The sequence below is a fragment of the Panthera pardus genome, unplaced genomic scaffold (assembly GCF_024362965.1).
Source record: "Panthera pardus isolate Hobbes unplaced genomic scaffold, ASM2436296v1 HiC_scaffold_3, whole genome shotgun sequence".
NCBI lineage: Eukaryota > Metazoa > Chordata > Mammalia > Carnivora > Felidae > Panthera > Panthera pardus.
Genome location: NW_026526876.1, coordinates 16267894 through 16511235, shown reverse-complemented (window position 1 = coordinate 16511235; position 243342 = coordinate 16267894). Strand labels below are relative to the sequence as shown.

The 243342-nt window shown below is 60.3% G+C and overlaps 5 protein-coding genes and 5 long non-coding RNA genes across 11 annotated transcripts; 6 read left to right on the top strand and 4 right to left on the bottom strand.

The window, feature by feature from the left end:
- The first annotated feature begins 4873 nt into the window (after positions 1-4873).
- On the top strand, positions 4874-9967 carry TMEM235 (transmembrane protein 235). Its single transcript, XM_019466660.2, is given in 6 exon segments — positions 4874-5074; positions 5077-5100; positions 6434-6514; positions 6680-6817; positions 9670-9753; positions 9756-9967. Coding segments are annotated over 6 exon segments (600 nt in total). The 5' UTR covers positions 4874-4947; the 3' UTR covers positions 9902-9967.
- A 1915-nt stretch (positions 9968-11882) lies between these two features.
- On the bottom strand, positions 11883-19170 carry LOC109276857 (uncharacterized). Its single transcript, XM_053893398.1, has 7 exons — positions 17367-19170; positions 15775-15858; positions 15144-15232; positions 14541-14726; positions 13718-13855; positions 13276-13468; positions 11883-12727 (listed from the first exon to the last, which is right to left on the bottom strand). The coding sequence occupies exons 1-7, from the start codon at positions 17566-17568 to the stop codon at positions 12432-12434; spliced, it is 1188 nt and encodes a 395-aa protein (XP_053749373.1). The 5' UTR covers positions 17569-19170; the 3' UTR covers positions 11883-12431.
- A 56206-nt stretch (positions 19171-75376) lies between these two features.
- LOC128774251 (uncharacterized) lies at positions 75377-79547 on the top strand. The gene is made up of 2 exons (XR_008418779.1): positions 75377-76268; positions 77472-79547. It is a non-coding gene; the product is annotated as an uncharacterized LOC128774251 (long non-coding RNA).
- A 7412-nt stretch (positions 79548-86959) lies between these two features.
- Positions 86960-90355, bottom strand: SOCS3 (suppressor of cytokine signaling 3). Its single transcript, XM_053892825.1, has 2 exons — positions 90072-90355; positions 86960-89419 (listed from the first exon to the last, which is right to left on the bottom strand). Exon 2 carries the CDS (start codon positions 89323-89325, stop codon positions 88648-88650), a length of 678 nt encoding a protein of 225 aa, XP_053748800.1. The 5' UTR covers positions 89326-89419; positions 90072-90355; the 3' UTR covers positions 86960-88647.
- An 11021-nt stretch (positions 90356-101376) lies between these two features.
- Positions 101377-103011, bottom strand: LOC109276852 (uncharacterized). Its single transcript, XR_002084872.2, has 2 exons — positions 102927-103011; positions 101377-102114 (listed from the first exon to the last, which is right to left on the bottom strand). It is a non-coding gene; the product is annotated as an uncharacterized LOC109276852 (long non-coding RNA).
- PGS1 (phosphatidylglycerophosphate synthase 1) lies at positions 102578-138000 on the top strand. 2 transcript variants are annotated; one of them, XM_053893208.1, is made up of 10 exons: positions 102578-102747; positions 111563-111752; positions 114924-115001; positions 116500-116603; positions 117356-117541; positions 118184-118362; positions 120253-120774; positions 128947-129095; positions 133737-133866; positions 137888-138000. In XM_053893208.1, the coding sequence occupies exons 1-9, from the start codon at positions 102605-102607 to the stop codon at positions 133854-133856; spliced, it is 1671 nt and encodes a 556-aa protein (XP_053749183.1). In that variant the 5' UTR covers positions 102578-102604; the 3' UTR covers positions 133857-133866; positions 137888-138000. The 2 variants fall into 2 exon arrangements, with proteins under 2 accessions (XP_053749183.1, XP_053749184.1); XM_053893209.1 differs by lacking the exon at positions 137888-138000 and having other exon boundaries at positions 129020-129095; positions 133737-133848.
- DNAH17 (dynein axonemal heavy chain 17) lies at positions 137475-242124 on the bottom strand. The gene is given in 82 exon segments (XM_053893210.1): positions 137475-137980; positions 138966-139191; positions 139693-139836; positions 140181-140363; positions 141252-141434; positions 141763-141942; positions 144562-144753; positions 145810-146037; positions 146734-146861; positions 147737-147885; positions 150713-150906; positions 151463-151516; positions 151518-151586; positions 153117-153287; positions 153548-153688; positions 153894-154058; positions 154515-154719; positions 156428-156550; positions 157197-157432; positions 157943-158135; positions 159595-159710; positions 160066-160273; positions 161777-161994; positions 162149-162244; positions 163688-163852; positions 164187-164420; positions 166109-166270; positions 167292-167558; positions 171992-172183; positions 172403-172567; positions 173060-173221; positions 173867-173958; positions 174335-174482; positions 175123-175225; positions 175913-176078; positions 177351-177558; positions 177790-177963; positions 178065-178347; positions 180700-180848; positions 181463-181590; positions 183709-183841; positions 185060-185197; positions 185589-185816; positions 185941-186079; positions 186509-186666; positions 188088-188192; positions 189253-189409; positions 190044-190204; positions 190493-190624; positions 191902-192009; positions 192155-192280; positions 193694-193846; positions 194497-194623; positions 194960-195051; positions 195158-195505; positions 196768-196890; positions 198683-198931; positions 200813-200965; positions 201992-202078; positions 202171-202287; positions 204065-204287; positions 204867-205036; positions 206057-206311; positions 209062-209244; positions 211912-212055; positions 214393-214533; positions 218005-218108; positions 219062-219170; positions 224271-224417; positions 226216-226411; positions 227169-227434; positions 231747-231863; positions 232086-232253; positions 233648-233734; positions 233846-233998; positions 234684-234809; positions 234997-235082; positions 235220-235319; positions 235528-235720; positions 239307-239500; positions 240562-241018; positions 241928-242124. Coding segments are annotated over 81 exon segments (13389 nt in total). The 5' UTR covers positions 240907-241018; positions 241928-242124; the 3' UTR covers positions 137475-137732.
- LOC109276850 (uncharacterized) lies at positions 139921-143070 on the top strand. The gene is made up of 3 exons (XR_002084870.2): positions 139921-140108; positions 140187-140369; positions 141315-143070. It is a non-coding gene; the product is annotated as an uncharacterized LOC109276850 (long non-coding RNA).
- On the top strand, positions 158057-160202 carry LOC109276851 (uncharacterized). The gene is made up of 3 exons (XR_008418853.1): positions 158057-158152; positions 159164-159260; positions 160093-160202. It is a non-coding gene; the product is annotated as an uncharacterized LOC109276851 (long non-coding RNA).
- On the top strand, positions 164099-165128 carry LOC109276853 (uncharacterized). The gene is made up of 2 exons (XR_002084873.2): positions 164099-164273; positions 164386-165128. It is a non-coding gene; the product is annotated as an uncharacterized LOC109276853 (long non-coding RNA).
- Positions 242125-243342: the final 1218 nt, after the last annotated feature.

Here is a 243342-nt window from a genome sequence, read left to right as displayed (position 1 = left end):
AGACGTGTGGGGACTCGGTGGCCACTGCGGGTGATCCGTCGGCCCTGGTCGGCCGAGTCTCCGTTGCCGCTTCTCGCTCCCGCACACCCGTGTCCCGTCCACGTCGTCGTCTCCACACCGGTTCTCCCTGCTGTCCTCCCAGAGGCTCACACAGCGGTTACAGGGACGGATTTCGTTTCTCCCTCTGAAATCGAGCTGCAGGGTGGGTTGTTTCGGCCCAGTTGGAGGTCATCCCGCCATTTCTGAAAAATAAAAACGACTTCATTTCAAACACTTCATTTCAGGGTCTCCTCCTGGGTTTTTAAAGTCTTGTTGGGTTTTTGTTGTGGTTCCCTAGCCTGCCAACTGCTGCTTCCCGCCCACACGGGTGTGGGGAAGGGCTGAGCCTTGGCAGACACAAAGCCAGCCCTGGGCCACAAGGCCCACTTGTGCGTGTCGTCTGGACCCATTCCACGTGTAAACCAGCTATGCGAGATGCATCTCCGGCTTCTTTTTCTTCTTAAAAATTTGTTTAATGTTTACTTTTTATTCTTGAGAGAGAGAGAGAGAGACAGCACGAGCAGGGGAGGGGCAGAGAGAGGGAGACACAGAATCCGAGGCAGGCTCCAGGCTCTGAGCTGTCAGCACAGAGCCCGACATGGGGCTCGAACTCACAAACCATGAGGTCATGAGCTGAGCTGAAGTCGGACGCTCAACCAACCGAGCCCCCCAGGCGCCCCACATCTCAGTCGTTGAGTAAAGTGTGCTTTTCCCTTCGATCTTGGAGAATATTTATTGGCAGTAGTTTTGTTGGGGGAGAAAGCATTCTAGTCTCTATACTCCTCTAAGTTGCTTATTTTTGGTTATTTGTGCCAGTCTGTAAGTGGATACTTCACCTTAATAACTGGTCCTTACAGGTTGGCTTTGTAGAGAAGCTGGCCCTTTGCACAGCGGGCAGCGATGCAGTTCTTGGCTTTGTCGGGCTGTGCTGTGGACCGGGACCGTGCTGGAGCCTGACCCTCAGTGCCTCCCGCATTTGCACGTCTACAAATGTATTTTCTGTCTTTTGTTTTTGTTTTTAATCTTTCTTTAGAGAGCGCAAGTGGGGAGAGGGACAGAGAGAGAATCTTAGGCAGGCTCCACGCTCAGCGTGGATGGTGGGTTGTCAGGTAGATGGGGTGATTTAGCGGTTAGAGGCCTGCAGTCTGCCTCGGGAATCCGAATCGTCCACCTGCCCCAGCACTGTGAAGAGGACCGGCCTGACCAAAAGTGACCCGCCAAGTACGGAGCCACTTGCCACTGTCTGCAGGTCGGCACCCCTTTGGGGTGCTGACCATTCTTTGCAGATTGCCCTTGAAAATAACTCAAAATCGCCTCTGAAGCCTCCTGTAATCTTACCTGCATTGTGTGTGTGTGTGTGTGTGTGTGTGTGTGTGTGTGTGTGTGTAGACTTGCAAAGAGGCAAAGCTTGTCCAAGATGGTACAACGAGTAAGTATTAGGGGTAAGGCTTGAACCCAGGCATCCTGGCCCCAGAGGTGGGCCCTCCCTGATTCATGATGCTGCCCAGCCTTTCAGGTGTGGCCGGGGTCAACGGCCTGACTCTGGGGGCTGAGGCCTATCTTGAAATCCATTTTTCAGACTTTGTCGAAAAGGCCTTCGTTCTACGGAACTGAAACCTGCCTCCCCAGGGTTTCCGTTGATCCAGTACAACATTTTTAAAAATTTGAACTAAGATTCATGGGAGCTTGAAAAGATAGTACGAAGGGGCCCCATGTACCCTTCACCCACTTTGTCCCGTTGTAACTACAGTAAAATGTCTGTACTTGCTTTCAGCATCTTTACTGTTGGGACGCCTGGGTGGTTCAGTCAAGCTTCCGACTCTTGGTTTCCGGCTCAGGTCGTGACCTCACAGTTCAGGCCCTGCATCGGGCTCCGCACTCACCCACTCACCATGGGGATCCTGCTTGGGATTCTCTCTCTCTGCCCCTCCCCCCGCTCTCGCGTGTGCTCTCTCTTCCTCTCTCTCGATAAAAATTGGAAAGAAAAGAAGGTTCTGTTGTGCAGCTCAGCTTGCTGTGAACCAGTGTTGCCGGCACAAAGGGTTTTCTTGTCTGGGCCCAGCCAGGGTGAGTCTCGCCCTTAGAGCAGAGCAGCTGAGCCAGAGCTTTCCTCACCCCTGGACTCAGCCTACAGATTTTGAGCCCGTTTTCAGCTGACCAGCCAAACTGGGGCCTTGACTTCTCTGTGGTTATTTTCCACCTGATCTCACGGTGGTCACGTGTACCCACTTGTTCACTCGGATGCTTGTGCATCTGCTGTGTGCGCCTGCTACGTCCAGGAACTGAACGAAGGCCAGAGAGGACTCGTCTCCTGCAGGGAACTCGGGAAGACCAAGGCCAACAAACGGCCGTATGGTGTGGAGGCTGAGAAGACCATGAACTCTGCATTGGATGGAGATGAAAGAACTGAGCTGTCTGTCCAGGAGCAAGGAGGAGGCTGCCAGGCAGCCTCCCACCAAAGAAGGGAAAGGTGTGCCAGGCAGAGGGAACAGAAGCATACGTTCTGGAGACTGCAGGTGCATCCTGTGATGGGGCACCAGTGGCACCTTCCTGTTTCCCTGTTAGCAAAGCTCCATCAGAGGTGACCAGGCTCACAGATGGACAGATGCTGGCAAGTCCCAGCTGGTTGTGAGGAGCCCTTCATAGGTCTGTCAGTCCCCGGGGATGAGACTGACTAGGTATGTGGCTGGCTGCCTCCCAGTTAGGGCCAGGTCCCTCCTGTCCCTGATTTTGGTGGCAATGTCCTGGAGAGGGGCGTGGTGCCTGCCAGGTGGCCCGCCGACAGCTCTAATCATGAGTTAAGAGTTGATGGAAGATGGATGAACGGTGAAAACGGGGGGGTCACTCTGAAAAGTGGCACTTTTCCAGAGCCAGGCTAGGGTATAATTTGGGTCCATCCCAAGGACAGAGACTGGGGGAATTCATCAAAGTAGCCCCTCGAGGGCCCGTGCTTACTGCCTGGGGGACAATCTAGTCACATTGGGTTTAAAAACACTGAACTTGAAAGCAGTGAGGCGTAGACTGCTAGCCTGGCCGTCTGCACTGCGGTGTGTGGGGGGGGATACTTGTCTATTCTGCACAGAGCTGCGTGGCCCTGTGGGACCAGTGGCCTCAAGCAGTGCTGGCCCTGGCCCTGACAGCAGAATCCTGTTTAAGTTTTATGGGGGTGCAAAGAAGACCCTTCGAAACCAGCTCTGGCTGAACAGCGGGCGTCACTGGGAAGGAACGTGTAGAGCACACAGCCAGAGAGGGGCTCCTCGGTTCTCCCCGTCTCTAGATTCGTCCTTCGAGCCCACAGGAGGGCTTTGAGCCAACTGAAGCAATCTTGGTCCTTGTCACCTTATAGGTAAACGTTAGGGTCACTAGTCACCCTTTTGCCCCGCAAGCCCCACCTCCGTGCTCCCAGCCCTTCTCACCTCCTGCTTTGCAGATGCCTGTCTCGCCCAGAACACCTGCTTTGTGTTTGCTGAATTCTTTCACCTGCCAGGCCCAATGCCCCCTGAGAGGGAAGCCCCCCCGCCCAGGTACTCCCCAGCTTCAGAGCAGGGCGGGGGCACCCACACTGCCACAGCTGGGAAGCCCCTAGGCCTGCTCTGTGCCCCAACCCAGCCTTGGAAAGGTGCACAGCCTGCAGGAACCCCAAATGATTCCATGGGCTCTGAATGCTGCTTGAGGTGGTGTCTCAATGACTGCTTCCTGACTGCATTCCTCAAACCTAGTGGAGGAAAAGGGGCTGGAACATTCAGAAACGAGAGCCTGGGTGACCCTGGGTCATGAAGCTGCTTGGTCCGAGAAGGGCCACCTTCAGTGACGATGTGGACGTCAGCCTCGGACCCTGTCTCTGCAGGCTCTGCCCGGCCCTGTGGGGCAGCCACCCACCATCCAGGGGCCCAGAGAGGAGGCCCCCCCCCATCACCCACAATTGCACCCAAGAGAGCCCCCTCCCTACCATGCAAGTCATTGCCTGCTCCTGGGTGGGGGCCCTTTGAGACTCCCCTGCTTCCCACCCACAGCGTCTGACCGTGTCCTAGAAGGTGCCTCTCCATGTTTGCTGAGTGAGTGAGGGACAGGCAGAGCTGGGCCCTGCCCCCTGTGACATTTGTAATTAGAAGCTAACTGGAAGCAAGCCTTCACCCTCCTGCGGCCCCCTCGCCAGCCTGCCTAGGCCCTTTGCCCACCCACCCGCTTCACCGGATCCCTCTGGTTAGTCGGAGACCGATTAAGACCAGGACCGCAGGGCCAGCCAGCGGCCAAGTGCCCCAGCCAGGGGCGGCTGCCTCCCACCATTCAGGCTGTCAGCTGCCTGCTGAGCCCCCTCCTGGGACGACGCAGGCCCCACCCTTCCTCCTCCTCGGCCCGGCCGTTTGGAGGCTGAAAACTCAAAGGTTTAGAGCGATTAAGACATTTGTCCCGGGATCCAGTCCAGCGGCCGGCCCCTCGGTTCGCTGGGATTTGAACCCAGGTCTGCAGCGGCGCTACCTGCCGCTCTGAGACTTCGTTCTGTCCCCTGGGGCCCAGCTCTGCGATCGCCATCGCCGAGAGGTGGGACCGATCTTCCTGCGAACCTGGTGGGGGGGGGGGGGGGGTGCGTATCGCGAGGCCAGCGCGCAGGCAGAAAAGGGGGCGCCGCGTCCCGAAGAGGCTCAGAGCGGACGCACCGGCTTGCGTGCCCCAGCTCCCCGCGCCCAACCCTGACCCCGGCCCGCTCCCCAAATCCCAGGCGCCCCTCCCCGCCCTGGCTCCCCGCGTCCCCCCAACCCTGCCCCCCTACTCCCCGGCCCGGCTCACCAAATCCCGGGCGCCCCCTGCCCGGCCGGGCTCCCCCACTCCCGGCTCCCCATTGCCCCCCGCACTCTCCCACTCCCGCGGCCCTCCCCGCTCCCCGGGACCCTGCACCCCGAGCCCCGCATGGCCCGGCTGGGCGCGCTGCTCAGCTTCGCGCTGCCGGCGGCCGCCGTGGCCAGCGACTACCGGTACGTCCTGGAGGTGGCGGACGCGGGCAACCGCACGGGGCGCGCCGCGCGGCGGTCCTGGCACTCGGGCTCTGGCGCGTCTGCGAAGGTACGACGGGGCGGCGGGCCCGGGGCGCAGAGGGCGCGGCCAGGGTGGCGCCCCCGTAGCCCCCACCTCCGTCCCCTCCCAGAACTGGCTGAGTGGTGACAGTCGGGCTACCAGTGCAGGCGCGGGAAATGAAAGTGTTGGGGGGTGGGGGTGTTGCCGGACCCCTTAAGGACCCAAGAGCCTGGGGAGCAGGAGCCGTGGCCAGTCCCCTGCCGGCCCTGGTGTGTGTGTCCGGGTGGGGGTGGGGTGTCTTGTGTTAGGAGCCGCGTCACGTACTTGACAGATGACCGGTCAGCCCCAGGCTCTCAGTGAGCTCTGCTGCTGGCTGATGCCTGACCTTGTCCTTGCTCAGCCTGCAAGTCGTTGCCGTTGCGGAGAGGCAGAGAATGATGCTTCTCAGGATGCAAGCTGGGTGGGGGGCGGCGGCAGGAAGGAGGGGGCAGAGGCAGGGACGGGGCACCCAGGGACCACTCTGCGGTTCCTCCTCACCAAGGGGTGTGGGGCCCCTGGGAAGGTGACCACCAGCCATGTCTTGATTGCTGTCCCCAGGGTTGAGCCTGGCACAGCCAGGGCTCTGGGCTGACCCCCCCCCCCCCACCATCTCTCTACACACACACCGCTGCCCCCACCTGATCGTCTGACATGCACACGGGCACAAAACAGGAGAGCCACATGCATTTCAGACCTGTATAGATGCTGCCAGGTCCAGAGAGAGGAGGGCATTCCCCACCCCCCCGGGGGGCTTCCCCTGCACAGAACCAGCCCTGGGGGTCAGCAGGATCTGTGAGAGGGTGCGAACGTGTGTGCATATGTCAGTGTGAGTGCAAGCGTGTGTGCACGTAAATGTGTGTGGTGAGCATGTGTCCCTGTGTGTATGAATCAACATGTGAGCATCTCTGTGTGTGTGACTGTGTGCGCGTGTGTGTGCCCGTGTGTTTCCAAACGTGGGCGCGTGTGCACGTGTGTGCAGGAGTCAGACACCACATGACCTGCACGTTTTCCTGTCCAGGCAAAGCCACATGTGAGCACGCACACGGCCCCGGGCTTAAGGTTGAGGGCGGTGTGAAACTGTAGACAGGCATCCGTGTAGGTATCGTGTGTATGTTGTAGAAACAAAACACAAGGTCTTAAACCCTCCAAACCCATTTGGAGCCACAGCTCTGGGGTCCAGGAGAGAATCTGACGGGGCTCCGGGGCCACTGGTCGGCCCACTGGGTTCTGGCAGGAACCTCGCCGCGTGCCCACAGGCCCACCCATCTCAGAGGAACACAGGGTGGGTGGTGGCCCGGCAGGTGTCCAGCCCACCAGGTTTCGCGTCCTTTCTGCTTTGCAGGGCAAAACAGCTGCGTCCCCCTGAGCCACCCCTTTGCCGGCGAGAGCCCGGATGCCTCCACCTCGGTGCAGCGCCCCGTCTGTGAGTCCTGGGCCCGAGTCACGCCCGTCCCTTCCCCAGTCTCCAGGTGAGACTGTCCTGTGAAGGCGGACCTCCAGGCCGACAGGACTCTGAGCGCTCACCCGGATCTGCCTTGGGGGGTCGGTCCGCGTCCCCGCCCGCACCCTGAGCCCCCGCTCCTGGCAGCCCTCCACCGAGCTGTCATGGTGGTCTTGCCCCTGAGCCTGGTCCTTGTCGTGTGCGGCTGGGTCTGCGGCCTCTTCGGTTCCCTGGCACAGAGCGTCCTTCTGCTGCTCTCCGCCAGCTGCTACTTCTTGCTGGGAGGTGAGTCCTGGGGGCCGTGGGTCCTGGGGGGGCGTGCCTCCTCTCCTGCCACCCTTTCCCTGCTCCCATCGGTTGTGCTGAGCCTGGGCCCACCCTGGGGATCCAGCAGCAGCAGGCAAAGGCACCTTGGGTGGCAGCAGCCTTCATAGGGGCGGGGGCAGGGGGTAGAGGCCTTTATAGTAGGGACAGGGGCAGGGGTTCTGGCTGTGGGCCTAGATCGAGGGACGGAGGAGCCCCGAGGTTGAGCTTCTAGGCATGGGAGGCATGAGACTCCCCGAGGCGACCCCAGGACCTGCCCTACTAGACCCGCAGGAAGGGCATGGGCTGACCCCTACCTGTTCTCCTTCCCAGACTGGCCTGGTAGGAGGAGGGAGAGTGGGCAGGGCCAGGCATTAAGACAGGTGAAAAGGGGCCTCACAGTCCTTGGCAGTGACCCCAGCCTAGCCCAGACGATGACTGGTGACAGTTCATCAGCTGACATTCATCTAGACTCTGCTGGGCACCGGGCCAGGCACTCCCGCAGGGGTGCAGCCGAGGCCTCTCTGTGGTCCTAGCCTCCAGCTGAGACGGTCAAGGATTCACCAAGGTCGGCAGGAAGCTTCACTGCTTTTTGGTGCCGTCTGCCCCTGGCAGCCAGCCGGTGCCCCCAGAAGCTCAAGGCTGGAGGTCACTGACGGTGGGCTGGGGCTCCTCGGGGTCAGTCCTCAGTGGCCTGTGCTGTCGGGGGTGAGGTCTGAGCCGAGTCTGGCATCCGGGCCAGCTCTACTGTCAGGGTCACGGCACTTGAGACCCAGACCATGTGGGCCTGTGGCTCCCTCTCGGGCAGGCCCGCCTCCTCCCCAGGGGATGCTGTGCCCTGTGGGAGGCCTTGGTCAAGACGGACTAGGCGGGCTTGCCTGGAGCCGAGAGACTGGGGGACCAGGAGCCTGGGCGTGCGTGTGCTTTAGAGAACGAAAGCGGGAGAAATCAGCTGTGGCCTGACCCCAGAGACCGGCTGTGTGGGCCCAGATCCAATCAAGAGGACCTTGGGAAGCCAGTGAGAGGAGTAAGAGAGTGGAACGGTATCCGGGAAACCTTGGCGTTAGGCTCTCAGAACCAGGGGCTCTGGCCAGTGGGTGGAGGGAGAACCTGCTTCAAAGAACAACGCCTCATGTGCTCCCCTCGCCCAGGGTCCAGTCTGGCTGCACCACTGCTCTCCTTGCAGGGTTGGTGGGGGGGGGGGGGGGCTCCTTGGAAACAGGTCAGCTGACATCATTGACAGGAGCCCGTCCACATGGCAGACACACTAGCTGTAGGGGCTCAGGGACAGGAATGTCACCCCAAGGGGACCTGCCTGAGGCCAGTTTGCCCCACGCCTACCCCCACCATCAGCGCCATAAGAGGAGGAGGGACAGAGGGGTCGGGGGCGAACACCCAGCCGGAAGGGGTGCCCCCCCACCCCCGAGACAGGAGCATGAGTTCTGCCACTGCCCAGCTTGAGGCTCCGTTGCCGGCCAGGGGTGGAGGGAGGTCAGCGGCTCAGAGAATGGTCTGGCAGGAGCTGGAGCTGCTGTCCCCGTCCCCGGGGCCGGGGGACAGGGTGGGGGGGTTGTTCCAGGCGGGGAGTCAGGCTCCAGAGCTTACACCGCGTCCCCTCCTCTGCCGGGCTGGACGGAGGCAGCCAGTGGGCAGCCTGGGTGGCCTGGTCGGGAGCTCTGAGCGCCACAGGCTGAGACGGACACCTCTGTTTTGGGGACTCCCGCTGCGTGAGAGCTCCCGCGGGAGCCTGAGAGCGGCCGTTCGCCAGCCCTGCTGCGGGGTGGTGAACCCCAGTTCCAGGGCCCCCTCCAGGGGGCTTCACGTCCTTCCCCAAATTGAATCCAAAACTTGTGCTGCGGCTCTGCCCAGCCCTAGTCTGGTGGCCGTGAGTCCTGCCTTTCTCCTTCCCATCTTCGGTCAAGTGAGGGATCACAGAGGGCTGGGACAGAGTCAGACGATATGGGGACCCCAGGACTACGCCCCTTCTCTGAGCCCCAGTGAGATCCAGATCAGCTCCGGTCAGCCTCCTGCCCTTGGCTGGGCAGAGTCCAGAGGGAACCCTGTGCCAGGAAGTGCCTGTGGAGGGCGTCAGGACCCGCCCCCCCCCCCTCCAGCTTTCCCTACAGTTGGCACAAAGGGTAGGCTCAGCCTGCAGCTGTGGGACACGGGGTGCTTCTCTGGGCTGGTCCTTCCGACTCGGGGTGAACAGGAAAATGTCCCAGTGCCCAACTCTTAGCTTGCCCCAGAACCTCTGGGCACAGGGTCACTGCACCCAGCACCCTGTGCAAAGTCGGCGTGTCAGAGGGAGGAGGGTGTTCGCTTCAGGGGAGGACGGGGTGATGGGATCAGGCAGGCAGGGCCTGGATCGGAGACCTTGGGGGCGGGGACAGGGCCTGCAGAGGCCGGACACTTAGGCTAGGGCCAGAAGGAGAGGAGGGGGTAACCCAATGAAGCGGGGGGATGTGCAAGGAAGAGGGGGGCCTGGTCAGAGCTCTGGAGCCCCCGACTCCCAGTAGAGGTCACCAGCTGTGTGTGTGTGTGTGTGTGTGTGTGTGTGTGTGTGTGTGTGTTGGGGACTCCGGGGAATACAGGAGGGTGCTGGGATACAGAGATGGTTTATGTGAGTCGGGACCGTTGCTGGTGTGTAGGTGGTGCTGTTTGTAAGGGGTTTTGTGGGGTGAGTTCGGGGACTGGATAGGAGCCTCCGCTTTCCCCAAAGGCCAGTGGACAGCGGCTCCGAGGCCGTGTCTGCAGGACCGCCTTGGCCAGGACCTGGTTAGGCAGCTGCCCCAGCGGGCAGCCCCGCGGAGTGGTCCCCCTGCCCCCTCCCCCAGGTGCCCTGACCCTGGTGGGGGTCAGCATCTACACCGGCTACTCGCACCTGGCCTTCCCTGAGACTGCCCACCAGTACGGCCCCCGGACGTCTGCATCAGCTTCGGCTGGTCAGCAGCCCCGGTCTGGGGCTGTTGCACCTCGGAGGCACTCAGCGGCCTCCCCCTGCTCACAGCGGCCCGAGCCCTCAGCCTGAGCCGGCAGCCAGGTGTCCCCCACTCCGTGGTCATTTGAGTCTCAGAGGGGCGAGCGGCGGCGGGGAGAGGGGCTCAGTTTCCCTTCGCATGCCTAGGCCTGGCTGGAGCTCTGGCTGGGAGGGCACCCCTGGAGGTGGGGCAGGGGGCTGGGGGCAGAGCCAAGGATCCGGTCTCCTCTTGCTTGGCAAAGCCAGATGTTTGGGGGCCTCCCGTGCGCGGTTTGTACCCTTTAAAGGCTAGCTGGTTTGGCCTCCTCTCAGGCATGAGTTGAAGGGCTCCCAGCAAGAGACAGCAAGTGGCCCGAGATCGTCAGTGGGGCCGGGGCGGGGGTGCTCAGTGGGCCCCCTGGCGTCTCGCGGGCAGGGCCTGCACTGGCCCTCCTCCGCCAGTCCTGGTGAGCCATCTGTCCTCATTCCCAGGGCCCTGGCTCAGGCGCAGAAGCTACCCTTTGACCTGGGGAGGGGTGAGTTTGAGAGCGAAGCAACTGCCCCTTAAACACCCACTGAGTCAGGCTCCATGCGGAGGGCCGCCTGCTCGTCTGCCTGTGAGGTTCTCGGGGTACCCTTCACATGAGTTGCCATTCACCCATTTTACAGAAGGGAAGTCTGAGGCCCCGACCATCCCGGAGCAAATGGCAGAGCCAGATGCCCTTACAGGCAGGTGGACCCCTAGGCTAAGTTCTGTCCGCTGGTCTTCGAGGGCAGGCGTTGGTGGGGAGGATACTGAAGAGGGGTGCCTGGGAGCCCCCCGGGATTTGCAGAGGGCTCTGAGTGGGCTGGATGCACCTGTGCCCCCTTGTTCTCGGGCCTGGTGGGGCTGCCGCTTCCGACGGGCTGGTACTCCGGGACCCCACTCCTCCCATCTGCAGCTCCCTGCGGGATGTCTGGGAGCCCCAAACAAGCAGGTGCCGAAGTCCCATTGGGGGTGGGGGAGCCGTGGCAGATGGTGAGGTGACCCAGAGCGGCAGAAACCAGGGCCCAGAACTTTCGGCGCCTCCGGCTTCCCGAACGGAGGTGGGTGGGGCTCAGCGCGCAGACCCTGGGTCATCGGGAGACACGAGACACGCTCACTCTCCTGTAGGTAGAGAAGGCGGGAGACCCCGAGGAGAAGGGTCCCTGAAGCCCCAGACAGCCCCATTTGGGGTTCAGGACCTTCCAGAGTCTGGGATGTGTGTGGGGGTGGGGGCGGGAGATGGCGGCCTCTCTGGTCTCTGTCTTCCCCTCCCCCAGCCTCCCTTTATCGCTCCAAAGGTTACAGGAAGCTCCTTGGGGCCTTCGGGGCTGCACCGCTGGGGGCTCCCACTGAGGGCTTCCCTTCCTGTGTGTGCGTTAGCATTTACCGTTCCAGGTAGCAACGGTGTGCCCACTTGTCCTTAAATAAATCAGTTCATGCTACGTGCAGATGAGCCTTGTTTTTCTCTCTGAAAAATTTTTGCAGAATAAATAACACATGCGTGTGGCTCATGAAGAGTGCGAGGGCAATAACCTTGTTACCAGCTGTGTGTCTGTGTGTCTGTGTCTGTCCATCCAGAGATGCCTTCTGCAAACCCAGCAAAGCTCCTTCCCTTCAGGTCAGCACAGGCGGGAGAGGACCCCCGCCTCACGCCAGATCCTGGATGGGGGCGGGGTGGGGTGGGGGGGGCTTTGCCAGCAGGTCTTCTCAGCTTGTGAGGCTCTAACTTGACCTCTCCTGCGGTTCCCTGGGGAGCGGGGGATGCAAGGGTTTGCCTCCCTGTCTGTAGCTGGGCCCAAATTACCCCCGGAGTTGCTAAAAAACGAGATCCGATCCCAAATTCTTTACAGTAAAGACATATTCTTTTGTAAGCAGGAGATTTGACTTATTTTATTTTTTTTAATGTTTATTTATTTTTGAGAGAGAGAGAGGGGCAGAGCATGAGCAGGGGAGGGGCACAGAGAGAGACAGAATCGGAAGCAGGCTCCAGGCTCCGAGCCGTCAGCACAGAGCACGACGTGGGGCTCGAACTCACAAACCGTGAGATCGTGACCTGAGCAGAAGTCTGATGCCCAACCGACTGAGGCACCCAGGCGCCCCAGAAGTTTTATTTTTAAAAAAGGAAAATGCATAGAGATGAATACAGGCTAAAGCCCAGCCCCCCGACATGGGAGTTACTGCTCTTTGCCATCTAGCGCCCGGCTGTCCCTTTCTGATTTTCCTATCACCTTTCCCCCCTGGGTCCCCGAGTACGACCACAGGACACGCTCATTTGCTGCGTGACTCTGAGCAGGTGGCTCGGGGCCGCTTCCTCTTCTGTGCATGGGGAGCAGAGGCCCTGCCCTGGCTGCTTCCTGGGCTCTGGTGGGGGGCTGGAATGGGGTCCCTCCTATCGGCATCCGTGGCGCCCCGTCCCTGTCCCCGTTCCCGACACAGGAGGCGCTCCGGGCTTGCTGAATGAGTGCCAGAGGAAGGTTTCGCCCCGGGCGTGGGAAGTCCAGGGGTCCAAGGAGACAAGGGGGAAACGGGGTGTCCTTTTACTGCCTCTCCTGCCACCTGCTCCCTCGGGACACCGCCACTCCCCGCCTGGAGCCCGGCTGGGGCCCAGGGGCCGGTCACCCCGTCCTCAGGGCCCCCAGCTGCTTCAGCACGAACCCCCACTTCCTCAGCGCCAGCTCGGTGTCCCGTGCGGAGACGTCGCGGTGCCACACGGCGCGCACTGACCGCCCGGTCCAGGGGAACAGCAGCACGCGCACCGCGCGGCCGGTCTGCGCCACCTCGTCAGCGCTCACGGCCTGCAGACGCCGGCAGAGCTCCTGGGGCGGCAGCCCGTCCACTGTCACCATCACCATGTTCGTCTCCACGGCGGCGAGATCCACGGAGCAGATAGGGGACGCCAGCTCCTGGAGCCCTGGGCCCAGGTCCCGTGGTGAGTGGAGCCCGACCCCAGGACCCCACCACCGTCTCCACCGTCCGGCCCTGTCGCCCCGGGAAAGGCAGAGGGCAGCCCGACGGTAGTGGGGCAAAGAGAGACCCTGAATCCTGACACGGACTTGGCTGCACTACCTTTTTGTAGCTGCGTGACCTTGGACGGATCGGTTAACCTTTCTGGGCCTCAGTTTACTCCTCTTTCAAGTGGGGACACGAAGGGGCTGTTTCGAGGACTCAATTAGGAAACGTAAGGCCCAAGTTAGAGGCTCCACTCTGCCGGATCCCGCAGGAAATGAGAATTCCTGACCCCCGTGGAGGGTTTAGTGGTACAGGCCCCGCATCACCGTGGTCTGGGAAACCACCCTCGCCCCCGGGGCCCGACCCGTCATGGCTCGGTGGCTTAACCCTCGTGTTCTAGAATCAGAAGGATGTGGCCCTGCTGGGGATTTGGGTCCCGCTGCAGGGGACCCCCAGGGCACGCTTCCAGGAGCAAAAGGAAGTGAGGGAGGGGCCATGAGGTCCGGGCACCTTGGGCAAATCTCCGAGCGTTCTGGTGGTCCCTCAGCAGCACCTCCTCCACGTCTGCCAGTCCAACCAGGGCAGCTGCGGCCAGCACCCCCGCCTGGCGCATCCCCCCGCCCAGGGCTTTCCGGAGGCGCCAGGCTCCTTCGATGAAGTCCTTGGGCCCCCCAACCAGGGCTCCCACCGGTGCGCCCAGGCCCTGGGAGGAAGAGAGGAGAGAGTCCTGCGTGCCCGCGCCCCTAGGTGTGCATCTCTGTCCTCTCACCCCGGGGGGAGGGGGATGTGAAGGGGACAGGGAAGGGCAGACACCGTGGCCCCATCTGGGGTTGGGGCTCGAGGGGCCCGGGGCCAGCAGCGGCCCTCATAGGAGCTCAGGCACCCGGCTCCGACTCCTCTTGTGGGCACCCCCATCACCCTGTGTCTGGGAGGCAGCCGGTGGCTTCCCCACCTTGGAGAAACAGAGAGACACAGAGTCACAGTGCTCCACGATGCGGGCGGGGGGCACGTGCAGAGCCACCGCAGCGTTCATCAGCCGGGCCCCGTCCAGGTGGACCCGGACCCCGCAGCTCTGGGCCAGGAGGCGCACCTGGGGGCCAAGTGCAGGCCACAGTCAGAGGGGCTGGGCTTGGGGCAGGAGCTGAGGGAGGATGGGTCTCCAGAAGGTCACGGGGTTTGGTTCCTGGAGGAGCCACGGCGGGGGTGGGGGGTGGGGGGTACAGAGTGAAGAGAGCTGGGTTGGTGACCAGCTTGGCCGCCTGGGACCTGAGCAGGCACATCTTCTGCCTGGATCTGGGTGCCGTCCTCTAGGAAAGGGGGTTGACGGTGAGCGTTTCATCTCACGCCTACGGTGGCTGTGGCCAGAGCGGCAGATGCCCCTCCTACCCAGGCCGCACCCCTGCTCCGTGAAGGAGATGCTCTCAGCCCTTCTCACAGCCCTTCTCAGCCCTTCTCACAGGCAAAGGGCAGGTCTGGAGACTTAGCACTCAGGTTCTCACACCGGGGAGTGGGACGGTCCCTGCACGAGCTGGTGCTACTCTGGGCTCCCTGGAAGGGAGGGGTGGGGGACGGGTCTCTGTTCTGGGGCCTAAAGTGGGGCAATAGTGCCCTTCACATCTGCAGCCTGGGACCACATGTCCTCCCACAACACTTCTGGCTGCGATGGGCACCCACGGCCCATGTCAGAGACCTAATCCCCGGAGAGGGGCCCCATGGGACAGGAAGCCAGGAGCTGGCTGGTGGGGTGGGGGGCACAGAAGTGGGGTAGGGCCTACCTGGCGTAGGTAGTCGATGGGGAGAACCCGGCCCCCCGAGCTGCTGTGGGTGTTTTCCAGGCAGATGAGCTCACAGACCGGGTGGTAGGGGCTCCCGAGGCCCCGTGTGACCATCCTCTCCAGCTCAAGCAGGTCCAGGGTCCCATGGGGCAGGTCTGGGAGGGGGTGGGAGTGCACCCCAGCAATCTGCAGGTATTGGGGTGGGGATTCAGGATCAGGTCCAGGGGCTCAGGGTCACCTCCTACCTCTGTCCTGTCTGCTTGCCCCCAGCTCTGGACCATGGAGCCTTGCCCCTGTGCTGCAGCCTGAGGGTTAGGGTGCTCCCCTCACCCCCCACCCCAGCAATCAAGGGCCGCGTGCTCTGGGTACCCACTAGGGGGCAGCAGGACACCAAGCACAGCCGGTGTCCCCGTGGCGGCCGGAGCCGCGGCTGCCCCCACGTGGTCAGTCTGGGGATGGCTCTCCTTCCCGCCTCCTTAGAGACGCCACCACCCGGCCATTTCTTCCCTCTGCAGGTCCCATGGCGGTGCCTGGAAAGCAGGTTCCCACCAGAAATGCTGAGGAGCTCGTGCTGGCCCCAGGTGAGGGGTGACGGGTCCTTACCTGAGCCACCCCGCCCTGCTCATAGACGTGGAGGTGGCTCTCCTGCCCGAGGAGGAGCTGGGAGCCCCTGCGCTGGCAGTGACACATCACTGAGATAGATGGGGGAGGGCAGTGTCGGCTCTGAGTGCCAGGGGGCCCACCGGCAGAGCGTCTCCTGCACTGGAAGCCCACCACGGTGCTGCCCCTTGGGGCCAAGCAGCTCCGGGCACGAGCCTCAGTTGGGCCCAGCAGGAAACCGAGGGTGCATGCGCACTGGGGAGCCAGAGAGTTTAACAAAGGGACAACTTATAACAAAGGTGGCAGCATGTAGGGAAGTCAGAAGGGACAGTGCAAGACCCCCAGGCCTTAAGGGGCAAGAGAAGGCTGTGGTTACCAGAACCTGGAGACAGGGCCGTGTGGAGAGGGCTGGCCCAGGGAGAGCCTCTGGGGAGGGAGCTGGGGGAGGAGCGCAGACACGCTGGCCTCACTCTCCTCCCCTCCCTCCCCTCCTGCTAGGGGCCCTCCTGACTGAGCCCAGCAGAAATCCAGATGGCTCAGGACCCCACTGATGTCGTCCCGGCCCCGCCTCCAGCACCAAGGAGAGAAACACGGAGGGAGGGGCTGGAGGGCAGAGTCACCCGACGCCGCTCACCAGAGATAAGGTTGGCCATGGTGTTGGTGGGCACGAACAAGGTCCGATCCACCCCCAGCAGCGTGGCTGCCTTTTCCTGCAGCTCTGAGGAGGAGAGGGATGGGGTGCGAGGAGGATTCATCAACAATGGCAGTCTCCTTGCATCACTCATAACCGTGAGCCCATGTCGTGATGAGGTGAGTGGCCAAGCCAGACAAGAGCCCTGGTCTGCCAGCTGCACAGTCTGTGGTCTTGGTGACTGCATGTCTGGGTCCAGAGGCCCCTCACTGAACCCTCTACACCCAGCCTCCTCCTGGGCCATGGTCTCCCCCCCCCCAATTGAAACTGTGGTTTGAACCCCCCTGTCCCATCCAGACCTCACACCTGTCTCACTTCCTTTCCCATCAGCCCCTTGCAGGTGGGGCCCTGCGGTTTCTCTGCTGACTTCCTCTCCCAGAACAGGACAGGAGCTCTCAGAAGGGGGGACTCGGGGAGGGGGTAAGCGGGGCTTCTGGCTCCTGCTTTGAAGCCTGCTGTGGCTCCCCTCTGCCTGTGGCATCAAGTCTAAAGTCTTCAGCATGACATTCAAGGGCAGTGGGATTTGCCTTCTGCCTCCACCTCCAGGGACAGGGGTGGCCCCGGTACCCCACGCTCCAGCCACATTCCCTTATCCATATCCTAAACACCTTTCTCACCTCCCAGTGAGCTGGCTCCCTTCCTTGCCTGGGGGCTCCACTCGCCCTTCAGGAGGCTACTCTGCAAAGTCCCCCTTCCCTGTGAGTTCCACGCCTCCGCTCACCCCCAGTTCTCAAGGCCCTCTCTGTGGACACACGTGAACCCCAGCACCTCCCCCACCCCATGGTGGTATGCCTACTAAGCAGTGGGCTCAGCATTTTTGAAGTTCGAGGCAACAGTACGTGTCTGCAAAATTCATGATCACCAGACACCATCTGGCCCCACAGACAGGCCCTGGGAGCTCAAGTGGCAACCTGTAGCTTGTCCCCGGCACCGGAGAGGGTTGTACGCACCCCAGCAATAGCAGTGGTCCGCAACTGTCAACCCAGGGTGGGAGTGCTGTCACTGTGTCACTTGAAAACGCTCCCTAGCTTATTGGAGCCCGCTCCTTGAGAGGTGCAGGCTGCGGAAAACCCCCTCATCTAGAGCGGCTTTCTGTTTATCTTCACGTGGAAAGACAGTGGGTCCAGGACAAGAGCTACAGGTTTTAGAGAAAAGACCTGGGCTCACATACTGCCTAGCCGTTTACTGGGTATGAGACCTTGTGTGCCACACTCGCTGGGATGCTGATCTCAGAGCCCTCCTGTGCAAGGTGAGACCACACCCATCTCTTCCAGCAGTGGCACGACACTTCAGTGTGCACGCGCATCACCTGGGCATCCTGTTAGCGTGCCGATTCTGGCTCAGCAGGTGGAAGGGTGGGACCTGGGGCTCTGCATCCCTAACAGACTGAGCGGCTAGGCCCGCAGAGCTTCACGCCCAGCCTGCCCGCTGAGCCGCCACCCGCGCGCCCGGGGCCGCCTCTCCCGCCAGCACCACGGACAGCGCCCCGGGGTCTCGGCGACGACCCCAGGCCCCGGCCTGCACACCCAGCTCACCGCGGACGGTGGGGTCCTCGCCGTAGTCGTCGTCCCCCACGACCGCCTCGGCCATGGCGCGCCTCATGGCCGGCCCGGGCTTGGTCACCGTGTCGCTGCGCAGGTCCACCACGTGCACCGGGACCCCCGCCCCGCCCCCAGACCCCCGCGTCCGGAGGGCCCCCTGCCGCTGGACCGCGGCCCGAGCCAGTCCACGAAGCATGGCGGGGGCAGCTCCCGACCCCACCCCGACCCTCCCGAGCGAGCGCTACCCGGAGCGGCGAGGGTCGGCACGGCTTCCCCGACCTCGACCTCGGCCGTTGACCAGGGCCTGCGGGAGCGCCCGCGGCATGCTGGAAGTTGTAGTTCGGACTCCGTCCCGGCGGGCACTAGCGCAGGCTCGGGCAGGACGGTGCCGAGGCACGCTGGGAGTTGTAGTTCGGGCTTCGCGGGGTGGACACGGCGCGAGATGGGCCTGGGGGAGAGGGAGTCACAGACGGGGAAACTGAGCCGTGCACCAGCTAATGCCTACAGTCACATGTGGCGGAGGCGGCCCGGCCGGCTGTCCCCGGAGTCCCCAGGGTCCCGTTCTGAACCACTACTTTCCGTCGCCCCTAAAAACTAGCATCCCGCCGTCTGCTTTTTCGATATGGATTTTTTTGAGGACCTCCTGCGTGTCAGGCATGGCCTAAATGCCAGGCAGAGGGACACGAGGATGGCACAAGCGGTCTGAGCGTCCCACTTCATGGGGTATAATGGGAGGCAGAATTAGAGGGGTGCGCAGGGAGCCCCCTCCTCCATACCCCCTGCCCTGGAGGGGTGGGCTACCTCCAACTGAGGTACAGTGCAGGGTAATAGTGAAGGGGACCGACCGACTCAGTCCTCACTTACCAGCTGTGCGGCTTTGGACAAGGCTTTCGGCCTCCCCGTGCCTCAGTCTCCTCCACTGCAGAATGGGCTGCTTTGGGGAGTCCCTGACCTACTGTGTTCAGTGCTGACCCTGGTGCCTGGCTGTGGGTAAGTGCTATGTGTGAATGCTTACTTCTTACTGCTGCTGCTATTATCATTGTTACTGGCCACAGCCCAGGGCCCTGGGGCTTGGTGGTGCTGCTGTGGGGCGCACGGTGACTCAGCCCAGACTGGACCTTCTGCGGCGTGACCCTTCCTCACACGGAAGGACCGGCCTCCCTCTGAGTGCCCAGCCCCACTCGGCTGCTCCCCTTCCTGGAGTGTGGCCACAGATGTGTGTCCCCCATGGGAGGAAGTCGGTCCCGAGGGGCCCAAGTTCACCGGAAGAGGCACCCACGGCTCTGGTCAGGGCACCCCTGATCAAAGAGGACACCGACGCCTTCATCAGAGGTCTGCCATGTGCCTGCTCCAAATTGGGTCTGGGGGTGAGGGAGAGTAAGGCCAGGCTGCCTTCGGAGCTCGGGTCCTCAGGGTGGGGACAGGATGCTGTCCAAGAGAGGAGCACTGGGAAGAGGGGGGATGTCAGCATCACGGGGCGGGGGGGGGGGTGCTGCAGCAGGCCTGGCTGAGGCAGCAGGGTGGGCTTCCCGGAGGAAGCAGTGACTGGACTGACTTTTGAAGACGGAGCAGGTCGCTAACCAGACAAAGGAAGAACTCGAGGCAAAGGCTTGGGGTAGGTCTCAAAGGAAGGCCAGCCTGGCGGGAGAATCGAGCAGGGGTGGAGAGGCAGCTATATCCACGGTCGGGGCAACTTCCCCGGGGCTCTCCCCCTCTCCCCCAAGCCTAGCGCAGGCATCCTGAAGGGGCAGAAATCTCAAGTCCCCGTGGGATCAGTGGCCGCAAGGACCCCCGTCTAAAGGAAAGGCTCATCGTGCCCTCCCCCACCCCAGTGCCCCTCTGGCCTTGACCCACAATCTGCACTCAGTTCCGGGCCCTTGGAAAACAAGCCCCTTATCTCGGAGTCTGGCTCCAGCCCTTCTGCTGGGAAGTGGGGTGGGGAGCAGAGGCCTCTGTGGGCAGGAAGGGAGGGGTTGGGGCCTCAATGGTGGCTCTCAGGAGAGCAGGGAGTAAGGGGCAAAGAGCTGGGTCCCCAGACAGGCAGCCTCTTCCTGGGGGAAGCTGGGGCCTAACAGGGCTCATCACCCAGTCCAAGCCTCCCCTCCGCCCCGCTCCCGGGGCCAGTCCCGCCAGTCCCGCCAGTCCCGCCACACCTTGGTGGTGGAGGGGGCCGGAGGGGTGGGGGCCTGGAGCAAAGAGGCCCTGGTTTCTGGGACCCTGTCATGAGGGGAGGCCCTCTGACCAAGGCTGGGTCTTAGGGGGCCTGTCTATGCTCATGTGTGTCTGTGTGTATCTGTGTGCACACACGTATACAGGTATCGGCGTGTCCGTGCGCACGCGTGTGAGCATGTGTTTGCGGGTGCACACGTGCGTGTACACGCACGTGTGAATGTGTCGGTGTAGGTGTGTGTACGTGCGTGTACAAATGTGCGGGGTGCCTGTGCACGTGTGTGTATACACGCGTGTCTGTGCGCGTGTGCCTGCGTGTGTCCTTGGCTGCGGCTGATATCGGAGTCATCCTGTTGGTAAGCTGGGAACACTTCACAGCCCCCAGGCTGGAAGGAGAAAGCAGAAGGCCCGTGAGCACCCCCTCCCCTCCACCCCAGGTCACTGAGCAGACCCCTGAAGTCTTTCCCCTCAGAGGAGAGCCCAGCCCCCTAACCAGCTGCCATCCCTGGAGGTCAAAGGCCTAAGGTCGTGGGATAGTCTCCTGCACACACAGACCTGCCTCACCCCACACATCAGCTACCTCCTCCCCCAAGGCCACAGCCCTAGGCTAGGCCACCTCCGGGTCCGCCCCGCCCCGCAGCCCTGGCTCTGGGTCCAGCCCCTCCCTCTCACCGCAGGGCAGCCAGATGGCAACACCTCTGTTCCCCGAATGCGCTGTGCACCGGCCTCGCTCTCACCCCCAGGTTTTGCACCTGTGTCCTTTCTACCCGGAAACCATCGGCACGTGTCCTTGGTTATCGCCTTCTGAGTCTTCGGGCCTCAGCTGAGAGGTCCCTTCTTCCAGGAAGCCCCTCTGGCCCCAGCGCCAGCAGGGCAGGGAGAAGGGAGATGGCCTGCCTTCCGGGGTGTCAGTATCGTCTCTTCCCATCGCCCGCAAGTTATGGGAAAGGGCCGAGATGCCCTCGGCCTATGGGGTGTCCTGTGTGCCCAGGCTGGCCCTGGCCCACAGTAATCCCAGCTGAATGAGAGACAAAAGGGGACATACAGATTGACTGCCCCCAACACCCCTTCCCTGGGGAAGCGTGGAGTCCAGGAGCCGTGTCAGGAGCTCTGACCATGGAGGGCCCTGGGTCCCCGTGCGAGAGGAGGCCAGGAATGGCTGAGGAACAGACATTAGTCCTGCCTTGGTCTGTCCGCGGAGGACTCTCCAGGGAGGCCCCCAAGATAGCCCCTTCCCTGGCCTTCTGGAGACGTCTGCCTGCCACTCCCCTGTGCATTGGGAGGACACTGGGCAGGCTTGCGGGGGGGAGGGGCAAGACATGAGTTCAGAGTGGCTGCTTTCGTGGCACCCCGGGCTCGCTGGCACCCCTCCAGGTGCAGGCTCTGGGGTGTGGGCGCAGCGCACACACACACACACACACGCACTAGCCGAGTTCAGCGTGCGTATTCCTGTAACGCTGGGCCGCTGGCAGGAAGTGAGTGGCGGGAGGCCGCTGCTGGGAACCAGGGGCTGGCCCCACGGAGATAAAGGGAGGCAGCAGATTGGAACTGGAGATAGCGGCCTTGGGTCCCGGTAAACAGGTTGGGGGAAACGTCCTTCCCATCCCAGCCTCTTGGCCCTGAGCCCGCAGGATCCATAGGGCGCTGGCCTGCGTCCAGGCCCAGCAGCCTGGGAGTCAAGGGAGAGCTGTTTGCACCATAATCTTCCCAGACTGGGTGGGGGTGGGGGCAAAGGAGAGAGGGCTGGGCACCCCCCCCCCCCCCCCGTCAAGGCCACACGTGCTGGTGTAGAGAGGGAAGGGGACAGGAGGACCCCTCCGAGCCGCTGCACCTCCCCCACTGCAGAGGGAGATGTCAGAGCACAGCAGAGGGGTCACCTTCAGAGCCCCCTCAGCACATGCTTGGGAGGCCAAGAGAGAATGGAGGCAGTGAGGGGGGCAGGGGCTGCACCCCCACAGCCCAGCGGGCAGGCTCTGCAGCAACAACCCACAGTGGGCTTGATATGCTGGCAGCCAGGAGGCCCCTCGCTGTCCAGGCAGAGGGGAAGCTCACACCTTCACTGGAACTCAATCAGGGGCCGGCTGGGTGGGGTCTGCACGGCCGATGCCCAGGACCTGGCACAGTGGGGGCTCACGTACGCGTGTACTTCTGAAAGAGTTACGATGGGGCACCTGGGTGACTCAGTCACTTAAGCGCCTGACTTCGGTTCAGGTCATGATCTCACGGTTCGTGAGTTCGAGCCCCGCATCAGGCTCTGTGCTGACCGCTCAGAGCCCGGAGCCTGCTTCGGATTCTGTGTCTCCCTCTCTCTCTGCCCCTCCCCCGCTAGCTCTCTCTCTCTCTCTCTCTCAAAAATAAAATAAACATTAAAAATATGAATTAAAAAAAAAAGAAATAGAACATGACCAGGATTCCAGAAGGTTCCTTGTCACTCACAAACCCTCCCTCTGCCAGCAGTTCCGGCTGCTGTCTGACTTTTATGATCATCACCTGCCACTCTTCATGGTTTTGCCACCATGGATGGGTCCCTTAGTAACAGCGGACTGCCTAGTTTCTGAACTCGCCATAATAAGTCGAGTCACAGTGCACGCTGGTAGCCTGGCTGCTTTTGGTCAACATTATGCCCGCAACGTTCATACCGTGTTGGAGCTGCGGTTCATTCTTTGCCATGGCTCTGGTTTTTCCACCGTGTGCCTGGACCACAGTTTGTCTCTCCGTTCTGCCTGTTTCGAGACCGCGTTACGGTCAGGTTTGGGTGCCGCACAGCGCTGCTGCGCGCGCGCGTGCGCATTCGCATTCATGTTTCCTGGGGCGAGCCCCCCCCACACCCCCCGCCCCCCCAGCCCGCCAGACCGGCTGGGGCAGCCGATGCTTCTCTGCGGCTCCAGGGGGCGATGCCGGACCCCCTCCCAGAGTGGCTGAAATGCAGGATCACACTTCCTGACTTGTGCCATTCCGGCCCCGCGGGCAGTGGCGTGTTTTGATTCTTATCTACTCTTTCGCCTGCGCGATGGAGTTGAACGCCTCTTCTCCGCGCGTTAGCCGGTTTGGATTCCTCCTCGGTGCAGGGCCTAAGTCTTTTCTCACCGGTTTGGGTTTGGCACTCACTCACATATGCCGTGTACCAACTCTTCTTGGTTGCACGTCGTGCCAAAAAATATTGCCCTTTTCTGCGGCCTGTCTCTGCACTTCTATGGAATACTTGAGGGATTCCAAGTTCCTCCTTTTACGTCGTTGAATTCATGGCGCACCCCCCCCCCTTTATAATTAGCGTCTTGCTTAAGAGCTCCCTTTCCTCAAGGTCATGATGATAGCCTCCTAATTTTCTTCTAAAATTTGGAAGTTCTGCCTTTCCCGTTGGGCCTACACGTGTTGACTCTTTCCCTGCAACCACTCCCTATGCCCACTGAGGTGGAAAGTGCAAATCCAAGGAAGGACCCCAGACACAGAGGTCATGTTCCCTCCACCAGATCCTCCCTTTGCTGTGCTCCCGGATGGCCGCCACGCCCTGGGCCAGGCCCGCGGGGCTGCTTGCCTCTGTCAGGGTGGCAATCAGGAGGGAGAAGTGGCGGTGGAACTGGGGAAGGTCCTGGTCAGAAGTGCCAGGGAGGCCTCGAGTCAAGTGCCACCATAGTTTGGTCCCGCGAACCTCAGAGTACCCGGTGCCTAATAGGCACTGCCCCATCCCGCCTCCGCCCAGCACAGCCCTCCAGCCCTGAGGCCCGGAGTGGGCAGACAGGAAGCCTTTAATGCCTTTCAGGGCCCCTCCCCAGCCTGTGCAAGGCTGGGGGCTCAGCCTTCCAAGATGGGAGGTGTTGGGTCAGGATCCGACCCCTCCCACGGAGGCACCCTCACCTTGGGCCGCAGCGGGCAGGCCCTTGAGGGGCTCCAGGTCCTAAGAGCGTCTCAGGGGGCCCAGAGGGGACAGAGTGAAGACCTGGAAGCTGGGTGGGTGGGGCGGCTGGAATCCTGGGAAATCCTCTGGGACAGTAGCCCCAGGCTCCCTCTGCTCTGCTGGGAAGCAGCCAGCCTTCCAGGAATCAGCTGGGGGGGGGGGGGCAGGGGCAGGGAGGCCTGTGGGGGGAGCCAAGCAAGCCCAGGGCTGGGTCCCCACTTCAAGGACCTCCCTGGGGGGTGGTGGGGGCTGGGGGACGCACGGCAGTGGAGTAGGAGGCGTGGGGACGGCGCCCAAGGGACCTTCTGCAGAGTTCTGAGGATCCCTTGCGTTTCAGGCCCTGCCCGGGGACACTGGACACCGAACACTCCATCCCTGCCTTCCAGGGCCCCCAGCTCTGGCTGCAAGCAAAGCACACCTTGCACCTCCTGCCCTCCCCCCTCCCCCCTTCCTGGGGCCCCTGCGCTGCACTCAGGCTGGGCTCCCGTCAGCTAGAGGCAAGTGTTCGGGGTCTGGCCTTATTTATTGCTGCAGCTTCCTCCTCCTTCCAGTAATCTGTCCTCCGACTCCAGGCTGCTTCTGATCAGGCAGCAGACCTCTGATCCCTGAATCTCCGTTGCTTACCGGCATCGGCCTCTGGCTTCCTGTTACCCGGCCTGGGCTGAGGCTCGAGGTCAGCTTCGTGCAGGCTGGGCCCTCGTCTGCTCCCGGGGGCCTCTGCCCTGGCGGCCGGGGCCCAGCAGGCAGGGAGGACAGAGGGCTCAGACTCCAGGCCTGGGCACAGCGGCCCGTGTGGAGGTGGGTCCAGTTCCACAGATGCTGACCCCCTGCCAGGTGCGGAGGACTCAAGAATGAGGGTCCCCCAGGCTCCGGGTCCTGCCTGGTGGGAAGCCACGGCTCCCACCATTGCCCCCCAGTTTGTTAGGGTGCCCTTCCCCGAGACCCTCCCCTGCCTCCCATCCCCTGCTTCTGCAGCCGGTGGGGGATAGACGCTGTGTGGGAAGGAAGAGCAAAGAAGGTTCTGGAGGGTGGCCATGGACAGAAGGGGTCCGGGCTTTGGGGTCCACTGCCCTAGAGACTCCCTTTGGCCCTTATCCCTAGGAGGCGAGGTTGGGGAAGGGCTTCTGTTGTAGAATTCCAGGCTTGCCCATGTCGTCCGCCCTGCCCAGGTGAGCCCCAAATAGCCCAGAGGAGCCGCAGGTCATAAGGGACACGGACGAGAACGGCTGCCCAGCATCTGCCAGGGTCTGGATCCAGGGACAGACGTCCGGCGCCCTGGGGGCAGGTCCCGCCTCGTTTATGGGCAACATTCCTGTGTGTTTGACACCTGCCGTGTGCTCCACAGCATCTTGGATTTGCAGCCAGTTATCAGTCACTGAAGAGTGCCCTCTTGTTCCCCAACTGCAGGAGGTTTCTCTGCTTAGGATCCCCAGTCTCTCTGTTATCGCGTTCCTGGTGGGCCTGTTTCTGTCCTCTGTCTCATATACGAGTCGAATTTCCTTCCCCGCTGGCAGCGCTGAGCACCTCAAGCTTGGCTCCCCAGCTGCTGACAGAATGGCTGGGATCAGGAAGAGCGTGGTCTTCGTAGTGGCAGAGTGGTTTTTGGGGGGAGGTGGTCTTTGGGAAGAAGAAAGGTTGGAACTTGAAGTTGGAGAATGGATCAAAGTAAGGGAGGCACCAGGGAGACCCCATCACAGCTGGGGATCCAAAGAGCCTCCCCCCGCCCCCACCTTGGTCTCCAAAGTGAGCTGCACAGGATGATCCCCTGGGGTGGGGAGGAGAATTGTATGCTTAAGTGTTTAAATTTGATCCTTTTAAGATATCTACCTTCGGTGGATATTTTATTTTATTTTATTTTATTTTATTTTATTTATTTATTTTTTTTTAACGTTTATTTATTTTGGAGACAGAGAGAGACAGAGCATGAACGGGGGAGGGTCAGAGAGAGAGGGAGACACAGAATCCGAAACAAGCTCCAGGCTCTGAGCTGTCAGCACAGAGCCCGACGCGGGGCTCGAACTCACGGACCGCGAGATCATGACCTGAGCCGAAGTCAGCCGCTTAACCGACTGAGCCACCCAGGCGCCCCCGGTGGATATTTTATAATGCAAATAATACAGTCATACAGGCATGGACACTGGTAATCTATAAATAACTATACATATACAGCTATGAGCTCCAACATTTTGTATTAGAGGGGGCACGATCCAAACAGAACGAAGGCTTGAAAGTCACTGTCTCTTAGATCTTGGAATTTCTCATCCTGCACACCTGCCTAGTGAGTTCAAAGTCCAAGATGGGAGAATGAAAAAAGAGCCCGTACTCAGGGGCCTGGAGTGCCGGCTTCAGTGAATAGTCCTGAGCTGCTTGACGGGAGTCACAGTGGGATCTGACGACCAGGAGATGTCGGGGCGCCTGGCTGGCTCAGTGGGTAGAACACGCGACTCTTGATCTCAGGGGTGTGAGTTCAAGCCCCACGTTGGGCATAGAGATTCCTTAAAAAAAAAAAAAAAAATGCTAAGACCAAGAGTGTCATGGGCACAGATGGGGCTCAGGCCTCTCTCTGGTTCCCATTGGGTGCAAAGACAAGACTGAGCTCACCCTAGCCCCTGGGTGTGAGAGAGGGGCAGAGGTAGCTGGGTGTTTGATCAGGAACCCCAGAATCCCTTCCTGGGAATAGACGACAACACACAGACTGGCACCTGCATAGGCACAACCCCTGCCCACTTGTCTCTCCAGCCCCGGATCTCTGGGAGGAGCTTCCTTCCACAAACAAATATTTGCCATGCTCCTGCAGGGCCCGGGTCAAGGGCAGGACATAGCTTGCGCCCTCACGTGTCGCTGGTCAGGCGGGTGGTTGACCGTACGAGATGCCGGAGATCCTGAGTGTGAGGTGCGTTCCCAGAGTCCTGGGTGAGTAGAGGTCAGCGCTGTCTGCTGGGATTTGTTGCCACTAAAGAAGGAAGAGCAGGGGAGAGCTCCCAGGTCCTCAATCCATCCACCAGTCAGTAGCTGTGGGCACCTATTAGATTTGCCAACGTGTGCTGGGTGCTGGGGTAGGGGGCTTTGCCTCCTGAGAACAGAGGACCAAGGATGGATGGTCGGGAGCTCTGCACAGCTGGGACCATGACCTCCGTTTTACAGGTGAGGAAACTAAGGTCCGGGAGGTAGGGTAACTTGCTGGTGAGTAGCCCGGTCGGGATTGGAACCCATGGCTGTATCACAGGTGCGTGTAGAGCCAGCAGGGGGCAGCGCTGGGAGAACCGGTGGGGGAGGGGGGCATGGTCAACCCTTCCTTCTTCCCTTCTGTACCTGGAGGAATCCCACTTGGCTCCCAGACTCCGGTCAGCTGGTTTCCCCCTCCAGGATATCTTCCATGACAGCCCCTCGGCCCTCTCCCACAATACACGCCCTTTTCTCTCTGTTTCCTCTGCACCTGGCTTGCCTTAGAGCAGAACCTTGTCATCGGTCACTTGCTGTGGAGGGCAAGACCTGTGTCTTTTATTCTCGGGACCCCCAGCACGGGGCTTGGAACACGGGGGACCCAGAGGAAATAAATACCTGAAATGATGTGGATGAGAAAACAGAGTAGGGGGGGAGAGGGGCTTCCTTTGGAAGAGGGGAGATGAACCCAGAGTGATCAACACGATTTACAGGAGTCAGGGGGAGAGGGGCAGGCCACCAGGGGACAGGCCCCGGCAAAGGCCTGCAGCAAGGTGTGTGCAATTGTCCTGCCTGAGCGGGCAGATGGCCTGGTGGGACAGGGGACCTTGAGAGCCAGCCGGAAGGACCAGAGCAGACACTGCTGTGAAGAGGGAACCCTACAGGTCCTGGAGCAGAGGCAGGGCAGGGCCAGCCCAGGGCAATCCATGGTGACCCTCTGGCCGAGGAGGCAGGGGAGAGGAGGCAGGGGAGAGGGGCGGCTCCACCCGGCCAGGCCTGGGGCCTGACTCCCTCTGAAAGTTCTTCTAGCCTCTTACCTGAGGCTCTCAAGCCGCACCTGGAACTGGAAAAGGTGTCTGCAGGCACCTGGGGTGGGGGTGGGGGGCGGGGAGAGGGGGGAGTGCTGTCTGTCCTCGGCCAGAGCTCAGGACAGACCCTCCGCTGGAACCCAGGAGCCCTCCGTCATTGGCCCATTCATTCATTTATCCAGTAAATGTTTATTGGGTACCAAGCGTGTCCCTAGACCCCACCTGGCCTTGGGGTTGGGGGACCCTGCCTGGAGGCTTGGCCTCTGGGGACGCATGAGGCCCCCACGGTGGCGCTAGTCTCCCCCTACCCCACCCCTGGGCCCCGCGGGGAGACAGCCCCCGCGTCGCGCTGGGGCTGGGGGCGGGGCTTGCCGGAGGAGGAGTCCCGGCTGACCCTCCCCAGAGGAGCGGGTGGGGTGGAGGTGGGCCTCAGCAGCCCCGCCCCGGGCCCCACACAGCAGCTGTTCCCGGAATGGGGGTTTTAAACTTTTTTTTTTTGTTGGCGAATATGCATGTGGTCTTAATTATTTATACGCAGCACTTATCTCCCCCAAATGTTTTATCGGGATTCGGCAGACCCGAGAGCGCGAGGTGGAAGCCCTGGGCGGCATGGGGGAGGGGAGGGGGGGCTGCAGGGGGAGCAGCGGAAGAGGCGGGGGTGGGGGCGGCGGAGCCGATCTGGGTGGCCCCGAAGTCGGCCCCGGCGGACGGCCGCGACTCGGGGGTGAGGGAGGATACCGACCCCATCCGCGGTCCATTTAACTCTTTCGGGTCACCGAGGGGCGTTGGGAAACCGTAGGTGCGTGGCGGGCCTGCGGGAGACGACACCTGGGGCGGGTTGACCCGGGCTCCGGCCTGCGCGGACCCGGCCGGCAGGGGGCGCTCACAGAGGCCAGTTCGCCGGGGTGCTTTCCCGGTGGTCGCAAACGACGGTGGGCAGCCACAGCCCTCGGCAAAACCCAGGATGCCTCAGGGAGGGGCCCAGCTCTTTTCTGGTGGGGGGTGGGAAGAGGAGAGAACCGGGCGTGATCTAGGAATCCCGCACCTATTAACACTCTGGGGCATTAGTGGTCTCATTCGGGGCTCACCACCCCCTGGAGACCTGAGTGGCCTTATCCTGCCCATTTTGCAGATGAGGAAACTGAGGTTCAGAGGAACCACACGTCTAAGGACCTCCAGCAGATCGGTGTCCACGTGGACTCAGGCGGGTGGTCCTCCCTTTAGCTGGGGGAGGGTAGTGGGTGGGGCACCCCCGGGCACCCCCCCCCCCCCCGCCTCATTTGGTCCCCTAGGGCCCCGCCAGCTGCAGATGCCCTCTTCGTGCCCTCTTCCTGGCCGTTTGGGCAGCGCCACTGGAGATTCCTGGAAGCGCCTCCCGGGCACACCCCTCCCCCTCGCACCCGCCCACCCAGTGACTGAAGGATTTGGGGGGGGGGAGGGCGGGGGGAGAGGAGGGGGGAACTTAGAGGCCACCCCCTCCCCCCCCCCCCCGCAACCCCTGGTGAGGGGTGGCTAGGAGCCCGAGCCCGGAGGGCCTGGGAGCTCCCGACCCTCCCTCCAGCAGTGCCCATGGCCTGATGTCCTGCGGGGCACCGGGGTCTTGCCGACACCCAGGAGGCCCTCGGGGGTCGGGGGCTCGATCTTTTGCAGGACAGGGCGAAGCAGACGGCTGGACGGGAGGGCAGGCCTGGGGCTCCCGGAATCCCACTGGGACGGGAGCGGCAGGGGTCTTCAGGATTTAGGGGTGCACCTTCTGTGCCTCGAGACTTCCGCCCCCAACCCGGGTCTCAGGCTTGCGGAGTCCCCGTGTCCCTCGCCCGGGGTGGGGGTGGGGGAGGGAGGATTTCCTTGAACTTTAAAGTCGGGACCAGTGGGAATGGGGGCTCGGTCCCCTGCAATCCTAGGCTCCCTCGGTGGGGCAGGGCCGGTGGGGCAGGGCCTGGGAGAGGAAGCCTCGAGATTCATGGCATTCCCTGAATTTCAGTCCCGGCCACGGAGTCGGCCTCTCCCAACGCAAAGCTTTAAGAGGGAGGTTCCCGCGAGCTCCCCGGCGGCCGCTTGGTAATTGGTTCATCGATTAACAGTTGGGTGTGGGGGGCGCTTCAACAAGGGTGGGGGGTGGGCGGCTGATGAGGGACCAGGCCCTGGGGAGAGGTTGGAGGGAGGCGGGGAAGTCGGTAATTCCAGGTTGGGGAGGGTCTTTGTGCCTCCCCAAGGAGGCGAGGACCCCCGCGAGGCAGCCCTGCCCCCCACCACCACCCTACCCCCGGGTGCCAAGCGCCAGACGGGCCCCCTGGGCCCCTGGAAGAATTGGTTCCCAACAGCCAACCTGTTCCCATAGCCAGAAGTTGCCATGGTGACCCCCTCCCACCTTCAGCTACAGCTTTTCCAGTAAAACCACTGCAGAAATCCATACTTCCCGACAGGCACGCCCCCCGGCCCCCCACCCCCCACTCCGCGCGGTCTGGGAGCTCCCGGGAGTTAACCCTCAGCTTGCCGGGGATGCTGTTTGGGGGAGTCCGGGGACTGAGGGCCGACCACGAGGGGCCTGGAGAAGGTAGACAGGGGGGATAGGCCCTCTGTCCTCTCCCTCAAGGCCGCCTCCAGCCACTGGAGCAAGTCCGGGCCGCTGGAAGGGAGAAGGGAACCGGGCTCTCAGCTGAAGGCCCCGCCTTGGAGCAGCATTGCTGGGGCACCCGGGCAGCTTTAGCGCCACCAGAGTGCAAGCCGAGCGCCACCAGAGTGCAAGCCGAGCGCCTCGGGGACTCCAGCCCTCCAAGGGTGACTGGGTATCAGATCTACCCAGCCTAGCCTGCAGTCTCTGGCGGCCTCAGCTCGCCCCTCCCTGGCCTCTGCCCCTCCTCCCCCCACAATGCTTTCCTAGAGGCAGAGAGGCTCCGCTCAGGTCCAGCAGGGTCACCTGCTGCCCCTCCGGCCAGGCCGCACGCCCACAGCCTGGCTTGGTGTCCACAAGTCTGCTCTGATGGGCCGTTGGTGTTGGACGAAAGTCACTGACAGCTTAGGGTCTCCGCTTCCTCCCCTGAGGAATGAGGCTAAAGATCCCAACTCCTTGCCAGTTTGGGGGAGAAGAGGGGTTCCTTTCCCGCTGGGCCCCGGGGACAAGGCCTGCCTGCCTCTGTTGGGGGAGGGGGCCCCTGGGGACGGCCAGGCTGTGCAGCCCAGGGGTTGAGCTCGGTGGCTCAGCCTAGCCTCCACTTCCAGAGCCTTGAGCATGGAGGTGCTCTAATTGTTTTCTGTGCAGCCCTAGATGAATAATTGAGAGGTCTTTGAAGAGAATTAATTAGCCCGTTTATTGACTGTAAATGCTTTGCTGCAGATGATAAAGGGAAGGCTCACCGCCTGTGCGGGCTGCCTGCCGACTAGGGCCCGCAACTAGACATTTAATTTGCACCCAGGGTTCCCTCAGCATGACCAGGGCTCAGCCTTTGCCTGGGAGCTGGCCCCTCCCCCCCCCCCGAGAAAGGAGCTGGTGGCTGAACCCTGGCTTCCGGGCACCCCTGGCATCCTGCTGCAAGGTTCTGTCCCCCAGCCCTAGCTCTGCTCCGTTTGTCTCCCAAGAGGCAAAGGAGGGCTGCCCTCCCTGCAAGGAGCACGGATGGGGTCTGTCCACTGTTGGGAGTGCTTTCCCTAGCATGTTGGACTCCTGTCCTGGGGCCAGGTTCTGGGCAGGGCCCAGGACCCCCAAGGGGAGAGGCACCCCACCACGGGGGACCTGTCCTGGGGCTGGTTCTGGACTCTGGATCTCTCTCCATGCAGCGATCCTATGGTGCCCGGGCCCCAGGCCGGGGTCAGGTCAGACGGTGGGACCCAGGCAGGGAGAGGTCCACTAGCCTGGACAGGGTTGGCTTGCTAGGTGGGTGCTAGTGATTCATAAGGACAGCAAACATTTCTATCCCTTTCATTCCGGGCCAGGCCCTGGCACGTATATGGATTCACTTGGTCCTCCTGACAAGCCTGTGTAGACCGTGTGAGGGTGGGGGGTGTACTTGTTCTCTGGTGGGCCCACAGGGCCTCAGTGCAGAACCTGATATAGCCAAGGGCTTATGGAAGGAAGGAAGGAAGGAAGGGAGGAAGGAAAGGAGGGAGGAGGGAGGGAAGGGGGGAGGCCTGCCCAAGGGTCAGCCCCTGCCTGCGTGGCCGCTGGGCACCAGCGGACGCAAAGAGACACCAGGAGAGCTGCCTTAGGAACCCCAGCCCCGCAGCTGTGGGCATGGCCTGGGGATCAGAGACGTCCTGCTGTGCGAGTGGGAGCCATGGCTCTTGGTTCAGCTGAGCCATGACGGAGCCTGGGCTGAACCACAGCAATGGCGGGCGGGGAGACTGTGGCAGCTGCCATAGCTGGAGAGGAGGGAGGGGCGATGGAGCGGAGTGACTCATGGACCTGGGGACAGGGGGCAGAGGAGTGGACAGGACCCCAGACCTGGGTGAGGTTGTTCGGGAAGCACAGCGAGCTGGCTCTCGCCCAGGCAGCACCCCGGGGGAACTTGGATGGCCCCCTTCCAGATGTCTCATTGTCCTTCTGTGCCGGGACAGGCTGCCCTGTGGGGGCCACGTCAACGGACTCCCTCTTCCTGTGCCTTCGGTTGGGTTTCACAAACAGGAGGTGCGGGCGGAGGTTGTGGGGGCGGGCGATACAGAGCCCAGTGCCGCTGGCTCTGTGAGCGTCCCTGTGCTCATACCCGCGAGGGCTCCTACTGGGCAGCCCTCCCCGTCCCTTCAGCTTTCTTTCGAGGGCCGCTGTCTGCATCGCCGTTTGTTTTTCTTGAACATTTACTACGTGCCGTGGACTCTGGTACATCCGGGCAGTCCCAGAAGACGGAACATTTGCACAGCTGACTTACTTAGGCAACTATCCCAAGTCACCAAGCTGGTGAATGTTGGTGCTGAGGCGTGAACCCACATCTACCAGACTCCGCTTTGCGGTGTTGTCTGTAGTGCTGTCTCCTGCCTCCTGCTCCTCCTGGCCTCTGGGGGCTGCCCCTCCCTGCCCTCCACCTGGCGGTTCCGGTGGAAGCCTGGGGCCACCTCATCAAGGGCTTTGGCAGCTGGGGAAGAGAAGCTGGCCTTCCTCGAGGTGCTGAAGCTAGGCGCATAGGGCCCGGGGACAGGCGGCACGTGGCCCAGGAGGAGAGGAGGAACCCTGTCCGGAATGCTCTGGGTCTAAGGGATCTTGGAAGCTTGGAGGCAAGATGCCAAGGGGAAGAGTGGTTTAGGATCGTTCTCCATCCGACAGCGTGTGGGTCAGATAGAAGGCAGTGCTAGACCAGCGGGCTACCCATCGTGTCCCCGGTGTGTGCTTCTTCCGGACCATCTCAGCAGTACGAGGGAGCTCGTTGGTTGTACTAGCACGTTTCAGCCTCTACTCAGTGCACATCCCTGGTCAAAGCAAGTCACATGGTGCCATGACCCCAGTGTCTGTGTCTCCCCAAAACCCGATCTTGATGGCACCTCAATCTTGGACTTCCAGCCTCCAAAACCGAGAAACACCGTCCTGCTGTTTATAAGCCACCCAGTCTCTGGTGGGTGTTCAGTGACAGCCGCCTGGACAGACAGCCCAAAATCAAGGCTATGGATGCATAAACCTGTTAGAAGGGAGTGAGGGGGCTGGATGGAGAACTCAATCCCTCTTTTAAATTTGTATTTATTGTTCAATTTTTAAAGTGTATTTATTTGGGGCACCTGGATGGCTCACTCGGTTGAGTGTCTGACTTTGGCCCAGGTCATGACCCTGCGCTTTGTGGGTTCGAGCCCCGCGTCGGGCTCTGTGCCGACAGCTCGGAGCCTGGAGCCTGCTTGGGATTCTGTGTCTCCCTCTCTCTCTCTGCCCCTTCCCCATTCTGTCTCTCTATCTCCAAAAATAAGTAAACATTTTAAAAAATTATAAAAATAAATAAAGTGTGTTTATAAATAAAGTGTGTTTATTTATTTTGAGAGAGAGAAAGGCTCAGAGAGAGACAGAGAGAGAATCCCAAGCAGGCTCCATGCTGTCAGTGCAGACGGACGTGGGGCTCGATCCCATGAACCCTGAGACCTGAGTCGAAATCAAGAGTCAGAAACTTAACTGACTGAGCCACCCAGGCACCCCTAATTTTTAAAATAATCGTCATCATGGGGGGGGGGGGCGCCTGGGGGGCTCACTGGGTGACGCGTCCGACTTCGGCTCAGGTCACGGTCTCACGGTCCGTGAGTTCGAGCCCCGCGTCGGGCTCTGGGCTGACGGCTCAGAGCCTGGAGCCCGCTTCCCATTCTGTGTCTCCCTCTCTCTCTGCCCCTCCCCTGCTCGCGCTCTCCCTCTCTCTCCTCTCTCAGAAATAAACATTAAAAAAATTACAAAAATCATAGTCATCAAGATGAGTGTGATGTGGTTTGTTGTCTCACAGTGGCTTTGATGTGCCTTTCAATCTCCTTTTGACCTAAGCCGGTTTGAGATGGGCTTCTGTTTCTTGTCACCAGTCCTGGTCAGGGCGGGTTCAGGGGCTGAAATGAGGGATCAGCCAGCAGTGCTGTGGCTTGTGGAGAAGTTCACTTCTCTTCTCTCAGGTGACGGCCCAGGTGGGTGCTCCCAGTGGCGGAAAGCGCTCCTCCCTTCGGGGACCCAGGCGGGTGGCGGCGGCCCTGTCAGCTCAAGGTGGAGCTTGTGAGGTGGCTCTGCTGGGAATTGCGTCCCAGAGCCACACCTGCTGCTGGAAGGGCTGCGCCCAGAGGACAGAGCGGACTCCGGAACAGTGCCAGCTGCTGAACGCTTCGCACCCAGCCCTGCTCCGTCCTGCTGGACGAACCAGCCGGACCCCAGGCCGAGACCCTGCTGCTGAGTGTGTGACGGGTGGGCGCACGGTGGAAGGAGCCTGCGGGCACGTGCGTGGAGGGAATCCCAAAAGGCCACCATGGGAACCCCCGAGGGAACGGTGGCCTCCAAAAGATAGGACCGCCTCTTTAAAAAAAAAAGTTTTGTTTTTTTTTTTAATTTTTTTTTTGATGTTTTCATTTATTTTTGAGACAGAGAGAGACAGAGCATGAGCAGGGGAGGGGCAGGGAGAGAGGGAGACACAGAATCTGAAACAGGCTGAGTTGTTGGCACAGAGCCTGATGCGGGGCTCGGACTCACGAGCTGTGAGATCATGACCTGAGCTGAAGTCGGACGCCCAACGGACTGAGCCACCCAGGTGCCCCTAAAAAAAAAGTTTTTTAATGTTTATTTTTGAGATAGAGACAGAGCACGAGCAGGGGAGGGGCAGAGAGAGAGGGAGACACAGAATCCGAAGCGGGCTCCAGGCTCTGAGCCGTCAGCCCAGAGCCCGACGCGGGGCTCGAACTCACGAACCGCGACATCATGACCTGAGCTGAAGTTGGACGCTTAACCCACTGAGCCCCCCGCAGGCGCCCCATGACTGTCTCTTAAACCCCAGAACCTGTGACTGAGGCCTTGTTTGGAAACAGAGTCTTTGCAGGTGTAATTAAGCTAAGGATCTCACGGGAGTCATCCGGGACTCTCCAGTGGTGTCCCCTGTAAGAGAATGGAGGGGGAGATTTGAGGCACAGACCCAGAGGAGGAGCCACGTGAGGGTGGAGACTTTCAGGGACAAGGCCACAAGCGCAGGGACAGACTGGTGCTCCAGGAGCTGGAAGGAGCTGGAAGGGGCAAGGAGGGAGCCCGGCCCCGCCCACACCTTCACTTCGGATCCCTGGCCTCCAGAACCGGGACAGAATAAATTTCTCTTGCTGTAAGCCCCCCAGCTCGCGGCAGTCTGTTATAGCGACCTCAGCACACCCTTCCGCGGGGACGCCCGGACTCGCTCCAACAGCCGGACAGCCGAGCCCAGAACTGGCCGCCGGGTCCCCGGGTCCCTGCCGGGGTCGGCCTGCCCTCTCCACTAGCCTGACTTCGGGAGCTGGTGTGGGGAGGGGACCCCAAGACCTGGCTGGGGGAGGAGGGGCCTGAGACCCGCTTCTGTCCCAGGAGGAGGTGTTTGGAGGCTGATGGCAACTTGGAAAGGAGAGCTCGTTGCCAAGAGGGGGGCTGTGGCATCTAACGTACGCGCTTCCTTCCCCCCGGGGAAGGAGGGTTGAGAAGGAAGCCTCCGTACCCCTGCTCTCTGCTGAGCTGATTTCCGTTAAAACTCTGCTTCTCAGCCTGGCCCAAGCGCCCGGGGCACGGTATTGAACCTTTCTTGAGGTGCTCAGAGACTTCAGATCTGTGGTCAGATGGAAACAGATTTCCTGCCTGCTCAGTGCCCCGTGCCCCAGCCCCCCTCCCCCAACAGGGGTCTGTGTTTCTCCCCCCCCGTGGCCCTTAGCACCGGGGCACAGAGGAGGCCCCCAGAAGAGGGCAGAGCCAGTGGGGCGTGGATGCCCACCCCACCCACCCCTGTGGCACAGAGGCCACCTGTAGCAGGAGCTGGGAATGGGGCCCCGGTGGTGGGCAGGGCACAGCGGGCCTGTGGGAGGTGGAGGGGCCACTGGGGAAGGGACTTACCAGCAGGCAGCGCTGCTGAGACCCCAGGAGGCCCTCCTCCCTTCCCGTAATGACAGAGGTAATGACGGAATGGGGTGGGGTGCCAGCTTCTGCCTCCGGGGCCCAGCCCCTCCCCTCAGCTGTCTCCCACCTGCTCCCCACCCCCACTCCTCTCTGCTGGCCCTCTGCCAACTGAAGAGCTGGGCCAGCACACCTGTCCAGGTACAGCAGGGCCGCTCGCAGGCGGGGGCTCCTGCCCCGGTTGGTTCACCCTGCTGAGGATTTGGGGGACACCCAATGCCCCCCTTCCCTAGCCCGGCCTCCACCCAGACACCTTCCCAGCCAGGCTTGGAGCGAACAGGTGCCTGCCCGCAGCCCCACACCTGCCGGGTGGCTCTGGGGAAAAGTGTTCCCCACCCGCCTTGGGTGGGGCGGGGGGGCCCCCAAGGAGGCCTCCCTCCAAGGGCCTGTTAGGCATGAGGGGAGACAGAATTTCCCCGGGGAAGGTGGACAGGATCTCCTCCAAAGCTTTTGCTTTCTGGGACACTGCTCACCTTCACTCTAGCTGGCACACTCTAGCTGGGGGGGGCGCAGGGCTGAGGTTGCTGGCTGAGGCTGAACGGACACTTCCTCCCTGCCTCCCTTCCCCTCCCCCAGCTTTCCTGGGATCTGGGGCTCTTTGGCCTTGCCCAGTCACTCAGGTGCAGGGAGGGGGGTGTGGAGGACTTTGGGCAGGTTCCCAGGGCCTACGGGGCGGCCCCCTCTTTTCCCAGAAAGAGGAAGGAAGGCCCGGTATCTGGGGCCTCCATCACCACCCTCTCTGTGGCCAGAAGCTCCACCCTGCGACCTGGCCTCCTGGAGACCGGCCTTGGGGGGGGCGGGGGGGGTGGAGATGGTCCCCCAGGAGCACCCCCCACCCCAGGGCGGACGTCTGCCCTCTGTGCTTCAGGGCCAGCCGTGCGGGGGTCTCAGGGGCCAGTCCCCTCTGTGCCCACTCTCCCAGGCCCAGTGTGGCCAGGGACAGGGGCCAGGCTCTCCCGCTTCTCCAGGGGCCCCAGAGTGGCCCCTTTGCCCTCTGGCTGGCCTTGCAAGCCTTGCCGAGCCCCAGGAGCTGCTGTGAGCACCCTCATCTTGGCTGTGGACCCACCCTGCCCCTGCCCAGGTGCGGGGGGCGGGGGGTGATGTAAGAAAGGCCTTCTCTGATTCCCCTGGGCGCCAAGCTCCAGGAGCCAGAAGGGAGGGCAGGGCTGCAAACTGTGGTCTCTGAACTCCCGCTGGGAAAGGCGGTTACACAGAGCATCGCGCAGACACATGTAGATGAGCGCCCCCCCTGCAGGCGGTCACCCCCTCTCCAGGTGAGAAGCCCTGTCCCTGTTGGAGAACCTGTTGTCCTTCAGCAGCGGGAGGGACCCCGGGGGCACCCACTGCACGCGAGGTCTCCGGCCCACCGGCTCTGCGAGGGGGATGCTGCTTTCAGAGGACTTAATCCCGACGGGAAGACAGGAACAGGCAAAGGGGGGCACGGGTCAACGATGACGGCCCCGCGCTGCAGAATAAAGGGTGACGTCCAGGCGCCACGTCCAGAGGTCGCTACTGCAAAGCAAATTGGTTCCTTCCCTCCTTCATTCACTGTTTGTTTGTTTGTTTGTTTTGCAGCAACTCTTTGCTCCGTGCCCATCAAGAGTGGGCGCTGTTCTGGGCCCCCCCCTCCCCGCAGTCCAGCAGGGAAACACCCACACGACAGGACAGGGGGTGTCAGGTTGACGGTGTGTTTGAAGGAATGAGGCGAGCCGGGTTAGGGGGACGAGGCGAGGGGCGGGTGGATCGCAGAATTCAAAAGATGGTCCTCGTGAAGGCAGTGGAGCCAGGCAGCGAGGCGGGAGCCGCGAAGAAAACCTGGGGGACAACGGTCCTGGGTGATGCTCTGGGAACTGCGAGGGGGCCTGAGGCTCCGGCGAGGTGAGAGGCAGGCGGGGAGGGCCTGGTGGGCACCCCGCGGTCGGCTGGGCTCACAGGTCACCCCGGAGCCCATGAGGCAGAGCTGGGGACCACGTGGCCGGGAGATGCAGGGACCCCCCCCCCCGCCCCCCGGAAGCCTGCCGTGAAGCGGCTGCTTCTGCGTGTATTTGGGGAACACAATTACATTTTCACCTTATTTGCATTAAGAAAAAACAAAAAGCAGAAACGAAGACCCGCGTGTCCTGTGGGCACCACCTGACATGGGAAGTGGAAAGGGTGGGAGGTCCCAGGGGACACCGGGCTCTTGGCCCTGCTCAGCAGACCCCAGGGGTCTCCAGGGCGCCTGTGGGCACCCACGGCCGCCGCCCAAACTCTGCCAAAACCCCAGGTCGGGCAGTAGCAGGGAAGAGGGCTGTTTAAACTGTTGCCTGGGGGCTCATCCCGAGAGCCCCCTTGGGGTGGAGGCTACTCCAGGGGTCCCTGGGGCTCCCCTCGGCCAACTTCCTCCTGTTGGAAGGCAGAGGAACAGAGCTGCCTCGGAAGGTGGATGTCTTCACAGCCAAAAAAAAGTCCCTTTGCTACAGGCTCGGGAAGCAAGGCCGATCCGAGAGAACGGTGCAACTTTTTTTTTGTTTCTAAGATTTTATTTTTAAGTCACCTCTACACCCAAGGTGGGGCTCTGATTCACAACCCCGAGATCAGGAGTCGCGTGCTCCGCTGACCCAGCCAGCCAGGCACCCCCCACCCGCCCCCACGATGGTACAGCTTTGGAGCCGAAGCAAGCCCTAGCTCTCAGAGTCCGGGGGCTGATTTTCCCCAGGGGTGCGGGTGGGGGGCTCAGAGGCTGGTTCTAAGCCGGGCTTTCTGCAAAGCTTTTAAGGACTGGAGGTGTAGCCTCCTGAGCTAGTCAACTCTGCAGAGCTAAGAGAAGCACCCTTGCAAGCACTCTGTGACCTTGCCCGCTCTGTGACCTTGCCCCGCAGAGGAAGGGGAAGGACCGGGTTCTGCCCATGGCCCCGATTCCTATTCAGCTGTGTGACTATGTCCCAGCTACTTCAGCTCCCCCGTTCGTAAAACAGCAATTAGCATACCCCCCACTTCCCTCCAGAGTCCCCAGGCCTCACCGAAATGCGCACGTAAATCCCCTATCGCCCCCAAAAAACCAAAAACCAAAAAAACACCAAACAAAACAAAGAAGTCACGCCTATTCTCTTCTCCTTCACCTTTGTACCTGAACAGTCAACGCCAAGGCTATGTGAACACTCTCTAAGCACCCCTCACCTCTCCTCACTCCAAGCAGGGGGCGGGGGGGGGGCGTGGTTTAGTATAGTATATAGCATAGTATAGTATGAGTTTATCCATGCTATCCGTTTAGTATAAGTATATCCACGCTACAGGTGGGGTATACTTATCCTGAAAATTATTCCTTATTCATCAGACATTCAAAATAACGGAGCCTCTCGTATCATATCTGACACCCCTAGTCCCATCCATCCCAGAGACTTCTTGCAATTCAAGCTGTATGTTTTTATCAATCCATCTTTCCCGGAGCTGAGACGGTTTCTTCTTTTTGCATTTTATAGGTTTACGGTGGCAAGAAAAAATTCTGGTCAGCCCGCTGATTGAAAATGTAACTACAAAGGGAATCATCTGTTTTATTGGTGTGTTACCAGAAGGGGTAGACTGGATTCCCAATAACCCCACACAGCTTGTGAATATTACCCGAGTGTCATGCTTGAGGATTGCCTCACTCACGAGTATGAGACCCCTTTGCAGCCAGCGTGGAATTGTTGTCTGTGTTTGGGGCCCCACAGTGACATTTATTCCCAATAATCTTGCTGCAGCGGGTTCTTGGTATTTTACAGTCATGATGGCAGTAAAATTTATATCCTACAGAATTATGGCAATATTCAGCTACTAATGGGCTGATTATTTTTGTTTGTTTGTGTTTGAGAGCCATGAAAATAAAATTTACTCCCAACAATTCAGCTGCAAGTTTATGTCCCTAAAGCTGACCGTAAATAATACGCATAATAACAGAATGCCTGTAAAACACATCAAACACTCTTCTCGGAAAAAGTGGGCTCTCTGCGCCGCTCCCCTGCTGGGGTGGGGGGGTGGGGGGTTGGTGAGGAGCCCAGCCCAGAAGTCAAGGTCACTGGGACTCAGCTGCCTGGGGAGCTGGTTGGTTCCCAGGTCAGAGCCTACTAGTCTGGGAAATGGGAAGAGAAAATGGCTGAGAAGGGTTGGCCATGAGTGTGTGCAGTGACCTCTCTCCGGATGGTCCTTGTGTTGTTTTCCTGGGGCCGCGGGGACAAACCACCAACAGAAGTTGATTCTCTCACGGTTTTGGAGGCCAGAAGTCAGAAACCATGGTGTGGGCAGGACCGTGCTCCCTCCGAAGTCTCTAGGGGAGAATCCTTCCTGCCTCTTCCAGCATCTGGTGGCCCACGCACTCCTTGGCTGGGAGCTCCGCTGCTCCAAGCCCTGACTCTGTGGTCTCAGGTCTCTCTCTGTGCCTCCGTGGCAGTCATCTCCCCTGTCCCTCATAAGGACACCGGTCATCGGATTTAGGGCGCATCCTAATCCAGGATAATCTCCTTAACTGAATTGCATCCCCCGCAGACCCTTTTCTCAAACGAGATCACTTTCGTAGGTTGTGGGTGGGCCTATTTGGGGGGAGGGTCAATTCAACCCACTATAGTAGCATCCCCGTCATTCGTCATTCTTACTAAGGTCTGTTGCTGTTGCCAGTTGGGAGTTAAGACTGGAAACCGAGAGGAACCAGCCCTGAGGACGGAATCAGGTAGGAGGTGCCCCTGGGGCATCATGAGGTCCATGCACACAACGGAATATCGCTGGGTCTTAAGCAGAATGGAAATCCTGACACGTGTGGATGAATCCCGAGGACCAGGCGCTCAGCGAGAGAAGCCAGTCGAAAGGGCAAATACCAAATACCGCAGGGTTCCACTCACTGAGGTGTCCGGAGGGGTCCCGTTCGGAGAGACAGGGCGCCAGGGGCTGGGGGAAGGGCGAGGGGGCGTGGGTGTCTAATGGCGACAGAGACTGACTTCGGGAAGATGCCGAAGTTCTGGGAACGGGTGACGGTCACGGTTGCACAACAACATGAATGTGCTTAATGCTACCGAATCGAAACACTCAAAAATGGTTCAAATGGCAAGCGGTACAGTATGTGTGTTCTACCACAATTAAAAAAAAAAAAAAAGAAGAAGAAGGAGAAGAGAAGAGAAAGCCACAAGGAACCCGTGGACTTTCTCGGTCCCATTTGGCTGTGGGGAAACCTGGCCTCAGAGAGGCGAAGCGAACCACACGGGACACGTGGCAGTTAAGTGGGTTCCCAGCCCTGGGGGAGGCCTCACTTCCGCGCTTTCCCAGCAGGCTGGGAACAGACTACCTCGTCTCCCAGGGGGGACCAGGAGCCCGGACAGCGCGGGACTCACGGAGGTCGGATAGTTCCCTCCCAACTCCGCTAGCCTCGGGTGCCCCCCGAGGCCCCTGCCCCGCAGTCTGCTGTATCTCGGAGTGCACCAGCACCTCCCGACCCGGCATCCGGGGTGCCTGGCTCACTCCAGACCCCCCCCCCCCCCCAGCTCAGAGTCTCCGGCCTGCAACCTGCCCTGGCAATTAGATGATGCCACAGGGAGCCCGGGAAGGGGCTGGTCGTGATCTCAGAATTAACTGGACTGCTTGTTTTTTTTTTTTCTTTTTTCTTGAAAAAAACATTTTTTTTAATGTTTACTTATTTTGGGGAGACAGAGAGCCAGCGGGGGAGGGACAGCGAGAGAGGGAGACACAGAATCCGAAGCGGGCTCTGAGCTGGCCGCCCAGAGCCCGACGCGGGGCTCGAACCTACAAAGCCCAGGATCGTGACCCGGGCTGGAGTCAGGTGCTTAGCCGGCTGAGCCACCCAGGCACCCCTGGACTGCATGTGATCATCCAGGTTCTCTGGCTTCTTTCCCCCCGAGTCCAGAGCCGCAGGCTGGGGAACCGTTCCTTGGAATCGGTCATCGCGGAGGGCCACGGGCACTCTCGTGAGACAACGGGGGCAAAGCCGTCGTCCGCTCATCGCACGCCCACTCCGCGTGGTGGTAGCTCACCCCTCCAACGTGCTCTCTGTCTACGCTGCCCCCACGCCCCTACCTTTCAGCAAAGCCCCACCGCCCAGGGTTCCAAACCCTGCTCACAGCTTCCTGCTTCTGGGCCTTTCCTGCACCTTCCTGCCTTTCTCCTCTCCTGCCTGGACATCGAGAGCTGCGGGACCCCTTGCCCGCCGTGCCCACTGCCCCCTCTGCTAGCTCTGTGAGTGGTCCGAGCCCTGGGGCGGCACTCGGCACCTGAGGGGGGGCTAGTTTTACTCCTCCCAGCCTGGGACCCCCGCTGCCTTGAGATCCCCAACCTTGTCATGCTGCCTTGAGATCCCCAACCTTGTCATCCTGCCCTGAGATTCGAGCCTCTGGCTTGGGCTGCCGCAGTGCCTTGAGATCCCCAACCTTGTCATGCTGCCTTGAGATCCCCAACCTTGTCATCCTGCCCTGAGATTCGAGCCTCTGGCTTGGGCTGCCGCAGGCAAGAGCTCGGTCCCCGCTGCTCACATGTGAATGAACAGAAGGCAGGTGTCCGGGCCTGGCTGGGAGCGGGGGGGCCCCTCAGGATTCTGCTGTTGCTCAGCCCAGGAGCAAGGTCCCCACTGCTTCCTGCGGGGTCAGAAACAGGCCCCTGGCAGCAGCCATTGTTTCTGGGGCCACTAGAGGGAGACCTTCGCAGCCCGGCTTCCCACTTGGCCAAAGCCGCCCCACTGCACGGTGAGAGTGAGCAGAGAAAATGTGTGTGTGTGTGTGTGTGTGTGTGTGTGTGTGTGACCTGGGCCGCAGCGGCCGTGGGCCATGGAGTCCTGCGCGCGCTGCCTGGTGGCCTGGCTTCCTGCGGGTGGACAAGGTCTGCTTCCTGGGTGGTGGGCAAGACTTAGAACCGGAGGGGCGGGGGCAGGGTGGGGAGGTGGGTGGCACTGGGGCAGGGAGGGCAGCAAGTAAGAGCCAAGATGACGTTGATGGAGGACACGTATCTGGGGCTTTTCCGTGTCCCGTGCCGTTCTCGGCATTCTGTGTATATTGTGAGAAATAATCCTGTAGAGGGTGAAGGCCTATTAACACAATATCCATGTTGCGGAGGAAGATACCGAAGGCCGGAGAGTAACTGGCCGAAGCTTTAAGTAGGGCCAGAGCTGGGATTTGAACCCATGGAGGGGGAGCCAGGATTTGGGCCCCATAGCAGTGAGAGGGGAGCCACGTCAGGGCACAGCCAGGGTGGTCTGAGATAGCCCTTGGGCCTGGCTTTGGATTCCAATGTCTGCCAGCCGAGTGTCCTTGGGCAGGACGCCCCACTTCTCCGAACCCCACTTCTTTAAGCTGGGGCTATTGGCATCTATCTCATGGGGTTATTTAGAGGTTTAACTGAGACCCAGGATGTAAAGGGAGGTAGACTCCGGGGCTCTCGCTATAGCCCTTGGCGTGTGGCCACAGGGCCTTTGCATGTACCATGTGTGCACCTAAGATGCCCATTATAACATCCTTGCTCCCCTCACCGCGGACTTTTCTTCGCTTCCTCCCTCTGCCGCAGGGCTGGCTTCAGAGGATATGACCCACGTAGGTGCCCCACGCTCAGAAGCACCCCGCGCTGGGCTTAATGCTCGGCAGTCCTCATCTGAGAAGTCTCAGTACTTTCTGAAGCAGGGACCCAGCATTTTCATTCGGCACCGAGCCCTGCCCTAGTAACGGCCCAGTCAGCTCTCCTGGTCCTCTGCTGTATCCCTGCATCCGCCCTGGGTAGGTGGGAGCCTCCAAGGCCAACATGTGGGACCCTCTGCCTGAGTGTGCACGAGCTGGGAAGAGAAGCTCTCACGCTTCGGGGCGAAGCCCCTGTCCCGGCCCCGTGCACTCACCCACCTTCAGGCCCACGTCTCAGAGCACCCACGGCCTCGGGCCTCAGGCAGCCCGACCGAGCGGAGGCACAAACAGGGCCTTTCCGCTGGCATCTCTCACCCCTCGCCGCTGGCTCCTGGGCTGGGGACCTGCCCCCTGGCCCGGCCTGACTGTCCGGGGTGAACGGCCTTTGGGGCAGGCGGTGTTCTGGGAACAAGTAGTCCCCTGGCCAGCCTAGCCGGAGGCCTCTCCAAGGTCCGCCTGGGCCCGAGGGCTTTCCCCAGGTGCCGTGGGCCCTCCGGGTACAGACCATCCAAAGGTGACCTGAGGTGACTCGGGGACTGGTCTTTCCCACCTGGTCTCCCCCTCACCAAAGCCTGGTCTGGTTTGTCCCTCACACTGGCTTGCTGTCCCTGATTTGGGAATTCACCTCCTGGTCTGCCAAATTTGGCAAGGTGAAGCTTAGAGGAGGCCCATTTCCCCGTGAGATCTGCACCCAGTGACATGCGGCCCAGCAACCGCTCCGGGGCCCCTGCGCCGAGAGCCTGCTTGAGGGCGCCTCCCGTTGGCTGCTCCTCTGGAAGGATGAGACTTTCCGGAACGCTGGCTAGCCAGTTACCTGAGCTGATCAACGCCCCTCCCCTCTGCACCTCCGCACCCCTGCAGAAGTTGTCTGCATTCCTGAGAGGAGCACCCAGCCACAGGGGCCCAGTACTGGGTGAGGAAGCCCACTCGATTTCTGGAACATTCTGCCACAGGAGAGTACTGATATTGAGCCCACATCTGCCATGTTACTTTTCTGACCTTTCTGCCCTCGGTCTTGGGTCTGTTATTCCCACACCCAGCGTGCACGAAGTGCCGACCCTCGGAATCCTCTGCTGTCCCTGCCCAGGGACACCAGCTCGGAACCCTGGCTGTGGGCCACCCACCCGATCCTGCATCTCTCCGGAACCCTCTTCCAGAGGGTCTCCAAATCCACACGGGCTTGTCCCGCGTGACCCTAAGCAGGCCCTCAGGGCCACCTCGTCGGGGCAAGACAACCACAGGTAATGACGTTTCCAGGGAGGACATCAGCGGTCCCCAGGGCGCCCCAAGGGACGAAGGCCTTCCAGGGCTCAGTGAATGACCACCACTGGCGGTCCAGGAGGCAGGCAGGGACATGAGGTGCAAAGAGGGAAGCAGAGTCCCCCAGACTCTCCAAAGGGAGAGTGTATTTCCCTTCGCCACTCGCTGCTGAGACACAGCTGGGAATGTGGGACATTGGAGCCTCGGAAGCATAAAGGTCCCCTGGGGCACAGGGTCTCCAGGGAGTGAAGTGTGTGTCAATCTAGGCTGCAAGCCTTGGCCCCTGCTGACGTGCCGCACGGTCGCCCACAGGAAGGGGTCCGCTCATTAAATGGGGAGAATGTCCCAGAAATAAGGCCGCTTGTGGATCCTGGCCAGGCTCCCAGCCCAACACCGCCAACACATAATCTTGGGTGTTAGCTCTCCCGGGCGGTGATGCTCACCCTGGGCTGAGTAAATAGCTTGTAAGAAACCCAAGAAAGCACGGCAGTGTGGACCCGTGCCCACACGCCGTGCTTTGCCACCATTTACAGAGACAATGCTGCTTCCTGACTCTACCCCTGCTGTCATGGTGTTTGAAACGGAGAGGAGAGGGGCGCCTGGGGGACTCAGTCGGTTAAGCGTCCGATTCGGCTCAGGTCGTGATCTCGCGGTTCGTGGGTTCGAGCCCCGCGTCGGGCTCTGTGCCGACAGCTCGGAGTCTGGAGCCTGCTTTGGACTCTGTGTCTCCCTCTCTCTCTGCCCCTCCCCTTCTTGCACTCTCTCTTTCTCTCTCTTTCAAAAATAAATAAACATTAAAAATGTTTTTTTGGGGCGCCTGGGTGGCTCAGTCGGTTAAGCGGCCGACTTCAGCTCAGGTCACGATCTCGCGGTCCGTGAGTTCGAGCCCCGCGTCGGGCTCTGGGCTGACGGCTCAGAGCCTGGAGCCTGCTTCCGATTCTGTGTCTCCCTCTCTCTCTGCCCCTGCCCCGTTCATGCTCTGTCTCTCTCTGTCTCAAAAATAAATAAAACGTTAAAAAAAATTTTTTTAATAAAAAAAATAAAAATTTTTTTTTTAATGAAATGGAGAGGAGAGGCCCATGTAAAGAAATAGGAAAATATGTGTTGGTCTGTGCCCCCGGTTCCTGCCTCAAAGCCCCCAAAACCTTTGTAATTTCCTAAGCGATCAGAGTTCTAGGAACATATTTTGTTCTAGGGTTTGATCTTTGGTCCCTTGGAATCTCCCGGGTGATAGGAATGTCTTTTGTTCCAGGGGGGTGACTCTGGGTGGGGGGTGGGCTCCAGGATGGGGACCGGCTGCCTGGAAGACCCGAGCCGTGGTAGGGGCTTGGAAACTTCGGTCCCAGCCCCCTTCCTCCCAGGAGAGAGGAGGGGCTGGAAACGGACTGATGACTGATGGTGCCTACGGGAGGAAGCCTCCGTAAAAATCCCCCGAAGTACAGGGTTTGGGTGAACACATCTACATGCCAGGAGAGTGAAAGGGCCCAGCTCCACGGGGACCGAAGCTCTTGAGCTTGGGAGCCTCCCAGACCTCGCCCTCTGTGTCTCCTCACCCGGCCGGCCGTCTGTGTCCTTGAGCGTTTCCTCTATGGTACAATAAACTGCTTCTCCAACAGGTACTCGAATCCGAGGAGGAGGGCATCACGGGAGTCTCTGATGTGTAGCCAAGTCAGACAGAAGCGGTGGGTTCCCTGGGGACCCCCTCCTTGCCGCTGAAGGGAGGGGCAGTCTCGCGGGACCGAGCCCTTCCCCTGTGGGATCTGTCTCCAGGTGGACGGTTGTCAGAGTTAAACTGCAGGGCGCCCCGCTCCTGTCACTGAGGACCGCGCCGTGTGGGGCAAACCCTGGGAGAGCGTGGCCGGGTCTGAGAGGAGGGGTGAGCACGCCGAGACCCCCCCATGAGACCAAGACACAGACCGGGCAGACCACAGGTGGGGCGGTGGGCCTTTGGCTGCGTGAACCGAGGACGGGCTGAGGGGCGCGTCTGAGATGGGAGATGGCCCCACAGGGGAGAGGGGAGAAGGGGCTGATGCAGGGCAGGCTGCGGAGGGGTCAGCTCAGGGGGAGACGGGTTTGGGTTTTTGTTCCGCTGTGAATGAAGAGAGCAGGGAGGTCTTGACGTTGTGGGTTGGGGGCACGGGCTGAGCTGACGGCAGGAAGAGAGCAGGATCGTGGGGGACGGGGGCTTGCCCGACAGACCCTCAGATCTCTGGCCGTACATCCAGTGGGGTATTTGAGGCAGCCAGGTTGAGCCGCTCAGGTGCAGGGGGAGCGGGAGAGGGGCTGGCCGCTCCCCTTGGTCCCGGAGCAGGTGGGTGCCCTACGGCGCCCCTGAGCCTTGCCATGGCTGCTGGGGCTGGTGGGCGGACCGTGCCACTGGTTGTCCAGGAGTGGGGACCATAGGCCGTCCCCGGAGTCACCCCCACATCTCTTCACAAGAGCGAAGCGCACTGGGGACGGGCAGCCGGTCACCTCGGGGCCGTCAGCACCCGCCTGCTGGCCAGCGGCGCCCCGTGCCCGGTCCAGGCCCCAGCTCCTGGAGGCTGCCGGTCTTTGGCCCGGCTGTGCCTGGCTCCCGCTGCGTCCCGCTGCTTCCTGAAGCGGGCTTCTTCCAGGTTCCGGCTAGGTTCTAGGTTCTATCACTAGTCAGAGCTAGTGACGGTGATAGTTCCAGAATTTCTATAAAGTTTCTACAAAGGGACCCATCCAGCAGCGCCCCAGGGAGGGCCGGGGCTCTGGGACCTGACTTTACCCTGCTGACCTGGTAATGCCCTGGGTTACTCGGATGGAATATCCTTTGGGGAGGCCTGGTGGCCATTTGGGAGCGGTGCTGAGGTCCCCTGTGCCTGAGCTGGAGGAGGACGGAGACCTGAGAGGCCTGCAAACGCAGCAAAGAGTCTGGCAAATTAAATCCTCAGCGTATGGGGCGCCTGGGTGGCTCGGTCGGTTAAGCGGCCGACTTCGGCTCGGGTCATGATCTCACGGTCCGTGAGTTCGAGCCCCGCGTCGGGCTCTGCGCTGACAGCTCAGAGCCTGGAGCCTGTTTCAGATTCTGTGTCTCCCTCTCTCTGACCCTCCCCTGCTCATGCTCTGTCTCTGTCTCAAAAATAAAAATAAACATTAAAAAAAAAAATTAAAAAAAAAAAAATCCTCAGCGTAAAGGTCCGGGCAGTCTCGCGCATCGCTGGTGGGGGCACGTGGGGATGTGGCCACTTTGTACCCACATCAGCGTGTCTGCCCGAGCTGAGCGGACTCCCGGCCCAGGACCCAGCAATGCCACGGGACCCCTCCGTGTGCTCATCGGAGGACTAGCTCATGGGCTAGGAGGTTCGCTGCTACGCCGTCCGTAACCTCCGAAAGCGGAAAAGGCCCCAACGTCCGGCAGAGCTTCGGAAGGGTTGCTTGAGGCCTTGCGGAGGCTGGGAACGTTCTGTGTCCTGACCCCGGACCCCCAGGATTTCTGCATCTGCCTGGATGGATGTTACATCTCAGCCTAAAAGGTTTGCAACCCCCTCCCCCCCCCCCCCGCCCCTGCAATCTGCTTCTCTCGCTGGGTGTGAGCCCAGGGGGCTGACCCAGATGTGAGGGCGAAGGCAGCCGCACACAGCCCCTTGGTCGGTCCGTCCATCCGTCCGCATCCAGCCTGATGCCCGGATCTATCCCGCGCCGTCACCCTCCTCCCATAGTCTTCTGGGCTCAGGAACTGGCAAACCAGCTACCCAGGCCCCCAACGGGGCCTTTGTCCTGCCCCCCTCCTTCCTCCTGCACCCCGAGATCGGTCCAGACACAAAGCTCTGCCTTCAGAGCAGATCCAGAAACGGCCCCTCCTCACGCCTCTGCCTCTCCCCTGCAGGAGGCACCTCCACCTGGGGCTCCTCCCTTCACTCCCCCGGGGTCTTGGTCCCACAGAGGCAGGAGCTGGGAAATAACCCAAACGCCTTCCCATGGCTTCCCAGGCCCTGGAGGGACTGAGCCTCTGCCCCTCTTCCCAGCCCCCTCCCTGGGCTCCAGCCTCCCAGGTCTCCCGGGCACACGCTCAGCTCAGGACGCCCCCTGTTTCTTCTGCTGGCATCCTCCCCCTCTTCCAGGCCCCCCACGGCCCTCACTTCCTGTCATCGAGGCCTCACTGAAGCCCCACGCTGGCCCTCAGCTCTAAGGGAACATCTGTGCCCCTGCTTTGCCCGGGGACCCCAGGGTCCCCAGGGGATGAATGGTGGTGGGTCTAAACCAGTCATCCCAGCCCCCTACTCTTTTGCCAGTGATTGGTCTGGGGTGACCATGCGACCCAGGCCTATCAGTGAAACAGGAGAGGAGGGTCTCTGAGGGCTTCTGGGAGGCTCAGAGAGAAATCTGTTTTGTTTGCACCCCGTTTCCTCTTGCTTAGTGCCCTGTCTTGTAAGGGTGTGATGCTTGGAGCTGCGGCAGCCGTTTTGTGCCCACGAGGAGCACCATCTCCAATACCGGGGTGACCACAAGTCTGGATGTGACTCCCAGGATGCAGGATTTCCAGCACTAAAATTGGAAAAGTCCTGGGCAACAGGATAATTAGTCGCCCTAACCTGGTGACATGAAAGGGCAGAAGGAACTGGCCCTTTGCCAACATCCTTGAAGGGCCAACCAGCTCTGGAAACCCCTAACCTCTGGATTTTTCTGTTATATATAAACAATGAATATCGTTATGGTTTAAGTCTCTGTGTCGTTACTTGTTTGTCGTCTTGCCTGCCCTCTCCGCCTTCTCCCCTGACCCAAACCCTGAGCCCCTGGGGGCAGACAGACAGCAGACTTTTCCAGTCTTCCCCTCCCCCCCACCCAGTCTCGGTTGAACAGTCCATGCTGAGTGTCTTCGTGTCCAGGAAATGAGATCAGGCCCGACCTGACTGCTTTCATTCCTGGGTCAGGGGCTCACTGCCCTCTCACCCAGTTCCCAAGGCCCCGGGGCCACCCTGCAGCTTGAGATCCTGCCAGCCCTCTCCTGGCCCGTTGCTGACTCAGTGTCTTATCACCTGTCCTGTCCCCGGCCCTCCTCCTGGGAGAGGCCCCACAGGTGGGTGCTGTTTCTCATCTGGCCTTTTTCTCCCCTCTGGGCACTCAAGCCCCCTCTCCTCTGGCTGCTCCCAGCGGCCCTACTGCCTTTCAGTTTCCTGGACTCCAGCTTTTCCCAAAACCGTTGCAACGGCTTTGCCTGTCCCTGCACCCAGGAAGTCGTGCGATCGAGCAGTCCCCCACCCGGGTCATTTCATGATTCGCAGCCTGGTGCCGGGAAAACACTCTGGTGTGTCAGGAACAGCCGCGGGTCTTGTCCTGCCCTGGTTGCCACTCTCTCTGGGACCCCATGCCACTGCCCTCTTCTCTCTGGACCTCGGTCTCCTCCTCTGGCAAGGGACTCGCCTTGACGTTATCGAAGGTCCTCTGATTCGAGCGTGGGTGAGGTGTATTTGGGCCAACACCCCCGAGCGAGCAGGGTTCAGGAGGGGACCCAGGAGGCCTGGCTGGGCCGTTCAAGCTGGGTATGGGGTCCTAACCCCGGGGACGGACTGGCCAGGCAGGCCTTTCTCCAGCGGCTGCTCCTCTCCTTGGGAGCTATTGCTGGAGGGGGAGGTGGCCTGGGCTTGGAGGCGAGGCTGCTGGGCCACGTGGGACTGGAGCCAGTGGGCTTCCAGGAAGGGAAACTAAAGATACCCCCTTCCCGGCACGGCTGGAACCCTGAGAGGCCAGGGATCCCGTTCCAGTCGTGCTGTCGCCGGGGGCAAGGGGTGGTGACCAGGAGGGCCCTCCAGCAGCTGTGTTGGGCCTGGCGCTGCTGGGGGCTGGAGCCCAGGACCGGGCATCTATTGGCTGAGTCCCTGAGCCGGTGGGCGAGGTCAGGGCAGGGCCAGCGTGTTACTGGAAGCCCGGTGGCTCCGTCTGTCCCTCTGCCAAGCTGCCCACTGCATTCTTTGGCCTCCTATTTCCAGGCAGGCTCTGCAGAGGTCCCAGCCGTGGCCTGCCTTGAGCCTGGGTGCCGTCATGCCCATGTTTGGGGCACTTGAGCTGTTGTTGGGGACAGCAGTTGAGATGGGTGGCAGGGGGGTGGGGTGGGCAGGATGCTGTGAAGGTAGCAGGGCTCTCGGGGAGCAAGGATCACCCTTCCCTGTGCGGTTCTGAGAGGTCAGGTGACCTGGGTGCGGGAACCCGTGTGTGTGTGTGTGTGTGTGTGTGCACAGACTGCAGAGACCAGGGGTCATAGACTTGAGCCTGCCCAAGTATCCCAGGATATGCAGGCCAGTGTGAAGGGCCTGGGGCTCACAGAGGGGTGCACCGTGCCGCTGTCCCCCCGGATGTCAACCTACAGATGGGATTTTGGATCTGCAACCCCTGGGTCTAGGGAGTGAAGTGGAAAAGCGGCCCCACCTGTCACTGCTGGTAAGCGAGGAGTGGGGATAAGGCCCCTCACCGGGCCATGGCGAGGACACATAGGTGGCACCCAGGGGGGGCAGCGAGCTTGGCGTAATGGCAGGAGCAGCCCCCCCCTCCCCGGGCTTTGCAGGGGATTCCTCAGCTTTTTCTGACCTCTGCACCTCCCCCCATCTGCCCTTCCAGAATCCTCTCGTGGGGCACATTCAGTCCACCTGATCTGCCTGACCCAGGGCTTATCTTGTTCTTCCTGTCGGAGTTCTAGGTCCACAGCCTTTCTTGCCTGCTCAAAGCTGGCCCTGCCATTCCCACCAGACCACAAGGACCTTCTCCAGGACCCAGAGCCCAGGGCCTTTCATCGGACAGAGGAGATCTGAGCACCCGGCTGGCTTTAGGGGTGCCTCCTTCTCCCATCGTGGGGGCCTCCCGACCGCAGCCAGGTTGGGCTAGCCCCAAAGGAGACAGCAGGATGATTCCAGGAAGCCTGTGCAGCCAGCGACGTGAGCCTGAACTCCCCAGATCAATGGGGGGAGGGCTGGCAGCCAGCGAGCCGGCCGGTGGTGTCAGAGCTGGGGTCTCAGACGGCTTGAGCAGGGTTTCCAGCCCTCTTCCAGGCTCAGCCCCCCCCAGCCACAGCCCTACACCCCCTGCCAGGCACTGACCTCCCAGATCATTTCCTTCCCTCTTTCCTCCCCTGGCTCCCTGCTCAGCCAGGGAAGGAAGCCCTGGGTGCAGGAGCCTTGACGCGACCCCCTGAGGCATCAGAAGGCTTCTTCCCCACTTGCCATGGGACCTCCGAGCCTCAGTTTCCTCATCTGGATGACGTGGGTGGACGGCACCCCGTGCGAGAGTCATTCAAGGTTTCAGTGGGAGAATGCTGTAAAGGGCCTGGTCGACAGCTGCATACAGTCTCTATCTGGCCTCCCCAGGCCTCTAAAATTATTTTAATGTTTATTTTTGAGAGAGAGAGAGAGAGAGAGAGACACCCAGAGGGTGAGTGGGGGAGGGGTAGAGAGAGGGGGAGACACAGAATCCCAAGCAGGCTCCAAGCTCTGAGCTGTCAGCCACAGAGCCTGACACGGGGCTCGAACTCATGAACTTTGAGATCGTGACCTGAGCTGAAGTAGGCGCTTAACCGACTGAGCCACCCTGCGCCCCAAAGGCCCCCCTGATCTCTAACTTAAAGGAGCAGATAAGCCTCACCTGCATCAAGGCAGAAGCTCAGAGAGGGGAGCAAGCAGCTGGGGCCTGCCCCTTCCTGCAGGTCCCTGGTTCCCCTGGGGTCCGGGGCCCGGTTTGGAGAAGCGAGACTCATTTTCTTGTCCCAGCTCATTCCCTGAGCCACGTAAGGAGGGGGGCTGGGGGTAGCCCCACACCCGAGGGCCTTGGGAGTATGCTCAGAGAATTTCCTCGCTTTCCAGCTGTCCCACTCTCCCTTCCGTAGTCCTCTCCAAGCCCCCACCAGCCTCTGTCCTCCCTGCCATCCGTGTGTGGCGGCCGGTCTCCAAGATGGCCCCAGCGATCCTACATTGAACCGAGTCAGGGGCGAGTCGTAACTCAGCTGAAGTTACCAACGGGTCCCGGAAAGTGCAACCCAACTCAGTGAGAAGAGGGTCTTGGCCTTTTGTCCCTGCCGGTGCCGCTTCCTTCTGACGCCTCAGACCCCAGCAGGACGCAGCACCTGTTTTCCACGCCGTGTGACCGATTCCCGCACGTTCAGTGGCTTAAACCACGCGCGCGTCTGTTACCGCGCAGGTGCATGAGGTCAGAGGTCTGGGGACCGCTCAGCGGGGTTGCAGTTAGGCGGCGGCTGGGCTGTGTCCTCCTCTGAAGCCTCAGCCGAGGAAGGCCTGCTTCCGTGCTCTTTGCAGTTATTGGCAGGACTCATTTCTTTGCAGCCGTGTGACCGAGGGCCTGGGGGTTTTGCCGGCTGGAGGCTGGAGGCCACCTTCAGGTTTAGAGGCCCCAGTCCCTGACCCTCCCTGGCGCTCCCTTCCTCAAGCCAGCAGGGGGACGTTCTCCTTCCAGTCTGCCAAGAGGGAGCCTTACATGACGTACTATAACCGTGGAGTAACATCCTGTCCCCTTCGCCATGGTCTGTTCCTGAGACCCCAGTCCCAGCTCCGGACTGCACTCACCAAGAGGGAATCACAGAGGGTGGGACACCCTGGGGTCACCTTAGGATGTGTCCACAGATGCTGCTGAGCTGTGCTGGCCCTGGAGAGGGAGAGGGTCTCTGCCCCCCATGACATGGGCGTTCTGGTCTCAGTCCAGCTAAGGCTGGTTGTTCAGTCCTTAGAGTTTTCCTGGTGAGTGGGAGCAGTCTCGTGCCTATTCGTGGGGTTAAGGCGACTCCGAGCCACCTGCTACCAAGGTGTTACTTTGTAGCTTCCTGCGCGCTTAACTAGGTACTTCTGTTCAATATCTTTTATGGACAGCAGCAGACACCTGGTAAGCAGGTGGTGTTGCTGCTATTTTCTTTCTTTTTTTTTTAAGGTTATTTATTTTGAGAGAGAGAGAGGGAGCAAGCGGGCCCTGCACCATCAGCACTGAGCCCAATGTGGGGTTCGAACCCACGAACTGGGAGATCATGACCTGAGCCCAAACCGAGCCGGCCGCTTAACCACCTGAGCCCCGTGCGCCCCGTTAACTGAACCCCCAAGGAAAATGGCCCCGTGCCCTCAGCTAATAACTGCTAGTCAGGACCGTGGAAAGCCAAGGTAAGCGGCCCAAGGCCATGGGACAGAGGTTGGCTCATGTGATGAGAACACACAGGAGGAGAGCGAGGCCTCAGGCACAGTTGGATCCAGATTCACAGGCAGCGTCACCTGGAAACGTCTCTGCTTTCTGCTTCCCCTGCTGGCTTCACCCTCCGGCAGGCTCTCCCTAGCCTGCTTGGGTCTTGTCCCCGTGCCCCGGGGCGCTGACTCCCAGGCTGGCAGGAGGCTTCTGTTTTCTGGGTTACCGTTTGGGGAGCATTTGGGGTGTGTTCAGGGCTTGAATCTCGAAGCGGTGCCAGGAGGAAAGGCTGTATCTCACCGTCCCCATCAGACAGGGCGAAGGCTGGGGCTCTGGGCGTTCACCTGGGTGGTTCACAGTCCTGCAGGCCTGGATCCGTGCTGCCTGACTCCCTCAGTCAGAGGAGACACCGAGGCCCAGGGAGGGGTCAGCCCCAGCTTCCTCGGCCCTGTCCCCGTGTCCTGGGCACCCCTGGACTCCTCTCAGCTCGCCTCTGTTTAGGTAACACTGTATCTTTGAACAGGTAATGTGTCCACAGGTTTCAAAATTCAGATGTGAGAAGTATCCGCTGAGAAATGTTACCCTTTTTAAAAGAACTTTTTAACATTTTTATTTATTTTTGGGGTGCCTGGGTGGCTCAGTCGGTTAAGCGTCCGACTTCGGCCCAGGTCATGATCTCGCAGTCCGTGAGTTCGAGCCCCGCGTCGGGCTCTGTGCTGACAGCTCCGAGCCTGGAGCCTGTTTCAGATTCTGTCTCCCTCTCTCTGACTCTCCCCCGTTCATGCTTTGTCTCTCTCTGTCTCAAAAAAAAATAAACGTTAAAAAAAAAAGTTAAAAAAAAAAACACTTTTATTTATTTTTGAGAGACAGAGAGCACGAGCAGGGGAGGGGCAGAGAGAGGGAGACACAGAATCCGAAGCAGGCTCCAGGCTCCGAGCTGTCAGCACAGAGCCCGACGCGGGGCTCGAACTGATGAACTGCAAGATCATGACCTGAGCCGAGGTCAGACGCTCAATGGACTGAGCCACCCGGGCGCCCCGGTGATAGAATTATAGAAACCAAATATACAAGCAAGACTCGGAACAAGATTGTACGAAGGCCAGTACGTGGGCTGCGATGGTGTCCTTCAGTTCTGAAAAATGTCACCCTCCCGGGAAGCTGAGGCAAAGCCTACAGGAGATCTTTCTGTATTATTTCTTACAACTCGCGTGAATCTAAAATTAATTCAAATTTCAACTAAAAGAATTGATTTCTGGTGCCAAAGTCCAACTCGAGGGCTTCTCCCCTGTGCTCATGGGTGCCCGGGGTGGCGGGGGGGGGGGGGGGGCTCCCCTCCGCCACCCCACAGCCCCTTCAAGGTGTCTCCAGGTTTAGCAGGAGACTGTCCCTGCTGGGGACTCAGCAAAGCCGGTCAGGAGGGTGCCTGAGGGCAGGAATGGACACACGGCAGGTGGGGCTGGGGCGTGGAGGGCAGGGGAGGCTCCTGCCGGAGAATCACCCTCCTCGGACCTTGGAGCAGGACAGCCCTTCAGAAAACTAGACCACGCCCCGGGCCTGAGACCCGGGCCTCCCTCAATCCAACGCTGTCCGGCCACCAACAACGTCAAGGGGCTCCCACGCCCTCTCTGCCCTTTCCAGACACCCTGAGGTGAATTCGTGGTCCGCACCAACATTCACCATCCCATCCCAGACACCCCCAAACTCCCCAGCCCCAGCCTCCCCCCCATTCCTCGCTGCCACCCTGGGGTAGGCTGGACACTGAGCCAGGGAGTCTGAGGCGGCTCTGGGGGAGGGAGCTGGTGGCGGAAGCTCAGACCCCGGTTTCCTCCAGAGCGGTCTCTCTCTTCCGCATCCCGGGAACAGGCCCCCACCCCCCGCCCCGCCCCCGGGGAAGGAGAGGGGAGGAGCAGAGGGAAGGAAACCCTGCTTCTGCAAGCAGCCCCCTTAGGGCTCCTATTCTGACGCTGGAGCCCCGCCCCCCCCCCATGAGAACCCCTCTTTGCAGCTTCCCTGGAAGAGGCAGAAACTGGGGGCCGACACAGGCCACCTAATGAGACCCAGAGGTCTTTCCGGCGTTAGGTTCCCAGGAAGGGGCTGCGCCCTCCATCAGACCCCTCCCCACGTGGTGGGTGCTATGCCTGCACCTGCCCAAAGGCTCAGTCGCCCTGTCCCAAATCAGGAGCAGGTGGCTGGTGAGCCGAGAGGTCCAGGGGCCTCCTCTCCCCCAGCCCCCTCACTCCCAGCCTGTGCAGGGGGGAGGCACATGGTGGGGGGGCAGCCCTGGGTTTGGGAAAGCCCCTGCTGCGGCTTCTTTCGGGAGTTCCTTCCCAGGAATATCCACTGAACCCCCTTTTTAAAAAGCAGAGGTGGGGCGGGCCCCGCAGAGCGCTGGAGAAGCTGGCTGGTCCAACCTCGGGTCGGCGGGCCTGCCGGCTGGGCCTGCGACCCGCTGGCTGCCGAGGGGTCCGCGGGCGGGGTCCCGGGCTCCTGGCACCGGCCAGGGCGCCTCACAGCCCTGGTGGGGGTGGGGGCGGCGGCTGTCGCTCCCAGTCGCAGACAGGCAGGCCGGCCAAGTGACCTGTCCACCAAGGGAGGGAGGAAGGGAGCCCAGGACCCTGTGCGGCCGAGGGGCGGGCACGGTGCCCTGCGCGCCCTGGCGCTGCGCTCGGCGGAGGGGAGCCCGCGCGCATTGATCGCTGGTGTAGACGCAGCCTTGGCGGCGGCCGGGCAGCCGCTCTCCGCGCCCGGCCGGCTGTCGGGAAGTCGGGCCGGCTCGACTCCCCGCTTCCTGGAAACGCGCTGGGGCAGGAGAGGCTGGGGACCCAGCCGGCGGCCTCGCCGCGGGCGGCAGCGCGGAGCTGGCCACCCGCCCCGGGCGCGGCGCGGGGCGCACGGGGCCTCCCGGGGGGACCCGCGGGGAAGTCGTGGGGCGGGATGTCGGCGGCTGCCACGCGAACCCGCCGCCCCTTCCCGGTCCCTCGCGGCCTCCCGCCCCGACACCCCCAGGCCTGGGGCGCCTTCGCTTCGGACACCTGAAGGTTTCCTCGGCACCTGCCCTGCGGGAGTCCCTGCATGCAGCCGACCGGGGTGGGGGACGGTGTCCTCGCGTGTTCCAGAGCCTGGCGGTTTAGTTATTTATAAGCCACAGTTGCTTTGTTAATAGGTGTGTATTTTATGTAACCACAAAAGTTGACATTTTAAAAGCATGAGACGGGGCGCCTGGGGGGCTCGGTCGGTTAAGCGTCCGACTTCGGCTCAGTCATAATCTCACGGTCGGTGAGTTCGAGCCCCGCGTCAGGCTCTGGGCTGACGGCTCAGAGCCTGGAGCCTGCTTGGGATTCTGTGTCTCCCTCTCTCTCTGCCCCTCCCCCACTCGGTGTCCCTCCCTCCCTCTCTCTCTCTCTCTCTCTGTCGCAAAAATAAAGGAGGAGAATCGCAAAAAGTTTCTTCAATGTGCCGCTGGCTTGTCTTGCACTGGCCCCTCTTTGGAGACCTGGGTTGAGTGGGGGCAACCGGTCTGCGGCTGGAGCTGGGGAAAACACCTCCCCCTTCCCCCTCCCCCTTCCCTTCTGGTCCATCTTCCCTCCCCACCCCCACCAGGCCCACAGCTGCTCTCCCGGCCCCCCGGGGTTCCCACTTCTCTCTGAGCTTCGGTTCTGGTCTGGAAAATCGAGGAGCTGACATCTCCCTCCTGCCTGGCCGACCGGGTCGAGTGCCTGGTTTGCAGCCCGCTTCCCGACCTGGCTGTGCTCCCGGATGGGCACACGACCCGAGCCACCCTAATGGCAGCGCGGTGAGTATCACCCCCTCCCCCCAGGCAGGGTCCCGTGATGGTCATGCAGATTCAGAGAGGTCCATTCATCAGTGGGTCTGGCTTCGGATGTGGTCCTGGTGAAGGTAACTGCTAGGAAAGCATGTGTCACAGAACTGCAGGGCTGTGGGATGGGAAGGGTTCCAGCAGGGGTGAGTGGGAGAGAAGAGGGAGGGACAGTCATCAGTCAGTCAACGAACGTTCGTTGAGCACTGGCTGGCTGCCAGGCACTGTTCGAGGCAGCGGAGGCTCAGGGAGCTCGCTCGGCAGCCAGGGGTCCCTCAGCTCAGGGAGCCCAGGCTCCCTGAGGAGCATCGGAGCCACCTTGGGGCCAGAGCAGAGGGTGGGGCCCCCAGGAGCTGGAGGGGAGGCCCGGGCCCACAGCTGAGGTGTGGTCCCCCTGGGCGGGGAGAGTGACTCAGGCCCCGCCTAGCCTCCCCACCGCCTGGGTTTGGTTTGTTTAAGAACAAATTAGTCACGGAGCAGGCAGCTTTCCCGAAAATAAAATGAGAATCCCCAGGAAACAGGGAAAATTGAAGGCAGGAGGGTGAGTCAGCACGTGCTGCCCCCAGGGCTCCACTTTCCAAAAGCCTAGATCCTCCTCCTCCTCCCCCCCTTCCCCCTGCTGGGCCTCCTTCCTCCTCCTCCTCCTCCTCCTGGGCCTCCCTCCTCCTCTCCTCCTCCTCCTCCTCCTCCTCCTGGGCCTCCCTCCTCCTCCTCGGCTTCCCTCCTCCTCCTCTTCTTCTGAGCCTCCCCTCCTCCTCCTCCTCCTGGGCCTCCCTCCTCCTCCTCCTCCTCCTGGGCCTCCTCCTCTCCTCCTCCTGGGCCTCCCTCCTCCTCCTCCTTCTCCTCCTCCTCCTCCTCCTCCTCCTCCTCCTCCTCCCCCTCCTCCTGGGCCTCCCTCCTCCTCCTCCTTCTCCTCCTCCTCCTCCTCCTCCCTCCTCCTCCTCCTCCCCCTCCTGGGCCTCCCTCGGTCCTCCTCCTTCTCCTCCTCCTGGCCTCCCTCCTCCTCCTCCTCCTCCTGAGCCTCCCTCCTCCTTCTCCTCCTCCTGGGCCTCCCTCCTCCTCCTCCTCCTCCTCCTGGGCTTCCCTCCTCCTCCTCCTCCTCCGCCTGGGCCTCCCTCCTCCTCCTCCTCCTCTGCCTGGGCCTTCCTCCTCCTCCTCCTCCTCCTGAGCCTCCCTCCTCCTCCTCCTCCTCTGCCTGGGCCTCCCTCCTCCTCCTCCTCCTCCTCCTGGGCTTCCCTCCTCCTCCTCCTCCTCTGCCTGGGCCTCCCTCCTCCTCCTCCTCCTCCTCCTGGGCTTCCCTCCTCCTCCTCCTCCTCCGCCTGGGCCTCCCTCCTCCTCCTCCTCCTCCTCTCCTGGGCCTCCCTCCTCCTCCTCCTCCTCCTCCTGGGCCTCCCTCCTCCTCCTCCTCCTCCTCCTCCTGGGCCTCCCTCCTCCTCCTCCTCCTCCTGGCCTCCCTCCTCCTCCTCCTGGGCCTCCCTCTCCTCTTCCTCCTCCTGGGCCTCCCTCCTCCTCCTCCTCCCCCTCGCAAACCTACTTCTCACCCCCATCTCAGCAAGTTCTCTGCCACTAGATGCCCCCCTCAGTTTTACTTCTCTTACTTTTCCTCTGGCCCCTCCTGACTTCTCCCTCCCTCCCTCCTCACTTGTCCTGTCTCAGTCCTCACCCACACTCCAGGTCCCTCCCTCGTTCCCTACCCCGCTTCATTCCCTCCCCCCACCGCCTCTCCCCTCCCCCCCCCCCCCCCCCCCCGCCATGTCCACCATCCATCCATCCATCATTTGCCTTCCTTCATATCCACGGAGCACCTACTGGGTCCAGGTGCCGTGGGCGGGAGGAAGAGAAAACCTTCCCTCTCCCCCCAGAAGGCTTCCTTGTAGGGCAAGGAGACTCCTGCGTGGGAGATGTTGCCCAACAACCACAACCGGGCACTGGGCTCATCCCCACCTCCCCCTGCTCCTCTGGCCACTCTCTCCCCCGGGACCCACAGAGCTGGAAGGAAGAAAGGACAATGCCTGCCGACTTCATTCTGAGCTCTCTGTCTGGGGCGCCCTCTGGGTCAGAGCACAGGGCCTGGGCTGAGGGGGGCTGACCAGGCAGGGCAGGAGAGGCCGGGGCGAGATTTCTCACCACACGTCCCTTCCTGTGCCCAGAGTGGAGGTGAAGGGACACGGAGCTGGACTGTGATTTGCATTTGAGGAGTGAGCTCGCATGTCACATGTGCACCTGTTCCCTGCCTCCCCACCCTGAGCCTCCTGGAGGAGCAGGGAGGCCAGGTCTGAACTGCGGATGGGACTCTGGCCAGGCCCCTTCCCACCCCAACCGCCTGAGGTCAGCGGGGAAGGTTCTAGGCTGCAGGAGGGAGACCGCATAGGGGAGCCAGGCACCTTGAACCCTGGTCTTTCAGGGCAGTGCCCGCCTGCTGTGGCCTGGGGTCCACCTGGCTGGAGCAGGTGAGCCCCTGAGGACTCAAGACAAGTCCCTGAAGGTCAGGGACCCCCCCCCCTTACTACAGTTCCCTACATGGCCAGAACCCCCTGATGCAGTGCCCCCCCCCAGCCAGAATGAGGCTCTTCCAGCTCTGCGGGGACCCCCAGGGCAACTCTCTCTCCAGGCCCCTCTGACCCAGCCTGGCCCCCTCAGGAGCAGGGGGAGCCGGTCCCCCACGCCTGGGTCACGGACTGGGCTGGGGCCTCCTGTCTCTCGGTCACTGTCCAATCTCTGCCTGCTGTTCCTGATGAATAATTTAGCCTGCTCGAATTACAGTAAAGAGCTCTTCAGTTTCCCTTCCCAAATCGTTAAGAACTGATACAAGACGCCTCGGTTCCTTCTAAGGAAAGTCCCTTTCCCAGCGAAGCCGAGCCCCCACGGGTGGGGATCTCCCCCTCCCCCGCCGATCACTCACCAATTTCGGACAGTAGTGGGGGACTGCTTTTGTTTTGTTTTACGCTTGTGACTGTTAAAAAAAAAAAAAAAAAATGGACTGAAGCATCAGATGCCAGTTCTGGGCAGCAGGAAGGTATCACCACCGTCCTAGGAGGTGGGGCAGGTTGCTACTCTGGGAAGAAGCCTCGGGAGCTAACAAGTCCCAAGTCGCAGGGACCGGCCCCTGTGGGTACTGGAGAGGCAGGAAGGAGCCTGTGAGGAAGGAGCACGGGGCGTGACGCCAGCTCAAGGGTGCAAGACGGCATGTGCGTGTGGGTGTGCAGGCGCACGCGTCATTGCACACACGTGTGCACACGTATATGTACACGCGAGTGCCTGCTGCACGAGTGTGCCGTGCGCGTGTTTCTATGAGCTGGGTGCCTGAGGGGCGGCCGCGTGTGTGGCTGGGACTGGGTGGGGATTTGCGGCGCAGGGGCAGCTCTGAGCTGTCAAAGAGCTCGGTCTCCTCCAGCATTTTCAGAGCTGGGGGGGGGGGGGGGCGGTGAGGAATCCGGGTGGGGCTGGGCTCCGGCGCCCAGTCAGGTGACTAGAGCAGGCAGGGGAGGGGCTCTAGGAAGTAGCGGGGGAGGGGAGGGGAGGAGTGGGAAGGGGCTGGGGTGGGGACCTTGGCTGGAAGAGCCGCTGAGGAGTAAAGGCAACGTCCAGAGGCTTGAGCATCCGGGTTCCAGAGCCAAGGACGGCGGGGGATGGGGCTCTGGGTGATGGAGCCTGAGGCTGTGGGCCCAGAGGAGCCGGGCCGGAGACCGGAGACCCCAGGCCTGGAGCCTCGGGCCGCGGCTGGAGGGCTCCCGGGGCCTGGGGGGGGGGGGGGGGCGGGGGCGGGGCTCCGGTGCCTGCGAGGGTGGGGGCAGGGGAGGAGGCCTGAGGGCGCAGGTCCTGCGTCCCTGCAGCTGTGCAGAGGAGGAGGAAGGGGGCGGGCGGGAGCCTGTGAAGTCACGCTTGGCGGCAGGCTCGGTCCGTGGCAGGAACCTCCGCCTCCAGCCCCCCCACCGCCCCCCACCCTCGGCCGCCCGCCCGGAGGCGTCTGTTCTCCGCAGCCCGGGTGCAGGGACAGACCTGAATTTCCCTCCACGCGCCCATACCCACGCTCACTTCGCCTGCAGCCTACACCCCATTCGCTTCGTACCTGGACAAGCCACCAGAAAGTTCCATTCTCTCCACGTCTGTCTGTCTGTCTGTCCGTCCTGGGACGCCCAACACAAAAAGCGGGCTGCTCGCATTGGGGGGGGGTGGTGGAGATCCCCCACGCTCTCACCATACTCCTCAACTTTGGGGGGATCCAGACATGACCAGGATGGGAGGTTCTAGGGTCCCTCTAACTTGGTCCCACACATGCCAAGGCCGGGACCGTAGTGGGCTGGTCCTTAGGGAGGGAACATCGCAAAGACAAAAGTGCAGAGGTGGCTTCTTGGGGGGAGACAGGACCGGGGTTTGCAGATCTGGGAGGGTCCCGCAGGGGTCCACCACTCCTCGGTGCACCAGCGGAGGCCGGGTCCCAGCGCCCTCCTGGTGGGGCAGCCCTGAAACGCACTGGGACCTCAGCGGGCACCTCCTTCCTCCAGCTAGATGGCATGGTTTGCCCGGTGAATTGCACAGGGGTCTCCCCCGGAAAGGTGGTCCCAGCCTCTTGGTAGTTGTGACCACGCTTTCCTGCCTCATCGGACTCAGCCTCCTCTCCCTCCCAGAAGGCCTTGGGCCCAGCTGTGACCTCAGCACCCCCCCCCCCACCAGATGTGTGCCTGCCCCAGGCCCCCTGGGATGGCCTCAATCCGCTGTATTGCTCACGCTTTGGCTGAGCAGGAGCCGGAGAGAGGAGGGAGCACCCCACAGGCCTCACTGGGTGCCTCTAGAATCAGGACAACAGCCCCTGGTAACCTCCCGGGCTTGGTTCCTTGGGGGAAAGGGAGGCGTGGTTGAGCCCCGCAGAAGGGAGGGGAGAGTTCTGTCAGTTTCCTTGGAAAGGATCAAGAACGTTCTGATTTCCAGGCCCTCCTGGAGCTGCATGGGCTGCTCCTTATTTCTCGGTGATAGGGACTAGGGAGCTGGTGGCTCCCTCCTTCCTTTCCTCTCCCCTCCCTGGGAGGCCTTGCAAGGTGGCATCTGGCCGGTGGCAGCTGACCAGCGCCCCCTCACCCCCAGCTCCTGTCCTCTCCTGGATGGGGACCACAGGGCTTGTGAATGGGTCACCTCTGCCGCTTCCCTCCCACCCCCGGCTAGCCTGTTGGCTATCCGTGTCTCCGCTCCCGCCACAGTGGGCTTCTTTCACGGCCCAGAAAGTTCCATTCTCTCTCTCTCATCCCCTTGGCCTTTGAACCTGCTTCCCCTCAGCTAGGAATGAGCAAACTTTTTTTTTCTGAAAAGGGCCAGATAGGAAGTATTTGCGTCTCTGCCTTTGTAGCATGAAAGCTGCCACGGACGGGCGTGCAGTTTGCAAACCAATGTGTGCAGCTGTGTTCTCATAGAACTTTAAGTATTTTTTTTTACATTTTATTTATTTTTTGATAGAGAGAGAGCACAGGCGGGGGAGGGGCAGAGAGAGAGGGAGACACAGAATCCGAAGCAGGCTCCAGGCTCTGAGCTGTCAGCACAGAGCCCCACGCGGGGCTTGAACTCACAGACCGCGAGCGGGGCAGCACAGCAAGCACCCGGTTCCAGGTCTCTGTCGGGGGGGCGAGGCTTCCAGGAGACGTGGCTAGGCCACGCTGGGGGGTCAGGGAGCCCACCTGGCCTTCATCCCTGGTATCCTGGGAGCTGACAGAGGCTCTCATCACCCTCTGTCCTCCCAAAGGTTCCCACTCTAACAAGGGGTGGCGTTCCTTGTCCTTCAGTTGCGGGCTCCAATTCTGCCTCCTCAGGGCTGGACCCAGTGACTCTGGACCCCTGATTCTGTAGTCACCGCCTGCCCCTTCCCAGCCTTCCAGCTGATGAGTCTCTGCTTCACATAACACGGGCCAGTAACAGCTGTACTCCTGGCCCCCAGCTGTGGACACCCCCCTCCCTGGCCCCAGCCTCCAAAGCAGTCCTTCCTGCCAAGTGTTAATCTCCCCATATGTCAGAGGAGGACAGTTACCCTGACACCTTTGCGCTCCCAGCGTCAGCCTGGGAATTGGGGTGCGCTCCTGGGCGGGCCAGGCTGGAAAAATATGTGGTCCAGCTGTGGCCTCCCTTCCCATCATGGGGCATCCCGGGGTAGGGGTGGGGGGTTCTGAGGTCGGAGGTGGGAAGGTGCCGGCCCCCTCCGCTGGACTTGCAGGCATGACCCCAGAGCCCCTGCAACTCTTTCCCACAGAACATCCTGGCTGCAGGAATTTTCATCGTCTGGGCCAGAGTTCATCGGAAGTTCTCCCATCCACCCCCTCTCCCATCCCCTGGAGGGAAGCAAGGAGAGAGAGGGCCATGCAGCTGAGCTGGAAGAGAAGAAAGTTCGTTTCCACTGATGGGAGAGGTGGCGGGGGTTGGGGCAGGTCAGCGCAGGTGGCCGCAGGGTAGATCCCATGCTGGGCGTCACGGCTACAGGGGAAGGGCAAAGACAACATCACCACCAGAGCCCAGAAGCTCGAAGAAGCAGGGCCCAGCCCCGGGAGACAGGCTGGCCCTTCCCGGGAGGGAGCGCACACCAAGGGGCTGGGAGCCAGGCAGAGAGATTCCAAGGAAGCAGATGTGGTCCCTGAAAAGAGGCCCCAAAGCTCTCTCCCCTTCTCCTCCCTTCTTCCCTGTAACCACTGCCAGAAATGCCCAGGGTCTCCAGCCCGAGAGAGTGACAATATGGCCATGCTGGGCCCCCTGGGGGCCTCACTCCATGCAAAAGCAGCCCTCTGGTATCAGTTATGCCAAGAGCTCTCTGCCACCTGCCACCAAGAAGATGGGGACACGGTTCCAGGCCGGGGGCGTGGGCAAGATCGGACACCTAGGAAACAAGGAAGGGTGGGAGGGGAAGATGGAGAGAAGGAAGAAAATAGGAGTGGAAGAAGGAGAAGAGAAGGGGAGGGGAGGGGAGGGGCGGGAGGAGCGGGCCGCGAACAACCTCCCCCGCTTTGCGGGGATCCCTGGGAGGTCCCCGGGGCTGAGAGGCCCCTAGGTATGTCTGCGCTCGCTGATTTGCTCTGCCAGCTCATTCGCGGCCCTGCCGCCCGCGCGCACGGATTTATCCGCTGGCCTCGGCCCCTGGTCGCGCCGGGATCCGCAGCCCTGTGCCCGCAGGCCCGGTTGCCTCGGCAACATCCCTTTGTTAGGCACCAGCATCTGAAAATGTCAAACCGTTTTCAGCGGGTCAGATCTGGTTCCCTCCCTTCTTCCCCCTTCTCCTTTTTCAATTCCAGTGGCCTCTGCCCAAGTTGCAAACTTCCTCAGTCTCCATGGGGGTGGAGAGGGCTGTCTCTCTTTTTCCGTCCCAAACATCTGTCTCTATAAACAGTTGTGCGCGCACTACCTCCTCCTTCTGGGCCCGGGCTTCGGGGAGGAAGTGCTTTGTTTATCCGGAGGGGGTCGGTTTCCTTGCTCCTCTGGGGCTGGTTGGTCCGCGGGGAATGGCCGCTCCGGGAGCCCCGGGCTGGGGGGCTGGGGGCTAGGCGGTGATGGGGGTCACCTGACCTTCATCCCTGGTGGGGAGGGTGGCCGCTCTGCACGGTCGCCCTGGCAGACTAGACGTCAGCTATGCTTGGCTCGCTGGGGTTGCCCTAGACAGGTGATTTGACCTCTCTGAGCCTGTTTCCTCCTCTGGAAAGTGGGGGATGCTAATAATACCAAACTGACTTGCTGAGGGGGAGGAGGTGATCTTCCCTGCGCGTGCGTGGGGGTGCATTGGGTGGAGGTCCCTCCCAGAAGCCTCTTCTGCTGAGTTACTATCATCACCAGCCCCATTCAGGAGAAGGCTGAGCCTCAGAGAGGACACAAACCCACGCCTCCCACCCCGTCAGGACCCCCACCCGAACCCCACGTCCTCCGTTGGCAGATCAAAGGGCTGGAGTCGAGTGGCCTCCTCCCCAGCTCGAACCTTTGATTTATTTCAGGGAAGAGGGTGGGGCGAGCTAAGAAGTCAGCGGGGCTTTGCCAAGAGCCAGGGACTGGAATGCCTGGTGTATGGGCGAAGAGTCAGGGACAGGGACTCCGGTGACTCAGGCCTGCTTTCCCTGGCTGGTGGAAACGAGAATTGGACCACAGGCAAGAAGGCAGGACTGGCCCAGGCCCAGGCCCAGCCCTGGCTCGGCCACCTTGGAGAGCCTGTCCTGGGCCCACATGGCCTAAGCATCAACATCTCTCCCATAAGGTCACCGACCTAAATCCCAGCTCCAGGCGCGGCAGCTTTTTCTGTGTCCACAGTTCCGCTGGGGTGCACAGAATGAGATCAACTACCCGGGGGTCAATTACCCTGTGTCCAGATGATCAAAAGACAGACCCCATAAACAACCACATCAGCGGCCAAGAGTGACGGCTTGGGTTTCAGTGCGGGAAGAAGGGGCTTTGAGTCCAGCTCAGTTAAGTACCGGCTGGTCTCAGGGTGAGCTAACCTCTCTGAGACTTGGTTTTCTCATCTGTAGAATGGGGAGCACAGCCTATCCACCGGAGGGAATGCTGGCTAAAGGCTCAGGGCTTGGCATGGGGAGTGGGTCCGGAAACAAAGAGGACATCACAACTGTGCTCATTCGGTTGGCTCATGAGGGCAGGGGGCTGTGCTCCCCAGGGCTGTGGTGGCCTGTGCCCTATAGGCCTGGGGGTGGGGTAGGGGTATGGGGGGCAGAGTCGTGACCGAGGACCTACCCTTGGAAGGACGGACCAGACCACACGGGAGCTAGGCTCCACTGTCCCATTGGACTTGACTTAGAAAACACAAATGAAGAAACACAACCATTAAGAATGTCAAGGTGACTGCAGGGCTAGGACCCCAAGCACGGGGTGCAGGACCCTGGGTGACAGCCTGTCCCCGAGTCTGTGATGTGTCTGATTGCTGTCTCCCAGGCTGTCTTCCAAGAGCCTGGCTATGAGGACAGATGCAGGGAGGTAGGGAGAATTTATACAGGGGTATAGCTCCCTGTGCCTCATAGTTTCACCCCTGCGGTGAATTTCAGTCTCAGATCTCCCAGATGCAGAGTGCTCCTTCGGCGCCCCAGTCCCGGCACGAGGGAAGAACTTGGGGTGCTGACCCTTGGCCCTTGGCCAGGTTTGGCCAGATCAATGTCCCCCGGTTGCCCCTAGGCCGGCCCTACCCCCAGGAGATGGGGAGGCCTCTGTGCAGTGATTCTGTAAGAAAGCCCTTTTTTGGGGGGGGGACGCACACCCAGGAGTGTTTCAGGGGGGAAAGAGGCACGATGTCTGCAACTTAGCCTCGGATGGCCTAAAAAAGTGGGGAGCGAAGCAGGAACAGAAATGGCAACACAGACCGTTTCCTTTGGGGGGTGTCCGGGTGAAGGGTCTACGGGAATCGTCTGTAGTACTTTTGCAACTTTTCTACCACCCTGAAATTATTTCAAAACAAAAAGTTGGGGTTTCTTGTTTTTGTTTGGAAGGGTACGGGGGCGGGGGGGGGGGGGAATACCAGACAGTCAGTCCTGCTGGCGGTGGCTTGATGCTGCTTGGAGGAGACTCCGGGCTGTGGCCATGGGAGACAGCGGCGGTGGCCCCGCGGGCCCGGCACCCTCTACTCCTGCCACCATCGGGCTCCAGCTTTCCGGCCTTGTGGCCAGTCTTTCCCTTTGGGGGGCCGGTGACTCAGCCAAGGGTTCTATGTGGCAGGAAGTGGGCACAGTGAGTCACGGGGTGGCTCTGTACCCTCCCTCCCGGAGGCTGGGATAGCAGCTGGGGCCCCGGGCCGGAGACGGCCCCCAAAGAGGGGGCTCTGCCCCCCACGGTAATAATTCCGGGGAGGGCTGCTGCGGAGGACTCGGGCCGGAACGCTGGGCTGGAGAGGGCCCTGCCTCGCCCTCTGGAGACTGGCTGAATGTGCCCTGTGCCAGCTCTGCCCACAGCCTCCGGACTTTTCCAGCCACTTGTGGACATATGCACAATGCCGGACGCTCCTTCAGAATTCCCCACCGTCTGCAAAGGCAGGAGCCGTGCCAAGGCCCCTGACCCTGCCGGCTGCCCCCAGCTGTGTGCACTCACAGGGGGCCTTGTCAGTGCTCAGCAGTCACGCAGACGGCCCCTGGTGCCCGGGTCCCTGGGGCCCTGGCCGCTTCCAGCCTACACACAGGGGTCAAACTCCACGGCTCCCCCAAGGTCGACCAAGGCCCAGACTGAGTCGTCCCAACAGGACTCGCTGACCTCTCCACCTTTTCTCCTCCACCTTTTCCTCTCAAGCAGGGCAGAGTTGCTTCCTTCAACGTCAAGGTGTGCTCACGTTATGGCAGGGAGGGGACCCATATGCATCCATGGTCTCATTTATCCTCATAGCAGAGAAAGGAACCGAGGCTCAGAGAGGTTAAGGACCTTGCCTGAGGCCACACAGCACCAAGTCTGGATTCGAACTCCAGTCTTCATGACTCCCAAGTCCACCCTGCCTTATCCTGCCCTGTGACGGGCCGCGCTTTCTCCTTTACTGTTCATGTACTCGTGCTTTGTCGCCCCAGCTCCGGGGTGAATCTGGGAGGGTTGGGAGGGGTCACGGCTTCTTCGTTCTCTGAAGGCCACTAGCACCGACACTGAGGCACCCAGGCATGACACACAAGTGGACCGGTGTCTGTGGGACAGCGGGTGATTCCGGGCACAGCACCAGCCCTCTGCAGCAAACCCCGTCCCCCCACCCCCAACCCCCCACCCCCACTGGGTCTCTGCCCACCCTGCCCTCCCTTCCCACCTCCAGGGATGACCAGCCTCTCCACATCTCTTCCCCACTTTCCCTCTCCCACCCTTCTCTTCGTTCCTCTCTCTTTTGAGTTTGTTTTCTGTTCCCTCTTTTCCTCCTTCCCTTGACCCCTCCTCTCCTCTGTGTTGTCATCCGGCTGTTGTCAACCCTCCAACGGGCAGTCAGCCGGTGCTGGCTTCCCCAGGGCCACAGGGCCACCCCCACCCAAGGGCCCTGTGTGTCGGGGTCACTTTGCACTCCCTGGGTGCAAACACAGTGCTGGGGGAGACGCCGCCAGTGAGTTGCAAGGGGACCCTGAGGTCCTCTGGCCCAGCCTCCCCAGTGGTCGGCCAGACTCACAGCCTCCCTCCCTGTCCTGCGTGGCCAATGGCTTGGGCTCTTGGGAGGCTTGGATAGCTGGCGGGGTCTAAGGATCTGGCATTTTCCCCTTTCGTTGTATTGAGTTGAAATCAGCCTCCTGGAAACTTGCCTTGTTCTTTGATCTGGGGGCGGCATCATCTCCCTGTGATCGTCCACACGCTTTCTTCTCTCTCGGGCCACAGAGGACTGAAGACCACTTCGTCCTGACAAGGACCAGGGGTGTGGCAGCTTTCCGGTGTCTCGGGGCACCTGAGCAGGAACTCGTGTGCGGTCAACCTGCGCCTCTGTGTCTCTCCTCCTAGGCTCTCCAGTTCTGGGGCCCCCGGGGCATCTCATTGAGGACTCTATGCCTAGTCCTGATCTTTCCACCTACGGTCCTAGCCTGTCATCATTTTGCATCCAGATGAGTTGGATGACCCCCCAGTTTTGTTTTATATGCCTTCAGGCTCCCTACTCGAGTCATTGATGGAAATGTTGAGCAGGACTTGGTCGGGGCCAGAGACTTCCCTCCCAGTGGGCATTGCGTATTCATCAGTTGCTTTCTACCCTTGAAAAAGGGTAGTATTCATTTTATGAAATTTCCAAAATAGAGATCAATGAAAAAGAATTTTAGAGCATTCTAGATCCCACTCTGCAAGGACAAGTGAGCACTTCAAACACTTTGGTATGTGTTTCTACAAGTTTCTTTTCTTTTTTTTTTTTAAATCCTTTTTTTTTTAATGTTTTATTTATTCTAGAGAGAGAGAGACAGAGAGAGCATGAGTGGGAGAAGGCCAGAGCGAGAGAGGGGCACAGAATCAGAAGCAGGCTCCAGGCTCTGAGCTGTCAGCACAAAGCCCCACGTGGGGCTCGAACTCACAATCCGTGAGGTCATGACCTGAGCCAAAGTCAGACGTTCAACCAACTGAGCCGCCCAGGCGCCCCTCTACAAGTTTCTAAAAACATCTAGAAGTACATAGGCCAAAAAAACTCAAAAATGCAGTCAGACCTACATAGTCTTTTGTGGTCTGTTTTCACTCGTATTTTGTGAACATCTTCACATATGAACAGATGTACGGCTACATAAACAATTTTTATTGGCTGTGTAGTGTTGTGCTGTGAGGACATATTCCGTTCAACAGACCCCATGTGAATAGATTCCAATTTTTCTTTGCCTTTTTGAACACTGGCATATATAGGCCTATTATGAACACGTCTGGCTCCTTCCCTGCAGTGAGTTTAGCTACCACGATCTGCCTTTTCGAAGTGCGATTTGGGTCCCCATCGTGTTTTATCCATATGTCTCTGCTGAAAGTATTTCCCGTTACGATAATTGTATGTTGTCATCTCCTTGCTTGTAGCTGCGAAGTCCTTTCGGGAACAGTCCACACCAATTTAAGAGTTCACCCCCAGTGTCTAACACAGTAGCTTGCACTTAGAGACACTCCATAAATATTTGTCGACTAAGGGCATGAATAAATGAATTTGTTTAATGATTCATTCCAGAGTTTAGCTGGTGATTACCATCATCCTCGCTGGTTTCCAGTTTCTGGAATCTGCTTCCTGTTCCACAGGGGCCTGGTTTGCCCATCTTCCTGTCCCCCACCCCATCTCGGGGTTGACAGAAAAGGCACCGCTCGGCAGCCAGGGGCGCAAGCTCCCTCCTGTCCCACAATGGCAGCCCCGGGCTGACACTTGAGTTGATTCAGAGCCTCCCTCCCCCTCTTGCTGTCCCCTCCCCTATGGGATTTCAGTTCCCCTCAATCCCGCCCTGCCCTTTCTTTCTGAGTGTGACCGGAGTAGCTGAAAGTAGTTTTTGTGGCCTGGGGAGCCTTTTGGAGAAGGGGCAAGTGCGTGGCCATCTTGAGGGCTCTCTGGCAGGAAGAGCGTGACAGCACCTGCTCTGTGGGGCTCTGGCGGACTTGACGGACTTGGGGGGTGGACCAGTATACAACAGATACTCAATAAAGGCAGTTTGTTGTCCTTCCTCTTGGACACCATTTAGTCTCCTTACCTAAGTAAGAGCTGTCCTTTTGCACTCCGTCCCGGTTGAGAGCGCCCCCTCCCTCCCTCCCTCCCTCCCGTTTCTCTGCTCCTTCTGAAATCAGACCTCCGCTCCCTAGAAGGTTCCCCAGGGCTTTATCTCCTGCACCCACCCACTGCTCTTGTCACTGAGACCTTCTGTGCCTGGATTGTCCCAGCCCTGACTTTCTCCCCTAGTCCATCATTTTTCCTCGACCCATTTTCTCTCTTAGAACCTATAGCTCTTTGGGGCCAGGATTCCCTGAACTTTTTGAAAAAATATCCCCTAAAGTCTAGAGTACCTGACACTCCCCATTGTCTCTTTCCTCAGCCGTGCTAAGCCCACAGGGAGTCGCCCTGGGTGGACAGTGAGCCCACAGTGACATTTCTTTCCTGGAGATCAAACGTCACCTTCTTCACCTCCTGAGGGGCTGGGAAAGGCCGTGGAATCCCAAATCACAAAATCCATGGAGGTTCAACCCAGGGACTGGTGGAAAGAGAGGGGAGTGAGACTCGGCTTCCCCCACAAAGTCCTTCACTCTCAGGACTGAGTTTAGGGTTTGGAACGGAAAGGGAGGAGACGATAAAAATGAAGGGGGTAACACTCAGGCTGGATTTTTTTTTTTTTTTTTTTTTTAAGAATTTTAAAACTGTCTTGCCTTCCGGTTTCTTCATCAGGGGTAAGTAATCTCCAGTCATCCCATCCATGAAACAAATATGCATTAAGGAAGAAAAACCCGCCCCAGAGCCTGCCGTGTGCCCAGCTGGAGGTACCAGGCATCCATCCCCGGAGACTTGAGCTCGGGCCCCTTGAGAACTCGAGAAATGGGGGCATCAAGGGCAGAGGGCAGATGCCCAGCCCTTGTGGTGGGAGAGCGGGAGTCATCGTGGGTTCCACTCGAGGGGCTCAGGGCTGGGTCATCGGGAGAGTGGAAATCTCTGGAAAAACCCTCATACCCCTGTTGCAACATTCTAGGAAAATGGCCCATCTCTTGGAAGAAGAGTGAATCAGCCCAGGGGAAGGTTCGGGGCAGTCGCTGCCGTCCCACGGCCACTTGTCCCCACCCTTTGGTTCCCCAGTGGTGTTCCAGCCACCCCCCTGGAGGGCCGAGCTGGGGGGAGGAGAGGGTGGCGCTCCTATCCAGAATTTCAAGGAGACCTATGCAAATGGCCAGTGGGCACTTCAGGGGAAGTTATGAGGTGAGAGAGGTTCTGCAAAGCAGAAGTGGGCACGGTGAGATTTCCCAGTCCCCTCCCCTGTCCCTCTGCCCCTCCCCCACGCCCCGCGTGGGCCCCGTTCCTTCCCTCTCGGAGACCTGTGGTTTTTCCCCAGTTTCCCCAGTCTGAGAAAATGTCCATCTTTAAAGGCAGCTAACTTGTTGGCCTCATTTCAGCCCCAGAACTCAGGAATAGAGGTGGGGCACCCGGTGGGGCCGCGGGGAGCAGGAGCGAGAAGGAGGAAAGGAACAGAGCCCCGCTCTTAACGCCTCACTTAACGGCTCCATCAGTGGGGCGGTGGGGCCAGGACCCCACCCAGTGGGCCGGGTTCCCAGGCGTTCTGGCCCCAGCGCCTCCCCCCACCCACCCCCGCCGCCCCCACCTGCAAGCCCCCCAGGATTGGTCAGATGCCATTCGGGAAACCAGGACAGCGTTTCATTTCGGGCGCTGCAGCCCGGCCTGCGCGTAGAGGCACCTCGGAAAAACACCGCCTTCCCCGCTGAGTTCTGATGGAGCGAATCCGCATTCCTTCCGCTTTTAATCAATCGCCAATTGATTACCCTTCCTTCAACACAGGATGGTGGAGGCTCAGGCCTCCCGGACAGGAAGTAGACTACCTATAGACGAGTGAATCAGAGCACCGGGTGGCTGTTAGTTATTCAGGAGCCAGGGTGTTGGCGGACCTGGGTTTCCCTCACCTGTTCCAGCTTGCCCCGATAGATGCAAGGAGAGGGCTCTGGGTAGAAAGTGGTTTCCTGCCTCTTCCTGGGCCCATATTTGAACCACACTTTCTTCTCTCTCTCTCTCTCTTTCACCAGATTGCCATCCCTGGTTTGGTGGCTTCTTGCCTGACCTTTTACCCATATCCTACAGCGTTAACCAGAGCTGACCCAACTATATGGCCTCAATTAAAGAACCAGTAGTAAATTGGAGATTGTATTTCCTTTTTTTTTTTTTTTTTTTTTTAAGGTTTATTTATTTTTGAGAGACACAGAGAGCGCGGGGTAGGGGCAGAAAGAGAGAGGGAGATGCAGAATCTGAAGCAGGCTCCAGGCTCTAGGTTGTCAGCACAGAGCCCGACGTGGGGCTCGAACCCACCAACTGTGAGATCATGACCTGAAGTCAGACGCCCAACCGGCTGAGCCACCCAGGCGCCCCTGGAGATCCTATTTCTTTTTCTGGGGGTGGGGGGCGGTGAGCTGAGGGGAGTTGGGTAGGGGGGTAAGTTTCATTTTTTATCCATATAGAACTTACTGTTTTCATTGGGGATAAGAGTACATATAGCACATTTCACCACTCACAGGTATTAGTGTGACCCTTTAATTTTTTTTTAATATTTTAATATTTTTTATTTTAATATTTTTTTATTTTAAACATTTTTAAAAATACTTATTTTTGAGAGGGAGAGAGCCAGCGTGTGAGCGGGGGAGGGGCAGAGAGAGAGGGGAGACACAGAATCCAGAGCAGGTTCCAGGCTGTCCGCACAGAGTCCGACGCGGGGCTCGAACTCAAGAACGGTGAGATCATGACCTGAGCCAAAGGCGGTCGCTTAACTGCCTAACCGACGGAGCCACCCGGGCGCCCCTGGCGCGACCCTTTAAAAGAAAAAGAAAGCAAGCTGAGGGGTGAGAGTTGTAGCGGGGGAGGGAGTCGGGGGGCCAAGGGCGGAGGATCTGGAGGACCCCGGCAGCGGAGGCCCAAGGGGAGGGGGACATTCTGTGGCCGGCTGGGCCCAGGTGCTGGCCTGGCTGCGTTAAGCGAGCAATTTAATCTCCTTAAACCTCAGCTTTGTCATCGGAACACTAGGGGGGGCTGTCCGGGAGATCCCCCCTCCCTCCCGGGGGCCGTGGGGGCTGGCGGGAGGGACACCACCTGGGGCTGGCTGGAAATGCAACATCTCAGTCCCCGCCAGAGGCCTGAAGCATTGGAGTCTGCTTTTTAACAAGATCCGAGGGGCTGGTGCTGACATTAAAGTTTGGAGGCTCTGGGCCGCATGAGGTGAAGCGTGTAAACATCTAGTGAGCAGAGGGACAAATGTCAGCTTCCGCCTTCTCTCCTCCCCCAAGCCGGCTCGCGCGCGCTCTTCTTCGGGAAACCTTATGGTCAGGAGAGCGGGATTTGGGGTGGATAACGCAGTGGCTTGCGTTCTGATGGTTACATACACTTTGTCTCCTTGTGACCATGACGTGGGATAGACCACAGAGATTTTTATCCTGGTTTTTATCCCAGAGGGAAGAGCGTGGCCCTGAGGAATCTAGCAATTGGTCCTAAGGTCAGAGCAAGCCCAAAGGGGCCCGGGTCACATGTGCAGATGCCTGAGGCTTCGACCACCAAGCCAAGGCCACCGGTGGAAATGGCCACTCCCTCTGGTGGGGGAAGGGGCCCAGGGGGCAGCTAGGTGGTCATCAGAAGGTTTTGCTGGGCAAAATGTGAGAAGACCCCCAAGGGACTGGAGTCCGGCGTCCTGACCGTGACACCAAACGTGACCCTGTAAGAACTTTCATTTAATGACCAGTTGGGGGGATCCATCCTGTATGGGGCACTGGGGGTTTGACGCTGAACCACGTGGACGCGTGGGTGAGGGGTTACGGCCAAGAAGGGCAGGCAAATGGGACACATGGGGACAGAGGCCATGCCGTACAAGCACAGGGTGCTAGGCAGATCACCCCGACCGAGAGGTGGGCGCAGAGACCGGAGAGGCGTAGGTGGCGGCGGCAGCAGCATGGGGCGCTGGAAGAGGGTGCGCCGTGGCCACAGGCCCTGGACACTCTGTCGGTGACCTGGCACCAGAGAATGTTCCTGGCCTAGGAGAGGACCCGGGTCTGGCCAAAAAGGGGAGGGAGCTGGGCGCGGCCTGGGAGGAAGGTGGGGAGGGAGGAGAGCCCTGCCCTAGCGTGCCCTCTGTCCCGGGCGCGCACCCTGCCGGGAAGCCCTGGGGCCACAGCTGCTCGGCTGGCCCGGCCCAGAATAGCCTCCCTTCCGGGCAGGGCTGCCTGGGCCCGCAGCGCCAGCGCCCGAAATAGGGCTCGGCCCGGAGGCCCGCGGGCAGCGGGCAGCGGCCGGAGGGCGCGAGGGGCCGCCCAGCTCCGGGACGCGCCGGGACGCGGGGACCCGGGGGACGGCGGGGACCCGGGGAGGGGCGCAGGACGGGATCCCGGGCGCGGACATCCGGGTGGGGCAGGGACGCGTGGCGGGGCGCAGGCGCCGGGACCAGGGGAGGTGGGGCAGGGCCAGGATCCCCGACGCGGGGCCCGGGGAGGTGGGGCAGGGGCGTGGGCGGAGGGCGCAGACCGGGGAGGGGGCCGGGATCCCCGCGCGGGGACCTGCGTCCGGGGAGGGGGCCGGCCCCGCGGCGGCGGGGTGGGGCGCTGACCTCACAGCCTGCGGGGAAGCCCGTCGGGGGCCGGCCGCGCCGATGGAAGGGCGGAGGAATGCGCGGCGGGCGGCAGCGCGGGCCGAGCGCCCGTGCGGTCCCTCCCCCTGCACACAGCGCCTGGAGGAGGGGTTGCCGTGGGCGCGGACCTGGGGGCCGGCGGGGGGGCGGGGAGCAGGGCAGGGGGAGCGCGGGAGGGAGGGTTAGGGAAAGGGAGGGGCGGCAGGGCCGGTCTCCGGGGACACCCCCCACCCGGGTCTGCGCCCTCCTCCCGCCAGGCCTGCGAAATGCGCGCCTCGCCGTCACATGCAGCCCTGGGGTCAGGTAGCCCTGGCGGAGCTCTGTGCGCGCGTCCCTTCCTGTTCCAGCAGGCGCCGCCCCTCACCCAGCCTCCTCTCGCGGGCTCCCAGCCTCAGTTTCCTCATCTGTTAAGCAGCGATTACTCCTATCTACATTACAGGGTTGTTACGATTAAAATAGAATAATCATGTAATGTGCCCTTGCTCTATAAATGGGGTCCTCTGTCCTCCCCGCCCCCTGCCTCCTCAGTCAGGCCTGGGATCAGCGAGGCCTTCCCGTGTCCCTGCCCTGTGCCCCTCGGCCTGGAACTGGTGCTGGGGGGTGCATCAGCACCCTTGCCAGGGCCCTTTCCTCTCCTCCCTCCCCCTCAGGGTTACCTTGGAACGTGCCTCCTACGAGAGGATGGTCCAACTTGTTGTCCGAACCTGCGGGAATCCCAGGCTGAGGTCCAACAGTATTCACGGAGGGCGCAGCCTGGCTGGAGTGAGTCAGCCTCTTTCTGAACATCATTTGCTGTTTCAGCTGCCCTTTGCAGCTTGGGCCTGGTGGTTGCCAGGACAAGGCAGCCCCTGGAAATCACTGGGAAAGACCAGCATGTTCTGGGGGTGGGGGTTAACAGTGCACCTGGCAAGGAAGGGCCTCTCCATCCCCCCCCTTCCCCTCCTCTATGGGAAGCGAGAGGCTCTGGCCCCAGGCTTGGGTACCCCATGTGAGGAAGGGCGGGCCTGACTTACTGTAACTGCCTGGCTGAAAGCCTGATTGTCCTGTGGTTGGGCAGACCAGCCAGAGAGGGGCCCTGGCGGAGGGAGAGCTCACCCAGTGTAACAAGTGGAGGCAGGGTGTCACTGGTGTCCCAGGGAGACTCAGCAGACCAGGTGGGGCTGCCTGCAAGGTCACCCTCTCTCCCCTAAGCAGGTCAGGCCGCTACTGCAGTGCCAGATTATTTGTAAGAAATCAAGTCTGTCCAGGGGCTCGGCCCCTGGTCTGGAGCATCAGAGCACCCGGTGTTGAGAGAGCACTCCCTGTGTACTAAGCAATGTGGGTGTTCACGTACTGAGCTATCACAACGACCGAAGGAAGCGGGGAACGTTAATATCCCCATTGTACAGACGGGAAGCAGGTTTATTGACGTGCCCAGGTCTCCTAGCTGGGAGGAGGCAAAGTGAATTGGGATGAAAATTTAGGCTTCTTTTTTTGTTGTTTTTATTTAAATTTTTTAAAAATGTTTATTTACTTATTTATTTGAGAAAGAGACAGAGCGAGAGTGGGGGAGGGGCAGAGAGAGAGGGAGACCCAGAATCCGAAGCAGGCTCCAGGCTCTGAGCCATCAGCACAGAGCCCGACGCGGGGCTCGAACTCACGAACCGTGAGCTCACGACCTGAGCCGAAGTCGGACGCTCAACAGACTGAGCCACCCAGGCGCCCTGAAAATTTAGGCTCCTAATCCCTATTCTGTCTGGCCTCCGGGGTGTGGGAACCAGCGCAGCCCAGGAGGGCAGATGGCCCAGCTGACCGCCCAGGTGCCTGAGCCCCTCCCCCCGCTAGCAGCTTGCTCGGCACTCGGCTGACTTCCTGTCCCTGGGAGAGCAGCTGTGGGTGCGCTGAGGCAGGGCGGTCCCCTTCCTGTGGTTCAGGTAGGAGCACAGCCTCGTGCCTTCTTGGCATCCTCCCTCTTTCCTTCCCCAGGTTCTAGAAGTCAGCCCTGGGTACTCCAGAGAGCCTGGCAGAGCCAGAGGTCGGCCCAGAGTCCTTAGCTGCGGGTGAAGGGCGCGTGGGCAGAGAAAACGGGCTGCGGGCCCTGGTGGAGGAGGGCTTCGCGGGACCTGAGGACCTGGCCTTCAGCCCTCAGGGAGCACCTGGAGGCTTCCCCCGTCCCGCCTCCTCTCTGAAGGTGGCGAAAATGCAGAGGAAAGCCCACTTCCCGTCCCCAGCTGCCCCAGCCTGGTGGTTGGGATTCAACGGGGACATCTGAGGGACGGAGGCTGCTGTGTGCCCTTGTCCCCCTCGCTGTCAGGAGACCCGGGCTTTGCAAAGAGCTGGCTGCCGGGCATCCCCTGACTTTTCCCTGGGTAACATTGCCAAGGAACTGTGGTGCTGGCCAGACTTCCCACGCCCTGCCCTGTGGCTCTACCCCCCCTCCGTCTCTTGCCCATGGAGGCTCGGAATAAGCTTTCTAGAGGATGCTCTTTCTTGTGTGAGGGGTCATCTGAGGTCGCCGAGATGGAGCTCTTCACCAGAGAAATGCAGGAACATCTCTGCAGCTAAATGAGGCAATGTCTGTGGGGGACTCGGCCTTGCCAGGCAGCCTCCAGACGCATGCTCCCTCCCTGAGAGACGTTGCCCTTGGCCGTGCAGCCCTTGGCCAGGCCAACCACTGGGCTCTATCCCTGGGTGCCTTTCCAGGCTGTCCTTTGCTCAAGGTGTCCTTAACAGAGCCTAAAGGGACATTCCGCTTCTCCCTATGCCCAAGAGCCGAGAAGGACACATTTCTCAGGCTCTTCCTGAAAGATTCAAGGAAAGAAAAAAACGTTCTTGGTCTGAGATCCTGCAGAACCAACCCCCCAGAACTGGCTTGAGTGGTGTCTCCAAAATTCATGCCCACGTGGACCTTGTGCATGTGACCTAATTCGGAAATCGGGTCTTTGCAGATGTAATTAGTTACGATGAGGTCATACTGGATGAGTTTGGGCCCTAATCCAATGGCTGGTGTCCTTATAAGAAGAGAGTTGGACACAGACACACAGAGAAGAAGGCCGCGTGAAGACAGAGGCAGGGACTGGAGTGACGCATCCACCGGCCAAGGATTGGCAAGGACCTGCTGGCGGCCACCGAAGCTGAGAAGCGCAAGGAAGACTTGCGCTTGCCCCCCCCCCCCCCCGGAGACTTCAGAGGGAGTGCAGTCCCATGGACACCTTGATTTTGGACTTGTGACCTCCAGAACCGCAAGGAAGTCCGTACGTGTTGTTTTAAACCTCCCAGTGTGTGATCCTTTGATATGGCGACTCTAGGAAAGTTGGACAACCACCGAATGTCAAACAGAGGGCAGCTGAGGAAAACAAGAAGGAAACAGAGCAGGCGCACAAAGCAAAAGCTGGAAGAGACCAAGGGGGAGACGGGAAGAAGTGCTCCCTCCATGTCTTCCTCTCTGCGGGGACAGGAAACCACCATGGAACCGGTGGCCCTGCGAGCAGGAGTGTGTGGGGCTGGATGTTGGGTGAACGGGAAGGCGTTCGAGATCTTGCTGGTCCCAGGGAGCCCCTGCTAGGAATAATAAAGCTTTGACTTGGTCCTGTATCAACCTCAGGACTCCCAGAGCAGGCTTTGTTGAGATCCCCCACGGAGAGATGAGGAACCCAGGCAAGGCCATTAGGTGCTGGCCCAAGGTCGTTTTCCAGGAAGCAGTGAAGGGGGCACACACCCAGCTTCCCTGCCCGACAGCCAGCGCTCTGCCCTCTACCAGTCCAGGAGTGGGGGGTGGGGCATCTCCCATGCCGTATGCAGTGCCTCAGTGGCATCGGCAGGTGCTGGCCCTGGTCAGGGACCCCAGCTCTGTTCCTGGCGAGCTGCGTGATTTGGGACAAGTCACGGCACCCCCTATTTGGCCGTTCCCCCCACGGGAAAACGGGGGACAATAATAGGGCCTAAGCCATAAGAGTTCCTGGAGAATTAAATGTTCATATATTTCAAGTGCTTAGACCAGAGCTCGGCGCACTGGAAACTTGAAGGTGTTTGTGAAATGAATAAAAGACGCTGATGGGAGTACTCTTTGTCCAAGGAGAGCGCCTTGGGACCGCGAACCTGTCTTATTCTCACTCCACAGGCCACGGGGAGGCCAAGGCCAACAACATTCTCATGCGGTCCTGGTCTGTTCCCCACAGAACCCTCCAGAGACTAGCCAGAAGGGCCCTTGAGACCGGGGAGCAGAGCTCCGCCCACGTCCTGGGCAGGCTGATTCGGTTGCTTGAAACCTGCCTTCTCGCAGGCTGAGGACACCTTTGGATCCTGGGCCAGGCCAGCGGCTTTCTCCTCCCAGAGGAGAGCTCAGACCCCCGCCAGCGATTCCGCCCGGAGTCCTGGTCAGTCGCCTCCCGGTTAGCTGTCTCGGGGGGACCAGGACTGGGGTGACGACTCGCTGTCAGGCATCAGCCCATGGAAAGAGAATGCACAGTGCACATCAGAGGGGTGGTACAATGTGCTGCATTTGCAGACGGAGGGAGCCGCGTGTGTGTGCGACCTTCCCCCACCTGTCCCCCGGGGGGTCTGCAGCCTCTACTGGCCCTTTTCGTTGGCTCCTGTCCAGATGTCTCTCCTCCCGGCCACACAGCCCAGCCGGGTGACCCCAGGGCTTGTGGACTCTGCCTGGGTTGAAGCCCCTCCCCTTCGGCGCTCGAGACTGACCAACTCAGTCCTCGGCCTGCTGTGGGCACAAGGTCTCTCGCTGCAGCTGGGCCCCTTGGCTGACCTTCTCAGCTCCTTCTCTTAGACGGGAGAGGTCTGGCAGCACGCCTGTGGGCGGGCCGGGCTTTTCTCCTGGGCTCCTCCCTCCACTCCAGGGCTCTGGCCATAGCCTGGTCAGGGTCCTTGCTGAGTTTCCTGGCCAAACCCCGGAGTGATGGCCTGAGGAGTCCAGCGGGGAAGCCCCAGGGTGTAGGGAAACATGCCACAGCCACTGACTGCCCCGCCCCCCACCGGGCAAGGCCCGTGGGTCTCCAAGTGTCTTCTGGGTAGCCTTCCGGCCAGACCCCCTTGCCCACTTTCTCCAGGAGCCAAGGAGCACTGAAGAGCACAGGGAAGAATTGCCCCTTCCCAGCGCTGGTTTCCTCTCTCTCCAGCCTCCTTTTCACGGGATTCCGGAACAGAAAAAGTTACGTAGAGGCCATCTCATCTCTTTCCCCACCTTCCGGAAACCAGAGTTCAGGGCAATATTGGGGTTCTCTGAGGCTTCGAGCAAAATCCCGCACGTTGGGTTGGCCAGACGTCTTGCTGGAATTTCCTTGGGAGTTCTGTGTGCACTGGGCACCCCCACCGAGGCTCCCTCCTGCTGGGAGATGGGGGGGGGGTGTCTCATGCTCCTAGCAACCACCCAAGGTCTCAACAGACAGAGTGACGGCCTCAGGACCTTGTCCCAGGGCTGAGCTGGCCGGTGTGGACTCAGCTGCCATTTGAGTCCCCTGGGGAGCCTTCGCAGCCGCTGCTAGATGGAGGTCCTGGGCGGTGGGGGCTCTCACACGCAGACGCTAGCAGTCGTGGAAAGGGCACTGGACCCGAAGTCCAGTGACTGGTGTCCTAAGGGAGGCTGCTTCTATCACCAGTTATCTGTGTGATCTGAGGCAGGTCTGGATCCCCTCTACGCCTCAATTTGCTCATCTGGAAAAGGCAATAGATGTCACTTTACCTGCCTCACTTGCATCCGAGGCGCGGAGGGAACGTGGAAGGACATCACGTATTAGGACGCATTGAGAAGAGCAGAAGTGCCACTTAGGCAAACATCAGGTGTTAAAAATAAAAGATGCCTGTTTGCGTCCCAAAGTAAAAGTTGTGGGTGACTTACTATTGCAACGACTTCTGAAACCTCGTTATTTAAAGACATTTCTTCTTTTGGGGCACCTGGGTGGCTCAGTGGGTTGAGCATCCGACTCCTGATTTCGGCTCAGGTCATGATCTCACGGTTTGTGGGTCTGAACCCCTCGCCCGGCTCTGTGCTGTGCTGACAGCTCGGAGCAGCCCGGGCATAGGGCCGGATAACCCCAACACGACACGACACCGGCTCACAGGTGAGCGGGGAGGGGGGGGGAGGGAGTGTGGGGTGCAGGGTGTGGGGGGCTTACCAGGCTAGGCCTTCCATTCCATTTAGAAGAAAATGACAAATGAACCAATGTGGATCCTACTGGGATGAACCATGGACCGTGCGTGCGAGCGTGCGTGTGTGCGAGTGAACGTGCGTAATAAAAGCAGTATTTTTAGGAGGCGAATCTGGTGTGGATGTGCCCGATGGGGACATACCAAACCTCTTGAAGTTCCCAAAAGTTTTTTCCCTTTTCCGGGCCATTTCCCTGTTTCAGGTCATTAGAATGCCCCTCTGTCCCACGCCTGCCTGCCCGGGGAACACCTGCTGTTTTGCCTTAGCTCACGAGTGTCACCTCTTCTGGGAAACCACTGTAGGTCATTTCCTCCTAGGGCTGCCAGCTGTCTGCTGTATAACATTTTATTTTTACACCCATTCCTTTTTAGGATACTTCTTGGTTTTCACCTCTGGTTCCCCTTTCAGACTGTAAGCCTCTTGATGTCTGAATGCTTCTCAGCACTCATCTCCAGCACCGGTCATGGTGCCCAGAAGAGGGTTCCTAGCTGCGCCGGGATCACCTGGCGTGTTGTTAAGGCAAGGGTACCCTAAACTTCAGAAACACTGCAGCCCCCCCATCACACAACTTCAGGGGACACCATCCACAAAGCTCATATTGTGAACAGCGCCCCTGCCGTTGTGAGGCACATTGACGTCCTAGAGGACCAGCTTGTGCATTTCATGCCTTTACCTTGCAACATCCACACATTGCAAATGCCAGATAAGGTTTTCTGTAGGAAAGGAAGATCGGAGATTTGCGGGGGAGGGAGGCGTAACAGAGGAAATACATTTTCTTGCGTAATGTGCCTAACAAGCTAGTCTCCTGGTGGTTATCTTTTTCTCTAAGTCTGGCGCTTCAAGCCTTCTCCTAAGGCTGGGCCTGATTATTGCAATGAATGGCAGCAGTGACGGTTTCACCAGGATTACGTGAAGTTTTAGCATCCAGAACCCTAGCTTCAGAAGACGGCCTGTAGCCGCTGCTGATTGTCTGCCATGCAGCCTTCCAGGCCGCTGCTGTTGCTTAAGGCTGTGCTGTAATGCAGAACACTCAGGAGTGGGAAGTCCAGAGTTCTCCCCGCTTCTGGGAACAGCCCCCCATCCCCCTCCCTGCACCAGCTTCCACAGGCCGTCCTCATGACAGTGGGTCAGGCTCACCCAAGGATTTCACAAATGCCTGGCCTGTTCCCAGCACAGTACAGCTGGGAGGGCTCAGCCTTGGGGGGGGGGGGGGCGGGAGGGCGGCGGGGAGGAACACCGTACTCTTTCCCTGTGGGGCCCCCTGTTCTCAGGCCCAGGGCTGGGAGCTGGAGCCCAGGAGAGGGAAGGGCTGCACTTGCCTGCGCTTGCCGGGGCGCCGGCCGTGAACCCAGGCTTTCCCTCCCTGCTGACTTCCCAGATCGGCTTAGTCAAGGTTCAAGAAGGAAATTCCCTGTCCCCGGAAGAGAGGAGGATCCGGGCTTGTCCTTCCCGGAAGGCAGCAACGAAAGTGGTCAGAGAGTCACCTGGGGAGATGTTGAGGATTCAGATTCCGGGACTCCCCTCAGGCCTTCGGATTCAGAAGAGCTGGGGTTGGAATCGGTGACCTAGCAATTTCGTCTGCTCCCTGGGGGGCTGGCCGCAGGCGCTTCCGCACTTTTGGGGGAGGTGTGTGTGAAGAGTGTTTGGCTGCAAGAGCCCGGGATTCTCAGCCGGAGGGCCTCTGGCTCTGGCGCTCTCTACCTGACCCCGTGACCCTGGAAGAGCTGCCCTTGTGTTTCAGGCCTCAGTTTCCCCATCTCTGAAATGGGCGTGTTCCGACCCGAGGGTAGGGTGATCAATTGGCCTGGTTTGCTGGACTTTCAGAGCTGAACTGGAACCGTGCTGGGCAAACCAGGGCTAGCTGGTCACCCTACCAGAGGCAGAAACAGGACGGGGGATGTGCCACCTACTGGAAATGTGATTTGAAGATGCATCTTTGCACTACTAGTAGCCGGCTATATTTATTTACATATTTACTAGTTCGTTGTCTGCCACTCCCACTAAGCCTCTGGAGAGCAGGACAATCAGGGCCTTGTCCTGTTCTACGCCCAGTCCCCGGACACACAGGATGTGTTCAACAGATGTTTGGGGAGTGAAAGAATGAATGAGTGAATGAGGGACCGGGGCAGAGGCTGGGGGGCTCCAAGGACGGGATCCCTGGACAGAAAGAGTGTGCGCTGGGGGGCGGAGGGAGGGCACTCGCCAGCCGGAAGGGGAGATTCGGCATTCGGTTCCCCTGGGAGGAGAGAACTTGGCCGAGGTGGGGGGGAGCCAGTGCTTTCTGAGCAGCTCCCCTCGGAGGGGTCAGTGATCCCTCCCCCCCAGTGACGAAGGACTCCTTGCCTCCAGCAGGAGCCCCGGGCGCGCCGGTCCACCCTCTCTCCTCCCCCTCCCGCCCCCCACCCCAGGGAGGTGCGCCTGGCAGCCTCCCCGTCGAATTTCCTGGCACTCGGCTGAGAATAAACAGCGCTGCGCGCCCGTAATCCCGTTGTCACGGCGACCGCGCTCCGCGGGGCGGGGGCGTGGCGGGGGCGTGGCCTGCCCACCGCGCGCGAGCTCGGCTGGGCGCGGCGGCGGCGGCGGCGGCGGCGGCGGCGGCGGCGGTGGCGCGGGCCCGGGAGGTGCCACCCGCCCGGCTGAGCGCGGACATTCTTCGCATAGCTCCGCCAGGGCTCCCGCGGCGTCCGGGAAGTGACTCTTCCTGGCAGAGGCCGGCCTGGGAGCGACGCGCGCGCCCGCCCGCACGGGAGGGGGCGGGACGCGGCGCTGGAAGGTGCGCCCCGGGCCCGGCTCTTCCCAGCCTCGGCCTGGGTCTTCCCGATCCGCCCCTGGGCACGTCGACCCCCACCCCGCAGACTTCTGTCTCTGCTCAGACTCCCTCGGTGACTCCCCTCGCCCTCCGTCTCTCTGCCTGGTACCCCGGCGGTGCCCCCTCCCAAGCCTCCTTCCTCGTTCCTTAGACTAGGACCCAACGTGCAGGCTTATGCTCCAGCTCCCCTGTCTGTGGCCTCCCTCGCTCCCTCCCCCCAGAGCAGGCCTTAGATTTCCCATTCCTGGCTCTGGCTCATCCGGAGGACTGCCCCCCCCCCCCAAAAAAAAAAAACCAGCACCACCGGAGAGAGGATAGGGCCTCTTGGGGGGTGGATTCTTACAACGCCCGAAGCAGCGTAATAGGACACAGGGCCTGGAGGCAGCAACCTCTCCCCTTTCTGTTGGCCAGGGACCCCCAGCTTTGCTCGTCTTAATCTCACTGAGGCATGGGTGTCTGCTCAAGCTTCTTAGCAAATCTGGGAACCAGGCGGAGTCCTCCTCTGGCAGCCAGGACAGAGCCCTCCACCCCCACTCCTTAAGTCCTGGGTGTGTGTGTGGGGGGGTCTGTCCCCAAAAGGACTGTGAAGTTCAGAAAGATTTATGCAGCAGAGGGTAGGATGAGGAGGGAAAACAGGAAGGAGCGCTGGGGAGCAGAATGATGGAAGGGAGAGATTCTCTCTGTTGCCACTCATTTGCTGTGTGAATTTAAGTAAATTGCTTTCCAGGGGCGCCTGCGGGGCTCAGTGGGTTAAGCGGCCTACTTGGGCTCAGGTCATGATCTCACGGTTCATGGGTTCCAGCCCCGCGTTGGGCTCTGTGCTGACAGCTCAGAGCCTGGAGCCTGCTCCGGATTCTGTGTCTTCCTCTCTCTCTGTTCTTCCCCTGCTCATGCTCTGTCTCTGTCTCTCTCTCTCAAAAATAAATACAGATTAAAACAAATGTTTAAGTAAATTGCTTTCCTTCTCTGGGACTCCGTTCGCTTGTCTGCAAAAGCAGAAGGTTGGTCCAGTCTGTGGTCTGATAATGGGGAGACAGAAAAAAGTGTGGGAGGAACGATGTGGGGGGAGGGGGCATCAAAGGAAAAGGGTTGGGGGGGGGGCTTCCTGCCTCTGAGTTCAACCTCCCAAGGAGGGCGGAGAGAGGAGCTTCCCCTTGGGCCAGAGAAGATCAAGCCCTTGGGTTAGTGCCCCCGTCAACACTGGACACCCTGGCAAAACAGCGCCTGAACAGGGAAGAGCCTGCCAGGAGTTTCCCAGGCTCCCCTCCTCCTGGGATGAGCCAGGCCTCACTGGGTCCCCTCGCCTGACCTCGTGCTCTGGGAAGGTGACCTTACCTGGGTCTGCATTCTCTGTTCTGGGAAGTGGTGGTCTCTCTGGACTGGTTCCTACATGCTCTGTCCACTCAGGAGTCTCAAGCCTGGCCCTTTCTCGTCACTTTATTACATTATTTTCCCCCAAAAGTCTAGGAGATGGGAAAGAAAAATGACTTTGTTTATTTACTCTCAGTTGCCTTTTGAACGCTGATTCCCGGAGCAGCTTATAGAGGGACCGGGGAGGGGGCCATCCCTAATGCTGACACCCCAGAGCCAGGGCCCGCACCGCTTGGCTTTGCAGGGAGATGCACTGAGGGGCAGCCCTGGGCACACAGGGCTTCGGGAGGCGGAGAGAGTTCGCGCTTCCAACCCTGTGTCTTTCCCACATTCCCAAGTGGTGTGTCCTTGGGCACGTTGCTTAACCTCTGTGAACCCGAGTGACTGCCCCACTCAGTCAACAAATATTGACTGAGCCCTGTTCTGGGCCTCAGAAGTGACCAGCGCAAGCCCCCCCCAGCTCCCATGGAACCCGCGGTTGTGTCTGAGAATACAGGGGTGATAACACCTGCGCTGTGGGGCTGGGAAGGTTAACCCAGATAGCCTCTAAGTACCCAGAGGGTGGGAGTGACTAAAAATAGGCAAATAGACGGGTACTGTCATTGGGAGTCGCGCGTGTGGGTGCGCCTTCGCAGGTCCCGGGTCTCCCAGGAGTGGAGAGCCCACCCCTCCCCCCACCTCCCACGAACCTGGCTGCGCTGAGGTCGCGGGTCACAGCCAGGACCCCCGGTGACCCCGGGAGTCTGGGCTTTCTCGGAACACCTCCCAGCCAAGGAGCAGAGCGCTTCTAATAGCCTGGAGCCTCTAAAAGCTTTGACCACAGCTCAGTTTACTCCCTGCAAACCCTTTGAAGTTCTTCCTTCGAACTTGCTTTGCATATTCTGGTCAGATCTGAATCAGACTAGCAGGAATTACCCCTCTCGGTACAGTCTAGGTGGCTGCCTTAGCTTGTCAGTGACGTGAAGATGATTCCAGAGCGAGCCGAGGAGCGCCCGGGGAAGCAAGGGGGCAGAGCGCGCACCCCAGCGGCTCTCTCTCCTCTGCCCTCCCCTCCCCTCCCCTCGGACGCCGCGTGGGTGTGGGTGAAAGAGAAAGCAAGCCAGAGCAGGGGCGGGGGGAAAAGGCTCCAGTCGGTTTTCATTAAAAAATAGTGCTCTTTATTATAAATTACTGAAATGTTTCTTTTTTGAATATAAATATAAATATGTGCAAAGTTTGAGTTGGATTGGTATTTTGTTGAGTTCTTCAAGCATCTCCTAACAGCCTCGAAGGCCTGGGTGGGGGAAGGGAGAGGACTGGAGGTGGAATCTTTATAAAAGACAGAGTGATTGAGGCAGATTGTAAACATTATTAAAAAACAAAAACAAAATAACAGGAAAAAAAAAAAAAAAAACCACCCCAACACACAGCTGCCCCATCCAGCCCCATACCTGACACAGAAAACTTTTGTGTTTGTTTAGTTTTCCCCAAAAAGAACAGTTCCAGATAATTCCATCACTGCTACATTCCTGTTAAGTTTTCACTGATCAGTGCTATTGCAGAGAGGGAGCAGCTGGCAGCTGGGGTGGCAGGGGCCCCAGTCTCTCAATGACTTCCTGCCTGTGCCCTCCCCCCACCCCCACCCCAGGTGAGGGCTGTGCAGGGCCTGGTGGGGGGTGGGGGGGCTGTGGGACCTGGTGGCTCAGCTCTGCCGAAGCCCAGGCACCCTGAGGCACCTGTGACTGGCCAATACCAACTGGGCTCGCCTTCTTCCAGGGCTTGGCTGGAAGGCGTAGATCTCCGCCCCCCTCCGTCTCCGCCTGCCGCTCCCCGCCCCCCCCCCCCCCCCACGCTGAGTGGCCAGCAGCTTGCCCTCCGAGGATCCCTTGGCCTCTGCCTGGATAGGCTGAGTGTGTGGCTTCTTGTGTGCCAGTCCCTATCCATGGGACAGGGAGCATTTAAGGCAAATCTCCTAGCCAGACAGGAGGCCCAAAGTAGAACCCCTCGTCTCGGTGTCGGAGATCTGGGGTCAGAGATGGCTATCTTTTCCACCCTCCTCCCAACCCCCGGGTACAGAACAACTGACCAGCCCATGCCTCCCCCCCCTCCGAAGGCCACTCCCCCCTTAAAACGAGGGAAGGGCCTAGGGCTCTCGGGCACCCGATGGACTCTGGGACCTGTGTTCCTGGTGGCTGTCCCAGAGAGGGAGACAGAACAGCCCCCTTCAGGTCACCCCTTGACCTTAACCCCCAGAGCCGGGGCGGGGGGAGGAGCATGCAGCCGCCCTCCTCACCTGGGGCGGACGGTGGGAGGAGCCATTTCCGAGGCCAGCCTGCAGCCCTGCGGCCCCTGGGGGCGCCCTCTCCTCCACCCTCTTCCAGGCCGGAGACCTGTTCAGGTTTAAAGCTACGTTTTAAACCAAATCAAAGAGCAAACAAGTTCCGTTGGAAAGTTTGAAGACTCCCCGGCAGTTCTCACTAGTTCATCGCTCCTGCAGTGTCCCCTGTTTGGAAATGCAGGGGGAGTTGAGGAAGCGGAGAGGAGGAGAAGAGACCAATGCTGTCGTCGTCGCTGTCCCTACCGGGCCAGCGGGCTCCTCCGGAGACGCTGGCGTGGGGGCGGGGCGCTCAGGTGGCCGCCCCCCCTTCCCTCAGACACATTCCAGGTCCCGCCGTCCCCATTCTGCAGGGGGGGGGTGGGGAGGCGGAAGGGAGGGGCCTGTCCACCCCCCCTGGCTCCCCCCAGAGCTGCAGGACTCTCACGGCTGGATTCTTGTGCTTGTGCCATGTGCCACGGGGGAGAGGGGACCCAGGCTCCTCGCCCCGACCCCTGCCCTTTGCTCTTTAAAGAGGGGCATCGTACTGGTCCAGGAATTCCCGAATGGGCCCAGGCAGCTGGGTGACTTTCTCATAGGAGTCCAGGTGGCCGTTGACGGTCTTCCGACAGAGATGTTGGAGAGTGGCCACGTTGGAGGAGAGGGGCCGGCTCAACACCAGAGGGATCTTCTCGCCCCCGGAGTAGATGTAATAGGCTCTCCTGGGGGGACTCCCCGCCAGCGGCTGGGCCGGCGGCTGCTCCGGCACCTCGGAGGAGGGTTCGGCGGGTGGAGGGGGCAAGGAGGGGGCGCCGGGGGGCGGCATGTAGTGGTGCACCAGCTTGAGCACGCAGTCGAAGCGGGGCACCGGCTGCGTGCTCCGGGGGTCGCTCTGCAGCGAAAAGCTGCCCCCCTCGCACTGGATGCGCAGGTTCTTGGTCCCCGACTGGGTCTTGACGCTGAGCGTGAAGAAGTGGCGCTGGTCCGAGCTGTCGCGGATGAGGAAGGTGCCGGCGGGCTCGGCGCTGAGCAGCAGGTTCGCCTCGCCGCCCGTCACGGCGCTCCAGTAGAAGCCGCTCTCCTGCAGCTTGCGCACTGCGTTCACCACCAGCTGGTACTCGCTCTTGGAACTGAAGGTCTTGAGGCGCAGGCTGGTGTCCAGGGGGCGGCTCATCCCGGCGGCGGGAAACTTGCTGTGGGTGACCATGGCGCACGGAGCCAGCGTGGATCTGCGCGGCGGCGGCGGCGGCTGCAGCTGCTCGGCGGCCTCCGCACAGCGGCCGCTACCGCATCCCGGGGGGCTGCGGGGAGGAAGGGGCGCGCCGCGTGAGTGCCCGGAACCGTCCGGCGCGCCCGGCCCGCCCCGGCCCCCCAGCCTCCTCCCGGCGGCCCGGGCCCCCGCCCCCTGCCCCGAGGCCCCCGCCTGAGCCCTTCTCCCACCCACCCCACCCTCCCCCCCCCCCCCGCGCCCAGGCACCCCGCGGAGCCCGCCCAGCCCCCGCCCCCGCCCGCGGGGTGGCCCCAGGCAGCCCCCTTCCCCGGCACGCGCCGGGAGAACGCCGAGTGGGGAAACTCGGGCGCGGAAGTTGGGTCTCCGGGAGCGTGGCCGGGGAGGGGAGCGGGAGAAGGGCCCCCGGGACGCTCTGGGCGCCGCTCAGTCCGGTGGCCCCGAGCGGCGGGGACGGAGAGAGGAATCCGAGGCACGGGGGGGAGGGAGGGGGCTTGAGAAGCCCGAGGGCCCAGCCTGGGTCTTCCGGGAACCTGGGATCTCCGGCTTCCATCCGCTCTGCCCCCTACCTCGTCCCCTCCCTGCCGGGAATGACCCGGGAAGGGGAGGGGAAACCGGGAAAAAGCTCCCGGGACTAGCGAGTCGCCACCACCACCACCAACAACCCCCTCCCCCCCGCCCCGCCAACCTCCCGCCCCGCTCCACGCCGCGCCCCTCCTTCCTACCTGGTCCCGAAACGAAGTCTCCGGCCTCGGGGCTGCGCCTCCTACGGTCCCCAAGGCGAGGCGGCCGCGCGGCGACCAGCGGTGGCCCGCGCTGCGCCCAGATGTTGGCGGCCGTGGAGTCCACCGAGGGCCCCGCGCGCGCGTCTCTCGGGCTTCGCTGGGGCGCCCGCCCTGCCCCCTGCGCGTCCCCGGGCCGGCCGGCAGGGACGAGGCGAGGGGCCGCGGCGGGAGCTGGGCCGGAGTGGCGGCGCTGGCGGCGGCGGCGGCGGCGGCGGCGCGGGAGTGCGAGTCGGAGCCGCCGCCGAGGCCGCGCTCGCGGGTATATACGCGGCCGCCGCGCCCCGCCCCCCGATTCCTGGAACTGCGCGGCCGGCCTTCTTGTAATGTTTAGTCACTACTCGCAGCAATGAAAGGCTGCGCGGAGGGCGAAGGAGGGGCCGCGGGCGGCCGAGGGCGGGCCGCGAGCGGGGCCGGGACCGGCCGAGACGCGCGCACAGACAAAGCGCGGCGCGAGGCGGCCCGGGCGGCCGGCGGGCGCGGCGCCAGCCCCGGCGGCGCGTTCCTGGCAGCGGCCCCTCCCCCCGCCCTGCGCGCGCGCTCCGCCCCCAACTTCTCATTCACACTTTCCCCCTCCCTTCTAAGAAGGCAGGTTTCTGGCAGAGGCGGGGGCCCCCGCTCCGGGAGCGCGGGCAGTTCCAGGAGGCCGAGCGGGAGAGGCTCCCGGCTCCCCTTCCCCTTTTCTCAGACCTCGCGGGGACACCCCCCTCGCCCCCACCCGGGCCCGCCGGAGGTCCCGATCGCGGCCCCAGGAGGCCCGGGCCGGCCGCGAGGGGACTGGGGGACACCCCAAAGCCGGGCGGCGAAACTGGGGCCGGACCTGGGAGCCGAAGTGGGGAGGTGTGGGGGCGGGGGGACGTGCGGGCACGTCCCGGAGGAGAAGCCCGGAGCCCCGGGGGTGGAGGGGACGCAGCCTGCGTGGCAGCTGTCGGGCCTCAGTCCCTGGGCTCACTGCCAGGCTCTCTGCCGACGCTGACATGAGCGCCGCCTCCCGCCACCAGAAAACCAGACACAAACAAACAAGAACCGCTTTCACACATCTGGGTCTCCCAACTTTCGGGGTGCGGTGTGGGCCCTGCCAGGTGCTCTCCCGCGGCGGGACGGGCCCCGGGGCGAGCAATGGCCCCACCCCGCGCCGGTGTCCGCTAGAGGGCGCCCTGGGGTCTCGTAGCGGGAGTGGAGTTTGGAGCGGCAAGGAAACCGGAGGGGGCGGGCTGTGTGTGTGTATGCGTGTGTATGGAGGGGGTGCTGGCTCAGGAGCCAGGGCGAGGCACCTTCCCGGGGTACCGAGGAGAAGTCCCATCGCAGTCTGGAATTAGAGCTGGGAATAAAAGTCCAGTAGGGGAGGGTTTCCAGGAAACAGTTTTCAGGAGTTCAGCGCACTTCTAGATGGCCCAGCACCGCCAAGAATGTGTCCCCCTCCCCCCACCCCCCCACCCCGCCTTTACCTCTGGGTGCGGGGGTCTGATGTCTCTTCAGGGGTGCAGAGTGATCGGGGTGAACCGTGGATTTGCTCTTGGTCACGCTGGCATGAATGTGGGTGGTTTGGGCTAACCAGGGCCAGCTCTATGAAGGTTGGAAAAGTTTGCAATCTGTCCCCAAAAGGGCAGTGGGATGCTGGAGACACCTGAGAGTGCACGAGCAGAGGAGGGGCAGAGACAGAGGGAGACACAGAATCTGAACTAGGCTCCGGGCTCCAAGCTGTCAGCACAGAGCCCGATGCGGGGCTCGAACTCCCAAACGGTGAGATCATGACTTGAGCCCAAGTCATTTGGTTAACCGACTGAGCCACCCAGGCGCCCCTTGAGAACCTCACCTCGCAGGACATGTGGGCTTTGGGCCATGCCCTCTTCCCAGATGCCACCCTACCGAAGATTATGAGTCAGAAAGGAAAGGACAGATGCTAATAGCAGGCATCTTGGGAGTCTAGGAAACAAAGGCCTGGTTCCTTTGCTTCTCCAGGAGCGGACAGGCACCTCACTGCCTTTGCCATTCTGTCTTCAGTCTGTGCCATCACCTCTTCCCCTCACAGATGTGGGGGGACTAAGTGAGATTTGGGCAGGACACCCAGCCTCCCTGAGATTCAGTTTCCATGCATAAAATAAGAACAGTAACCTTCTCCCCATCAGAGAGCTGAGATTCACAAGAGATTCTGCCCATCAGAGTGTGCTAGAAATGTGTCTATCTCAGTCTCATTCTTCCTCAGCTTCTAGGAGCAGACAGTAGTAAGGAGGAAGTCTTTTATGTATTTATTTTTTTCAAGTTCCATTTTTTACTTAAGTAATCTCTACACCCAAGGTGGGACTCGAACTCACAACCCCGAGATCAAGAGTCACATGCGCCTTTGACTGAGCCAGCCAGGCGCCCCAAGGAGGAAGTCTTGTTGTTTCTGGTCACTTCTGCAGAGGGGGGGAGATTGATTTATCCAACACATTTCACAAATATTGGGCTCTGTGTACCAGGCATTGTGCTAAGTATTGAAATATAGTGATGAATAAAACTGGGTCTTTGCCCTCGAGATGCTTGTGGGCTAATGAAATGGATTCTCGTCCTCTCTATAATCAGTTCATTCTTTTTCTCGTCCAGGAAAAGGACAAGAGGAGGCTGCACCATGACCATACACTTCTGTGCTGAGCCCGTGAAGGGCGAGGAAGACTCACAAGGAATAACCCTGGAGTTAATGGATGAGAAAGTGCTTTGTAAATTACAACGGTCTGACACAAGTCAGGTCCATTCATCCAGTCCACAAACCTTCATTGAGTGCCTGCTTTTGCCAGGCACGGAGCAGAGTGCTGGGAAGAGAGAGTGCTGGGTAAATCCTGCAGGGAGACAGGCGAGGCAGAGACATGCCCCCCTCCCCCCCCCCAAGTGAGGGGTGCCAGGAGAAAGGGGTGATTACGACCCTAGGATACTGTGACAGTTCATTTTTTAGGTGAGGGGAGATGTTGAAGGGGGAAGATAAGGAGGACCAAACAGCCCTGGAATTCTGGGAATTCAAGTCTGGTTGGAAAACTCCTATCTCTGAAACAACAGCATGGTCCGATTGGAAGAGAAGAGAGGAGGGGCGGCGTGCTCAGGGGGGGTCCTGAAAGGGGCTCTCAGGGCTGGAGAAGGTCAGGGCTTGCAGTGGGAAGGTGGGCTGCGTTCCCTATGTACTGACTCTGGAGATTAAACTGCTGTCTAGGCTTCCCCATCGAGTACATGTATGACTTCTGGCAACTTACTTCGCCAGCCGTGCCTCAGTGTCCTTATTGGGTTTTGTTTTGATGTTTATTTATTTTTGAGAGAGAGACAGAGTGTGAGTGGGGGAGGGCAGAGAGAGAGAGAGGGTCCCACAGATTTCAAAGCAGGCTCCAGGCTCCGAGCTGTCAGCGCAGAGCCCAACGCGGGGCTCAGACTCACAAACTGTGAGATCGTGACCTGAGCCGAAGTCGGACGCTTAACCGACTGAGCCACCCAGGCGCCCCGGCTATAATTCTTTTGAAAGCACTGGGGTGTCTGGGGAAGGGAGGCACTGCCGAAGCTTGGGTGGCAGGGGGTGGACGTGACCGTGAGGCTTTATGCTTTGGAGAGCTATGTATCTCCCATGCAAGATGCAGTCTGCAAAGTTGCCTGTCTTCAAAGAGTTGAGCCAACTACCAAGGTGCCCCTTAGCTTTCTGGCATCTCCAGGGTCTGCAATGCCTTGGGAGGCGCCAAAACTTCTCAGTGGGTGTGTGTCGAAGGCTCTGTGCTCCAGAACGTTCCTCAGGCCTGGGTCTTTGCATGTTCACTTCCTTCCGGGTGGAACTGCCTTCCACACCTTGGCTGGTTTCTACTTTTCCTTTAAGACTTGGCAGAAACTCGGGTGAAACTTCCAGGATAGCTCTTTCCATGTTGACCAACGTGCCCCGACTGCTCATCCAGTGAGAACCTGGAGGAAAGAGACTGGTTTTTTCAAACCTGGTACATAGAAAGTGCTCAATGAATCCTTTTTTTTTTTAAGTTTATTTATTTATTTTGAGAGAGAGAGAGAGAGAGCGCAAGCAGGGGAGGAACAGAGAGAGGGGAGAACAAGAACCCCAAGCAGGCTCTGCACGTCAGCGCACAGCCCAATGCAGGGCTCAAACTCCCAAACCATGAGATCATGACCTGAGCTGAAATCAAGAGTCAGACGCTTAACCGACTGAGCCAACCGGGCGCCCCTGAATCTTTTTTTTTTTTAAGTTTATTTATTTTGAGAGGGGGAGGGGAGGGGCAGAGAGAGAGAGGATCTCAAGTAGACTGTGCACTGTCAGCACAGAGCCCAACGCAGGGCTCAACCTCGGGAACAGGGAGATCATGACCCGAGCGGAAAAAAGAGTCTGATGCTTAACCCACTGAGCCACCCCAGGCGCCCCTTGGTGAATTTTTAACGAGAGATTGTGTTGACTCCTGCTTTCCATCATTTTTAGGAAACACCTACTCTGCTTACTTTTAGAGTAGCTAGTGGTTTCTTCCTGCAGGGCTCAGGGGCATCTATGGGATAGATGGTGTGGAAACCCCATGTGCATGGAGATTATCAGGACTGCTAATCTAAGGGTAGATGGAGTGATTACCCAAACTCTGCTGGGAAAGCGGGGAAGGAGGCCCTGGGCCGATACAGGGCACACCCCCAGGGACCCTCTTCCAGGCAAGAGAGCCACCCAAACTAGAGCCCATCCAGGGCGACCCAGGGGACCCAGGGCAGTGCTGCTCTCACTTTCCCTGCCTGCGGAGGGTGGGGGGAGCGGTGGGGGGGGGGGAGGGGGGTTGGGCCTCGGAGGAAAGCTCATCTAAGTCCAGCCCCTCTGCCCCACCCACTATCTTCCTGGCTGGAGGGATTTAGGAGACTCCTGCCTGCTAATCTCTCCCTTTGCAGAATTTCTACGAAGTCAGAATCCCATTTCCAGGCAAAGGTGCTTGGTCATAAAGATAATACAGATTTATTCATGATGGAGGGGAAGTACACAGCGGTTTCAGCTGCCTGTGGGGCTCCACTTACTCATGGGGAGTGACAGAGGATGAGCTTTGGCCCAGACCTCGCAGATAGGAACCCTGGTGCCTGTGGGGTGGTCGTGGGAAGCTATGGCCTGGTCTGGGGAACAGGAGGTCCCATACTTGCATGGATGATCTTTCTGTCTTCGGGCCAGCCTGGGGGCAGGCTCTGAGGTTGCCATTGTTTGGAGGCAACATTGGCCACCAGATGGGTTAGGAGACTGGCCTCAGACCGCAGAGTTGCTCAACACCAGGCCTCCCTCTGTCTCTAAGACTGGTGGGCTTTCTGTGGCACAAGAAGGCAGCTGGGGTTGACGGCCCAGTGGCTTTATATTACTTACTCTGCATTGATTGTGCCTTTATCGCATGCCCGTTAGTTGACCAGGCCTGGGGTTACAATGGTGGGGAAAAGGATCTGGGTCCTTGCCTCTGGAGCTTCTAGTCTCGTGCTGGCAGTTCAGAGAGCGGGGCAGGAAGCAATGAGGCCTCTCCTCTCTTGCCCCCCTCCCCCATTTTCTCCAGCCAATTTGGAGACGATGCGGGGGGACCTGTGTCTCCCCGGACCTCTTGGGAGCTGTGCCCCCTGCTGCCCCAGTGTGGTTCTTCCAGGGCCCGCCTCCGCTGGGCAGTCCAGCCCTGATGCCTCTTGTGTCTTGTGCCCTCTTGGAGGCAGCCCCTGCCTGTGCCGGCGGACGGCCTTGCTGGTGGCAGGGCTATGACGCCCGTGACCTTCCAGTGCGGTGAGAGAGGGGAGGCGGCGGAGTGGGGGGTGCAGGGGGGGGAAGGTGCAGGGACCTCACCACAGGTGGACCCTGATCTCTGTCTTTGCTGCTTTCGACCATCCTGCAGAGGCAGGGCGGGGAGGCCGGCTGGGACAATGGGACAATGGTTTGTGGCTTTTGTTCCTGCAGGGAGGGGCAAGGGAGCTGATGAAAAGGTTTGTGGCTCTGATGTCTGGAGGAGTTCTTTCAAGCCTGACATTCCAGACCCAGCTGGCCTCTGGCATTTCCCAGAAAAAGTGCGGAGGGAGGGGAAGGAAAACACTTCACCAACCCACCCACCCTGCTTTCTCACATTCCTTGTTCCCTCTGGGGCTTGGGCTGGGCCAGAGTCCTGGGGCAGAGGCCCATCCTTCCACCCACCGAAGGGTGGTGGGAGGGTAGGGGGTGGGGTGGGAGGGTAGGGGGTGGGGTGGGGGGGACTTTAGGAGGGCACAGAGGGTATGAAGCGTGTGGGGCGCCTGTTGGGGAAAAGGGAAGTTTCTTCCCACCGCTCCATGAGGAATCTACATCTGTTCCAAGTTCCGAGTTGGGGCTAGAGAATGGGACAGTTAGCTTCCAGCCAGCTGTCTCTCCTGACCCCAAATCAACAAACCCTGCTCTGTCCGGGGCTGGGATGGGAAGAGTCTCCATTCGCCCTGGAGCAGCCGCTGTGCCCGCGCCCGCGCTCAGGAACAGACACCAGGGCAGCGGGCAGTTCTGGGAAGAGGCCGTGGTGAACCATCTGGGCTGTAACACAAGTGAGGCCTGGCCCGGTGCCCAGAGCTAAAGTGGCAGTGCCCAGGAGAAGGAGAGCCTGGCGACAGGGGGTGGGGAGTGAGGCTGGCACCCAGGAGTTTCTGCCTGGGCTCAAGATGGCCTTGGAGAGCCAAGGGTTGGTGGAGAACCACCGGCTGGAATAGCTTGCCTACAGATGGCTGGCTCCTGGAGCGAGGCAGCTGGGAGCCCCTAACCCATTGGGTTCCTGGGTTTGGGACTGCTCACCACCTCACCTGGGTGTGCATGTAGCATCTGAACTGAGCCCCCCCCCCACACACACACACCCTGCATTAAGCTTCCCGCAGTGGTGAGATCTTCACGGCGACCCCTTGAGTCCCCTAACCAGGTGTGTGTCACCACTAGCAAGGTCCTTGGGTCCCCGCATTGTGAAGCACACGCTGGCATGCACTTTGTCAGGCACCAATTCGTGGGCAAGTTCAAAGGGGAAACGATACACCCTCCCTCTGGCTCCCAAGGTCTAGAACCAGCCATGGGGGCAGAGAAGAGTGTCGGAAGGAGTGGGAGGTGGGGGTCTCTATCAGGGACAGAGGTGAGGCTCTAAAGCATGATGTTGAGGTGGGTCTCCTAAGCCCCTCCCTCCCACTTCTCCCTTGGCTCTCATCTGGCCCCATGCTGTGTCATTCAGAGTTTCTTCACCAGGCTACAGGCACTGCCCCCTCCCCAGGATTTCATAAGCCCCCTGTATTTGTAAACAAAATGCCAGCGGCAGTCCAGATTTCTGGGGTAGATAAACCTACCTGGAGTCACTTCCTGCTCCTGCAAGACTTATTTCACAAAGTCGTTCATTCATTCATTCATTCATTCATTCATTCATAAGAGATCATTGTTGAGCGCGTTCTGCGCATCAGAGATTGAGCTGCGTGCCCAGAAGTTATCAGTTTGGGACCTCAGGAAATTTAGATTCTTTCCAGGAGGTCAAGATTCTCCCACAGTTGATGTCATGACTAGTTAATTTTGAATGCACCATGAGTCCTGTAAAGGAAGAGTCCTGGGGGGCTGAGTGAGCATATTATGGGGAGACTGAATCTATTGGGGGGAACAGCCGAGGGGGTTCCCTGAGGAAGTGACACACGCAGGCTGGTGGGAAGCTGAGGTCTGGAGGGGTCACCTGACCTCCCCACGTTTCCCAGCCTGTAGGTGCCCGGGGACCGGCACACCTCCAGTGCCAGGGTGTCTGGGATCCACGGCCCCCCCCCCCCCCCCCCCGCTGAGTTTACAGCTCACTCTGCCTCTCTCTCCCTCCCACCTACTAACGTAATGGCCTTGGCCTTCGATCCCTGCTTTCAGGCTCAACCTGAGGCAGCTACAAACTGGTAAGATGAGAATGTTGTTCCCCCTTCAACCCCTGAGAGGTGGGTCAGACACATTCTCTGATTTTTGGAACTCTGAGACTCAAAATGTGTTTCACAAACAGGCAATACAGTCCCAGGGTTCGACATTCAAACGTTACAAACAGACGAACTGTGGTCTTTCACCACCTTCTGCTCTTACCTTGTTCTCCCGTGGTGCTTGGGACATTGTTTCACAGACCGGAAGATGTGAGTGGAGTAGTGAACCATGGGCTGAGCATGACCCGTAGAGGCACTGGTTAGACTTCAGGGAATTAAAAACATATATATATGTATATATATATATATATATGTACATATATATATATATATATATATATGTTTGAGACGACATTTACAAATCTGGAAATTTCACATTCACATCTGACTTTGGGGCTTTCTTTGGAAAAAACGGGTCTTCTGGCGGCAGTGGGTCTCCACTTGGCAGGTCTCCACTGGCCCCTTAGATGGGAGATGGGCTCTCCAGCTCAGCATAGGCCCACCCCCAAGACTGGCCTCTCCTCTTCCCTCCCCTCCCCGCCAGGAGCCCCAGGCACTGAGGCAGCCACCCCACCTGGCTTCCGTCTTCCCACCTCCCCTTTCTAGGCTAAAGGGCAAGAAGGGTGACTTTCTTTGAGTCTCTTCCCTAAATTCCAAGAGACTGGAAATAAATCAAGCCTGGTCCTGGGAGTCCCACCTGCTCGGTGGATGTGGCCTCTTCTTAGGCAAGACTCATCCTGAGCTGGGGTTCTCGAGCGAGGCCCAGGGCACGCTTAGCCTCTTGCTTCAATTGACCGTGGGGGCCAGGTGGGGAGAAAAGCAGGGCCATGTCAGGATGGGCTTCTGCCAAGGAGCCCCCAGCAGCTCGCCTCGGCTCCCCAAGCAGGACCCAGAGAGCCAGGGATTCCCTGGGACAGAACTGGCCACGGGCCGCAGTGTTTCCCCACGCGCTGGACTGCTCCATCAGGAGGAGGCCGGCAGGTCCTTGCCGGGGTGGCGCTGGCTGCCTGCCACGCCACAAGAGGCTGAGATTCCCCTGAAACCGAGAGCTGCATTTATCTCTCACCAGCGACACGGAGAAACAAACCGGCGCGCTCTGCCCAGGAGGCATGTCCAGAAATTTGGGCCTGGGCTTCTTGTTGATGAAATGCCAGGTTATCCTGGGCCTCTCTGCGGCAGGGAGGCATGGATCACATTGAGGGACAGGCGGCGTTTTGTTTCGCAGATGACAAGAGTTTTCGACCCCGAAAAGTTTAAATGATAAGTACAAGAACCTTGACCGGCTCCCCGCGCTCCCCCACCCTGTAGGTTGCTGTTTTCAGCTTCAGTGCTTGGCAGATGAGGCCCCTGGTGCTAGAAAGACCTCATCTCAAACACTTTTAGGGCCCCGCAGGCCTGGCAGGGCTCCATGCCTGGTACCTCGGCTACGGCCGTGGGAAAAGACCTGTTCTGAAGCAGAATTGGCAGACCGTGGCACACAGGCTGGCAGACTGTTTTTGTAAATAAAGTTTTATTGGAAGTCCAGCTGCACGGGTTCGTATGGGTTGCGGCTGCTTTTGTACCCGGTTGGGTAGTTGCCCGTGAGGCCACCCGGCTCCAAGAGGGTAAAGGGCCCTCGAGGGAAACGTTGGCCGACCCCTGCTCTGGGGGAACAGAAGCCCGGAGGGCTGGAGTCAGGTCTCAGTTTGGAAGGAGAGGGCATGAAGGACTGGGTCATAGCTCAGCCTGTCTCTGTTGCCAGGTCCCACTGGGGGTGCTAGGAGCACATAAGGTCTTATGGGCTCACATGCTGGGGGGGTGGGGAAGGGGGAGATGGGCAAAATGGGTGAAGGGGAGAGGGAGATAGGGGCTTCTGGTTCTGGAATGCATGAGTCACGGGCGTGAAAGGTACAGCATAGGGAACATAGCCGCTGGTATTGTCACAGTGTTGTAGGGTGACAGACGGGTGTATTTGTACCTGTGGTGAGCAGGGCATAAGGTACAGAGAAGTCGAATCCTGATGTCGTGCCCCTGAGACTCAGGTAACATCCTGTGTCAACGGTACTCCGATATGCATGCACCCACGAAATAATAAACCAATAAATACGATTGGATCACAGCATGTAATAGGCAGAACGTAAAGGGGGCCAGGAAGTGTTTCCAGGGGGAGCACAGGGCTCCGGGGAGGGGGGGGGATGAGAGGAGCTGGGAGGACGTGCTCATGAGTGGACAGAACAACTAAGCAGAGATCCTGAGGTGGCAGCGTGGGGGTGGGGTGGGGGGAGGGAGGGTGTTGAGGGATTGAGAAGAGACGGGCCGGTGAGGCCGGGCACGACGGAATGAAAGAATGCAGTGGTCCCCAGCTGGCTTCATCCCCCCAGCACCTAAGCTCCATTCTCCTGGAACCAAGCGTGCCCTCCTCAGAAGCAGCTGATAGCCCCCGCCTACGGGACAAACCGGACAAACCGACAGGAGAGTTTCTCCTAGCCGGAGGGAGGTGGGCTGGACCACCTCTTCCTCCTTCTGGAATTTGCTAAGTGCCCTGTGGCTGAAAGAGACCCTTGCGCCCGAAGCAGTCTGGGGAGGAGGGGCCTTCCGCTTGCGTTGGCCTGATTTTCGGTTTGTGTGTGAATCACAGTGAGGCATGGGCCCTTGGCTCAGGATTTCCTGATGTTTCCTGCCCGGGACAGCAGCCTTGCTATCAGGGGCCGCAGCCCACCCCTCCCTGACGTCAACTCTCCTTCCAGTGAATGCGTTTCCTTTTCCGTTTGGGAAGACCTGATATCTGTCATCAGTCTCATCAGCTCTTGTCATTGTAACCCTGGCACCTCCTGTTCGGGAAGGAGCCGGTGCGACTGGCCAGAAAGCAGTGGGTGAAGGCAGGAGGGTGAGGGGGGCCTCAGCAGATGGGCTTTGGAGCCATCAGGGGTCTCAGAGGGCACATGCCTTCTGGCCCAGGGTCATCAAGGTGTGAGTGGAGAGCCCTGCAGCAGCCTAGCCCGCTGGCCCTCCAAGCAGCTTGGGGTACTCCCAGGCCTCTTCTCTGGGCCACCTGCGTCACTTGAGAGTGACTTATCTCCTTTACCTGTGCTCGCTAACCAGCCGACGTCTCTCCTGGTGGAAAGTGTTTGTCTTGTCATCGTGTAAATGCAACCATTAAAAAAAATTGCTCAATCCCTGAAAACCATTATTTAAAATTTTTGCAACTTCTAAATGTGCACGTCCTAGGGCAAAGTCATGGTTGCCTCATTCTGGTAGCAGCTCTGACAGTTTCAAACTAGCCATGAAGGACAGAGGCTCTAGGTGGGTGGCTTCAGAAGGCACTGGGTCATTGCCTGCTGTTTATACGTAAAAACTTACTGGTGTAACTTACCATGCTGTAATACGACCGTATTAACGACAATTTATTTTAGATGGGAAATTGCCAACGGGACAGTACTATGGTTGTCTGTCTCACTCAATACCTCACCCGGCAAAGCACCACCGCCACATGCAAAAAGAAGCTGCCAGCTCTCTTCTGGATGGGTAGAATGCTCCTGTGGTCACCATTGAACATCATGGTGCAGGCATTCAGCCACTTGACCCTACAACTACCCCTTGTCCTAGGCCCCGTGCAAAAGTGGAATCATGCAATGGATGGTCTCATCCTAGTTACTGGAAATTAGGAAATTTGATGATTCACCACTTCTAACTCGGAAGAGGTGAATCAGAGTCCACCTTGTATTTGTAAAGCTCTCTAAACGTAAAGGAAAGCTTGAAACAATCTGAAACGCTCGTTGGTCGTAAACAAGTTGGAAACTCTTGAATAGCCCCACGTAAACAATGTTAGCGGTTTTGTGTATTTACTTTCAGTGTGTCTGCACACGATGCTCTCTCCAATTTTTAATTTTCCCAACGAGATAAGCTCCATACTACTAAAATCTGGATTTTCCACTTGTGTCACTCAAGATTCTTCTAGGACGTAATTCTTTACGGCTGCGCGCGGTCCTCCCACGCAGCGATGTCCCATCCCATTATTTATTTCACCAACTCTCCCACTGTTGATTGCTTCCACATTTTTGGTATCATGAACAATGCTGAGACGAACATTCTTGCAGGGAACGCGTAACTGACTTCCGTGGGATACCTGGGTGGAAGCGGAGTTCGGAATGTTTTGCATCCCGTGTGTCCACAACACCCCCACCCCGGGACAAGGACGATGTGGCCACCTCCTACGGCTCTTCCGGTTCCCAAGTCCCAGTCCACGTGGGTCGGCCGAGGAACCCCACGTTTCGGGTCAGAGCCATCTCCCCTGCCCCTCAGGACATTGCCACATCTTCTTTTCGAAGATCGGCTAGAGAAGGTGCTCCCGGTTCCACGGACGCGGCCCTCGGCTCGCAGAGCCGCACGTTCCCCGGGCCTGCCCGCCGCACCTGCTCGGGAGCCCCGGCGTCGGGCACGGCCGGGACTCCGCGAGGCCAGGCGACTCGGGCGCGCGGGACGCTCCCGCGGCGTCTGCGCCTGCGCCCCGCGCGCCGCCTGCACACCTGCGCCCGCCCCGCCCCCGCCGCCACTTGTCCGCGAGCGCCGCTGTCAATAAAGTTCTTGCGCGCCGGAAGCGGAAGCGCCGAGTCTCCATGGCGGCGGCGGCAGCGGCGGCGGCGGGGCCGGTGCTCTGGAGGCGACTGCTGGGCCTGCTGCCCGGCCGCCCCGGGCTGGCCGCGCTCCTGGGGCGCCTGTCCGACCGCCTGGGCAGGAACCGGGACCGCCGGCGCAGGAGGTGAGAGGCGGCCGGGCCGGCCGTGGCGGGGTCGCGGCCGCAGCCCTGCCTCCCTCCGCGCCGGGAGTGCGCGCTCACGCGGGGGGGCCGAGCTCGGGCGCCCCGGGCCCCGGCGGCTGGCGTGGCGGGGTCCGGTGGCGAGAGACACCGCTTGGGTTCGGAGGGGGTCTTTTCCTTACGTGGTCCTGGCCGCGGGGTGGCTCGGCCGGAGTGAATCAGCTCAGCCGGGATTGTGTTCGTGCAGCGCTTCTCACATCCTGCCCGAGAGGGCGGTGAAGCAATCCTGAGTCAGTGACTCTAAGGCCAGGGAAGAGGAACCACTCGACCCCCCCCCCCCCCCCACACTTTTCAAAGGGCCCGTGTTCTGGAAAAGTACTGAAGTGACTTATGTAAATGGCGAGGGAGGCTTTGAAGCGGTTTGTTCAGGCAGTGGGCTTTCAGAGTCAACATTTGCCTAGAACATGCTGACCTAAGAGGCCTGCTGTTAGTGCTAATGTAAAAAGAAAAAAAAAAAAGATTTCTTGTGTGCAAATGGTTTTCTTATCAGAGACACTCAAGTCTTACCCTTGATCCTTTAAATTTTTTTTTTTAATGTTTATTTATTTTTGACAGAGAGAGAGAGAGAGAGAGAGAGAGAGACAGAGCATGAGCTGGGGAGGGGCAGAGAGAGAGGGAGACACAGGATCCGAAGCAGGCTCCAGGCTCCGAGCTGTCCACACAGAGCCCGACGTGGGGCTCAAACTCACGAACCACGAGATCATGACCTGAGCCGAAGTCAGTAGGCTCAACCCACTGAGCCACCCAGGCGCCCCCTTTGATCCTTTAAGAGAAAACAAAAAAAAAAAAAAAAAGAAAAAGATCTTAGACGTAAATGCCTTAGTAGGGTTTGCGTTGTCTTAGATTTTATCTGTGTTACTTGGGTGAGGATGAGACCTCCTGACTTTCCGTGCACAGATCTGTGGTCCAGTCATGCGTGCTGTTTCTAGGTATGGGAAGCAGCCTGCTTCATCCTGGGTTACGGTGGATGATTTTCAGTAAACGATCGAGTTTGATTCAGGGTAACTTTTAGGTGATAGCATCGGGGCTATATTGAGCCCTTAGAAGCTTGCTGATCAGAATGGCTTTAAGTTTCATATCAGCGAAACCGGCGGGGGCAGGGCAGAGGTGGCCTCAGCGTTTTCTGTACTTGGTGTTTGGCCAAGACCCGGCCATTGCAGTGGGTAGTGAAGTCAGATGACTTCCACATCTCGGCATCAAACCACTGGGAAATTTGGTTTAAAGATTCACGAAATGTGCTCTCCTCAAAGATGAGGTGTTCAGGCAGTTTTGTAATTTCCCTGTATATGTTTAAACTCTAGGAAGAACACTTCGTTGTTAATTGCTGTTTAGCATTGGAATTGACTATGAACAAATTCTTCTGAAAAAGACATTTCTCTTGAGTGATTTGTGTGTGTGTGTGTGTGTGTGGAGGGGGCGGAGAGGGTGGCAGTGGGGAGAGTCAGTAAACTGACTTCCCGAAGTCCTTTTGGTAAATGGAGGCAGTAGGTGTGGCACCGTATTTCTTTTTGATTAAGCGGAGAGAGGGAGTTGTATCTCTGGGTCAGCAGTTAAACCAGAAACTCACTTACACCAAAGACACACACGTGTCTGAAATTTGTGTTTTATAATCCTTAGGGGAAAAATGCTACCAGGACTGACTGCCGATAAGTGCTGCGACCAGCGTTGTGACAACACTGTAGCTTTCTGACCCTTTTTTTTTCCTTCTTGCCTTACTGCCTTACGGGTTTGCAGATTTTCCCGGACTCTTTGTGGCCTTGGTGTTGGGGTTTCTCTGGTCTTGTGTGGCCACTCATCCTCTATTGGCTGCTGACTTTCGTTTCTCCTCCAATCATACGGTTGTACCTCGCAACGCCTCATTCCCCGAATGATGTGGTTTCTTGTAACTCTGGTCGTTGATTCATTGATAATAGTTCTGTGTAGTCATGAGCTTAGACTTTTTCAGATTTTGGCTCTGCCAGTCTGACTCAACGGTCGGAGTGCCTGGTGAATCCTCGTGGCTAACACGCGGGGGGTGGGGTGGGGGGGAAAGGAGGGTTCTTTCCTTGCAGCGGTTTCCTTGTTAGTTACAGAGACAGCCATAGTGACAGAGAATGCTACTTGAAATTACTTCCAATTAGTGATCTAGAAATACCGTTTTTCTCTTGAGCAGGCGTCTGACTCATTATCGCTTTGGACTGTTGGGTTCATTCGTTTATTCAGCATGCGTGTGTAGGGCGCTGCTCTGCTGTGTGTAGATGCCTAGGAAGACAGGTAAAGACACAGCCCCACCTTCAAGATGCTCAGACCCATAACAGAAGAAATAGTAGAGTAAGGTAGAAGGTCACGGCTGCACCTAAGGGGCACACCGGGAGGTCACAGAAGGCTTCCTGGTGGCTGTGATCTCAGAGCTGCGTTTTGGAGCATAGGAGCAGGCTAGGGAGAGAAGGGGGAGCTGGTGGTGTTCAGGGAAGGATCCTGAATGATGTGGGCTGCTGATTGTAGCAGCAGAGGCGGAAGGCAGTTCTCAAGTCATTTCCAGGAGCTGACCGGGGGCGCTGAGTAGGGAAGGGAGGTGGAGAGAGGAGCTAGGAACAAACATCCTCTGGGCTGAGACCCAGGGAGGCAAGCTCTGAGATTTCTTGTAGCTTCCTTTCAGAGTGGTCTGGGCCTGAGGCGGTGGGGAGTGGGAGGTAGAATCCGCTCTGCTGGGGGAGGCGCAGGGGGAGTGCCTGGGGGGTGGGTCGTGTGTTTGACTTGGGTGACTGCGTGAATGGAGGCACGCTTCACCCAAACAGGGGGTAAGAAAGGGGACTGGGTGTGGGGGTGATGATAAGGTGACCTCGGGGCAGGCCCACTAGTATCCAGGCACGTCCAGGTGGAGGTGTTCTGACAGATCTGGAGCTCAGGAGGGGCAGCCGACACCAGATACTTTGGAGTCATCAGGCTGCACAGAATCGACTTGTTATTTGGAGTAGATGAACCTCAGTGGGAAATGTGTCAGGGGGGCGCTGGTTCCTAACCTTGAGCTTGCCTGCCATGCGAGGAAATATTTTCTTTGTGGCCTCCTTCTCTAAAAAAACACCACAAACAAATGATTTTCAGTTTGAGCTATATGTGCAGAAAGGGCTTTGTTTTTGAGACTCAAGTCCTGTTTTCTCTCTTCTAGGTGTGTGGGTAGGTGTGAGTATGAGGAGTGGTGAGGGGGCTCCGAACGTGAGTTAGAGGGAAACAGAGACCCAGAAGGCTGTTCGTTTGTTCTTTTTCTTTTCTTTCTCTCTCTCTTTCTTTCTTCCTTCCTTAATTCTTTTTTAACATTTATTTTTGAGAGAGAGACAGAGACAGAGCACCAAGCGAGGGAGGGGCAGAGAGAGAGAGAGGGAGACACAGAGTCCGAAGCAGGCTCCAGGCTCAGAGCTGTCAGCACAGAGCCCGACCCGGGGCTCGAACCCACGAACCGTGAGATCATGACCTGAGCTGAAGTTGCGTGCCCAACCGACTGAGCCGCCCAGGCGCCCCCAGAAGGCTGTCCTTTCAGTTAGATTGTCTTCAGTTGTAATGGCAGGTCAGCCCCCTCCGGTTCAGCTTGGTAGTGTCTTCTACTCTGAGGGACCACCAGATTTCCAGAAATCAGTTTTTCTTTAAACTCTGTAATGCTCCTTACTTGTTAGGGTTTAGTAGAGCCTGCTCTTGGTTTATTTACAGTAATAGAATGGGTGGGAGGGGGATACTTAGAGCGTAATTTCCCCCAAATAATTCAAACTTGATCCTGCAGGGCATTAGCGGACAGACTTTTAAATTGTAGCTTTGTTGAGTTCACGTTAACCGTGACTGTCCCCCAGCACGCTGCGGCTGGGGACGTGCATTAGGCTGGGTCAGTCAGCTATGTGCCCCTAGAGAGTTAGCAGGGAGCCTGGATTAAAGCGTTTGGATAGATCGTCCACTTGTGAACATGTGATCTGATTCACGTAAACGAGTTCTTTTCGAGGCTGCTGGGAAGTCAGGCCTGTCCCAGCCTTTGGATTAGTTGAACGTGTGATTGGTTCTCGACAGGCACTTGTGCTGTGTCTGGTGCTCTCACCGACCGACCACACCATCTTGTGGGTTCTGTGGGATTTCTGGCCCCTGGATGTGAGCGACTTCCTTTTGGGCAAGTCCAGAGGACGGTCCTCTAGCTGGTCAGCACGTAGCCAAGTGCTGGCAGCCGCAGCCTCTCACGCTGGACTTGTGGTGGGAGTGCAGAGGGCCGTTGGTCTTTTGTAACCTACGGGAATTCACACTCACTTCCCTTTCTCGGGCTCGGGTCTTGCGCTAGTCAGGAAGGGCCGCCTGCTGCCGGGGACGCAGGAAGTACGGTGCCTTCATGTAGTTTCTTGAGAGCTTTTCTCAGGAAGTGCTATGACTGTTGCTCTTTTCTCATTAGCTCACTTTTTGACGTTTCAGTGTGCATGACTGGGGGGAGGGTGGGTTTTTCTTAAAAAGTAGTTTCTGAAAACATTGCAGTCCACCGAGCTTGGTTTCTCTTAAAAACTTCATTTTTTCGTCATTTTGTACAGATTTGGATGGGATCCAAGCCACAGAGCTTGTACCACGAATCTTATCTTACAGTTCCAGAAGAGCCCACGGACCTTCGGAGCACGGCCGAGCCCACGGTGGGGGCCACTTAGTTAGTATCCCGAGTGCGGTACGGGACAGGGGGTAGGGCTCCTGTGCTGTCCGTGGAGGATTTGTGGTTAGTGTCTGAGGACAGTCCTGTAGCATCGCTGTTTTCTTTGTTCAGAGCCCGGGATGCCCCCTTTTGAGAAGACCCCTGAGAGGGCGGCCCGCTTGTTTGGTTCCCGCTGGGGCGGGTGACCTTCCGCAGCCCCTGGGAGGCAGACCCCTGTCCTCCGAGGCGGAGAGGCTGTGGAGGGGACATGGGAAGTGTAGACCGGGGTGTGATCCTCTGGTGTTTGCCTGCCTTCGGTGGCCTCTCGCCGCTGGCCACGGGGGAGCGGGGTTGGACCTCCAGGCACCCTGTTGCGCATCCAGACGGAGGAAAAATGCAAGGTGTGCCAGTGTTTTTCCCTGGAGCACCTGCAGCTCCAGGATGTTTGGTGAAATGACAACTCCTGTCTCCCCACGAGAAGGAGAAACACCTCCTCTTTCCCCTGAGGCCCCCGGGGTCAGGAGCGGTGTCCAGTTGTGTCTCGGTGGCTCTTCTGCCGTTTCCGAGCGGCTGACTGTCACGAACTCCAGTCCCCCCGCCTCCCCGTGCCTCGGCGGACGCTGGGCCGCTCTGTCCCACCTGGGATCACCCCTTGGGCCAGGTGGGCTTCCACTGTTTTCACTTAGTGGTGGCCGCCGGTCTGGGGGCTCAGGGAAAAGAGCCTCCTCGGTCAAGGCGGTTCAGATGTGGGTTCCTCTTAGAGATGGTGAGAAGAGACTTCGCTCCCCGCGCCACCCCCCCCCCCCCCCACGGCTCCCCTCCCTTCATACTTACTGTGTCCTCCTGGAGTCACCCTGAAGCCTTCCCCTCACCCCCCTCACCCAGGGGGAGGAAGGGCCCCACGTCAGGGGTCCTGAGCCCTAACACCCAGCCGACTCCCCAGTGCGGGACTCTGCACATTCTCTGCCCGAAGCCTTAAGCCTCGGGGCTGAACCTTTGCGGGCCTGCCATCCCGCGGTGGCCGGAGCCTGCCCTTCGGAGGGCGTGCTGCTTTGTTCCACTTTTAGAATCGTTGGGGGGGGGGGGGTGTGAGTGCGCTAGGTTTGTTGTTGCCTCTGGCACCCGCTTGCCCTAGCCCTGTTCTCCAAACTTCCATGGTATTCCGAGTAAAGGGGCTTGCCTTGGGAGGCCGGGTCGTCAGCAGAAGCTGTGATCGGGTCCCCAACCCCCTCTCCCCACTTCCTCTCTTCGTAACTGGAAACCGGGGCTAGGTGGTACCAGAGAGATGATTCAGGGGCGTCCGGGTCTCGATGTGGAAATTGTGTGTGTGTGTGTGACCGACATGGCTGTGCTTTTTTGGTAAAGCAACCACAGCTCCTCAGATCTCTCGGGGCTTCGGTTCCCGACCTGGGACGTGCGGTTTCTTAGTAAACCTCCCTGGGGTGCGGGGACTTGCCCGCACAGGTGGTCGCCCCTGGAGACTGGGGTTACTGTGCAGTGGGGTTGCTGCTGGCACTGGAAGGAACCTTTTCTGGGAAGATTCCCAGGAGTTAGGCTGTGGAAAGCGGGAACCAGCCCCGCCATGGGCTTCTGGCTGAGGTGAAGGAACAGCGTGGCCCCCAAGCGGACTCTGGCTTGGCTGTGCCTGCCCTGGCCGGGGCCCTTCGTTTCGAGTTAGATCGTCACCTGGCCACACGTGGTCTCCCCACGCCCGTGCCGGTGCCGTGGGGCCCTTTGTAGAAGGCTTTGCTCCTTTCCAAAGTGCCTTCCACTTTGGGTGTGCGAAATTGCCACTTGAGGGCGGGGTCTCCCCCCCCCCCCCCCCCCCCCCGGGCCCCTGCCACCTCTCAGCTCCTTCTCCTCTCTAGCAAAAATAAACCTGTCAGTACACAGATTAAACAGGAAGCCAACATAAAAAAGCCCTCAACAGATCTTGGACGGAGGCCCTGGTGGAACATTCCCGGGGAAAGCTGCCTGGCAGGGACGAGACCTGCCCAGGGCAGCCCGGGGCCCTGAGCCTGGCCCGCCCGAGCCTGCCCTGGGCCTCTCCCGGGCAGGACGGGGCCGACGCTGGACCCCTTGGCGTGTGTGTCATGGGGACTGGCCTCCGAGACCAGTTTTCCCGCTCACGGTGGCTTTTGCCAGTTCCCACTCCTTAGGTTTGCTCGCCCCTCCCCTCTCCCGGGGCAGCCCTCAGGGAGCCCGTCTGAAGGCAGGTGTTGTAAGGCCTCCGGGGCTCAGGCGCCGAGAGCTCCCCTTTCCGGTCACTCGAAGCCCACGTGCTGTATGTTTTGACCTTTAATTAATGGCAGCGCCTGTGTCTTGTGTCGTTCTTGGAGGATCTCAGGCGCGTCAGCTTGTGAGGCCGCTGGGCTCGTGGCAGTCCGGGGCCGGGCAGCTCTTCCCCTGCGCCTCTCACGGGCCAGGGGGCTGCTCGCGTGATGACCGGGATGGAGGCCCCGGGCCCGCGCTGGCCCCCTCCTGGGTTGCCGTGTGCCGAGGACGTGTTTCCGCATCTCCCTTTGGGGAAGCTGATTGCAGTCTCTGGGCCCAGATGGGGGGTGTGGCCCGGGGTGTTGGCTGGCGCCCTGGTCCTTTCTTTGGTCTGAGAGATGACAGGTGCCGTGAGACTGGGGGTACGTCGGTCTGGTGCTGCTGCTGTGGGGTTTTCCGCCTCGGATGGACCATGTTTACTGAATGACTGGTAGACTTTAGGCCCCCTTCGGGCCTTCGGATGGATTGGCCCGCAGACTTTCCCAGCATCTCGTGGTCTTCCATTGGACTGGAGCGTCTTTCCCTCTCCTTCTGGAAGCTGTCTTTGAGCACTGCAGGAACAAGGCCTACGGTTTGGGAAATCGAGGCAGCAGCTGCTAGTCTACGTGTCTAGGCCTTTTGCTTGCCAGCTGCCGCTCATCACCTGAGAACCTTAGCGAGCCGGTGGCCCCGAGTGTCGTCACCGCCCCCCCCCCCCACCCCCCCCCCACTGCATCGCAGACAGCGGGAAAGGCTAGCTGCTCTCCTCCCTCTGCACCGTGGGGCCCCAGGCCAGTCCCCAACTTGCCTGGATCCGGGGAACCGCTACCTTGCACCCGCTGACTAAAGCGTTCTTGGCAATGAGTCGGCCGGGACAGACCGACGGGCTTTCTGGGAAGCACAGCTGTGGGCCATCTGGCGCCTGTGTAGGGACGTTCGCAGGCCCTGGGAAGATTCAGCGCTCTAGCATGAGGCGAGTGAATGAAATCATCTTCCTGGAATCCGTGGCTCCTCAGGCCTTGGGGTGTTGCAGCGTCCCTTCCCCGGAGCCCCTCGCGGAGCTGCGGGTAGAAGGTCACGCACGGCACAGGGATTTCCTGCTGCTGCTCGCTGGGATTCAGAGTCGGCCCGGGCTCGCGTGGGGCCCCGGGTGTATCGCCCCTCCCTCCCTGTCCCCACGGAGGTGCCAGCCGGGGCGGGCGGCAGACCTGCGGATCCGCGGGCGCGAGGGCAGGACCTCGGTTGCCACCGTCTCTGCCTCAGCGGAGTAGAGCCGGTCTGGGGCGCAGCTTTATGTGGCGTGAGCCCCGGGGACGGTGTGTCCCAGGGCCGAGGGGGGGCGATTGTCGCCACGGCCGAGGTGGCCCCCCTCCTCCAGGCTCTTCCTGCTCCAGCTCTTCTCTCCACAGCTGAGTATTAAAGAGAAGACTTTGTTTTTCTAGGTCCTGCCCTAAATAAAAGCCTTGTTTGCCTCTGCAGCCACACAGCTGGCGGCCTGGGTTGCGGTGATCACCCTCATCCCGGGCCTGCCTTCGTTCCAGGTGGCCTTCAGTGGCTCTGTGCAGGCGGGTCTGTCGGGGCGCCTCCGTGTCGAGCGCGCGCGGTGGCTTCCGTGAGTTTACTCGTGGCCGCTCTCGATTTGGAGTTGTTTGGACCCAGCTGCCAGTTTGGGGTTTCTCTCTAGGCCTTGGCACTTCTTAAGTTGCTCGGCTCAGACGGGCTGAAGGAAAAGCCCTCGGGCTTACCTGAACTAGGCTAGAAAATCCGAAATCGGTTAAAACACAAAAACCCTCCATTTCCACCTGTCCCCCGGTAGCTGGGACAGACTTCTAAGGGAGTGTTTGAGAAGTATGACCCTTTGCATGTCTCTTTAACCAGGTCACCATGGCTGCTGTTGGCTCCTTTGCTGTCCCCAACGGTCCCCCAGGTCACCTCCCCTCCTTGCTGCCTGTGTCCAGAGGGTGTGCACAGGTTCCAGTGGATCCGGAACCTGGTCCCGGAGTTTGGGGTCTGCAGCTCGCACGTCAGGGTGCTTTCCTCCCCGGCGGAATTTTTTGAGCTCATGAAGGTAAGTTGTGTCCGCAGGAGAGAAGGAGGGACGTCTGAGCTAGAGGCTTGGGGACTTGGGGGTGGGAGGGTGTCCTGAGCAGAAGTGTCTTCTGTTCTGGAAGTTTCTTTCTTTCTTTTCTTTTTTTTTTTTTTTTTTTTTTAAGTTTTTTTATTTTGAGAGAGAGAGCGGGGGAGGAGCAGAGAGAGAGAGACTCCCAAGCAGGCTCCGCACTGTTAACACAGAGCCTGACGCGGTGCCCTGACTCACAAACCACAGGATCATGACCTGAGCCGAAATCAAGGGCCGGACACTTCACTCTCTGAGTCCCCCCCCACCGCCCCGGGCGCCCCGCGCTGTGGCAGTTTCTGATGGCTACTCTGCTTGTTGCTGTGGGTTCTTCTCCCTGTTAGGTTTTCAGCCTCACAGATGGTTGAATGGCACTGTCCTCGGACGCTCGCATGCCTCGTGTGGCTCGCATCTCAGGTAGAGCAGCTCAGAGCGTGTGGGCACGTGAGGGGCGGGTCCTGGATTTTGAGTCTTACGGACAGACTGACTGCTTTGGTTCCATCAGAAGGGAGGTTCGTGAGGGGGTGTGGGCGTCCTTGCCGACGGGGTCTGAGACGAAAGGAACCTTACTCTAGTTATGGCACGAAGGCCCCTGCAAACGTCTTCAGGACACAGAACGTCCTAGAAACGAAGACCCGGCCGAGCCACGGATGACACTCGATGTGTAGGAAGTGGCTGGAATTCTCTTGTTCGGCGAGGAGGTGTTTAGAGACCACTGGGAGATTTGGACATCCGGTTTTAGGCCTTATGAGTCCTGTTCTTTCCTGTGACTTTGTCTACAGTTTGTGCCTTTTCTGTACTGGGGGAGGGGCTAACCTTTGCAGGGCAGGGGGGCGGGCAGGCTCGGCTTGAGCCTTCAGTGCCCAGGTCTTCCGGTCTCATCCAGGTCCTCCAGGTTCAGCTGCGAATTGGAATAATTCACTTGAAGCTGATTAATTTTTTAAAAAAAAATTTTTTTTTTTAAACGTTTATTTATTTTTGAGACAGAGAGAGACAGAGCATGAACGGGGGAGGGTCAGAGAGAGAGGGAGACGCAGAATCTGAAACAGGCTCCAGGCTCTGAGCAGTCAGCACAGAGCCCGACGCGGGGCTCGAACTCACGGACCGCGAGATCGTGACCCGAGCCGAAGTCGGACGCTTAACCGACTGAGCCACCCGGGCGCCCCTGAAGCCGATTAATTTTTATTAACATGAACTCTCTGGGTTCAAATTAGCAATGATGTTAGAGTTAAGGTCTGACGAGGTCAGACAGGCAGAAAGGGGGGAGGTCGTAGGAAATGTATGTAGAGATTAACTTTCCTACGGAACGATCTGCAGTTGACCCGAATACTCGCCCCTTCTCCTTTGGCCCTGCTGTGCTGCGGAGCGCCGCTTAGCTTAGTCTCTGACTGGCTCGTTCCAGAATGCATTCTGCGTGCGTGCGTGTTTCCCTGTCTGTGTACAGGCTCTCCCCGCCTCTCCCCTGCACTGCTCCTCTGTCCCGGGCGTCCTTTTTGGCTAGAACTGATGTCAGGCCGTTTGCCTTTTGCTCCTACTTGGTTCTGTGTTTGGCTTGAAGAAACCGGTTTTGCAGAGGCAGGTTTTCGTGTTCTAGTCTCCTCTGGGTGAATGACTGGCTGCGTCTCCGTGTGGCGATCCCCAGGCTGCGCACCTGCCCGGGCAGGGCCGCGGAGGACAGGAAGGGCCCCGGGGCTTGGCCCGGCAGGCCGGGAGGAGGCCCTTCTGTCCTGCCTTCTGGGTGGAGTCGAGGGCAGTTCTCCCCGCACGGGTGGTGCAGAGTGGGATGTATCTCTTCCCAGGGCCCACAGAGTGGCCTTGTTCCCTGACTGGGGAGTGCAGCCTGCCGTCTGCCTGGCCCCGAGCCCTCGTTACAGCCGAGGCTGCTCCCACGGGCCTGGCGGCGGCACCCGCAGGCGGTCTGCTGCCTGAGCCGGGGTGCCTGTACCCGAGTTGTTGGTCTGCGTCCCCGCGGTCCCCGCGGGAGCGCTTCATAAATAACAAAACAGAGACAGAGGGGGTGGCGAGCTGGGAAAATTCTCCGTGCTTTCCTTGTCTGCAGGCCTCTTGCCGGTGTGTTCGCCTGCTCCTGGAGTCAGGGCGGCCCTCCTGTGCGGGCTGGGGGGCTGGGGGGGCCGCGTCCCTCTTTGGTGGGGAAGCAGGCACGTGCCCTGCCTCCTGCTTCTCTCTTCCCGCCTGCCGCCTCCCCAGAGGCCTGGCCCTCCCGTCGCCTTCGAGAGCCTGACGGAGCCTGACTGTTGGAATGCCGCCGACCTTTCTGCCCTCGCCACCCCTCTCTGGGGCAGGGTGCTTTGAACTCCAGAGGGGGTCAGGTCATTGTTCCCCGGGCTGGAGCAGGTCTAGGGAGAGGACTGAGGTCACAGTCATCTTTGAATGCCGGTCTGGTCTGTCTTCGTCCCTAGGGAGCTGTCCGCACCGCAGAGGAAATTCATACCTGCTCGTTATAAAAGTCAACCATGCAGGTGCAGAGGGGGCATGCAGGTTGGCACCCACGCTGCCCTCCTGCTCGGCCCGCAGGGACCGCTCTCGGTGGTCGTGAAGCCCCTGTGTCAGCATGGTGTGCGGGGGGGGGGGGGCAGTAGGTGGGGGAGCAAGTTGCTTTCATCTCAGCGGTATGTTGCGGGCGCCCTGTCAGGTCACGGCACAGACCTCCCTCGTTCTTTCGATGGCTGCGTCGTGGCTCGTGCAGTTGGGCCGTGTGTTACTTTCGGGGGGAGTATTTTATTTTATTTTATTTTATTTTTTATAAATTTTTTTTTTCAACGTTTTTTATTTATTTTTGGACAGAGAGAGACAGGGCATGAACGGGGGAGGGGCAGAGAGAGAGGGAGACACAGAATCAGAAACAGGCTCCAGGCTCTGAGCCATCAGCCCAGAGCCTGACGCGGGGCTCGAACTCACGGACCGCGAGATGGTGACCTGGCTGAAGTCGGACGCTTAACCGACTGCGCCACCCAGGTGCCCCTCGGGGGGAGTATTTTAAATTAGGGTCGTGGGGCCTTACTTGGTAGCTCACTGTAAGGCGTGAGCGAGTTCAGCCTGGAGGCTTGTACGTTTTCTCAGTGGGCTGTTGGGAATGATCGGCAACTGTTTTTCCTCTTTCAGGGCCAGATAAAAGTGGCGAAGAGACGGGTCGTGATGGCGTCTCTCTACCTGGGGACGGGTCCTCTGGAACAGGAACTGGTAAGGTTTGAGGTCGGGTGGTCCCCACGGCAGCAGATTCGCTCTGACACCCCTCCTCCCCCACCGGCCACACGGCCCTGGGAAGTTGGGGTCAAGCCTCCCCGCCAGCTGCCGGTTGTCTGGTGTGTTAGGAGGGCCAGTGAGGGGTGCTGGGAGGGCTCCTCCTTGCTCACGTGTCCTCCTCACCCTGCACAGGGCTTCCTGGGCTGCTCGTGTCTGCCAGTCCAGGGCTCAGCAGGCCACATCTGGCCCGCCGCCTGTTTTTGTATGGCCTGTGGGTTAAGAATGGTTTTTGTGTTTTCGAATGATTGGAGGAAAAATGAAAAGGAGGAGGCTATCTGTGACACAGGAAAAATGTGTGAAATTCAGATTCCCGTGTCCATAAACAAAGCTTTGTTGGAACACGGCCATGCTCGCTCACAAACGTGTTGTCTGTGGCTGTTCTCTTGCCAGGACTGCAGAGCTGGGTGGTTGTGACAGGGACCATCCGGCCCACCAGACCCAGAGTATTTACTCCCTGGCCCTTTACAGAAAAGATTTTCTGACCCCGTCCTAGACAAATGAGTGGAGTGCAGGTCGGGGTGGGGTCAGGCGCCTGGGCTGTGGTCAGCCTCGTTCCACCCGGACCTGCCGTCGCCACGGTGAGGTGGGCCAGATGGGAAGGAGCGGAACCACTGGTTCACGCGGCGCGGGGTGTGGTGCGCGGGCACGGCGTGTGGGCTGACTTCACGTGAGCGCGCGTGAGTGGGTTCTGTTATCCTCATTTCAGGACGCCTTGCGCTCTGACGCGGTGAGACGGGCCTGGTGCCCACAGCGTTTTCTTGTTCATCGCTGTCCAGAGACGCACAGCTAGGGCTGGGGAAGAATGCCGGGGATGGGGGGCAGAGGACGAGGGACGCCGGGTCAGAAGCACTCTGTCCTCTCCCGCTCTGAGAGGGAGGCCTCCCTCTGCCTTCAGGACATGCTTTTAGCAGCAGGCTTGGGGAGCCTGTTTGTTCTTCTGGGAGAAGACTGTCACGTTCCAGCTCATGGAGAGTGGCCAGCGGGCAGGTTGTGTTGGATTCATCGGCTCGGCAAATATTTACCAAGTGCTCTCCGCGTGTAGGCACTGTTTGCTGTGTGGCGGTGGGGATTGTCCGTTGAAATGTGCGAGCACTGGTGTCTTTCTTAGCCTTTCCAAGAGTGGCAAGGTCCAGACTGCTTGGGCAACGCGTCTCTGACCCACAGACCCTCTCTTTCTTAAGGCCCGGCTGGAGAAGGGTGCCAGGTGGCGTCGCCTGGTTACTATTACTGGTCTCTGTGGTACGGACTCTTGAGCACTCGGGGCACGTGTGCGTGTGCGTGTGCGTGTGTGTGTGTGTGTGTGTGTGTGTGTTCCGAGAGGACTGGGCGCAGCGGGGAGGGGGCGCGCGTTACCTGGAAAGTAGATCCTTTTTTTAATACATAATCATCTTTTTGGATCTCATACTTTTGTTCTTTTGGGTTCTCTCCTCGGTAGGTAGATTGCCTGGAAAGCACTCTAGAAAAGTCACTCCAAGCAAAGTTTCCTTCAGACCTCAAGGTGTCCATTCTCTTGGACTTTACACGGGGCTCAAGAGGTAGGTCTGACACATTCCCTGCCCGAGTTTGCCTCTTTTGGAGCCTGTTTCACGAGTTATGCTCTCGTCTCCCCCGTCCCGGGCAGAGGCAAGGCTGTTTGAAGACAGCCCAGAGTATCAGCATTCCTTCCGTAGCAAGTGACTGGAAGCCCAAGGAAAAACAACTTAGGCAAAAAAGAGACTGTTTTTGACTCCCGTGACTGACCTGCTCTGGGCAGGTTGATTTGGGGGGTTGGGTGTTCACCAGGACCCATCTGCTGGCCCTCCTTCCTTTGGGCTGGCTTTATTCTCAGGCTCCACGCGGTGGCCCTTGGCGGCCCCAGGCCCATCTGGCCGTGACATCTTGTCCTTGTCTCGCGCTGACCGGCCCCGCCTGGGCCCGGGTGCCCTCCCGTGGAGCTGGGGTGAGGGTTCAGGGTGGGTGGAGCCCTCTTTACGCCGAGTAGATATGCCGAGAGTGGAGCGGGTGGTACCCCTGGGAGGGACTTGGGTACAGTTCCCGGGGCGGGGGTGGGGTGGGGTGAATGGGTGCTGGGTGCCCAAATGGCAGGTCTGCTGCACCGACCGCTCCAGTCTTGGTCTGAGACGTGGTGGTGTCCAGAGCTGAATTCGGTCTGAGCCCCTCGGGCTCGCGATGGCACCAGGGGTTCTGGCCGATTGTGACGGGCGGTAGGTGGTTCCCCCCGGCAGGCGGGGTGTTTTTCCTGGTGTGAATCCCCGTCCTCGTCCTTACCGCTTGCCCACGTGTTTAGGTAGGAAGAACTCACGTACGATGCTGCTCCCGCTGCTGCAGAGATTTCCAGAGCAGGTTCGCGTCTCCCTCTTCCACACGCCTAACCTCCGTGGGCTTCTCCGGCTCCTGATCCCCGAGCGCTTCAATGAGACTATCGGCCTGCAGCACATTAAGGTGTACCTCTTTGACAACAACGTCATCTTGAGTGGGTTAGTTTGCTGCCTTCCGTCCGGGACCTCCCCTTGATATCGTCCAGGGCAGAGGTTTGCAGAACACAGAGAAGGGAAGACCCATCTTCGTAAGCCTCCGAGAACGTGGTCGTACGTTTCTGGTCTAGTCGTCACACCGTGTCAGTGTCTTCCGCGGCAGCGCGTCTGCTGTGGCAGCGGGAGGCCCGCCAAGGGCCGTCAGGAGGGAGCCGCGGCTTGCAGAGCGCTTGGTGGCTGCCAGGCCCCGCCCTGCGCCCTGTGTGTGCTGTCGCTGTGACCCCCGCGGAGACCCGCGTCGTGCTCTCCTCGCTGTATCCACGGGAGACTAGACCAGTGACACAGGAAGAACAAGCCGGAATGGCGGGTCCACATCTTCTGATTCTAAAGCCCGGGCGTCGGTGACGAGCCCTGTGGGGTAGTTGGCTTTATAAGTGGCGTTCTCCTCTCAGCTGATTGTCGACTCTGAGGGGCGGGGCTCTGCGGCTCCCTCCTTTGTGTCACCTCACGCTCAGGGGAGCTGCTGGTAACTCGGTCTCTGCCGTGGGGTCCTCGTCCGTGTTTGTCACTGCCCCGTCCCTGCTGGTTCCCCGGGACCCGCCGCGGTCCTGCCCGAGTCCTCAGCTGCTTCTTTCCTCCCTGCAGCGCGAACCTGAGCGACGCCTACTTCACCAACCGCCAGGACCGCTACGTGTTCTTGCAGGACTGCCCCGAGATCGCGGACTTCTTCACGGAGCTGGTGGATGCGGTGGGGGACGTGTCCCTGCAGTTGCAGGGCGATGACACGGTGCAGGTGGTGGAAGGGATGGTGCATCCTTACAAAGGTAGGGTCCTGGGCTCCGCTGCCCTCCTGAGCTGGCGGGCGGGGCCGCGGGCCGTGGCGAGCACGCCTCTGGCGGCCTGGCTGCGGGCTGGCGACCCTCGGGTGGCAGAGCCTCGTTCTGCTTGTGTCTCTGCCGCCAGAGGTGACTCACAGGCCATCGGTGCTGCTCTGTGGGTCCAGGGAAGGCGGGAGGGCGGGCTTCAGCCGGTGCCTGGGGGAGGGGACCAGGGGTCTGGCCTGCGCTTACAGGAAGCAGCCCTCCCCGGGGCCAGTTCCCCAGCGGGGAGCGAGAGGCTCTGTGGCTCTCAGCTCCGCGGAGGCCTGTGGCCTCCTGCCTGGAAAGTGAAATGGGAGAGCCCTCAGCTCTGCTCCCTGGAGACAGGCAAACCCTGGCAGCTAGCGTTCTGGGGGCATTTGCATTCCTGTGATTCCTGTGGCTTCCTGGTGGCCTTTGGGAAGGCCTGCTGCTGAATTTGCAACAGTGTCAGCAGCGTGGGGAGGGGTAAGCCCTGACCGTATAAGGACAAGAGCCCCTGTCCAGGGCGCTAGTCTGTGAGCCGGGTGCCTGCCCTGCCTGCTGCCGGCCTGGACGCTCGGTTATTACTATGGTATTTTCCATTTTCATCAATAAAAAAAAATTGTGGAAATTTGTTTTCTCTCTTGTCATACGAATACCTACGTGTTATCCTCAGTTTTGCCCTTTGGCTCACAGAGCCTGAAATACTCAGCTATCTGGCCCATACAGGAAACATCGGCTGACCCCTGGTCTGACTTTACAGGCCAGGCATGAATATGCAGAGAAGAGGGCCCCGCGTTCTGGGAAGGATGAGTCAACACGCAAAGGGGGCAGGTGGGGGCGGCCGGGCCTGCACAGATGTGCTCTGGGGACCACAGTGGCTCGGAGGGATGCGGGGGACACTCACGACACTCAGAAGGACAGCCTGAGACCTCCTGTGGTGGGTGGCACCTCCTCCCGTGTGGGTGCTGCTGTCACCGTGACACGGTTTGCGCAGAGCACCCCTTCTTGTCCCGGAGCCCACCCCCAAAGGCGCTCAGGCGTGGGAGCAAATAAGGACCGGGACGGCCGTCCTGGTCCGTTCCTCTCGGGCGCTTGGCTCAGTGTTGCCTGGGGCCTGCTGTCACCTCATCTCCCCAGAAGGCCGGCTTTGCACAGCACTGACACTCAGTGTCCTGTTCTGTTCCCTTCCGCGCTTCATTCTCTCCCTGCTCCTGCTGGGCTTGTGGTCTTACCCCGACTGCTCAGGTCGGATGCTGACTCGTTAGCGTTCGCCTTCCGATAGCCTTTATGGTCATCTCTCGTCTGTCCGGTGTGTCCAGACGGCCGCTCGCCACCAGTGTCTCGTGTAGACACGCGGGGCCCCGAGCCTGTCTGTCCCCACACTGTACCTCAAGGGCCCCGCTCCCACCGTGTGGAGCTCGCTCGGCCCGCAGTTGTGCCCACGCTCTGTGGTTCGCACACCCACACGCGCCTTTGTTAAACGCTCTCGCTCAGGTGCAGCCTGCATGCTGAGCGCCAGCCCCCGGCGTGCGGGTCGGGAGCGTGTGCGTCACAGGCCCTTCCCAGGCACCGCGTCCCAAGGTCCCGCTCCCCTCGTTTCTGTCCCCCTCAAGTAGTCTGGTCTGTTTTTGAACTTCGAGTACGTGGAACTGACAGAGGCCTTCTACGTCCCCTGGCGCAGGCTCTGTGTGGGCTCTCCTCGGACGTTTCTGTCCACGGGGGAGCCTTGCTTGCGGCCTGCTGCCTGCGCTCCGCGGGAGCGTGTCGCTAGATGGTCAGTTGGGGCATCTGCGCTTGCCTGTCTCGTGCCGCGTCCCCGTGCCAGGCAGGAGTCCGGAGCCTCCGCTTTCCTCCCTCCCTGTGTCCCTGCAGGTGACCGGGCCGCATACTGCAGGGCGGCCAACAAGAGGGTTATGGATGTGATCAACTCGGCCAAGGCCCGCCAGCAAGTGCTGCACGCCCAGACCTTCCACGGCGACTCCCTCTTGACCCAGGAGGACGCGGCAGCTGCTGGTGACCGGAGGCCGGCCCCCGACACCTGGATTTACCCCCTGATCCAGATGAAGCCCTTTGAGATCCAGATTGACGAGATCGTCACCGAGACCCTGCTGACGGAGGCCGAGCGAGGCGCCAAGGTCTACCTCACCACTGGCTACTTCAACCTGACCCAGGCCTACATGGACCTGGTCTTGGGCACGCGGGCCGAGTACCAGATCCTGCTGGCCTCCCCGGAGGTGAACGGCTTCTTCGGGGCCAAGGGGGTGGCGGGTGCCATCCCGGCCGCCTACGTGCACATCGAGCGGCAGTTCTACGGCGAGGTGTGCAGCCTGGGGCAGCAGGAGCGGGTGCGGCTGCAGGAGTACTGGCGGAGGGGCTGGACGTTCCACGCCAAAGGTACGCGGCGGCGGCGGGGCTCGCCCGTTCGCCAGCGCTCGGCCCTCCTCCTGTCCTGGGCTCCCAGCCGCCGGGGCGCCCGTGCCGCAGCCTCGTATCTGAGCGCGTTTCGGTTGTGCCGGTTTCTCCCTCTTTGCGCCCGGAAGTTAAAACCTCCCGTGGCTGGGGCGGCTCTTTTAGAGAGCGTACACGCAACTTCTCAGATGGGTGAAGAGGTGCGTGATGTCGCCTTCTCTTGGTCATCGGAGTTTTCCCGCGTTGGCCGTGCCCTCCTCGGGGACGGAGGGTTCGTGAGGCGTTGTTTATTTGGCATTAAACAGCCCGGTTTTCAGTCTTTGCCTCGCCACCGCGGTTCGTTTTCCTCGTGTGAATCTTCCTCTTTTTTTCATAGCTGTGAAGATCGAGGCCCCGTCCTTTCCGTTTTTAGCCACACAGCGCTGCCCCCACGTGGGCCGTGGTCCGTGGTCCGAACCGTGTGTGGGTTATGGTCCCCCGCAGGCATGGGTGTGCATTGCTGGGGCAGCCCACACGTGCCGTAATCCCAGGAATGTGGTCTGAGACGGGGATAAACGGGTTTAAAACCGTGTGCTTCGCGGAGGGATGGTCCCCGCTGCTGCTTGATGCCTCGAGGGCACCTGCCTCACGTGTAGTCACTCCTTCCCATGCTCCACGGGTCATAGTCCTGTGTTTGAAGGAAGAGTGACTGGCGCAGAGAGCCCCCGGCCACGAGTGACGGACGTGGCTTTTCTGGCTTCTCTTTGGTGGTCCGGAGGCCCCTTGTGCTCTCGTGCTGGCCCTGGAGTCTTGCGCAAGGGCTGGTCGAGGAGGGAGCGGACGGCGGTACCTTGACCTCTGGTCCCGGACTGGGAGTCCGGGCTGCAGACAGCCACGGCCGCTTGTCTGTGTTGTTTAGATTTGAGGTCCCTTGGGGATCATTGGGTGGGACTCTTTTTCTGTTACGTCGGTGCTCTTCACCCGTGGGTACTTGATAAATACTGACGCTCAGGTTGCCCTAGACCTGCATCCAGCTCTCTCGGGGACGAATCCAATACGGCATTCAAAAAAAAAAAAACCTCTCCAGTTTCTGATGTCTCAAGAATCACTGTCACAGCTCAGAAGGGTGAAGCTTCTGGCCTCGAGGGTGGTTCCCGCTTCCTGCTCGGAGGCCCTGGGTGTGGAAGTGAACTGTCCCTGAGTGCTGGCGCTGGTGGGCTGAGCCGCACAGGTGGGGCTAAGCCAGCGAGGGTGTGGGAAGTATCTCAGGGTTGGTTTCGTTACTTCTGAGAATAACAACGGTGCCTCGGTGTGGGGTATCGAAGACGGACAGCTGGACGGCGGGAGAAGCTTTGTTTTTCCGAGAGGACGCGAGTACCTGGGGAGCTGTGTGGGGTCCGCCTAGACGGCGCCCGCTCCCGGTCTGTCCCGTGGTGAGATCAGCGAGGAGGTCCCTTGGCATTCAGGGCTCCCAGCTCAGCCTGGCCTGACAGTTGTGACCGGGCTGGGGGTTATTTCCCTGAAGCCGCGCTGATAAACGTGCAGCGACTCCCCGGTTACCGTTGAAACAGAAACACCCAACTGGCTTTTCCAGTGCGTCTCGCCTTTTCCCGGACTGGCATGTTCCTCCCCGCCCCCCCCCCCCCCGCCCCCCCGCCTCGGGTGGGGCCCTGCACTCCTGGGAGCACTGGGTTAGTGGGGAAGGCGGGGATCCCAGGGCACGTGTGTGAGAAACAGAATGGGGGATGGGCCCGTGAGGAGGAGCCAGGGGTCAGAGATCCCTCCGTGCTGGAGAGCCCAGGGTCCTCTCCTGTGACTGTGATTGGTACTGGCCGGGGGTCCTAAGTCAGCCCCCTTTTCTGGCTCATCCCTGGATGCTCACTCTCCCCGAAGCGGCCTCCGAGAGGAGCAGGCAGCCCAGGTGTGTGGGTGGGGGAGAGGGCTGGGTTTGCTGTCTACTCTCGGCCAGGCCTGTGCCCGGGGACAAGTGGAGCGTCTGTTCGTTCTGTCGATGGCTGAGTAGCCGGTACCCCGATGGGCTGATCCAGGCCCCCGCAGGACGGGCCTGGCTGATCTCGACTCCTCATGCTCCCAGAAGCCCTCGGTGAGGAGAGGGAGCTGGACCCCACGTTCGCCGCGTGCATATCCTTGTGGGTCCAACAGCGCCGCGCCCCCTAGGAGTCGGGCAGGGAGGGGCTCTGCGTTGAACCTACCGGTGGCCTCGTGAGTGTGACGATGCAGGAACAGTCTGCGTGGTCCCTGCCCGCAGGAAGCTAACGGGCCGGGGTGGGGGGGGAGGTGGCATCCTCTCATGGAAGTGACCGTACCGGTCAGCAGGTGCCAGGGAATGGCAGGGAGTTCCAAGGGCTGGGGGGGCGTCCTCCAGCCTTCTCCTGCCTATCGAGTGTGAGGATGTCACGCGGTGGTTCAGAGGCGTCATTGGAGAGAGGGAGCAAGGGAGCTGTGGAAACGGCACTTGTTCTGGTCGGTGGGCTCCTGAGTAGAGGCGTGTTTCACTGGCACGCTCGGCCGATCCCATAGCAGACTGGAGCATAGATCGCTTAAAACATTTTTTTACTGTGTTTTATCTATTTATCTATTTTTATTTTTTTATTTTGGAGAGAGGGAGAGAGTGTGCAGGGGAGGGGCAGAGGGAGAGAGAGCCAGAATCCCCAGCAGGTTCCGTGCTCACTGAGGAGCCCGACCCAGGGCTGGGTCTCACGAGCCCGGGATCACGACCCGAGCTGAAATCGAGAGTCGGCCGCTCGACCGACTGAGCCCCCGGGTGCCCTTCTACCCCATTTTCACATTGCCTCAAAGTATCAGAGAAACCTTCCGCTGTCCGAAGGCACGTACCCCAGAGAGTTTTGCCACGTGGTTTGTCTAGTGTCCTTCGGGGTTTTGCAAAGGCCGCCCATTCGGAATGCTGAGGAGGCCCCTGTGTGCGTGTGATCTGCTGGGGAGGCCCCAGACTTGGAGTCTGGAAGCCTGGGCGAGGTTCCGCGAGCAGGATACACCACGAGTGCTGCCTGCGGCTCACCTGAAGAGACGCCGGGCGTCCAGCCACGTTTCTTCTTTCCATACCCGCTCCGGTTTACTGCGTGGGCGTTAGTGCCCAGCGTGGCCCTTCACGGCTTAAGGAATTATTTTTTCCCTTTTAAGTGACAATTTGCATTCTTATTTCGTGTATTTACTTCCAGGAGACTTAATTTTTTTTTTTAGAGCGGTTTGGGTTCAGAGCAAAATTGAGAGGAAGGCACACCCCGCCCCCCTCCCCCTACGCGCAGCCTCCCCCCTCCCGTCAGCATCCGGTACCAGAAAGGCACAATCATTCTCACCGATCAGCTGACGTCGACACGTGCTGTCACCCAGAGTCCACGCTGTATATTGAGGCTCGTCTTGTGCATTCATGAGTTCCCACGGAGGAGGACATGTGCCCATTGTCACTGTATCATACGGAGGGTTTCACTGCCCTAAACACCCTCCGTGCTTCCTGTCCGTCCCTCCCATTTCCCCCCAGACCCTGGCAGCCGCTGGTCCTTTCACTGTTTCCATGTTTTCACCTTTTCCAGAATGTCATACAGTTGGAATCACACAGCCCGTGGCTTTTTCAGACTGGCTTCTTTCACTTAGTGAGGTGCGTTTAAGGTTCTTAAACCCCACGTCTTTTCGTGGCTTCACAGCTCTTGGCATTTAGTGCTAAGTAACATTCGTTGTCTGGACGGACCACAGTTTATTTCTCCACCCACCTACCGAAGGACACCTCGGCTGCTACAGGGGTTCCCCTTTGGAACCCGATCCTGGTGGAGAGTGGGGTACAGGGGCCGGGTGCAGAGTGGCCTTCTCGGCGGTCGTCAGCACCGGATGGGCCACGTGCCGTGCCAACAAGCTAACCTCTTGAGGTCTTGGAGAGGCAGCAGCCCCAGGGGTGCCTGAGTGAGGGTGCCGTGTGTGTGTGTGTGTGTGTGTGTGTGTGTGTGTGTGTGTATGTGTGTGGCCTGCTTCTCACCTCTCCCGCTTCCAGCAGGGGAGTGGCCTGATCTGCTGTCCCATTGTGGGGCTTCTGGCTGGAGCAAGAGGCACGCGGCTTCCCAGGCCTTGCCGCAGCCCCGTCGGGCAGGGGCCACGTCCACGCCGGAGGACATTTCAGGGGCAGGATCAGAAAATGAGTTTTGAGGTGTCGGCTTCGATTTCATCTGGGTGTGGTATCCTAGCACTGAGAGCATGGTGTGTGGCTAGGGCGGGGCAGGGCCGTGGGATTAAGAGATTTCTGGCTCCTGCTGACAGAGGAATCTGTTAATGATTGTGAGAATTGTCACTATTTTTACTGCTTTCCCGACAGGCTGCCGGTTGGCCTAGTGCCCAAAGGTGAGCTTGCAGAGCAGGCCGGGCAGCCGCGCCCTGTGTGCCCAGGGCACGTGTGTCTCACCTGGGCGCCGGCAGGTGCACACCAGGGCAGACAGCCTCTTTGTGGCCCGGAGTGTAACAGGCGGGTGCTTATTCCTCTGAGCGCAAGGCTGTGATGTCTCCTGTTCCCTGTTATTTTTATACGGGTCTGAGAGCCTCTGAAATTTATTGCCAAATATTGTGGCAGAGATGAAGGAGGGTGCATAAGTTCAAATTTTTTGGGGCGCCTGGGTGGCTCAGTCGGTTGAGCGTCCGAGTTCGGCTCAGGTCACGATCTCACGGTTCGTGGGTTCGAGCCCCGCGTCGGGCTCTGTGCTGACCGCTTGCTCAGAGCCTGGAGCCTGCTTCAGGTTCTGTGTCTCCTTCTCTCTCTGCCCCTGCCCCGCTCACGCTTTGTCTCACTCTGTTTCTCAAAAATAAATAAATGTAAAAAAAAAGATAAAAAAAAAATGTTTCCTTGGAGTGATACTCAGAAGCGTTCCTGAGCTCTCGCTTTAGAACTCAGAGCTTTTTGTACTTCATCATCATGTGTCAGAAGATGCACTTTCGGCCTCATTTGTTTAAACAAATATTTATTGAGTGTCTGCTGTGTGCCAGGCAGCATTTGAGGTTGGGAATAAGTCACTGGGGACAAGACAAAGCCCCTGTCCTCTCAGGATGTCTGGTTTAATAGGAAACAAATAATGGGCCGATGACTCTATTCAGATACAATGTCCAGTGGTGGAGAGGGTTATGGAGAAGACCAGAGCAAGGGGAGGGAACAGATCTGTTAAATGGGGGTGTCGTGAAGGCCTCTCTGTGGACGGGACACTGAACGCAGTCCCCGGCCCAAGGGTCCGGGCAGAGGGAGCAGGAATGTGAAGCCCCGAGACCTCGAGAGGCATGACGAGTGAGGGGGGCGGCCGTGGGGGGCGGTGAGGCTGGCAGGTGGCCGGGGCCCATCAGGAAGGCCCAGAGGCCCGGTGAGTGAGCACCGTGGGAGCCATCAAGTCACCAGGTTTACTCTGTGGCACGATGCTGGGACCGCGTGCTGAAGGGACTGGAGGTGCAGGCAGAGCAGCAGAGGTGGCCCCAGGGGCGGTGGGGGTGGGGGGAGTAGGGGTTCTCCTTCTAGAGCCTAGAGCCAGCAGTAGCCTTGGGTCTCAGTCCAGTCGTCTGCGTCCCCCCCCCCCCCCCCCCGCCCCAGGATGCTCTCTCAGGGCCTGATGACCGTCCCCAGCCAGTCCCCTCTGTGCTGTCAGTATGGTCCCTTCGGCTGCAGAGTGTGGTAGGTCGTAGAGTGATTGGTGTTTAGCACAAAGGTCAGGCCCCGGCCTTGATAACAGGCTCATGGCCCTGCTGGGAAGTGCCCTGAGCCCCCGCCCCTCCCCCGCTCAGGCCCGGAGCAGGGATGCACCCGCTGTAGCTCCTGCCCGAATGAAAGTTTCCCACTGTCCTGGGGGCCTGGCCCAGGGGTTAGACATCCGCCTTGTGGAGCTTTGCACCCAGAGGGGCTGGCTGTTCCTGGGGCTGCGTCCTGAGCCCCTGAGGCACGGGTACAGCGGGGCCTTGCCATCTGTGGTCTTTATGCTGGTCCACGTGGGCCTACAGAGGAAGGTGGTGGGGCGGTCACAGGCTGCGTGCTCCCCTTCATCAGAGAACAAGAGAGCTTTCGGGGTTGGCGATTAGGAAAAACGGGTCTACGGAAGCTCTTCAGGGGCCGGTAGTGAAAGCAGGCTGGGGAGCGGTGGCGGGCACGAGGAGCTGTCAGAGGGGGCCGGGGATGGGCCGCCCACCTCCCATGGCTGGCCCCTAGGTTGCCTCAGGAGGAAGCCGTCTACGTTTAGGCAGATTTCAGGAATAAAAAGTACACACAGGACCGGGTCCTGTCGGCCTTCCCCGCCGGGCCCTGCAGTCCAGGAGCCTTGGATGGACACACTCAGGATGGCCTGGTTCACATCAGCCTTAGCTGGGGTCGGGCCTCCCTACCGCTCACTGGCCCTGTCCCATCAGAGTGGGCTTGGGAGAGCCAGCTGGATGGGTGGCACTCAGCAGTCCCGGTGCCTTTCAGTCTTTCTGAGCCCATCACAAGAGTTGGAACAGCAATGGCAGGCGGCCTTTCCTCTGTCCCTGGCCCTGTCCCCCCAGCTCCAGGCTGCGTGGAGAGGAGGGGCAGGGGAGGCGGAGCCTGGCGTAGGCAGAGAGCCAGAACTGCAGTGGCCGAGGCACAGCCATTCCAGTGGACCTCGCTGGGCATCTGGCCCACCCCGTGGTCTCTTGACACGAGATAAGGGGAGCCGAGTGGTTGCCTGTGCGGCAGTGGCCCCATGGGACGGTGCAGTTGCCTGAGCGATACAGGCAGGCGAGCAGCTTTGATGTGGCCCCTGTGTGTGGGGGGGCCGGGGGGAGGGTCGAGCACATTACAGGAACAGGCAGCAGAGCACCGTCATCTCTTACCCAAGATATTCTTGGAAATGCTCTTGCTCTGAGTGAGAATTAGGAAATGGCCTTCTATTTTAGGCTCCTTGGCGTGTAGTACACGTCGTTGATTCGCTCACGATGGTCATGCGCGCCCGTGGGCCCTTTGAAAGGGCCGTGTTGGCAGAGGAGGGACCAGCGGCGGTGGGAGGGTGTGAGGAGGCTGGCCCTGAGCAGGGGAACCCTGCGGGGGAGCCGCGGCCAACTTGGGCACCGGATGTTGGGCTGGGTTTTCTGGGCTGAGCGTCCTGGGTGTAACGTGCAGGAAAAGACGGGGGCCAGACCCAGGTCTGGGGTCGCGTAGGAGGAAGGAAGTCTAGGGCAGTAGATGTCCCGGGGAGGTCAGGTTTGGGACAGTCTTTTCAGAAGTAGTTGTGATGGGCACTGGGCCGTCCAGGCAGGCATTGGGACTCGGGATGGGAGGACACAGTGGAAGACCTGCCTGTTGTCTGACGAGGCAGGACCCTGTACCCCCCATCGCCTCATCCTGTGCCCGGCCTTTTCTCTGGCTGTGCCGTCGGCTGGCTCATCTCCTGGCAAGATAGGGGGAGCAGTGTTCTCTGGGGTGGGACGGAAGCTTACGGCGCCTCTTGGGCTCTCTCCTCTGCTGGCCTCTCGTGGGCTTTGCCTGTCTGGTTGGATGTCCCCGGGTCCCCAGCAGGCACTCACTTCTGGTGTCCCTTTGGGCGTGGTGTGTCGGCAGCCTGAGTCGGAGAATCGCGTGTCCCTAGGTGGGAAGGGGTGCAGAACGGAGTAACCTGTGCTTACCAAGAGCCTCTGTCACACGCGTGGGACAGCCCCGCGCCTGCGGGCTTGGGTGGATGAGCCACCATTCCCTCGTCCACCTTCTTAGCACAGGGGGGGTGTCTTTCCCAAGAAGCAGGTACGGACTGGACTCTGGTGCACTTACTTCGTCCCCTCAGTGCTCGTGGCGGGACCGTGGAGCCTCTGGCCAGGGTGGGTTCCGCGTCTCAGTGGCCAAGATGTGGCTGAGGCAGTTCGGAGGGGGGCCTAGGGGCCCTGAGGTCTCCGGGAGGGGCTGCCGCACGGGGCCGTGAGAGCGGAACCTGAGCAGCGGCCTCGGGGTTCCCTGGAGAGCCCACTTCTCGCCGTGCTTGGGTAAGAGAGGAGGAGGCGGTCTCCTGGGAACGCCGGGGGTCCTTGCCCTCCTGACAGCGCCCGGGCGGAGAGCACGTCCTGCCCGACCGCTCCTTCCCGGCAGGGCTGCTTTTCCCTTAGGTTGAACGAAGCGAAGCATGGAGAGGCTCTCAGCAGATGCTCATTTCCTGTCTGCACGTTTCCTTTTCCCTGCAGGCCTCTGGCTGTACCTGGCAGGGAGCAGCCTGCCCTGCCTCACGTTGATTGGCTCTCCTAATTTTGGGTACAGGTCAGTTCACCGGGACCTGGAGGCCCAGATCGCCATAGTGACGGAGAGCCGGGCCCTGCAGCAGCAGCTTCACCAGGTTGGTTGGGACGAGTGGGATTTCCTGGGGCGAGGGGTGGGTAGCTGGGTGCTCGGCCCTGCTCACCTCACCGGGTCCCCCGAGAGCCGTCTCCGCCATCGCCTCCCGCGTGAGAAAGAAGCGAGTCCTCCCAGTCTGCTGGTGGCGGTCCCGAGAGAAACCTGCTGCGGGCCGCCCTGAGATGTGGCCGCTCCCCAGAGGGGCCCCTACCCCACAGCCCCGGGGGGATCCTTTCAGTGCGGGAGGAGAGCATTGTTTTCTCACTGGGACATGGACGCAGATTAGGAATCCCTTGTGGTCCCCAGCCTCTTGTAAGAACGCACGTCCGTGTGAAGGGCCACCAGGGGGAGGAGCCAGGCTCACTCGGGCCCCGGGGCCTCGGGCGAGCAGCCTCAGCAGGAAGGCTTGCCACACAGGCAGGAAGGGTACTCCGGGAGTCAGTGTCTCTGCCAGGGGACGCAGAGAAGAGGCAGAGCTCGTAAGGAGCCCTGAGTGCCAGTGCAGAGGGGCTTCGTGGAGAACTGAGTCCTTGCCAGGGCTTGGACAGTCCTGCTCCTAGGTTCATACGCCCTAGCGTCCCTGTGCACCGATCACCTGGGTTCCGTCTCACTCCCCGGTGGTTTCCTTTGGTAGTGCTCTGGCTTGGGATTGAAGGCGCAGGAGGTGATGGGGAGGGTCTGGAAGTGTGCCAGCCAGCAGCGGGGTTCCCTCGTGGTGTGTTTGCAGAGTCTGGAGGTGGGCGATGTGTGGGACCCAGCAGAAACCCTTGGCTGCCTCAGCTCCCTCCCCCTGGCAGGGGGATGGCGATTGGCAGAACAGGCCCCCTTTTCCTTGGGGACTTTCGGCGTCTTGGAACCATTGTGCTATTTTCCTCGTGCTCACAGCCGGGACAGGGCTTCTGCTCGCAGCCGGGACAGGGCTTCTGTTCCTCTGTCCGCGACGAGAGGCCAGTGTTGTCCTGAGCATGGGGGGTGGGGCGTGTTCTGGTGGTTCGGCACGGGGTATGCTGGCCATCGGGAACAGGTGGCCCATCGAGGATCCTCCTGCTTCCCTTGGAAGACCCACTTGGAAGGGGGAGAGCAGCCCTTTGTCCTGAGCTGGGGTTGGAGACCCTGGGCCCCGTGCTGCCGGCCGGCTCGGGCCCGAAGCAGCAGTGGGGAGAACCTGGTTTCCTCACCGGGGCAGGTCGCAGGGTGGTTCCCAAAGAGTCAGCAGCTGTCTTGGCCCTCCTTCTGTGGTGTAATATTTCATTTTACATTCAGAGGAAAACAGAAAGTTCCTGAGCATTCCCTGGTGCTCTCGTGGGACTCTGTGCCTGCCTGTGGCAGTGCTGCTGGACTTTGGAGAGCGCCAGCGCTGTGCCTGTGCGGGAGACCAGGGCGGTGCTGTGGGCTCGTGAATTTGTGACCTTTACAGCAAAGCCTTTCCATGGAAGGTGCCAGCTTCCCTCCTGAGTCATAGGAATACAGATAACGCTGCTGTAGGCCAGACCTCAGAAGCTTCGGCTATTGACTTTGTTAAGCTTTTATTCTCCAGTGTTTGGGAATTAGTGTTGCGAAACGGTTGGAGCCTTTGTTGCTGGACAAGGAAACGGTAACTGCCTTGTTCCCTGGGACCTGCCTTCTGCCATCTGGGAATCCTGTCAGCGGCCAGTGGGGCCTTGGTGCCGGGAAGGCCTTTGCGACCAGGGGCGAGAGGAAGTGGCGGTGGCTGTGTTCTGGGTGGCCGGTGCGGAATCCGATCTGCTCAGCAGGTTTCTTGCTACCGTGAGGCTTCCAGAAAATGAGGAAGCCTCAGAGCTGAAGCTCCAGTCGGGGCCACTGGTGTGAGAGGGGCAGGGCCGCACCCCGGCGGGGTCTGCTGGACTTGCGTGAACTTCCGCCCTAGGTCAGCACAGAGTTGTGGGTGTGAACTTGGCCTCGGGCCGGGACAAGTTCTCCACAATCTGGGTTGATTTGTGGGGGCGCGTCCCCCAGGCCTGTGCCCAGGGTCCTGGTACTGGCCGCTCCCCCCTCACCACTGCCCAAGGAAGGGGATTGAACCCACATCCTGGATCTTGAGAAAAGCCGGGCGGGTTGCGGTCAGCAGCTCTTTCCCCAAATGACATATTTGGGATATTTTCCTTTTCTTCCCAAACCTGAATCCCAGGGGCTTTGGGTTGTGGGAGGGTTGTTGCAGCTCTTAGCTCTTCCCTTCCTCAGGGGCACATTGATTTCTGTGGCTTTGGAGTGCAGAGACTCATTTCTAGGCAGTTCCACCTGTATGCCTGCATGCTGGGACTTCGCCCCCCTTCCCCCACCCTGCCAGGTGGCCCGTATAGTGCCTGATCCTGGGGCTGCCCAGCCATACAGTGGCCCCACAGCCCAGAAAGTCCCGAAAACCCCGGCTGCCCATGTCCCCGCTCTCCTTGGGATACTGGGAAGGGTCCTATTTGTAGCACGCTGGGCCTTGGGAATAGAGAGGTATTTTTATCAGAATCCGAAGTCCCTCCCTTGACTTAGTACGCACGATAAAAACCGAAAGCTTCCTGGTTTTGTTCAGAGAACACGGTTTACCACTTGTGACCCAAGAAAGACTCCCTTGAACAGCATTGTGACCTTGATCAGCTGACTTCCTTCTCCAGCCCCGTTGTGGGGTCTATGAGGAAACTTAAGTGTTTCTGGTAATTTACTTGAACTCTTGGCTGAGCATCCATCTGAACACACAAAGCTGGGTCTGTGGAGACATCTGCACACCGGCCCTCCGGGCAGCAGGCGGCTCTGGCAGGCACGTCCAGCTGGAGACTGGGGCCCTCGCTGCTGCCATTAGGAGGCCCGAGGGTGAGAGCTGTCCTAGAAGAGCCCACCCGGCGTAGTCGTGCCGCCCGTGCCCTGCCCCGTGTGGCGAAGGCCGTGAGCCTGAAAACCATGCAGGAGAAATGCACTTGGGGCCCCGGGTCTGCGCAGCCCTCCACGTGGACACTTCCCAGAGCTTCCTCGTGTTCTGGAGGGTGAGGTGTCCTCTGCCCTGCTCTCGCTGGGGCGTCGCTGCCCCCGGGAAGGGAGCGTGAGCTCCCTGGCGCCGTGGGCTGTGCCCTCCTCGAGCTCCCTCTGGTGCCCCCTGCTGCTACAGCGGGCGGGGCCTTCGAGGCCGGTCGGTCCAGTCCTTATGATGTTGCGGGATAGTCGGTCCTTATGATGAAGTTGGTGTCTTCTAGACGGAGTGATGCAAGGTCCAGAGAGGGATCGCTCTCTCAGCCCTGAGTGGTGGAAGCAGTCAGGGTCACTTTCCCGCTGCTTCTTCAAATACCTTATTAATGGGAACACAGGACTTGGAGGGTGTATTGTTTTTAAAAAAAAAAAAAAAAAAGCTTCCTCTCAAAGATTCTAAGCATAGCTTAAGAGAAGGCTTCTTTGTTTTTTAATTTGTTTTTAAATATAAAGTAAACATTCATCGTGGACGTGAAGAAAACTTAGAAGACACCTCCTCCTCCATTCATGGAAGGCATTCTGAGGATTCCCTCTCATTTTTTGTGCCTGTGAGAGGCATAGCTTGTTTCTTGTTAATGACATTAGGATTATATTCTGTGTCGTTCTTCTAGAACACGATTATATCGTGGTGAATGCTGGTTTGTCTTGGGGGTTTATTATATTTGACTAGTTGGTGTTGGACATTTAGGTGGTTTCCAGTTTTTCCCCTATTCATGAATGTTGCTGTGACAGATAATCAGCATACAAAAATCTTGAGTGCATAGTTATTTTCTTGGGATAAATTCTTTAAAAAAAAAAAAACACGTTTATTTTGAGAGAGAGACAGAGCGAGTGTGCGAGGCACAGAGAGAGAGGGAGGGAGAGAATCCCAAGCAGGCTCCGCACCGTCCGTGCAGAGCCCGATGTAGGGCGCAGTCTCACGAACTGTGAGATCGTGACCTGAGCTGGAATCAAGAGTGGGACGCTTCATTGATCGAGTCACTCACGGGCCCCTTTCTTGGCATAAATTCTTGCAAGCAGAGCTTCCTAAAGCTTTCGTACCTGTTGCACGAGATCGCCTGTCTCCTCGACCTCTTGTCGGCACAGGGTCACGATATCACAAAGCCACTTTTTGCTGACTTGAGAAAAGAAAAACCGTCCCGTTTAAAACTCGTGTCTTTGAGGGGCGCCTGGGTGGCTCAGTCGCTGGAGCGTCCGACTTCGGCTCAGGTCACGATCTCGCGGTTGAGGAGTTCGAGCCCCGCGTCGGGCTCTGTGCTGACCGCTCGGAGCCTGGAGCCCGCTTCGGATTCTGTGTCTCCCCCGCCCCTCCCCCGCTCAGCGCTCTGTTTCTCTCTGTCTCAAACATTAATATAAACGTTAAAAAAAATTAAAAAGTCCTAAAAAGTTAAAATTAAAAATCGTGCCTGCGAGTTGCTCTACCTCGTTTAGTGACCTCGTTTAGTGGGGTCACTTGCAAGTATTTTTCCTACCGGCTGTACTTCCCTCCGTGTCGCCTGTTCCATACACCCGTGCGTTCCGAAAGCATAGAAGCCCGGGCTCCCGGGCTTCTTTGCCAGGGAAGGGGTGGCCCACGGGCCAGCGTCCCCCTCCCGCCCCCGGGGGGGCTCCACATGTCGCGTCGCCCGTCCCGCGCCGCGGGAGGCCCTGATGGTTTGTTCGTCTTCCTCAGGAGCAGGAGCAGCTCTACCTGTGCTCAGGCGTGGTATCGTCTGCCACCTTCGAGCAGCCGAGTCGGCAGGTGAAGCTGTGGGTAAAGATGGTGACCCCGCTGATCAAGAACTTCTTCTGAGGACGGACAGGTGCTGCCCGGCGAGGCCACGGGGGTGGGGGGGTGGGGGGGTGGGGGGCTGGTGGCTTCCGCCTCGGCCTGGGGTGGGGGGGTTCCCAGGACCCCTCGCGGGGGGCCCGAGGGCTCCGTCTCTCGGGTCACCATGGTCGCCATCCAGGTTTTTGAAGCCCGGACGTAGGTGAGGCGGCCTGGGCGGCACGGAGCGGGGCCGGGCGACGGCAGCGGGAGGGGCGCTCGGAGACCGGACACGCCGTGCCCACTCAGGAGGAGCCTGCCACTAGGGATCTAGGGACGGAGGCTGCCGCTTGGCGCCCGGAGCCGTGGGCTGTGTCCTCAGGCGGCCGCGAGCGGGGCTGCGGGGAGGCCAGGGGGGGGGCCTGGCGGGTGCAGCTGCCGGTAGAGGGGGGGGCCTCTCCCGAGGGAGCCTGCCCTCGCCCCCAGATGCCCCGGATGGGACCGGCCCCGGGTGTGGGGGTGCAGGGAAGGGGGAGTGGGGCTCGGGCGGCAGCGGTTCCCTTGGGTGCTGGAGCCACATTTCTGCCATTAAGACCACCTCGCATTTAACTTCATCATTCCGTTTTTCCTCTATCTTAATTACTTTTAATTTTATTCACATAATACACAGATTTAGAAAGCACGGCTAGAAAACTGACAGACTGCAGCTGTTTCCTGCCCTCTTGCGCTCCCCTCCCCCTCCTCCTCCCCCTCCCCCGCAGCCACTTTTAACTCTTTTATCTGGTTTTGTTTTTTGATATTTACATACTGGCCCATGTTCCTAAAGAATGCACGTATATTGCCATTCCCTTCCTCCTAGATGTTGTGTCTCTTATTAAAAAAACAAACCCCCCCCCCCCCCAAACATGACACCAGTGTGGCACCCGAGACATTAGCTGGAATCCCTTAGTGTCATCAGATACCCTGAAGGTGTTCACAGTTGCAGTCGTCTTAGAAGTATTTTTATTTCATTAAGGTTTTTCCATGTGTTTGAAGTTCCGGTTAAGGTCCACACTTGTGCGGTGACCGTCAGCCAAGCCTCCTTTCATCTGTGGGTTCCCCTCAGGTTTTTCTCTTTGCAAATGAATGAACCCCCTTTTTATTGGATCTGCTCTAAACACCTCACAGCGGGGCATCTTTGAAACTCACATCCTGTTGCGTAGATTTGTCAAAGGCCAAGGTCCCGCCCCCGCCCCCACTTGTCTTCAGGAGCAGATTGCAAAACCTTGCTGCCCAATCGCTTCATCTCCAGGTGCTTGAACCTTTTGCACAGAGAGGCCTTCCTGAGAGAAGGCCTTTCAGCCCCAGGGTCTGGCGGCCCATCCTTTGCGGGGGGACAGATTGCTTTCCACCGCTGCGTGTTGCCCCAGAAGCACCTTTATGTGTCTCCTTTGCTGGTGCTGGCGGTCACCTTCGTGGGTTCTGGAAGGCCGGCCTCATCTACACTCTGGCTGTGTGCACGGGGCGCTCTGGCGCCTCGTCTTAGACCGAGAGCATCTGCAGCCCTTCTCCCCTCCCCTCTCCCCCTCCCCAGGGCGGGCAGACGTGCAGGCTTCAGTGGGTGGGAGTCGTGTTTGGGAATCGGGTCGGGGCCGTGGCTCTGCTGCTTTGGGGCGGGGGCACATCAGTTAACACTCTTTGCCTTCATACTAGTTATTAAATTGTCCTGTGGGACAATTAGACTAGAGAAGCCAAAAGAATGTGCCAGGGCGCTGGGTTTCTGTTTGGAGAGAGGCTTTCGGTAAACAGCGTTCACATTCCTGCAGATTCTGTGGGACCAGAGTAAACATTGTGCCACAGCCTGGCTTGAGCAATCGAGCCTGTGCCCTCCACACTCAGCTGCTCCCTTTGTCTCTGTTAATTCCCTCAAGACGGCTCTGGGCCCCCCCAGCCCTGCACTCTCCGCCAGCCCCTCCGGTCCCCTAGGAGGTGGGGGCTTGGTGCAGAGGGGGGCGCTGTAGGCTGGCACCTTCAGACGCAGGGCGGGCTTCTAGCCTGTCCCCCCCACCCCGGCACCAGATTGCAACCCAAAGGTGAATCATCTCTTGGAAAGTTGGGAGATAATTTTGTTGGCTACCCACAATACGTGTGGAATAAATTGCTGTTTTATTTCAGGCTCTAAAGGCAAATTGGAAAACCTTCCCATTTGGGGATTATTACCAGGGATTAAAAATGAGTTGCCTGGTGGCCACTAGTTTTCTCTCTAGTCTGAGAAGTGGCCAGCTTTCTGGCCCTCCGGCGCCCCCTCTGGTTCCCTGGCCCTCTGTCTCCGACACGAAGGGCAGCAGCGACCCCTCCTGGTCAGCAGAGTGGCTGCCCGGCAGCCTGGTCCGGTGGCCCAGAGTCCTGCCTGCCTTGAGGGGCGGCCCCAAAGGGGTTGGACCCTCAGTCCCCGCGGGAGGATTTGATGGGCAGTTTTCCCTCTTCTGTGAGCTCCCGGGCCCCAGGGCCGTTGTGAATTGTCGCCCTCTGAGTTAGGTCTTCTGGGGGTCTCCGCTCCTGTGGCTCTGGTGAGAATGCTTGGAAAAAAGTTTCCACGAAACTTCAGGATCAGATGGGACCTGGCCTAAAGCCAGATACTCCCAGAGGGCTCCCTTTGCTCCGCATTTGAGCCTGAGCGCTGGCCTCTGGGCTTCCCCGGAGACCATCTTCTCTGGGGTCTGCCGGCCCGCCTGGCTGCCTTCCCCGTGGCCCCGGTTTTCTGGCTCCTCACTCCGTCCTGTCTGTGCCGCTACCCCAGCCAGCCCCAAAGGGCAGCCCGCTCACATAGCCGGAACAGCCACGGAAGGTCCGGGCCTGTGGTGTCAGCTGGGTCGTTCCAGCCCGGCCACCCCCGCCGTGTGCAGCAGGCTGTGTGCCTGGGGGGACGGTTCTTAGTCCTGTCTCCCTGGACAAGTTCAAAGGCCTGAAACACAGGCTGAGGGCTTGTCTTAAGGGACGGGGATATCGGCCTTCCCGCGTCCCCTGCCGTGAGCGTCCCCTGGATCGCGGTTCACCGCGGGGGTGGGGGGGCCTCACTTGTCTGGAAGCCAGGATTCCCCGGCCCCGGCTCGCAGTTGGGCGGTGGAGGCCGAATCCCCCCCGGGGAGGAGGGGACCCCAGGGCAGGAGGAAAGGAAGTGCCGAGTCCGCCAAGAAGGGACCCGTGGACTCCGCTATTGTTGAAATGACACGTGAGTGACTTCTGAGGACTCGGCCCTCCGAGGGGGAGCCCGGCGTCCATGTTTGGTATGTTCTGTTCCCACGGTTTAGAAAGCGGGCAGGTGCAGCTCCGCCTGAGGGAGAAGTGGCCTCTGGAGTGGCAGGTCTCCAGACTCCGGCGACGGGAGGGGCTTTGTCATAACCCAGAGAGGTTCCGTGTCTCCGGGAGAAGGGGACTGTGTGGAGGTGGCAGCTCCTGGGAGGGAACACCCTGTCCCCTCACTGGCGGGTGGTGTGCGTGTAGCCTCAGGCCAGAGGGCGTGACCGCCGCCCCCAAAGCCTGTGTGCCGCTTGTGGGAGAAGACGGCCCTCCGGCAGGTCGGGATCTGGGGGTTGGGGCCTCACCCCCAAGCCCGTGCCAGGCCCCTGGTGGCTGCCCGGTGCTGAGCTGCAGGCCGGCCCCCGTGAATCAGACAAGCACAGCTAAGTGACTTTGCTGTTTTAATCCAGCCCGTGCCCCACTCTTCCACGCTGCCCCCTCCCTCTGGCTAGGCCACGTTTCCGTGGTTCTAAAGTGCCTGGGTTAGTTAGAACAAAAAGCAACCTGCAGTTTCGATAAAAATCAGTGGCCGTTGCAAGATTGAGCTTCTGTTGTCCGTTTGAAGTCGGGGTTCGGATCTGGCCCCGGGGAAGCAGGGGGCCTGCTGCAGGCCCCAGGCAGGCAGGCAGCCAGCCAGCCAGGCTAGACCTGTAAGAGCAGGGCCACGGCCGCCAGGATCCACTTGGCCGCCTTCTCTTTGGTTTTGAGGTTAAAGGTCCACACGTAGGTGGGGCCGCGGATGCGTGTTTTGTACACAGGACACTCATACATGTTCTTGGTCTCCATGCGGTCCACAGGAATGGCCTTGATGAAGACGACGGGCATGGCTGGCGTCAGCTCCTTCAGCCTTGCTTCGGCGATGACTCCGGTCTGGGTGTCCCAGCGAGCTCCTGCAGGACAGCGCAGCGAGGTCAGGGGGGCCCGTGGGGTCGTGCCCGGGCGCCGTGTGGTGTGCTGGCCGTGAGCCACACCGGGGGCCGGCGGGGTGCCGGGGCTGGACTGGCACAGGGGTGGCTGGTAGCGGAGCCGTGAGCGGAGGCCCGGGATGGGATGCGGTACACGCGGTGCCCCCCGGGACCCCGCCACGTGCCTCTGAGGGACAGCTCAGCCTAAAGCTCTCGGGGCCACCCGTTTACATTTGTGGTGTTTCCAGAACCTACCCGTCAGCCTTCTTAATTTCGGTGGCAGGAAATCGTACCTCCAGCTGAATGTTACGGGAGATTAACGTTCCCCGATGCCCTTCATATGTAGCGTCTAGCCTACGTGTGCACGCACAGTGCACGTGATTACATGTATGTGCACACGGAACTTTCATTTGCCTTTAACCAGACTGCTCTGTTTCTACTCACCCTGTTAACGGTGTTTGTATTTCCTGTCTGTAATTCCAAAATAAACATGTAGAGCGACTCTTGCTGTGCTTGTCTCTGATATGGGGACCGGGGAGCCCCGAGCCCTTGCTGGCCAAGCCCTGCACCCCCTAGGTGAGGGGGCGACGTGAGTCGCTGCGTGGGCCGGAGGTCTGTGGTGTGGTAGCTGCCACTCAGCTCCACGGGTCTGAGGGACGGGGCTGCCCGGCGGCCTCAGTGGGTGCAGGACAGGGTGGCTGGCGCCCCCGGACATCTGGCTGCCCCGGGGCTGCCTGCTTCTCGCTGTCCTGTGGGGGCCACGCCCCACGCTGCCTTGAAACAGGTGCTCACGCCGCTTTTGGCAAAGCGGAACCGGGCTCCAGACTGTCGTCTGAGCGTGCCGTCAGAGCCGTGCCACCAACCCCGGCCGGCGCCGGGCCTCGGGCCCACCCGCCCCTGCGCACCTCTCCCACCCGCCCCTCCAGCCACTGCCTCTCCTCCAGCCCAGCAGGAGCGGCATCCCCCTTACCTTCCATGAAGAGCCCGTACACGTAAGCGCCCTCTCGGGGCGGGGCCGTCATGTCCTCCCGGTTCTTCTTGGTCACTTCCACGGACAGACACATCTTGTCCAGGGGCCACTCGTTCTTCCTGGCCATGGACTGCATGATGGCCGTGAGGAAGGACTGTGGGTTGAAGAAGCCGGCCAGCCACACGGTGGTGGGCAGGGCGAAGTCCGTCGTCCAGGCCTCGAGCTCCTGGTGGGAGTACGCCATCGGGGTGACTCCCGGACCTTCCTGAGCCACGCAGATGGGTCAGTGAGGCCCGGCCTCCTTCCTGTGCCACAGCGGTACCCGCCGACTCCGGTTAAAATGGAACGGGAAGAGGGGCGTTGGGTGGGGGGGAGGGGCTCAACCTTTGAGGACAACTTGGGGGCCTGAAGGAGGCTTTGATGAGCCGGCTCCCCGACGGGTTCCCCCTGGGTCTTTGGGCTGTGGCGGAAAGGGCTGTGTCGGTCTATGGAAGCTGCCCCCGCCTCGGACCCGCTGTTTCCTCCCTGCTGCAGGAAGCGCCTGCACTGTCAGGCGTCTGTGTGGCGTGGGCCGGGCCCGTCCAGCCCTGCTGTGACACGGGCCAGGCCGGCGGGGTCCTCTGGCGGGGCCCACGGCCGCCCCTTCCCACCCCTCTCTCAGCCACAGTCCCGGAGGCCTGGGGTGGGGCGGGCCGGGCCTGCTGTGACTCGCGGAGACGGTCCTTACCCTGATTCGGAGTAGCAGGTCGGCAAACCAGGCCGCCAGGCCCATCATGGAGGGGTAGGCCCGGGCCACCCACGTGTCGGGCACAGTGTCATAGAACAGAGCCACGGACAGGTCCTCCATGTCGGTCGTGATGGTCAGCTCCCCCTAAGGGACAAACGGACAGGGCGCTGGTAGGCATGCAGACCTGGCCGGTCACACACCTTGTCTCCCCCGCCCCCCCCGCCCCCGGCCGCCCCCCCCTACCGCCGTACCAGGGGCCCTCGAGAGAAAGCAGTTTGGCACGGAGCCCCGGTGTGCACCACCCTGGCCTGGCAGGCCTGCAGCTCAGGACCAGGGAACCAAGAGGAGACCGTACTTCGCTAGCGCCCAGGGCCGGTCCCCGCCCCCGCCCCCGCGTCCCGCAGCCGCCTCGCGAGGTGAGTCAGCTTGCGGCACCAGCCTGCCTCCGAAGTCGCGTCCCTGGGTCCCGGCTGACCCGTGTGTTTTACCTTTAGCCCCAGGTTCAATTCCTTCAGTGAGCGGCGCATCTCGTTGGTAAGGATGTTCATCCTCTCGCACTCCTGGAAGGCGACCACCACGTACGGGGTCTTCTCGGCTGACTTCGCCATGATCTCGGCCATGTTGAACGTCTCCGGGACCTTCTCCAGGATCTCCTCCAGCACGGCCTTCACCTAGAGGTCAGTCCCCGACAAGCCCCGTCACTGCACGCACCCGCCGGCCCACCCCCGGCGTCCAGGTCGGGGAGCCTGCGTTGCACGCACATGGCTAGGACCCCTGGAGCAAAGGGCGCTGGGTGGGGGGTGTGTGTCTGAATAGCAGGGTCACAGAGGTGCAGCCACACATCTGACGAGAAGAGGGGATGTTGGCCGACAGGCTTTGACTATTTGGGTCCCATCGTCAACACCATGGGACTCTGGCCACGGGGGCAGCAGACCGCCCTAGCCTGGTGCCTTCAGACATTCCCGAATGTCAGGTCATCTGACCGTGTCTGCCGTGTAGGCGGTCTCTGGGGACCGCGTGGTCACACCCTGTCCAGGAGTGGCCCGCACGGGGTCACGTACCCCACTGCGGTCGGGAGATGTGTGGTGTCAGTCATCACACCAAGAAAAGGGTCCTGAGGCCTCACAGCATCGAGGGTCTTGCGATCCAGAATTCGGTCTATTTACTGGGAAGCCCCCTACTTAGCTGCCCGTTACTAGAACCTGTCCAGGATTTCCTAAGCAGCGTAAACGTGCCGATTGCACACGAGAAGGCAAGGGGGAGTGCAGGGAGAGGTCTTACTTTGTCTGGGTTGCGTTACTGGGGCGAGCCCACCGTGGTCTTCTGAGCTCATGGGGAGGGACTGTTAGGCGTCCAGACTGGTGAGCTCCCCCCTCGCCGCTCATGGGCCAGTTCAGCCACGTTAGAGGATGAGGGGGGGAGGCCACCCAGGGACTGGCCCCACTGGGGCCTGTCAGCCGGCTCGCAGCCCCAGCCCGCTTTCTGGGGACGCACTTTCTGACCCCAGATTTTGGGCCCCGCCCCTTCTCTGCCGCTGGGCGCCGTGTTGAGACTCCTGCCTTCTCCTCCCGAGATACTCCGGTGCCTGCTCCTGAGTCGGTCTCTTTGGGCTGCATTTCCAGGACCGTGCGGAACAGTTTCTCTGAGGTGACTGTCAGAAAGCCGATCTCTGCATTGGGGTGCAGGCCGTACAGGTAGGGACTCTCGGGGGGCAGGTTCTCATTGATGTACTCGTGGTAACCCTGCAGAGGGGTGGTCGGTGAACAGGGCTGCCAAGGAACCTGTGTCCGCCGTTGACGAAGCATTTCTGACCAGAACGTTCCGCCCACGCCTTGCCCTCTGTACCAACCCCACTGGTTCTCTAACACCCCCACCCCAGCCGCATGAACGAAGCCTCCACGCCCCCTCCCCAGAGGCTGTGTTTCAAGCCGTCCCGGCCTTCTTGCTCAATCACTGATACTCTGTCTGTGACGCCAGGCTGGCCCCCCGGAGCCGGCCAGGACAGCATTGCCCTTTGCTGCTGTTGCGTCACAGGGTGAGCTTGTGTCCCCGAGAGAGGGCCCCCCTCACCTTGTAGTCCAGGTTGGGGGGGATCTGAAAGCCCGGGGCCAGCAGGGTCTCGCCCTCCAGCATCTCTGCCCGGACGTACTCCGCCAGGTACGTCCTGCAGAGCCGGCGGTCCCAGTCGTCCGTGATGTGGCCGCCGTACATGATTTCTCCAAACAAGTAGCGTAGGTCGTCCCAGGGCACCTTAGGAAGGACGGAGGCGGTGAGGAGAAGTACCCCCCTGCCCCATTGGGGTTGGTAAGAACCGACAGTCGGCCATCAGTGTGAGGTGAGGGCCGGCTCCTCCTGTCACCCCCGTCGCCGCCCTGTCCGCTGCTCCGCAGGGTTACCAGGCCTCCCCTCCCCTCCCCCCCACCGCCCCGCCCCGGCGGTGTCTCACCCGGAGGCCCGCCCCTCCTTGGCGGGATCCCGCCTTCTCTGGCAAGGGCTGCCCAGCAGCTCCCCTCTGCCCGCAGCCTGGCCTCTGTGTCCCAGGACGTCCCGCTCCGAGGCCTGCCCTGCAGCCCCAACTTGTGCCCTCGCTCGGGCCACCCTTGTGACCCCCTGCTGGGAAACGTGCAGCCACCCGTGACTCCTGACCAGAGCAGTTTAATTCTGTGCTGACTGGGGGTGTGGACGCTCGGGTGCCGTTTCTGTTGGCCAGTCGGTCTGTGCAGTGTGTCCGTCCAGTGGGTCTTTCTTGCCGTCCCGCTGGGCTTGCCTGGCGCCGAGTTTCCCGGCTCGTCACCCCCTCGTGCTGCGTGTGCCCCGCGGGGCTTTGCAGCACCGGGAGCTTCAGCAGGGGAGCTCACCTGCCCAACCTGGGGCGTCTGACCTTATGCTCAGCCCGGAACGCTCCTTTCCACCAGCACTCACCAAGGCAACGCCCGACTTCCGAAGCCAGCTCAAATGCCGCCTCCTCCGGGAAGCCAGCAGGTGAGCTCCGGCTTCCAGGTGCCAGCACATCGCTGTTCCTTGCACACACAGCGCCGCCCGAGGGGGATCCTTGTAGCCCAGGTTAGGGGGGATCTGAAAGCCCGGGGCCAGGCACGGGAGCCCCAGATGGCAGCCGCACGCAAAGTTTCAGATTTGCCAGCGCCCACGTAAGAGGCCTGTTCCAGCAGCAGTAACCGGCATGGGGACGATGAATTAATGAGGTGTTTTCCGTTCTCTCACCTGCCCCAAGAGTACTCAGTACAGCTCACGTCCCACCCGCAGTTTGGACTGGCGGTCGGTCCGCGGCTGCCTCCTGCCACGGTTAAGAGCTTGCTGATTGAACGGTTGATGGATTTGGTCTCCTTTTACTCAAAATATTCACATGCTCTAAATTGTCATTTTGTGCCTGAAAATTTGTGCTCTGCCCGGTTATCTTGGGAATGTGCTGAGCTGCGTATTTCTGCGTTTTGCCTGTTTGCTTTGGGGACAGTCTGTTTGTTCTGGGAGGCCCCTGGCCCCACGAGCTGCCTCCTGTATGTCCCCGTGGGGTGGGGGCCGTGGGACCAATAAGCAGGGACGGTGCCGGTGGGAGTCCTGGAGTGCACGTCGGAGACGGTGCCCGGCCTCTCCCGAGCGACTGCTCGGAGTCGGGGGCGGGGGGATACAAGCGTGGGACGTGGACATCATCACAGGTGTTACCTAACGACAGAGGAGGGGTCCCGCCACCCCCAGCCTGGTGCACTTGGCTCGGCGGGACGCGCATTCCTGTGTCCTTCACTGCTGTCCGCTGGGCACGCGTCCTCGAGCAGTTTCCTACCCACCTTGGCTTCTGTACGTGCGTACGATGGGGCGAAGAGTCTGAATAAACGTCTTTAAAAAAACTCGAGCGAGACCGTCCCTCCCATGCGCATCTCCCCAGGAGACTTCTCTAACCGAAGTGCAGAGATGGCGGTGACTTTTCGTCGTGGCTGTTCCCAGCGTGTGCTTGTTCGCGAGTGCTGGAAGGCGGCTGCCAGCGTTCAGCTCTGACTCTAGCCTTCCCAAACGACGGGTGGAGAGGGCCTCGCCCTCCCCCTGGAGAGCCGACTGCTGGCCCCTCCTGCCTCCCGGGTGGGCGGCCCAAGATGTGCCCTTAAGCCAGCCGGGGGCTCTTCCCTTGCTTAACCCCTAAAGCTTGAGGCCGGGTGCCTGGTCAGGGGCAGAGCCGGGCTTCACTTGCGACCTTGTCCCCAGGGCTTTGGGAGGGGTGCTGCCTGGTCCCGCCATCTGGCCCCCCACCCCCCCGCTGCTGCCCACCCCTGCGCCACGCCTCAGTCCTGTCTCTGCTGATTCGGGGGAGCCAAGGCGTGTGGGGTACGCAGGCGTCTGCCTCTCCTGGGGGTCCCAGCACTCCCGTGTCAGCGCCAGGCTCTCTGAGCCAGACTCCGAGAGGGACCGGGAATGGGGGGCGGCCGGCCACGCCCGGTCCTCCGAGGCCCCTTGCAGATAGATCACTGCACACATTTACTTCCGTTTTCAGGAGAACAGAAGCAGCGCTCTTGTTATCCAGGGGGATTTTTCTGGCTCTCCCTTTAAGCCTGGGTTCTGTCTCCAGACACTGCACCCCGGGGAGGTCCCTCATCCACTCTTCCCGCCCAGGGATTTCTGGGCAGGTCCCCAAAAATACCTGTCCCCCGTGCAGTGTGCTAACAAGTGGGAAAATTGCCCGACAGCTGACAGGTGCTGCAGGGGTGGTGGCCAGGGCCTGGGTAACAACCGTCCTATCAGCCCGGTGGGGTCACGGGGCAGGTTTTCTTGGACTAATGAGCTCTACGTGATGCGTCCTGAGCATGAGGCGGGAAGGGGGGGAGGGCAGAGAAACCCGCTGGGCACCAGGCTCGCCCTTACCTTGGTGTTGGCCTCGAGGTAGTTGTACAGCACGTTGATGGAGATGGTGAGGTCCCCATTGTTGAAGGGGTACGACCTGTTCCAGCCCTGGGCCCCGAACTTGCGCCTCTCGGCCACCACGGCGTGGAAATAGCACAGGGCGAATAGGATGCACTTGAACTCGATCTCCTTGGTGCACATCTCCAGGGTGTCCTGCGGGGGGGCGGGGGGGGGGCCACAGGCGCCCCGGCTGGGACCCGAGTCCTGCCTCTGCCAGCAGCTTGCTGGGGGCGGGAGGGGCAAGGCGGGCGGGGACCGGCCACCTGAGGCCCCGGTCCACGAGGGCTGGAGGGGAGCATGGTTTCTTGTGCTTCTGTCGTTCAGAAATGCAGTTCTATCACCTAAGTATTGATTTTAAGTTGGATTAAACTGCTTCCTAAATAAAACATTCCCAAACTCAGGACATTTCTGGATTCCTTTAATGAGAGGGACCGTCCTCGGAGGCGGCCAGCGCTCCCCCTCGTGTGCATGTGAACACTAGCCCAGACTCTCCAGGAACGGGGGCTCGCTGTGCGTTCTCAGCACAATGTGCTCCACAACGAGATCTCTGTAGGTGTTATCAGACGGTGTGGGGTGTCTTGTCTTCCTTAAAAAAGGTTTCAGACCCCACTGGGGAGATCAAGTGTGCGCACCCAGAAAGTTCTGGTGCGGAACAGAAGATCAGGGGATATGCTAGGGGCTTGTGGAAGGGGTCCAGTCGTGCAGGGACTCTCGAGGAGGGAGGAGCCCCACCGAAGCAGGTGGAGGCCCCGTGGGGATGGGACGTGGGGGGGGTGGGGCAGGGAGTGAGCAGCCCGGCAGCCAGAGCCAGTGAGGGCCCGGCCGTTCTCTTCTGCTGCCTCTCGAGCCAGAGGAGGGCCCGGGGGTGGGGGGGGGGCACGGCAGCCCCGAGCAAACCGCCAGGAGCAGGGCCCCTTCCTGAGGTGACCCACACTGCATTTACCTGCACTGACTCGCAGGTCGCGAAAGTGGTTAAAAATACGCATTTGTGGTTTTTACAGCCGTAATTTGAACGCATCGCCCATTCGACTCAGTTTTGCATGAACGTGTTGATTTTGTGGTGCAAGGTGCGGGTGCGCGCTGTGGCATGGCGTGCTGCACCGAGGACCTGTGCGGAGGCATCCCCACAGTTCCCCCCCCAGTGGGGGCCAGGGGCTGGGGCTGCATGGGGGCCGGGGGCCGGGGACGCACCAGAGGGAAGCGCCTCACCTGAGTGAAGAGGTCCAGAGCCTTGTGCAGATTGGCGTGCATGCCCGTGGGCGGCTCGTTGGTGATCTTGATGGCGTTCTCCAAGATGCCCTGGGGGATGATGTGGGACTCGGGGCTGGGGGCGGGCTCGGCGCTGATGAACACGCGGTAGTCCTCGTGGCTGCCCGTGCTGTATCGCTCCACCTTCTTGTCCAGTGTGCTCAGCCACCGTGCCACGAGGTGGATGTTCTGCGGCCGAGACTGGGGCTCAGCGCCCACGCGCCCCTCTCCGCCGCGACCGCGTTCCCTGGCAGGGGGTGGTGCCCGCCGTCCACCCTTCCCCTGGGCGCGCTGGGGAATGTCCGCTACACGGCTGAGGCCTGGGAGTCCGTTCTGGTGCTCCGTCAATTCAAGACCCCCAGCCCCACGGTGAGTCCTTCCCGGCCGCCCCCACCCCCGCACCCCCGCCGGCACAAGGCCGGACGCTACGGTCCCCACCCCTCCCCTGAGAGGTTCGGGTAAAAAGGAATGGCCCGAAGCTGGGGTCTCCACGCGGGACCAGGCTGGCCCTGCAGACTGAGGTCAGCACACGCTGGGGTCTGTGGGAGCTGGGCAGGCCTAGAGGTGCTGGTTGAGGTGCAGGAGAGGGGGTGGAGAGGCTGCTGGGCCCAGCCGGGTTTACCCACAGTGTGGACAGAGTGCCCCCCGGCCACTATCGCTTCCCCCAAATGAGGAGGAGGAGGGGTGCTGTTGGCCACTCGGGTGTTTTGTGAACAGCATCTCTTTAGGGGTCCTCGGGCCCAACCCCAGCGTCCTGGGAGCCGCCTGCCCCCTCCCACGGTTGTGGGCGCGAACCCCATGACCGGCTTTCTTTCGAGGCTTCGGGCCTGTCCCCGCGGCCGCCTCAGGGTGGGGAGCCCCTGCACCAGAGGGGCGCCTCCGTACCTGCAGAATGACCCAGTGTCCCATCTCTGCCGCCATATCCAGAGCATTCTCGGCCACCACCTCTTGTCCCTGCCCCAGGGACACGTTGTGCAGTTTCCCATTGTCTATGGTGAATCCCAGTTTCTTCCCTAAAGGAGAGGAAATGCATGGGGGGCCTCTGACGAAGGTTGAGGCTCTGCGACCCAGCTGAGAATTCCACACGCTTCCTGCTCGGTTTCGTGTTGTGGTAAAACACACAGAACGTCAAATTTACCCATTTAAGAACCACCTTAAAGCGTACAGTCTGGTGACATTTAATAGTCACGATGTTGTGCAACCATCCATCCGGTTCCAGGACGTTTTCATCACCCCGAATGATGCCCCGCCCCTCCCCTTCCTCTCCCTCCACCGCTCCCCGCTCCCCCCGCCGCTGCCACATCAGCGGTCTGTCGCTACGGATTTACCTATCCCGGATGTTTCAGATAACCAGAACCACATAAACAGGGCCTCTGTGTCTGGCCTGGATTCCAACCGGTGCAGTGTTTTTCTAGCTCCTTGCGGGTTGCGCGTGTTGGCACTTTATTGCTTTTTGCGGCTGAGCGCCAGCCCGCTGAATGGATTTACCACGTTGGGATTAACCATTCAGTAGTTGAGGGACGCTGGGTTGTATCTGCCTTTTGGCTGAGCCAACAGCCCTACGAAGTACCTGCTCGGACACCTGTTTTCACGCTCGGGGCGCGTCCCGGCCGTGGAATCCCTGGGTCACGTGGCGATTGCGCGTACAACCGCTGAGGAAGCATCGGCCCGCGCTCCACGGCGGCTGAGCCTTCTCACGGCCCGCCAGCCACGCCGAGGGCTCCTGTTTCTCTGTGTCCCTCTGATGCCCATCACTTTCTGGGTCTTTGACAGAAGCTATGAGACCTCACCGCGGTTTTGATGGGCATTTGCTGACAACCAATGAGGTGGCCGCCCCCTTCTGTGACACCCCCCCCCCACCCCCCCGCCCCCAGCCGGCCACACTCACCCAGGGCTTCCACATCTTTCAGGGGGTCGACGCCTGGGGAAAGGATGAAGAATATCGGCGTGGAGGGGCTGCTCTCCTCGTAGGACTTGGAAAACTCAACGCTCCGGCCCTCCACAAATTTGCTGCCCATCTTCTCTTCCACGAAGTTCCTGAGGGAGACGCACTGGTCAGCCCCGAAGGCAGAGGGGGACAGGGTGGGCTGTGACCCCGGGGGGAAGGGCCATTTCTTAGTAGGCTTTCTAAGGCAGAGGATGTCCCCGGCCGGAAGGCAGTCCTTGCGGGGGCTTTCCTCGTTGCAGGGAGAGGGTGCGGAGGGGGAGCAGGTGCTGGCACCCCCTGTCTCTGCCCGGCCCTGCAGGGCACACTTCCCTGGAGAGGCCTGCATGCGAGCAGGTGAGGCCGTGTCACATGGCCCATTTTCAGAGGCTCCCAGGTCACCTGGGGGTGGGGTGGGGACACAAGCCCCAGTGGGGCCACAACCCAGGACATCGCAGGTGAGCACGCCCCGGTGCCAGGAGGCCCCTGGGTCCTTCGAGCCCTCTGTGCCCCCAAGGAAGGGGTCGGGTCAAGTTCTCTGCTCCAGCAAGGGCGGCAAGAAGGAGAACACAGATGGGGCTCTGCGTCCTGGCGGTCCCCCGACCAGGGGTTGAGGAGGAAGGATGTTCACGTCGTAGCCATTTTGGTGAACTTCAAGGACCACAAAACATGGTTCATCAGAAAAATCACAGGGGGGGAAAAAAAAAAAAGGAATGTATATCAATACCTCTCTTCACAAAAGCACTTCTTTGTTCCAAGTCCCAAACTGTCTTTCTTGACCCTCAGAAGTCTGGGGTCCATCGAGGCCCCTCTCATGGGAGATCTAGTGTTCTTTGGGGTGACCTTTGGATCTCGCTCTGCCCCTCTCCCTGCATCACCGACGGCTGAGCTTACTGTATTCTCAATGAGTCACAGGAGCTAAAATGCTAGGATTTAGTGTCTTTAGAAGAAGCAAGTCAGTCCGAAAGAACAGTGGGAGAGGAGGTGCTCGCTCTCAAGCAGCCGGCCATCTGGACGCTCTGTCCTCATCTTGGAGGACCGTCAGGTGGCCTCTTGGTGGCCTGCTCACTTGGAGGCCACCCCACGCCCTCCGACTCCTTCCCTCTGACTCCGTGGGGAACCTCGGAGGCTCAGGACTTTCCAGGGACACTTTTACAGTGTTCACCCCCTGCTCTGGCCTTCGCTGGCTTCTGTGCAGTTTCCCAAACTGACGCTGGCCCCTGGCCAGGAGGGGCGGGGGGGGGGGGGGCGGGGGCACGCCTTCCGAAGGCCTCCAGTTGTCCTCGATTCCGGCCTTTGGAACTGGCTGGGAATGTGGATGCTAGGATCCTTGTCCAGGAAGGACTTCTGGAACGTAGGCAGGAATGTCACTAAATCACGGTTACTAATGATGTGGCCAGGCCACGTGGTCATTCTCTGCTGGTGAATTAACGATGAACGGCGCACACTGGTTCCTGATGGGCTCCGCCACTCTGGGCGCCGAGTCCTTGGCAGAGGATTGCGGGAGCCCGCTCCCAGCCGCGACAGCCACAGTGGAGAAGCCACATCACAGAATCTGCTGCAAACCAGGGCCTTTGTTGGGAGCGATGTTTGCCGGCACCCCCCACCCCCAGGTGCCGCCCTCTCTGGGCCAGTGAGCCTCGGGCCACGGGGGGGCCCCCCGAGTGAGCTCATGCTTTGAATGGTGCCTGGCACACAGTATGCCCTCGATGAGTGCTGCTGTTTTTCGCTGTGGATTTGAATTCCCTTGCTTTTAAGCTGCACTGCTTCTCTAGACCCAGGGACACTGCAGAAACGTCACAGGCGGATTTGGGTTCACCTGGTGTTTGGGGCCGCCCAGGCCCCTGCAAGGTGCAGACGCTCATGGGGTCCGAGTTCCTTCCTTCGTGACACCATATCGTGCCATGTTGGAGAGTGGGCGCAGGTGGTGACTCACCACAGTGCTCTGGAGGCAGCCGGCGGGGACGCCCGAATATGCCCAGCTCCCCCAGGGGGCCGTGTGCCCGCTGTGCTGGCCGGGTGTGCGTCCTTCACCCTGACCTTTCCCAGACTTTGTTCTAACTTCTTCCAGCACGTGACGGGGATTTCTTGTTTCTGTCTGGCCCCTTCCTGCCCTGCCCGTGAGCCCCCAGCAAACAGCAAAACAGAAATGTCTGTGAACAGCCAGTGGCAGAGTCCGGCCGCTGCTTTGGTTGGAGGGGAGTTCTGTTAGGGACGCAGGCACCGTTTGGGGAATCTGGCTGCTTTTGGGCTCTGCTAGGACAAACAAACGGCAAAGACACCATAATGTGTCATGTCGGAGAACAGACACTGAGCTTGGTTCCTTGTCTGCTCTGTCCTCCCTCCTTCTGGTGGCATCTCCGTCCTCCCTGGTCGCCCTGGTGGGCCGGAGGGAAGTCCTCTCCGCTCCAGGGGAGGGTGGATGGGACATCTCAGGAGTCACCCGTGGGGGATCGGTGCAGGTGTTCTGTGACGTTGTGGCTCCTGGAGCCTTTCTGCGAGAGGACGGTCCCAGCAGGGGCGTGAACGGGATGGCTTGCCGAAAGGCCATGGTGATTAGTTTTCCAATCGTGCAGATGTTTCGGGGGCAGAGAAATTATTCGCGAAATTGGAACAGTTCTCTCTGCAAAGGAGCCAAAACTGAGGAAAAGATTGAGCTTCAATTTAGCCAGTGAGGGCATCAAAGTCCTGGGGTGCTGATGGCTGTGCCACTGTTCCCACTGCATCTTAAAAGGACTCTGTGTGGCCCCAGAGCCATTAACGCCCACACTTTGAAGAATCTTGACGGCTCAGGTGGGGTGTCCTATTTCCTCATCACTTGTGCCTCAGGCTGGCAGGAGGAGGGGGCAGAGCGCCAGTGGGCGGGGTCCCCGTCCCTCCCACCCCCCCACAGGGTGGGGCCACAGGCAGCTCCTCCCCCAAGCCGGGCGCCATGCCCACCTGACAGCGTAGGTCATGCGGTCCGGCCGCATGCATCTCAGCACGCACAGCTTTTGCAGCGCAGTTTTGTTCTTCCACTCCTTGGGGAAGATCTCCTTCTCCGGGGCTTCTGACTCCACCAGCTTCTTCCACCGCTTGGCGGACCCTTCGATGTCGCCGTCCAGGTTCTTGAACTCATCCATCTCCGACAGGGCCTGGGGGCAGATGGCCTTTCAGCTCCCCGGGGGCTGGCGGGGGGTGGGCCGCCTGGCTCGGCCCTAAAAGGAGCCTCTGGCTCCACTGTGGGCCCCGGATAGAACCACGGAGCGCATGACCCGGGGCCGGCCTCCTCCCCCCAGAGGGCTGTGGGACTGGGGCCCGCTCCCACCGCAGGGGAACGGAGACCCCCGGGGCCCCTGAGTGCGTGTGCCCGGAATCGGAGGAGCTTCCTTGGCCCTTTGCACTCAGCCAGAACGGGAGGTAGGGGTTGGTGGTGGAGGGGCCGCCCCGCCCGTGGCTCAGCCTGCGGGGTGCAGGCAGGGCTGTGTGCGGGTCGTAAGGACCTCCGGGTTCAGACAGGAAAGTAGAGTTTCCTGCGAGCCAGCAGGTGGCCCTCTGCACCCCGGCCCCTCCTCCGGGGTCCGCCCCCCCCCCCCCCCCCCCCCCCCCCCCCCCGTTTCGCTGAATGTCTGCCTTGTAAACGTCCCCAGCGTGAGCCCCCAGGGGCTGGGCGGCAGAGAGGGGACGCAGTGCTGGGGCCCCGCAGCCCACCTTGATGCCGCCCCATCCCTGGTGCTGCAGGAAGTCCACCGGCGACAGGACCCCCGGCCTTGAAAGGGAACCGCAGGAGGAAATCCAGCTCTGCCGGGTTCAGCTCTTTCTTCATGGACAAGACCTGGGGGGACACGGGGGCCGCTCAGACGTCACCCCACAACAGCAGGCCAGGGCGGCCGCCAGCCCCTGGCAGGAGCACCTGGGACCTCAGTCACGGTCGTACAGACAGACCCAGGGCAGGCCGAGGAGCTCACACCCCTGGCCCGTCCTGCCCTCTGGGTCCGGGCAAGACTTTCTTTTCACCTTGACTTGTTGATTTTTTAAATTGTGGTAAAACACACAGGACACAAAATGTACCGCCTTACCCCTATTAAAGCGTAAAATTTTCGTAAAATCGTATCACCTCTATCTAGAAGCAGAGCTTTCTCTTCTTCTCAAAGGGAACCCCTGACCCTGTGCACAGCACCCGCCCCCCCCCGCCAGCCGGGGCCACTGGTGACCCCAGGGTTTATGCTCTGTGTGGATCTGCCCGTGCAGTGGAATCCTGCAGATGTGGCCCGCTCCCGTCAGCTTCTCTCACTCTGTCCTCCAGGTTCACCCATGTTGTAGCCAAATGATGTTCCGTCGTGTGGAGAGACCACGTGTGGTTTATCCACTCATCCTCTGATGGACGTTTGGGCCACATCCACCTCGTGGCGATTATCAGCAGAGCTGCTGTGTTCGTATACAAGTCAGTTCTTTGGGACACGTACATCTCCGGTACGTATACACATACGTTTCGGGACGGGGAATTTTCTGGGTCCTAGTCCGTGTCGCCTTGTCACGCGTGCCCACCAGCTCTGTGGGCGCCCAGCAGGCCGGGTCTCGGCCCTTGAGAGGAGGCTCGGCCCACTCTGTCCGTCTGGCCGGGGAGGTGGGGCCGCGGTCACCGCAGCGCCACGGACGGACGGCCGCGCAGCTCCTCTCCGACGCCATGGAGCAGAGTTTCACCCGAGTCAGACCCTCTCTCTCTTTTTCTTTCTGTCTCTTGGTCAGAAGAGAAACTCCTTTGGAAATTTAGGGCGCGCATCAAGTATCCTGCTGCCCCCTCGGCGGGGAGAAAGCGCATGCCGGGCCTGCCGCTCAGGAACTCATGCAGGTGAAGGAAAACCTCTTCGACCTGGACCCTGACTCATAGTTTGAGTTTGGAAGGGAAGCAGACTTCCAGAAGCTATCTAGAAATTCGTGTTTTCTGCCACACCCACGAGACCGTGAACCAGAGGGTGGAGGGGCTGTTTGATCGATTTAATGGAACAATCAATTTAATGGCTGTTTGGTCAATTTCAGCGGGTCTGTCTGTATGAACAGGAGAACTGTTTATCCGTCAGTATCTTTACTTCCTTAAGAGAGAGCGTTCGGCGTCCACGGTGGTTAACCGCCCGCTGGCGCAGGACTGCTCGCTCGGCATTAACGTAAATGCGGTGAGAGTGATGGGTCTTTGTAGAATTCTCTTTAACGGACCTCCCCTCCAGTGGTTGCCACCTTACAAACCGTGCCCCGTGTCAACAGAACCCCAAGCAGGTCGCCCAGCATCGTTCGATGACTCCAACGAACGCCATCACCCGGGAATCTGCATTGTGGACCACACTTCGAGAAGGGAGGCCAGACTTGCCTGGAAGGCCACCTGGGCCAGGAAGATGAGTTTGTCCCGTTCGAAGAGCCCGCGGGCCGTGTACATGTAGACAGAGTAGGTGATCTCGTCCGTCAGGTTGATCACTCGCTGCTTGACCTCCTCGGCCGGGGCGGTCTTCTGGATGGCTTTCTCGAACACCATGTTGAAGGCCTGGGGAAGGGGTGCACACAGGCTCATGGGGCTGGAGGCCACCCCATGCTTCCCGTGGGGGCTCCAGTTTCTTTCCGCGGCGGGTGGGGGTCTGGGGCACCGGGAGAGGAGCCCCTCCCCGGGGTGCCGGCCTGGAACGGATCCCGTGCCCCGGCTCCCTCTTCCCACCCCTGTCTGCAGCCTGGACCCCGACTGTCCTGACGGCTGGGGGTTCTGTGGACTCCGGGCCGCCCCGCCCCGGAGCCTGGCCGCAGCCACACCTTGAGCGAGAACTGATAGATGGGGTTGATCTTGTTGAGGTCGTTGAGGATGAAGTACAGCAGGGACGCCCTCTCTGCGGCTGGCCGGTAGTTCTCTCTGGCCTCGTTGGTTTTAGCCTCTGTGATTTTTGCCTCTTGTACCTCAAAAAAAAAACGGGGCTCGAGTGGGACGAGCAGGTGGATAGCGCCAGAGGGCAGTGGGTCTGTCCCCTGCCTGGGGGGACCCTCGGCCGGCAGCTGGCACGCGGCTCCCTGCCTCGGGCCCCGGGGCACGCGCGGGACGGTGGCTTCTCTTTTCAGTGACCGGGGGAGGCGGCCCCCCACGGAGGCGGCCGTGCGCGCTCACCTTCTCCTCGATCTCGCTGGCTGTGTGCTTGGTGGTCTCCAGACTCTCCACTAGGGCCGTGTCCCCCAGGAAGTTCCCCGACGCCGCCGACAGACGGGCCAGCAGGGAATCTTCCAGCTCTTTCAGAACAATCTTGAATTCATTTTGAGACTTGGTGAGGTTGGCCTGCAGGAGGGACAGACCGCGGGGCTGGGGGGCGGGCTCAGGCAGCGGCCGGCGCTGCCCCCAACCGCTCAGCTGAGGCCCCAGCACGGACGGGAGAAGCCTGAGCCTGTCCTGGGCAGCCGTGTGTGGCCAGGGGGCAGGGCCTGGGACCGCTCTGAGCCCGCTCTGACCACGCACAGGGGCCGGCCGCAAAGGCCATGCTGGTGGGGCAGCGGTTTGGCGCATGGGGCCGTCTGGGCACCGCTGAGGCTCCTCTGCCGTCAGTGAATTAGTCGTCTGGTCTGGAATTCGGTTTGGGAGGCCGCCGGGGAGGAAGAGCGCCTCGTTCTGATGCACCTAATGCCATCGGTGCGACAGGCTGGGATGCTTTGGGGCGGCCGCTGCTGGGTCAGGGAACCTCGCTGTGACTGAACAGCCCGCCCCGAGCCACGTGGGGCTGACGTCAGGCCCCGGTACCTTCAGCTGCTCGAGATCCGGGCGCTCCTTGGCCACCACGGCAGCCAGGAGTTGGTCCTCGAGCCCGTCCCTGGTGACCAGGAAGTTGATGAGGGTGCACTGGGCTTGCACCTTGGGCTTGTAGTGCGGGTTGAAGTACTTGGTGTGCAGGATGAGGCGGAACTTGGGGTGATACTCCACCTCCTTGTCGCCGATCTTAATGAACCTGGCCGTTAGGGGAGGCAGGTTAGAGCTGCGGTATCACCCGCAGAGACCACCTCCCATGGCAGCCTGGCGGCCCCCTTGCCCCGGGCCCCCGCTGCCACCACCAACCCTCCTCGGGTCACCAGGAAAGGGCTGTGTCTCTGCTTGTTCCAGTCTTTCTCTCTGGCCTGTGGTCAGGACCTTCTAGAAGGTGCACCTGCTCTCTCTCCGGCTGGTTTGTGCCGATCTTTATAGCGGGGATCGCGGGGCTTGGTCAACTCTAGCGACACTTTGTACTCACCCGGGAGCTGGCCCAGAACTACTCTCCCTGGGCCCCACCCCAGAGCCACGAACACCAGAAGGACGCTGACGTCCCAATTCAGAACATCATTACGTTCTGGAAGCTCCCCCGGGGGTGGGGGGAGTCTGAGAACAGCCAGGGCCAGAACCTGGTCTGCTGATCCACTGTGGGGGGACCTCTTCTCTCTGTTCCCCTCCTTTCTGGTTGAACTCACTGCTTTGGAGGCTTCTAACTTCAACTCTCGGGTGTCACCACTCATACCAAGCTCTTTTCAGAGGCTAGGACATCAGCATATTTGTTTGTTACCTCTGTTCTGGGCTTCTGCACGCACCCCTGCATTGAAGGGTGGCCCCTAACACCTTTGACGTTTACATTTTCAAAGTTGACTTAATTAAAATTTTTTTAATGTTTATTTTTGAGAGAGAGAGAGAGAGAGAGAAACACCGACTGAGCCACCCAGGCACCCCTAATATTTTTTATATTAGAAAAGTAATACTAGCTCATTGCATCAACCAGTGAATGGAGGAACCGAATGAGACACGGCCACACTGCGGACGGTTTCGGCAGTAAGGACGATGAGGTCCTGACACACTACTGAACAGACGAGCCTTAAAGACACAGCTCAGGGAAAGCGGCCAGACCCAAAAGAGCCACGCCCCAGGACTCCCTTTATGTGAAATCCACGGAGCTGGAGGGCACAGTGGTGGGCACCAGGGCCTGGCCGGTGGGGGGAATAGGGAGTGACCGCTTCGTGAGTACGGGGTCTCCATCTGGAGGGACGCAAGTGTTCTGGAACCAGACAGGGGTGATGCTTGCAAAACACTGTGAACGCACTCAGTGCCACTGAATCGTTCACTTTAAAATGGCTAATTCGGGGGGCGCCTGGGTGGTTCAGTCAGATAAGCATCCGACTTTGGCTCAGGTCACGATCTCACGGTCCGTGGGTTCGAGCCCCGCGTCGGGCTCTGTGCTGACGGCTCAGAGCCCGGAGCCTGCTTCGGATTCTGTGTCTCCCTCTCCCTGTTCCTGCCCCACTGGCACTCCATCTCTCTCGCTCTCAAAGATAAAGATTAAAAAAATAAAATAGAGTAAAATAAAATAAAATAAATAAATATAAAATAAAAATAAAATGGCTAATTTTATGCCGGGTAGATTTCACCTGAATTTAAAAAAAAAAAAGCTACTGCAGGCTCATGGTTTGTGTGATGAGTAAAAATGGAAGAAGCGTGGCCACCGAGGACCGCTGCTGGCAGGGGGTCTCCGGCAGGTGTTGGTGTCCGTGTTCCTGGCCGGGATGCTGTCCTGCACCTGCCAGTCTCTCCCTGGGGACCGGCACTTTGTTGACCCGGCTGCCCACCAGGAAGGCAGGATTCCCCACGCTTTCTCCACGCCACTGAGGGCATCGGCACGGATGGAACCCGGAACTCACTTTCCCTTTTTAATGGTATTCCTGCCCAGCAGCGGGTCCAGCACGGGGTCCACGGTTTCGCCAATGTTCTCGATGAGCAAGGTGTGCCCTTCGGAAATGGCCTGCTCGATGATGTCCAGGTAGCTGCGGGACGACACGGGGGGCATTTAATGCGGGGGGCTCAGTGACGGCACCGCTGGGTGCCCCAGGGACAGCTGTCAGAGCAAGAAGGCACCTAAAGACGAGCGGCCGAGGGGCCGGCAGTGCATGCCCTCTGCGACCCGCCTTCCCCGAGGGGCGCTCCCCTCCGGGCCTATGGGAGCACAGCTCTGTTCTCACTTCTGTGTGTGGCTCCATGTCCCCAGTGCCCCAGGAAGGCGCACGGGGTGGCCTCAGTGACCGTCTGTAGCAAGGAAGCCAGCCCCGCTAGAGATAACAAATGAGAAAATGACCAGCCGGAAGCCCCTTGGCCAGCACACGGCCGGGCGGGACGCAGCCCGGGCTGGAGCCCAGGCGGACGCTTCCTGCCCGCAGCTGCGGCGGGTACTGGGGGGAAGAGAGGAGAGCCCCGAGTTTGGTTCTTCACGCTCGCCGCTGTTCCCCAAGGCCAAATGTGGGAAAACAAATCCACCTGCAGGCCAGCATCTGTATTTCAAGATCACCCATCCATTTAACAAGGACGAAACACCCCGGGTGACTTTCCACACACAGGGGCCCAGTGGCTGGTGGCTACGCTTAGAGCCCGCCCCCGCCCCCGCCCCTCCGGCTCCTGCCTGCCGCCATCGCGCACCTCTTCTGTCCCAGGCGGATGGCTTTCAGTTCGCGGCCGTATTTGTTTTTGATCCACTTGATTCCTTGTAGCTGGGCGTCCACGATGAGGGGCCAGCGCTCTGTGTTGCACAGGATGGTGGCATTCTCAGTGGACATGCGGTCACTGGGGAGACCCTGGTTGTTCCAAGTGGCCACGTCCGCGTCATCGGTCAGTAGGCTCAAGGGGTCCAGACCTTCCGTGATCGGGATGGGGACCTGCCAGGGGGGGAGCACTAGTTCTCAGAAGAGGTGATGTGGCCTTACTGCCCCGCGGGAAACGGCTCTCCAAGTGACATGGTAGGTCTGTGGTTAGACCACGGACGAGCAGTGTCGTCTGGAAGACAGCCAAGCGGCTGACAGAGCCCCTGGGAACCCGCCAAGAAGGGCAGCAGCACGCTGGGCCACAATTTGTTTATTTTAGAGCGAGGGCACCGGCAGGTGCACGTGTAAGCCGGCAGGGGCAGAGAGCGAGAGAGAGAGTCCCGGGCAGGCTCCACGCTCGTGGCAGAGCCTGACACGGGGGGCTCAGTCCCACGACCCTGGGATCATGACCTGCGGCTGAAATCAAGAGTCAGATGCTCAACCAGCTGAGTCACCCAGGAGTCTCTGGGCCACAGTTGAAACCCGCAATGGCCAGAGCGTCCGTGAGTGTGGCATTTGGCTGGGTCTGCCTTGCCAGGGGCCTCCCCAAGTTTCCTGAGCCATGAACGCAACCCAACCTCTTACCTTTAGCTTATTGATATAAGGGATCCAAAATCTCTCCATCAGCTCGTTGCGGTATTTCTTGGTGAAGTAGCCCATGTAGGAGACGAAGGCGGAAATCAGCAGGACGTCCCCGCACAGGGTGACCCCCTGGCTTTTGAAGTTCTTCACCGACTCAGCCCAGCGGATGTTTTCCGATGCCAGTCCCCCTACCAGCCTGAATGGAAACACGAGGTCAGTGGGGGCCAAGGGAAAGACCGGAAGGCGGCCTCCGCCTCTAATGCCGTGAGGCTTGGGCGTTTCCGATCCTTCCTTGGCTCGGAGCTTCGGCAGTGGAAATGCGTTGGGGGACGTTTGGGGGAAGGACCGCTTCAGGGAAGCAAAACTAATCCTTTCTGGAGGCACGTGGGGACCGAGTTCTGCGTTGATGTCATTGCTCCGCTGCGTTATTTGAATGTTTCACCCACGCGCTATAAAGCTGCAGCCCGGTCACCGCCGAGCACGGGCTTGGCAAGTGACAGGTCCTGGTAGAGGTGGAGTGGCCACAGCGGGCACGGGCCAGTGTGGCATCCAGAGGGCAGCTGGCCCACGTGGAGCAGGGACTGCAGGGGACGCATCATGTGTCACGGGCCACCGGCCTGAGAACTGGTCCCTGACCCTAGGTGTGACCCCACAAGCCTGAGAGCATTGAAGTATTTGTTGGAAGCGCAGGCCCACCGAGGCCCGTCCTTAGCATCACCCGAGGGGCCCTTGCCTCCCAGGGAGGCGCTTTGATTTTTTTGGCAGGCGTGGTCCAGTCTGCACCCTGCTGGAGGCTAGGGCCGTGCAGCCTGGGGGTCTCCCGGGGTCCCCGTGTCTCACCGACCACAGCTACAGTGGGCTGCCGGCCCCCTCCGGGGCAGAGAAAATACCACCAGAAGCCATGCACTAGGACCGACCCCTCCGGCAGCTCTGCACCAGGCTCTGGGCGTCGCTTTCGGAAATCCAAAGACAAAGCCCTGAAGCCTTGCTGTCTACGGGGGCAGCCGCCGGCACCCGTGTGGCCAGCCCACACCCGTGTGGCCGGTCTGAATTGACGCGTGTGCGTGGGTTTCAAGGGCCCGGGGGGCGAACGTGCATCAGTGGTCTCACCGGTCATTCTTAATGATCACATGTGATCACAACTGATCACACGTTGGCATGATCAAATTTGGGGTTCCGTAAAATGCATTGTCGAAGTCCGTTTCCTCTCTGTCCTCTGCTAAGGTGGCGACTAGAACACACAAAATGATGGGTGTGGCCCCAGTCCCTTTGGACAGCCCTGCTCTGGAAGCCCCGGAAGCCGGCACCCACACCACGGGCGGTAAGAGTGGGAGCAAGGGGGATCTGCCCTGGGGGTGGGGGGGGGGGTGGGGTCTGTGGACGCCGCATCCCAAGCAGGTCGGGGTAGGTCTGGGTTATGCGGGGTTGCCCCCTGCCCGAGGTCACGGGATGCATAGGGGTGCGTCGTGGAGGGCTACGGGCTCCGGGAGGTGGGGACACTGGCCAGTAGTCCGTCAGGAGGTCTGTCCTCATGACTTAGCACAAGCGGAGACATTGCTGCCTGCACCTGGGGCTGTTTCTCCCCCTCCAAAAGCCGCCCAACCCTTCAGGGCACCTGAAAACAGGAGGGGCACCCGCGGGGCCGAGAGAGCTACCTGTTGGCCAGCGAGATCACCCTGTTGGTGGCATCTGCCTCTTGCTGGCACTTGATCTTCTCCGCTGTCGCCTTTTCAAAGGCCGACGTTAGGTTGCTCAGGTTGGCATTGAGTTCCTGGGAAAACAGACGGAGAGGCCCTCAAGTGGGGCCGTGCTGGGCGTCCCAGCATCCTCGGGAGCGAGCGAGCGCAGCGGGGCCGTGAGCACTGAGCGCCGAGCGGGGCCTCCCGTGCCGGCTGGGCCCGAGGAGCGAGGAGTGCGGGCATCTGGCCCCTGCGGCTGCGGGGGTTATTCGTGGTGCCGAGTACCTGGCGGCCGCCGCGCCCACCCCTCCTCTGTTCGGTAGTGATGGGCAACGTGAGCGCGCCTGGCTCCGGTGCTCCCGCCGCCGCCCCGCCCCGCCTCGCCACCGCCCCGCCCCCCGCCCCCGCCCCCCGGGGCTGCAGGTGCCGGTGTGGACCCGCGCTCACGGCAATCTTGTTTTTGATCCGTGACAGCTTCTCCTGCGCCTCCGCCAGCTCGGCATTCGCCTCCTCCAGGGCCTGCCTCTTGGGGGCCACGTCACAATACACCTCGTAGAAGCGCACGATGTTGATGCACCAGGAGCACAGGCCCGCGGCGGCCGTGGACTTGGAGCGGATGAACTCGGGGTCGAAGGTCGGGTTGCCTTGGTAGGGCCTGGAGGGGGAGCAGGTGTGGGCTCTGCAGGCCTCAGGCCTCCCCTGCGTCTGTCCCTCCGGCCCTCAGCTGGCCGCTGACTGCGGAGCACAGGCAATTACCGGGGAGCACGGTGAATCGGTTTTTTTTTTGGGGGGGGGGGGTGGTGGTGGGGAAGGGTCTTCAAGAAGAAGAAAAAAGTGAAACACTGAAGTCTGGCCCCAGAAGTGGCTTGGGGTGTGAGGGGGCACAGAGGCACTTTAGACCCTTCTGGAAACCAGTATTTTTTTTTTTTTTTTAATTTTAACATTTATTTTTTTGAGAGAGAGACAGAGCATGAGCAGGGGAGGGGCAGAGAGTGAGAGGGAGACAGAATCCGAAGCAGGCTCCCGGCTCTGAGCTGTCAGCACAGAGCCCAACGCGGGGCTCGAACTCACAGACCACGAGATCATGACCTGAGCCGAAGTTGGACGCTTAACCGAGCCACCCAGGCGCCCCGAAACCAGTATTTTAAAAAGCGACAGTGACGTCATTAAGCGTAACAGACTGAACTCCCTGCAGAAAGGCTCTCGAATGGGTTAATTCAAAACAGAACCGACGAGCAATTTGGACGTCGGCCGGGAGTACAGCCGGCCATCCCCGCCCTCGGTTTACTTCCTGTTTCCTCTAGGTTGACGTTGCGACAGGTGTAGGTGTTTAGACACCCGTCGGGGCCGCGGCCGTCGGGGAGCTGGCAGAATGGAGTCGGCCTGAATCTTCCGCGGTTTGGGACCAGTTAGGGAAGTTACACTCTGCCTGCCGCCAAGGCCGTCCGGCGGTTAGAGAGCCCGATGAACCGGGAAGAAAACGTGTTCTCCGGTCAGCACCAGGAGCCCCGCGATCTCTGCACACACACAGGCGTCTCGACCGTGGGGGAACCGGCGCCAGCGAGGAGGCTGAGCGCACGTCCACCTCCCGGTGGTGGAGGCCCCTTGGCGGCATTTGTTTTGCTCCCCCTGCCCGCCCCTCAGCAACACGGCCAGCCCGCCGGGTCTGCCCCTCCAGGTGTGGTGCATTTATGGTGACAACAGCGGGAAGCAGAAAACACGCACGACGGGGCCCGAGTCAGAGGATGCACACGGCACGCGTGTGTGCGTGCGTATGTGTGTGTGCAACTGCTCTCGCCTCTAGGGGCCCTGGTGGTGTTTCTCCTGGTCCTGTGGGCTGTGTGACGGGTTGTTAGACCCTCCCATGCGCTGTTGTGGATTTTGAGCCACGGGCCTTTCCGCCTGCGCTGACTCCTTCCGGTGGGGAAGGAAGAGGGTGCTGAGGTGCCCCAGGACCCGGGTGCGGCCACGTTTCCCCAGGCCGCCCCCCGCCAGCTCTGGGGGCCCACCTTGCTGCACACAGCCTGAGGCCCTGCCCCACCCCGGCCGGCACAGCCTTCCCCTGGGAACAGGTCTCTGGCCGGGGCGGGCGGGAGGGGACCCGGGGGACCCTGGCACCACTGTGCTGAGCTGGGCGGTGCGGCCGAGCCTGACTCACTTAAACGCCTTCAGGCAGGCCTCGGGGATGTGCTCCTTGTCAAACTTCTTCAAGGAGTCCAGGAACGTGTCCACTTTGCCCATCATGATTTTGGCCGCTTTCCAGCTCTTGTCCTTGGGGATCTTGCCCCCTGGCGCGGTCAGGATCATGACGGCGGCCGTGACGTTGACCACGGCGTCCGGGGGTGACCCGAAGGACTTCAGCTCGGTCAGGTTGTTCTGAAGATGACAGATGGGGAGCACCTGAAAGGGGCCCGCAGGCCCCGGGACCACCCTGGGAAGCTTCCACAAGCCTGCGGCCGCTTGCACACACACACCACGGCTTTCTCCTCCCCTCTGGCCGGTCCGTTTCTTGCTCCTTCCCTTCCCGCACCTTATTCAGCGTGTCGAGAGCTTCCTGCGCGGCCAGCAGGGCCGGCTCCGCCTTGGCCAGGTCCGTTTCACATGCCTTTTGTTTCTCTGTGACATTCTGGAAGGAAGCCACGCGGGAAAGATCAGCGCAGGGATTGGTGGGGGCTGCGTGTGAGAGTGTGTGCGTGGGTGTGTGTGTGTAGCCCTGGGCAGCAGCGAGAGCACGGACGGAAGTGAGGAGGGTGCTGTGCCCCCTGCTCCCCTTCATGCCCGGGAGGTCACTGGTCACCGCCTGGAGCCTGCCTTTCTCCTCTCCGCCCCTCTGCCCCTGCCCCTCAACAGGTTGGAATGAGCCATGGGGGTGGCGGACTTGGGGTTCTGGAATGGCCCCCGCTTCCGGGACCGACAGCGGTTAATGTCCGGCACCCGTCCCTCTCCAGCCCCTGCATCCAGAAACGGCCCCCGCGAGGGTGCTCCGGGGAGGAAGGCCCGGGTGCTATCCCCGGGTCAGTCTGCCCAGCCAGCGCCTTCCACGCCCGTTCCTGTGGTCGTGCCCCACGTTGTTCTTAAAGTCGGGGGCAGGATGCACTCTCCACGGGGTGCCTTGCAGAGAGACCCTCTCCTTTCTGTCCTCGTCCTCTGCACCCAGCAAAGCCCCCAGCCCCTACTGGCTCCTTCGTGATGGACACCACGCGGCTACTGGTCTCTGTGCTCGGCACCCAGAGACTCGGAGGGGTTCTTCCCGATCCGAGGAGCGAACGCACAGGTGCATGAACACGTTCTCACTTCCTTACGGGGAGGGCGAGCCAGACCTCCGAACTGTTCCAATTTGGAGAAATCACACACTGGCACTAAGAGACAGTAAGGCCTCAGAGCCAGTGGCGGGGGCTCCTCGTGGCCCAGGTCTCTTGGGGTGAAGGTGCTGCCTGGGCGGGCTAACCCGGGGGCACCACCCGGGGCTTCCTCCCCGGGGAGCACCCCTGACCCCGGGGTTGGTCATTAAGAGCCACACGTGGTATCAGACGGGCAGGTCACAGAGTTTGGGGTGTGGATGTGGGTCCTGACTGCCACTCCCTAGTTTTGAGACCCCGGGCACGTTGCTGACCACCCTGAGCCTCAGAGGGTTGTGGTTCTGCAGCTCCTGCCGCCCCGCCCGGCCCAGTGACCTCGGCACCTCTGGGGAGCTCCTGGCACAGGGTCTGAGGACCAGGGCCCCCATCCAAGGGCAGGGCGCTTCTCAAACCTTAATGTGCTCACAGGTCCCTGGCATCTTGTTAAAATGCAGACCTGATTCAGCAGAGCTGGGCCGGGGCCTGAGAACCTGCATCTATTACCACCTCCTGGAAATGCCACCAAGGTGGCCTGGGGACAGACGGCACGGCTCCAAGAGGAGACAGCCCTCCTCTGAGCTGGGAGAGATGCCCCCTCAGGGGGCTTCCTGCAGGTCTGGGAGCCCTCCCGGCCTTTGCCTGGGCCCATGGGAGATACTGACCACTCAGGGGAGGCCTGGCCTGGCATAGCCATGAGCCACAGCCCACGGAGGCCCCGCGTGTCCGCACACCTTGTTGATGACCTCCACCTTGGCCTCCTCCTCGTCCGCAATGGCTTTCTCTTTGCTGACCTTCTCGGTTTCCACACCCACCACCTGGATCAGCTTGTCGGCATTCTCGTTTTTCTGCTTGAGCTCAGCCTCCTGAATCGCCAGCTTGGCTTTTAAGTCATCCACCTCGGGGAGGAGACGCCAAGAGACGGGTGAGCTTGGGCCCCGGGGCCACGACACAGAGCGGGAGGGGGTGCGGGGAGGCAGTAAGTGACAGGGTGGCCTCAGTGCAGGGCGTCCTGGAACGGGCACGTCACGGACGCGCCAGACTGGACGCACGAATCCCGCCCGGCTCGGCCGACGCGAAGCACCCAACGTAACGTCAGCACTGCGAAAGCATTTTGAACCCGTTTTTGTTTTTTTTAATATTAAAACCCACGCATCCTTTCTGGCGTGAGAAGGGACGTTTCTCTAAGGCCGGAATCCCGTTCCTCCGACTCGGGGGACGGTTCTTCCCTACCTGGGACGCTGCGCCCTGCAGTTTCATCAGGCCGTTCTCCAGCCTCTCGATCTTGGCCACCAGCTCCATTCTCTTCCTGGCCAGCAGGTTCTGGTAAAGCTTGATCTGCTCCAGGAAGGTTTTGGGGGTGGTGTAGTTGTAACGCCTCTCGGTGGCCAGGTACAGCCTGGACATCTCGTTGACCGTGGTGTGCACGTAGGCTATGAAGAGACTGATGGAAGCCTTGACATCTCCCTGCAAAGGCAAGATGGGCCGTTGGTTCCCTGTCCCCTGGCGGGAGCGACCCCACTCCGGTGGGGGCCCTGGAGGAGCCCCGGGAGGAGTGGGGGCCGTCAAGACAGCAATGCCTGTGCAGGCCGTCGTGGGCTCTTGGTGACACTGTACCAGCAAGGGTCTGGCTCAGTGCCAGGGGCGCAGCATGGCTTGACTCCCGTGATCACCTCTCTCTGATCCACGCCCGCCCATACCTGGGAGAGCGCAGGGCCCGACGGTATGTTTGAGTGACCTGGGCCATCCAGTAGGCATTTATTGTGCGAAGGGTCCTACGCTGGGTCCTGCTTCCCACGGCAGGGTCACAGCCACCACCGTCTGGGTCCATCCCATCTGCCTGGGCGCCTGGTCCCAGGAATTGTCCAAGCCATGCCAGCCGTGATTCAAGGTAATTTGGAAACGTGTTCCCCCTGACACGTGCTGCTTCAGCATCTGCCCTGTGGCCCTCGCTGGTGCCAGCCGTGGGGGCCTTTCCCCGATCTTGGGGGGGGGCTGGAAACCCCACATCTGTGCCCCGAGCAAAGTGTGGGAAGGGCCCATCCCAGAGTAGGTGCTCTAGCAATGACCAGCAGGAGATTTTACCCACCTTTCCCACCAGGCCCACGGTTAACTTCAGGTTCAGTACTTAGTAACTGAATATGTGTCCAAAATAAAACAAAACATGATAACCAAGTGTGACTTATCCTAAGGGCTCCTCATTTCCCCCACTGGCTGGGTCAGGGTTTAATGGCCATTTCTAGGCCAGCAGTTAGCTCAAACAGTGAACGTGGGCACCGTCTTTCGATGAAAGAAACAGCCTGCAAAAGACAAGCAGACTGACTTCCCCATCTCAGCCGTCCTGGCCTGTAGAGGAGAAGGGCCAGGGCACAGGGGAGGGGGCAGCCCCGGGCAGGGCTGTGCCGGAGCCCGAGACCAGAGTAAGTGTGGGCCTCTGTGCACGCTTACCAAGTAAACACGGGCTCCCCAGGCAGCCCTGATCAGGCACTACGTTTAAAGCCTGATCTAGGGGCGCCTGGGTGGCGCAGTCGGTTAAGCGTCTGACTTCAGCCAGGTCACGATCTCGCGGTCTGTGAGTTCGAGCCCCGCGTCAGGCTCTGGGCTGATGGCTCGGAGCCTGAAGCCTGTTTCCGATTCTGTGTCTCCCTCTCTCTCTGCCCCTCCCCCATTCATGCTCTGTCTCTCTCTGTCCCAAAAATAAATTAAAAACGTTGAAAAAAAAAAAAATTTTAAAGCCTGATCTGCTCAGTCTGTTTGTACCCCAGTGTCAACCCTCCTGCCCCAGCCCCGTGGGGCTGTGGCCTCAGGGGAGGGTACTCCAAGCTGGCAGAAACGACAGTCTGGGGGCACAGCAATGCAGGACGTGAAAAACAACCAGAAATTTATCATCATTTGCGATTTTGATCAATTTTGATATTCGTTCATTGTGAATTATTCGGCATTAATTTGCATGGTTAAAAGAACCACATTAAGACATCACCGATCTTGACTGCTTAAAGTTACTCCCTCCCTTCTCTTAAATTTTGCACCAAGGCGAGTCCTTACTTGCCTGGAGGCAGAGTGCGTGGGGTCCCCCTGTCCCACGCGGCAGACCCTCCCGGCTGTGTGAGCCCCAGTACAGGGGGCGGCAGAGGGGGCCGTGCCCAGTGACTCACCCGAATGCCCTCCGTTTCCTCGAGGAAGCGTGCACTCACGGACACCAGGGCATCTTCTGGCCACTCGTGGAACCAGTTGATGGCCGTGCAGTTGACAATGGCAGGGAATTTTCTTGCCCGCACACGCAGGACGGAGCCCACGGGAGAGAAACACAGGATCACCTAGAGGCGGGACACAGAGGGGCAGCTCATTGGTCACGGTGCTGCTGAGGCCAGAGCCTGCCAGTCCGGCAGAAAGCTCCTTCGGAAGGAAAGCTCTCTGTGTCGTCCGTTTCGGGTGTCCGCAGAGAGCACCCGGGGTTCCGGGTTTGCGTCACAACCGATAAATGCTCCACTGCACGCCTCTCGTGAGGGATGGAGAAGTGTGCAGGTAAGGCCCTCTGTCACGGCCGCCGCAAAGTGGGGGAGAGAAAGGCCGGATGAAGGACAGAGTGGGGAATGAGCATCCAGGCCGGGCAGATAAGGCCCAAGGACAGGGCCAGCCTCCTCCAGGCCTCCGAGAAGATGGCTAATCCCCAGACAGTCCGGGACTCTCTGGGACCCCAGCTGTTCATAGGTGCTATGCAAACAGGCCCTGGGGTCCCTTTGGCTGGACCGGGAAAAGCCTCAGCCCTGCGGGCCCCTCCTCGTTCTCCTTCCACGGGGATCCTGGGCTGGCTCGTTGGAAGTGGCCGTTTGACCGGAGAAAAGCCGGGCCGGGCACGGGGAGCATCCATCAGGGGCTCCTTCAGCCCCCAAACAATGTCTACTGGTCAGACTGTGTAACCCAGCAGGTTCTAGAGGAGCTACTGGGCTGAACCCCCCCAGAGGGCAGCACCATCTGGGTCAGGGGGGCAGCTGCCCCTTCTGGATGCTGACAGAAGGGAGAAAAGGACCCAAAGTGCCCTCAGTCCAGTGGGGTAGTTCAGCCCAGTTTCCCTAAGAAAGAACGTTGAAGGTCAAGGCCTACTTCCTCATCTATCTACACCCGTGTGTGTGTCGGGGGGTAGAAAACGCTTCTCTTGGCCACGAGACACCTCCGTCGGCTCACGTCCACCGCGCAGACCCCACCGTCCTCTCCGACGGGCCTTCCTCGTGCGAAGGGGGAGCAGCCCCTCCACCCCCCACCCGACTCCGCACGGAGGAAAGGACCTGAGCCCCGCGCCGGGCCCCCCGGGGATGCTGTGAAGACGCGAGCTCCCACCTTAAGCTGCCTGCGCACTTTGTCAATGAAGAATTTCCAGCATGTTTCCCGAGTGTCGTTCATGCCGACGGACTTCACTTGGGGTCGCATAGAGGAGATGATGTTCTCCAACTCGTCGTCCGTAAACAGCCCCGGTATCTCCCCCGAGGCCAGCAGGTCGTTGATCAGCACCAGAAACTGCTCTTCGGCCACCTGGGAGTCTGTCATCAGGAACACCGAGGGGACATTCTTCACAGCTGACTTTATGTACTGTGCACCCAGGTCAACCTGGACGCAAGGAGAACACGCCGAGGGTCGGTCACGGGGACGTTTGCTTGGAGGCGTCCCCCACAACCACCCGGGAGGGGACAACCGGGGATCAGCTTTGTAAGCAATGTGCGGGGTCTGTAGAAGGGGACCCAAAACCTTGGGCGGGAAGCCATGCTCGCAGCGCCCACGCGGGCAGAAGCAACCCAAGTGTCCGTCGGCCAACAAACGGACAAAGGTGGCCTCTCCATATGATGGATTATTGAGGCTTCAGCAGGAAAGACATCCTGACACCTGCTGCAACCCGGATGTGCCTGGGGGACGCGACTCCCGTCCGCAAACGACAAATACTGTAGGATTCCACTGGCAGGAGGCCCCTGGGGTGGTCAGGTTCATACAGACAGAACGTAGCGGGGTGGGCGCCAGGGGTGGGGACTTCGTGTTTCAGTTTGGGAAGACAGAGATGGGGGGTGGTGGTGGTTATAAACCAATGTGGGTGTGCTCAATGCCACTGACCTGTATGGTGACAACGGTAAATTTTGTGTTGTGCGCACAGTTTACTACCGAGAAAAGATAAAGGGGGGGGAGCCCTCAAATAGAGATCCCAAAGGAGGTCCTCAGTAAATGCACCGCGGGCTCAGGTCTGGAGCTCAGTGCCAGGAGGACACCGCTCAGAGCAATCCCTACACGGAGCAAAACGCCTGTCCGTCCCTACTAGGATTTAAAGAAACAGCCGCACGAAACGACTATGCTCATTCTGGAAGCATCCGTGAAGGAGACTAGTAAAAAGGAGAAAGAAAAAACGCACGTGTCAGAACGGTATGAATACCTTCCGTTTCTCGAAGAATGTGCCCCCTTACACGCGACAGATGTAAATGTCCGTTCGAAATGTCTGTCGTCCAGGTACTAATGCGAATTTGCAGGGTTTGATGACCTACTACGTGTAATGTCTAATTTTTCTCTGAGACCGATGGGCCCGTGTAATCGTTTCAAAGGCTTTAAAACGGGCCAGTTGGAGGCATCCCGTGTGGCTCAGTGCTGCCCTCTGGCAGCGGCCAGCCTCCCTGGCGTCTCTGTCCGGACAGAAACATTACCAAGGTCCTTAGCTGGAGGGGACGGCGGTGGAAAGCAAGCCCCAAGTTCCACGTGTTTGACAACTTAGCACGAAAGCGAGGGGAGGTCCTGAGCTAGAAGAGGAGGGCCACACTGGTGGGGTTCGGGCAGGGGCAGGGGTGCAGGCTGGAGGAGCCTCAGAGCTAGGAGGAAGGCTCTCCTCGTCTTGCCGCCCCACTGAGCCCGTGGTTGGAGATGTGTCTAAATCCAGAGGCCTGAGCGTGCGCGGCCCGGCAGTCACCCCCAGGGAGGTGGTGGAGGGCAGCGGGTCTGTGAGTGGGAAGGCAGCTTCTGGGGCGGGGGTGGGGTCGGCAGGATGCCGCGGAGGGCCCTTTCTTCCTGCAGGTGGGAGCCACTGGGTGCAAAGCTCTAAAGGTTCCCCAAATTCAGATTCCAAGTCTGGCCCGACTGGCTGAGGCGCGCAAAGCTAACTGTACGGCCGTCCAGGTCAGGGTGGAAGTTTCTGGAAAGACTGAAGGCCTAGGAATGGGGATAAGGGGCTCCTCCTGACCCAGCTGCTCCCCCTCCCGCCACGTCTGGGTCTGTGGCTCCTTCCCATCAGCCCACAGGTGCTCCGCTGCTCGGCCGGCCGGCTCTCTCCTCGGTGCCCCCAGGAGAGCCCGCGGGGCTGTCCCTCCTCTGGCGCGTCCCTGTCCTGCCCCGCCTTGGCTCTGCCCCGCCGTCTCAAAGCTTCACCCCTCTGACCCTGGCGGCCACACCTGCCCTCATGCGGCCTCGGCCCTGCGTGTTCTCTCTTGCCCGTCCCTCACTCCCACCCTCTTAGGCTGCTGGTCCCGTCCTGGGGTCCCCGCCTCCCACCTCCCAGCACTTCCCAGCCCCCCAGCACGTCCTTCCTCTCCCCCAAATTCCTCAGATGCCCGTGTATGCGGAGCGGCATCACGTAGGTTCCTCCCGGCTGCCCCCCCGGGCCCCCAGCCCAGATCTGCCCCGGCCTCATTTGCGGCCTAGCGGAGGGCACCACCCTGCTGGGCGCCGCTCCGGGTGCGGACGTCACGGTCAGCTCCCAAAGCTCGGGTGCCTGCGGGTCCCTTCCCCACTCGCCCGTCGTTGACAAGGAGGTCAGTGATCACCCGCGTCCAGGGGGAGTCTAGGGGTTGGCGTTGGTGGAGGGGAGCACACGCTCCCATCTCTGGCTGGGAGGCCCCCTAAGCTGCTTATTATCATCAGACCATGATAGCTGGGCCCTGACTCAACTTCCGGGGTTCCCCATCAGGTGCGTCCCTCCTCTCCGGGCTACAACTCAGGCTTTGGGGGAGCATCCCACAGGAATACAAACAGGGCAGCGCTGGGGCCCGGAGAATGGGGAGCCCAGCGAGGCCCCGCCCCCCTACTCCCTCCTGTGCGGGCAGAGCCCTGGCGGGTGGGGGCACCCCTAGACTGCCCCTCAGGTCTCTCCCTTCCCGCTCCCTACACGGCCCGGTCCCAGCCCCTGTGGGGCACGAGGCTTTTCTGCACCTCCCCACCGCTCACCCCGCGGCACTCTCTGTGGTCCTCAAACCGCCCTCCATTTTGTTCTGGGACCTTCCCAGGTCTTGGTTCTCTCTGCTCAAACACTTGATGGCATCTCGTTTCCTGGGGACCACGTCCAGGATTCTCCACAGTGTCCCTCGGGGGCGGTTCCTGACCCCTTTCCTGCCTCTAACCTCCAGCGGGCGTCCACAGCTTATGGTGCGGACCGTGTAACGACATCACATCACTAACGGCACAACACAAGCCCCGTCAGCCCACTTTGTCTCCTTCTTTACTTCTGAACACACAGCAGCTACTCAGTAAGTGATAGCGGACGGTTAGCACCAGCCGGCTCGCAGTGGGTGTTGAGGGCACAGTCCTCAGATCGCCTGTAAGAACGCTGTTCAGACTCAACACTCACAACTGGCCCTAAAGTGAGGTGCCAGGGACAAAATCCACACGGCGACAGACACTGGGATGCAATCGTAAAAATAAACCAGTATGTGGGGCGCCTGGGTGGCTCAGTCGGTTAAGTGTCCGACTTCGGCTCAGGTCATGATCTCACGGGTCATGAGTTCAAGCCCTGCACTGGGCTCTGTGCTGATGGCTCAGAACCTGGAGCCTGCTTCCGATTCTGCGTCTCCCTCTCTCTCTGCCCCTCCTCTGCTCACACTCTGTCTCTCTCTCTCTTTCTCTCTCAAAAATAAGTAAACATTACAAAAAAGAAATAAACCAGTATAACTTGGTTGATAGATTAGAAACTTTTCAGCAGAGAAAACCCAGTGAGATGATACAGCTCAGAGGCGAGGGTCCTAAATGCCGTCAAGTGCACCCGGGAAATCAGAGTGAACTAACTTGACCGGCTAAGCTGCAAGCCGGTCCAGTCCAGGAGGCGGTGTAGCCCCCGTAGGAAGACCTTTCCCTTAACACAAGGACCTAAAAATACATCGGCTAGTCCTTTGCTGGAAAGAGTAGAATCCCCTGGGGACAATGCCAAGGACAGAAGCCACATGCTTGTCCAGAGGTTGTGGTCCCTGGCAGAGCCCCCCTGGCAGAGCCGGCAGGGCTGAGAATTAGCACCCCGTCCCCACTGTTGTTCCAAGGGTCTCTGCCAGCGGACCACCTCCTCCCGCAGAGCATCCCAGGGTGCTGTGCCCCGGCAGGGCTCCAGGTCACCCCGCTAAAGCTGCCCACCAACGACCCTCAGGGTCCTCAGGGCCCCGTGCAGTGGGGAGGGTCCCTGCTGGGTCCGGCCTGCAGAAGCGGCCCCCCGGCACCAACGCAGAGAGAGATGTGCCCCCTGTAATGCGGTCGAATCAGTTTCAGTTCTAATCTGAAGCAGGACGCCGATTTGCTCTGGGCCACTCGTGTCTGATGAGCACAGTTCCCCGGCCAGAGCAAACTTTCGGGAAAAAGAAATCAATGAAAAGCCTCCGCGGCACGTCTTGGTGATGGGAGACCTGTTGACACTAATGTTTATTTGATTAATTCAAAAAGCGGCCTGGCAGGATCCAAGTTCGTAGTCAGATACCAAGTAACCGCCCGGAATTATTTACTCTGGGGACCCGGGAACGACACAGAACAACTCGGCGACCAGGGGCAAGAACCGGGTCCCGCTGCTGCTGGGCTGACCCTACAGACTCCAGCCCGGCGGGGACGGGGACCCGCACGGCCTCTCCCCTGGGCCACAGGGGCACGGGCACTGGTGGAAGCACGTGTCCCGGCCCTTACTCCCTCCGACGAGGACCCTGCAGGGACATTCACTTTCTGTGTCTCGGGTGCCTCTTTTCGGACCGGCGCGTGGTCAGAGTTTCCCTGCCCCCGCCTCCTCCCCTTCCGCAGGGGCGGCTCGTCAGAAAGCCACGTCTCACCTTGAGGTCTGGGATCCCATAGCCCTTCCTGAGGCTGATCTGGAACACGTCCAGCGCGCTGATGTAGGCGGCCAGGCGCGAGAGGCTCTGTTTCCCGCTGCCTCCCACGCCCACCAGCAGGGCGTTCCCACGGGGCGACTCCAAGATGCGGTTGATTTTGCAGACGTGAGCCACCGCGTCTTCGAACAACACCTGCCGAGAGCCGAGAGGCTTCTTGGCATCCCGGGGCGCGCGGATGCGGCTCCGTCCACGGCCCAGACCCTCCTGGGGTGGGGGGGAGGGCGGGTCCAGGCGGCCTTTGCCAAGAGTCACGCCACCCCAGGGCACCGCCGTGGTTCCCGGCGAGGCGGGACGGGGAAAGCGGGGTCCCGGCCCCTCGCCTGTGCTGTCAGCACGGCGCACGCCCCTCACCAAGTTCATGACCGCGTTGACTTCGTTGTAACTGTCGAGGACGTCCACCAGGAGCTTGTGTAGATGGGCCACGTTGGTTACCGCGAGGTATTTGGGCTCGCCGATCCCGTGAGAGAAGTGGCAGAAGATATTTGGCTTGGCGAAGAGAAGCTCTTCGCCGAGATCCTAGGAATAAGAGGTAAGGCACTTCCGCGGTCCATCGTGGGCACGCAGCTCAACGCATCACGCTGCTTGCCGCAGCGGCCCCGGGACTCCGGGCCGAGTCTTCATGGGCCCAAACCGCTGCTGCTGGGGCCCTGCAAACCAGCGGGCAAAAACCTCCCCGGTAGGACGGTCCCATCCCCCATCACGTCAGGACAAAGAAAAGAATCTTCCAAGAAAGCCTGGGACGTACGAGCAGAGTGCCATGAGCCAAGCAGGCCTTTCTCTACGCCAAGTGGACGGAGGGAGCTCATCACATCCCGACCTACTGAGGCGTCAGTCCTTCCCCCAGACACACACTCGCGTGACCGAGTCACTTCTAGGGACCCGGCGCGGTCCTTCGCACGCTCACGTCGGGGCCCTTCCGAGAGGGCTCGCCTTATCGGCGGGCCCCAGGCACTCTGCCCTCCTAGGTCCTGTCGGGGCTCATCAGAGGGACTTGGTGGCTTGACTTACGTCAAAGAATTTCTTGGTGGAAGCCATCGTGACTCTGCGCAGCATGTCCTGGTCTTTCCCGTCCACCATCTTGTCGCCATACACCCTCTCGGCCTCATGCAGCCAGAGGCGGACTAGGTCGAGCGGTACCCTCAGGATCTCCGCTGTGGAGAATAAGAGCCCCTGCCCCAGGCACGGGACGGTCAGCATCGTCAGCTGCGCTACGGAGGCCAGCCAGGTGCCGTACATAGCCGACGCGAGAGAGTGGTCACTTTCCCAGGCGGTGATCTGCCAAGGCACGGATGGCCGAGGCCATGTGCATCCCGGAGGCTGTGTCGTGGGCAGAGATGTGGGGGAATCCTCCTCCCACGAGAGGGCCGATGCCTTCATTCTCTAACGGGGTGGCTGGCGGAGAAGGGACAGACAAGTCTGGCCACGAGGGGGAACCAGACTCTCGAGGGCCACAGGGCGGGCAGTTACGGGCCGGGGATCCGCCACAAGCCTGCCTGTGTCCGGTCCTGGCTCAGCCATTTGGCGACCGAGTGCCCCGGGCACGTCCGACAGGTTCTTACGGAGAGTCTAGCACGTTCCAGACCCTCTCTGGGGCTCCGGGATCACAGCCCAGATAGGCCCTGCTTGCATGGGGTCCACACTTCTAGGGGGAGATGGAACCAGGCAAGCAAAACAACAGGGTAGTGACACACGCAGCCCCATCATCATTGCTGTCATCAGTCCATAGGTCGCTTTGCTTTCTCTCCTGAGAGCAGCACAGGAGGAGAGCACCCACGGATCAGGGACTTGGCCAGAAGAGGGCTAAGGGAGCAGTACCTGGAAAATACTGGAGAGGTCCCTCAGGTTGAAGACATAATGAAATTTAATGGCCGTGGGAAGAAACATTGCAGTGACTTTCTGATGCAGGGCTGTTACCGGAAAAAGATACATCGATTCTTAGGTGCTCTTAACGGCCTCAGGAAGGGCAGAGCTTAAGGTACAGCTTCGAAAGCAAATGGACTACGAGGTGGTGCCAACTTGAGTAAGTTCCGCACGGCCGAAGAGGGAGGTTTGCTGCCCTACTGACGTGTAAATCACTCCTTGTACACTGAATTTCCTACCCCCGCCCTCCCCTCAAGCCACTGGATTTCATCATACCTCCTGCTGCAACATAGCATCGTTTAAAAATATTGATTTTAAAAGTAGAAATAAAATATCTGCCAGGGGAGACTGCGAAGAAGCCACCAGCCCCGTGAAGCAGCAGGTTTTACTGATAGGAGGGGAGGGGATGAGCCGTCAGCTTACCCAGGGCCGAGGTCACCAGCTGGGCGCTCATCTTCTGAACCACCATGGGGACCGAGCGAAAGGCCAGGTGCTGGGCCAGGATCGTGTTGTAGATGGTGGTGAGGGCCTCCTGGCCCGGAAAGCTCACGGCAAACACACAAAAATGGCGCTGCCGGGAACAACCACGGATCCCCGTCAGGCGGCCCCGGGGGGACCAGCTGGTGGCCCGGGGTTCCTGCCTGCCTGGGGGCGCAGGCTCTGCCCCCGTCACCTAGTGTTTCGCGGGCATGGTCGGAACGGACGGTCTCCCTCCTTGGGCCTCGTATGTGGTAAGATCCCACGAAATCATAAGGATCCGCTCAGATCCTTTAGAAGCGAGGTCCTGCCTGGATGGGGTTGCAGACGTTAGTACGGGAGATCCTGCTAAATCTGAGTTTCAGAGGGGCGCCTGGGGGGCTCAGTCGGTTCAGCGTCCGACTTCGGCTCAGGTCACGATCTCGCGGTCCGTGAGTTCGAGCCCCGCGTCGGGCTCTGGGCTGACTGCTCCGAGCCTGGAGGCTGCTTCCCATTCTGTGTCTCCCTCTCTCTCCGACCCTCCCCCGTTCACGCTCTGTCTCTCCCTGTCTCAAAAATAAACATTTAAAAAAAAAAAAAAAACTTAAAAAAAATAATAGATAAATCTGAGTTTCAGGTAAATAACAAACAATTGTCCTGATGAGTAAGCGTGTCCCGAATACTGTACGGGATGTGCTTGTTCTGAGACCTCAACCCCACGGCGGCGGGACGAGCGGAGTTTGGCTTCTGCCCACCTGGAGCCTGGGGTCGATGGTGAAGGATCCGGAGGTGGGATTCATGCAAGCCACGTACTGACAGTTGTGGATGTCCTTCAGCGTCAGCTTCTGTCTGTCGTACCTGCGCGAGGGAGACCCCCCCCCAAGTCGTGCCACCGGCCCCCACCCCGCCCGCCATCATCTCTCGCGCGTGGTGACCAAAACCCCCCATGAGTGTCGCTTATATGTGAACGGGCCGATTTCACTTCCTGTCCTCAAGGAAAATCTGGAAACGAGAGGCGGCGGAGTGGCTTAGCGCGCAGGCACGAGCTTCCGCCCCAGCTCTGCCGTCCAGCAGCATCGGGCCCCCCCAGGGGCCCAGGCAAGGCGGCCCAGCGCCCCGTGCCCTGCGCCAACACGGGGACTAAATGCGCTAACGCACGGAGACCCGACACAGGGCAGGTGTGCCCGGCCCGGGTCGTTCTAATCATGAACGATAATGACGACGACGATTCTCAGATAGGCTGGCCGTTTCCCTGACAAAACTTGCAGGGACTCGGATGAGCCGAAAGGTTGCATTTTTCACGTGCCTCTTACCTGTTGGGGTTCCCCGCACCCCCCCCCCCCCCATGCGTTTTTCTCCCCGTTCTGCTAATGCCGGATGGTGCTTGTGCCGTTACCGTGGGTGTCTTGTGAACGGGGGCCCACGTGAGCCAGGGGCGGAGGGAGGCCGGGCTGTCCCGAGCCTCGCAGGAGGTGCACTCCTCTGGCCCGGTCTGCATCCCGGTCCTGGACCCTCCCCGCAGCCCCCGCCCCACCGCCCGCTTACCAGTGCCCGTGGTCCATGTGCTGTCGGATGAGCGTGTGGGGCGCCACGGTCCCGTACTTGTCCACCTCGGGCATGTTCATGTCGTCGATGAAGTAGATCAGCTTCTTGGTGCCTGGCGGACCGTAGTTCCTCCCGGATTTCTTCTCCAGCGGCTTCTCCAGAACCCCTGGAGAAGGGAGCCAGCCGGCTGCCACCATGCCGGCTACATCCCGGTGGGAGGTCCTACGGGGCCCCTGGTCCCCAGCACCAGGTGGCGTGGCCTGGGCAGTGGCCGTGGACGGGGCCCTGAGGATGGGTGAGCTTCGACTCCATCACCCCCAGGAGCAAAGCCGGGAGCCTTGGGCACCAAGGGTCCAAGGAGCAGGCGGCAGGAGCCTTGCGCCTGGACAACCTTGGGGCCACCTCAGACTGGCTGTGGCGGGAGTTCCCGGTGGCATCTGCCCAGGAGCTCTGGGACGAGGGGTCCTGGCGACTACTCCCATCCCCCCTCCTCTGAGGACAGAGGCCAGTGGAGGGGGCGTGGCCGGAGAAGGGGACCCTGGCCAGTCCCTGGTCTTCAGTGAAAAGGGATAACGGGGACTGTGGCGGTAAGGGGCCAGCCACTGGGATGAGCGTGACTGGGGGCGTCCAGACGGGGCAGTGAGGACCCATTGTGGTCATTGAGCCCCCCCGCTGTGCCCCTGCTCCTGCCCCCAGTCCCACTCTGCACCTCAACCTGGCCCTCTACTGTACCCCTTTCCCTGGCCTCACCCCTTCTCCTGGTCCCAGCCCCACCCTGCACCCCTGCTCCTGTCCCACTTTGCACCTCAACTTGGCCCTCTACTGCATGCACCCCTTTCCCTGGCCTCACCTCTTCTCCTGGTCCCAGCCCCGCCCCGCACCCTAGCCCCTGCCCCTGGCCCCACCCCTCACCCCTGCACCTGGCCCCGCCCACTTTGTACCTCAACCTGGCCCCCTATTATGCCCCTTTTCCTGGCCTCACCCTGCACCCCTTCTCCTGGCCCCAGCCCCACCCTGTACCCTGGCATACCCCTGGCCTCACCCTACACCTCAGCCTGGCCCTGGCCTCATCTTGCACCCATGTTCCTGCCCCTGGTCCCACCTGTAGTCCGTTCCTGGCCCCAGCCCCATCCTGTACCCCTGGCTCCTGGCCTTAGCCTCACTCTGCACCCCAGACTGGCCTCAGCCTCACCTTGCACCCTTGTTCCTGCCCCCAGCCTCACCCTATACCCCTGCACCCCTGCTCCTGGCCCCGGCCCCACCCCACACCCACGCACCCCTGCTCCTGGCTCCGGCCCCACCCTGCACCCTAGCCTGCCCCCCGGCCCCACCCCACGCCCCTGCACCCCTGCTCCTGGCTCCGGCCCTACCCCATACCCCCGCACCCCTGCTCTGGCCCCGGCCCCACCCTGCACCCCCGCTCTGGCCCCAGCCCCACCCTGCAACATGGCCGAGGTCGTGTAGAAGTTGAAGGGCACGGCCTGCACGAGGTAGTCGTCGGTGTTGAGGCTCTCCAGCTTGTCCCCCATCAGCACCGACTTGCCCGTGCCTGCGTTCCCCACCAGCATCACCGGCCACGACTTCTCCATGAGCAGATCCATGAAGTAGCGAACACGCGTGGTTTCTGTGGTGTGCACCAGAGAGGCCTGGGCCGGGACGGGGTGGGGGTGGGGGTGGGGGTGGGGGGTGGGGGGGAGTCGTGACCCTCAGACGTCCTGCACCTCTGATTTCCACCTCCCGGCGAACCTGCAGACCCAACGGTTTGCCAAGTCCCCGGGTTTACTGTTGAAAATCGCGTGTGTTCGGTGACCCGTCAAGAGGTGTGAGACGGGGCGCTGAGTCCCGCTCCCCAACTGTCACCACCCCGGGGCGGGCACCTGCAGCGGGACGTCGGGGTCCAGCTCGAAGGAGGGCACTTTCTCTGTCCACGGCAGGAACTTTTTCGTGTCGGGATCTACGTAGTAGTCGAAGATGGTTCCCTGCGAGGGGAACTTGATCGTCTTGAACTCGTTGACCCACCATTTGCTGAACTCGACTCGATAGTCCACAAGCTGTCGAAGAGCAAATCGGAGCCGAGGGCCCGGCTAGGGACGCCCAGAGGCCCCGCCTGGACGGCTGGCTCCCCGGGGGGGGGGGGGGGCCGGCCGCTCACCTGGTCCTGGAACATGGCCCCCCCGAAGGCCCAGAAACAGGCAAACACAAAGTAGAGCTCGTACAGCTCCTTGGGGGAGTCGGGCGGCACGCTCTTCTCTGTGAGGAGGCACTCCAGCAGGCACAGGATGGTCTGGATGACCGTGACCTCCGGTATGGGCGTGATCTTCTTAAACCCAAAACGCAACTTGTCCAAGCACGTGGGCAGGTACTTGTCAAAGAGGATCATGAGGTTGGCCTTTTCTGACTGCACCTTGCGCCTCTCAATCCAGCTGCTCACTACCCTGGGGGAGACGGGGGGCACCGGGTGGTGGGGCCACCGTGGCGGGCCCGCGTGGCGTCCCTCCCCTTGGTGAACATCCCTGGCGCCTCTGAGTGACTCTGGCGCTCCTGCCTGGTGATGCGGCCGGACGCCGACCTTGAGAGGGTCTGACGGGGGCGGCGGGGCCGTGGGGGCGCGCTCTGCCTCTGGCATTCTAGCCATAGGGGGTCCTGTAGCCTAGAACGGCTGGGAGCCATCTTTCCTACCCCAAATGAAGCCAATACTGATGGGGGCAGAGCTGGACATAGGGGAGGACAAAGATTTCACATCGTCTGTGTGGAAAGGGGGAGGGGGATGGGAAGGGAAGGAGAGGAAGAGAGAGGAACAGGCACCTCTCATTAGATCATCTGAGTTCCTGGATCCAGCCGTGCCTGAAGCACCGCTTGCTGAATTGAGCCAACCTTTTTTTTTTTTTTTTTGGCTTTAGCTAGTTTGAGATGAATTTGTCACATTCTACGGAGGCGTCCAAACTAATGCAATAGGCAACCACTGAGGACCCGTGTTGGACTGTCTGGTGTCCACCCGCTGCTGGCGTGCGTTGTTGAGAAGCGGGCCACCCCAAGGGCGAGGGTACAGACTCTGGAGCCTGCTGCCTGGGCCTGAATCGACTTCGGCCAGCAGCAGCTTGGGCGAGTTACTCAACATGTCGGGCTCCCAGGTTTTTCACTTCTGAGTGGGAGTGAGGACTGCCTGGGCGGATATTTTTAGAGCCCGCAGAAGGGAGCCTGGCCTGCCGTGAGCGCTAAGTGCCCTGCCTAAAGCATAAACAGCGTCCGGCCCCCTGGTGGGTCAGCGAGCGCATCATTTCCAGGATGGGGCAGAAGCGGGGGGCTCACGTCACCAGACACGGCTAGCCTGGCATCCGCAGCCCCGAGGACAGGCTCCGATTCTTACCGTGCCTCCAACAGAACGGAGGACCGGCAGCTAAAACGTCTGCCCCACTGCACCCTGGGTTGTCCAGAATGACAGAGCGATCCTTTCCACGATCTGTGTCCGCGGGCAAAGCGTGGTAAGCCCCCGCCCGGCTCCCAGGGGGAAACCTCGCTCCCCTTCCTGCTCTGGGATGTGCTCTGCGGTCTCCCGGCCTCAAGTCACTGCTGTCCCCGTGGGAGGGATGCCTTCCTCCCGGGGGCCGGGGGGGGGCGCGTGTTGGCCCCCTGCCCTCTTCACTTCCCCCCTCCTCGTCCCCAAACAGCCGCTCACCGGCTTGCTCCTTCCTCCGGGGGCCTCGAGAACCACTCCTGGCACAAGGCTTCCTTTTGGCTCTCTCCTTCCTACCCCCCACCCCCCTCCGGTGCCCCCGAACCCTCCCGCCTCCCTCCTGTTGCCTCGTCTTCCCACCCTGGAAACTCTCACATGTGGTGTAGTGGCTCCCAAAACACATGTCCACCAGGACCCATAAATGTGACCTTATTTGGAAAAGGGTCTTTGCAGACGTAGTCAAGGTTAGGATCCCGAAATGAGGGCGGGCCCCAATCCCATGACTGTCCCTACAAGAAAAGGGGACTGAGGGGAGACCACGAGAGACAGAAAGGTGGCCATGTGGATGTGGACGCAGAGATCGGGTGATGCATCCACGAGCCAAGGGTCGCCACAGGTGGCCCGGAGCCACCAGCAGCCAGGAGAAAGGCCTGGGGCGCTGGCTCCCTGGGGGCCTCTGGGTGGAACCAGACCCTCCAACACTCTGATTTTGGGTTCGGGCCCCCGAATCAATGCCAGATCTTCCATTTCTTAAGATTTTGAGCATTTCTCACATTGTCCCTTCCTCCCTGCCCCCAGTGGTCACCCATCGTCCCCTGGCGTGGCCGGCCCTCTTCACCCCAGAAAGGGCCCCCGTGTGGGCCCCGCAGGCTGGTCCAGTATCAGCTCCTTCCTGCCAAGAGCATCTTCAGGCTTGACGCTCTGTCCACGGACACCCGACCGCCACCCGGACCCCGGAACCTCCCACTCTAGCCACCCCGCCCCGCCACGTTCCCGTCAAGGCTGGTTCTCGCCTGGCGAGCTCCCTGCAGTTTCTGTCCGCCTGGAAAACTCCCTCTCCCGCCAGGTTTCAGCCCAAACTGCGCCTTCCTCTTGGGAACACTTCCCCGCAGGGTTCCCGGCGCACGGTGCCGTGGGCTAGTCCCCATCACCACACCTCGTGTTCACACGGCTGTCGCTGGTCCTTCCGCTGCCGTGACCCGGGGCCCGGGGGAGGCCCCGCGTGCGGTATTTGTCGAACGAATGCCCGCACGCCCGCACAGGCGACTCGGAAACGCCGCCAGCCTCGCCTTTCTCTGCCAGTTTGGAACGGAAGAGCGAAAACCCAACTCACGGGTTCCACCCCAGGTCTGCGGGGTTGATGTACAGAATCCCGGCTCTGGAGACGGTGGCTGGGGTGGCCGTCCTCAGGTGGCTGATCTCAAACACCAGCCTCATGGTGCGGTTCAGGGGGATTCGCTCGTTGCTGGCCAGCGTGAGGACCTGGGAAGGGGGTCAGGCCTGTGGGTTTTCAGCGGCCGACGTGCCATTGTCCTGATGGTTCATCACACGGGGGTGTCTCAGAACAAAGAGGGCCCGTGCACCTGTGCTCATCACCAGCCAGCTTCCCTAGATGTCCCTGACACCTGTCCCACCCCCAGACAACACGGGAGGCTTCCCGAAGCGAGCACCGCGTAGGGCATCAGTGTGATACCACATTTGCTTTGGGAAAGCGTGCCCCCCCCCCCCCCGGAGTTCTTGTGTTCCCTGTTCCACCCAAGTAAGAATCGTCGTCTTCCGCTGTTTCTAGATCATTCTGAATTCTGTTTCTGTCTTCCAAGATGTTAGATGTCCTGCCACGTTATGTCACATGCCATTTAGGCAAGAAAGTTTTCCATATCTGTGCCCTTCACCCATGCTGCTGCCGTTCCAGACAGACCCTCACTCCCCAGGGCCAGCCTACGGAAGGTTCCGTCTCACTCCCCAGGGCCAGCCTACGGAAGGTTCTGTCCATTGTGTGCAGCGGGTGGTGACGTGCTTCCCGTGAGCCCCCTGCCCCCCTCCGGGCCATCGCCAGGCTTTGAGGGTTAGCTCTAGAATCCAGGAGCCCCTTGAACCTTGTTGTCATCCATGACGGTGTTGAGAGATTCGATCCACATAGGGTCTATGTCCCCATCCAGGACGATCCACTTGGGGCCATCATGAGTGATGTTGGCCAGGTCCCGCATTATGGTGGAGAAAAGGCCTGTGAGTGAGCAGAGCCAGGGTGGGTGATCAGGGCTGGTGTGGGTGAGCAGGGCTGGGGTGAGCAGGGCTGGGGTGGGTGAGCAGAGCAAGTGTGAGCAGGGTTGGGGTGGGTGAGCTGGGGTGGATGAGCAGGGTGGGGATGGGTGAGCAGGGCCGGGGTGAGCTGGGCCGGGATGGGTGAGCTGGGCCGGGATGGGTGAGCAGGGCCAGGGTGGGTGAGCAGGGCCGGGGTGGGTGAGCAGGGCCGGGGTGGGTGAGCAAGGCTGGGGTGAGCTGGGCTGGGGTGGCTGAGCTGGGCTGGGGTGGCTGAGCAGGGCTGGGGTGGTTGACCAGGGCCGGGGTGGGTGAGCAGGGCCGGAGTAAGTTGGGTCGGGGTGGGTGAGCAGGGCCGGGGTGGGTGAGCAGGGCCGGGGTGAGCTGGGCCGGGGTGGGTGAGCAGGGCCAGAGTGAGTTGGGTCGGGGTGGGTGAGCAGGGCCGGGGTGGGTGAGCAGGGCCGGGGTGAGCTGGGCCGGGCAGGGGTGGGTGAGCAGGGCAGGGGTGGGTGAGCAGGGCCAGGGTGAGCTGGGCTGGGGTGGGTGAGCAGGGCCGGGGTGGGTGAGCAGGGCCGGGGTGAGCTGGGCTGGGGTAGGTGAGCAGGGCAAGTGTGAGCAGGGCTGGGGTGGGTGAGCAGGGCTAGGGTGGTTGAGCAGGGCTGGTGGGGGTGACTAGGGCTGGGGTGGGTGAGCAGGGCTGGCGTGAGCAGGGCCGGGGTGGGTGAGCAGGGCCGGGGTGAGCTGGGCTGGGGTGGGTAAGCAGGGCCAGGGTGAGCAGGGCCAGGGTGGGTGAGCAGGGCCAGGGTGGGTGAGCAGGGCCAGGGTGGGTGAGCAGGGCCGGGGTGGGTGAGCAGGGCCAGGGTGAGCTGGTCTGGGGTGGGTGAGCAGGGCTGAGGTGAGCAGGGCCGGGGTGGGTGAGCAGGCCCGGGGTGGGTGAGCAGGGCTGGGGTGAGCTGGGCTGGGGTGGGTGAGCAGGGCTAGGGTGGTTGAGCAGGGCTGGTGGGGGTGACTAGGGCTGGGGTGGGTGAGCAGGGCTGGCGTGAGCAGGGCTGGGGTGGGTGAGCAGGGCTGGCGTGAGCAGGGCTGGGGTGGGTGAGCAGGGTAGGTGTGGGTGAGCAGGGCCAGGGTGAGCTGGGCCGGGGTAGGTGAGCGGGCAGGTGTGAGCAGGGCTGGGGTAGGTGAGCAGGGCAAGTGTGAGCAGGGCTGGGGTAGGTGAGCAGGGCAAGTGTGAGCAGGGCTGGGGTGGGTGAGCAGGGCTGGCGTGAGCAGGGCTGGGGTGGGTGAGCAGGGCTGGCGTGAGCAGGGCTGGGGTGGGTGAGCAGGGCTAGGGTGGTTGAGCAGGGCTGGTGGGGGTGACTAGGGCTGGGGTGGGTGAGCAGGGCTGGAGTGAGCAGGGCTGGGGTGGGTAAGCAAGGTAGGTGTCGGTGAGCAGGGCCAGGGTGAGGAGGGCTGCTGTGGTTGAGCAGGACTGGTGTGAGCAGGGTTGGTACTGGTGAGCAGGGCTGGGGTGGGTGAGCAGGGCTGGGGTGGGTGAGCAGGGCCGAGGTGAGCTGGGCTGGTGTGGGTGAGCTGGGCCGGCGTGGGTGAGCTGGGCCGGCGTGGGTGAGCAGGGCCGGGGTGAGCTGGGCCGGGGTGGGTGAGCAGGGCCGGGATGAGCTGGGCTGGGGTGGGTGAGCAGGGCCAGGGTGAGCAGGGCTGAGGTGAGCAGGGCCGGGGTGGGTGAGCAGGGCCGGGGTGAGCTGGGCCGGGGTGGGTGAGCAGGGCCAGGGTGGGTGAGCAGGGCCGGGGTGAGCTGGGCTGGGGTGGGTGACCAGGGCCAGGGTGGGTGAGCTGGGCCCGGGTGCACGAGCAGGGCCGGGGTGGGTGAGCAGGGCCGGGGTGAGTTGGGCTGGGGTGGGTGAGCAGGGCCAGGGTGAGCAGGGCCGGGGTGGGTGAGCAGGGCCAGGGTGGGTGAGCAGGGCCAGGGTGGGTGAGCAGGGCTGGGGTGAGCTGGGCCAGGGTGGGTGAGCAGGGCCCGGGTGCCCCTGGGACGCCTGCTGGTGACCCGCCTCCACTCCGCCTGCCCGGACCCAGCTCCTCCTACCGTCTTTCCACTCCCTGGTGGCCGGGTTGATGATCCCAAAGAGCTCGTCACAGGTGACTGCCTTGGGGTCCAGGTCCACAGCGATCGGCTTCCTCTTCATGTTCTGGTAGGTCTTGTGGAGAGACTTGAGGACCTGGGGGCGTGGGGGCGGGGGGACGGGCGTTGACACCGGGCTCGGGGGCCCGGCCACTCCGGCACCCGAACCCAGGAAGGTGCCCTCCACCAGGGCTGCGGGGGCCTCCTGCGAACCCCAGGCAGAATTCCTGCTCTGCGACCGTTGTGCTTTGCCGACACTCGGGTGAGCCTGCGTCCCCCGAACGGTGGCCGAGGCAAGTAACCCGGGGACGGGGACCGCAGGCGCTCCCATCCGCGGACAGCGGAGCACCGTGTGCCCGGAGACCGGGCGAAGCTCGGGAAAACTCGCAGCGATTTCCTGACCGTGGAGGCCGTCCCCGCTCGTGGAAGAAAACTCCCCGCCATCCCTCCACCCAGAGAAAAGGGTGTTTAAGGACATTTGTCGGTGGTTCACGTGAACGCGCGTGTGTGTGCGTGTGTGCGTACAGACATAAACATGCATACGTGTGGGGCGCCTGGGGCGGGGGGGGGGCGCTCAGCCGGTTGCGCATCGGGCTTCGGCTCAGGTCACGATCTGGCGGTTTCTGAGTTCGAGCCCCGCGTCGGCTGTCAGCACAGAGCCTTCTTCTGATCCTCTGTCCCCTCTTTCTGCCCCTCCCCTCTCCCTCTCTCTCTCTCTCAAAAATGAATAAACATTAAAAATGCATACATATGTATATGTTCCTTTTAGAAGACTGGGTTCATACAGTTTCTGCCTTTTCAAAAATAACTTGTGAGCGTCCCCCGTGTTATTACTTTGGAAACGATCTTGAATTAATAGCACGGGAGTCTGTCCTGTGGGCGTCCAGCTGAATGCTTGCTGGCTTCGAATCTTCCGATGTTATCGATGTTAGTAATATTGGCCGCCACCCTCTGCTGCTCACTATGCCCAGATAGTGGCAGGGGACAGGGGACAGGGGACAGGAGGGGCAGGTGGGGACAGGAACGTGGGGAGCTGGTGCAGGGGGGGCAGGTGGGGACAGGAATGTGGGGGGCTCACACGGGGGGAGGAGGGGACAGGAACGTGGGGGGCTTGCACAGGGGGGCAGGAGGGAACAGGAGGGTGGGGGTGGGGCACTGGCCACAGAGGGCCAGGTGGCTGGTGTCCAGGGGGAAGGAGCAGGAAGAGAGGAGGACCCAGGACAAGGGCTGCGGCTGCCCCAGGGGTGTGGGGAGGCGACGAGGCCCTGCGAGGGTTGCACGGGGGCTGGGGGGGGGGGGGTGGGGGGCGGCGTGCCTGGGATTTGCCGCTGCCCGCGTTCCCGATGACGAACACCGAGTGCCGCACTTGAAGGAGCTCCTCGAGCTGTACGACCTTGAGCACGAAGCTGTCTTCCGCCTGCAGCTTGAGCTCCACGACGCTCTGCTTGATGATCTGGGGAGGCGCGCACAGGGCGGGGTGCTGGGCGCGGGGACCAGGCGGTCCTGGCGGGAGGGGGACTTCCTGCCTGGCAGGGGGTACTGTGAGGGAGGCCCCCGGCGTGGCTGTGTTCGCTCGCTCGTTCTCGCCCTGCCGGTGATTCTCCCGAGCACCCCTGCGGGGGACAGACCTGCCCGAAGCCCTCTCCGGTCCCCTGGGAGACCCGGCCCCCAGCATTGAAAGAGGGGCCCCCCCCCGGGGCTGGAAGGCCGTTCGTGGCTCCAGGGGGCCTCTCGTGGCAGAGGGAGCCGCGTGCCCCACCGTCGCACCTGCCATGGAGGTGCCGGCGCGAGACCCCCCCCCCCCGCCCCCGCCTGGCTGGACCCGAGGGCCCGCCAGGACCTACCTTTTCAAAATTCAGGTCCCGTTTGCGAGGCACGTCCAGGGCAGGGAAGAGGTCCCCGATCAGCCCCATGAACACAGGCAGATCGTCGGTCACGATCTTGGGGATGTTGAAGTCTCTCAGCGCCCTCATCAGCACCTGGTCCTCTGCCCGGCTGGGGTCGCCCCTCTTCAGGGAGCCGGCCACCACCAGCACGGACTTGATGGCTCGCAGGCCCCAGTCATAATGATCCTGGGGAGGGCAGGCACGGGCGGCGGACGTGAGCGTGCCTTCCGGCTCGGGCAGCTTCCCCAGACCGGCCCGGAAGGCACCCTCCCCAGCCGCCCTGCGGGCCCCAGATGCCGTCAGCTCGCACCTGCTTCGACAGGAGCTCCCTGCACAAGGTGTAGAGCGTGATGAACTTCCTGGCCAGCAGGCGGGCGTCCAGGAAGCCCTCGGCCACCAGCATGATCTCACATATCAGTTCGAAGTCGGGGACGACCATGGCACAGGGCCTGGGGGAGATCAGCGGGGTGGGCCTCCGGCTTCTCCCGTCTTCCTCCCGCCACCCCATGGTTGGTCAGCCAGCCCCGCGCCTCACCTGCCAGGCAGCCCGCAGCGTCAGGGTTTCGGGGCCGAGGGGGTGGGCTCCCAGCAGCCCCCCTCCACTCTCCACCTCCCTGGTTCCTCCTACGCCCTCTGCCCTCCGCCCGGACTGTCGCCAGGCCCTACACCTGTTCTACGGACTCTTCTCTGAACCCTGCCTTCCACCGAAGGGCACGCGCCCCGTGCCCCCCAGGAAGGCAGAGAGGGAAGACCGCCGTCTACTTTTAGAGGGGGCCCTGCCTGCTAGACCCCCCGCCTCCCCGACTGGGGAGCCCCGTGTCCCCGGCCTCCCCTGGCTCCCAGCTTGCTCTGGGCTAGCTTCCCCTCTGCCCACGCACCTGAACAAGGCTTTTAAGTTCTCGGGCAACTCGGTGCGTCCCGCGTAGCCAGGGTTCATGGTGATGAACAGGCCCACGGTGGGGACGAGGCTTATCATCTCTCCCAGGAAATTGAAAGTTTTCTTCTTGGCCCGAATTGCATCTTGGACACATTTTACCTAAACAAGCACACAGACACGTCCGCGTGGAAATGACCAGTTTCTTCGGGCTGGATCTCCATCTGTGTTAAAGTGCATGGCTGTGAGTTTGCAGAGGATGCTCCTGGTCTGTCTGTCTGTCTGTCTCTCTCTCTCTATCTTTTTGAGGGGGGGGGAGGGGCAGAGGGGGAGAGAGAGTCTTAAGTAGGCTCCATGCCCAGTGCAGAGCCCAGCTCAGAGCTCCATCTGGTGACCCTGGGATCACGACCTGAGCTGAAATCAAGAGTCAGATGCCTACCCGACTGAGCCACCCAGGCCCTCTTTTCTCTCCTTGTAATGAAACTTCATTTTGAGACACTAGACTCACGTGCAGTTTTCAGAAACAATGCGGAGCACATGCCCGGGTGCCCCCGCGTGACCTACCCGGCGCCCCCTAGTGGTAACATCTGGCACAGCAGCAGTGCAGCATCACAAGCAGGACCCCGACGCCGACAGTCGAGACAAGGGACATTGCCATCACCACGAGGACCCCTCACGTGCCCTTCTATAGCCATAGCCCCACTTCCCCCGGCCCCCACCTTCTCCTTGGCCCCCGGCTCCCTATTGCTGTAATCCTGCCATTTCACGAATGCTGTGTCGGATTGTGCAGTTTGTAATATGACGTCGCCCGGCAGAACGCCAGGGTGTCGTGCGGCGTGTAACGTGATGTCACCCAGCAGAACGCCGGGGACGCCCCCCCCCCCCGCCCGTCTCCCAAGGGCGAAGCTGCCTCAGAGTTGGTTCCGCACTATCGCTGAGTGGTGTTCACCTCCTAGCGGCTCCGTGTGTCCCGTTCCTGCCCTGGAAGTGCCGCGTGGGAGCACTGATCAGAGCCACCTCTGTGTCAGACAGTCTTTAAGAAAGCCGGCACTGGGGGAACTCTAAACTTCAGGGGTCCTTGGCCGGGTTTGACATTCCGCCCCGGCAGAGCAGCTGCGAGGCCGCGCGCCACCACTGGAGGGCGCCCCACGATCGCGGTTAAAACCTTCCAACCACCCGGACTTGAATTCAGAGTCTCCGCCTTCCCAGCAAAGTTCCCGCCCCCGGTCCTGGCCTTTCCTCCCTGGCTGGCCCGCAGCGCAGGGCTCCCTTCCAGAAGGGCTCCCCCCCCACCCCATGCGAAGCCTCTAGCTAGCACCCCGGGCCGGTCCCTGCTGGTCCATTCGAGTCAGAAAACATTCTGGGGTGCAGTGACCGACTTAGGGGGTGGGGCAGTAAGTGCGGCTGCAGCCCCTCATCTGCGGTCGGTTACGTACACGCCGCTCTCTCCGATGCTCACTGGTTTCGCTTCCGTGTGCCTGCCCGGACCCCGGGCCCCCGAGGGACAGCCCCGGGGGAGACCGCCCGTCTCTGTGCCACAGCACCCCTCGCTGCACGGCGCACTAAGCCCCGCGGGGCCCTACCTGCACGGCGATCACCGACAAGACTTCCACCGAGATTCGGTTGAACTCGTCGAAACAGCCCCAGGCTCCCGTCTGGGCCAGGCCCTTGTAGATGTTGCCGCAGGACTAGAGAGGGGGAGAGAGGAGAAGGGAGCCCTGGGGAGAGGAAGGCAGGTGGAGGGCGGGCGCCCCCCGTGTGGAGCTGGCCTCCGGGGAGAGCCCATCCTGCCCCGGTGATCTCCCTGGGGTGGGGGCTGCCCTGCCACCCCCTGCCCCAGCTGCACAGTTTAGACAAGTGCATTCGTGCAATGTTCTTCTTGCACACAAGGGAGGGGGCTTCTCTCTGAGGGGCTGGTGGGGCGTGAGTGTCGGTTTCTTCTAGATGCTTCTGGCACCCCAGTCCTCAGCTGGGTGATCGGCAGTCTTCAGTGATTCTGCGAGGGCTCCAGGGAGTGTTACGCTCCTTCTGGGGCGTCCGGGTTCAGGTTTGACTTCTCCGGACTACAGAGGCTGGCGTGGACCGTGACCTTGCTGGTGAGGTTGCTGGTGCCACCTCAGGAGGGTCGGGCCCCGGGGCCCGCATGCGGGTGGGGAAGGGACTGGAGGCCCCCGCAGGCCCAGGCTCCCGGCCTCAGGCCCACCCCCAGCCCTCCTGTCGGAAGCTGCTCTACGGGGCCTCCAAGAGGGTATGCACTCTCCCGGGGCCCTCAGAAAACTGACACCATTCTGCACAGTCTCCAGGGCCTGGCGGGGCCCCGGCCTGGCCTCTGGCTCCCCTCCTAAGCCTGCCTGGACTTGCTTTTACCCGGAAGCCCCAGGCTGGATGAACCACGACACAGGTGCCCCCAGCCACCAGGGGGAAAGCTCAGAGCCGAGGCTGGGAGGAGGTCCCCTCCTAGGGCGGGTCAGGACGTTCGGGGCTGGGCGTGCTGACCCTAGGAGCCTCTTCCAGACGTGTTAGTCACATCCACGAGGCCCCAGCTTCCCGGGAGGGCCAAGACGGCCAGCAGAGACACAGCTGCTGAGCCTGCTGGGTGCAGAGACTCTGCAGACCGGGAACCTGGGCCTCTCCTCCCTGGTTCGGCCTGCAGTGTCCAGATGCCTAGAACACGCTTGGAGCGTGGAGGGTGCTGTACGTAGTCCCCACGGGGGCCTCTGGCCGCCCCCTCCGGGCCTGGGAGCTCACCTTATAATCCATTTGCTCGGAGCAGTTGAAGACGTACACCATGGTGCCCAGGGCCCTGCCCAGATCCTTGGTGGTCTCAGTCTTTCCCGTCCCGGCGGGGCCGGCAGGGGCTCCGCCCATGATCAGGTGAAGGGACTGGGTCAAGGTTATGTAGCATCTGTAAGGGACCTCTGATCATCCCGAGTGCGGCGACCCCACGGCTGCCCCCTCTCCTCTCACCGTAGGGTCAGCTCGTCGTGCTCATGGTACACCTGCTGGGCGCCAGGGAGGGACAGGGACCGGCCCGGCCAGCGCGCAAGACGCGGCCCGGGAGCCAGCACCGTCCTGGGGCAGACGCGGCACAGACGCTGTGCCCACCGCAGGGCGGAGTAAACCAGTGACAGTCACCTCACCATCTTGGAGGGCTCGCTCTGAGCACCTCCTGGCCGGTCGGAGTGCTTCGTCTCATTAAATCGCTCCTTCTTCCACAAGCTCATTCGTAAGATGGCACCCCCCGCCCCGCCGCAGGCCCCCAGAGAGGATAAGCCAGTCCCCCAAGACCGCACGGCTAGTGAAGTGATGGGTCCAGAACACGGTGCCCGAGGCTGGGTGTCCCCACTGGGCGGCAGGACTGAGTCCGAACGCAGGCCTCCCCTTCCCAAGCGCCTGGTTCTGTCAGCCACGGGAGGCGGGGGGCCGGGAGCGGGGACATTCGGGTCTGACAGCGCAAGGGAGCACGGGGAAGGGTCCGCAGAAAACAGGCGGTTTCCTTTCCCGGTTGCTCGGGAAGCGATGGGCGCTGGCGCCCTCACCTGTCCGTGAGCGGGGTGATGACCAGCCTCGGCGTGTTGCCCAGGTACTCGTACGAGTACTGGATTTGGGCGTCGCAGATGTTGGCAAAGCAGTGTCTCTTGTCCTCGTCCCAGCGATGCCGGAGCTGTGACTGCCAGGTGAAGGCCTGGGAGCTCTCCACCTGCAGGGAGGCGGCAGGAAGGGGCAGTGTGGGAGCCACAGCTGACCAGGGAAGGCCCCCCGTCCCTCCTGCAGGGTCCCGCCCCCCCCCCCCCAGCCCAATCCTGCTGACGAGCGAGCCCCTCCCCTGGATTGACTGCTCACCAGGGGTGAGTCTCAGGGAGGGATGGGGTTGGGGGGGACGCGGGGGGAGGTGGCTGCCACCAGGAATAGAGCGGCCTCCCCAGGAAGAGGCACCAACGGGGGGCTGGGGTCCCCGAACACCTGACCCTTGCCCGAGCGCCCGTGCCTTGGCCGTGATCATCTTGGCGACCACGTCCCGCGCGTGCACATCGACGGTACAGATGGTCATGATTTTCATCCTGTCGCCGGCAGTGAGGGTTCCAATGAGCAAGGTGATGAGTGCGTTCAGCTGGCTGATCTGCAGGGGCAGAGGCACCTCGGCTGGGACCCCACGTGCTGCCCGTGCACCGTTCCCCCCACCCCCCCACCCTGCCTGGCTGCGTGGGTCCCCTGGGAGCTCACTCCCGGGGGGGACGGTAGGGTAGGCACGACCGGCACGCCTTTGCTTACAAACAGGGAGCGCAGAGAAAGTTCTTCATATCCCCCAAGTGGGGGGGGGGGGCGGGGTAAGCAGAGCAGCCCCTGATGGAATTCCGCGGAGGCTCTAAAAATGACGTAGCCCGAGAAAAATCTAGCGCCACGGGGAGATGGTGGGTATTCAGTAAAAGCGGGGGTTTTGAAGCCCTGCAGATAGTGTGTGTGTTATTTCCGTGCAAGTCAATCACACGCACGTGAAAAGATCGGAAGTGTACATACGAGTTGTTGACAGTTGGCACAACAGGTGGTGGGGGTTATGGGTAGATTTCCTCATGTAAAAAAAATTACCTTTAGTTTCGAAATTTCTTTAAAAAAAATGCTTATTTATTTATTTATTTATTGTGGACGAGGGGGAGAGAGAGAGAGAGAGAGAGAGAGAGAGAGAGAGAGAAGGAATGAATGAACGAATGAATGAATCCCAAGCAGGCTCTGTGCTGTCAGCACAGATCCCCATGTGTGGCTTGATCCCACGAACCGTGAGATCACGACCTGAGTCGACAGCAAGAGTCAGACGGTCAACCGAAGGAGCCACCCGGGCACCCCTAGCCAAGAATCTTTCTATTTATTTTTTTTAATGATTTTAAATCAATTAATTTTTTTTTTTGATATTTCCAACATCAAAGTTTACTAGAAGATCCAAGAATCTTTCAAAAAAGGCTCACGGTAGCCTTTGATGATTTCCAGACCAAAAAATTAAAGTTATCCGTTTCTAATAAGTTTTTTTTTTAATGTATATTTATTCTTGAGAGAGAGCGAGTGAGGGAGTGAGGCGGGGGGCAGTCAGAGGGAGACACAGAATCGGAAGCAGGCTCCAGGCTCCGAGCTGTCAGCACAGAGCCTGACGCGGGGCTCGAACTCACGAACTGTGAGATCATGACCTGAGCCGGATACTTAACCCCCTGAGCCACCCAGGCGCCCCTAAAGTTTCGTATTTCTAAAACGGTTGGTTTCCTTTGGGCAGAACCACTGGGGGTTGCCAAGACTGGAGCGCTTTGGGCCGACCGACGGAAAGGGCAATCCCGCAAGGGCACAGCCGCAGAGCGGATGCCTCTGGAAATCTCTCGGCAGTGTTTCGGATGGACCCGCGGGACCACGCACCTGCTTTTTGTTGTAATCTTTGATGGCGTTTTCATAGCCTTCCTCCAGCCTCGCGAACGCCAGGCCCACCTCGGTGGCCCACCAGATCTGCGTGCACGTGAGCGCAATCTGAAACCAGACGGGGCCCCCCGTCGCCCGCGCTGTGAGCGTCACTTCTGATAAAACAGTCCCTGCCGGCCAGATAGGCCGTTACCGGTTGGACTGACCGAGGGGCAGGTGAACACAGCCACCCCCACGCCCCCCCGAGCCAGACCTGGGCTGGGTAATCAAAGATCCACTGCTCCCTCGGCTTTTCCTCGTACGTCACCACGGCTTCTGGAATTTCGTGTCGGAGCGTGGCGCGCATTCGGTCAAGCACTCGGTTCAGCCAGACTTCCACCTGGGGACAGGAGCCACACTAACCCGACGGGCCCTGAGCTCAGCTAGCTCCAAAGACTCGCTTTGTCATTAAAAAAAAAAAAAAAAAATACCAGTGGTCGTCACCCCAGGGGTAGGAAAGTCAAGGTTTTTGCAGAGCAGGAAGAATGACCCGCTTAACAAAATCCACTTGGGAAGCCCAGTGGTGCCCCCCCACCCCCCACCTCCCGGAGACTTGTCGCACTGGGCTGGGTGTTTAAGCGTGCATGTGATCTCCAGGCAGACAGGGGAGGGGATCCAGAGAAAATTCTAGAAGACTGGCTACGTCTGGGCCCGTGGGGTGCTACTGATGTTGGGAGACATGGCGTCTGTCCTCTCGGGTCCCCGGCATGTTCTGGCTGCTCCTCAGGTGCCTCGTGTCAGGGTCCAAGGTGGTCCCGTGGGACAAACTTGCAGACGGGCCTTCTTTGTATTTGGAAATACAAGCCCTCAAGTAGCCATTGCTGGCGGGGGTGGGGTAGGTGGGTGGCGGTGGGGGGTGGGGGGTGGGGTGGGGGGTGGGGTGGAAACAGGACAATCAGGTTGGTTTTTTGTTTAGACTAAAGACAGTGCAGGCCAACTGTGTCTGTAAGGAGCTAACCGGGGGAAGCAGGTCTGAACACGCCTCTGGCTCTTGCCCCAGCCCTGCCAACCTTGTCCTGAGATTTTCCTTTTTTTTTTTTTTTTTTAACATTTATTTTTGAGACAGAGAGAGAGAGAAAACACGAGAGGGGAGGGTCAGAGAGAGAGGGAGACACAGAATCTGAAACAGGCTCCAGGCTCCGAGCTGTCAGCACAGAGCCCGACACGGGGCTCGAACCCACCAACGGTGAGATCAGACCTGAGCCAAAGTCGGATGCTTAACCGACTGAGCCCCCAGGCGCCCCTGAGATCTTCCTCTTTCCTCCCCCAGCGAATTCGTCTCTGAGCTACATTTCGTATAGGATGATGTCAAAATCCCGTTTGGTTGCTGAGTTGGGCAATGAGATGGGGGTGGGGGGTGGGGGCGGACAAGGGGCTGCCGGAAGTTTCTGTCGGCAGGAGGTGGCCTCTCAGGGAGGCTAGAGAAGGGAACGGGCCGCCCGAGGTGAGGAGAGCCCTCTGGTCAGTCAAAGCCCTAAAGCTGACTGTTCGGGGCCCCCCCAGGCGGTCCCCCCACAAGCCCTCGAACAGCTGGACTGTGTCGGAAACCTCCCCTCCCCACCCCTCCTCTTCTGGCTGTTGGCTCGCAAGATACGCTTCAGGCTGTGCAGGCGAGGCGTTGCTGGAAATGCTGTACGGAAGCTGGTGGAGCTTTTATTCGAGAGAAGGACCGTCACGGGCCGGCGGCCGTGCCGACACCCCCCGCCAGAGGTCCCCGCTGTCCCTCCAGCGCGGACGTGCCCGCGGCGCTCACCTGCCCCGAGAGGTCACACTCTTGGTCAAAGTGAACATACTCGTCTTCCTTGCTGTGCATGCCCAGGCCAACTTTGAGAGGCTTCCTGTCGTCATCGAGGCGGAACTCCAGCTTGCACAGGCTGTCGAAGAGCTTGGCCAGGTGACGGCCCACCTGGGGCAGGACAGGGCAGACACTGGGTCGGGTGAACCAGGGACTGGGGGGGGGGGGGGGTGGGGGGAGGGGCACGCAGCCTGCTTCTCTCCCCCTCCTCTGATCGGTGATGACCAAACACGTGTGACCAACCAAGGGCACAGCGGAGGGCTCTGAGGCGGGAGCCGGCACTGAGAGACAAAGGTCTGTTCCGGAAGATTCCGTTTCCTTGACAAGGCCGTGTCCCTGGGCCACCCCGCGCAGACCTGCTTGTGCGTCCCGTGACTTTACGATTCAAGGAAAATATAGTAAAATATAGTCGTTTCCCCCACCTGCTTAGTTAGTTACCCCTTTTCTCTTTAGCAGCGCCTCAAGGAGACCTCTCCTCCTGGGTCTCGGGGCCTGGGGTCTGTTAGGACCAGCCAGCGGGCGGGTCTCTGAGAAGGAGCGGCTCACCAAGCCCCGGGCCTCCAACCTGTCTTCCAGATGAGGAAAACGAGGCACGGGAGGTATGGGACAGGATCTGAGACGCGTCCAGTGAAGCGGTCATGGCCGGGCCCCCGGCAGTTTCTGGCGCGGACGGCCTTGTGGAGGTGACGTGCACCCACCCGCCTCCACCCCAGCCAGGGCTGCCGAGGGGACGAGCACGGGGCCGCCCGGGGCCCGCCTACCTCCACGGGGTTGTTTCCGTTGGAGAGAATGTCCAGGAGGTCAGCCGAGGAGACAAAGTAGAACCTCGGGAAAGCCAGTCTTTTGGTCTCTAAATATTCCGCCAAGGCCTTTTCGCACACGGCCAGGCTAGGAGGGGGCAGGAAAGGGGGCTGTTGAGGCCCAGTCCTGGGAAGGCCGCCTCCAGCCCAGCCCAGCCCAGCCCGTCTGCGCTGGGCTGACAGCCCCGGAGACGCCCGGCTCGCAGCCCGTTTCATTCAGACCTTCCGACCGGACACGCCGCGGGCGTTCCTCTGAGGCCGGACACACGCTGCGTGGCCGGCGTGGCACCCTGTGGCCGGGAGCACGAGCCCCCAGGAAGGGGAGTTTGCTCTGTCCTGGCCTGGGGAGGGGGCGGGGCGCGGGCTGATGGCTCAGGTCCCTGCAGCCGGGACGCCTCTCACCCGGACAGGCGTGGGGACCCACCTCTTCTTCAGATTCTCGAGCTTGTCGTAGAGGCCGGGTTTGTTGGTGGCCTCGACCACGTTGGGCGTTTTCACCGCCTCCTCCATCAGGGCCTGGGAAGAGACGGGACCCCCCCGCCCCGCAGGGCGTCAGTAGCCGCGTTTTCTCCGCAGAGCCCTTCCCGCAAAAGCCCGGGAGGAGGGAGAAGGCCGTGCTCGCCTTGAACTGCATGTCAATGCCGTCGAAGCGCCTGGAGTCCTCTGGCAGCTGGGCGCGGATGTCTTCTGAGCCGATGAAGATGCTCTCCAGGTGGCTCCAGGTTCTCTGGACCTCAAACCAGATGGAGATGACGGAGTCCGCCGTGGACAGCTTCTGCTGCCAGCTCGTCACCTCCTTCAGGAAGTGGGACAGGTACTTGGACATCATCAGGTTCTGCAGCTGGACCTGGTTGTCCTCCAGTGTCTCCACCAGCACCTCGTCCGACTTCAGCATCATGGTGCCCGTGCGCGGGTGCGGCTCGTGCTCAAACTCCATGGTGGACCAGGTGCTGTCCAGGGCTTTCAGAACCTTCCAGGGGACACAGAAACGGGCTCCCTCAGCGGCTGGCAGGAGGGGCCGAGGAGGACCCGGAGTTCTGTGGAACACGGGACGAAGCCCTGCTTTGAGAAGACCGACACGTTCACGCCAGCAACACTGACAGCCGCCAAGAGGGGGAAACAACCCAACGTCTGTCCGTCAACAGACGAACAGACAGGCGAAACGAACAGGTCATCGGCAGGCCGTTGGGCCATAAAAAGGAATGAAGTTCGGACATACGCTCCCACGCGGGTGGACCTTGACGACACAACGCCATGTGAAAGCAGCCAGACGGAAAAGGCCGTACGTTGCGTGACCCCGTTCATACGGGACGGCGGGATGGGCGAATCCATAGGGACGGTGGGTTCGTGGTGGCTTAGACGAGGGACAGGGATGTACGGGAAGGTGGGGGGATTTCTAGAGGGCGTGGCTTTCTTTTTGAGTTGACGGAAATGTCCCAACGTGGAATAATTCTACCACGTGATGCTCGCCCACTATGGAGAGACAAAAGCCACTGAGTCGTACGCGTTACATGGGTGAGTGTGACGGCATGTGAATTATGGCTCAAAGAAAGCCAAAACGTGACCACTCACACTCGCCAAGCAGGTGAGGAGACAGATTTGAACCGCAGAGGGAATCCTCCCCAGTGTCCCTGTGTCCCGGGACCGCCCCAGCCAGCCAGTGGCCAGCCCTCCTGTCTTGCCTCCTTCCACCTCTCCTCCAAAGCCACAAACAAGGGTGCTCCATGAGAGGAGAGAGCTTGGGGCAGTTTTAAATGTGCTACCATCGTTGGGGAGCCTGGGTGGCTCCGTCGGTTAAGCGTCCGACTTCGGCTCAGGTCACGATCTCACGGTTCGTGGGTTCGAGCCCCGCACCGGGCTCTGTGCTGATGGCTCAGAGCCTGGAGCCTGCTTCCGATTCTGTGTCTCCCTCTCTCTCTGCCCCTCCCCCGCTCGCACTCTGTCTCTCTCAAAAATCAATAAAACATTAAAAAAAAAAAGTGTCACCATTGCACACAGGAGACACAAGTACAGCCGGGGTGGAGGAGTGGGGTGGAGGGGATCCTTTCCTCAGTAATAAATTCTGGAAGTATCTGGGGGGGCGTCGGTTAAGAGAAAGCCCACCAAGCTTTCGTTTTTGTGTTAAGTGGCCGCTGGACCCCATGCTTGTAGGCGGTGGGCTGGTGGGTCAGGTTGAGCATCATCCCATATGAACAACGTTGCTTTTGACAAAACAAAACAAAACAAAAATACCTTTTCCATCCCCGACTCTTTCACAGCCTTGTCAACGATGTTCCGGACCTCGTCCTCGTATTTGTGGAGGTTTAACTGTAGTAAATCGGCCAGGGTGGTCTCATCTGACATTTCGAATTTCACCTGGGGGGTGGGGGGTGGGGGGAGAGGCACGTTCCGCATCAGGTCCTTTATTTAGCACGGGACAGACATCTCTGTGCCTTGTGGAGAGAGGCAGGTGAGCAAGTAATCCGGGCTGCAGGGGGGGAGCGAGCGGGAGCTCTGTGCCACTGTTGACGGGCTCCGTGACTTGGGTGAGTGGCTCTTGAGATGAGATCATCCTGGATTATCTGTGTGGCACCTAAACCCAGGCGTCCTTATAAGAGAGGAGGGGAGGGGAGGGGAGGGGAGGGGAGGGGAGAGGAGGGGGAGGGGAGGGGAGGGGAGGGGAGGGAGAGGAGAGGAGAGGAGAGGAGAGGAGAGGAGAGGAGAGGGCTTTGAAATGCAGAAGAAAGCCATGTGGTCACAGACACGGAGATTGGTGGGACGCGGGAGGCAGCCACGAGCCAAGGAACGTCTGGGGCCACCACAAGCTGGAAGAGGCAGCGAAGGACTGTCCCCAGGAGCCTTCAGAGGGAGGGACCCCTGCCCACACCCTGATTTCAGACTTCCGGCCACAGAGCCACGAAAGAACACGTTTCTGTGGTTGGAAGCCCCCAGTGTGTGGTTCTTTGCTGTAGGAGCCCCAGGGCGCTAATGCACCTGCTCAGGGATCAATGCTATTGACGTTACTCGCCATTGTTTTCGTAGCAGGCAGAGCTGAGTCTCGGGCACTGTCGCTCTAGTGACAGAACCAGGTGCTGGCATTGTGCCACCCAGTCCTCAAACCCCTTCCACACGCCCTCTCCTTCGTTCTCGCCGTCACACGGACATTTCCCGACACCGCTTCTGAGCCCCCTCTGGAACCAACTGGCTTAACCCATTGATAGAACGGAGCGTCTCCCGATCACATTTGGGAAAATAGCTGCCGGGGTTTCACTAAGTCCCCGGCTGGGGCGTCTTAGTTGCCTGTTGATCGCCGGCCAGGGATCTCTCCCGGGGCGCCTGGGTGGGCATATGAAGCTGCTGGCCAGTGGCCTGGAAAAGCTGTGGTCTCAGCACCCAAGTACCCCAGACAGGCTTTCTGGTTGTCTTGTGTGTCTTTCTCCCAAGGCTCAAGCCACACCCCACCTGCTCCCAAAGCCTTTTCTGTCCTTCCCTGCCCTCGGAGAGGATGCCTCCTCTAAACTCAGAATCGCTGCTGAAAATCCCACTCGGGGATCCCGAATATGATGGCTCGTGCTATCCTCCTCTCGCTTCCCTGAGAACAGAGGCTGTGTATTCCCCCCCCGCCCTCTCTCTCTCTCTCTCTCTCTCTCTCTCCTGGGCACCGCTGTGGGGCCTCTGCAGAGTAGCTGTCCAATGTAGTTTTGTTCAATGCTTGCAGGCGGTGGGAACTGTTCCTATCTGCCTCCTGCGGATGTCGATGCCAATAACAGCCCTCCGACTAGGGGACACCCCTGGGAAAATTAGGACGCTAGGGCTCTGTGGTCCCGGGGTGCACGGGGAAGCCAGGATTGCTGTTCATCCGAGCCGAACTTCCGGAACCCTGTGGACAGTCAACTTACAACCGAACCCGACTGCCGGATTCGCGGGGCCCGGTGCAAAATGAAAACGATGGGGCCCTTTGTTAAAAAATTATTAGGAATTCCCAGACGGCCACAGCAGAGCGCTGCACGCAGCACGGGGGGCCCTCTGCGCTCAGAGCCCCGCCCCCCCACCCCATGTGACCGGTCCAGGTCACAAGTGCCCGAAGCCGGCCTTGCCCACGCCCGGCTTCGCCCGCGTCGGGCCGGCCCGTCCCGCGGCGAGGCCGGCCGGCCGCCGAGCGCACTACCTGGGTGGCCTGCATGAGCTGGTGCCAGTGACGGTCCCGGATGGCGGGGTTCTGCAGCTCGCTGACGGCACGCAGGGACGTGATGGTGTTCTTCACCATGTTGTCCAGCCCCACGAAGGCGTCCCAAGCTTTTATCTCCTTGTCCAGGGACCTCACGTCCTTGGCAAACTTCTTACAGTCTGTGTCCATCTGTTCGACATTAATATTTTTCCACTTGGTGGTCTTCCAGTGGTCGATGCTGGTGTTCACCTGAGGGGGGGACAGCTCACTGAAGGTTCGGGAAGACGGCCGGGTTACCTTCCTGCCGTGGCCCCCCGGGGAACAGCGAGGGTGGTCAGGTGGACAGATACAAGGGTGGCGGGGGCCGGGGCGGGGAGACGAGTTGTACAGATACAACTTAGAAGTCGGCAGTTAAGACAGATCTGGGCAGTGTCCTATGGTGGGCGCTATCGCTCTACTGTTTTTATAGTTTTTTTTTTTTTTTTTAATGTTTGTTTATTTTTGAGAGAACAAGAGACAGAGGGCAAGCGGGGGGAAAGGGAGAGAGAGAGAGGGAGACACAAAATCCGAAGCAGGCTCCGGGCTCCGAGCCGTCAGCACAGAGCCCGACGCAGGGCTTGAACTCACGGACCACGAGATCAAGACCTGAGCCGAAGTCGGACTCTTAACCCAAAGGCGCCTCTACTTAACAGGACCACCCGACGTGCTTCGACCAGGAAAACGTGAGTGATGCCTGGCACTTGGGGGCAGAGGCACTTCACGGCCAGTGCTCAACTCCGAGTTCTGTCGCCTTGGCAATCACGGACACGCGTGTGGCTACCTAGCCCGGATCTCTGAGCCGCCCCAGGGCTGCTTGGAACCAGCGCGTGGATTCGGCACGGAAGAGAAATACGCTTTTGCTGTTAGCAACACAGAGCTGTCTTTCAGGGCTGTTTGTTAGTGCAGAGTAACCTGGCTTATACTGACTGGTGACAACGTGTTAGAAGAAACCGGAAGACACAGAATGTTCCCCTGGGAAAAACCCTACCAACAGTGAAGACAGAAGACCACAGATCTTCTGGGTCCGGGATGGGCTGAAAACGGATGCGTAGCTGGGATCGAAGGGACGAGATTACCGGCAAGAGATTATTGAGGCAGGGAGGCCCGGGCGGGACAAGAGTACTTGTTACCGAACGAATGAGACAGAGGTGGGGTGTTTACAAGAAACCTGCCTGGAAGCTATGCTCAGAGGCAAACCTCAATCACATCAGTGGCTCTTTCTGGCAGGTTTAAGCTTATTCTCTATCCTGTTTTCCTAGAAGCGTCCTGGCCAGTTCCGTCTGGAGAACTGTCCCTGAAATACTCTGGCTGTAAACGCTTACTGTTCCCTCCCGGGCAACGTAGGCTCTAGTCTGTGCTGAGCGGTGTTTGTCGAGGGGAAGTGCGGCCACCCGTCCTCTCTGGCTTTACCGCTGCTTTCTGGGATGGCCTTCCGACGCAAGAGACTCGAGTTCAGCTAAGTGTGGAAAGTATGCGTCCGCTCTCGTTAGGAGCGGTCGTAAGAGAGCCTGTGACTCCAGAGACGCCTCCCCCTGTGTAAGCACTGCGTGGGCTCAGGGCGGTCATCTTCAACATCGAACTCTGTCATCCTGACAGAGGAAATAAACGAGGAGACAGAGGGGACTTCCGTACGGGAGCCCTGCGTCACGCCGGGAGAGCAGTTCTCCCCCAGATTAGCTCGCGGAGAAGATTCGGCTCCGTATAAAGGCGTGATGGTTTTCCCTCTCGCAGGGGAGGAGGATTTGACAAAGATTCTCAAGTTCGATCCCGAGAATGAGAGAGAAGGCTCACGCGTCTCTGCCAACGGGGGAGCTGGGAGGAGAGGCGGCAGGAGCCCCCAGGCGCTCGTGTGCTACCCTTCAAGAGGGGGTGCCTGCGTCGGCCACGCTGTCGCATCCGAGCGGCAGGAGGATAGTGGGAGCACCTCGTCTGGGCGCTGGGGTGCGGTGGGGGTGCAGAGCCCCCTCCCCCTGACATCCGGGTGCTGGGCTGCAGCCGGTGCAGAGCCACCCGTCCCCCCGCCGCCCCGTCCTCGAGTCCCCGTGGCGCTGGCCTGCCCCGTCCACACCTGGTGCCTGCCATCCGCCTCACCATGACGATCATGTCCCAGAGCTCCTTCAGCAGGCGGACCTCCTTGTGACAAGCTTTGAGCTGCTTATAGTCTGGGACCGTGACTTCGAACAGGCTCCCGGACTTGCACAGGGAGTCCATGACACTCTCCATGGACACGATGCTCTTTTGTTGCTGCGGGGGGGGGGGGGGTCAACAGCACCGTTGGCGCTCAGTGCTGGCCTCCCTCTCGCCCTCCGCCACGTCCCGGGGCACCTTCTCGGGGTCGCCGCCAGCACCCTGCTGTGTCCCAGCCCCACGCGCCGACCATGGGGCAACGGTCGCTACCCTCCCCTCCTGCCTTCAGACGCCCGCTGCTTCTGATCGTGCGGGGAAGGCGGTTTAGGCTCAAGAAGTGAACGGACTCTATGCGAACTTCCTGAGACTTCCAGGCTTTCCTGATTTTCACGCTCTATTTTATTTTATTTTTTTTTTGCCTTATTAAGCATTACGTAGGTAATGCCTGATTGCTTTAAATATGATGGAAGCCTAGGCAAGAGGAGGAAGGCAAGAGTCACCCCAAACCAGGAGAGCGAGAGTGGGTGCTTCCGTGTCGAGTACGCGCGTTGTCTGCGCGGGTGTGAAGGTGGGCTCCCCGTGTGTGCGGGCGGGTGGCTCCAAGAGGCCTTTCGCACGCACACACCCGGTTACTAGACAAGCTCACGCGGGATCCCCCTGCAGAATCAGCCCAGGTCCCTCAGGCTCCAGGAGACGCTGTGTGCCTCCCCACTGGGCTCGGGGACGTGACCCTGCAGAACGGGGACCATCTTGGGGACCATCTTGGGGAATGGCAGCCCCGAAGCTGCGTGGGAAGAGCAGAGGCTGGGGGAGGGCACGCACGGGTGACCCTGAAGGTCACACGCACTTGGGGTCTCTTGCGCTAAGTCCTGAGTGCCCCACACGCTCCCCCGCGGGACCCGAGCCCGAGCGGGTTGTCAGGCCCAGCCCCGTGGAATTTGCACGTTGGACGCCGGCCACGGATGAAACAGCGGAGACGGAGGGGGACGTGGTGAGAGGCTCGGGCACGGGACTTGGGGTCCGTGGGGACACCTGCGCACACGCACAGCCCCGAGGCCAGGCCCCTCGGGGCCGCGTCCCTGGACGCCCACGAGTGACAGCCTGAGGAACGGCCGAGAGGCACCGGGGCCTCGACCAACGTACCTTATTCAGGGACTTGTAGGGGTCGGGGTCCGTGAAGGTGAACGGCGCTTCTTGCCGGAACTTCTCTCTGAACTCGTGCTGCTTGAGCTAAGGGAGGAGCAGCCGCGTCACCCTCCCCAGCCCCGCCACGTGGAGGGTGCGGGCCCGGCCCCCCCCCCCCCCCCCCGGGATGGCACCACCTCAAACTGCTGGCACTTCCGTCTCAGGATGTTGACCTCGTTGGCCTGGAGGGGCGCCACATTCTGCTTCACCTGGATGGCCAGCTTCTTGGTGTTTGTCCACTGCTCGGGCAGCTCCTGTGGCAGATCGAGCCCGGGGGCCGTTGCTTTTTCCGTTGTTTCAAGACACTTTCTATCGCGAAGCGTTACGGACTCACGGGGAATCGTCAAAGTAGTAGAGAGTCCTGTGTGCCTCCCCCAGCCTCCCCCCCGGGGCTGGCACCTCAAACGGCCGCGGTGCGACCCCCCCACCCCAGGAAACCAGCATCGGCGCGTTTCCGGGAACCAGGTGGCAGACCTTGTCCGCTTTCACCCTGCGTTAACCCGATTGCATCGGCACACGAGTGTGCACGCGATTTGTGCGGGAGCGTGTGTCGTCCTAAGCGATCTGAACCCACGTCTAGGTCCCCGTGACCACATCCTCAGCGCACATACACGGAACTGTCCTTTGCCGGGAAGAACTCGTCCTACGTGGTCTCTGTATCTGCCCCCAGCCCGTCCGTGGGCAACCACTAACCTTCTCCCCATTTCTAGAACCTTGCTAGTTTAAGCACGGCTTTAACAATCAGATGGATTTTTGTATTTTCAAAGTTCTCCACCCCTGAGCAAATATCGGACTTCTAATCGTAAGATGCTGAGGCCCTCCCCCCTCCCCCCTGCCCTGCCACGGGGAGAGCCGGGCTGACCCGGGGCCTTCCGGGCTGGGCAGTTCCCAGAGCAGCCGCCCCCGTGTCCCTCCAGGAGGGAGCCGGCCCTGCCCCTCACCTCTGCGGGGCCTCCGCCGACCCCGCTCTCCGTCCACTGTCCCCTGCACCCGGGGCGGACCCGTCCTCGGGGGCAGGTGTGGGGTACAGGGGCATTTTTAATCCAATAGTTAAAGGGAGGCCCCACCGGCCCCACCCTGGAGGCCGCCTCAGTGTCCCTTCCTCTGTGGGGACATTCCACGGGGTTCCTGAATCCAGAGGGGAGGTTTATCGTGCAGGCCCCGCGTGAGGCCTTGTCCCTGTTCAGACAGCCTGCACCCCCGCTGCAAGGCCCCCAGCAGTGGGCGGCCTCCCTCCCCTCTTCCCTGGACACCCTCCTCCCCTCTTCCCTGCACACCCACCTCCCCCCACCCTGCCCAGCAGTGGGCGGCCTCCCTCCCCTCTTCCCTGGATGCCCTCCTCCCCTCTTCCCTGCACACCCACCTCCCCCCACCCTGCCCAGCACTGGGAGGCCTCCCTCCCCTCTTCCCTGGACGCCCTCCTCCCCTCTTCCCTGCACACCCACCTCCCCTCACCCTGCCCAGCACTGGGATGCCTCCCTCCCCTCTTCCCTGGACGCTCTCCTCCCCTCTTCCCTGCACACCCTCCTCCCCCCACCTTGCCCAGCACTGGGAGGCCTCCCTCCCCTCTTTCCTGGACGCTCTCCTCCCCTCTTCCCTGCACACCCACCTCCCCTCACCCTGCCCAGCACTGGGCGGCCTCCCTCCCCTCTTCCCTGGATGCGCTCCTCCCCTCTTCTCTGCACAACCTCCTTCCCGCACACCCTCCTCCCCCCACCCTGCCCAGCACTGGGAGGCCTCCCTCCCCTCTTCCCTGCACACCCACCTCCCCCCCACCCTGCCCAGCACTGGGCGGCCTCCCTCCCCTCTTCCCTGGACGCCCTCCTCCCCTCTTCCCTGCACGCCCTCCTCCCCCCACCCTGCCCAGCACTGGGCAGCCTCCCTCCCCTCTTCCCTGGACGCCCTCCTCCCCTCTTCCCTGCACGCCCTCCTCCTCCCACCCTGCCCAGCACTGGGAGGCCTCCCTCCCCTCTTCCCTGGACGCCCTCCTCCCCTCTTCCCTGCACGGCGCGGCACCTGGCCACTGTCTACCTGCAGCTTCACATGCGTCTCCTCTGGCATCTCCTCCCCGTAGGTCTTGAGCAGCTCGATGGTTTGCTTCAGGGGCTCAAACATGTTGTCGGTGGCCACCTGCCTCTCCTTGACCTTCATCAGATGCCCCATCACCTCCACGAGACCGTCATAATCCCCCTCCTTGAGGGGCTTTGTCAAGCCCATCCTGGCAACTTTCATGAAGGCCTCTAGGTCAGCCAGGCTGTTGAACGAGAGGGCCCGGTGACAGGCGCCCCCCTCCACAGGGAGGGTGAGGCCCATCGGAGGAGGCGGCCAGCCGCGAGGGCTCCCCGTTGTGCTGCGGGGCCGTGCTGAGCAAGGGAGGGCTCCTGTCCGCCCCCCGACACCACCTTGACCCTCACCCTACGCCTTACCAGCCCCGCTCAGACTGGCCTCCTGGGCAGAGCTCAGCCCACCCGTACTCCCTCCCGGCACCGTGCCCTCAAGGCCCTGACTGCCGCCTCTGGTCTCATGGGGCCGGTCCCCTGGTGACACTTCAGCCTGCTCTGCCCCACCCTCCAGGCTGCAGACCGTGCGTGCTCAATAAACAGGTGTCGAACGAAGCACAGGGTGTCCCTTCACAGCCGGTGACGCCTTTCCGCTGGGACCCCCCCACCCCCACCCCTTGCTGGGGGCCCACTGGCCTCTAAGCCTGACCTCCAGCCGCCCCGTGGCCCGGAGGAGCGCCCACCCGCACCACGGAAGCCTGTCTGCCCGGCTCTCCAGGGACACGGCCCTCTGCAGGGTGGCGGGGGATGGGCTGCGGGGTCCCGGTGCCCACCTGTTGACGACGTGTTCGCTCAGGTGACGCTTGAACATGAAACCCCAGCGCTTGATGATGTTGAGCAGAGCCTGCTTGAAGGGGCGGCAGTCGCACTGCAGCCAGCCGTTGAACACCTTGGTGTTCTCACACTTGGACACCTCCTCGTACAGCTTCTCGTAGGAATCGATCTGGAAAGCGGGGCGACGGCTCAGTCGGGCGGCCGTGGGAGGCAGCACAGCAGGCGGGCGGCCCCCACCCCCCTGCGGGGCACGGCTTCCCGTCCCGGCAGCCCCGGGTTCTCCGCAGCCCAGTGGCCCGTCCCCAGCTCAGGCAACCCGTCAGAAAGGGACGCCATCGGGCAAGGCCAGCACGGCCTCTGCAGGACAGGCCAGAAGCCAACGGGTGAATGCGGTCAGGGCAGGCTCGAGGCACCCTACGCTTGGCCCTCTTCGCGCGGCGCTCCATTCTCGGGGCTCTCACGCTCCACCAGCCGCCCCCACCCCGTGCGGCGGCATCGGCCCTGGTGCGCGTCTCCCCTGGGGGCGGGTCACTGCTGCTCACGGGCGACTCCCCGTCACCGCGCGCGTGGGCAACAGGTGGAGGTTTGCGTAGTAACGGTTTTTCTCACGTTCCGTCTTTCTGCTCTGGCACCTGCAGCCTTGCTGAGCCTGGTGGGACGGTCCCTCCCAAGGCTGGCAAATTCCCAGAGAAGGCCTCTCCCCAGGGAGCGTCTTTCTTATACAAACCAACCCAGAACCCACTCCCCAACCACCCTCTTCGCCCTCGGGGCCGACATTCCCCTGTCCTCAGCACCCCAGGGCCTGGTCCCCGCAACGAGGCACCAGCCCTACCCCGCGGAATCCACTGACATGATTCCCACTAGCTGATCCTAGGTCCCCTTGCCCTGCCTCTCCCGAATATTCCTTCCAGGCTGTGAATCACGCCTTCCGCTCGGTCCCTCTGCCTCCGGACCGACCCCAGTGCTGCCCCCATGGCCCTGCGGGGCGGGGCCTGCTCCCTCCTCCTGGAGGCAGTGAGTCACAGACTCTTTTCCATGGCGATCATCTCCTGCTCGGCTGGAGTCACCAGACCCGAATAATAATAAAACCCGCATTTTGAAACCTTTCACCGGAGGTTTGAATGGAGCCCAGTGACCTCCCTCCCTGGGCGGGGGGGTGATCCCGTGAGGGGGCGAGGCTCACGCGCACCTGCTGTTGGAACTGGGCGAGGCTGGGCGGCGTCTTGGGGAGGGCCTCCTCGGCCCGGGTGTCCAAATCGTCCAGGGTGGCCGCCCGCCCGTAGATGAGGAAGTTCTTCATGAACTCCTGGGGGTCGTCCATCCACAGGTAGGAGTACCTCTCGAAGGAGTCCTGGTACTCCTCGGCCTCCTTCATGGCGCTAAGGACCAGGTTGGACAACTCCTCCCTCATCTCTATGAGGTCCGACATGTCCTCGAGGTCTGCCTGGGAGGGGGCAGGAGACAAGCGGACCTGTGAGCCGTTTTGCCGGGGGTCACGGCGTGGAGGTCATCTCTCCGCCCTGCAAGGAAGCTCCCCGCCGGCGGGAGCGTCGCTAACCTCTCAAGGTGGGAAACAGAAATCTGCCCACTTGCCGTGTTGGCCCGTGAGGAGATCATGTCGAACGTGACTTTTGTCTGGCGGACCCCAGGGTGACTCACACACTGATTCATCCGGGCCGTGCACCTGCTGTGTGCCACACGAGGGGGTGGGCACGGGGGATCTAGACAGGGCTCGCACGGAGGGTCCAGGGGCGGGGTCAGACGTTCACCAAAGAATCCCAGACCCTGAGACTCGCCCTAACGTTCACCGGGGAGGAGGTGGGGGGAACGCTCCCTGCGGAAGTGACCGTTGTTCTGGCCCCTGCTGGATGGGGGGCGGGGGGGCAAAAAGCAAGAGAAACAGCGAGGCACAAGCAAAGGCCCTGTGGTGGACGGACGCGGCCGTCTGAGGAACTAAAAGGAGTCCACCACGATGGCTAGAGCGGGGACCAGGGGAGGCCTGTTCTGGACAGAATCTTTTGCGTTTCAAGCGACAGAAAACCCAACCCGAGTTGGTTTAAGCAGCAGGAGAATTCACGGACCCACGGACCTGGAGAATCTCAAGGTGGAGGGTGTGTGTTAATTACGGTTTGTATTTTCGTATCTTAAGATTCACTGACATCTTCTAAAAAACTTTTTGAATCTTTATTTTTGAGACAGAGACAGAAAATGAGCCGGGGAGGGGCAGAGAGGGAGGGAGACACAGAATCCAAAGCGGGTTCCAGGCTCCAAACTGTCAGCACAGAGTCTGACGCGGGGGACGAACCCACAAATGGTGAGATCATGACCTGAGCTGAAGTCGGACGCTTAACTGACTGAGCCGCCCAGGTGCCCCAAGATTCACTGACGTCTTAAAAAACCTTGCTGGCTGGGGAGACACCACCCTCCTGGGGACTAGCCAACTCTGAGCGACTAAGGGCTCAGGAGCAGACAGCACACCCTTCATATGCAAACCATCCAGCCCTGGGTCTAGACACCCCCCTCCCCCTGCCCCCACCACCTCCTTTATCCCAAGCCAACGCTCCTCCTATCCTAAGTGCCCCAGGGTCAGGTACCAGGTAACCGAGGTGACCCCTGGGCCTCAGAGTCACTGACGTCAGTGCAAACTGGCCAGTTCTGAGCTCTTTCCCTCACCAGCCTTGCCTCTCCTGCAGAAACCCCACGGAAGTCTCTGGCCTGGGCTATCCTCCTCATTCCTGCTTCTGCCTCCCGACTGCACCTGCTTGGATCCCTGCCACCCCGCGGGGCCCGCCAGGCCTCCCGTTTCTATGGGAACTGTGAGCAGCACTAACTTTCCTCTCAATGGCACCGGACTCTCCACATCGCCGCTCAGTCACCTCCGTAAACTAAGATCCCACGGGTAGGAATGAGACCGGTGTGTGTGTGGGGGGGGGTTCAAGGCCTGGGGTGTGGCATGATCAGCAGGATCCTTGTCTTACTTTGCTCTGTCCTCCTCCACGTGTGGCTTCCTCAGCAAATGAATCCCCTCAGAGCCCCACAGAGGCTGCAGGAGCTCCAGACTTGCATCCTGCCAGACTCCGGAGCTCACGGGGTCCCACGTCCATACCTGAGCGGACGTCTGGTGACAGACTCTATTCTGGGCTCTGGAATAGCTTGCCGTGTGCACTTGGGCCGGGCTCATCCCCTTTCTGTGGCTCAGAAATCCTCAGGCCGTTTTCTTTGCCCGATACCGTCGGCCTGGAAATCCCCTCCTCACCCTTCAAGACTCCGTGCACACTCAGCTCCTCTGGGAAGCCGCCCTTGACCTTGCCAGTTATCTCCTCTGTGTACCCACCTCACCGCACGCGTGCACGGGCACACACGCTCACACACAGGCACACACACACGCACGTGTGCACACACACCTTCCTCCCTAACAGTATAGAGTTTCTTGTTGTAAATATCTATTATTGCAAAGAATTCACGCCCGTTACCAAACTTCAAGCGGTGCTCACGTATATGAAATAAAAAACAACCTTGCACCCCCTGTCCCGCCCCGACCCCTCACCGTCCCCCATCCTTAACCCCATCCTGTTTCCAGAGGTAAGCACTCTTAACGGTTCGGAGTGTATCCACAGAAATACAGACTTTCGTTCGTGTCAACGAATGAAATCGTATTCTACGCGTTGTGCCACAACTTGATGAGCACTTAACAACCTGTCACCAGCCTCTTTCCACCCCTGGCTCATGTTTGGGACTCAGCTGGCTGTCCTTGTGCGGATGGGCCCGAATCTACTGGCATCTACCGGAGAGCTCCCTTATTGGGGGGCATTTAGGTCTTTTCCAGTTGGGGTTTCCCTGTTATACAGACAACGCTCTGACAAACACGTCCTCAGACCTCCCTCCAGGGGGAGCCTAACTTCCTATGCCTTTTTGTGTCTGGAGAATCTGCTCAGACTGGGTCGTTTCCAGGTGTTTAATGCATCGAGGGTCCGAGGATGTGCGAGCCAGGGAAGCGTGTTGGTCGAGATGCCCGAGCACTGAGGGACTCACAGGGTTAACCTCCAGAAGGGAGCGAACTACCAGCCCGCGGGGTAAGAGCACACTCTTGCCATCTTGGTGGGGTGGGGGCGCGTCGGGGAGGTGACCGGAACAGGGGAGCCGTAGGAGCCTCTGCAGGGGAGGAAGGTGGGGCCGGGTGAGGCCCGGACTGACCTTGTAGCTCATTCGGTTCTTGGCTAGCCGGGGGATGAGCTTGGCTGCAGTGTAGATGTCGTTGATCAGGCCCTCAATCAGCATCAGGAAGCCATAGTCGAGGCCCAACTCCAGGGACGGATTGAAGACCAGCCCGTCCTCGTCCAGCTGCATGAGGACCTCAAACAGCGGTGCCACGCTCCCCTGGAAGAGATCGTCCCGGGTTCAGTACCTCGAGCTCGGATGAACCGCTCCCAAGGTCCCAGTGTTCCCTCCGGGCACCACAGGGCTGACCCAGGCCGGCCGGGAGCACTTGGGGGAGCACGCCTTCCCGGGCCCTTTGAGCTGCAGGGCCCAGAGCAGGCTGGAGCAGGGGATCCCCCCAACGCCTCACTGCAAAGCCTGTATCTGTCGCTCACCAGCTGCGTGGCCTCCCAGGCTCCCCAAAAACATAAAATGAGGATAATCTTGTGTAGAACGGAGACGCCAACTGTCCCCATCTCTTGAGGTTATTATGAGGACTAAGTAAGTCAGTAACGCATGAAGCGTGGGAGTGGTGGCCGGTGAGTGTGAGTGGCCCACAGTGCATGGTGGGCTGGGGGTGGGGGGTGTCCCAGCTGGGCAGGACGGGCTTCGCTGCGCTCCAGAAAGCACAGCCCTCCCGTCTCTGGAGGCCCCTGGCTCTAGGTAGTTGTGCGGTGAAGCACCTTCGCCACAGAACTCATTGACGGTCGAACAGCTTTGCCATAAAAGATTAAAAAAAAAAAAAATAGTCCGTTGGTGGTTTGTTCTCGGAGGTGTCTGCGTTTTTATCACACGATATAAACCTCGGCTAGCCCTCGCCGTGGGTGCCAGGGGAGGTCAACCGTGAGTGTCAGCTTGATGGAAAACACGGTGGTGAACTTCCTGGGAGTGCGAAACAAGGCCGGGTAAAGCCAGGTTGCACGCTCGACTCTCCTAGAAACTGAGAGCACGTCAGTTACGACGCGCGACGGCATCAGCATTTCCCATATTTCCTGCAGAATGCTAGGTGCCTATCAACCTACACGTGATGGCGTGCCAAGGGGACACGTCAGCGGAGACGCTTTCACGGGGCAAATACCATCAGTTACCAATTTGCACCCTAGTATTTGGAAAACGGATACCTCTCTTAAATGAAGGAAGAAATTAATTAATTAATTAATTTATTTATTTAATGATTTTATTTTTGAGAGAGAGAGAGAGAGACAAAGCATGAGTGGGGTAGGGGCAGAGAGAGAGACAGACAGACAGAGAGACACACACACACACACACACACACACACACACACACACACACACAGAATCCAAAGCAGGCTCCAGGCTCCGAGCCATCAGCACAGAGCCCGATGTGGGGCTCAAACTCACAGACCGTGAGATCATGACCTGAGCCAAAGCCGGACGCTCAACTGACTGAGCCACCCAGGCGCCCCAGAAGAAATTATTAATATGATTAGTTTTGTCATGTTTCATGGGGACCTTTTTAATGTCCCTCTTTTATCTTTCATGGCAAAATTGGCTTGTGGCCAATTAGTGAAGCAACTAAAACACCTGCTGTGGAATACCAGCCACCAGGTGGGTCGGCCTCAGCTGTGCCCCAGCAAGGACAGCAAACCACTGGACTTCCCGTTCATAAAGCACGTGTGCACCGCAACCCTGTCTGTTCCTGGATCCCCCTTGCGAGGCTGCATGGCTATGGGTGATGGCCTCATTTGTAGGGTGACCCGATGGAGGTTAGCCCCACACCAGCGATGCTCCCAGGATGGGCCAAGGCCCACGGGTGGCCATGAAATCCACTCCACGGCTACTAGTGTTCTTCTAAACACGGTCCCACGATGGCCCTGTGGGCGATTGACTTGAGAACCCAATACAACCAATGGATGGCGTCTACTGGTGTTTAAGTGAATTGCTAACTGGCACAAAAGGTCAGTTGCCACCAACTCAGATGACCAGCCTTTTCTAAAGCCTCCGACTCAGGGCTCTGCTCTTGCTGCTGGGCCGCGTGCAAATATGGGGACTCCCTGGGACTTTTGGAGAAGGACATTTTGTCATCAGGGGATCGTCATGGCTTTGATGGTGACTATACATTACAGAACTTGCTGACATTTTGCATCACTGTGGGTTGCTTGGTGAACCTTAGAGTCGGTAGTAACGATGACGATCCATCAACAGAATTTTGGGTCTGTGATTGTCTGGTGACACCCGGCCTTTGAGACGTATGTGCTGGGCTCAAGCATGAACCATCCATCTCTGCAGCTGGCACGAGGGCGCCTCGCTGTCCTTCCCACTGTCTTCCCAGTGGGTGCACTGGGTGGGCCGGGGGATCTTTGATCTTGCCCTACCAGCATATTCAATACCATTTGGGAACTACTGTAATGAAAAAGACATGGCTCGGGGAGGGCTGACCCACAGGGAAAACGATGGAGAACATTCCGGGATGAAATCAACCAGCACGTCCTCTTTGCCAACCTGCTTTACACTCCCGCCTGCCCCGCGGAGGGTTGAGTCGGTTGGTAGCTGATGTTGCCGACAGGAGGGTACACCCTGCCCAATCCGTAAGACCAGGGGGGCAGCGGTGCCTGCTTTCCCTCATCTAGCAGCAAGGCAGGGCCTGGCCGATGTATGGTGACCAGATGCCCTGAGTGTTGGGGCCTGAAGAGGGTCCTGGCATGCAGGAATTTCAGGTTCGAGTCCAGGGTGAGGAGTGCCCCCTACGCAGGTTTTAACGTCTGTTTACTTGTAATGTGATAGCCTGGTCTATGCAAACTATAGATAGCAAAGTAGACCTTATTTTACAGTTACAATACCGTAAGTACGGCACAAATGTATGTGTAGCTTATGTTTATAACTCACATCCGTGACCATGTTGTCCATTAGGTAATTCAGAGATTTGCGGATGAAATGGTCAAATTCGTCCAGGACCATGTCGTCAATGTAGTTGATGTAGTCTTTCCAGGACTGGCTCGTCGTATCTGCTCTGAACAGCTCAGCATTTTCCTGCGAACAGAACCACACAGTTGGCTGATGCTTCATGGATTCACCTGCTCCTTCTTTAACCAACTCACTAGGGGACTCTCCGGGCTACTCTTGTCCCTGTTCACATACTCCAGGCACACAGGGTTGCTTTTAGCTTCTTGAAAGTGCCGGGCTCTTTTCTACGTCAGAGCCTTCCCACAGGCTGCTTCCCATTCTTGCCAAGCCTTCCTTCTTCTAACCTTTTAGGTTTCAGCCCAAATGTTACCTCCTCACAAAGGAAAGCCCCCCCCCCACCCCCCCCATTGACCACACCCTATTCATCTCAGATTTGGCTTCTGTTCCTGCCTCTTACCTGTAATCCCTCTAGCAATCCATTATTTGTGCCTACTATAGCACAGATGACAACCCTGAATTATTTTATTTGTGTTTAGTCTGTACCTCCCCTTGATACCAAGCTACATGAGTTCATGGATTGACTGTCCTTTCCACCACTGTACCTTCAGCTTGTGGCAGGGTGCTTGGGACAAAGCAGGAGCTGGTGAACGGATGGATGGGTGGGTGGAATGATGAGTGGATGGCTGTTTGGATGGATGGATGGATGGATGAGTGGGTGGACGGATAGGTAGATGGGAGGATGGGTGAATGGATGATTAGATGGCTAGATGGATGAGTGGTTGGATGCGTGGATGGGAGGATGGATGGATGGATGGATGGATGGATGGATGGATGAATGGATGAGTGGGTGGACGGATAGGTGGATGGGAGGATGGGTGGATGGATGATTAGATGGCTAGATGGATGAGTGGTTGGATGGATGGATGGATGGATGGATGGATGGATGGATGGATGGTTGGTTGAGTGGGTGGATGGATAGATGGGTAGACGGATGGGTGGATAGATGGATGGGTGGATGAACAGATGGATGAATCTGTAAGACACTGAGAGCTATAGGATAAACAAAGATGAATATGGCCCAGTCTGCACCCTCAGGGCAGTTATCTTCTAATAGGGGAAAGAAGACACAGGCCTAAGTAACTTCAGCCTAAGGCAGAGAGAAATGGTTCAGATGATTATTATGTGCATCGAGGACTCTGCCAAATGGGACAACAAAGCCTTGCCCCCTCAGCTTGCTGGCTTCCACTTTTCCCAGGTTCCTATTCCCCGGCGCGCTGCCTCCTCTCTGTCCTCTTTCTGTGCCATTGTGTTGTGGACCTTTCCCTCACTCCAGCCAAATTTCTCTCTGCTTTGCCCATTTCCAACACATCTGAGAGCGTTAATAGGTTAACTGGTCAACGCTTCCAAGTAATATGTTTGCAGGTACACATTTTAATTTAGTGGGAGCTTCTGGCACCAAGGCAAAGGGGAAGGAAGAGGGTCTGGAAACGAGACAAAATATCTTCTGATCCAGTCAAGTAACTCCACTGGGGCAATGGCCTTGTAAACAATGGCTTGACCGTGAGAACAGCCAATGAGATACCCTCCTCCCTGGCGGGGCGGTGGGTGGAGGGGCGGGTGGTAGTGCTGCGGTCTGTCTGGGTGTGGTGATCCATCACTGAAGTCCACATCCATGATTTGTACCAAGCATCAGAAAACCCAAAAACAACTGCCCCGAAAATATCTTGAGCTCAAGGTAGAATCTTCTTTTTGGGGGGCCAAGGCAGAGCTCCACCTCTCACGCATGCCTCAGAAACAAGCTAAAACGCAAGCCGGATCAAACGGCGGCCAGTGAGGAAGGTGTGAGAACCCCCGTGTCGTCGGGAACCTGGGTAGACCTTCCAGGGGCGCCAGGCTACCGCTTCTCCTTCTCCCTCAGAGTGCTCCGGCCAGGACAGAGGCCCACGGCCCCTTGAGGCTGTTGGCAACAAGGCACAACCTACGCTCGGGGCAGCCCAGCAGGTGAGTGCTCTCACATCCCCCCAGTCGGAACGTGTCGGCTCTGGGACACCAGGCACACACGTTCCACATTCCTCACCCGCGTTTACGTGTTTCGTTTCCTCCTCGCGCTCATGTCGGGAAAGCGCCAAGGACAACAGAGACACACGGCGCCTGTCCTCAAGCAGCGTAACCCAGGGAAACAAGATTTGCTGACCTTGTACGACGACGTCACTTGTCTATACCACTTTTGTGCAGGGTAGGGCGTACCGACCCCTTAGCACGGAGGAGGGCAGGCCCATAGCAAGAGAAACTCGTTAACCGAGGGTACGTTTACCATAGTCTGTCTGCTTTCTGCAAATGAGACTCTCGGAGTAAAGAGAGTAACTTCCGTGACCACTAAAGTAATTTTTGTGGCATCTCTGGCTCTCCCTCTTCTACTGAAAGTGAGTGGCCTCTCGAAGCCCCTTCTGGGTGAGTCCTTACCATGACCATGGCTTGAATCTTTACACCGGCGTCCTTGACCGCCATGTAGCGCTTGTTGAGATTGACCATCCTTCCGTCCAAGTCCAACAGGGCCTCCTTCTTATTGTCCTTTCTCTCAAACATCGGGTTGGCCGACCAGTCCTGCAGGGCACAGGTGGGAGTGAGGAAAACATATGGGGAAAACACCTGTGGTCTTGTGCCTTGGCTGCTTGCTCGTTGATGCGAATGTCCTTGTCCCTCGGAGAGGCCTGCGGGCCCCTGAGGACACTTGAGCAGAGAGCTTAGACGGTTTGCCTAAAAGCCAGGCAGAGCCTCAGGGGGTGGGGGTGGGGGTGGGGGGTGCAGGGAGACCACTGGATGGCTCTACCTGCCTGACCAGGCCCAAGAGGAATCACCCTGGGGCAGGCATCTGTGGTGAGGGGCGTGTGGTCAGAGCTGGGCAGAGCATCCATGGCTCCGAATAGCAGGCCCAGGAGGAGGAGTCCCTCTTGTGGGGAGAGCTGACCTACTGCTGGGTGGGGGGAGCGGGGATAGGGGGGTCTGACCCTCCTATAATTGGGACTTCTACTACAAGGATTCTTGTCATCGGCAATTACGATACTGATTTTGCTCTATTATCCAATAGTTAGATCTTTTTCAAAAAATTTTTTTAAACATTTTATTTTTGAGAGCAAGAGAGACAGAGTGTGAGCGGGGGAGGGGCAGAGAGAGACATACACACACACATGCACACAGAATCCAAAGCAGGCTCCAGGCTCTGAGCTGTCAGCACAGAGCCCGACACAGGGCTCGAACCCATGAACCATGACATCATGACCTGAGTGGAAGTTGGACGCCCAACCGACTGAGCCACCCAGGTGCCCCTTTTTTTTTTTCATTTTAAATTCTCATCAATACACACAGCAACAAAACACTGAGTGGGAAAAGTTTCTGGGCAAAACCCACACCCCCTTGGCCCCATGTCTTCCTGTCTCCCCATCCTGGTCCCCACTGGAAACTTCGGTTGCCCCAGCACTTGAGATGGTTTGTGGGACTCTCTGTGTCAGATTGAGTCATGTCTAGACCGTCTTGTGACTCGTGTGTGAGCAACCAAGGTTTAGCTCACCTGCCTCTCCCTTCTCCCCAGTATTTGAGAATTACATGTGCCTTATTACTATTATTTTTTGCATTATTTATTTCAGGTCTAATAGACTGATTTGAATTGTTTTCTTTTCCAATTACTTGGTTTCCTCATGCAGCCGGGGAGTCAGATGCTACTTACTGTCTTGTTTGGGTTGCTGATTTTCGGATGGAGTAATCCGTGTGAGGGCCTGGGCGAGCCAGACCCTGCTTCTGCACCCAAACCCTGAGTGAGGTGGCCCTCCATCCACCCCCTCCCTTCCGGCCAGGCTGCAGCTTCTGAATGGACGTGTAGAGGACACGGCTGGGGGCAGGGCCCTGAGGCCAGCACGAGGGGCCCGGTGACTGCTCCCCCTGTAACTGAGATTAATGTGGGAGGTGAGAAGGGCCAGCCAGATGAGGTCACAAGGGTGGGGCCCCCAAGATGGGATTAGTGTCCTTATAGGAAAAGGCAGAGAGACTAAACTGTGTCCTCACCATGTGAGGCAGGAAAGGGGCCCTCGCCATCAACTACGGCTGACGGCACCCTGATCTTAGACCTGCAGCTTCTAGAGCAGAGCCGAGTGAACGTGTGCTATTGGAGGCTGAGATGTCGTGTTACGGCAGCCAGGCCGATGTCCCCACCCCCCCTCCTGCTCTGACACAGAGGGCGCAGTCAGAACGCACTCCTGACCCCAGCAAGCTCAGAGCCAGGGGAACCAGCATTCCTGCTGTGCCCGGTGGAGAACATGGAGACTGGCAGAGCTCCTGAAGGGGGTACCCGTGAGACACTGAGCAGGTACAGAAGATTCGGCCTCTTTGGGACAGGAAGCACTTAACCAAGTCTGGGGAGCGTTAACAAGAGGAGACACCTGTCCAGACGTGCTGCGGGGGTGTTTCTGAGCCCTGACGGTGATGAAGAACTTTACGTGCCTACAGAGAGAGCAGGGGCACCCACAGGACGGTCACGCCATCGCCAGCCTTGTTGACGTGGGCCTGGGAGACAGGGACTGCGACAGCTGAACTGTGTCCCCCAAATTCACAGGCTGAAGCCCGGACCCCTTGGTATCGTGGGACGTGTCTAGAAAGGGGTCTTTAAAGAGCTGGTGAAGGCAAAATAGGGCCATTAGGTGGGCCCGAGCCCAGTGTGACTCATGTCCTTATAACAAGGGGAGATCAGGACACAGACATGCACAGAGGGATGACCACATGAAGACACGGGGAGGAGACGGCCGTCTAGGAACCCAGGACAGAGGCCTCTGGAGAACCACCCCGATGGCACCCTATCCGGATGTCCTGCCTCCCAGACTGTGAAGAAATGAACTTTTGCTGTTTAAGCTGCCCAGCCAGCGGGCTTTGTCAGGGCAGCGCGAGCTCGCTGATACACAGATGTCTCTAGACTGTTGAAAGGAAAGGACCGTATCAAAACAATCGCTCACCTGGACAGGACAACTGCAGGTGAGGTCAAGAGAGACAGATTTTTGGACAAGCAGGGACCCACTAGGTCATCAATGCGCCTTTCCTGCCCGCAGAAACCACCTGAAGAAATATTCCACTCAAGCGACAACCGAGCAATGATCCCAGTCTACAGTTCATGGAGTAAACCCAAGCGGGTGTTGGTGAGCCCCTCCCTCCCTCCCTCTCAAAAATAAACATAGAAAAGAAAAAAGAGAAAAGAAAAGAAAGCTCACACCATGACAAAGGAGACTCAAAACCAAACGATGGCCGGAGTCAGAAACGTGAAAATCTTCCAGCTCAGACATTTGCAGGGAAGGGGCTGGAGGTGACAGAATATCTGAGGTCCCATGGGTGGGGGCACAATGGGCAGTAAAACAGAATGTGATTATTTAATCTTGATATATAGATGGAGAAATAGAGCTTAAACATTGTTTTCAAAATGAAATGGAGTGGGGCGCCTCCTGGTTGGCTCAGTCAGTGGAGCACGTGATTCTTAATCTCACGGTCATGAGTTTGAGCCCCACGTTGAGCATAGAGATCATTTAAAGAAATAAACTTTAAAAAAATGGAGTCATGTAGTAGACTGTAAATTAACGAGGCAGGGCAGTTCAAGCTTCCCTTTGGATGTGTCACTGCAGATGTCTCTCTGCACGTTAGGGCCTTGATGATGGACCGTGGGGAGGCTAGTGAAGGAATTCACCCCCAGTTTCCTGGATTGGGCTTGAGTGAAAGTCAGCTCGGTGCCTCCCTGAGCGGAGCTGAGTCTCAGGGTACCTTCCTGCCCCCTGTTCCCGGTGCCTTCCCGGCAGAGAGAGGACCCTACAAGCACTCTTGCCGAGCTCAACAGAACAGAACAGAATTGAATTCTGCACCCTGGCCTGGGACTTCTCTGCCTTGGGACCACCTTGACATCGTTGTGCAGTCCAGAGCCTCACACAACAAGTTCCTGCTGCCTTTGGGACTCTCTGTGAGCATCTCCGTGGGTGCCTTTTCCCCAGGACCCTCTCCTGGGCTTCTGGTTAAGCCCTGCTCTATAATACCTTGCTGCTTACTCACCTTCATGGCCTGAGAAATTCCATCTATATTTTGCTTGGCTTTTTGCATCCTGTTCTGCAAGTTATGTAGAATTTCTCGCAAGTCTTGGATATACTCTAACACACCTAAAATACAAACATCAAGGAATATAACGAAATGAACAATTCAGAACAGTGAAAAGTCTTGGGCAGGCTTTAGCGCTCATCACTGCCAGACAGCACTTGGAAAACATGCCCACTGCTCATCCAGAGTTCTCCAAACACAATGCTGACAGACAACGCACACAGCGTCTGTTCGGAAGTAGGACTTCCCTATCCCCAAATAGGTGGGTCATCAGTTCTCGGGCCCCCACCCCCCGAGGGGACCCCTCGCGCCCCTGTCCCTCCAACCACCAGCAGGGCACTGGAGACACATGAGCATGGTGACAGGTCTCAGCATCCTGGGCCACAGCAGCTGGAAAGAGGTGCGTCCTTGGGCCGCAGTGAGAAGCAGTGTATCTTCTCTGCACGGAAAGTCCAGGCCAACCCTGGCTGCAGGGAGGTGGACGGTCCCACCTTCTAAATGAGACAGTGGAGACAGAATATGGCCGAAAAACGGCCCAGGGCAAGTTGTAGGCCTTGATAAAGGAGACAGCCTTGGTGGTGGTGGCCACCCAGAGGTGGGTCTGGAGGGGAGGGACATTACGGGGGAAGGCTTCTGCCTGCTCCCGTGGTATGAAGAAGGGACTTCATGAGCACACTTCTTTCTGCTTCTCTGACACCTGCCCAGGAAACCACCAAAAAGCCCCAGGCCCCACAAGCCCACTGTGAAAACTTTGGGACCCTTGGTGTTCCACGGAGGGGTCTTTGTAAGTGACACAAATGGGCTCTTTGGGACAGGGCAAGCAGGTGGAACTCTCCGATGGCCTTTAACATAACCCCACTGGAGTCAAAGTGGACCCACCCAACCAGGAGGCAGAAGCAGCCATTTGCAAGTGTCATAGGACAGACGATGGACAGGGAGGACATCCCCCCCACCCCGTCCTACCACCATTGATCTGCTGGTCACCCTCCCAGTGAGACAAACATGGCCTCAGTACCTTCCCCGTTCCAGAACAGCGTTGTTTCAGCAGTCAATAACTTGACATCGATTGCTTCCAGTTCTGACTTTATTAGTGGAAATTCTACATCCATCACGGTGGTCTTTATCTGCAACAAAAAGGCTATAGTCTCAGGGCCTTTGCTCCAAATCCAGCCAGATTTTAAATGGTCTCATGGTTAGGGTTTTCTTACCCACTACCAACCAAGCCAATTACAATTTGTGTCATTTAATTGGGAATTATATATAATTCAAATTCCAGGAGATTTCAGCTTCTAAAAACTACTTTTATCACCAAGGATTTATGTATGCACTTAACTCTTGGCTACCTGCGGAATGGGGGTAGAAACAGAAGGAAAGGGGATAATGGGACAATAATGAGTGTGTAATCCCAAACTGTTTTTATTTGGCTTAAAATCATACAAAGAAACTCAGAGAAATGGACACGAGTAACTGAAGCAGGTCGGGGCTCAGAATCTCTCCTTGGTCATAAACCCCAAGCCTGCAATTTAGGTACATAAAGGAGATCCAGGGGGTGCCTGGGCAGTGTGTGTGTGTGGCAGGGTGGGGTGGGGGGGCCGTGCTCAGTTGGCTAAGCATCCGACTCGATTTCAGCTCAGGACACGATCTCGCAGTTCATGAGTTCAAGCCCCACATTGGGCTCTGCGCTGACAGTGTGGAGCCTGCTTGGGATTCTCCCTCTCTCTGCTCCTCCTGTTCGCATGTTCTCGCTCTCAAAATAAATAAACTTTAAAAAATAAAAAAGGAGGGGTGCCTGGGTGGCTCAGTTGGTTAAGCGTCCGACTTCCACTGAGATCATGATCTCACGGCTCGTGAGTTCGAGCCCTGCATTGGGCTCTGTGCTGACGGCTCGGAGCCTGGAGCCTGTTTCAGATTCTGTGTCTCCCTCTCTCTGTCCCTCCTGCCCCCCATCATCCTCTGTTCTCTCAAAAATAAACATTTAAAAAATTTTAAAAACAACTAAAAAAAAAAAAATAGAAAAGGAGATCTAGGATCTACAGGGAAGCTATTCAAGCTGTTTGTGAATCAGAGCACTCATCCAGGTCCCATATAGTGTTGATATAGTTCTACCCTGCTCTAATAGAGAAATTCATTTAAGGCCTGGAAAAAACATCAATTCACAAAACAGGAGGAAAAAAGGAGAAGGAGGGTATATATAATTTTTTATAAATTATTCCTTTATTTTTTAACTTCTTAAAAAATTTAATGTTTATTGATTTTGAGAGAGAGAGAGAGAGCGTGCGAGCATGAGCAGGGGAGGGACAGAGAGGGAGGGAGACAGAATCGGAAGCAGGCTCCAGGCTCTGAGCCATCAGCACAGAGCCCGACGCAGGGCTCGAACTCACGAGCCGTGAGATCATGACCTGAACCGAAGTCGGACGCTCAGCCAACTGAGCCACCCAGTCGCCCCGGTAAATTATTCCTTTAAATGACAAGCACCGTTGGAGTCTTGGAATGTCCTTTTACCTAGCAACATTTTTATTTTATATAACTTTTCAAGGACACTTGTACTTTATAAAGTGAGGGATGCAAAACAGAGTTAAAATCGTACGTTAAACGTTGACCACTCTTGCCTTTCAGAATAATCCCTCACATACGTTTATTTGGTCCTTTTACGTGCCCCCCCCCCGCCACCCCTTTCTGCTGACCTCTGCCCTCAGGTGTTTTCATGTGGTTCACTCTCTAAGCAGGTGGGTGAGGCCAGAGAAGTAAAGCTTACAAACCTATCACCGATAGAAACAGGACGGAAAGAAGAGAATTCCATCTATGGAATTACAAAGCGAGTGAACGAGAAGGTACCGATTCCACTCATCAGAGTTTAGATACGAAATGACTATAACGCGCCGTGGTCCCCTCCCAATTACCAGTGCCGCTGCTTTGAGAACATATCCCAAGTGAGATCGTTTCATAGCACGCCTCTGTGGTGTGTTTAGTCACTAAGTCCTGTGACTAGAGTTCAGAGGGGAACCCTTCACACAGAACTTCTCCAGCTGGGAAAGGTGCTGAGTTCCTGATGACTGCGTCACGGGCAGAGACGGGAGGTATGTCCCGGGCTCCGAATCCAAGGCCAGCCTGGCCGGGGCCGCCTCAGGCTGCGCGTCCCGTCCACGACGCACGTGGACACTCAGGGCCTCAGGAAGGCCGTTCGTTTATTGCCTATTTTCCGTAGTAACCGCCCAGAAAAGTAGCCACTCTGTCTGTCGTAACTGCCAGAGTAAACAGAGCTCATGGCGATGAGATCCACGTAAGGATACGTCCGTCCTGTGTATTTTTTAAGAGCCTATGTTATAAACCCACGCCTTTAGGGTGCTGTCCTCAGAAGTGTGACCTGGGGTAAAAAGCACACTCGGGCGGTCCCTCGGATACCCCAGCAGACTCCTTAAAGCACCGCGTGCCCCTCTCTGGCTCGGACACTAACAGACATGAGCCGTCTGCAGGCCAGTGGTCTCTTGCCAACAGAAAGCACGAGAAGGACGAGAGGGTCCCAGCACATCTCTAAAGAGGGGAATCTGCATCAGCAGCGAGCGTCTCTAGCTCCAGGCCTCCTCACCCTAACCCAACGTTTATATCAGCAGAGGGACAGAAGAGGGACGGAAGAGGGACAGACTGCATCCGTAGCCGGAGCGAACGTGCTCCTGGCTTCTTGAGTTGGAGAGCAGTGGGCGTGGCTGGGTTTCGTGTGGAAATACAGAAGTCAAAGACGGGCTCTTTTTTTTACATTTATTTATTTATTTTGAGAGAGAGAGCGAGCGAGCGAGCAGGGGGAGGGCAGAGAGAAGGGGAGAGAGAATCCCCAGAAGGTTCCACGCTGTCAGCACAGAGCCTGATGCGGGACGGCGTACATAAGCGAGCCACTTAAATTTTATCTTGAGAAACGCGATTAGTGAAAACGAGCTTCCTTCAGTTTCCACTGAACACGTCTTCGGTGACGTTACCACCGTCATGCGCGACCCCAGGGAATGGAGTGAGGAGCAGGCCCGTGGTTGATTCTCTGGTGGGTGTGTCCAGGGTGGCGGTGGTATTTCTGACAAATCGACGTGACGGCCCGAGCCGGCCCGCTTCACTTCGCGCTCGGCTTTGCCAGCATGGTCACGAAGGGGGTCACCTCCACCAGGAGCAGGGGGCTTCCTGGGTCTCCCCAAGGCCTCTCTCTTAATCTTTGGATACTCCAACTCCTCTCTTGGCTGGCACCAGATTGCTGGGCTCGGTCCAGCACACGGTGTGATCTGGCCACCGTCCCCTACAGGAGAGGTTGGCTAAGCACGATCTGCTATTCCAGAAACATCCTTCGGACTCAGCATTACTGCTGCCATTTTCTTAGGTCCTAGGAGGGAGGTGCAGGGCGTGCCGTGCTCCAGTGAATACCAGCTCACATGGGACTTAGGGAGGTTGCTGGGGAGGGGACGGACAGCAGGTGCAAGCATTCCCCTGCCCGTGCGGGATGGACCCAGGCATTCGGTACAGGACTCCTGCAAGACAGGCGAGGGAAGGCAACAGAGGCACGGCCCCGCGGCTCTAAGAAAGGGGACCTCGGCTCAGGAACCCATGAACAGAGGCATCTCTTGGGCGGATCTGAGGCGCAAAGCACAAGAACAAAAATGAAAACGATCCAGGCCCCAGACAGTGCTTCCCGTCGGGGGCAAGCTCGCTGCGAGAACCGTGAACCTGCCCTCGGTGGCTCGAGTCTCACGAGAGGGCAGAACGAGTAAGGTTACCAACAGGAAATCCACAGACGTGGGCGCATCTGGGGGACCCAAGGGGATGGGACCAGCAAAGTCCACGTTCAGGCACCTCCTTGGACTCTCGGGGCCTCTCTGGCCACGGGCTGAGCTGCCTGTTCCCTTCCTTCCACAGCTTGTGCTTCTGTCCTCCGTCTCTCTGTGACTCCCACGTGAAGGAGGCTGGCAGCCAATTCCAAATTCCCAGGGCTCCAAGGAGAGGGAATCTTGGTGGCCCCGTGGATCAGGCGGGTGTGGTGGGCCACATGGTTCTCCAAGGACGTCGGCGTCCTAGTTCCTGGGATCTGCGACCGTCCCACCTTACCCGGCAAAAGAGAATTTGCGGATGAGATTCACTTAGAGACCTCGGCACCGGTAGGTGGTCCAGAATTTTCCGGGCAGGCGGGCCCAACGCAATCACAAGGTCCTCGTAAGAGGGAGGCGAGAAGGTCGGAGGGGAAGAAGGGACGTAACAAAGGAGGCAGAGGCGGAGGGGTGTCGTCTGACGGCAGAGGGACGCGGAAGGCGGTGGCCTGGAGGAGGCAGGCGAGGAGGCGGCTTAGCCCGCCAGGAAGCGGCCCGTCTGACTCTGATTTCAGCAGAAGGAAGCAGATCTTGGACCTCTGACCTCAGAGCCGGAAGAGAGTAGACGTGTGCTGTCGGAAGCCACTGCGTCTGTGGCGGCCTGTGGCGGCCACCCCAGGAGGCTCACGCAGAGCCCACGTGCAGCCTCGTCCGCCGCAGCCTGGGCAGGAGCGAAGGTCATGTGGCACCAGCGGCAGCGTCTTCCGGGGTCTGTGTGGAAAGGGGTGCCCGCCACGGCCCACGGCGGCCCGAGTCCACGCCTCCCCGCGTCCCCTTCCGATCTCGGATTCAGCTTCCAGGGGCTCTCATGCCAGGAAGGAGGTGCGTGGAACAAACAGCCCCGGGGCCAGTCAGTCACTGGGAGCCCTGATTCGGAACCAGCCTCTGCACCACCACCTGTGTGAGGTCCCCAGATCTGGCGGAAGAGGACCTCTTGTTCCACAGAGCACAGGTGGACCTGTCCCCTCCCAGGTCCCGGTCCAGCCTACCTCGAGGCCAGCTCCCGCCCTCCACCTCCTGGGTCACAGGGTCGCTGGGAAATTTGTAAACCCGGCTGGATTCCAGGAGACGCCCACCCTGCCACACCCCACTGGGAGTAACGGAATGGCTTTGAGAGTCCCCAAGGGCAAACTACGTTTAGGAGAGTACGGCACCTCTAAGCAATTGTGGGACGGAGGCCAACGTCCAGTGGAAGCAAGGTTTCCATCACTGGCTGTTCCGTCGCCATTTTGCCGCCGCTGTTTGGGTTGATGGCGGAGTGGCTCGAGCCACGTTGTAACGAGAGGGGGTCCTCACCTCCTCTACTGCGCTGGGAGACCCTACCCCTTTGTTTGTCCTAAACAAAACCCGAAACTCGGCAAATAAAACCAAACTACACCAGCTCACCTCGTTGTACCAGCCAACGATGAGTTCCAAGTTGCCCACAAACTTCCGGAAGGTCTCATGCTGTGAGAACAGATCCTCGGCACTGCTTGGGATCCCTTTTTGCTGCTGGAAACCCAGGTACTTGACCTCTCTCAGAACTGCCACCAACTAGGGCCAACGGAGATCACAGAAAAGGTCAGGGCGCGACCCCAACGGTACGGCCCTCAGCAGCGCAGGTGGAGGGCGCTCCCAGGTCACTCCCCGTCCTGGGCGCACGGTCTCCCGTTGGCATCCAGGACTCCAGGCTCTCCCAGTCACCGCCATCAGGCGGTGCTTTGACACCTCAGAGGTTCCACACACGCGTTTGTGTCCCCAAGCCAGACCGCTCTCCCGACCCTCGGGCTCCCGTATCCACCCGCCCACGCAGCGTCTCCATCTACGCGTCCAGACGACATCGCAAGCCCAACGTGGCCAGAACAGTCTGTCTTCCCCTCAGCCTGCTCTGCTCACCGCCTCCAGCTGATGGCAGTTTCGCCCTTCCAGTGGGCCAGCCCGGAGCGGCTGGGGCTCAGGCTGTCGTCGTCAAAGACTCTATTTCCAACCTGTCCGAGCCCCACGGGCTCTATGGCCAAAAGCCATTCGCCCCTCACACCTTCGTCGCTGACACGCTGATCTGGGCCACCACTGTCTCGTGGTCTCTCTCCCGGATTATGACAAAAGGCTCCTCCTAGCTGGGCTTCCTGCCCCTGCGCCTGTCCCCACCCCCCGTCTGTTCACACGTGGCACCTAGAGGGATCCCCGAAATATACAAACCACATCGGGGCACGTCTGTCCTCGAAAACCCGCCACAGCAGCCACGTCACTCGGAACGAAAACCCAAGTCCCTCTGCTGGTCCTGGAGGCTCTCAGTGCCCTGTCCCCCGCCCTCCTCCACCCCTCCCTTCACCTCCTCTTCCACGCCCCTCCCCAGCCCTCTGCTCACTCCACCCTGACCCCAGACCCCACTGGCCTCCCCGCTGCCCCTCGAACACACCCGTGTGGTCCTCGCCTTAGCCGTTTGCCCTCCTCAAAGGCTTCTCCTCGAATCTGCTAACTCCCTGACCTCCCGCAAGTCTCTGCCGACATCCAAACTTCAACCTGCCCCCCAGTCCTCCAGGTTCTCGGAGGCACCCGTCCCTTCCTCCTCAGTATCCCATACCTTGCTGCTTTTGTTACGCCAACTTATATTTCCTCCTGCCCCTCCTCCACCTCCTTCCCCCAGCTCTCTCTTTCCTTCCCGCCCCCGTCCTCCAGGGAAAGGTATGCTCCAGGAGGACAGAGATTTTTGTCTGCTTCGTTCATTCATTTACTCCAAGCACCTACACAAAGTAGGTGCTCAGTAAACACTTGTGGAGTTAAAAAAAAAAAAAAAAAAGAGCACATTTTAGTGGAAGAGGAGGTTTCAGAGGAAACCTCAGATCTGCCTCCATGGTATCGCTGCCGGGATCTAAGGCGTGGCAGGTACGTTGTGGCAGGTACGTTGTGGCAGGAACCCGGGCCACCCCACTCCTCTGTCTTTGGCACTTGGCTCACAGCTACCCAGGTTTGAGCCCTGGGATGCACGCCCCACAGCCCACTCGTGAATCCTCTCCACCCTGCCTGACTTAACCAGAGGGCCCGTCTGCTCAGACCCCGCAAGGACCTTTCTCTCCGTGTTCCTGTCGATTCTCAGATTGACGTTGCCTCTTGAGACCACAGGAGAGGCAGCCAAGCTGCGAAGGACTATCGTCACCGAAGCTGCTGTTTGGTCTCGTACCTCAGACACGTCGCGGACAAGCTTTACCGCTCACTCGGTAAAGTTCCAGCTAAATACGCCACGGGTCCGTTCTTTGGGCTTCTCCCACCCGCCATCCGTAGGGGGGGCCCTGGTCCCAGTGGAACCTTTGACGCGGACGCCCTCTGGACACGGCGGCAGGACGGCACGCACCGCTTTGCTGAAGTTGACTCGGATGAGGTTGGTGACGGGGTCCCGCCGTATCAGGGGCTGCCCCAGGTTGAAGTGGCAATCCTGGTCCACGCCGGCCACCCACTGCCGGTAGATCCTCTCGCGGTAGCTTCTTAGCAGCTCCATCATCTCGTCGTACTTCTGGTAGATCAGCTTGGCCTCCGTGCTAGACATGACCCTGGAATCGGTCAGATGGGGTGACGGGGTGACGGGGTGGTGAGGTGCCCGCCTCCTTCGGGGTCTCTTTCGCGCCCTCAGTGCGGCTCCCAGATCTGGGGGTGCTGAAGCAGCCGGCTTTCCCTTTCCTCTGGGCCGGGAGACTGAACGGACAGACAGACAACCGCCCGTGACGGCAGCAACGGGTCCGGGATGTCAACCCCCGCCCCGGTAACAATTGGCCCCAAACGGCCAGGACTTGGTTGAGGACCGCCAGCTTCCCGTCCGACTCAGGACCGATTGGAAAAAGCCGGAGACGCCCCCCAAACCAATCGCAGAGGCGACCCCTCCAGCCCCCAGGCCCGGGGCGGCCTCTAGCCAGGGCACAGCTGAAGCCTTCTCTCTGTTCTCCCCTCCCCCGCCTGCGTCCGCATCTCCGCCAGACGCAGCGACAGTGGCCGCGTCCTGCCGTGACAGGCTCCGACCAGCCACTGCTCGTCCTCACTTGGACGGTTTCGTCACTCTCCCTCAGGCTGACCGTCGGGGTGGGGGCAAGCCAGATCCTTAGGGCCGTGCTGGCCGAGCAGGCTCCCGCTGGAGGAGGGGGGACGGGAGGGGGGACGGGAGGGGGGACGGGAGGGGGGTCTCTTCTGGGATCGTGCTCTGGGAAGGAAAGTCTTGGCCAACGTAAAGGGCGGGACGGCCTCGGGAGTTAGGATGGGCCCTCCCCTCCCCTGCAGCCGCGGAGGCGCGCTGCCCCCCCCGGGGCCGCGACTCACGGGTGGTCTATGTGCTTCAGGTCCCTCATGGGCGCCTCCAACCTCTCCTGCAGCTCCAGGCTCCACTTCAGCTGCCCGGCCACGGGGGGCATGTTTTTGTGGAGCGGGGGGATGTTCCCGTCTGCGGAGGCTGCGAGCTGGGCGTCGTACAAGGTCTTGGTGTTGTCCAGCTCGGCGTCAAACAGCTCCAGCATGACCGAGTACCTGGGCACCACCTCAGCAAGAATCAGAGGCCGCTCCAGGAGGCCCCCACACATGTACAGGAGCTGGGGAGCGAGGAGAGACGTGCCTTCGCCGGGGTCCCCGCCGGCGGCCCCCTCCCCCGGCACCGCCCCCGCCGCGTGGCTGTTGCCCCAACGGGGCAAGGACACAGAATCTTCCTCTGCGGAGCAGCTGGTTAAATGCGACGCCTCCGTGATTCGCAGGTTGACGCACGCGGGGTCCCAAAATGCTTGGCTGGAAGCCAACGCTACAAACTAGGTCTGAGGTCTGGTAACATTCGAGACCCGAGAGAAGTCAGGCTGGCCAGGGTGGGGGCGGAGGTGGGGACGGGGGCCCAGGCAGTGAGCAGAGATGCCAGGGGGTGGGGAGCACTGATTGAGAACGTCGCCCCCAAGGATTTGAGGAAGTCACAGAGGGAGGTTTGGAACGTGGAGTAGGCTGTGACGCTGGGGGGTTCGAGCCCAGGTTACCGCATCCCCTGTAATGTGTCCTTTACCCTGAGAGGAAAGCTAGGCCTGCAGACCTGTCTGCTGGATGCCATTGGCCCAAATTAATCTGGGAGGCAACACAGCACATTTCTGAAAACAGTAACCATGCCCGAGCACCTCTGCAAGTAGCTGGCTCATCGCCCTCATGGTCTACGTATGCTCAACATTAGGAATTGTTTTAGAAAATAAAACGCTTAGTAGAAGAGAGCAAGATATTTTATCTGGATGTTTGGGGTAGGGTGCTGGCTGGAATCAGATGGAGAATTTTCCTAAAAGGTCACAGCTCACAGTCAAGGCACAGCAAAGCCTAGGGCCCTGGGCTGGGCCTGAAGGGGGAGCCCTTCCTAGAACCCAGAGAAAAGTTCTGGAAGCTCCTAAGCTGGCCTGAGGTCATCCCAGACCCAGACTGGGGCCAATGAGAGTGGCCCTTGAGGTAAACGGAGATCAAAGGTGCTCAGGTCACAAGGTCCAAGCCTCTTGGGGTCTGGGGGCACTGGACCCAAGTCTCAGATTCGACCCAGTTTTGGGTGTGAAAAATATGACAATGTCCCCAAAATGGCCTTTCTGGGCAACAGTGAGACCTGGCTGCAGAAAAAGGAGAGATCTTCAGGCCCCCAGAAAGCCAGACAGAGTAGCTGGAGCGCTGGGAGAAAGTAAGGCTCCAAGCACAGCTCCCTGCGAGGTAGGGGGGCTGCCACCGGGGGTCACCATTGTCGCAAGTTCTCACAAAAGTGACAAGTGTCCCCTGGAAGACACAGGTTCCTCTTGTTGGTTCACGACCCTCCTGACGGTTTGTCTGTCCGGTTCCCCTCCCACCACCCCCCCTTCGCGTTCACATGGTTTTGGCTTCTGGGCAGGAAGCTAATCTTATTTTCTGCCAGGAGATCATGCGGAAAATTGCTCTAGAACTTTCCTGGCTGTGTGTGAGAGATGGCATCGGGGTGGCTTGGGGACTTGCAGGGAATCCACGGGCTGGGACGGAGAGAGCCCCGGGGGCCCGTCCTAATTAGGGCTCAGGGTTGTCAAGCTGGAGAGGAAATGCTCCCAGGTGCGGAGGAAAAGGCAGGTAGATGTGGAGACGGTTTACAGGCACCGTTTTCTCCCTCCTTTTCCTTTTTTTAATGTTTATTTTTGAGAGAGAGAGAGAGAGAGAGAGAACGAGCAGGGGAGGGGCAGAGAGAGAGGGAGACACAACCCGAAGGAGGCTGCAGGCTCTGAGCCCTCAGCACAGAGCCCGTGGGGAGGTCTGAACCTACGAAGCGAGAGATCAGGACCTGAGCCTAGATGTTAAGTCAGACCTTTAACCAACCGAGCAACCCAGGCACCCCTCTCTTTTTCTTTTTAATCTAGCACGAGCACGAAGTTAAAATTTCGGAGAGAACCTTTCCTTTTTGCGTGCAGAACCCAGATTAAGTCCATGAAAGGAGAGGGGACGAGAAAGGCCCGGGCAGAAGAGTGCCCTGTTCACGACCTCTGTGCTCTGGCTCGTGGCCCCCTCCCTCCGCCACCCCCTCGAGTGCCTGGGTGGGGAGGGGGCTTCCTCCCGGACACCCTGCCCCTCGCAGCGCGGCACTGACCGCAGGCTCCCGATCACGAAGGGGACGACCTTGTTGGTTTGGCTGCAACAGCCCAGCTCCCTGAGGCCCCTGGACTGAACAGCACAAAGCCCCAGCCCCTGAGCCCCAAGAGCACAGGTGCGCGTCTCTCAGCTCTGCCCTTGCAGGAGGGGAGACACAGGGCCCGCCCGGCTCCCGCGCTGCCCTCCAGCTTGGGAGACCCCATCACGGGGTGCGGCGGGAGACTCCTGTTTCCAGGTTACAGGACTGGCTGGAAACCTGTGTTCGGGACCCTTGGAGCTTTGGGACCCCAGTACCACTCCGCTCCCTCGGCCGGAGCCAGTTCGCTGGGCGACGAGAGCCCAAAAGCACCTGCTGTCGTGCCCGGCTAGCTGGGTTCCGAGTGTACCCAAATCAAGCGCCTGCCTTCGGGGAGGTGATATTCGGGCCCGGAGGACAATGAACGCACAGAGACCCACACACAATAGAAGACACCAGGGAGGGCCTGCGGGTCTGCAGGGAAGTCCTGGAGGCCTCGCGCTGGCCTGAGGCAGCTACCTAGGGGGAAGAATGTTCCAGAGACGGGAACAGCACCTCCACTGCTGTGTTAATTTGCATTCACGGATATTCTGCTTGGAGCACCGACTGAAACTAAGACTAACTTGCTCATCCCATTTCCAGATCCGATTCCCTTGCGTTTGCAAAAACAAGGTCTAGAAGGCGAAGGCAAAGGCACATCCTGGCCATTTCCGCTGGGGAGATCCAGGATCCAGGAAGATGGTCAGCACCCTGAGCTACCTGGGCCACCCCGACTGTCCTCCTGTCTGGCCACGCTCGGGCTGGTTTGGGGTCCCGGCTCTGCCGCTGGCTGGCTAACAGCGTGACCCTGCGCAGGCTTCTGGACTTTTCCGAGCTGGCACAAGGAGATGGCTAACGTGGGTAACAAGTTCAGCCGAGCGCGTGGGACCGAAGATCCTAGAATGACTACTGGGCGTCCCCTGTGGGCACTGAACTTCCTGCAGCAGCCTAGAGCCTGCACAGCAGGGGAAGCAGGAGGTCTGACCCGCAGAGTGTCCGCGTCGAGAAACACGCAGAAAACCAAGCAGAAATAAAAAACCTCCCCAAGTACATACGTATATTTACTCATCTGAATGCTCGATGCCCGTTCTCCAGAGGGGCCGTGGCATCAGCAGAGGCCCCCCTCAATCGTTTTGTTGGGACCAGGCAGGCCCCGGAAATGCACGAAGAGGGGTGAGCGAGGGCAGGAAGGAGTGGTGGGGGCTGGGGCCAACCGGACGCCACGTTCTGTCCACAGGGAGGAACAGTCGTTCCCTTCAGCCACTTGTTACTACGAGGGGCTGTGTAGAGGCCAGCGTGGCCAGATCGCCTTTTCCAAGAGAAGGTGAAAGTCTGGACTTTCACGTGAACCTTCTCAACTTTTACATGTTGGCGGCTTCGTTCAAAAAATTTTTAACCTGCCGGGCGAGAGTAGGCAAGTCTAGAGAGACAGAGAGCGTGAGTGGGGGAGAGAGAGGCAGAGAGAGAGAGAGAGACATAGAGACGGTGAGGGGGCGGGTGAGAGAATCCCAAGCAGGCTCCAGGCTCAGCACAGACCCCGACGCAGGGCTCGATCCCACGACCCTGCCATCAAGACCTGAGCCGAAATCAAGCGTCGGACGCTCAACCGACTGAGCCGCTCAGGCGCCCCCGTGCTTCCCTTTTGAACAGATATTGTCCAGGGGGGTTAGCGCCTTTCTGCTGTCTATTTTTTGACATTCTTTTTCCATAGCATCTTGCCTTTTTTCTAAGCACAAAAGTGCTAAAAACACGTAACGCTCGCCACCTGGAAATCGTAGAAAAGTACACGGAAGGCAGACACGCACCAACAGGGCAGCGGCGGGCCCCTGTTAATGATGCCGGGGCCACTCGTGGAGCCTTGGATGTCGAAGAGGGCGTGAATTCAGCTCAGCGGGTCAAAAAGTGCATGTTTTATTTTTACAGCAACTCTAACGTTTGGTCCTTTTGAGCAGGGGGAGGGTCGGATAGAGTGAGAACAAAGGGACACCTTCACTTAGTGACTATCAGTAAATGGACAAACTGTCACCTGCTCCTTACTCCCTTTCCTTCCTTACTCTATGGCGACAAAACCCGACAGGAGTTACCCAAGGAGCTCTGAGACGCTGAGCGAGGCCCCCGGCTGGGCCAGCCCCTCCTCTCCAGATGGTCACCCCAAGGTGGCTCCCGGTGTCGCCCCCCCCTCCCCGGGTGTTGCTGGGACACACCGCGGCCGGCAGGCCCCTGCCCACGCCTACCTTTGCACATGACTCAATGGAGCTGCAGTCATCAAAGCCCTGGCAGAAGATGGTGGCCAGCCGCCTATCCAGATCTTGAATTTTGGTCTCAAAACTGGCATAATCGTCGTCAAAACTCTGCAATTGAATCAGAACACCAACCTGGTAAGTCGGCATGCAAAGCGGGGGAATACTCGCTCTGACCCCGACCCTGAGCCCGCTGGCAGGATTCGGGGCTCCATCTGGGTGCGCAAATTGTCGTGGGCACGTCTTCAGAACGTGACCGTCTAACACACCCCGTCCCTGCGCCTCCCACATCCGGGGCATCTGTCATTGATCCGGCCGAGGCCCCCGACTTACCGAATCTCCGGGGTCCAAGGGGTCATATTTGCACTCGGCAAAGACCTTCACCAGCTCAAAGACCTCATCGTAAATCTGGGTGACCATGCTTCCAAGGATGTTCCCTCTCACTCCCCCGAGCTCGATTTTCTCCAACTTCAGAAACTCGATGGCTGTTTTATAAAGATCCTGGAGGAGGGGGGAAAAAAAAACCCCACCCAGTAATCTCCGTAACTAAACGCAACGGATGAGCCACTTATCCAGCAGGAAGGAGCCAGGGGGCAAGAACCCTGGGGGCCTCAGGGCAGTGGGGGGCCCTCTGTTCATTTCTGTTCTGTAAAGTGCTTTCCGGAACACTCTGAGAGTCACCTCCAAGCCGTGAGGAGGTTGGGCTCTTCTTGTCCGGACCCCACACCGCCCGAAAGGCACCTCTACATAGATCACGCTTTACCGGGGCCCCCATTTCCTCAGCTGTGGGGGGAGGCGGTTGGAAAGGCACCATGTACTTTCTGATGTCCTGACTCAGCTTCCAATCCTCTGCCTCCCGGAAGCCCGTCCCCAACTTCGAGCCCGTCCCTGACGGGGGTCTGAAAGGATGCCCTCACGCCCAGGATGCCGGGACAGAGGCCTGTGTGTAAATCCTACCGCCTCTGAGGTGCGGCCCTGTCTCCTCCTGGAGGCTTTTGCAACTATTCTGGCCTCTGACGGGGGTCTCCCTTTCTGGAACCCCCACTCGCTCTTGACCTTCGCATGTAATCACACCCGGTCCGTTCACGGGACCTCGCTGCTTCCGTGTGAGGCTGCTGTTTCCCAGTCCAGATCCCCAAGGCTCCTTGAGGATCTCACGCAGCCTCGGGAGCCCAACGTAGGGCCTGGCACTGATCACTCCCCCGAGCCGGTGCCGAGGCCGGGGCCGTCTCCCATCAACTGGACAGAGTAGGTACTGTTATGAGCCCATTTTACAAATAAGGAAACTGAGGGGCGCCTGGGTGGCTCAGTCGGTTAAGCGTCCGACTTCGGCTCAGGTCATGATCTCACGGTCCGTGGGTTCGAGCCCCGCGTCGGGCTCTGTGCGGACAGCTCGGAGCCTGGAGCCAGTTTCGGATTCTGTGTCTCCCTCTCTCTCTGCCCCTCCCCTGCTCTCTCTCTCTTGCTCGCTCTCAAAACTAAAAAAACATTAAAAAAAAAAAAACTTTAAAAACGTTCATTTGCTCAGTCACTCCATGTATCCGACAGTGCTCGTGCGGGGTCCTGCGTCCGTCTACACCTGCCCCAGCCTAGCCCCGCTAGCCCTCTCCCACGGCCTCCCGGCTCCCTGGCTGTGCCTGCTTAATTTGTCATCAGCCTGCTCCTGGACAGAACGTGTGGGGTGTGGAGAAGCAGCCACAACGGGCCACTTTTCTTCTTGGCCGACAGCTCCGGGCGCGGAGGAGGCTGGCCCGTGACTCGGTTTCCCCACGACGCGGATGCTCGGGCGGGACTCTCATCCTCCCTGCTGGGGGCTGTGTGACGGTGGCGGGGTAAGGACGGGAGGCGCAGCTCTGCCAAGGTTAAGGGCAGCCTGAACCAAGTGTCACCTGTACCTCAATGGTCTGGATGCGACGGAAGAAGGCGTTCATTCTGGAAAACGCCAGGGACGAAGGGAACTCCCAAGGCACCGGCTCCTTGTCCTTCAAGGGGGGAGAGAGAAGGGAGGCCGTGCTTGCCCCAGACACTCCCACGTGTGCAGGTGGAGCTCGCGCGGAGTCGCCCCCCGACCCGGCTCTGACGTCAGGCCGTACCTTGAAGAAAAGCCTCATGTTCGCACAGCAGAAGTCGTAGGTGTGGTAGAGCTCCTTCAGGACGCCCACGGACAGAGAGATGCCGCTCAGAACCTCCTCTGTTTCGCCCTGCAAGCCCTTCAGCACCAGGTCTGGGCTCAGGAAATTGCGCGTCTGGGCCGAAGAGAAGGCGTTCCCAAGTCGTGACCGAGCTCTCCGGGGGGGGGGACATCCGGGCGCACTGCCCACAGGCCGCTCAGCGGGCTACGAACAGCCCGGCACGGGGTCCTCGGCCTACCCCTTGGGACACGTCAACCGTCCCTTATGTTCCTGCCCCAACCGGTCGGCCGGCTGCCTGCTTCGCCCGGCCCTGCAGCCCCGCAGTGTATGGGCTGCTGCACAGATTCCGGTCCCCCGGGACCAGGGGCCTGCAGGGACCCAGAAATACAGCCCTGCCCCCCGCTGCAGGGTCCAGGCCCGCAAGCACCACCCGCAGGTGGCCCAGACTCAAAGGCTGGTGGCTGGCTGAGGCAGGCTGGTGACAAGCAGGGAAGGAAGGGAATCCGGAAGGATCTCGGGGCAGGTGCGTAAAACCCCTCAATCCCGGCCGAGTCTTGGGGTGCTGGGACTCGGTCCCCTTCCTGTCCTCCTCCCTCCAGGTGTGGGGGGCAGCTTGGGCTGGCGCTGGCCAGGTCTTGGGAGGACTCTTGGGTGGCCACCAAGAGGGCCCAAGCTCAGCCCGGGGCCCATAGACCCCGGTGCCACCCACTTTGCGTGCGTGTAACCGCCCGGGAACGCCAGCATTGGGGACACGGAGAGACAGGGAGGGACACGGAGAGACAGGGAGGGACACGGCTACCATCTCGATGATCAGGTTGCAGAACTCCTGCAGGATGATGATGATCCGGGAGGGCGTGTCATCGTGCTCGGAGGTGGCCCAGATGAAGGCGGTCGTGAACAGCACCTTGGCGATGACGGTGGGGAGCTGCGGGGGGTGGGGGGGGGGGAGACGGGTGGGTGTGCCTCCAGGACGGGACCCTAGAGCGGAAGGAAGAGGTGCTCCCCAGGACTGCGCAGCCCTTCCCGGCCAAGAAGCCCCGTGGCGTGGGGGGCCCCCTCCCCCTAAGACACGAGACCAGCCCCTCAGAGTGGCCTCTGTCCGGCTGACACACCACCGTGAAGTCGGTCTGCTCCATCTCTTCCAGAAGGATCCGCAGAGGCTTCAGATACAGAACAATGTCATTGGCCTCCTTCAGCCCTGCACGGGACGAGAGCAAGGGCTCTCTGTTCATCGACACCTGCTCCTCGAGACCCACCACCCTTCCCCAAAGGAAGCTGCTGGAGGGGAGGCACCCCAGCCCCTCGCCGAAGGCACCGACCGCTCCCTGGGCTCACCTTCGGTGACGTTCGTGTACACGCTTTGCAGGGCCGGCCAGTAGCAGCTTCTGGCTTTTTCCAGGATCTCGACTATTTTGTTCACTTTGGGCCTGTTCAGCTGAGAAAGGACACAAGGAGCCTTTCGAGAGAGGCTCAGGACCCTGACTCAAAGGACCCTGACTCAAAGGACCCTAGACCCTGCGGCCGCTGGAGTGGAGGGCTGCACGCGGGGCCTCAGGGATCCTGGGGGTCCGCACGGAGGGGCTGCGTTGGTGACGAGTCCGCCTGGCTAGACGGTGGCTGCCGAGCAGCTCGGGCCCGGTCACCTGCTCATGGATGCACTTGAGGTTCATCAGCCGGGCATCCCAGAACTCAAACTCGACACGGGGCAGGGGGTGCTGTCCATCCGGCAGGGCCTGGGCCGAGTCTTGGCTCAGCACGTCCCGGGTCTGGTGGGACCAATCGATGATGATGGTTTCGATGGCGTGCAGCAGCGAGTTGTCCAGGGCGGGGGGCATCCTGCGGAGCAGAAGGTGGAGGAAGACGCTCTCACAGCCACAGGTGCCGGGTTTTACCAGCTCTGCCCCTTCTGGGCGGGAATCGTCCCCCCCTCCCACCGGCCTCCACCAGCGGCCCTCAGACAACAGGCCCCAGGCATCTTGCCTCACGTCCCAGAGGGTGATGGAGGAGGAGGAGGAGGAGGAGGATGCGGGAAGATGGTGGGGGAGGAGGGGGGAGGAGGGGGGAGGAGGGGGGAGGAGGGGGGAGGAGGGGGGAGGAGGGGGGAGGAGGGGGGAGGAGGGGGGAGGAGGGGGGAGGAGGACGGGGGGGGAGGAGGACGGGGGGGGAGGAGGACGGGGGGGGAGGAGGACGGGGGGGGAGGAGGACGGGGGGGGAGGAGGACGGGGGGGGAGGAGGACGGGGGGGAGGAGGACGGGGGGGAGGAGGACGGGGGGGGAGGAGGACGGGGGGGGAGGAGGACGGGGGGGAGGAGGACGGGGGGGGAGGAGGACGGGGGGGGAGGAGGACGGGGGGGGAGGAGGACGGGGGGGGAGGAGGACGGGGGGGGAGGAGGACGGGGGGGAGGAGGACGGGGGGAGGAGGACGGGGGGGAGGAGGACGGGGGGGAGGAGGACGGGGGGGAGGAGGACGGGGGGGAGGAGGACGGGGGGGAGGAGGACGGGGGGGGAGGAGGACGGGGGGGAGGAGGACGGGGGGGAGGAGGACGGGGGGGAGGAGGACGGGGGGGAGGAGGACGGGGGGCGAGGGTGCAGGAGGACGGAGGGGGAGGAGGACGGGGGGGAGGAGGACGGGGGGGAGGAGGACGGGGGAGGAGGACGGGGGAGGAGGACGGGGGGAGGAGGACGGGGGGAGGAGGACGGAGGAGGAGGAGGGAGGAGGAGGACGGGGGGCGAGGGTGCAGGAGGACGGAGGGGGAGGAGGACGGGGGGCGAGGGTGCAGGAGGACGGAGGGGGAGGAGGATGGGGGGGCAAGGGTGCAGGAGGATGGGGGGGCGAGGGTGCAGGGGGATGGGGGGGCGAGGGTGCAGGGGGACGGGGGGGCGAGGGTGCAGGAGGACGGGGGGGGCGAGGGTGCAGGAGGACGGGGGGGGCGAGGGTGCAGGAGGACGGGGGGGGCGAGGGTGCAGGAGGACGGGGGGGGCGAGGGTGCAGGAGGACGGGGGGGCCAGGGTGCAGGAGGACGGGGGGGCCAGGGTGCAGGAGGACGGGGGGGCCAGGGTGCAGGAGGACGGGGGGGCCAGGGTGCAGGAGGACGGGGGGGCCAGGGTGCAGGAGGACGGGGGGGCCAGGGTGCAGGAGGACGGGGGGGCGAGGGTGCAGGAGGACGGGGGGGCGAGGGTGCAGGAGGACGGGGGGGCGAGGGTGCAGGAGGACGGGGGGGCGAGGGTGCAGGAGGACGGGGGGCGAGGGTGCAGGAGGACGGGGGGGCGAGGGTGCAGGAGGACGGGGGGGCGAGGGTGCAGGAGGACGGGGGGGCGAGGGTGCAGGAGGACGGGGGGGCGAGGGTGCAGGAGGACGGGGGGGCGAGGGTGCAGGAGGACGGGGGGGCGAGGGTGCAGGAGGACGGGGGGGCGAGGGTGCAGGAGGACGGGGGGGCGAGGGTGCAGGAGGACGGGGGGGCGAGGGTGCAGGACGGGGGGGGCGAGGGTGCAGGACGGGGGGGGCGAGGGTGCAGGACGGGGGGGGCGAGGGTGCAGGACGGGGGGGGCGAGGGTGCAGGACGGGGAGGGGCGAGGGTGCAGGAGGACGGGGGGGGGCGAGGGTGCAGGAGGACGGGGGGGGCGAGGGTGCAGGACGGGGGGGCCGAGGGTGCAGGACGGGGAGGGGCGAGGGTGCAGGAGGACGGGGGGGGCGAGGGTGCAGGAGGACGGGGGGGGCGAGGGTGCAGGAGGACGGGGGGGGCGAGGGTGCAGGACGGGGGGGGGCGAGGGTGCAGGACGGGGGGGGCCGAGGGTGCAGGACGGGGGGGCCGAGGGTGCAGGACGGGGGGGGCGAGGGTGCAGGAGGACGGGGAGGGGCGAGGTGCAGGAGGACGGGGGGGGGCGAGGGTGCAGGAGGACGGGGGGCGAGGGTGCAGGAGGACGGGGGGCGAGGGTGCAGGAGGACGGGGGGGCGAGGGTGCAGGAGGACGGGGGGGCGAGGGTGCAGGAGGACGGGGGGGCGAGGGTGCAGGAGGACGGGGGGGGCGAGGGTGCAGGAGGACGGGGGGGGCGAGGGTGCAGGAGGACGGGGGGGGGCGAGGGTGCAGGAGGACGGGGGGGGCGAGGGTGCAGGAGGACGGGGGGGGCGAGGGTGCAGGAGGACGGGGGGGGGTCGAGGGTGCAGGAGGACGGGGGGGGGCGAGGGTGCAGGAGGACGGGGGGGGGCGAGGGTGCAGGAGGACGGGGGGGGCGAGGGTGCAGGACAGCGGGGGGCGAGGGTGCAGGAGGACGGTGGGGGGCGAGGGTGCAGGAGGACGGGGGGGCGAGGGTGTAGGAGGACGGGGGGGCGAGGGTGTAGGAGGACGGGGGGGCGAGGGTGCAGGAGGACGGGGGGGCGAGGTGCAGGAGGACGGGGGGGCGAGGGTGCAGGAGGACGGGGGGGGCGAGGGTGCAGGAGGACGGGGGGGCGAGGGTGCAGGAGGACGGGGGGGCGAGGGTGCAGGAGGACGGGGGGCGAGGGTGCAGGAGGACGGGGGGGCGAGGGTGCAGGAGGACGGGGGGGCGAGGGTGCAGGAGGACGGGGGGGCGAGGGTGCAGGAGGACGGGGGGGCGAGGTGCAGGAGGACGGGGGGGCGAGGGTGCAGGAGGACGGGGGGGCGAGGGTGCAGGAGGACGGGGGGCGAGGGTGCAGGAGGACGGGGGGCGAGGGTGCAGGAGGGCGGGGGGGCGAGGGGTGCAGGAGGGCGGGGGGGGCGAGGGTGCAGGAGGGCGGGGCGAGGCGAGGTTGCAGGAGGACGGGGGGGGGGGGGGGGGGGCGAGGGTGCAGGAGGATGGCGGGGGGAGTCCCCAGACCTCCCAGCTCAGAGAGGCCCAGATTGAGCAAGGATGAGACCACGTCCAAGGTGGGCTCCTCGTGCCATCCTGATCGGGGCCGCACAAGGCGTGTGTCGGGGGTTGTGTGGAGGACCTGCCTGCACAGTGAGCCCCCCAAGAGCGGCCACCCTGCGACGCGAGTAAATGGAGCACGCCGTCACCCCGCAGCGGCTCCGAGAGCCTCACCCACCGGCCGCTGAACGTGGTGGTCGGGCAGGTGCGGGGGGGACATCTCGTGCCTCCCGGGGCCTCTGGGACGACACGGCCTCTATCTACACGCGCGGTCTCCGCCTGCCCCAAACCCCTCGCACGCCCCTCGGTGCCCACGTCCTAGATCTGGATATCCTGTGGGACACCCTATAGGTGCCGCGGGCCGCCTGGACGCATACACGTGCGTGGTGGGGGAGGGGCTCCAGTCCCCCCTCCCCCCACCCCCGCCGCGCCGCCCTCCTGCCTTTGACCTCGGACTCGGCGCCGTCTCCGGCACCCCGTCCTCCCGTGCTCCAACCCTGCCGGGCACCGGTCGGCTACTCCCGCACCCGGCCGGTGGCCTGGGCCGAGCCGCCTACCTCTCCACGGACTCCAGAGTGCCGTCCAGACTCCCCAGGTGCTCCGGGACGGGCAGCAGCGTCATCCCTCTGATCTTGCCCCCCATCACAAACATCTCGTTCTTCAGCTTGTGGACCTGCCTCACAATGTCCTCCGAGACCACCCGGGGCCATCCGCTCAAGTTTTCGCTTTGGTTTAACAGAGAGCAGAGCACCTGGAAGGCAAGGGCCCCGGACGTGTGCCCACGTGTGTCCTCCGACCCGGTGGCGCCCAGGAGGAGTGGGGACCCCGAATCGACGCCAGGGGGAGGCACGGCCGGCAGAGGGGCGCGGGCCCAGGACGGCCGCCCGCCGGCAAAGCCAGCTCCGCGAGGGGAGAGCCGGGCTCCCCCCCGGCTCACGTGAAGCCCCAACCCCGGCACCCTGGGGTGTGGCTGTCTTTGGAGACGGGCCTTTCAAGAGGTGATCGAGTTAGAATGAGGTCACACTGGTGGGAGGCCCAAATCCAACGTGACTGGCGTCCTTGTGAGAGGTCTGGACGCTGACAGACACGGAGGGACGGCCAGGTGAGGACACGGGGAGGAGACGGCACCTACAGGACCAGGAGGGAGGCTCCCGAAGGAACCCCTCCCACACCTGGATCTCGGATTTCCAGCCCCCAGGCCCGTGGTACCCTGTCGTGGCAGCCAGAGCAGACTGACGCGGACGCCTGTCAGCTCCGGGCCCGCCAGCCTCCTCCTCCAGATGGAAGGACGCTGGCCTGAGCCCTGAGTTGGCACTTGGGTCCCACGAGTCCTCATCTCACACGTGAGGAGAGCAACGGCCAGAAAGCTACGTCACTCGGACTCTGGCTGGTGTGGCTGTCCAGAGGTCCTAACGAGGTGCCGGGCCGGGGGCTCTCGGTCTGGTCAGAATGCAGGTCTGTCGGGGGGCCCGGTCGGTTGAGCGTCCGACTCCGGCTCAGGTCACGATCTCACAGTTCATGAGTTCGCGCCCCGCGTCGGGCTCTGTGCTGATGGCTGGAGCCTGCTTCGGATTGTGCGTCTCCCTCCCTCACTGCGCCTCCCCTGCTCGTCTCTCTCTCTCAAAAATAAACATTTAAAAAAAAAAAAAAAGGACACAGGTCTGCCTCGGCATCAGGGCTCCTGCATTTCTAGTGGGCTCCCAGGGAGGCTGATGACGGTGGCCCGTGGGCCACCCCATGAGTGGCAGGGCTCTAGACCACCCACTACAGGAGGTCCTTCCTCTGGCCCCTGGCCCGCCCCGGGGCACCCACCTCCTCCACAACAGCGATCAGGTGCTCCACAGGGGTGGGGCTTATGTCCCCATAGATGAGCTGGTCTTTGTAGGTATCCTTCTTGACGTTCCCCGGTTTCTTCTTGATGAAGTAAACGCCTTTGGACTTGAGGGAGGCGGGGAAGCCCAGGCAGGGTATGATCATGCCGGCCGGACTGAGCGTCAGAACCAGAACCAGCACGTCCGGCTTCTCAAAGAACTCGGTGAACAAGGCCAGGTTCTCCTCGGCTCCCACCATCTTGCTCCACTTGTCGGGCTTGAACTTCAGAATGAGGGCGGCGACTCCCTCTAAATACTCTAACCTGACGTCCGGGGTGATGGTCATCGTGACGCTTCCTTAGACCGCGGTCGTCCCTCTGGCGCGCAGAGACACCGACGCAGCTCTGTTTGCCGGGACACCTGGCGTCCCGTCTCTGGAGCCACTGGAAACCTCTGTTCTGACCAGGCAGCGAGAGAAGGTTCCTTGTGAACGTACACTCTTCAGCGGCGCATGGGCTGGGGGGAGGGAGGGACTGGGGGCCCTGTCTGTTCTGGCTGGCCGGGGGAGGGGTGGGGGGGGCCCCTGCGCTGCCGGGGGGGGGTCTGTCTCCAGGGGCTAGGACCACACACCAGTGGGGTACACTTGGGTGAATTGAGACCAGGGAGCTAAGAGCTGGGAAAGGTAGAGACGGGTGCCGGTGAGAAGGGAGGGCAGAAGATGATCGGAGCCAGGTGGTCCGATGGGGGTGGCGGTGGGGGGCAGATGAGACCAGAGAAGGGTCAGGCTGAAGGGTCCCAGGGAAGACCTCACACCCCAAGTGCATGGGCGGAGCTCAGAAGGAGGCAGGGGTGGAGCCCATGTGCGGAGAAGCGTCAAGTCCATTGTGGTCTCCACCCCCCTCCCCGACTGTGGCCATAGTGTACCCCAACTTTTGCCCAGCTCTTTGGCCTTCCCGTGCCGCCCCCCACCACCCACCACAGGCTCACGAAGGGGTCAAACTACAGATTCCTCATAGACCCCTCAGAAGCTGCTCACACCCCCATCCAGGAGATGCCCCCGTGGATCTTCCTGCAGGGGCAGGGTTCACTGGAGTGATGGGGGGGGGAGGAGGTGAGCAGGGGGAGCACTGTGGTTTTATTACCACCTAGGACCCGTGCGGCTCCAGCTTTCCGGGGGCCCTGGGACTTGACTGGAAGAAGCCAGGACTGGGGGCTGAGGCAGGGCAGAGAACAGTCTGGAGCAGCTGGAGTGAGGGCCCCGGGAAGGCAGGGAGGGAGGCGGCAGTGGGCGACCTGCACGTCCTGCCCAGACCCAGCGAGGACAGAGCTTGGGGGTCCGAGCACCCCTCACACAATTAAAGGCTCACCAGCTGAGCAAATGCTTGTGCCAGGCGGAGGCAGGCTGAACCGGCCAGCGGCGCTTTCCTGGACCAGAAAGGAAATGGCTCCCTTCCCTTGAGGGGCTCCAACTGCCACGGAACTTCTGCAGGTCTCCTCAGCACCTGGGACTTCTAGAACTTTCTCCCTGGGGACCTGAGGGACCAGCAGTGGTGCAACAAATGGCCAAACCTCCATCGCCCACCACCGTGGGGAGGCTCGAGGACTGTAATATTTTTTAAACTCAGTTGAGCCATCTCTGCCTTTGAACTGGAGCATTCGGTCTACTTCCAGTTCCTGTAACCCCTACTATATTGGGATTTAGGTTTATCGTCTTACTTAGTGCTTGGTATTTATCCCGCCTCTTCCAGAATGCCTTTCTTCTCCTGTCTTGCCACCTTCTGGATTCTTTAATTTTTTTCCTAACATTTATTCATTTTTTGAGAGACAAAGAGAGACAGTATGAGTGGGGGAGGGGCAGGGAGCGAGGGAGACACAGAATCCGAAACAGGCTCCAGGCTCCCAGCACAGAGCCTGTCGTGGGGCTCAAACTCACAAACTGCGAGATCATGACCTGAGTCGAAGTCGGATGCTCAACCAACTGAGCCACCCAGGCGCCCCTGAATTAAATAGTTTTTATTATTTTGTCCCCCCTCTCATTACTTTGGTTATTATACATCTTTTTGTTTTCCCTTTGGAGGCGCATAGACATCACAACATGCATCCTGACATCCCACTATACTATTCACTGCAACCCGATAATCAAGTTCAAAAAACGATTTCCATTTACAACAACATCAATTCTGCTTACAATTTCATTTCCAAGAGCATCAGAAAGAATGAAATACTTAGGACTAGATTTTATAAGGAAGTGCAAGACGTATATGCTGAAAACAGACAAGAAAACATCACTGAGAGAAATTAAAAAGACTTAGGTGGATGAAAGGCATCCTGTGTTGATGGTTCAGAAGACAGTCTTGTTAAGATGACAATTCTCAAATTGATCTATAATTGATCTAGATTCAACGCAATTCCTATCCAAATCCCAGCTACCTTTCTTGCAGAAATGGGAAAGCTGGTTCACCCTATGCCAGGGAAATGTGAGGGGCCAAGAAGAACCAAGACAATCTTGAAAAAGAACAAAGTTGGGGCGCCTGGGTGGCTCAGTCAGTTAAGCGACTGACTCCGGCTCAGGTCATGATCTCACGGTTTGTGGGTTTGAGCCCCACATCAGGCTCTGCGCTGACAGCTCAGAGCCTGGAGCCTGCTTTGGATTCTGTGTCTCCCTCTCTCTCTGCCCCTCCCCTGTTCACACTCTGTCTCTCTCTCAAAAATAAACAAAAAAGAAAAAGAAAAAAGAACAAAGTTGGAGGACATGCACTTCCCAAGCTCAACACTGCCTACA

What these genes read in the sequence shown, in the direction of transcription:
- LOC109276857 (XM_053893398.1), bottom strand. Translation starts at nt 17,568, where the DNA reads ATGCTTCGTGGACTGGCTCGGGCCGCGGTCCAGCGGCAGGGGGCCCTC. An exon ending in CGAGGACCCCACCGTCCGCG is followed by an intron (nt 15,859 to 17,366) that starts GTGAGCTGGGTG and finishes TCTCCTCCTCAG; the next exon opens with AGCTGCAGGAAAAGGCAGCC. An exon ending in TGTCTCTCTGTTTCTCCAAG is followed by an intron (nt 13,469 to 13,717) that starts GTGGGGAAGCCA and finishes TCTTCCTCCCAG; the next exon opens with GGCCTGGGCGCACCGGTGGG.
- SOCS3 (XM_053892825.1), bottom strand. Translation starts at nt 89,325, where the DNA reads ATGGTCACCCACAGCAAGTTTCCCGCCGCCGGGATGAGCCGCCCCCTG.
- PGS1 (XM_053893208.1), top strand. Translation starts at nt 102,605, where the DNA reads ATGGCGGCGGCGGCAGCGGCGGCGGCGGGGCCGGTGCTCTGGAGGCGA. An exon ending in CGGGACCGCCGGCGCAGGAG is followed by an intron (nt 102,748 to 111,562) that starts GTGAGAGGCGGC and finishes CTCTTTAACCAG; the next exon opens with GTCACCATGGCTGCTGTTGG. An exon ending in TGCAGCAGCAGCTTCACCAG is followed by an intron (nt 129,096 to 133,736) that starts GTTGGTTGGGAC and finishes CGTCTTCCTCAG; the next exon opens with GAGCAGGAGCAGCTCTACCT.